At 42.3% G+C, this 258,336-nt stretch overlaps 5 protein-coding genes across 27 annotated transcripts; 4 read left to right on the forward strand and 1 right to left on the reverse strand.

The window, feature by feature from the left end:
* Positions 1-29,159: 29,159 nt before the first annotated feature.
* On the forward strand, positions 29,160-61,698 carry FNTA (farnesyltransferase, CAAX box, alpha). 2 transcript variants are annotated; one of them, XM_057537132.1, is made up of 9 exons: positions 29,160-29,380; positions 31,378-31,463; positions 41,315-41,429; positions 51,272-51,376; positions 55,914-56,040; positions 57,676-57,824; positions 59,637-59,699; positions 60,616-60,787; positions 61,069-61,698. In XM_057537132.1, the coding sequence occupies exons 1-9, from the start codon at positions 29,202-29,204 to the stop codon at positions 61,189-61,191; spliced, it is 1,119 nt and encodes a 372-aa protein (XP_057393115.1). In that variant the 5' UTR covers positions 29,160-29,201; the 3' UTR covers positions 61,192-61,698. The 2 variants fall into 2 exon arrangements, with proteins under 2 accessions (XP_057393115.1, XP_057393116.1); XM_057537133.1 differs by lacking the exon at positions 51,272-51,376.
* Positions 38,591-40,608, forward strand: LOC103013265 (cytochrome b5 reductase 4-like). Its single transcript, XM_028165633.2, is given in 3 exon segments — positions 38,591-38,682; positions 38,685-38,978; positions 39,096-40,608. Coding segments are annotated over 3 exon segments (1,431 nt in total). The 5' UTR covers positions 38,591-38,645; the 3' UTR covers positions 40,196-40,608.
* Positions 61,699-67,407: 5,709 nt separating the features above from the next.
* On the forward strand, positions 67,408-95,152 carry POMK (protein O-mannose kinase). 8 transcript variants are annotated; one of them, XM_057537124.1, is made up of 6 exons: positions 68,142-68,271; positions 71,132-71,284; positions 75,005-75,112; positions 75,241-75,543; positions 76,519-76,647; positions 85,013-95,152. In XM_057537124.1, the coding sequence occupies exons 2-6, from the start codon at positions 71,207-71,209 to the stop codon at positions 85,781-85,783; spliced, it is 1,389 nt and encodes a 462-aa protein (XP_057393107.1). In that variant the 5' UTR covers positions 68,142-68,271; positions 71,132-71,206; the 3' UTR covers positions 85,784-95,152. The 8 variants fall into 8 exon arrangements, with proteins under 8 accessions (XP_057393113.1, XP_057393107.1, XP_057393109.1 ...); XM_057537125.1 differs by lacking the exon at positions 68,142-68,271 and adding an exon at positions 70,197-70,287; XM_057537126.1 differs by lacking the exon at positions 75,005-75,112.
* A 15,487-nt stretch (positions 95,153-110,639) lies between these two features.
* HGSNAT (heparan-alpha-glucosaminide N-acetyltransferase) lies at positions 110,640-177,558 on the forward strand. Of its 12 annotated transcripts, none has more exons than XR_009006508.1 (20): positions 110,640-110,840; positions 118,004-118,119; positions 121,531-121,667; positions 121,885-122,006; positions 124,661-124,730; positions 143,417-143,486; positions 144,140-144,237; positions 145,687-145,763; positions 146,354-146,384; positions 147,912-148,072; positions 149,184-149,299; positions 151,818-151,939; positions 152,303-152,429; positions 153,533-153,619; positions 155,297-155,374; positions 155,969-156,039; positions 156,129-156,241; positions 156,888-157,220; positions 158,024-159,071; positions 175,220-177,558. XR_009006508.1 is itself a non-coding variant. In XM_057537284.1 (18 exons), the coding sequence occupies exons 1-18, from the start codon at positions 110,654-110,656 to the stop codon at positions 157,067-157,069; spliced, it is 1,965 nt and encodes a 654-aa protein (XP_057393267.1). In that variant the 5' UTR covers positions 110,640-110,653; the 3' UTR covers positions 157,070-158,000. The 12 variants fall into 12 exon arrangements, 7 of the variants coding, with proteins under 7 accessions (XP_057393267.1, XP_057393268.1, XP_057393269.1 ...); XR_009006509.1 differs by having other exon boundaries at positions 158,024-158,217; XR_009006510.1 differs by lacking the exon at positions 175,220-177,558 and having other exon boundaries at positions 158,024-158,217; positions 158,953-159,895.
* Positions 175,754-213,612, reverse strand: INTS10 (integrator complex subunit 10). Of its 4 annotated transcripts, none has more exons than XM_057537280.1 (18): positions 213,232-213,612; positions 212,579-212,646; positions 211,303-211,406; positions 209,555-209,694; positions 207,324-207,405; positions 206,690-206,830; positions 205,685-205,856; positions 205,057-205,226; positions 204,135-204,268; positions 193,049-193,205; positions 191,824-191,906; positions 190,944-191,096; positions 188,133-188,241; positions 183,218-183,297; positions 181,939-182,101; positions 180,985-181,078; positions 178,246-178,323; positions 175,754-176,142 (listed from the first exon to the last, which is right to left on the reverse strand). In XM_057537280.1, exons 1-18 carry the CDS (start codon positions 213,358-213,360, stop codon positions 175,986-175,988), a joined length of 2,214 nt encoding a protein of 737 aa, XP_057393263.1. In that variant the 5' UTR covers positions 213,361-213,612; the 3' UTR covers positions 175,754-175,985. The 4 variants fall into 4 exon arrangements, with proteins under 4 accessions (XP_057393263.1, XP_057393264.1, XP_057393265.1 ...); XM_057537281.1 differs by having other exon boundaries at positions 193,049-193,202; positions 213,232-213,608; XM_057537282.1 differs by lacking the exon at positions 178,246-178,323 and having other exon boundaries at positions 213,232-213,608.
* Between the last annotated feature and the right edge of the window lie 44,724 nt (positions 213,613-258,336).

Raw genomic sequence — 258,336 nt, forward strand, 5'->3', positions numbered from 1 at the left:
ATTTGCTCGTAAGAACTTTCTCTTAAAGTTTTTTATTTTGCGTTTCTGGATGAGAGAAATGCTTTTATAGTTTGAAGAGTTTCTGTAGTGCTTTCTTCTGCATTACCCGCCCCCGCTCTGCTGGTGTGCTTGGCGTGGGCAGGTCACCTAGAAGAGAGAAGCACAAATAGAGAAGGCTAGACTCTGACCTTTGAGGGAAGAGCCGCTTTTATCCTCCCCGAGTAAAAAAATAAAAATGAAACACACCTGTACACACACACACACACACACACACAGTCACACTCACACACAAGGACGAAATGGTAAGTGGGTAAGTCACCTTCTAAATGTCTTTAGCATCCGTTGGCTTCTTGTTAATCTAGTTAAGAGTAGATTCTAGACCTGCATTGTCCAATTCACTAGCCAGTTCACAGCCACATGTGCTAATTTAAATTAAGTAAAGTGAAGAATTCAGTTCCCGAATCCCCCAGCCACATTTCAAGTGCTCAGAAGCCACCCGTGGAAAGTGTGTTACCATTCTGGACAGCACAGATATAGAACATTTCCATCGTTGCGGAAAATGCTTTTGATGGTGCTGTGGTGCCCAAAGAGAGAATAAGGACAAAATAAAGATATTTGGTTGACTTATGATACTCTTGGATTTTACCGGCATCATTAAAGAAAGCTATTTTTCTTATAAAAATTAATACCAGCCCTTTTTAAAGACGCTGGAAAAATCAAAACCCCATTCTTTGAAACTAGTTTTCAATGTATTTTTTAAACAGATTCTTAGCACTTTACTTTTTAAGTGATATTATTAAATACCTTCATAAATCATAACTTAGTATCTTCAGGTTTTTTCCTTTTTTAAGTAGTGTTTTAAAATTGATGATACATAGTTTCTAACATTTATCCAGCAGAAACTGATGAATGCTTAACTTACTTACAAGTAAAAGTTGATAAACATCATATCCCTCTGTTTTGTTACCTTTAAATCTTTCTATTCTGTTACTTTTAAATCTGTATAGATCTAAGGAGAGTTGCCAACAGTTTTTTTGTTTCTGCCCCTAAAATCACACTTGATCATCTTCTACCTTAAAGCTATATCAAGATCCAAATAGTTTCTTTGATTTTCTTCATAGTTTCTTGCTCTTAATTACTTAGATTATAAAGCAAATTAAGTTTCATGTATGAAGCAAAGATTTTATTCCAGCAACTTAATGAAACATTTTTTTAAGATTTATTAATTGACTTGGCCTATTACTAAAGTGCTTAACGTAACTAAAAGGATCTACACAGATGCATCTTTGAATTTTTTAGTGAATGTAAGAGACTAATCGTAACTCTTTGGAGTCAGCTTGGTACTTAGTGAAAACTATCCCGTTAGGCAGTCAGATGCTTTCCTCTTTGTTTTTGAATTTTTTAATCAAGCTGCAGACTTGATCCAGTAGTGTCAAATTCCAGGCAACTATAATGAAATTCTTATTGTTATTCAAGTACAGATGAGTAAATGGTGTGATTTGAGTTTGTTTTATTATTTTCATGGTGGCCTAATTTAATGTGTGTTCTGCAGAGACTCATATTACTAGTTAAGGGAAATTTTCAATATGCTTGAAATAAGAAAGAACATGCTAGTATAAATACAGGAAATGACTGTACACAAATGCCAATCAATCATTTGGGGGCTTTTAATTTTTTTAATAGTAGTCTTTTGGTTTTTTAATAGCCATAGTTATTTAAAATTCAGATGCACTGAAATGCCATTGCTGCCACTAGCTGTTTACAGATTATGTGTAATTCATAAAGTTTTGTACTCAGAAGAATAATTTCCAGGTTTACTCTTGTTTTGCAGTTTTCATGTTTTGACAATTGCCCCACCGTTTATAACACCCAATTTCTGGTTGTGTAATGAATGGTAAAATTCAAACATATCTAATTTAATAATTTGCCTTATTTTGATTAACAAATTCTATCAAAGATTTGGGGATAGAAAGAGGCTTTTTTTCCTGTAGTATTTTTTGAGCTTTTCAGATGCGCTGGAAACACCTTAGTCCATTGGAGGTGGGGCTGTGCTGGTTACACTCCCAGCTCCAAAGCCTTACACTCGTGTCTCAAGTATTACTGATTGTTCTGTGAAGTGTTAATTTGATATTTGACATTGTAGTTATCTACCTTGCAGTTTAGCCTTTGCAAAAAGGATATTGCCAGGTATGGTCTTATTTCTGGTTGACTATTGAATTCGTCATTTCATGATTTCATTCTTAGTCATAATCCAAAAAGGAAATCCACGTGGGACTCTAAATTTCTCTCTCACCTCACAAATGGAATCAATACAGTTTTAACAACATTGTACATAAATGGCATCCAAGCAGTTTTCCATCTGTTTACCGAGTTTACCAATCATTTACTCTGTGTTAGACTTGTGGGTTTTCTCACTATTTTTCTGAGGTAAATGACTTGTGAGAGAGCCTCAGTAAGAAATTTTCACCAAAATCTAAAAAATGTAAAGTCCAAGAAATCACCAGAAGACAGATTTTTAATTTTTTGAAATCTTATATTGTATTTCCTTTTGATATCACTTATTCATTTTAATTTTATGACTGCCAACTTGTTATGGTATTAATTATATGTATATGTTTATATGTATGCATATAGTATATGTATATGAAGAATAAAGTTAAGATTTGGTCAAACTATATTTTCCCATTCAAGTACAAAAATGTTTTCAAGGCTGCAGAAAGTGTACAGTTGTCATACAAGTTGTAAATAAAGACTTGTATAAAAATTCAGCTTAGATTTTTTCTGCTCTTAGGCCGTACAAACACATGTTTAATAATTGTCTAATAGTATCCATCTGCTTGCCATACTGTCCTGTCAATTTAGATATTATGCCGCTGACTGGCTGTAAATCAGGAATAGCCTTTGAGTTTTTTCCCAGTACCTAGGATAAGTTTTGTTTTGATTTAGGCTGGTTCACAATGTGTGTAAGCTGACTGTCCAAAGTTCTGAGGGATAAAAGGTAAACATGGCTTTTCCCCTCTTACCACAGACAGTCCAGCAAGAACCAATGGTAGGTACTTACATTCTTTCACAATATAAGGCATTATTGTTGAAGCATCCTATTTAGGCCATAGATGCCCCTTTTCCTGCCTGTAGACCCTTAAAATTCACCCTTCTCCCCCACCTCCACCCTAGACATGATTGAAATATGGCATCTTCAGTGTCACCTAAAGTGGCAGCAGCAGTGGAGAAATCGATTATACTTACATTAAAATAATTCCAAAGTGAAGTTAGCACCAAGATTTAAAAACAAACAAACCTAGTATGCATGTAGCCAAAATAGTGCCCACTTTAATGTGCATTTAATCTGACATTTTAATGTCAGAAAGAGAAATGTAAGTGTTCTCCACTCATTAGCGTGGAGATAACCATATTAAGTTTAGCCTTTATTGAGTGTCTTCCCTGGGTATTGAATGTTGAAGCAAAGGAGGAGGGCATGAGAAGGTAGGTAAATCACAAAAATTAAAGCAGCTGCCTTGAAATAGCTGTGTGATCAAATGGGGCACAACACAGGAATGTTCCCACCTAGAGTGTGTCCCAGCCGGAAGCCCCTGGTCGGCCTTGAGCGCCATTCCGGTCATTCCTGCAGCGCACTACTGCACAGTGTCGTGGGTTTAACGATGATGTGCTCTCCTGGGGCTCTCCTGGGGCTGAGTACAGCCCCAGCTGCTCTCTGTCTGGCCCCTCATTCGCTGCCAGCTAGGTGATGGCCGAGGCTAGAGTCATCCAAAGACTCTTCTCACATGTGGTACCCAGACTGGTGTGGACAGAGCGCCCAAGGGTGATCAGGCCGCTCCCCACACAACCTCCCGATGTGGCCAGCTGGACACACAGAGTGGCGTCGCGGGGGAGAGGGACTTCCTAGATGCAGCTGGCTTCCCCCAAGCAGGAGTACTGAGAAACCCTGCGGAAAGCTCCAAGTCTCGTCAGCACCCAGCCTTGGAAACTGCACAGCATCAGTTCTCTTTTATTTGTCAGGGTTGTCACAGATAAGACCAGGTCCAAGGGGCTGACCCTCCACCTCCCAGTGGAGGAATGACCCACTTACCACAGCTGCATTGTCTGGATTCAGAGAGAAGTAACACTTCTGCCGTGAAGATCATACTCCTGAAATCAGGATATCTCCCCGTTTTCTAATCCCTGTGCCAAGCACACCCACAGGGGTGCAAAACCACCAGGTACATAACTACACTGAACAAAAGCTGAAAAGTTTGAAGCCACAAAAACATGCACTTCTTTTAACAGGTGTCTAATTGTATTGTAACATGAGCTATAAAATGTTTCTACTCCCTACTTCGGCAGTTAATTTCTGAGACTGTATTTTAAGGGAATTGTCCAAAATATGAGTGTCTCTGGGTAGTGAGATGAACTCTCCGTGTTCCTAGCCAAAGTCCCCCATTTGTACGATGGCTTCTCCTAAAGGACTTGTTTCCAGAGATTTCCCCCACTTCCCGGTCTGGTATTTTCAGGTTTTTCTGCTCTACTGAATCATTCCTATTAACATACAAACATGCTGTTATTTCTCATATCTTCGACCTGTCTTTATTAATGAATTATTGTTAATTTTTAAACTGCATATCCTTTTAAAATTTATTTTATTTATTTTTGGCTGCATTGGGTCTTTGTTGCTGCACGTGGACTTTCTCTAGTTGTGGCGAGCGGGGGCTACTCTTCATTGCGGTACACAGGCTTCTCATTGCGGTGGCTTCTCTTGGTGCGGGGCACAGGCTCTAAGCACACGGGCTTCAGTAGTTGTGGCACGCGGGCTCAGTAGTTGTGGCGCATGGGCTTAGTTGCTCCGCGGCATGTGGGATCTTCCCAGACCAGGGCTCGAACACGTGTCCCCTGCCTTGGCAGGCGGATTCTTAACCACTGTGCCACCAGGGAAGGCCTAAACTGCATATTTTTAAGCGTGCAGTTTAATAATTTTTGAGATGTATATACTCATGATGAACCCATCACAACGATCAAAATAATGTACATATCCATCACCCAGAAAGTTCTCTCAGGCCCCCTGGTAATTGCTCCAGGCCCTCCCAGTTCCCCTACGCCCACCTGTATCCCTGGAAAACCACATCTGCTTTCTGACACTGTAGACTACTTTATGTAGTTAGTGTACAATTCTGTGTAAGTGGAATCCTGCAGTATGTACTCATTTTTGTCTGGCTACTTTTACTCAGCATTATTTAAGGTTTGTCCACATTATGTGTATCCATAGTTCATTCCTTTTTATTGCTGAGTGGTATTTCACTGTATGGATATGCCACAGTTTGTTTATTCATTTGCCTGCTCGTTAGCATTTGAGTGCTTCCAGTTTGGGGCTGTCACAAATGAAGCTTTGTATGGGCGTGTGCTTGGGTGAACACCTGGAGTGGAATGGCTGGGTCCCATGGTAGGTTTAGATACTATTCAATACATTTATGCTTATTACCAATTTTGGCTTAATTTTTGTATATGGTGCAAGTGCAAGGTATGGATTGTAGGGGTTTTTTGTTTATTGGGGTAGGCATATAGAATGATCCAGCACCATTTGTTGAAATTATCTTTTCTCCACTGAAATGCATTTTACAACTTCGTTGAAAATCAGTTGTCTTTATGAGTCTTATTTCTGGATGTCAGCTGTTACACTGATCTGTATCTTGACACCAGTAATACCCCATCTTGATTATTGCAGCTTTAAAGAAGTGTTGAAGCCACATAATGTAAACCCTCCATCTTGTTTCTATTTCAAAGTTGTTTTAACTGTTTAGGTCCTTTGCATTACCTACCATATGAGTTTTAGAATCAGCTCATCAATTTCTACAAAACAAAACCTGCTGGGATTTTGACTGGGATTGCATTAAATCTATAGATCAACTTGGGAGAATTAATAACTTAATATTGAGTTTTCCATCCATTTATTTAGGTCTTCTTTAATTTCTCTCATCAGTGTTTTATAGTCTTCAGTGTACATGTTTTTTATATCTATTGTCAGATTTATCCTAAGCATTTCTTTTTTTTTTATGCTGTTGTAAATGGTATTGTTTTTTAATTTTAATTTCCAGTTTCATGCTAGCACATAGAGATACATTTGAACTATCTTTTGGTTTACTTAATTTTCTCTGTTTTTTTTTTGTTTTGATTTCTATTTCACTGATATCCATTCTGATCTTTATTATTTCCTTTCTTCAACTTACTTTAGTTTTCATTTGCTCTTTTTCTAGTTTCTCAAGGTAAAAACTGAGGTTATTAGTTTAAAACCTTTCTTACTTTCTACTATAGGCCTTTAGTGCTAAAAATTTCCTTCTCATTACTACCTTAGCTGCATCGTACAGATTTTTATATGCTATGTTTCTCTTCTCATCCAGTTCAGAATATTTTCTGATTTTCATTTTCATTTCAGCTTTGACTCATGGGTTATTTAAAAGTGTGTTATTTACTTTTTAAGATTTGAGAATTTTCCAAGAACTTTTCTGTTAGTGATTTCTAATTTAATTCCATCATAGTTAGAGAACATGTTTTGTATGGCAGGAATCCTTTTGAATTTATTGAGATTTGTTTTATGGCCTAGGATAATGTCTATCTTGGTAAATATTTTGTGTGCACTTGAAAAGAATTTTCAAGAATTCCGCCGATGTTAGCTGTAGTGTTCTATAAATGTTGATTAGATGAAGTTAGTTGAGAGTGCGCTTTAAGTCTTCTAGAGAATTACTGATTTTTCTATCTACTTTTCCTATCAGTTATTGAGAGAGAGATGTTGAAATCTGACTATAATTATGGACTTGTCTATTTCTGCTTGTAGTTTTTGCTTTATCCATTTTGAAACTATTATTAGGTGCATAAATTTTTATACTCAATATGTCTTTTTGATGAATTGATTCACCCTTTGTCATGAAATGATCCTCTTTATCTCTGCCAATTTTCTGTAATCTAAAATCTACTTTGTTATTGTTATAGACACTTCACCTTTCTCCTAATTAATGTTAATATGTCTTTTTACATCTTTGTACTTTTTCTTTCATCTTCTTATTTTTAACTTGCTTGTGTCTTTATATTTAAAATGGATTTCTTGTAGGGAGCACATATTGGGTCTTCCTTTTTATCCAACCTGACAATCTCTGCCTTTTAATTCTGTCTTTAAGCCATTTACATTTAGTATGATTATTGATCTGATTAGGTTTAAAATTTACCTTCTTGCTATTTGTTTTCTATTTGTCCTCTCTATTCTTTTTTTTTTTTTTTTTTTTAATTTTTTATAGCTACTTTATTTATTTCTTTCTTTATTTTTGGCTGTGTTGGGTCTTCGGTTCTTGCGAGGGCTTTCTCTAGTTACGGCAAGTGGGGACCACTCTTCATCGCAGTGCAGGGACCGCTCTTCATCGCGGTGTGCGGGCCTCTCACTATCGCGGCCCCTCCCATTGCGGGGCACAGGCTCCAGACGCGCAGGCTCAGTAGTTGTGGCTCACGGGCCCAGCTGCTCCGCGGCATGTGGGATCTTCCCAGACCAGGGCTAGAACTCGTGTCCCCTGCATTAGCAGGCAGATTCTCAACCACTGCGCCACCAGGGAAGCCCTGTCCTCTCTATTCTTCATTCCTTTTTTTTCTGCCTTCTTTTGGAACAATTGGGTATTTTTTATGATTCCATTTTATCTCCTTTGTTGACTTATTTGTTATAACTCATTTGTGTTATGTTAGTGGTTGCTTTAGGATTTATAGTATACTTCTTTAATTTATCACACTTTAATTTCAAGTGATATTATACTCCTTCAGGTATAATAGCATAAGAACCTTCAGTAGTATACTTCCATTTCATCCTTCTAGATTTTATGCTAGTACACTTTAATTCTACATTTGCTATAAGCCCACGATACATTGTTGTTTTTACTTTAAGCAGTGAATTATCTTTTAAAGAGAATTGTATAATAAGAAAAAAATGGCCTTTTGTATTTTCCATTACAGTTACCATTTATGGTGCCTTTTTTCTTTTGTGTACATGCAGAATTCTATTTTGTATAATTTTCTTCTGTTTTGATGGATGCCCTTCAATATTTCTTGTACTGAAAATCTACTGATGATGAATTCTTTCAACTTTTATATATCTGAAAAAGTCTACTTTGCCACCATTTTTTTTTTCAAACATCTTTATTGAAGTATAATTGCCTTACAATAGTGTGTTAGCTTCTGCTTTATAACAAAGTGAATCAGTTATACATATACAATATGTTCCCATTTCTCTTCCCTCTTGCATCTCCCTCCCTCCCACCCTCCCCATCCCACCCCTCTAGGTGGTCACAAAGCACCGAGCTGATCTCCCTGTGCTATGCGGCTGCTTCCCACTAGCTATCTATTTTACATTTGGTAGTGTATATATGTCCATGACACTCTCTTACCCTGTCACATCTCACCCCACCCCCTCCCCATATCCTCAAGTCCATTCTCTAGTAGGTCTGTGTCTTTATTCCCGTCTTGCCACTAGGTTCTTCATGGCCTTTTTTTTTTTTTTTCCCTTAGATTCCATATATATGTGTTAGCATACTGTATTTGTTTTTCTCTTTCTGACTTACTTCACTCTGTATGACAGACTCTAACTCCATCCACCTCATTACAAATACCTCCATTTCATTTCTTTTTATGGCTGAGTAATATTCCATTGTATATATGTGCCACATCATCTTTATCCATTCATCTGTCGATGGACATTTAGGTTGCTTCCATGTCCTGGCTATTGTAAATAGAGCTGCAATGAACATTTTGGTACATGACTCTTTTTGACCTATGGTTTTCTCAGGGTATATGCCCAGTAGTGGGATTGCTGGGTCGTATGGTAGTTCTATTTGTAGTTTTTTAAGGAACCTCCATACTGTTCTCCATAGTGGCTGTATCAATTTACATTCCCACCAACAGTGCAAGAGTGTTCCCTTTCCTCCACACCCTCTCCAGCATTTATTGTTTCTAGATTTTTTGATGATGGCCATTCTGACCGGTGTGAGATGATATCTCATTGTAGTTTTGATTTGCATTTCTCTAATGATTAATGATGTTGAGCATTCTTTCATGTGTCTGTAGGCCTTCTGTATATCTTCTTTGGAGAAATGTCTATTTAGATCTTCTGCCCATTTTTGGATTGGGTTGTTCGTTTTTTTGTTATTGAGCTGCATGAGCTGCTTGTAAATCTTGGAGATTAATCCTTTGTCAGTTGCTTCATTTGCAAATATTTTCTCCCATTCTGAGGGTTGTCTTTTGGTCTTGTTTATGGTTTCCTTTGCTGTGCAAAAGCTTTTCAGTTTCATTAGGTCCCATTTGTTTATTTGTGTACTTATTTCCATTTCTCTGGGAGCTGGGTCAAAAAGAATCTTGCTGTGATGTATGTCATAGAGTGTTCTATGTTTTCCTCTAAGAGTTTGATAGTGTCTGCCCTTACACTTAGGTCTTTAATCCATTTTGAGTTTATTTTTGTGCATGGTGTCAGGGAGTGTTCTAATTTCATACTTTTACATGTTCCTGTCCAATTTTCCCAGCACCACTTATTGAAGAGGCTGTCTTTTCTCCACTGTATATGCTTGCCTCCTTTATCAAAGATAAGTTGACCATATGTGTGTGGGTTTATCTCTGGGCTTTCTATCCTGTTCCATTGATCTATATTTCTGTTTTTGTGCCAATACCAAACTGTCTTGATTACTGAAGCTTTGTAATATAGTCTGAAGTCAGGGAGCCTGATTCCCCCAGCTCCATTTTTCGTTCTCAAGATTGCTTTGGCTATTCGGGGTCTTTTGTGTTTCCATACAAATTGTGAAATTTTTTGTTCTAGTTCTGTGAAAAATGCCAGTGGTAGTTTGATAGGGATTGCATTGAATCTGTAGATTGCTTTGGGTAGTAGAGACATTTTCACAATGTTGATTCTTCCAATCCAGGAACATGGTATATCTCTCCATCTATTTGTATCATCTTTAATTTCTTTCATCAGTGTCTTATAATTTTCTGCATACAGGTCTTTTGTCTCCTTAGGTAGGTTTATTCCTAGATATTTTATTCTTTTTGTTGCAATGGTAAATGGGAGTGTTTTCTTAATTTCACTTTCAGATTTTTCGTCATTAGTGTATAGAAATGCAAGAGATTTCTGTGCATTAATTTTGTATCCTGCTACTTTACCAAATTCATTGATTAGCTGTAGGAGTTTTCTGGTAGCATCTTTAGGATTCTCTATGTATAGTATCATGTCATCTGCAAATAGTGACAGCTTTACTTCTTCTTTTCCGATTTGGATTCCTTTTATTTCTTTGTCTTCTCTGATTGCTGTGGCTAGGACTTCCAGAACTATGTTGAATAAAAGTGGTGAGAGTGGGCAACCTTGTCTTGTTCCTGATCTTAGTGGAAATGGTTTCAGTTTTTCACCATTGAGGACAATGTTGGCTGTGGGTTTGTCATATATGGCCTTTATTATGTTGAGGAAAGTTCCCTCTATGCCTACTTTCTGCAGGGCTTTTATCATAAATGGGTGTTGAATTTTGTCAAAAGCTTTCTCTGCATCTATTGAGATGATCATATGGTTTTTCTCCTTCAATTTGTTAATATGGTGTATCACATTGATTGATTTGCGTATATTGAAGAATCCTTGCATTCCTGGGATAAACCCCACTTGATCATGGTGTATGATCCTTTTAATGTGCTGTTGGATTCTGTTTGCTAGTATTTTGTTGAGGATTTTTGCATCTATGTTCATCAGTGATATTGGCCTGTAGTTTTCTTTCTTTGTGACATCTTTGTCTGGTTTTGGTATCAGGGTGATGGTGGCCTCGTAGAATGAGTTTGGGAGTGTTCCTCCCTCTGCAATATTTTGGAAGAGTTTGAGAAGGATAGGTGTTAGCTCTTCTCTAAATGTTTGATAGAATTCGCCTGTGAAGCCATCTGGTCCTGGGCTTTTGTTTGTTGGAAGGTTTTTAATCACAGTTTCAATTTCAGTGCTTGTGATTGGTCTGTTCATATTTTCTATTTCTTCCTGGTTCAGTCTCGGCAGTTTGTGCATTTCTAAGAATCTGTCCATTTCTTCCAGGTTGTCCATTTTATTGGCATATAGTTGCTTGTAGTAATCTCTCATGATCTTTTGTATTTCTGCAGTGTCAGTGGTTACTTCTCCTTTTTCATTTCTAATTCTATTGATCTGAGTCTTCTCCCTTTTTCTCTTGATGAGTCTGGCTAATGGTTTATCAATTTTGTTTATCTTCTCAAAGAACCAGCTTTTAGTTTCATTGATTTTTGCTATTGTTTCCTTCATTTCTTTTTCATTTATTTCTGACCTGATCTTTATAATTTCTTTCCTTCTGCTGGCTTTGGGGTTTTTTTGTTCTTCTTTCTCTAATTGCTTTAGGTGCAAGGTTAGGTTGTTTATTCGAGATGTTTCCTGTTTCTTGAGGTAGGCTTGTATTGCTATAAACTTCCCTCTTAGCACTGCTTTTGCTGTGTCCCATAGGTTTTGGGTCGTCGTGTCTCCATTGTCATTTGTTTCTAGGTATTTTTTGATTTCCCCTTTGATTTCTTCAGTAATCACTTCGTTATTAAGTAATGTATTGTGTAGCCTCCATGTGTTTGTATTTTTTACAGATCTTTTCCTGTAATTGATATCTAGTCTCATAGCATTGTGGTCGGAAAAGATACTTGATACGATTTCAATTTTCTTAAATTTACCAAGGCTTGATTTGTGACCCAAGATATGATCTATCCTGGAGAATGTTCCATGAGCACTTGAGAAAAATGTGTATTCTGTTGTTTTTGGGTGGAATGTCCTATAAATATCAATTAAGTCCATATTGTTTAATGTATCATTTAAAGCTTGTGTTTCCTTATTTATTTTCATTTTGGATGATCTGTCCATTGGTGAAAGTGGGGTGTTAAAGTCCCCTACTATGATTGTGTTGCTGTCAATTTCCCCTTTCATGGCTGTTAGTATTTGCCTTATGTATTGAGGTGCTCCTATGTTGGGTGCATAAATATTTACAATTGTTATACCTTCCTCTTGGATCGATCCCTTGATCATTATATAGTGTCCTTCTTTGTCTCTTGTAATAGTCTTTATTTTAAAGTCTATTTTGTCTGATATGAGAATTGCTACTCCAGCTTTCTTTTGATTTCCATTTGCATGGAATATCTTTTTCCATCCCCTCACTTTCAGTCTGTATGTGTCCCTAGGTCTGAAGTGGGTCTCTTGTAGACAGCATATGTATGGGTCTTGTTTTTGTATCCATTCAGCCAGCCTGTGTCTTTTGGTGGGAGCATTTAATCCATTTACATTCAAGGTAATTATCGATATGTATGTTCCTATTCCCATTTTCTTAAATGTATTGGGTTTGTTATTGTAGGTGTTTTCCTTCTCTTGTGTTTCTTGCCTAGAGAATTTCCTTTAGCATTTGTTGTAAAGCTGGTTTGGTGGTGCTGAACTCTCTCAGCTTTTGCTTGTCTGTAAAGGTTTTAATTTCTCCATCGAATCTGAATGAGATCCTTGCTGGGTAGAGTAATCTTGGTTGTAGGTTTTTCTCCTTCATGACTTTAAGTATATCCTGCCACTCCCTTCTGGCTTGCAGAGTTTCTGCTGAGAGATCAGATGTTAACCTTATGGGGATTCCCTTGTGTGTTATTTGTTTTTTTTCCCTTGCTGCCTTTAATATGTTTTCCTTATATTTAATTTTTGACAGTTTGATTAATATGTGTCTTGGCGTGTTCCTCCTTGGGTTTATCCTGTATGGGACTCTCTGTGCTTCCAGGACTTGATTAACTATTTCCTTTCCCATATTAGGGAAGTTTTCAACTATAATCTCTTCAAAAATTTTCTCAGTCCCTTTCTTTTTCTCTTCTTCTTCTGGTACCCCTATAATTCAAATGTTGGCGCGTTTAATGTTGTCCCAGAGGTCCCTGAGACTGTCCTCAGTTCTTTTCATTCTTTTTTCTTTATCCTGCTCTGTAGTAGTTATTTCCAGCATTTCATCTTCCAGGTCACTTATCCTTTCTTCTGCCTCAGTTATTCTACTATTGATCCCATCTAGAGTATTTTTAATTTCATTTATTGTGTTTTTCATCATTGCTTGGTTCCTCTTTAGTTCTTCTACATCCTTGTTAAATGTTTCTTGCATTTTGTCTATTCTATTTCCAAGATTTTGGATCATCCTTACTATCATTATTCTGAATTCTTTTTCAGGTAGACTACCTATTTCCTCTTCATTTGTTAAGTCCAGTGTGTTTTGAGCCTGCTCCTTCATCTGCTGTGTGTTTTTCTGTCATCTCATTTTGCCTATCTTACTGTGTTTGGGGTCTCCTTTTCACAGGCTGCAGGTTCGTAGTTCCCGTTGTTTTTGGTATCTGTCCCCAGTGGCTAAGGTTGGTTCAGTGGGTTGTGTAGGCTGTGGAGGGAACTAGTGCCTGAGTTCTGGTGGATGAGGCTAGATCTTGTCTTTCTGGTGGGCACATCCACGTCTGGTGGTGTATTTTGGGGTGTCTGTGGCCTTATTATGATTTTAGGCAGCCTCTCTGCTAATGGATGGGGTTGTGTTCCTGTCTAGCTAGTTGTTTGGCATAGGGTGTCCAGCACTGTAGCTTGCTGGTCGTTGAGTGAAGCTGGGTCTTGATGTTGAGATGGAGATCTCTGGGAGATTTTTGCCGTTTGGTATTACGTGGAGCTGGGAGGTCTCTTGTGGACCAGTGTTCTGAAGTTGGCTCTCCCACCTCAGAGGCACGGCCCTGATGCCTGGCTGGAGCACCAAGAGCCTTTCGTCCACACGGCTCAGAGTAAAAGGGAGAAAAAATAGAAAGAAAGAAAGAAAGAGGCTATAATATAGTGAAGTAAAATAAAGCTATTGTAAAGCAAAGCTATACAGACAAAATCTCACCCAGAAGCATATACATATACACTCACAAAAAAAAGGAAAAGGGGAAAAATTAATATCTCCTGCTCCCAGAGTCCACCTCTTGAATTTGGGATGATTCGTTGTCTATTCAGGTATTCAACAGATGCAGGTACATCAAGTTGATTGTGGAGATTTAATCCGCTGCTTCTGAGGCTGCTGGGAGAGATTTCCCCTTCTCTTCCCTGTTCGCACAGCTCCTGGGGTTCAGCTTTGGATTTGGACCCGCCTCTGCGTGTAGGTCGCCTGAGGGCGTCTGTTCCCCGCCCAGACAGGACGGGGTTAAAGGAGCAGCTGCTTCGGGGGCTCTGGCTCACCCAGGCCGCGGGGAGGGAGGGGTACGGAGGAGGCGGGGCGAGCCTGCAGCGGCCGAGGCCGGCGTGACGTTGCACCAGCTCGAGGCGCGCAGTGCGTTCTCCCGGGGATGTTGTCCCCGGATCCCGGGACCCTGGCAGTGGCGGGCTGCACCGGCTCCCGGGAGGGGAGGTGTGCCACCATTTTTGAAAGAAATTTTCACTGGGTGTTTTCTTTCAGTTGTTTAAAAGGTTGTTCCACTTTCCTTTACCTTGTATTTTTTCTATATTAGTTGTCTATAGCTACATAACAATTAACCCAAAGTTGGCTGCATAGAAAAACAGTTTCTTTTGTTTAAGAATGCAGGTGCAGCCTAGCTGGTGCTTCTGGCTAAGGTCTCTCACAAGGCTGCAGTCCAGGTGCCTGCCAGGGCTGTAGTTATCTTGAAGCTGCACTGGGGGAGGATATACTTCCAAGTGTACTCATACAGCTGTTAGAAGGCTTCAGGTCCTTACTGGTGGCCAGAGACATCAGTCCCTTGCCATGTGGACCTCTCTATAGCACAGCTCACAACATGGCAGTTTGCTTCCCTCAGAGTGGGGACTCTGAGAGACATAAAGATGGGGGGAGGGGGGAAACATGTTGGAAGTCACAGCCTTGTAACCTGACATGACATCCCATCCTTTTGCTGCTTCTCATGATACATTCTGGGTTCACTCTGGCTTATGGCATCAGAAGACATGTACTAGGAGGCTGAGAGCACAGACTTCAGAGCCAGACCACCTGGTTCAGATTCTAACTGCACCACTTTACTGACTCTGTAACCTTGGACAAGTTATTTAACCTCTCATTATCTCTGTCTCCTCCTGTGTAAAATGAGGATGATAGTAGTAACTACTTTATAGGGTGAGAGAGTTATACACGTGAAATAAGAGAACAGTGGCTGACTCATAGCAAGCACTGTGTGTGATAGCTATCACAATTCACAGCATGTTTTTGAAGAACAAAATATTGGAAACCAGCTATACATTCATGTTTTGGAGGATAGATAAATGTATCATTGTCATACAATTGTATGCTGTATAACCAATAAGAGGATCTAGATCTGTTATAATAGAGACAGATCACAGAAATAATGTTGAGTGAGAAAAAGGCACATAAGTTTTAGACACTTTGACTATGACAGTATGTTAAATTTGTAATTTTTAATTAACAGACTTTTAATATCAAAAAAATTAATGAATATAAAATTCTATTTATATAATCCCAAATTTATTTATAATCCTGTCAAATTATATAGCCCTATATACATGTCCTTCCATGCCTGTGTATACACATCTATGTCATTCTTGTTTCACTTTTCCATACAGTGGGCTTGGCATAATTTTCATGTCAATGCTATTTTTTTGCAGAACAGATTTCTGTAAGTGGGACTAGGATACTCAGTTTTAGGACTAACCATTATCTGAGCCTTCAGCGACTCATAACCTTTTTGCTGGTAGAGGGTCTTGCCTGGATGTTGATGGCTGCTGACTGATCTGGGTGGTGGTTACTGAAGTTGGGGTGTCGGTGGCAATTTCTTAAAATAAAACAACAGTGAAGTTTGCCACATCCCTTGACTCTTCCTTTTGTGAACAATTTGTAGCATGCAGTGCTGCTTGATAGCATTTTACCCACAGTAGAATGTCTGTCAAAATTGGAGTCATTCCTCTCAAATCCTGCTGCTGCTTTATCAACTCAGGTGATGTCATATTCTGAATTCTTTGTTGTCTTTTCAACAATCATCACAGCATCTTCACCAGGAGTAGATTCCATCTCAGGAAACCAGGATCTGTGGTTGGCTGCACCCACAGATGCAGAACCAGGGATGCTGAGAGTCGACTCTAAGATTATATGCGGGTTTTCTACTGGACGGGAGTCGGCACCCCAACCCTTGGGTTGTTCAAGGGTCAAATGTAATTATTTTTTCCTTTGGGCTTCTGGTTTTAGTCTCGTGTTTTTCACCATTTTACTCCAATTCTGTTTTCCTCCTTAAAGTATTTTTTATTGTAAAATATAATACAAAAACAGGAAAGTACATAGTATGAACATGTAGTCTTACAAGTTGTCATATAGTGAACAACAATGTAACCGCATCCCGGCAGGATTAAACATTGCAAGTGCCTGAGAATCTCCACACATTTCCCTTCTCAAGCTCCTCCTTCCCCAGAGGTAACCACTAGCCTGACTGCTATGGTAATGATTCCCTTTTTTGTTTAGGGTTTTACCATTAAGTAAAAACAACATGGTATGACGTTGCCTGGTCCTAAACTTTGCGTAAATAGAATTATACAGTCTGGCTTGCTTTGCTCAGCATTTTGTTTATACAGTCATCCTTGTTATCATATGAGCTCCAGTTAATTTATTTCATTTTTGCATAGAATTCCATTATATGACAATATACATTGTACCCTTGATGAGTATTTTGGTTGTTTCCAGTTTGTGGCTATTCCAGACAATGTTGCCACCATTGTTCATATATTCTGATGCATCAGAGTATGCGTTTCTTTGGGGACGTACCTAAGAATAGACTTACTGGGTCATTAGGATAGGTATCTTCAACTTTCCTACATAATGCCAAACTTTTCCCAAAGCAGAGTAGTCATTTGGAACCATCAAGCTTTTTCATTTTTGCCAATGTAATGGGTGGGTAGTGGTATATAAAAATGTCTTTAATTTGCATTTTCCTGATTACTGAGATTGGTCACTTTGTCATGTATTTATTTGCCATTTGGGTTTCTTCCTTTGTGCAGAATATGTTCCAACCAATTTGCTATTTTAGGTTATCTGTATTTTTATTTGTAGGAATCTAGTACATATTTTGGATTTAAGCCCTCTGTGGTTTGCCTTCAACTGTCTTCTTGGTGTATTCTGACAAATAGAAAGTTCTTAATTTTAACATATCAGGTTTATCATTTTTTTCTTGTATTATTTATTTTCTGTCTTGTTTAAGAAATTTTTTCTAACTCTAAAGGCTGGAGATTTCCTCCTATATTATCATCTAAGATATTTATCTTTTGCATCTCATATTTCAGTATATAGTATGAGGTAAGGATGCAATTTTGTTCTTTCTTTTTTTTTTTTCTGGTATTGATGCCTAATTGTCCCAGCACCATTATTCAGAACACTAGATTTTTCTCACTTCTCTGCAGTGAAGGTTTTGTCAAGTCTCAAGCATCCATATATATTCATAGATATGTTTGTGAGTTCTCCACTGTGTTCCGTTACTTGCTTTGTTTATTTCTGTGGCAATATCACACTCTCTTAAATCACTTCAGCTAAAGTATTAGAATTAATAGAAGTTAGGACTTACCAGGTGGCGCAGTGGTTAAGGATCCACCTGCTAGTGCAGGGGACACGGGATCGATCCCTGGTCTGGGAAGATCCCACATGCTGAGGAGCACCTAAGCCCATGCGCCACAGTTACTGAAGCCTGTGCGCCCTAGAGCCCACGCACTGCAACTACTGAGCCCGTGTGCTGCAACTACTGAAGCCCGCGCACCTAGAGCCTGTGCTCTGCAACAAGAGAAGCTGCCGCAATTGAGAAGCCCATGCACCGCAATGAAGAGTAGCCCCCGCTTGCTGCAACTAGAGAAAGCCCGCGCGCAGCAACGAAGACCCAACAGAGCCAAGAAAAATTAATAGAAGTTAGGAAAGTGGCTAGATATTAAAATCAATTTTACTTATGTATACCAGAAACAGAAGAGACAACTCTAACAGCATACCTAGAAGCTGTAAAACCTCATGAGAGACAATAAAAAACTAAATAAAAAGAGATATGCCATGTTCATGGATTGGAAGATTTAATATACTAGAGTCGTCAGTTATCCCAACATTGATCTACAGCTTTATTACAATCCCAATCAATCTCAATGAGATGGTGGTTTGTTGGTTTGTTGTTTTGAATTTTATTTTATTTATTTTTTAAACAGCAGGTTCTTATTAGTTATCCATTTTATACATATTAATGTATACATGTCAATCCCAATCTCCCAATTCATCCCACCACCACCCCCCCACCCACCGCTGCTTTCCCCCCTTGGTGTCCATACATTTGTTCTCTACATCTGTGTCTCTATTTCTGCCTTGCAAGCCGGTTCATCTGTACCATTTTTCTAGGTTCCACATATATGCATTAATACACGATATTTGTTTTACTCTTCCTGACTTACCTCACTCTGTATGACAGGCTCTAGATCCATCCACGTCTCTACAAATGACCCAATTTCATTCCTTTTTATGGCTAAGTAATATTCCATTGTATATGTGTACCATATCTTCTTTATCCATTCGTCTGTCAGTGGGCATTTAGGTTGCTTCCATGACCTGGCTATTGTAAATAGTGCTGCAGTGAACACTGGGGTGCATGTGTCTTTTTGAATTATGGTTTTCTCTGGGTATATGCCCAGTAGTGGGATTGCTCAGTCATATGGTAATTCTATTTTTAGATTTTTAAGGAACCTCCGTACTGTTCTCCATAGTGGCTGTATCAGTTGACATTGCCATCACCAGTGCAAGAGGGTTCCCTTTTCTCCACACCCTCTCCAGCATTTGTTGTTGGTAGATTTTCTGATGATGCCCATTCAAACTGGTGTGAGGTGATACCTCACTGTAGTTTTGATTTGCATTTCTCTAATAATTGGTGATGTTGAGCAGCTTTTCATGTGCCTCTTGGCCATCTGTATGTCTTCTTTGGAGAAATGTTTATTTAGGTCTTCTGCCTAAATTTTTGAATTGGGTTGTTTGTTCTTTTAATATTGAGCTGCATGAGCTGATTATATATTTTGGAGATTAATCCTTTGTCTGTTGATTCATTTGCAAATATTTTCTACCATTCTGAGGGTTGTCTTTTCGTCTTGTTTGTAGTTTCCTTTGCTTTGCAAAAGCTTTTAAGTTTCATTAGGTCCCATTAGTTTATTTTTGTTTTTATTTCCATTACTCTAGGAGGTGGATCAAAAAAATCTTGCTGTAATTTATGTCAAAGAGTGTTCTTCCTATGTTTTCCTCTAAGAGTTTTAGAGTGATGTTACATTTAGATCTCTAATCCATTTTTAGTTTATTTTTGTGTATGGTGTTAGGGAGTGTTCTAACTTCATTCTTTTACATGTACCTGTCCAGTTTTCCCAGCACCACTTATTGAAGAGACTGTCTTTTTTCCATTGTATATCCTTGCCTCCTTTGTCATAGATTAGTTGACCATAGGTGTGTGGGTTTATCTCTGGGCTTTCTATTCTGTTCCATTGATCTATATTTCTGTTTTTGTGCCAGTACCATACTGTCTTGATTACTGTAGCTTTGTAGTATAGTCTGAAGTCAGGGAGTCTGATTCCTCCAGCTCCGTTTTTTTCCCTCAAGACTGCTTTGGCTATTTGGGGTCTTCTGTGTCTCCATACAAATTTTAAGATGTTTTGTTCTAGTTCTTTAAAAAATGTCACTGGTAATTTGATAGGGATTGCATTGAATCTGTGATTGCTTTGGGTAGTATAGTCATTTTCACAATATTGATTCTTCCAATCCAAGAACATGGTATATCTCTCCAACTGTTTGTGTCATCTTTGATATCTTTCATCAGTGTCTTATACTTTTCTGAGTACAGGTCTTTTAGCTCCTAAGGTAAGTTTATTCCTAGGTATTTTATTCTTTTTGTTGCAATGGTGAATGGGATTGTTTCCTTAATTTCTCTTTCTGATCTTTCGTTGTTAGTGTATAGGAATGCAGGAGATTTCTGTGCATTAATTTTGTATCCTGCAGCTTTACCAAATTCATTGATTAGCTCTAGTTGTTTTCTGGTAGCATCTTTAGGATTCTCTATGTATAGTATCGTGTCATCTGCAAACAGTGAGAGTTTTACTTCTTCTTTTCCAATTTGGATTCCTTTTATTTCTTTTTCTTCTCTGATTGCCATGGCTAGGACTTGCAAAACTATGTTGAATACTAGTGGCGAGAGTGGACATCCTTGTCTTGTTCCTGATCTTAGAGGAAATGCTTTCAGTGTTTCACCATTGAGAATGATGTTTGCTGTGGGTTTGTCGTATATAATCTTTATCATGTTAAAGTAGGTTCCCTCTATGCCCACTTTCTGGAGAGTTTTTATCATAAATGGTGTTGAATTTTGTCAGAAGCTTTTTCTGTATCTATTGAGATGATCATATGGTTTTCCTTCTTCAATTTGTTAATATGGTGTATCCCATTGATTGACTTGCATATATTGAAGAATCCTTGCATCCCTGGGATAAATCCCATTTGATCCTTTTAATGTGTTTTTGGATTCTGTTTGCTAATATTTTGTTGAGGATTTTTGCATCTATATTCATCAGTGATATTGGTCTGTGATTTTCTTTTTTTGTAGTATCTTTGTCTGGTTTTGGTATCAGGGTGATGGTGGCCTCATAGAATGAGTTTGGGAGTGTTCCTTCCTCTGCAATTTTTTGGAAGAGTTTGAGAAGGATGGGTGTTGGCTCTTCTCTAAATGTTTGATAGAATTCACCCGTGAAGCCATCTGGTCCTGGACTTTTGTTTGTTGGAAGATTTTTAATCACAGTTTTAATTTCATTATTTGTGATTGGTCTTCATATTTTCTGTTTCTTCCTGGTTCACTCTTGGAAGGTTATACCCTTCTAAGAATCTGTCCATTTCTTCCAGGTTGTCTGTTTTATTGGCATGGAGTTGCTTGTATTAGTCTCTTAGGATGCTCTGTATTTCTGCGGTGTCTGTTGTAACTTCTCCTTTTTCATTTCTAATTTTATTGATTTGAGTCCTTTCCCTCTTTTTCTTGATGAGTCTGGCTAAAGGTTTATCAATTTTATTTATTTTCTCAAAGAAGCAGCTTTTAGTTTTACTGATCTTTGCTATTGTTTTCTTTGTTTCTATTTCATTTATTAATGCTCTGATCTTTATGATTTCCTTCCTTCTACTGACTTTGGGTTTTGCTTGTTCTTCTTTCTCTGGTTCCTTTAGGTGTAAGGTTAGATTATTTGAGACTTTTCTTGTTTCTTGAGGTAGGCTTGTATTGCTATAAACTTCCCTCTTAGAACTGCTTTTGCTGCATCCAGTAGGTTTTGGATCATTGTGTTTCCTTTGTAATTTGTCTCTAGGTATTTTTTGATTTCCTCTTTGATTTATTCAGTGATCACTTGGTTATTTAATAACGTACTGTTTAGCCTCCATGTGTTTGTGTTTTTTACGTTTTTTTCCAATAGCGTTGTGGTCGGAAAAGAGGCTTGATACGATTTCAGTTTTCTTAAATTTACCAAGCTTGGTTTGTGACCCAAGATGTGATCTATCCTGAAGAATGTTCCATGTGCACTTGAGAAGAAAGTGTAATCTCCTGTTTTTGGATTGAATGCCCTATAAATATCAATTAAATCTATGTGGTCTTTGTGTCATTTAAAGCTTGTGTTTCCTTATTAATTTTCTTTTGGATGATCTGTCTGTTGGTATGAGGTGCTAATATCCCACACTATTATTGTGTTACTGTCAATTTCCTCTTTTATAGCTGTTAGCAGTTGCCATATGTATTGAGGTGCTCCTGTGTTGGGTGCATATATATTTATAATTGTTCTATCTTCTTCTTGGATTGATCCCTTGATCATTATGTAGTGTCCTTCCTTGTCTCTTGTAACATTCTTTATTTTAAAGTCTATTTTATCTGATATGAGTATTGCTACTCCAGCTTTCTTTTGATTTCCATTTGCATGGAATATCTTTTTCCATCCCCTCACTTTCAGTCTGTATGTGTCCCTAGGTCTGAAATGGGTCTCTTGTAGACAGCATATATATGGGTCTTGTTTTTTTAACCATTCAGTGAGCCTGTGTCTTTCGGTTGGAGCATTTAATCCATTCACGTTTAAGGTAATTATCGATATGTATGTTCCTATTACCATTTCCTTTAGCATTTGTTGTAGAGCTGGTTTGGTGGTGCTAAATTCTCTTAGCTTTTGCATGTCTGTAAAGCTTTTGATTTCTCCATTGAATCTAAATGAGATCCTTGCCGGGTAATCTTGGTTGTAGGTTCTTCCCTTTCATCACTTTAAATATATCATGACACTCCCTTCTGGCTTGTAGAGTTTCTGCTGAGAAATCAGCTGTTAACCTTATGGGAGTTCCCTTGGATGTTATTTGTCATTTTCCCTTATTGCTTTCAATAATTTTTCTTTGTCTTTAATTTTTGTCAGTTTGATTACTATGTGTCTCGGTGTGTTTCTCCTTGTGTTTATCCTGCCTGGGACTCTCTGTGCTTCCTGGACTTGGGTGGCTATTTCCTTTCCCATGTTAGGGAAGTTTTCAACTATAATCTCTTCAAATATTTTCTTGGGTCCTTTCTCTCTCTCTTCTCCTTCTGGGACCCCTATAATGTGAATGTTGTTGCATTTAATGTTGTCCCAGAGGTCTCTTAGGCTGTCTTCATTTCTTTTCATTCTTTTTTCTTTATTCTGTTCCACGGCAGTGAATTCTGCCATTCTGTCTTCCAAGTCACTTATCTGTTCTTCTGCCTCAGTTATTCTGCTAGTGATTCCTTCTAGTGTATTTTTCATTTCAGTTATTGTATTGTTCATGTCTGTTTGTTTGTTCTTTTAATTCTTCTAGGTGTTTGTTCTTTAATTCTTCTAGGTCTTTGTTAAACATTTCTTGCATCTTCTCAATCTTTGCCGCCATTCTTTTTCTGAGGTCCTGGATCATCTTCACTATCATTATTCTGAATTCTTTTTCTGGAAGGTTGCCTATCTCCACTTCATTTAGTTGTTTTTCTGGGGTTTTATCTTGTTCCTTCATCTGGTACATAGCCCTCTGCCTTTTCATCTTGTCGATCTTTCTGTGAATGTGGTTTTTTTTCCCACAGGCTGCAGGATTGTAGTTCTTCTTGCTTCTGCTGTCTGCCCTCTGGTGAATGTGGCTATCTAAGAGGCTTGTGCAAGTTTCCTGATGGGAGGGACTGGTGGTGGGTAGAGCTGGGTGTTGCTCTGGTGGGCAGAGCTCAGTAAAACTTTAATCCGCTTGTCTGCTCATGGCTGGGGCTGGGTTCCCTCCCTGTTGGTTGTTTGGCCTGAGGCGACCCAACACTGGAGGCTACCCAGCTCTTTGGTGGGGCTCATGTTGGACTCTGTGAGGGCTCACGCCAAGGAGTACTTCCCAGAATTTCTCCTGCCAGTGTCCTTGTCCTCACAGTGAGCCACAGCCTCCCCCCGCCTCTGCAGGAGACCCTCCAACACTAGCAGGTAGGTCTGGTTCAGTCTCCTATGGGGTCACTGCTCCTTCCCCTGGGTCCCGACGCGCACAGTACTTTGTGTGTGCCCTCCAAGAGTGGAGTCTCTATTTCCCCCAGTCCTGTCGAAGTCCTGCCGTGAAATCCCGCTAGCCTTCAAAGTCTGACTCTCTGGGAATTCCTCTTCCCGTTGCCAGACCCCCAGGTTGGGAAGCCTGATGTGGGGCTGAGAACCTTCACTCCAATGGGTGGACTTCTGTGGTATAAGTGTTCTCCAGTCTGTGAGTCTCCCACCCAGCAGTTATGGGATTTGATTTTATTGTGATTGCACCCCTCCTACCCTCTCACTGCGGCTTCTTTGTCTTTGTATGTGGGGTATCTTTTTTGGTGAGTTCCAGTGTCTTCCTGTTGATGATTGTTCACCAGTTAGTTGTGATTCTGGTGCTCTCTCAGGAGGGAGTCAGCGCACATCTTTCTACTCCGCCATCTTGAACCAATCACTCCACTGCCTTGTGCCTCTGTCTTACTTATGACTGGGCTCCACTCAGCCACTGCTTTACTGTCTGTTATGACTGTCCTGACCCAGCTGGGCTTAGCCTCAGGTGCTTCGTGGTGGTGGAGCCAAAAGACAAACACAGGCTCCTGGTTCTGGTTCTCGATTAACCAATCTTCATGTGCTCTCACCCTTCCTGCCCTCCCCTTCTGTTTTCTCCCTCTCTGTCTAGCTCACAGGTTTCTAGTACTAGCTCCTGGAGTGCAACCAGGGCCCTGAAAGTACCAACCTCCCTGATTGTAGCCAAGAGAGAAAATGTTGAAGCTTAAAGAGCATTGGGGGAAGTTGAAAGCTCAAGCATTTAACACAATCCCCAGGCACCTAATAATTATCAAACTTATGGGTAAATCTCTGGAAGAGTGCAGTCAAACTTAGAGCATCATGTAGCTAGTGACAGCCATACCAATGAAAAGCTCATATCAATAATTCCTAAAAAGTCAAAAATAGATGATGAATCATACACATGAACGAGGTAAATTTTGTGATAGATAAAATATACCTCAAAAAACTGATGAACAATTTGCACTACAATTTATATCACTTGTTAAGTAGTTGTATTTACACACACATTGTGATTTAGTTTATTTGTACAATAAATGGTAATTTTTTCAAAATTGTTCATTGATTGGTTGATTTCTGTATTTAGCACAAATACTGATTGCTGATCAACCCTGCCTATGCTCTCCCACTAGCGTTGTGGCATCTTAACATCCCCAGGAACCCTGATGACAAAGCAGCAGTCTGTACCGTGGACTCATTGAGCCGTCATTTTGAACCTGGGATGCACCTTAGAATTATGGGGGGAGCTTTTAAAGTATGCTGATGCCAAGCCCTCAGCCAATGAAATTAGAATCCCTGAGGCTGGGGCTTAGTCACTGGAGTTTCATTAAAACTGTCCACGTGATTCTAAGATGCAGCCAGGGTTAAGAAATACTGGACAGAGGAAGGCACCCTTTGAAACTGGGGAGGCAGGCATGGGTTTCATGAGTGTCCATCTCCTTACTGTCACCCTTCTCCATGTTCTGCAACAAGTGTGTCAGGCCTGGCTCAGGTTCTCACTTGTAAAGTGGAGAATCAACAATTGCCCTGCTTCTCCATAGGGTTTTTCTGTCTCAAATGAGACAGCAGTCCTTTGGTGTATCAGACAGTGTCCTTACGGATATTCGTCCAGGTCCCATGTGTCCCTCCTCTGGGGTGATGACTTTCTTCTACCCTGTCTTACAATTTCCCTTCCCTGACTTTCATTTTTCTGATCGTATTTTCACCAAGCATCTGTAGACTGCTTCTTATATCCTCAGGGATTGGTAAGAAGGCAGGAGTGTTGGTGCACAATTCGAAGCACATCGCAAGGATCTAGAAGACAATGACAGGTTTAGAACATCCATGTTCTGCCAGGTATCCAGCTGTCATGAAGGAGGATCAGCCAGTCTTTTTTACTCAGATTGTATTCTTATTTGCACTGGTTTGATGGGAGAGCTAATGGAGTGTAGGGTACCTATCTTGGAATAGTGGCAGCAGTCATTGATTTTCCTTTCCTATAACTGACAACTTTAAAGAATATGTTCTGGGACTTCCCTGGTGGCGCAGTGGTTAAGAATCTGCCCGCCAATGCAGGGGACATGGGTTCGAGCCCTGGTCCAGGAGGTCCCACATGCCACAGAGAAACCAAGCCTGTGTGCCACAACTTCTGAGCCTGCGCGCTAGACCCCGCAAGCCACAACTACTGAGCCCATGTGCCACAACTACTGAAGCCCGTGTGCCTAGAGCCGGTGTTCCATAACAAGAGAAGCCACCGCAATGAGAAGCCCGCGCACTGCAACAAAGAGTAGCCCCCGCTCGCCGCAGCTAGAGAAAGCCCGTGCACAGCAACGAAGACCCAACACAGACAGAAATAAAAAATAAATAAGTAAATTTATTTTTAAAAAAATATGTTCTGTGATTTAGAGTTTGGAGAAGTTATTAGGTTATTGTGGTTTGGAGAGGTACATATCAAAGGATCAGCAAGGACAGAGAAGCTGTATTGAAGCCCAGAAAAATCTACATCCATTCAATACTAAAATTTGCCAAATAAATATGACTCTTTTTTTTTTTTCTTTTAAAGCCACCAGAAATATATGCATGGATGTAAATCCATAGGGAAGGAATGCAGTGAACAACTGAACTAAATCAGGATTGGATGGTCAAAGGGAGTTTTGTCTACTCTGATCAAAAGGAACTCTCACCTTGGAGTCATTCTTAACTATTTTTATGTCTTGCATCCTCCATCCAGTTAAGCTGTCAGCAAATCCTCTCAGATTAACCTTCAAAGAACATCCAGAATCCATACACTGCTCATCACCTCCAACCGAACTGATACAGTCCATTGTTTTCCAAAATTGTTGACCACGACCCACGATAAGAAATACATTTTACAACATGACCCATTACACCTGAACATATATAAGTTTGAAAAAAACTTCACCAAAAATCACTTTCTTCTTCTAAACAGTGCACTTCTAAATAGTGCACTGTGCACTATTTTCTATTCCACTGTATTTCATTTTTTGAAATACTCATCAAACACACCAAAAAATGCTGGTCATGGAATCAGATACTAAGATGGAACTTGGGAAGCAAGATTAGGGACAAACACCCGTGTGGTCAAACTGCAAGGCCTGTGAGGTCTCAGCCTCCCAGGTGGAAGCCGTGTGGCGCCTGTCAGTGGTCCCCGTCAGGCTGCGATGGCTGGGCCCTCATACCTCTGCCTCTTGGCAGTCCATTGTGGGCTGTCCTCAGGCCACACAGGAGGCTGGCTGCTGACTCCACTCCCCAAAGCTGGGCAGCAGGTTCCTCCTTGGAGGAGGACTGGCGGGTCACCTTGTCCACCACAGGACCCACTAAAATGACTTTATGATTGATCAGTGAATTGTGAAGCATAATTTAAACACTTTGACCTTTTGCCCGGACTGCTACAATAGCTTTACACTCATCTGTTTCCATTCTTGCCTTTCTACTGTGTGTATTTCACACATGGTAGCCAAAGTAATCCTTTAAAAATGTAAATCACATGTCCCTCCTCTACTCAAAACCTTCCACTAATTTCCACTTAAAATCAAATCCCACAAATGTTAATTAGCACATTAAAAGATGCTCAGCATCACTAATCATTAGGGAAATGCAAAGTGAAGATACCAGTTCACATTCATTCAAATGGTTATCAAAACAAAACCAGGAAACAAGCATCGGTGAGTATGGGAAGAAACTGGAACCCTTGCACAGACGCTGTGGAAAACAGTTCCCAAAAACCTAAACATAGAATTACCGTATGTCAAGCAATCCCACACTGGGTAAATACCCAAAAGTGAAAGCGGGGTCTCTAACAGGTATTTCATTATTCTCAACAGCCAAAAGGTGAAAACAACCCAAAAGTTCATTAATAAATGATTGGATAAACAAAATGTGGCCTATACATACAATGGAATATTATTCAGCCTTAAAAAAGAAGGAAATTCTGACACATGTTACAACGTGGACGAACCTGGAGGACATTATGCAAAGTGAAATAAGCCATACACCAAAGGACAAATACTGTATGATTCTACTTCCATGAGGACCTAGAATAGTCATACTCACGGAGACAGAACGTAGAATAGTGGTTACAAGGGGCTGGGGTGGGGCTGGGGGGGAATGGGGAGTGTTTGATGAGGACGGAGTTTCAGTTGGGAAGATGATAAAGTTCTGGAGATGGATGGTGGCCATGGCTGCACATCAATGTGAATGTACTTAACATCACCAGACTATACACTTAAAAATGATTAAAAAGATAAGTTTCATGTTATGACTATTTTACCACAATAAAAATAATAATAAAAATCCAAATTCTTACCATGATCCCTGGCTGCTTCTTCAGTCTTATCACCCACCAGTTCCTTCCCCTCACTCACAGGCCTTCAGCCCTGCTGGCATCCTTGCCGAACCAAGACCGCACCAAGCACGCACTTCCTGTTCTCTGACTGGTATGCTTTTTCCTCTCACAGGTCTCTGCTCAAACAGCCCCTGAAAAGCCTTCCTGAAAATCTGCTGAAGGTGAAAGATAATTTTCCTTCCACCCTTCTGAGTTCTTGGTTGAAACCCCAGTAATAAAAGACAGATTAACAAGAGAAAAACAAAAAGAGGTTTATTAACATGTATACCTCGTGTATACCTAGAGAAAATAGAAAAATACCTAGAGGTACCCAGAGAAAAATTAGCAACTCCCTGAGGTGGCTTCGAACTCAGGCTTAAATACCACCTTAATAAGGAAAGGGGATGGGAGATGAAGGCCTCTTGGGGGAGAGTAAAAGGTTTTTAGGAAAGATGAATGGGCCCTTAGAAGAATAGGTTGGAGATGTGACAATTTGACAAAACTTGTCAGGGTGTGGCGTCCACTTCCACTCTTGAAACTCCCAGGGAGGGGACTTACGGCAATTGCGTTCCTTTTGGAGGGTCTGTCTTTAGAAATGTAAGGGAGTTCGGAGAAAGCTGCTCCCCACATTTACTGTTTTTCAAGTGCCAATAGCTCAAAATAACCAAAACACCAAAGCAGCATCTGTGGAGTGGCATGTCCTGTACTCCTTCCTACATACATATTTTGCTATCCTCCCCTAGAATGCAAAGCCCATGACTGCAGAGTCTTTATTTTGTGCCATGAGCAAGCCCGGCATATACTAGGTAGTCAGTGTTAAACGTTTACCTTTCCTATAATGTATACCCATATTCCTTGTATAATTAGAACTTTAATTTCAAAAGACTAAAATCCTGGATTACTGAAATTCTGCGGTATAAACTCAGAATCCAAAAGAAAGGAAAAAAAATGTGCAAGGAACGTAAATGCCCTTGGATGGCTAACGCGGAGCACGGGCGCCAGCTGCTTATCCAGGACTCCCAAGCTTCTCCCGCCGACACTAACAACTAACAACACTAGCACGTTCCGAAGCACCAGCTACAAGCGTTCGGACAGGCCTGCGGACAGGACGAGTGGGAAACCTGGGGCCCCAGGTGGCGTGATGCAGCCCGAAGCTCAGAACCGCGCCCAACAGCGACGGCCAAGCCAGGCTGCCGACGCAGGCGCTGGGCACTCCAGCCCGCGTCTCTATGGTAGGAGCGGAAAAACCGGAAGTAGCCGCGAGAGGGGCGGGGCCAGGGGTGGGGTCTCCGCCACCTCTCCTCCGCTGGGAGCCGAGGAGAGATGGCGGCCGCCGACGGCGTTGGGGAGGCTGCGCAGGGCGGGGAGCCGGGTCAGCCGGAGCCGCCGCCGCCGCCCCAGCCGCATCCCCTGCCGCCCCAGCCGCCGCCAGAAGAGGCGGCGGCGTCCCCTATGGACGACGGGTTCCTGAGCCTGGACTCGCCCACCTATGTCCTGTACAGGTAACGCCCACGGCATGGTCGCGGCGCGGGAGACCCTCCCCCGCGCGCGGCGCTGCACGGGGCGCGGCTGCGGCAGAAGCTCGCGCGTCCTCGCGGTCCGGCGGCCGGGAGCGGCGGGGTGGGCCCCGCGCTGTCACCGAGCTGGGCGGTGGAGGTTCCGGGCCCCACAGCGCTGGCCTGCTGTAGTCCGAATGCCAAAGGGCTTGGGTGCAGTCGGACCGCAAAGAAGGTCCAGATTGGCTCGCTTTAGAAACGGGGCTTCCCGTGGTTTGTTCTGCGGAAACGGAGAGAGCTAGCGTAAGATCTTTAGGGACCGGGACGTTTTCATTCAGCGTTTTCTTTCAGTGTTTTTAGCGCCCAGCATCAGCCAGGCACCGAGTTAGGCTGTAAGGATGAGACTATGAGGATTCAACTCCGTTACGCGTCCCCACGTCGCCTCGTGCTTAGTGCAAGAGATGTGCAGTGTCGAGTACTGCTGTAACTTTCTCGCCTTTCCTCCCCATCTTTGCCACCACCCAGTCCCGTCCCCGTTAGTTCTTTGCTTTCTATTGGTCATGCTGGTTCCCCAGCTGCATTTTGAACCTGCAGAGACGACTGAGAAGTCCTTACTTTTCTCATGTCTTATTTTTTCTTCTGTAGTTCTAGGTAAACCCATTAGATGGCTGATTTGCGTAGGTTGTTTATGAATTGAGTGAAAGCCACTATGAAGATTTCGTTCTTGGAGTTTACTGTGTTAGTGATTTCAGTTGGTTGAGGTGGCCCCATAGCCCTCAGACCTCCTCTCTGAACTGTGAAATACTCGGGTTCTTCCCTTGACTGTCCGGTTTCCCTGTGCCTAAAGGACAGCGGTACCATTCTCATGCCACTCCCCATCTAGGTCTCACACCTCGGGTAATTGTTTCCCCTGGATTTCTCCTTGTATAATGGGCACAATTTTAGGATTTGTCTAGATACCACAGAATTTTTGCTGTCAATAGCTGATGAGTACAGAGAACTGAAAAATGGGTAATAGGAAAATAATGTAAGTAAAAGAGTGGTTAACGAAAATTTGGTCACACTGAGCAGTTTACACAGCAGTGTCTATAGGCACCCAGTGTTTCCACTGTAATTTATTTTAGCATTGATAATGAGAAGTAGTATTCATTGAATACTTACTATATGCATTTATTATATGCTACATTTATAACATATAGCATATATATTTAAGCATACAGTAATACTATATAGTACATTTAGTGTATTTCCTGTATAATATTGTATATGCTAACTGTGTGTTAGGGTATATATAGTATAATAGTATATATATAGTATAATACTATGTATTATATGCTTACTATTATGAATATTTTAAGAGCTTAACATATTATCTCACTTAAACCTCCAAGTAGCCTTCTAAGGTTGTTTGGTAATAGTATCATCTCCATTTTATAAATGAAGAAATTGAGGCCCAGAGAGGTTAAGTAACTTTCTCAGGGTCACACAGCTAGTTAAGTGGTAGAGCCAGTGTTCCACAGATTCCAGACTCTACTGACCACCTGGACCACCTCTCAGTGTACAGTAAAATGATAGTGATTACTTTTACTTTTAAATATCACTTTCTAGTTATTCAGAGTATTCAAATAAAAAATTGTTATTCAAATTTTTTTAAACTGTTGACTGACTCCAAAGAGCCTTATTAGACCAATGAATTAGATTGATTTCTAATTTAAAACTATTGTGTACTTGCTACAAAAACCTGCTTTTGCATTTATGTAAAAACTTTAAATTTTAAAACTATTGATTTATTAACTTTAATTGGAAAATTATTCATTTTATTTTTATTTTACTTAAAAGTTTAATATGTAAAACAAACGGGCAACACTTGGTCGTGAAGAATCCAACCATGGTTACATTATTTGTAAGTTAAAGTGTAATTGTTGCCTTTTTAAAAAAACATCAGATTTCTTTTTTTCCTTACATGCTTGAATATAATCGCTGAAAAATATATGTATTTTCAGGGACAGAGCAGAATGGGCTGATATAGATCCAGTGCCGCAAAATGATGGCCCCAATCCAGTGGTCCAGATCATTTATAGTGAAAAATGTAAGTTTATTTTTTATTAGGGAAAGGTCTATAAGTCAAACTTAGTAGCAAAGTTGAAATTCACAACTATGTGACTAGATAGATGACAGAATTTTGTCTTATAAAGATCTAAATGACTTAAGCTAATCTTGTGGGGTTTTGTAATTTATTTTCATGATTAAAAGTTTCATTTTGTCCAAAGAATGTACATATTTTAAGTTTAAATAATGAATGTTACATTATAATACATAGTAGCCACTGTGTGATTGTGCTTTTCATTTAGTGTTTAATCTTCACATGAGATACAATGTAAATGATTTACTGTTTTATTTAGAATAAATTTTGGTTGTTGAAACATGAGCATTTTGAAATATATTTTAGCTGTGAAATGTTAGGCTCAGCTGGAATATATTACTGATAGTGAGTGGATTATTTTCTTTGACAAAGTATTCTTTCATAACGAATGTGAAATGCTTTGTAAATTGAAGGCCATACAAATGTTAATTGTTAGTTATTCTTCTAGGAAAGGGTAAACAAATAAAACGGAATGCTAGTTTTGTAGTTTTATGTATATATATATTTCTTTGAGTTAAGGCTCTGTTATCCAAGATCATTCCTCTTTTACAAAAAGTGATTATTATTTTTCCTGATTATGAGATAATGTCAAGAATGTAAAGAAAGAATAATGGTGTGAGGGTTTGCCTTATCAAATGTGAAAGTGTACTACTAAACTTAATAACATGTGGAACTGGTGCAGAAATAAATAAAGAAAGAAACTAAAAATAGGTCTCATTATCTCATAATATTTGATAAAAAGGACATTTCATATCTGTATGAAAAAGATGGATTAATCAAGTAATGGTTTTGTAACAACCATCTGTGGATTTGGATATAAACAGAATTGTATCCCTATCTCATATCTTACATGAAAATAAATTACAGATGAATTAAAGTCCTAAAGCAAAACTGTAAACATACTAGAGCAGGTAGAATAATCTTTCATTCTTAGGGTAAAGAAGGAATTGTTAGGCAAGATGTAAAACTCCGAATTGATTGAGGAAAAGATCAGAAGGTATAACTGCATGAAACCGCAAAACTTCCAAACTGTGAGAGATATTATATGTGAAGAGATAATTCACTAGAAGAAATAGAAATATCTATGAAGAGATGTTAACCTCACTAGTGATCTGAGAAATGAAAACCACAACTTTTCCAGATTCATAAAGTACCTTTTGAAAACTGACACAGTCATTCATTTCTCTTTCAGTTAAAAATAATAAAACCTTTTTTTCAGGGTAAAAATCAACATTTTTAATTCTTAAATATATCATTATTACAAACCACAAATGAAAAGAGAGAAATATGACCCATTGATCAAAAATTGATAAATGAGTATATCAGAATTTTAAATTTGTTCAACAGAAGACACCATGAATAAGTTAAAAAGCAAACAGCAGTGTGGGAGAAGATGTATAAACAGAGGATCGATATTCAGAACCTTATAAGGAATTCCTACGAAAGGTTAAAGAAACAGGGAAAGTAATCAAAAAATAGACAAAGGGTATGAACTTGTAGTTCATAGAAGAAAAAATTTCGTTAGCCATTAAATAGGGGGAAAATCCATTATCATTAGGAATGAAAGATAATTTTAAACTGTTTTATGATATCAGATATTGAGACGTATGAACAAATCCATGCTTTTCAGATGGTAGTTTTCATATGTTTAGCCATTTTAGAAAGCAGTATCGCGTATATTTAGTAAAACTAGAAAATGCTCATATCTTACAACCTTGAAGTGCTGTTTCTCATAATACATTCTGGGTTCACTCTGGCTTATGGCATCAGAAGACATGTACTAGGAGGCTGAGAGCACAGACTTCAGAGCCAGACCACCTAGTTCAGATTCTGACTGCACCACTTTACTGACTCTGTAACCTTGGACAAATTATTTAACCTCATTATCTCTGTCTCCTTCTGTGTAAAATGAGGACGATAATAGTAACTACTTTATAGAGTGAGTGAGTTATACACGTGAAATAAGAGAACAGTGGCTGACTCATAGTAAGCACTGTGTGTGATAGCTATTACAGTTCACAGCATTTTTTGGAAGAACAAAATATTGGAAACCAGCTATATATTTGTGTTTTGGAGAATAGATAAAGGTACCGTTGTCATACAGTTGTGTGCTATATAACCAATAAGAGGATCTAGATCTGTTATAATAGGGACAGATCGCAGAAACAGTGTTGAGTGAAAAAAAGGCACATAAGTTTTAGACACTTTGAGTATGACAGTATATTAAATTTGTAATTTTTAATTAAAAGACTTTTAATATCAAAAAAAATCTAATGAATATAAAATTCTATTTATATAATCCCAAATTTATTTATGACCCTAAATTATATCGGGTCATATAGCCCTAAGACTGAGTATCCTAGTCCCACTTATAGAAATCTGTTCTGCAAAAAAATAGCATTGACATGTAAATTATGCCAGGCCCACTGTATGGAAAAGTGAAACAAGAATGATGTAGATGTGTATACACAGGCATGGAAGGACATATCACTGAGGGGGAAATGCCAAAATGAAAAGCAGAATGAAAATGCTATGCCAACTTCATTAAAAAACAAGAGCAAGATTACATTTATTTGCTTAGAAAAATGTCTGGAGAGACATATCAACTGGTAACAGCCATTACCACTGATACAGGTCCAGTGCACTGGGGAGTAGCCCTGGAGTATGGGAAACTTCCTCTACTTTTATACTGTTTGCAGTGTTTACAAAGAACATGTATTTCTTTCTTTTTTTTTTGAATACCCAAAATAGTTTTATTTTAAACACTTACCAAATTTAAGTTGTGCTAACTTCTGATACATAGACATATGTATCTACATAACTGTATATACATGCGTATATAAATACATACATAATTCACATCTATGGTAATATTTTGAGCTTTACCTATGAAATTAATTTCAATTTGGGTCAAATATTTCATCTTTTGCAAGAAACCTAACTTGTTCATGAAAATCTTGAATCCATCCGAGGTAAGGAATAGAATCCCGGGTAGGACTGGGATGTGGGAGGGGTGTGGTCAGACATGCCACTAGCCCATACAGGGGGCACTGGTGAAAATTTGACAAAGGAGCCACACCGTCTGGGCAGACACGGCCATGCACCAATAAACTCGGCTTGGGGAGTGGGGCAGGATTTCAGCTCCCATTCCCTGCCTCAGCTGGATGCCTTGCACTGGGTGCAACCTGCATGTAGGTGGCAGTCCTAGAGGGATGGCTCAGTGGCAGTGCAAGCAGAAGATGGTGATCCGGCCACCCTGTACAGCTCCATTCCTTGCTAGACTGATTTAATTTGTCTGGAGGAGTTTGGTCAGGTAGGGATCTTTTCTTCTCACCACTTCTGATGATTTAGCTAAAGAAGGAGATCTCCCCAATGGAAAAAGTCCATTTTTCAGATTCAAGTATGCAGATGGCCGTGCAGCCTCCAAGTGGGCTTTCCTGGTTTAATCTTAGGAAATAGCCCAATGTTGATTCTTGAGTCCTAAAAAAAGTATGCTGTTGGTCTGGTTGTAGATGAGCTTTGCAATTTCCCTTTTCTCTCGGCGCCTCAGCTTGGCCGCCTCACGCCAGGGGTCGTACGGAGGGGCTGCATGAGGAGAGAGGAGCGGGCGGGGAGCCACCGGGCTGTGCCCCAGTCCCAGGCGGGCTGGCTGGGGGGCCAGGGCCGTGCACGCCCCCACCCAGATGGCGCGGCCAAGCGGGCGTGGGGTGTTCCGCGCCCTCCAGGCTGGCTCCCAGAGCATGTATTTCTTTTTAATTAAAAATATTTTGGGGGGCTTTCCTGGTGGTGCAGTGGTTAAGGATCCGCCTGCCAATGCAGGGGACACGGGTTCGAGCCCTGGTCTGGGAAGATCCCACATGCCGCGGAGCAACGAAGCCCGTGCGCCACAACTACTGAGCCTGTGCTCTAGAGCCCGCGAGCCACAACTACTGAAGCCCGTGCGCCCTAGGGCCTGTGCTCCACAACAAGAGAAGCCACCACAGTGAGAAGTCTGCGCACCGCAACGAAGAGTAGCCCCTGCTCGCCGCAACTAGAGAAAGCCCACACGCCACAATGGAGACCCAGTGCAGCCAAAAAAAAAATTTTTTTAAAGTAACACATGCTCATTGAAGAAAAATCTGAAGATGTTAACATCAAAAGAAGAGTCTAATCATCCAGAACTAACCACTGTTAACATTTGGTGTATAGCCTTCCACTCCTCGGAAAATATGTTTCCACAGAGTTAGGTTTATACTATGTATGTGTACATGTGTGAATATAAAGTAATGTGTTTATACATTGTATATAGAGTTAACATGTTATAAGCATTTTGTTACACATTTTAAAATATTTGGGAGCTTGGTTCTTAATGACCACATAATATTCCATAGTTATTTACCATTTATATTGTTTCTAAATATTACTCCAGTATAAATTAAATTCAGCATTTTAAAGGTAGTATTTAGGAGTAGATGACCTTTGTATGTTCAGAAAGAGCTATAATTTTTCATGCTCTCCTCTGATAATTTCACTGTTGGGGTTGTAGTCTAACAAAACTATATACATACCCATGTGTGCTTGCATGCACACACATAAATACGTATGTGTGTATTGTGTATTTATTTTTTTTAATTTTTTAATGAAAATTCATTGGACGCTTAAAGCAGTGATTTTTATAAAACAAAATTGAAAACAACCAGTAGTAGCAGAACGGTTAGGCAAATTAGGATATATTGACATTGTATTCATGCATATTGACCTACTAAAAGTCTGTGAATCCTGTCAGTAACTGGAAAATTGTATGCTATAAGAAAAATAGCAGGACTTTCCTGGTGGTCCAGGGGTTAAGAATCCGCCTTCCGATGCAGGGGATGCAGGTTCGATCCCTGGTCGGGGAACATACCCATGTGCCGCGGGGCAACTAAGCCCATGCGCCACAACTACTGAGCCCGTGCTCCGCAACTACTGAGCCCTTGCACTCTGGAGCCCACATGCCACAACTACTGAGCCCGCACGTTCTGGAGCCTACGCGCCACAACTGGAGAGCCTGCACACTGGAGACCACACGCCACAATGAAGAGCCCGTGCACTGCAACAAAAGATCCCACATGCTGCAATGAAGATCCCACATGCTGCAACTAAGACCTGATGCAGCCAAATAAATAAAAATTTTTAAAAAAAGAAAAATAGCATAGCATGTCCACATAAATTTTTAATTGTGGAAAAAGAAGTATTGAGGAGTATTTAACACCTGGGTGTTTTTAGTAGTCTGTTTAGGGCCTTAGTCTGTTCTCTACATTAATCTGTGCTGTGATGTGAAGGCATTTCAGCTGCAGTGAAATGAGCATTGTGATTAGCAGTGTGTGCTTTGGTGTCAGACTAGATTGGGGTTTAACTTCTGTCTCCAAAGTACACTGGGCCATGTGAACTTGTTAATCTCTCTTAAGCCTGTTTCTCTTGTGGAAATGAGAGTAAAATAGGTTAATATTTGTAAAGGTCTGAGTTCCTTCAGTTAAGAGATTGGCAAGGATCAGAAGTTTTGATACTCTTGTCAGTGAAGATGTGGAAAAAAATCGGTGTATTCATACATTCTTGGAGGGACTATATATTGATCAGACCTGTTTTGAGAGGTTAATTTGGCATTGTCTGTCAGCATCAACAGTGCACATAACCTTGATGCAGTAATTCCACTTTTAGGAATTCATCCTACAGATGTACTGAATTTGCACGTGTGTGCAGAAACATACCATGATAGGACAGCAAAAGAATGAAAACAATTTAAACATTCATTTATAGGGGACGAGTTAGGTATAATTAGAGTGCCCATACAACGAAATGCTGTGCAACTGTTTGAAAACTTTGTAAAGGGGAATGTGGTTGAAAATTATGTCATCTTCCCATCTTGTTCCTCAAACTCGTATGTTCATAAATAAGCATATATTTTTAACTAAACGAATAGCTGCTGCTCTGCACCTTACGTTTTTCACTCAACAACATGTCTTAGCAGTTGTTCCATTTCAGTACATAGCAGAACAGCCTCGTTACTAATAGCTGCATAGGATTTTGTTGTATGGGTGTACCATGATAGACTTAACCCATTCTTTACTCATGGAAATTTCAGTTGTTTCCAGTCTTCATTTCTTTATTTCTTATATAAATTTCCTTGGATGCTTTGGGCACATACAGGAGTATATTTGTAAGAAAACTTACTGGAACTGGAATTGTTAGGTCAATGAGTAGTCAGTTTTTATTTATTATTTATGTATTTATTTATTTATTTTTTAGAGAAACACTTTATTTTTGGCTGCGTTGGGTCTTTGTTGCTGTGCGCAGGCTTTCTCTAGTTGCGGCAAGTGGGAGCTACTCTTCGTTGCGGTGCATGGGGTTCTCATTGTGGTGGTTTCTCTTGTTGTGGAGCACGGGCTCTAGGCCTGCAGGCTTCAGTAAGTTGTGGCTCATGGGCTCAGTAGTTGTGGCTCGCGGGCTCTAGGCATGCAGGCTTCAGTAGTTGTGGCGTGCGGGCTCGGTAGTTGTGGCTCACGGACTCTAGAGCGCAGGCTCAGTAGTTGTGGCGCACGGGCTTAGTTGCTCCGCGGCATGTGGGATCTTCCCAGACCAGGGCTTGAACCCGTGTCCCCTGCATTGGCAGGCAGATTCTTAACCACTGCACCACCAGAGAAGTCTCCAGTTTTAAATTTTTAATAGATATTACCAAGTGGTTTTCCATAGAGATATTTACTAGTTTATACGACCTTGAATAATGTATGAGTGAAGAAAGCAAGGCCCAGGACATTAGAGTAGGATGTGATCTCATTTGTATTAAAAAAAAATGGGAGGATGGAATTAGAACATATACTTGTATGTGCATAGAATATATTTGGAAGGATACACTAGAATCACTCCACAATTGCTTTTGGGGAGAAGGACTGGGAATTTAGTGGAATGCAAACTTAGCGTGAGCCTTTTTGTATTGTTTGAGTTTTCTATCATTGTGTATATTACTTTTTCAGTTAAAAAAAAACTGATCGGGGGGGGCTTGGCCTCTGCCCGGCCTCGGAGCCGGAGCCGGAGGTGTTACCCCAGAAGGGTCGCGCCGAGCTATCCCGTCGGGCACCGTACCCCAGGCAGGGCCCAGGCCAAGGGTCCAGGATGCTGAACGTCCCTTCCCAGTCTTTACCGGGCTCCAGCAGCAGCAGCGCGTCTCCTCCAGGGGGTGTAGCAAAGTCCCTCTGAAACAGGGCAGAAGTCTTATGGATTGGATTCGACTGACCAAAAGTGGAAAGGACCTAACAGGATTAAAAGGAAGATTAATTGAAGTAACTGAAGAAGAACTGAAAAAACACAACAAAAAAGATGATTGTTGGATATGCATAAGAGGCTTTGTTTATAACGTCAGCCCGTATATGGAGTGTCATCCTGGTGGAGAAGAGGAACTTATGAGAGCAGCAGGATCAGATGGTACTGACCTTTTTGATCAGGCCTGTTCTGCCAGTTTTTCCAGAGTACCGAGTGCGCCATTCCTGATCTCCACCCTGCACTCCTTTCAGGGGGTGTTGAAGGTCAGCAGCTGCAGTGGCAAGTGACTTAGTCCTGGAAGAGGCAAGATGGTTCATCGTTGGGTCAACTATGAATCCATGCTGAAAGAATGCCTGGTTGGCAGGATGGCCGTTAAACCTGCTTTTCCTAAAGACTATCATGAGGAAAAGAAACTCTTAAACGGCATGCTTCCCAAGAGCCAAGTGACAGATCCACTTGCCAGAGAAGGACCTAGTTCTCCAAGCTATGACTGGTTCCAAAGAGACGCTTTAGTCACCATTGTCATATATACTAAACAGAAGGATATCAATTTAGACTCAGTAATAGCTGATCACCGGGATGATTCCTTTAAAGCAGAAACAGTTATCAAGGATTATTCATATCTTATACATATTGCCCTAAGTCATGAGATTCAGGAAGATTTTTCTGTGAGAGTTGTTGAGAATGTGGGAAAAATAGAGATTGTCCTGAAGAAAAAAGAGAATACTTCTTGGAAATGCCTTGGTCATCCCCTGGAGAATCATAATTCACTTATTCCAAAGAAAGATACAGGTACTGAAATTGTGAAGCCATATACACCTGTATCTGATTCCTTATTCTCAGAGTTCAAGGAACCAGTTCTTCCCAACAATAAATACATCTACTTTTTGATCAAAATCTACCCTGCTGGACTCTTCACACCAGAGCTTGATCATCTTCAGATTGGAGATTATGTTTCTGTAAGCAATCCCGAGGGCAATTTTAAAATATCCCAGTTCCAAGAATTGGAAGATCTCTTTTTATTGGCAGCGGGAACAGGCTTCACACCAATGGTTAAAGTACTGAGTTATGCTTTGACTAATATACCCAGTCTCAGGAAAGTGAAGCTGATGTTCTTCAATAAAACAGAGGATCACATAATTTGGAGAAGCCAATTGGAGAAATTAGCATTTAAGGATAAAAGATTTGACCTTGAATTTGTTCTCTCAGCACCTACTTCTGAATGGAATGGCAAACGGGGATACGTTTCACCAGCTCTGCTTTCTGAATTTTTGAAAAGAAGTTTAGACATGTCCAAAGTCCTCATCTGCATTTGTGGACCAATGCCATTTACAGAACAAGGAATGAAGTTGCTGCATGATTTGAACTTTTCCAAAGATGAGATCCATAGTTTTACAGCATAATGAAGAGGTGTCATTCAACTGTTTTAGCTAAATTTGTGATTACTTAGGGTTTTTTAAAAGAACATTTTTGTATATAGGTTAACTGGAATCCAGGTTTTAGTTTCTTAAATGAAATCAAATGTTTCTTCACTATAGATACCTTGTTGACTTTATTTTGTACCATAACTTATTTTACTACTGATATTTGTCCTGGAAGGTCAATCATGGCAACAAGTATATACAGGATTCTTTGTTATGAATCACAAAGTTCCTTACCATTTAAACTGTATCACTGTTCTACAATAAGCTTTTGTGTTTTATGACATGATAAAGCAAATGATCATTTTGATCACATTTCTGTGCTGTAAGATGTCTGATTAGCAATACAGATTAAATTTTACATTGCACTGTAAACTCAGGAAATGATCATTTATGTCCTTGTTCTTACTATGAAAACATGGACTGTTATAACTTATTAAGTGATCCAAACATTTTGTGTGTCTATGGCCTTGATACAGAGTAGAATAAAAAATATTCTTAATTAAAAAAAAAAACAAACTGATCAGGGACTTCCCTGGTGGTCCAGAGGTTAAGAATCCGCCTTCCAATGCAGGGGACGTGGGTTCAATCCCTGGTCGGGGAGCTAAGATCCCACATGCCGAGGGGCAACTAAGCCCATGCACTGCAACTACTGAGCCCTTGTGCCTCAGCTAGAGAGCCCACGTTCTGCAAACTACAGAGCCCATGCGCTCTGGAGCCTGTGCACCACAACGAAGGGCCTGCCTGCTGCAACTAAGACCTGATGCAGCCAAAAAAAAAAAAAAAAAAACTGATCAAAATAAAATGTGAGAAAAACAGCTAAGTGAATATATTTGGATATATGCACTCTTAATTTTTCTTTAATGCATAAGGTCTTTGGGGGATCTGGAGTCTGGCATCAACCCCTGTACGTGCATCCTGGCTGTGACACAAGTTATCAGAGTGGCAGTCATAGTCATTGGATTTTCTTTCTTTTGCGTATTATAAATCATATACATACAATAAATTATCTTCCTCATAGAGTAAAACAACATTTTGTACTATAGTGGTCGTTTTAAACAAGAAAGACCATCCTAATGCAGTTGTGTGCTCTGTTTCTAGTTCAGGATGTTTATGATTATTTCCGGGCTGTCCTGCAGCGTGATGAGAGAAGTGAACGAGCTTTTAAACTAACCAGAGATGCTATCGAGTTAAATGCAGCCAATTACACAGTGTGGTAAGTAAGACACATCATTAATATTCCCTGTGTGAATGTCTCAGGTTTTAGTTTGGATGACTTTTTTCTTAACATTAATTTTTATCAAAACAACAATTCACATATGAGTTTAAAAGTCAGAGACTGAATGAAAAACAGCAATCTCTCCTCTATTCCTTCTCACTACAGAGTCCCACTCCCCGGAGGCAACAACTCCTAGGTGTTTTTTCTTAAAATCACCTCTATATTCTTAATCATGTGCTTGATTATTTTTAATTTTTTAATTTTAGACATTACTCCTTCTATGGAAGATACAGAGTTCAGTCTCCTGTACTGTCTCCATCACAGTAATCAGTTCATGGTTCATGCGGACCCACATTTCATTGTATATTTACATTTCCTTTAACAGATTGGCTTTTTTATTTAGTTTTGTTCTCTTTTTACCAGCAAGTTATCTGTCTCCCAGACTCTGCTCATGTAGAATGTCTCGTTACTGTTGAGCACAGCAGGTAACCCTTCAGTTCCTTCCTTTCTTCTCCGAGGACTTGGGCACCGCGTGTCTGGTCCATAGCTCTTTCCTGTGTCGGGTCCCTGTTTCCTAGATCCCACATCTTTCTCTTTCCTTCTTTACTCTCATATTATAGACCAGATCCTTGAATACAAGAAAGCTCTTAGAAGGCTGTGATGGAAATTGTTACTGAGGTTTCGTAAATTTAAAAGTGTCTTAAGTCTCTTCGAGCTTTAGTGATAGAATTCTGGATTGGAAATCATTCTCCTTTAGATTTTTAAAACTGTCTTTCTGTTTCTTTCAGCCTCTATTGAGAAGATTCCCATTCCTTCATTTTAACCTTTTCTTTAGCTTTGGGAAATTTTTTTTTGTTTTATGTTCTTTTGATAATGTCTTTTCTCTTTCCTCTGTTGGCTCTCTCTGGAATGCCTTTTAGTTGCATGTTGTACTTCTGAGGTTGTCTTTTCTTACTTTTCTCTCTTTTTATTTACTTTTGAGATTTCTTCAACTTTATCTTCTAACTGTTCTATCTGCACTCATGTTTTTTGTTTTTTTTTTTTTTTTAAAGGATTTTCTTATTTATTTATTTATTTATTTTTGGCTGTGTTGGGTCTTCGGTTCGTGCGAGGGCTTTCTCCAGTTGCGGCAAGCGGGGGCCACTCTTCATCGCGGTGCGGGGACCGCTCTTCATCGCGGTGCGCGGGCCTTTCTCTATCGCGGCCCCTCCCGTCGCGGGGCACAGGCTCCAGACGCGCAGGCTCAGCAATTGTGGCTCACGGGCCCAGCTGCTCCGTGGCATGTGGGATCTTCCCAGACCAGGGCTCGAACCCGTGTCCCCTGCATTAGCAGGCAGATTCTCAACCACTGCGCCACCAGGGAAGCCCATGCACTCATGTTTAATTTACAAGAGCTCTTTTTACCTTCTCTGAATATTCTTTTTTAATAGCATCTTGTTTATTTCACGGATGGGATATGTTTTCACTTTTCTATTTATTTGTTTTGATCTCTTTAATGTAAACATTTTTCTCAAATGAGTGGTAATTCTTGGCTCTCCTTTCATACTTACAGTGGAAGCAGGAAAAACCTGATTTGGCATCTCTTCGTGTTGCAGGACTTGTCACCTAGAGGGCTTTACCGTGAAGTTAGCATGGAGGCACGGCTGTTTTGTTTGACGTCTTCATATGTCAGTATTTCTGGGTCTTTTCTCTTGACTACTTTGTTTCTCTGAAGAAGAGCTGTCTGAGGAGTGTACATTTGGCTGCCAGAGTTCTGGGGGTCAATTCTGGCAGGGGAAGACAGGGGTGGGGGGCATCTCAGCTGTTCAGTGTATCAGCATTTTAAATTTCCTTGTTTCCAGCCTTTACCTCACCCTGCCTTCTGCTGTGTCTGGTATTTCTTTCTGCTTTGGATTTTTCCAGAAAATAAAGCCACTTGTCTGCTGCCCAGGCTTTTTAGGAAAACCCTAGTCCTCCTTCTCCTGTGTCTTATCTTTACTTTCACAAAACACACTTCACTTCTGGCGCTTCTAATCACCGAATGTGTGTGGGATTTTTCCCCTACCAAGCAGTTCCCTGTGACACCACCTGGGTGTCCTACAGTTTAACTCAATTCTAACACTGTCTACCTGGAGGTAACGTCAGATCCCACAGGTTAAGGGCTCGGTCCCACAAGCCTGCCCCACCCCGATGCCAGTCGCACATCCTGTGCTTCTGACTGGTGGGCCGTAAATCATAGGTTCCACGATCCCCTCCTTGGGTTCAACTGATTTGCTAGAGCAGCTCACAGAATTCAGTGAAACACTTACTTAGGTTTGCCAGTTTATTAAATGGTATGATAAAACAGAGAGATGCACAGCCGGATGAAAAGGTGCATAGGGTGAGGTCTGGGAGGGTCCCGAGCACAGGAGCTTCTGTTCCTGTGGGGCTGAGGTGCATCACCCTCCTGGTACATGGATGTGTTCACCCACCTGAAAGCTCTCCAAATCCCCTGCTGTTGGGATTTAATGGTGGCTTCCTCGCCTGGACACGATCTATTATTAACTCCATTTCCAGCCTTTCTCCCCTGTCTGGAAGATGGGAGGTGGGGCTGAACATTCCAAGTTTCTAATCAAGGCTTGGTCTTTCTGGTGACCAGGAGCCATCCAGGAGCCCAACCAGAATCACCTCAGTAGAAGAGATGCCCGAGTGCTCTTATCACTCAGGAATTTACAAGGGTTTTAGGAGCTCTGTGTGAGGAAAAAAAAGACACACACACACACACACACCCAGGTTAGGAGATGTTGTCACCTCTCTGCTCAGGGTGGGGGGAGGGATGTTGGCTGCTGAGGACTCTGTCTACATTTTAAACTGTTTTCAGCCCCACCCTTGACTTCCAGGTTCGGAAATACCTGATACATCTGATTTCTGAACCTTTCTTCCTCAGTTGACAGGTTTTTGGCACTTTCTGGTTTTCTAAGTCAGTCAAAACTATCAGCTTACCATTTTCCATCGTTTTGTTGACCTCTTCCAATTGCTGTGGTATCCCCTCATCCTTGTGGATTTATACCCTTTTTATTTCTTTACTGTCATTTTAGTAGGATTATCTAGAGCTGTTAATGTGATCTTCCATCACTTTATGTCTCTAATATGCACATTTTTAGCTTGTAAGAAATTCCTGACTGTACATAGCTCAGAGCAACTTAGAATGCATTTAAAATTTCCTAAGTTTATTTGCTGCTTTCTTAAAAACAGTATACCTGAAATTACCCATATGAACCAGGCTGCCTGTATGTGTATGTGCTCTGTGAAGCCTCATTTTCTTTAAACTAATTATAATAGAGAAATACTGTCATCTCCTCTATTTAGCATCTCATTTTAAGAGATAACTTTTAAAGTAGTTTTTTTGGGGGGTGGAGTCAAGATGGCGGTGTGGGAAGACACAGAGTTGGCATCTCCCCACAACTAGGGCACTTGCCAGACACTGGTGGGGGACCTCGAAGCCCAAGGAGATGGGAGGAACCCCCAAGTGAACCGGTAGGATGTGGGGGGACTGAGCAGGGAGGAGAAGTGGAGGCTAGACAGGACCGGTGCCCTTGAGGGGTGGCTGAGAGGGGAGGGGTTCCTATGCCTGGAGGGACCCTCAGGGGCTCAGATTGGGGGGGAGAGTGCCCAGCATTTGCCCTACTCACTCGAGCCTGGGAAGCCTGCTGGGCTCCCAGGCTGGGTCCCCCGCCCTCCAAAGCCCCCTCCAGGATGCGTGGGTCCTGGAGGCATAGGAGGGAGGCTGGGGGAGAGGAGGAGAGGCAGCAGGAGGGGCCCTCCAGGACGGGAGGAGCAGGAGAGGAGCAGAGGGCGTTTGCCCCGCCCACGTGGGCCCAGGAAGCCAGCTGGGCTCCCAGCCCGGGTCCCCTGTCCTCTGAGACCAGAGGCAGGCCTGGGCCCCTTCTGTTCCATTGAGCCTAAGCCCCACCCCCCCCACACACCCCAGGGCCTTTTCCAGCCCTGTCAGTCCTAAGCATAGGCCCCGCCCACCACCCAAACCTCACCCTTGCTTAGGTCCCACCCTCCACAGCCAAGGCCTTTTCTACCTTTTCTTTTTTTCCTTCTGCTCTTTTTTTTTTCCCTCTGCTCTTTTTTTTTTCCCTTCTGCTCTTGTTTACTATTGTGGTTCTGTTTTACCTTATGGTTGTTTCATCTATATTTTTATTTTTATATTCTTTCTAACATATCTGTTAGTTTCCTAGTCTAATTTTATTTTTTACTCTTTCTTATTATTCTTTTTTTTTTTTTTTTTTTTTTGCTGCTCTGCGCAGCTTGCAAAATCTTGGTTCATGAGCCAGGGGTAGGACTGAAGCTCCTGTGGTAGGAGCTCCAAGTCTGAACCACTGGACCACTGGACTAACAGAGAACCTCAGACCCCAGGGAATATTCATCACAGTGAGATCTCCCGGAGGTCCTCATCTCAGCACCAAGACCCAGCCCTACCCAACAGCCAACAAATCCCAGTGTTGGACGCCTCAGGCCAAACAACAAGTAAGACAGGAACACAATCCCACCCATCAAAAAAAAAAATGAGACTGCAAAATATATGTCACAGATGAAGGAGCAAGGTAAAAACCTATAAGACCAAATAAATGAAGAGGAAATAGGCAATCTACCTGAAAAAGAATTCACAGTAATGATAGTAAAGATGATTCAGAATCTCGGAAATAAAATGGAGGCACTGATTGAGAAAATACAAGAAATGTTTAACAAAGATCTAGACGAACTAAAGAACAAACAAACAGAGATGAACAACACAACTGAAATGAAAAATACACTAGAAGGAATCAATAACAATAACTGAGGCAGAAGAACGAGTAAGTGAGCTGGAAGATAAAATGGTGGAAATAACTGCCGAGGAACAGAATAAAGAAAAAAGAACGAAAACAATTGAAGACAATCTCAGATAGCTCTGGGACAACACTAAACGCACCAACATTCAAATTATAGCGGTCCCAGAAGAAGAAGAGAAAAAGAAGGGGTCTGAGAAAATATTTGAAGAGATTATAGTGGAAAACTTCCCTAACATGGGAAAGGAAATAGTCACCTAAGTCCAGGAAGCACAGAGAGTCCCGTACAGGATAAACCCTAGGATAAACACACCAAGACACATACTAAAACTAACAAAAATTAAATACAAAGAAAAAATATTAAAAGCAGCAAGGGAAAAACAAAAAATAACATACAATGGAATCCCCATAAGGTTAACAGCTGATTTTTCAGCACAAACTCTGCAGGCCAGAAGGGAGTGGCAAGGTATACTTGAAGTGATGAAAGACAAAAACCTACAACCAAGACTACTCTGCCCAGCAATGATCTTATTCAGATTTGATGGAGAAATTAAAAGCTTTTCAGACAAGCAAAAGCTAAGAGAATTCAGCACCACCAAACCAGCTTTACAACAAATGCTAAAGAAACTTCTCTAGGTGGGAAACATAAGAGAAGAATAAGACCTACAAAAACAAACCCAAAACAGTTAAGAAAATGGTAATAGGAATATACATATCGATAATAACCTTGAATGTAAATGGATTAAATGCCCCAACCAAAAGACACAGACTGGCTGAATAGATGCAAAAACAAGATCCATATATATGCAGTCTACAAGAGACGCACTTCAGACATAGGGACACATACAGGCGGAAAGTGAGGAGATGGAAAAACATATTGCATGCAAATGAAAATCAAAAGAAAGCTGGAGTAGCTATACTCATACCAGATAAAATAGACTTTAAAATAAAGACTGTTACAGGAGATAAGGAAGGACACTACATGATGATCAAGGGATCAATCCAAGAAGAAGATATAACAATTATAAATGTTTATACACCCAACATAGGAGCACCTCAGTACATAAGGCAAATGCTAACAACCAGGAAAGGAGAAATTGACAGTAACACAATAATAGTAGGGGACTTTAACAACCCACTTACCCAATGGACAGATCATCCAAACAGAAAATAAATAAAGAAACACAAGCTTTAAATGACACAATAGACCAGATAGATTTAATTGATATTTATAGAACATTCCACCCAAAAGTGGCAGAATACACTTTTTTCTCAGTTGCACGCAGAACATGCTCCAGGATAGATCACATCATGGGTCACAAATCAAGCCTCGGAAAATTTAAGAAAATTGAAATCATATCAAGCATCTTTTCTGACCACAATGCTATGAGATTGGAAATCAGTTATAGGAAGAAGACTGTAAAAAACACAAATACATGGAGGCTAAACAGTGCACTACTAAATAACCAAGAGATCACTGAAGAAATCAAAGAAGAAATTAAAAAATACATAGAAACAAATGACAACAGAAACACAAAACCTATAGGATGCAGCAAAAGCAGTTCTAAGAGGGAAGTTTATAGCAATTCAATCTCACCTCAAGAAACAAGAAAAGTCTCAAACAATGTAACCCTACACCTAAAGAAAGTAGAGAAAGAAGAACAAAGAAAACCCAAAGTCAGTAGAAGGAAAGAAATCATAAGTATCAGAGCAGAAATAAATGAAATAGGAATGAAGAAAACAATAGCAAAGATCAATAAAACTAAAAGCTGGTTCTTTGAGAAGATAAACAAAATTGATAAACCCTTAGGCAGACTCACCAAGAAAAAAAGGGAGGAGATGCAAATCAATAAAATTAGAAATGAAAAAGAAGAAATCACAACTGACACCACAGAAATACAAAGGATTATAAGAGACTACTACAAACAACTATATGCCAGAAAAATGGACAACCATGAAGAAATGGACAAATTCTTGGAAAGGTACAATTTTCCAAGACAGAAATAGGAAGAATTAGAAAATATAAACAGACCTGTTGCAAGTAATGAAAGTGTAATTAAAAATCTTCCAACAAACAAAAATCCAGGGCCAGATGGCTTCACAGGTGAATTCTATCAAACATTTAGAGAAGAGCTAACACCCTTCCTTCTCAAACTCTGCCAAAAAATTACAGAGGGAGGAACACTCGCAAATTCATTCTACGAAGCCACCATCACCCTGATACCAAAACCAGAAAAAGATATCACAAAAAAAGAAAATTATAGACCAATATCACTGATGAACATAGCCACAAAAATCCTCAAAAAAATACTAACAAACAGGACCCAACAACATATTAAAAGGATTATACACCATGATCTAGTGGGATTTATCCCAGGGATGCAAGGATTCTTCAGTATACGCAAATCAATCAATGTGATACACCATATTAACAAATTAAAGAATAAAAAGCATATGATCATCTCAATCGATGCAGAAAAAGCTTTTGACAAAATTCAACACCCATTTGTAAAAACTCTCCAGAAAATGGGCAAACCCATTTTCTGGAAATAATCTCATTTACCATTGCAACAAAAAGAATAAAATACCTAGGAATAAACCTACCTAAGGGGGCAAAATACTTCTACTCAGAATACTATAAAGCACTGATGAAAGAAATCAAAGATGATGTAAACAGATAGAGAAATATACCATGTTCTTGGATTGGAAGAATCAATATTGTGAAAATGACTGTACTACCCAAAGCAATCTACAGATTCAGTGCAATCCCTATCAAACTATCAATGGCATTCTTCACAGAATTAGCGCAAAAAATTTTACAATTTGTATGGAAACACAAAAGACCCCGAATAGCCGAAGCAATCTTGAGAAAGAAAAACAGAGCTGTAAGAATCAGGCTCCCCGACTTCAAACTATACTACAAAGCTAGAGTAATCAAGACAGTGTGGTACTGGCACAAAAACAGAAATATAGATCAATGGAACAGGATAGAAAGCCCAGAGATAAACCCATGCACATATAGTCACCTAATCTATGACAAAGGAGACAAGAACATACAATGGAGAAAAGACAGCCTCTTCAATAAGTGGTGCTGTGAAAACTGGACAGCTACATGTAAAAGAATGAATTCAGAACACTCCCTAACACCATACACAAAAATAAACTCAAAATGGATTAAAGACCTAAATGTAAGACCAGACACTATAAAACTCTTAGAGGAAAACATAGGAAAAACACTCTTTGACATAAAACACAGCAAGATCTTTTTTATCCCACCTCCTAGAGTAATGAAGATAAAAACAAAAATAAACAAATGGAACCTAATTAAAGTTAAAAGCTTTTGCACAGCAAGGGAAACCATAATCAAGACAAAAAGACAACCCTCAGAATGGGAGAAAATATTTGCAAATGAAACAATGGACAAAGGATTAATCTCTAAAATATACAAACAGCTCATGGAGCTCAATATTGAAAAACAAACAACCCAATTAAAAAATGCGTGGAAGACTTAAATAGACATTTTACCAAAGAAGACATACAGATGGCCAAGAGGCACATGAAAAGATGCTCAACATCACTAATTATTAGCGAAGTGCAAATCAAAACTACAATGAGGTATCACCTCACACCAGTCAGAATGGCCATTATCAAAAAATCTAGAAACAGTAAATGCTGGAAAGGGTGTGGTGAAAGGGAACCCTCCTGCACTGTTGGTGGGAAGGTAAATTGATACAACCGCTATGGAGAATAGTATGGAGGTTCCTTAAAAAACTAAAAATAGAACTACCATATGATCCAGCAATCCCACTATTGGGCATATACCCTGAGAAAACCATAATTTAAAAAGAGACATGTACCACAATGTTCATTGCAGCACTATTTACAATAGCCAGGACATGGAAGCAACCTAAATGTTCATCGACAGATGAATGGATAAAGAAGATGTGACACATATATACAATGGAATATTACTCAGCCATAAAAAGAAATGAAATTGAGTTATTTGTAGTGAGGTGGATGGACCTAGAGTCTGTCATACAAAGTGAAGTAAGTCAGAAAGAGAAAAACAAATACCATATGCTAACACATATATAGGGAATCAAAAAAAAATGGTACTGCTGAACCTAGTGGCAGGGCAGGAATAAAATCGTAAACATAGAAATGGACTTGAGGACACGGGGCAAGCGGGAAACTGGGGCAAAGTGAGAGTAGCATCGACATATGTACACTACCAAATGTAAAATAGATAGCTAGTGGGAAGCAGCAGCATAGCACAGGGAGATCAGCTTGGTGCTTTGCGATGACCTAGAGGGGTGGGATGGGGAGGGTGGGAGGGAGGCTCACGAAGGAGGGGATATGAGGATATGTGTATACATATGGCTGATTCGCTTTGTCATACAGCAGAAACGAACACAGTATTGTGAAGCAATTATGGTCCAATAAAGATGTATTAAAAAAAAATTTAAAAAAGTAGTTTTTTGTCTCATTATATATTGAGTTGGAATATTTTGAAATTTTGAAGTAAAAATAGACTAGAACTAATCATGTCTTTAGGGAAAAGGTGTTTTTAATGGTTTGACTTCACCTGTGAAGAAATTAAAGAGAAACTTGTTTCATTTATAAGTAGCATTTTTATGGTGGTTCTAAAAGTAAAATATAGATAACGTTTCTAATGAAATTAATTTATTATATGAGTAATGCATCTAAACGAACAGGTTATACCATATGGGGAAAGATTCTTTTTTGATTCTTGTGTAATAGAACACTAGTAACCAGAGTATTACCTGGAAATAATCATTTGTTGGTTGTCTTCTGTCTCACATTTGCTGCCTTTCACTATTTTGCTTCAAAATGCTTGATTCTTCCGTTCTTCAGATAGTTCTATGAGTTTGGACAACCACAAGCGGTTAAATTGCTAAATTATTGGTTATATAGAATACCTACCAAAAAATGTGTCTATGTTGTTGTCTTGTGACTTCATTTGATACTGTGGCTGGCCAATTTATGTGGAGTAATGAGACTTTGGATGCTTGATGTTTGCTGTAGGCATTTTCGGAGAGTTCTCTTAAAGTCACTTCAAAAGGATCTACATGAGGAAATGAACTACATCACGGCAATAATTGAGGAACAGCCCAAAAACTATCAAGTTTGGTAAGATGAAAATAGGAAGGAAATAAGTCACTATGCTAATAGTACCTGCCAATGGGTGACGAAACCATAGGGAATTGTTTGTGTCTTTATAATTACAGTGCTTGCATTGGAGCTAATGTCACCAGTCTTACAGTGTTGTTGGGAGTAACTGAGATAACTTTATGTTTAGTGCTTGAAGTGGTGCTTGACCCATAGTTAACACTCAAATGTTTGCTGCCGTAATTATTTCAAACTTCGACATTAGCACATAATAGTACTAGAGTCAGGAAAAAATTTGAGTGAAAAATCTGAAAAAATGTTTCTATTCAGTGTGTTATAAAATGACTCTCTGGTATTTCATCTTTTATTCATTTATTTATTAAAAAATTTTTTATTGATGTTGGGGGTACAAAGATGAATGAGACACAGTCTAAAAGGGAAAGCAAATAATAAAACCAGTTATTTTACAGAACAGTGTGAAAAATATAATGGTAGGGTTTTTTACAGTGTGTATTTGTTCTAAAAGTTAAGCCCCTAACTTAGACAAGAGGATGGGGGAGCAGGACACAGTGGGGGAAAAGAGAAGTTACGGGACAGGAGGACAGAGAACAAATAGGAAAGAAAGAAAGAGTCCGGACAGTACCCAGCATTTAGTGAGCCCCCCATGAATGGTAGTGACTGTGGTGATGGAGGTGACGGTCGAGGAAGAGCAGGAGGAGGAGAGAAGGAGGTGGCGTTGCCGTGGTCATGGTGAAGGGGACGCAGCAGCGTGGTGTCCGTCAAGAGCTGTCTCCACTTCTGTGCCACTGACTGCCTGCTCTTCATGCAGGGCTTGCCTCCATTTGATGTTTTTCCAATGTAATGACTGGGACACACACCACCCTGTCTTTATGCCTGAGATTTAAGGATGATTTCTGAGAAGAAAGACTGCTGAGGCAAAGAGAATATTCTGGGGAGAAGAGGCATGAAAGAGCTTGGTGCACTCCGGGAACTGCATGTAATTCCATGTGATTAGAGTACGTTTGGGGGCCCTAGGACGAGATCATAAAGGGCCTTATGAACATTGGTGAGGGTTTGGGGTTTGATCTTAGCTGCAGTGGAGAGCTCCTGACAAATTTTAATTAAGGAAGTAGTATGATTAGATTTGTGTCTTAGGAGCTTTACCCTGACAGCAGGGTGGAGGATAGCGGAAGAGGCCCACAGTTCTGGCGGGCCATGGCAGTGTAGGGGCCAGGGGAGAGTGTGGTAGGGTATGGGAGAGAGAAGGGTACATGTGAGAGAGGTTTTGGAGGCAGAAGCAACAGGCTTTGAAGTTAAACTTACCAGGGGAGTGACAGAGAAGAATGATGTCTATATTTTTGGCTTGACCATTGGGTGAATGGTGGTGCTGACCACTTGGGGAATTTTGGGAAACAAAGCAGCACATTTTTGGGAAAGAAGGGTGGATTCAGTACTAGACAAGTAGAATTTGATGTGCTTATGGAAAACCTGTGTAAAGTTGTCCAGTTGTCCAGTAAGTGATTGAAAAATGCTCCTCTGGAGTGGCAGTCCCCGCTCTGGATGAGGATGCTCAGGGAGAATTAGAGAAGGTTGGGGACAGAGCACTGGTGAGCATCCGCGTCTGAGAGGCAGAGAGGTGGTCCAGGACGACTGAGGAAGGAAACCAGAAGTCAGTGTCCTCACAGGAACCAAGAGAAGGGAGAGTTTCAAGAAGAAAGTGATGGATGGCAGTATCAGCTACTGCTGAGAGGTCGAGGAGAGCAAGGGCTAGAGATGACCCGTGGGATTGTTAAGTAGGCAGTTGCCAGTGACTGGTCTTGGCACGAGCAGTCCTCCCACCAGGGGCAGGGCAGGGCAGGGCAGGGCAGGGCAGGGCAGGGCAGGGCTGGGAAGAGGAAATGAGCCACAGAGCAGTGCTTGAATCGCTAACGGGAGATGCATTTGGCTGTTGAGAAAGAAGATGGAGCAAGCAGCTAGTCAGGACTGTGTCTTTGGGTCTTGTTTTTCCAAAGTGGCAAAGACTTCATGGTGTGGGAAGAGTTACTAGAAAGAGAGAAGGTGAGAATTCTGGAGAAAAGGGGGATAGAGTAAGGGCTTGCTTGGAGTTGGGAAGAGATCCAACACATAGGTTAGCCTTAGGAGAAGGAACAGCTCCCCAGCTGTGGACACATGTGGAGAGTGAACTGCTCTCTGGCCCAGTTGGCTAATAATAATCTGCATGATCAAATACGGTCATTAAGGAGTACGAACCATAAGTAGATACTTAATTTTCAAAGAATTAGAACATAATAGATCTGACAGTGAGTAACTGAACATTTGGCAAAGCATGAAAGTGCTAGCTGTTGTGGATTTCCATTTGTAAAATTTTAAACAACTTTACCTCTGTAGGTTCTTTCTTTGTAAGTGCATGACGGTTGCATTCCTGAGAAATTGTCTTATAAAAGAGTTGTTTTAGTGACAAAAGTGATTAGCTAGAGAGTTTCAGTCCCTCATTTAAAAGGCATTGACCCTTCGGAATTAAGGTGCTTTTATGTAAATATTTGGAGGTTATAGCTCCAGAAGGGAGTTCCCTTGGTGGTCTAGTGGTTAGGATTCGGCGCTTCCACTGCTGTGGCCCAGGTTCAGTACCTGGCCGGGGAACTGAGATCCCACAAGCTGTGTGTTGTGGCCAAAAAAAAAAAATCCAGAAAAGTACTTGAAGAGATATATAAACTATGTACCATTTTATCTTAAAAGAAAAAATAATCCAGACATCACAAGCATTCTCAGCATTTGATTACATCTAGTTTTTGCTGAAGAGAAGTAGCTTCCTTTTCTGGACACTGCAGATTCTGTCATTAACACGTTGGCACCTATCGTTATGAAAAACAAAATATAAAGACACCCAGAGCGGGCTTCCCTGGTGGCTTAGTGGATAAGAATCCACCTGCCAATGCAGGAGACACGGGTTCGAGCCCTGGTCCGGGAAGATCCCACATGCCGTGGAGCAACTAAGCCCGTGCACCACAACTACTGAGCCTGCGTTCTAGAGCCCGCGAGCCACAACTACTGAGCCTGCGCTCTAGAGCCTGCGAGCCACAACTACTGAGCCCACGTGCTGCAACTACTGAAGCCCACACGCCTAGAGCCCGTGTTCCGCAACAAGAGAAGCCACCGCAATGAGAAGCCCGCGCACTGCAATGAAGAGTAGCCCCCGCTCGCCACAACTAGAGGAAGCCCGTGTGCAGCAACGAAGACCCAACACAGCCAAAAATAAATAAAATTTTAAAAATTTAAAAAGAAAAAAAGAAACCCAGAGCAGCTGCTGTTGGAAACCTAGCAGGTTTTAATTACGGTACATTTTAAATTGCCCACTCCGCTAGTTGCTATCATATCTAGTATAGTACAAGTAATGCAAATCCTGTATGCCAGGTCACTTTTTATTAAATTCACTATGAAAACTTATGCTGTAAGATCAAACCCCTGTATTTAATTAATACTCTTTAAATCATAGAACATCAGAGAGAGCTTCTTAGTATTTTGTTCTGAGCAGTCATTTTGACACACTGGAGGACCTAATTCTTAAGTTTTTCCTGAATTATAGAATTTACCAGTAACCTGGAAAAATAAATTATTAATGTACTCACTGACTTGGAAGACTTCTTAAATTATTTGGAAACCGTTCCCTCTAGGATCTTCCTCTTGGTAGTATCTTGCCTTCTTAATATTCTCTAAGATGAATTTTTAAATTTTCCATGCATGTAGAATAGGTCACCCATTAAGCATTAAATCTTTCCCCTTTTCCCCCATTATCCCTGTTCACTTTTAGTATAATGAATACTAATGGTTTTTTTAAAAAAACAGCTTCACTGAGATATAATTCACATATCATACTATTTACCCATTTAAGGGATATATATGTGCAGCCATCACCACAGTGAATTTTAGAACATTTTCACTAATAGATTTTTATAAATATTTCAGCTAAAGAAAATTATAAAAATAGAACCCAATAGAGAACTCTTAGAAGTATTTTCCTGGTACAGAAACTCCTCTTTTGACAAACTTGCAACTTGTCATAGCTACTTGCCAGAGAAGAAGGGAATTCCATTCTGCCCACAAACTGGTAGAATAAGAAGTTGCTTGAATGGTGGCGCTTAGGACTTAAGGAGAACTGACAGCATGTTGATAACCAGAGGGGCTTCCATACTTGATAAAATAGCGTCACATTTCCCATAACCTCATTGTGACATCTGGGCATGTTGGAAAATTCTCTCACAGGGTACTGCGGTTGTCAAGAGATTACTGTACTTTCAGATTTAGCTTGAGATAAACCTTCTTTAAGCTCTTATTATCTGGTTTCATTTTATGTGCAAATCACTGTTTTGTTTCTCAGCTGTTAGTGTTCTGAAATTTTTTCTCTTAGCGTTTATTCTGTAGTACCTTTTCTTTCTAGTAGAGTCTTGAGAATTAGAGATAAATTGCTGTTTCTTGAGTGTCCCTCCACATCACCTAACACATGCAGCTGATACTTTCGTTTTGGGGTAAATTAACACGAAACTTCTTCTCTCGACTTTAGGCATCATAGGCGAGTGCTAGTGGAATGGCTGAGAGACCCATCTCAGGAGCTTGAGTTTATTGCTGATATTCTTAATCAGGATGCAAAGAATTATCACGCCTGGCAACATCGACAATGGGTTATTCAGGTATTGCCTTTCTTGTGTTTTGCAGATTTTTATTTTTTTAACTGAATTAAATAATTTAATTACTATTAAATTGTAGTGTACTTAAACTGAAACACACATGTAGATCATTACAAACTATATAATGATTAAGAATTATTCAGATACTTAATTAAACCTGACATCCTTCATGTTGGTTAACCTTTATAATCTCTTTGGATATGTTGGTGAGTAACTTCACATTAAAGAAGAATAATAGTGACTTTTTAAATACTTTTTGGATTGAATTTGTGTCACGTATTTGCTAGCAAATTGAATAGAAAAAGTAGTTGTAAATTTTTAATACAGCTGTGTTATTTTAATTAACAAGGACGTATTACATATTATGGTTTTGCATGCATAAACTTTGAAATATGATTTTACAGTAACTGTTGTATATTTTATCTCTGCCCACTTGTTAAAATTTTATGCTAAATCCTGAATAGAAGAAAACAGTTATGGGACTTCCCTGGCGGTCCACTGGTTAAGATTTCGCCTTACAATGCAGGGGGTGCAAGTTCGATCCCTGTTCGGGGAGCTAAGATCCCCCATACCTTGGGGCCAAAACACAAACCATAAAACAGAAGCAATATTGTAACAAATTCAATGAAGACTTTTAAAAATTGGTCCACATCAAAAAAATCTTTAAAAAAAAAAGAAAAGAAAATAGTTATAACTCCCACTCTGGGCATTTTTATTTATTCCAGCCAACAATTGTAGTGTTGTGTCCAGTGAATTTTTTCCAGGGGTTGCTACTTTCTGCACTGTTCATTATACCAAGAGTATTTCACCAAAAAATTTATTGCTTAAAAATTTAAACTTTTCCAAATTTGATTAAAGGAATACATTTTCTAAAGACATTTAGTATTTTTATTGTTTTATGAAATTCTAGTTTTTTGCTGGTATCAAATAAGCAATATATCTCCGTTAGCTTTTTCATAGTTAACGTCCCCAACTTTTGTGGCATTTGTACGTTTTGACCTTTTACTCCTTTTTCAAATTGTCTTTGTTGGTTCTCTTCTCTCCATAATTTTTAAAATTAAAACAGCTTTGTAATGTAAAAATTTATATCTAAATCCAACTGTATATATATCTACATGTATTTTAGCATTTTTGAATACTTCCCTTTTACTTAATATATGTAATAATGTCAAATCACATCAAATTAATATACAGTAGTACAGTTAATCATTGTCTTATTACTGAGTTTGGTTTTTTTCTTCCACATTTTTACCATAAACAATGCATAAGCATTTAGTTAGGTATACTTTTTTTTTTTTTCTTTTGATTTAATTCTTTAGAGTAGTTCTTGGGTCAAAGTTAAAACATGCTGCTTGGTATCTAAATTGTTTTCCACAAGATGCTACTGACTGACAGCCACTCTGGCTGCTCACTCTCACTTCCTAATTTTTCCTTCCTCATCGCCATTCTCTGTCTTTGATGACTTTTCTTTCCCCGCCATTTCCTTGACCTTCAGCATCCCTCTCCTCCAAATATGTGATGAGTCCATGTCTTCAGTTCTACCTGCTTAGCTTTGCTGAAGTTTTATTTATTTATTTTTATTGTTAATAAATGATAGGACATTTCTAATTGGATGTTTTATTTTGTATTTTCTTTTAGGAATTTAAACTTTGGGATAATGAGCTGCAGTATGTAGACCAACTTCTCAAAGAGGATGTGAGAAATAACTCTGTCTGGAACCAAAGATACTTCGTAATTTCTAACACCACGGGCTACAATGATCGTGCTGTTTTGGAGAGAGAAGTCCAGTTAGTAATCACTTGTTCACTCATTAAAAGAATATTTGTTTGCCTACCATGTCTCATGTTACTACTGAGGTACAGGGCATAAAGGCGTTGGGATACAGCAAAGATCAAGATTGCCCCAATCCTACCCTCATAGAAGTAATAGGACAGAATACTTATGTGAAACCTATAATGATAAATTTACGAATAATATAGTGTATAGCAGCGGTCCCCAAGCTTTTTGGCACCAGGGACTGGTTTCGTGGAAGACAATTCTTTCACGGACCGGGGGTGGGGTGGGGCTGGTGGTGGGATTGGTTCAGGTGGTAATGTGAGCGATGGGGAGTGTCCACAGCCTGGGGGTTGGCGGCCCCTGGTGTATAGTAAACCTTTACTTTGTAGTGCCTTAAGTTTCTTGAAATATTGTTGCTACTGTAGATTGAGAAGAACTCAGATTTCATAGTGTCTAGGAAGCTTTATTTTAAAACCATCTCAGTAAATTTTAGATAACAGTCCACAGATGCCATGTTACTCTAGTGCAGGGTTTGGGCCAATGAGTCTTTGTTGTCCTGTGCATTATAGGATGTGTGGCTGCATTCTCAGCCTTTATGCCCTATATCTCAGTAGTAAACCCCACCCCAGCCCAAATCACCCCCAGCTGAAAACTGCTCTAGCATACAAAAGGCTGTTATAAGATCTAGAAATTTCTGAATTGGCATGAATTTCTATATTCTGTCCATAAACCTCTTTTCTGACTTTGTCTAATTTGTCTCAGTGTCTTGATTGAAATTTGAATATGTTTATTGTCTTTATAGCCTGATGAGATCATAGTCATATTTTAATTATAAAAGTTGTTTCAACAGCTCCTAGGAAGAGCTGATTTTATGGTACATCTACCTCTCATCTCCCTTGCCCTTACTTCTGCTTGGATCAGGGCAGTTGGCTCTAATTTTATCTGTTCTATATATAGGGTTCTGGTGATTTAAATTTTAGAAAAGCACACATACATACAGTCTCCAATCTAGTGTCCTATATTAACTCTCTTCTCCAGGCTTCTTTCTTTATAATATTCATAATTTTCATAATGCTGAATGAGCTTATTATTACTTTCTGTGAAAAAAAAATGCTGTTAAAACAGCACTGCAACGAAACTAAGATTACTAAACTTTAGTCAGTGACTAACTCATTTGAGCAAGTATATAGTGAAGCAAAGTTCTGTAACTCCCTTGGAATTTTTTGTAACTGGATCTAAATTACGATTAATAATCTGGTTAAGGGGAAGAGAAAAGTAGGGAGTGTCCATTTGGAATGGAATCACATCATAGTTTGCAGGTACTCTTGTTTTGGAATATAAGAAATATGCAGTTGTTGGTTTCTTATTTTTATTCTTTGTCTATATAATCTACATGCTTGTCTATTTTTTATTATAGCTTCCAAGATTATTTAGTTCTCCTTTTTCAATGAGTAATGATTTTTCTGGCGTAAGTATGTCTTAGACTTTTTCCCCAAGATTGCTTCAGCGAAAAAAGGACAGTCTCCTTGTTGTAGCTGACATTTCCTTCAGAGGGAAAGCCTAAGTGAAAGGAAGTCTCCAACATTAACTTCTTTTCCATTTGTGAACTGAGCCTTTGTATTACTTTGTAAATAAGAATTGACCATTGCAGCCACGAGGGAGTCTCTAATTCAGATACAACCTAGGGAGGTACCAAGTCCACCAGCAGAGATAAGTGAAAGCTCATGTGCAAGCTGTGCCACCATCACAGGAAGACTGTTTCTCATTATCGCACTGCTCTTGCAGCGTTATACACGTGTTTATTCGTGGCCTTTTTCTTACAGGTACACTCTGGAAATGATCAAACTAGTACCACATAATGAAAGTGCATGGAACTATTTAAAAGGGTAAGAGGTGGTTTTTGCTTTTTTTTTTTTTTAACCTGCTAACATGAGTCATCGTGGAATATGTTCCATAATAAGATTCCAAAAGGACACTAAAGAATTTTCCATTTTTCTGGATCTAAGAGCAGAAGTGTAACAGCGTTATGGTAACACCCAAGAACAGTACCCTCTACCCTTTCCTTAACCTCCCAGGCACATACCAGCACAGTTTTTAGAATAGTCCATGAGTAGACAGTGACACAATTTTAACAGCATTTATGAATCCTGGGGTCTTCATGTCACAGAACGGAATACACACACCAGTTTCTGTTCAGCTCAGGATCACGGGAAGACAAGACAAATCACTTACAAACAGATTGCACAGACGCCTAGCCACCCTTTGTGTTGTCATTTCCGGAGATCTCCTGTTACAAGTCTCACTCCTTTAAATCAGCAAGGTTTCTCTGGCCACTGACATCACCTGGCTCCTTGTCAAACTTAAGGGTCTCCAAGGAAACAGGCCCAAAGAGCACAAAGCATGGAGCTCAGTCACATTTGGAGATCTGTCAGAGCTTGGGGCCTATAATATCTGGAGAGCAAAAGGGATGAATAACCATCTCAAGACACAGAAATGTCTCTCCTGTTTTTTTCCTTCCCTTTTAATTTTAAGAAAATGGAGGTTTTTTCCTTTAATTTTGTATGTTGCAGTTTGACTTACAAATGATTATTTTTAAACTTCATTATTCTTTTTAGCTAATTTTACCCAGCTCTTAATTATGCATGATAAAGCTCACATTTAATTTAAAAATTTCATTTCATTTCAACCTCATTCAAAATGTTTCCTTTTCTTGCTTATATTACAGGGGTCATTTTCTCTTGATCTTTCTACTGTTTTTGTTCTTCCTTCTCAAAATTGGGAATAATTTTTTTTTTTTTTTAGGATTTTGCAGGATCGTGGTCTTTCCAAGTATCCCAACCTGTTAAATCAATTACTTGATTTACAACCAAGTCACAGTTCCCCCTACCTAATTGCCTTTCTCGTGGACATCTATGAAGACATGCTAGAAAACCAATGTGACAACAAGGAGGACATTCTTAATAAAGCATTAGAGGTAAGCTGGCAGGACTCAGCGATTTCTTCTTGGAGCCTCAAAGCTGGGTCTGCCCAGCGACACCAGTATTCACGCCCCTTTCAACACAGCCACTCAGAATTCCGTGCAGGGCTATTCTGCTGTTTAGGGCGACACCCACATCACTAGTGCACATAGTATGTGACTCTAGTGGTGTATCTCATTTGATCACGACCTGAATGAAACTGTACTAGTCCAAACGCATTTGCCCTAGGGATTAAATTACACATTTCCTTTAATGAATTTTTGTTGTTCATTTTCAGTTATGTGAAATCCTAGCTAAAGAAAAGGACACTATAAGAAAGGAATACTGGAGATATATTGGAAGATCTCTTCAAAGCAAACACAGCACAGAAAGTGACCCACCTACAAATGTACAGCAATAACACCATCTAGAAGAACTTGATGGGATGCTTTTATTTTTCTAAGAGACTCAGGAGTTAAAAACCAGAGCGATCATCCCCTTTGCCTGTGGTGTGAAACGTACATTACACGGGCACTGCTTTCTAACATGAACCCAGTGTGATGCTCCTGGGGCGCTGCTGCTGTTCAGACTGGTTCGGAGTGATTTGATTCTTGTTAAGCAGAGTGATTCAGGGGAGGGAGGAGAAACAGGAAGTCCCCAGAGGAACTTGGTAGCCTTTCAGCATTCACTGTAGCCCCTTAGCAGCAACTCCCCTAAACGGTGTATGTGTCAGGATTTGCAGCGTTAATGTTTGCAGGCAACGCGTATGTAAAGGACATGAGGCACTTACATTTCAGTTCAGAAAGCAGGGAGTGCAGTTGTTACATTAGAGCTGCTCTGCCACACTCACAGTATCTTGCTATCACTGTAACCAACTAATGCCAAAAGAATGGTTTTGTAATAAAATTATAGCTGTATCCTAAAACAATGCCATAGTGGTTTGACTTTTTAAATAGCATTTAACTATATACAGGGGACATTGTCTTGGCTTAGAAAAGCAATTGAGGAAGGATGTATTGCTATAAAACTGAAGAAACCAGAAACATGACTATGTTAAAGGAAATGTAATTAAAATGTGAAGTGGTCAGTTCTTGACTACAAGCAACAAAATTCACTCAAGGTGGTTTAAAACTCACAGGGTTTATTGAGGTATATACGTAGCTCACAGAATAATTACCCGATCTTCCAGAAATATGTCCCAAAACCCCACTGCAGAACTGGAGCATCACGTTGCTGTTGCCTGTGCTGGGATCAGGAACTGCTGAGTGAGGCCGCCAGCTCCATGTCCACCTCCACCACATTCCACGCAGGCTCACCTGCTTCCCTTCCCACAGGACATGGCTCCAAAGTAAAGGCTCACTTTAGTGCATCTGATCGGAAAGAACCTAAAGGACATCAAACACCCTTAACTGCAAAAGGGAATCTGGGAAATGTAGTTTATAGCTTTCCAGCCTCCACGCTTCAGGAAGACATGCTAGAAAGGAGTTGAAAGTTGAACAAGAGAGTTTCTGTGTACCTGCACGTAATTAAATCTCACCTTATCAATAAAGAATTTTTGTTCAGTGTTCAAAGCACCAAACTATAACTCAAGAAATTATATGAAGTAGAACAGGGAATTCCCTGTCAGTCCAGTGGTTAGGACTCAGCCCTTTCACTCAGGGGCCTGGCTTCAATCCCTGATCAGGGAACTAAGATCCTGTAAGCTGCGTGGTGCAGCAAAAAAACAAACAAACCAAAAAAAAAAAAAAGAACAGTTATCTCAAGAATTCATCAAAAAAAAAAAAAAATTCAGAAAATGATATATTTTTTAAATTATTTATTTATTTATTTGGCTGCACCACGTCTTAATTGCAGCATGTGGGACCTTTAGTTGCGGCGTGTGGGATCCTCAGTTGCAGCATGTGAACTCTTAGTCGTGGCATATGGGATCTAGTTTCCTGACCAGGGATCGAACACGGGCCTTCTGAATTAGGAGCACAGAGACTTAGCCACTAGACCACCAGGGAATTCCCAGAATATTTTTTTTAAACAAACTTTTTTTTTTCTGGCCATGCTGCGTAGCTTGTGGGAACTCCCAATAACAGTATTTTAATAATTCCTGAAGAAACTACCATATGACCCAGCAATCCCACTCCTAGGCATATATCCAGAGAAAACCATAACTCAAAAAGACACATGCACCTCAATGTTCACTGCAGCACTATTTACAATAGCCAAGACATGGAAGCAACCTAAATGTCCACCAACAGAGGAATGGATAAAGAAGATGTGGCACACATATACAGTGGAATATTACTCAGCCATAAAAAGGAACGAAATAGTGCCATTTGCAGAGACGTGGATGGACCTAGAGACTGTCATACAGAGTGAAGTAAGTCAGAAAGAAAAATATCGTGTAATATCGCTTATATGTGGAATCTAGAAAAATGGTACAGATGAACTTATTTGCAAAGCAGAAATAGACACACAGATGTAGAGAACAAACTTATGGATACCAGGGGGGAATGGGTGGGGTGGGATGAATTGGGAGTTGGGATTGACATATATACACTACTATGTATAAAATAGGTAACTAATGAGAACCTGCTGTATAGCACAGGGAACTACTCAGTGCTCTGTGGTGACCTAAATGGGAAGGAAATCTAAAAAAGAGGGGATATATGTATAACTGATTCACTTTGCTGTACAGCAGAAACTAACAATATTGTAAAGCTACTGTACTCCAATAAAAATAAATTTAAAAAAAAAACACTAATTAAAAGGAAGACCAGTCTGATTAAAAACAAACAAAAACAAATAAAATAACTAGGATAATGGTGAAAAAAAATTCCTGGAGAAAATATACTTTGTGGGTATTTAACATTTTACATGTCAGTTTTTGTTTTTAGACTCCAAAAATCTCTGAATTTATATTTGAAATTTTCATGAAGTGTCATCCCTATGTAGACAATTTAAAAGGTGTCATGAAAAAAAATTGTACAGAAAAGTTTTCATAAGATGGCATTTACTCTCAGAAAGTACCTCGTCAGTGTCCCCAAACTGATTAGATACAGGGCTGCTGACTCAACAAAGCTCGTAAGAGACTGTTTAATAAAAAGCATAATGGCAGTTTACTAATTTACACTGAGAAATGTAACAGGCAGACCAAGCAATTGCATCACCCTAGCCACTTAGCATTTTCTGCCTGAAGTTTAGGTGGCAATTCATTTATCAAAAGGTTGCTTAGTGAGTATGGAATCAGGTGAGGAGGCCCCATGATTCAAGTGTATCTTATTTTGATGATCTTAATGAGGGCCATCTCCTGATGGGCAGCTGAATACAGAGACCTGGCAGTGCACTTTTTTCATTGGACTAACAATTAAAATGTGGTCTGTGTGGGCTTCCCTGGTGGTGCAGTGGTTGAGAATCTGCCTGCCAATGCAGGGGACGCGGGTTCGAGCCCTGGTCTGGGAAGATCCCGCATGCCGTGGAGCAACTGGGCCCGTGAGCCACAATTACTGAGCCTGCGCGTCTGGAGCCTGTGCTTGGCAACGAGAGGCCGCGATAGTGGGAGGCCCGCGCACCGCGATGAAGAGTGGCCCCCGCTTGCCACAACTAGAGAAAGCCCTCACACAGAAACGAAGACCCAACACAGCCATACATACATACATACATACATAAAAAGAATGTAAGCAGACAAGAATAGCATTAAAAAGTTTTTTTAAAAATTAGAAAAAAAAAATGTGGTCTGTGGAGGGGCTGTTAGCTCAAAATTATTTATCCAATAATACTTTCACTGTGTTGCTATCTGCACTGCTGGCGCATAAACAGTGGGTAAAACTGCCGGTGCCTTAGCACAAATCAAGGCAGTGGTACTGAATAGTCATTGTATTCTTCACTGCCATGCATTCACTGAACGATGTACTTGATGAATCAGTAATTATATATTTTATTCACAGCACTCACTGTCTTTTCAGTATTTTGTGTGACTGAATGGAAGTATGCCTAAACTTTTTGGTTGTCTTGAAGAAAAGCATTTGTGCAATTGTGTAAGTTGTGGCCCAAACAGGCCACTCTTCTTGGAATGCCATTTGTACTTGAACAACTGAGTGTTTGTTGCCAGGCATAAAATTTGAGCTTTTGAGGGAAAATTTTAATCTACCACAGTCAGCTTGACAGCTTCCCGCTACCTTCTGATGAAATCAAAGTGATGATATTAATGAATTATTAATGAATTATTAATTATTGAATCAATAATGAATAGTTAAATGTATCCACAATTGGTGGGTCCGTATAGCTCAATGGACCAATATTTTCCAAATGACCCATCTATGATATTATCATGAATGCATAAACAATCCATTCACATTACCAGATGTAACAGAACACAAAAAGTACATTGATAGGGTTGCAGATGCCACACTGCAGCTAACCTTTGAGAAACCACCACTTGTCGAATTTTGGTGTAGTATTGAAGAATATCCACAACTTCTTAAAAGACTCCTAAAATACTCCCTTTCTGACTATGTATCTGTGTGTATGAGTGGATTTTCTTCATGTACTTCAACCAAAAACACCATATTCCAACAGATTGAATATAGAAGCAGATAGAAGAATCTGGAAATCTTCTATTAAGTCGGATGAAAGAGATTTGCAAAAATGTAAAACTGCCATTTTCCTGGTTGGTTTTCTGGAAAATATAAGTTTCATAAAATGTTATTTTTGTTAACATGTAACAGGTTTATTGCTTTATTGATGAATTAAAATTTTAAAATCTCAAATATAGCAATTAGCACTAGCTTGGACCCACATTAAGGAAATCTGGAGCTAGAGAAGAAGACACTACTATCTCTGCCCTCAGGGATCCCAATTTTGAGAGAGACCAACAGTATGCTACTCCCCTCAGTACCCTGAAAATGTTTATTAGCTTGTTGAAGAAGTACTATTTGGGAACACAGAAGGAGGGATTATCTTTCTGATGGAGTCAGGAAGGGTTCACAAAGGAGGACAAATTTCATTACTTACATCCTTTAGTGAGGCCTTCAACTCAATTCTGTAATTGGTTATATCTCAGATATTAACTGATAAATTAGTAAGAGAGTCCAGAAGGTTTCTCTCTGGAAATTACGTTATAAAAAGCAATGTTTTTCAAATTGGGTTGTAACCCATTAATTGGCAAGTCAGTGTGTATTGACAAGCTTTAAAAACAAAAAAGTATATATAATAGAACTTTCAACTTCATTGAATTCTCTCACATTTTATTTCTTTCCTTCTACTTGATTTGGTCCACCCTAGCTTTTTTGCCCAGCAGTTATTGCGATATAATTGACAAGTAATACTGTGTAAGCTTAAGACATACAATATGATGATTTGATATATATTGTGAAATGACTACCACGTTAAGATTAGTGAACAGATCCTTCACCTCACACTTGTGTGTGTGTGTGATCTCTCTTAGCAAATTTCTAGTATATAGTACATGCTCTAATATTTTAAGGTGGAAGCTTATATTGATCCAAGCTTAGATGATGATTTTTTCCCCAATATAAGCATTTAATGCTATACATTCTATTTTTATTCAGCTCAAAATATTTTCTAATTTCCCTTCTTGAGACATCCTCTTTGAGTCAGGGATTATTTAGAAGTGTATCATTTAATTGCCAAGTGATCGGAGACTTTCCTGTTATTCTCTATTATTATTTTTTAGTGGTTACTCTAGGAATTATATAACACGTATTCAACTTTTTACAGCCTATTTATATCAATATTTTATCACTTCAACTGGCATGTAGAAACCTTACCACGGTATAGGTCTCCTGACCCCCACCATTTATGCCAAAGCTGTCTTATATATTACCTATACTTACATTGAAAACCCCATCAGACAATTTTATACTTTTTGCATTCAACCACCAAACATATTTTAAAGAACTCAAGAAGAGTGGCCTATTACATTTACCGAGAGATTTACTATTTTTGTTACTTTTCTTTCATTCCTGATGTTCCAAGTTTCCTTCTGGTATAATTTCCCTTTTGCCTGAAGAAATTTCTTTCAGCAGTTCTTTTAGATTAGTTCTGCTGGTTGCAAATTATATTTAGTTTTCCTCAGCTGAGAATGTCTTTATTTCATCTTCATTCCTGAAAGATGTTTTCGCTGGATACAGAATTATGAGTTTACAATTCTTTCAGTACTTGGGAAATGTCACTTCCTGTCATTAGAATGGTCGTTCACCTACATGTCATCTCTCTCTGGCTGCCTGCAAAATTTTTGTCTTTAGTAATTTGATTTTGATGTTGTCTGGGCCTGGATGTCTTTGGATTTACCCTATTTGCTCAGCTGTTTGAATCTGTAGGTGTCAGCAAACTCGGGAAATCTTCAGCCATTACTTCTTCAAACATTTTTTCAGCCCTTTCTCTTCTGTGGGATTCTCAATGCAAGAATGTTAGACCTTTTGTTCTTGTCCCGAAGGTGCCTTTTGTTCTTTTTTTTCCCTTTCTTTTTCCTTTTTTTTTCTCTGTTGGTCAGATTAGATCATTTCTATTAATCTGTCTTCAAATTCACTGACTTTTTTTCTCTGTCATCTCCATTCTACTATTGAACCAATCCAGTGAGTTTTTTGTTTTGGTTATTATATTTCTCAGTTCTAGACATGGGCATTGGAAGGGCTGCAGCCTGTGAATTATTGTGAAGCGATGGGAGTTCCCCGAAACCCACTGGAAAGTTGAAACACCAGATGTGGATGGCTGTGGCTCACGACAGGAACTGAAGACACTGAGAGATGCTGAGGTGCGTGCGTGTGTTTTGTGCGTTCCTACGCAGCGCGGCTCAGCTGGGTGCATTTTTCCGCATTCACCTAGTGTTCTTCCAGGATGAAGTCACGCATAAACAAACGTGGACGTCTAGCACGGGCAACCCCGGGGGCCTGTAAAAGCACAGAGCGCTGGCCCCAGCCCCGGGTCTGGGATGGAGCCCAGAATTCGCACTTCTGACAAGTTCCCTGGAGCCGTGAAGCGTCGGCACCTGGTCTGAGGACCGCCCTTTGGAAGCACCGCCTTGCGCTGAGCGGGAGCTTTCTGCAGCGTCTAGATCGTACTGGTCCTCTCCGCACCCGCACCCGCGCCCGGCTGCGCGTCCGGACTAAACACATCACCGCCCTCAGGCGCTGGCAGAGGAGCCAGCCCGGTGCGCCGGGGCTGCTTCCGGGTGCGTTCCGACTCTGGCTTTGCGTTCCGGCGACCGACCTTCGGTTGCGCGGCGGCGGGAGGACGACACCAGGGCGCACCCTCGCGCTGGTCCTGCTGGGCGCGCTTCCGGCCGCGCAGGCGCAGGAGGCTGCGTGCCAGACCGGGGGCGGGGACCGCAGGTAGGGGCGGCGGGCCGGGGGAGGGGGCGGCGGGCGGGCGCGGGGAGAGCTGGGCTGCGTCCTGCCCGGCGCCCGAGCTGGACGTGAGCCGACGGACACGCCGCCGGGACAGGCTTCAGCTCCTGCCTCTGTTGGTGCCGCGCTGCGACCGCCTCCAGGTCTGGAATCCTCTGCTGCCCCTTTTTCAAAAGCAGGGTTTAGCCGTGTTCTTTGGTGGTCTTGTCTTCTCCACTCTTGCTTGACCTTTACTATAGAACCTTAAGGCTAAGCAGGCTTCCGGAATATTTAAAATAATTAATGTACCTGTGCTTTGTTGGCAAAATGGTATTCTAACCAAAATTGTATGGGCGGGGGGGGGCACTAATTCATTTCTTCTCTGGTTGTGTAAAATATTCTGCAGCTGGTAAAAACCAATTTTGTTCCATCGCTTTTCTTTCTTTTTAAATTAAGCTGTGAGTGTATAGCAGTGGGAACCACTTTTTTCCTGTTGCCAATTTTTTCTTATCATTGTCAGAAATCCTTTGTGTCTAAACAGTGCCTGAATTTCTCCTACCCACCTGGACCTTCAATCGTTATTTATTAATTTGCAGAAGCTTTCAGTGTCGTTTTGCTTATTCCTGGACGAGAACATTTCCTCGGCCATACAACCTCTTCCCTAGCTCTGGGCAACCTACTCCAGAAATATGCCTTTAAAAGAAAAAGGAGGGGACTTCCCTGGTGGTCCAGTGGTAGAGAATCCGCCTTACAATGCAGGGGGCTCGGGTTCGATCCCTGGTCAGGGAACTAAGATCCCACATTCCGCGGGGCAACTAAGCCCGCACGCCACAACTGGAGAGCCTTCGTGCCGCAAAGTGCAAAGCCCACGCCCTGGAGCCTGGGCGCCACAACTAGAAAGACGCCCGTGGCTGCAACGAAAGATCCTGCATGCCGCAACTAAGACCCATTGCAGCCAAAAACAAATTAAGTAAATAATAAATCTTTAAAAAAAAGACCCTCAGGTGATGGAGTGGGTGAATGACTTTTTTAAGAAGTGGGTGGGACTTCCCTGGTGGCACAGTGGTTACGAATCTGCCTGCCAATGCAGGGGACACGGGTTCGAGCCCTGGTCCGGGAAGATCCCACGTGCCGCGGAGTAACTAAGCCCACGTGCCACAATTACTGAGCCCCTGCTCCGCAACAATGGAAGCCACCGCAGTGAGAAGCCCATGCACTGCAACGAAGAGTAGCCCCCGCTCGCTGCAACTAGAGAAAGCCCAAGCGCAGCAATGAAAACCCAACGCAGCCAAAAATAAATAAAGTAAATAAAATGATTGAAAAAAAAAAAAAGACCCCATTGAAACCTTCCACATGTACACAGGAAGTGTGCAAACCTGAATCACCAGCTGCGGTATAGTCAATCCAAAAGAGCGAAGTAGAGCGTCATGTATCTGCTTTGATAAACCTCAAAAACATAATGCTGGGCTTTTAAAAAAGCAAGTAATAAGAGGACTGTGTATCCTGCATCCCCGATACAGAGGGATTCTACGCCATTGTCTATGAGGGACTTGAGCATCCGCAGATTTGGTATTCGCAGGGGGTCCTGGAACCAATCCCCTGCGGTTACTGAGGGACAAACAGTACAACACTGCTTGTATTAATATAAAGTTTGAAAACATACGTGTATTATGTGTTGTTATTTATGGGCACATACTCATGTGAGAATAAAAAGCATGCGTGGAAATTATTAAACTTCAGCATGCACCCCCATGTCACGTGTGTTAGCACAGATGTCTGGGCTCCACCTCAGAGTTTCTGATGCAGTAGGTGTGGGGCAAGGACTCAAGAACCTGCATTTCTCAGAAGTTCCAGGTGGTGCTGCGGCAGGTACAGGGACCACAGTTTGAGAACTACTGACATACCAACTTGAGGATGGGGACTACTTCTTGGGATGGAGCAGAATAGGACTGTGAGGGGTACCTGGCTTCAGCCATGTTTGTAATATGTTATTTCTTTAAAAAAGGGGATGCAGTGTTACTTGACAGAGCTGGGTGGGTGCTCATGATCTTATGTTTTAACTTTCTTTATGCTTGAAACATTTCAGGAAAGAAAAAAGATCCTAGTCAGTGAGGAAAATGGATTGGAAAGGAGAAAGCAGTGGGAGAGTGCGTAGGAAAGCGTTGCAGAAGCCCGGGAAGGTGATGCTTAGACCAGGGCGGGGGAACGGGGGCGGAGGAACAGGGGCGGGGGGGGTCGGGTGTGAGCAGATTTGGGAGCTTTGCGGGGACAAGTGACTGTCGGTGCCGACTGGTTGGTCTAGTGGTTACAGGGAGGGAGGCATCAAGTCACCTGGTCGTGTGCCCGTCACAGAGGGGAACCCTGTGGAGTGGGCATGCTGGCGACCGGAGAGACAGAATTCAGGTACGGAGGTTGCAGACCTTGAGGGGCCAGCTGAGCGAAGTGTAGGAGAAAGAACCAGGCCACGGAAGAGACTTGAAACGATCAGCGTGTACACAGCCACCAGAGCCATGTGCGGGGACGAGACCGCGTAGAAGGCGTGGAATGGAAGGGGGGCCCACGACATCCAGAGGGATGCCGTCACCTAAGGTGGGCTGGCTGGCTGCCCCCCGCCACCCATTCTTGTACGGCCTGTGAGCTGAGGATGCTTTTCACTTTTTTAAATGTTGGGGAAAAATCAAAAGAACGTGTGGCATGTGAAACGAATCTCAGCTTCCATGAGCACCGTTTTGTTGGGGCACAGTCACGCTCGCTCACTTGTGTAGCATGGCCTGGCCGCTGCTGACGATGAGATGAAATAACTCTGACAGTTACCTGGTCACCCGGCACCACTGCTCCTCACCCCGCACGTCACAGTGACGTGGCCACTCGATTCCCTCTTCTGGCCCCTAAACCTGAACATTTACTGATCCTTTACAGAAAAAAAGTTCTCTGGTCCCTGGCCTCAGGTCTAAGTTGACACACTCTTGGTCACTTTAAATGCTACAGAGGAGAGATGGCCGTGGTTTTGCCCATTTCTTTAAGGTCACCTTCTAAGAATCAGGCGTCGGTGGAAGAAGCTCAAGAGACCGTGAGGCCTGAGTGGTGAACGTCGTCATCATGTCCACAGGAGTCCTGGAAGATGCCCGGAGGGAGAGGTGGAGAGAAAGATGTGGGCCCGGAATCTCGATGAGGAAGGTGAGCAGACAGCCCCCTGCAGCATTGCTGGGCATTGCTGACTGGACTCAGCTGGTGGGTGAGCACGTGGCATCGTCTCGAGAAAGGAGCAGTTAAACGAGGCTGGAGCAGTCGAGTGGAGCCAGGGTCTCTCGAGCACCTCGTCACGACAGCAGGGATGAGCAAAGTGGCGTGTTCTCTTCTCCTTAGGAAGAGTGCACTGACCTGTAGAAGAGTCCATTCCTTCTAAAATCCCCTGCTCAGTAGAAGAGTGTCACTCCTGACCTTCACCTGCAGCCTTGTCACTGGAAGAGTACAGTTGTCACTCACTGAGATTGTGAACACTGAAAACAGCAGATTTGAGGGGAAGAGTTGAGTTTGGGAAGTATTTTTATATTTTAATGTTGAGATTTTATATATACATAAAAATACATACCACGTCTTCTTTATCCATTCCTCTGTCGATGGACACTTAGGTTGCTTCCATGTCTATTTATATGGTAAATAGAGCTGCAGTCAGCATTGGGGTGACTTTTCGAATTAGTGGTTTCTTTTTTTTTTCTGGATATATACCCATAAGTGGGATTGCTGGATCATATGGTAGTTCTAATTTTAGTTTTTTGAGGGACCTTCACACTGTTCTCCATAGTGGCTGCACCAATTTACATTCCCACCAACAGTGCAGGAGGGTTCCCTTTTCTCCACACCCTCTCCAGCATTTATTATGTCTTGTCTTTTTTTTTTTTTTTTTTTTTTTTTTAATTTTATTTATTTATTTATGGCTGCGTTGGATCTTCGTTTCTGTGCGAGGGCTTTCTCTAGTTGCGGCAAGCGGGGGCCACTCTTCATCGCGGTGCCCGGGCCTCTCACTGTCGCGGCCTCTCTTGTTGCGGAGCACAGGCTCCAGACGCGCAGGCTCAGCAGTTGTGGCTCACGGGCCCAGCCGCTCCGCGGCATGTGGGATCCTCCCAGACCAGGGCTCGAACCCGTGTCCCCTGCATTAGCAGGCAGATTCTCAACCACTGCGCCACCAGGGAAGCCCTGTCTTGTCTTTTGGATGATGGCCATTCTGACAGGTGTGAGGTGATATCTCATTATGGCTTTAATTTGCATTTCTCTGATGATTAGCAATGCTGAGCATCTTTTCATATGTTGGCCGTTTATATTATCTTTGGAAAAATGTCTATTCAAGTTTTCTGATCACTCAGCCATAAGAAAGAATGAAATTCTGCTATTTGTAACAACATGGATGGACCTAGAGAGTATTATGCTTAGTGAAATAAGTCAGAGAAAGACTAATACCATATGATGTCAGTTATATGTGGAATCTAAAAATAAAACCAACAAATGTATATAGCAAAACAGAAACAGATATAGAGAACAAACCAGTGGTTACCAGTGGGGAGAGGGAAGGGAAGGGGCAAGATAGAGGTATGGGATTAAGAGTTACAAACTCCTATGTATAGAATAGGTAAGCAGCAAGGATAATTGTACGGCACAGGGAATACAGCCATTATTTTGTAATACAGTAGGTCCCCTACATATGAACCTTCAAGTTGCGAGCTTTCAAAGGTCCGAACCTGCATTCCATCAACGTCAGTCGTGAGTGAAATGGCAGCTTGCCCTCCCTCTCCTATTGCTGACAATCCTTCAGCTCTGCCATCTCCCACCTTCTCTCCCTCCTCCAGTCAGTAACTCTTCTTGCCTGTTCACTCGATGCCAGCCCCTGTGTGCCAGCTGTTGTACTGCACTACTGTACTTTTTCAGGGTACTGTACTGTAAGAATGTTTTCTATATTTTTTGTGTTTGTTTTTTATGTATTATTTGTGTGAAAAGTACTATAAACCTATTACAGTACAGTGCTATAGCCGATTGTGTTAGTTTGGTACCTAGGCTAACTTTGTTGAACTTACGAATGAGCTCTTGGAACGGAACTCGTTCGTAGGTAGTGGACTTGCTGTAGCTTTAGACGGAATATAATCTAGAAAAATACTGAATCACTATGTTGTACACCTGAAACTAATACAATATTGTAAATCAACTATAATTCAATTAAAAAATTAGGTTGAGATATAATTTACAGGCTATAGATTTGCTATTTTAAAGTGAACAGTTAGTGATTTTTAGTGTATTCACAAGGTTGTGCAACCGTCACCACTAATTCCAGAACACTTTCATCCAAAAAGAAATTCTGTCACATCAACAGCCTCTCCCCATGTCCGCTTCCACCCAGGCCCTGGCAACCGCTGATCTACTTGCTGTCTCTGGACTTCCCTGTTCTGGAGTTTTATATAAATGGAATCATATGCTATTTCCCTTAGTTAATTTTCCTGAGAATAATGTTTTCAATGCATGTTGCAGCACGTATTAGTGCTTTATTCCTTTTAATGGCTGAATACTGTGTCATTGTGTGGACACCTCACGTTCTGTTTATCCAGGCATCATCTGATGGACAGTTAGGTTGCTTTCACTATTTGGCTGTTACGAATAATGCTGCTGTGAACGTTCATGTACAAGTGTTTGCATGAATGTATGTTTTCAGTTCTCTTGGGTAGATACCGAGCAGTAGATTTGGTGGTAACTCTGTGTTTAACCTCTGAGGACTTCCAGACTGTTTTCCACAGTGGCTGCTCCATTTTACATTGTCACCAGCAACGTCTGAGGGCTTCCTGTCCACACTTGTTAACCGCCTGGCTTTTTGATTATAGCCATCCTAGCGGGTGTGAGGTGGGATCTCGTCGTTTTGGTATGCATTTCCCTGGTGACTATTGAAGTTGAGCATCTTTTCCTGTGCCTGTTGGCCATCTGTATATCTTCTTTGGAGAAATGTCTGTTCAAGTCCTTTGCCCATTTTTAAATCGAGTTATTTGTCTTTTTATTGTGGAGGAGAAATATTATTTTTGAGTTGTCCACCAGACTCCAGGTAGAGGTGTCAGGAAAGCAGGTGTGGAGTTCTGGGGAGGCTGGGATTGGGCTTCACACCTGGAGCTCAGCGGATGGGCATGGAGATCTCCCCACGCCGGGAACGAGGGCGGGGGCCAGGTCCCAGCCCGCACGTGGTTTCCTGGGAGCCGAGTGCAGAGCATTTTCAGGAGGAGGGAGGGAGTGGTCGGCCAGGCCAGGTGCTGCCGAGGGGCCAGGCCTGCACGTTGGCTGCTGAGCTTTGGCACAGGGTCTGTGCCGTCACTGGTGTCCCGCGTGCCCCAGTGCTGCGGTTAAGCCGGCGCACAGTGGTCCAGCCACATCGCTTGTCGGGGTAGTGACGCTCCCTGCGGGTGGCAGCCAGCGTCCGCCCCAGGCACCCTGAGTGCCCTGCTCCCGATGTCCAGGTCCCTCCCCACCCTCCACCGAGGCATCCAGGTGGTGACGCCTGCCTCCGCCCCGGGCCTCGCACCTGCTGCGGGGCGGGAGCCCATTGGATGGCGAGCGCCCCTGCCCCGTGGTGGTTGCTCACCTGCGCGCCCGCCCGCCTCACCCCCGTCGTGTCGCCCTGCGTTCTCGTCGGCGCTCGTTCTGGGTTCCGGCTGGGGCCTCCCTCCCTGGGGCGCCTTTCACACCTTTGCTTCGTAAAAACATCAGGGGGCTTTTGAGTACCTTGCAAGGAGCATCCCAACCCCTCAGAGTCCCAGCCGCACCCGGACCCCAGCTCCTCTCCTGTCCACCTCCTGCCGCAGCCCCACTGGACTAACAGAGCCACAGTTTGCTTTCATCTTACTAACTGTTCTGTGCGTGTCTACTCAGCGCAGACAGCTGCAGCGGAGACAGAGACAAAGCCAGACCCAAGACTCCCCTCTGCTCGCAGCTGTGACAGGAAGCAACGATCCTGGGAGGAGCTGGCGTCGAGCGTTGGTACAAGGCTGCTCTCAAGCCCTCTTTCACCCTCACAGTGACCCTGAGGCCCAGGGGGCTGTGTCACCCTCCGTCCTTCCTGAAATAAGACAGACCGTGCCTACTCCCTGTTTCACTCTCTGTTTTAGGAGCTCACAGAAGCCAGCGCCATGGAGACGAGGCCCCAGGAGGGCAGGAAGGGGCCCCCGCCCAGGGACGTGCCCCCGGTGGTGGGACTGCTGCTGTCCATGGCCCTCATGAACGCCCTCCTCTACCTCTGCCTCGACCGGCTCTTCATCTCGCCCCGGCGCTCCACTGAGGACCCCACGCGCTGTCCCCACGGCCACTTCAGGATGGGGCCGATGAGCAACTGCTCCCCGTGGCTGTCCTGCGAGCAGCTGAGGACAGAAGTGAGGCAGATGAAGCGTGTCGGGGAAGGAGCCGTGAAGAGAGTGAGTCCCTGGCTCACCGCCCGGGGGAGCGGGTGGCCCGGCGGGAGGGGGGCTGGCACCGTGTGCCGCAAGCCACGAGCCCAGCCGCCAGTGCCTCCAGCTGGGACATCATCCTAGTAAAGGGAGGCGAAGGAAGGAAGCGGTGCACCAAGGAGTACTCTGCTTCCTTGTGGATAGTAATAGAAAACTAGACGTAATAACTACAGGGCAATGGTTAAGTTATGGTCCGACCGCTTATAGAATATTCTACTGCCAGTAAGTGTAGTTAGGAACCCTGTGTGGCAACATGCAAAAGCGCTCATTATGATAAGGAGAAAAGCAAAATAGAAAATTGTGCAATATGCTGTTTTCATCTGCAAGATTATATATGTAGAAAAATATAAAAATGATAGAAAGTGTGTTACGGTGAAGGAAGATTTGGAGCAGTTTTTTTCCTTCTTATTTTTCAAACTCTATGGTGGTATTATATTGATTAAAAAAGTTTTATTTTAAAAAGAGAAAGCAAAGGGGCGAATTCAGTTCTCACGTAGAAGCTTCCAGAGCCCCGTCTCATGGGCTGCATTTCCGCAGTGGTTGCACTGAGACAGGGTGAGTCCAGAAGCCAGTGAAGGGTGTTGAACAGGACAGACCCTCTGTGAGGACGCAGCGAGTGACGGCAGGGCTGCGGCTGGAGAGACAGCTGCGCCTCTGAATGGGGAAAGGATTCACCTTGAAGGAGGGAGTCAGAGGGGAGAAGGGAGGGGAATCAATGTGAGGTGAAAGCATGAAGCCAGGTGACGGGAAGGTAACGGCTTTCTTCAGACTGGCCCGCGCATTGTAGTGGGTGCTGGGGGCGCAGCAGTGCGCAGAACAAAGGCCCTTGAAGCCAGCTGGGGAGTCAGTCAAGAAGACAGGAAACAGGCGCGTAGGAAGCTGTGCTAGTGACGCGCTCTGAGCCAGTGGGGCGAGGAAAGAGCCGCGGGCTTGTTACTCCAGGTGTTCAGGATGGCGTGGGTATTTGGGGACAGTGATCCAGCAAGAAAGATGGGGACCAGCAGACGCCCCTGGGTGGAACGTGCCTGCTTGTCCGGGGACCAGAGGCAGGATGCGAGGAAGACGTCAGAGGTGAGGGTCCCCCGGGGCTGCTGGCCTCGGGCTCCACTGCGGCGTGAGTGGAGGGGAGGACTGCCGGCCTGTGTGCAGAGCAGACCCGGCCGGGCTCGCGGGGAGCTTGGTGACAGGTGGCTGCAGCTCGACATGAGTGTCAGCACCAGACACAGCGAGAAATCGGTGGGTTCTGGTTGTCTCTTAAATGCGGGGGCGGCAGAACGTCCCAGTAGACTGGACGTGGGGTGTAAGGGAGGGGATGACTGAGGCGCCCGGCCGGGGCAGCAGGGAAGACAGGGTCTGCGTTACCTGCCCGGGGAGGTCCTGTGTGTGTGTGTGAGGTGGCCAGGCAGGGACACGGGCAGTTGGGTGTACGAGTCTGGCACTCAGGGGGCAGGGATGTAGATTTCGGGGGGGCGGGTGTTGACAGCATTGGGCTAAGAAGTCACCAGGGAGGGGAGTAGTAGAGGACTCACAGCCAGTTAATTTCTGCCTCCTTCAGAGAGGGACCCTGAGGGCTGCCCACTTGTTTCCATGCTGTTGCGCTCGCTCAGAACATTTTTGGAATTTTTTTGGAATTGCTATTTACCCTGAAGGATGTTTTTGAGTAGCTTCGATGTTGGTTATTGTTTGAGGACAGATTTGATTTTAAGGAACCTCGCAGATGACACCCAGCCCACTAGATTCAGCAATGTGGAATGTGGTTTGTTTGTTAAGGTGAAGGGCTGTTACACTGAGATTTTGTTTCTTTGGCTGAAACTTGCCCTTCGGGCACAGGTGTTCTGAGCGCAGGATGTCAGCTCCACTGGGAGCCCCATCTGTCCTGCCCCATTGGGACCCCGGGGCCTGTGCATGGTCCGGCCCAGGGCAGTCCCCTGACCCTCCGTGTAGGCACCTACTCCAACAATCCTGCTGCGGCCACCCTGCCCACGTGGGCATCCCTCCTCTCTGGCACCCGTTCTGGGGGCATAGTTTCTCAATAGGAGTTTCTGTGACCAAAGTTCCTGACGTCCCTGTCTGACCTCCACCCCCGCCCTTCCTGGCGCCCTGGCTTCAGTAATTCCTCGGGGCCTCGGTGGGCTAATCCCACCACCTTCTTCCTCTCTGACCCTCCCGCCTGTCTGCATCCCGACTCACCCAGCAGCAGATTCTGCGGCTGTGTCCTCGTCACTCTGGCGCACACACTGGCGACATCTCCCTGCATCTCTGTCTCCATCCTGCCTGGCAGGAAAGCCCCACACCTGGTTGACGCCAGCTGTGTATCTGCACTTGGGCAGCTGCCCTGGAGGCAGAGAGGAACACCACAGCCCTGCCATTCCAGCACGACCGCAAACCTCAGCACAGCCCAGGGGTCAGGCTCTTTTCCCTTAGTAACTTCTCCCTCCCATTCTCTGAGACAGACGTTTCCTTAACAACCCCCTCGTTTCCTTAGATGTTTCCTTAGCTGGTGATCTTGCTACTAAGATGTTATGAAAACAGAAGCCACCCAGAGGGCCCGTCCTCATCTGCCCACCTGACCTACAAACCTTCCAGCTCCGGGGTCGTCCCTGACTGCTCACAAGTTCCCTTTAAATGATTCCCCCTCCCCTACGTCATCGCTCTTCCCCACTCTGAGGATGGTCCCTACTGGCTACGCACAAACGCTCGTGCTTTCAAAGAAAAAACCCTCTTCCTGTGATTCCCTGTTTCTTCCCCTCTGCTTCCTCCTCGCCCATGCACCCTTCCGTCATCCTCCCAAGAGGCTCCCAAACACCGCCCTCCAGGGAGACGGCTCTCACCCAGCTTCCCACTGACCCCCGGCCAGATGCTGCTCTGCCCACCTCTCACTTGACCTTTCCCGCAGCCCTTGGCTCCTGGTCTCTCCCTGCAGCCTGGGCTCCACGACTTTCTGGTTTTCCTCCCCTGGGCAGCCCTTCCTAATTACTCCCCTTGGCTGCTCCTGTTCGCTCTTCTTGCCTCTAAAGCAGCGGTTCTTAGCCCAGAGGCGAGGCTACTCCTCAGGGGACGTTTAGCAATGAGTAGAGACCCCCGTGTGGCCGTCACAGCTGGGCATGGGGAGGTGACACGGGCGTCCAGTGGGCAGAGACCAGGGGCGCTGCGGACCACCCTGCCGGGCGGGGACGGCCCCATCCCTAGCAGGTGGCTGCGCGGCCCGAGGTGGCCCTGGTGCTGAGGCTGAGAAACCTTATTCCTCCCGGTGGCTACCGGGGTCCCCTTCCTTTGTCTTCTTGGGATGCACTCTTAGGTGATTTAATCTATCCATTGCTCTAAATGCATTTTATGGGCTGGCGACCCCCAGCTTGATACCTGCAGCCCGTCTCTCTCCCCTGAGCCGCAGGTCTGTGTATCCACCTGTACTTGACCTGTCTACTTGGGGGTCCCTTGAGCGTCTAGGTGTGACCAGGGTGGAACTCTTGGTAATTTCCCCGCTGAAGCCCCTTCTCCCCCAGCCCTCCTGTCCCAGTAAATGCCAGCACTCCCCCCAGCGGCCGGCCAGACCAGGGAGTCAGCTTGCGTCCTCTCACCCCTCCCCCTGACTAGGCCAAGAGCAAGTTCCATCAGGTATGTTTTCAAAACATTTCCCAACTTGTTGGGTAACCCCTCTGTCCCTGGCCTTGGAACCAGCCTCCCTGCCCACGTGTGCCCTTCCCCGAGCCCCAGGCAGGCATCTTGCAGACACACTTGAGACCACACATGTCCCTTCCTTAAAACCCCCAGCGTCCTTAGGAAAAACCGCAGACCTGGGCCCTGCCTTCCTCCTAAACTCACCCAGGCCGGTCCGGGTCCTCACCCCACCCTGCAGTCACCCTGCCCTTTCTTTTGTTCCTTGATCAGACAAGCCCTTTCTCACCTCGGGGCCTTTCCCAGCCTGAAATCTCTTCCTCCCCATCTGCCTGACTCCTCATTTCCAGGTCTCAGCTCAGATGTCACTTCTCTGAGAGGCTTTCCCTGACATCCCTCTCTAAACCCACCTCACCCCCTGCCGTGGACCCTCCCATCTGGCATCTGGTTTGTTGTCTCTTATAAATGCAAGCTTCCTGAGGGCACAGACACCAGTTACCTGTGTGTCCTCAGCACCTAGCCCGTGGCTGGTTCATAGAGCAAATTTTAGGGGCCTGAACACAAAGGCTCATTGGCTGAATCCACATAAAATAAAATACTGGCTTAGCTTTGACAGTTTCCTCACTATACAAGCACACCACCGCCCCCCCCTTTCCCCAGACTGTGTTTCTGGTTTGTGTTTGGAATTGCTGGGGCCACAGATCCTCTCCTGCAGCTGGTCTGGGGGCAAGGCCGACTGACCCCCTGCTTTTCCTTTTCTGTTCTTGATTATGAAAGCAGTGCATCCAGCTCAGATGTTCAGAAGGAGCTGGAGCACAGGGCGAAGGCCCTTCACCTGCCCCTCCTCACTGTCCCACCTTACTCCGCGGGATGACAGTGAGGTTCAGCCCTTTTGGATTTTTAAACCCAAGATGACACTGAACGGACAGGTACGTTTTCTGCCAGCCGCTCAGGGACAGCAGCGGCCACGTCTCGGGGCTGCCCGTTTTCTGAGCCACAGACTTGGGCAGCAGTGCGCATGAGGAGGAAGGGCTGCAGTAGAAACGACGCTTCCGGGGGCGGACACTCCACCGCGCTTTGCGGACGCCAGGCACCATCCCGGCCACTCGCGTCCACCTGGGGGAGCGGAGGCGGTGTGGCCCCGTGCAGCATCTGTGTGCTCAGCCGCACAACTCTCCAGCAGAGTTTTCTCAGTTACGTGGTTTGTCCTTTAACGTTAAGGTATGGTGCGTTAAAAAGCCATAACATTTGGGTTGGCTCCCATCAGAAGGATGGATTCAGCTCTTACTCTGTCGCCCTCTAGTGTTGTGTAACCCTTAGAAGGGTCGTGTGTGATCTGTTTTCAATGTGGAAGGCTGGCTGGAGCGCAGATGTTGCATGAAATAGCAGTGCCCACCCCTCGGTCTCCCCTGCAGGGTCCACCTCCTCATCCCTCTTAACCTTGGACTTTTCTTCTCCTCTGTGCTCACTGCCAGGGTGGCCTCGTCCAGTCCCATATCTTTATCCCCTGAATGAGCTCTGGACCTTTCTGTCCCCTGCCTACCCCGCATCTTGGATGTTGAGTGTCTTCTCAGCCTGAGTGTGTCACAGACCGTCCCCTCAGCCTGCTCCTCCTTCACTGTCCCCATCACCCTGAGGACAACCCCACCAGTCCAGCTGCGTACACCACAACCCAGGAGGCCTCCTTTGTTTTTGTTTTTTAATTTAATTTTTATTTTACATTTGAGTCGAGTTGATATACAATGCTGTGTTAGCTTCCGGTGTACAGCACAGTGAGTCAGTTATACATATACATGTATCCACTCTTTTTCAGATTCTTTTCCCATACAGGTCATTACAGAGTATTGAGTAGAGTTCCCTGTGCGACACAGCAGGTCCTTGTTGATTATCTATCTTGTATATAGTAGTGTGTATATGTTAATCCCAAACTCCTAATTTATCCCTCCCCGCCCAGGGAGGCACCCTTGTCATCCCCCTTTCTCCACAGCCACGTTCGGTCCCTCAGCAAGTTGCAGTGTCTCCACACGCAGGAGAGACCTGGAATTTGGCCGCTCCTTGGCTTCTCCCCGGCCCCCTCCCCGCCCAGGCCTCTGTGCCTGGTACCTGGTTATCTCGGCAGCCTCCAGAGTGGGCTCTCTGCCTCCACACTTGCCCCTTCAGATGTTCTCGTACGGCAGCCAGCTCCTCCATGTAGGGCGCCCTGACTCACGCTAGTCCTTGCAGCGACTGAAGGCCTCTCCCAGCCTCTGCTCCCCTCCCCCTGCTCAGACACCGCAGCCCGTGGACATATCCCACCCCAGGCCCTTTACCCTGCTGTCCTCCCCGCCCGGGACATGGTCCACCTCCTTCAGGTTCCTGTTCCAGCCTCACCCCAGTGAGAGCTTCCCCAAGCTAGGAAAGCTGTAAACCCTTCCCTGCTTAATTTTTCTCCAAAGCATATTTTACCTTCTAATATACTTTACACACTTCCTATTTATTTTCTCTCTTGTCCGCCTCCTGCACTAGAATGTAAATTTCATATGGGCAGGGATGTATTTCCATTTTTTTAATTGATGTAAGTACTTGTTAAATGAATGAAGACAGATTTGACGTTGTACTACAAAAGACCACATAAGCTAATTATCTTCTAAAATTTGTCTTTACATTCGTAATAAAGCATCACATGAATAATATATAAAGAACTAGATATTAATAAGCACAAAGCAAACAACCCTAGAGAAAATAGTATGAAGGACAATGAACAGACTTTCCACAGAAGAAATACAGAAATGCCCAGAGGATGAAAAGTGCTCAGTCTCATTAGTAATCAGGGAAATACAAATTGGAACAGGAAAATGTTTTTCATCCATTAGATTGGCACAGATTACCAAGATTGCTAACAGCTAGTGTGGTTAAGGCTCTAGAACACAAGATTTATACACGATTGGTGAAAGTACGTGTTGGTACTTTGAAGGGTCCTGATAGTACCTCATCTTCACTCAGTGATCCATCTACTTCCCTAGCTTATAAAAACACTTGCAGATGTGCACAGAGATGTAAATATAAGGCTATTCATTGTAGAATTGTTGTTACTAAGAAATAAATGGGAAATAGTTTAAATGTCCATCAAGTCTTTAAAAATAGATCACATTAGATCATATTAAATGTTTATGTAAAATGATAGAGCTGTGTAGAAAAAAGAACCTAATCCATTCTGACAGCATCTGTTCCAAATTTTATGAATTTTTATTATATCATACTTCAGTTTTTAAAAAAGAAATGATCATCTGTAAAACTGAAAATATACCAGTATAAGTAGTACACCCATACTATGAAATATTATGCAGCTTTAAAAAGAATGACTTAGATCTATATATACGTTAGGGAAAGATTTCTGAGGCATCTGTTAAATGAAAAAAGCCAGTTGCAATATATTTGTTATATTCCCACTTTACATAATAAACTCAAATGCTATTTTGTAAATGGATATTAATACATGCAAATGCCTGGAGAAACTTCTGAGAGGTTACCAGCCAAATAGTTAACTAGTTTCCTTTGGGTTGGGAGTAGATGCAGAGGAAGGAGTTCTACTCCTTCTCTTTTTGAACTTTTACCAAGAAAAGTATTCATGATTATTTTTATAATTAAAAAAAAAGGTAAAGTTGGTTTCTGAGAAATGATTCTTAACCTTTAACTTGCAAATATTTAATATTGGAGGCTTCAGGTATTTGTGAGAGATCCCAAAGACTAATACTACTTAATAATAAGTAGTATTTAATTTTTCATTTATCTGAGGCACAAAAATGAATTTGTCCTAAGCGAGGGTTCAGGAGGAAGTCATGAGCCTTGTAGCCGAACCTCTCCCGCGTTTCTTGTTGAATAAATGTGTAAACCGTGGCAGCTTCTCTAAAGTGATTACTGTTTTGTATGAAAAATGGTCCTGGACACCAAAGCTGTCTGCTAGTGCTGGTGCCGACCATGAGCAGGAGGGGAGCCCAAGGGAGTGATGGGTCTCAACAGAAACAGGATTTTTATATTGGAGTCAGAGATCAAATACAGTGCGGGTGCAGATCTATAGAGAGAATAAAATGTGTTCTGTATAAAAATAAATAAAATATATATTCATGAAACTTATAGACTGTAGCAGCCAGAGAAATGTGGCTTCTTAATAGAAATTATCCATAGTGAAATTTCTCAAATTCGGGTTTCTGAGAAGGTCTTGAAAGATTTCTCTTTTGAATAAACGGTCAACAGCAGTTAAGAGTGTTTTTCCATTAAGGAACCTCCCTTCTCAGGCCCAAAATAAATCTTCACAGTCCTCTAGCCCACCTCCATTTGATATAATAGTTTTTAGTTCTTTTAAAAAATGTTTTAAAATATAAAAGTAATATATATTCATTCTGGAAAAGTTATACCAAAAGGTATGAAGGGGAAAAAAAGCAAATAGAACAGCAAAAATCCTTCGATTTCTATGTAATTTTGTCTTGTTTTATGCAGTTAGAACAATGGTATAAAAACACTTTGTATCCTTTTCATTTGTAACGTTACTTTTATCTGTGAAAACCCTATCAGCGTCTGCATTTTGCTGAGCCCTGTAACCTTCCTTGAGTGGTCCTGCATAACCGGACTGCTCCCCGATTTTTGATGGATGGATAGTTTCCAGTTATGCTTTTATAAATAATGCCAGATTTTCATTCCTAGAGCTTTTTAGGTATTTCAGATTGTTGCCTTAGATAGATTGTAGATTTTAATGTTAAAGGCTCTTGATAAATATGCCCCAAGTTGCTTTTGTAAGCTTTAACAGTGAAGAAGAGGAAGCCAGAGGGACACAGCCTATGGGACCAGGAGCCACCTGGTGCAGTGGAGTCCTGACCTGGATCCTGTTTTCTCTTCTGCAACCTTCTGCCTTCCCTTTGGGGACTCGAGCAGAAGATCAGTGGTTCTTATTTCTTTTTTTTTAAATACCACTTTATTTATCTGTTTATTTATCTGTTTATCTGTCTATGTATGTATGTATCTATCTAAGCCGCACAGCTCACGGGATCTTAGTTCCCTGGCCAGGGATTGAACCCGGGCCCATGACAGTGGAAGCGCAGAGTCCTAACCACTGGACTGCCAGGGAATTCCCCAGTGGTTCTTCTTTGCCAGCTGATAGAAATGGGAATCCTAGGCCGTGCGGTACAGCTGCTCCTCTGCCAGCTGTGTGCCAGGACAGCAGGTCCAGTGTGTGCCACTTCAGCTCCTGCTGTTACAGCTGAAGTCACAGAAAACCACGGACCGTGTGAAAATGTGTTCCTTACGTAGGGTCGTTCCTGTTTGTGGTTTGCTCTGACGCCTTTTAAAGCGAATGGTGGCGTTGTGTGTGATGGGCTGGCTGGGCTCGGTCCCTGTGTGGGGTTTTCCAGCTCTCCACTCACCACTTTTCCAGCCTTCTCCCACCCCGCCCCTGCTTCGTGCTGCCCTGCTTTGGTCTGTCTGCTACTTCCTGCCTTTGTTCGTGCCGTCCCCTCTCCTGGGCGTGCCCCCCATTCTCCACAGCTGGCTGGCAAGCCCCTTCATCCCACAGACTAGCTTCCAGGACATTCCCGCAGGCTCTCCTGACAGCCCTCGGCACCCGGACCAGCCGCCCAGCCCCCTCCGCGCTGGGCCTTCGCCCTGACAGGGCGTTTGCCTCGCCCGGCGTCTGGTCCAGCTTATGAGCAAGTCTTTGGAACAGTCTGTGCCTCGCTAATGTCTGTGTCCTCTGCACCACGTCTGACCCTGAGAGGCATTTGCCGTGTGGCTTCCCGGCTCACCAGCTGGCAAGGGTTCCGGGTTGACGTTCCCTGTGGCTCTGTTCCAGGTGTTTCTGTCCGAGTGGAAGGAACGCAAGGTGGCTCTGTCGCGGCTCACCAGGCTGGAGGTAAGAGACGACTTCCTGCACGGACTGCGGATGCTGAAGTCGTTGCAGAGTGAGCACGTGGTCACGCTGCTGGGCTACTGTGAGGATGACAACAGCATCCTCACCGAGTACCACCCCTTAGGCCCCCTGAGCAGCCTGGAGGCGACGCTGAACCTCTCCAAGTACCGGAGCACGAACACGTGGCAGCACAGGCTGCAGCTGGCCCTGGGCTACGTGGCCATCATCGACTTCCTGCACCGCAGCCCCCTGGGCACGCTGGTCATGTGCGACTCTAGCGACCTGCCCAAGACGCTTTCCCAGTACCTGCTGACCGCCAACTTCAGCATCGTGCTCAACGACCTGGACGCCCTGCCCCTGGTGAACCGCAGCACCGGGGCCCTGGTGAAGTGCGGCCACCGGGAGCTCCGCGGGGACTTCGTGGCCCCAGAGCAGCTGTGGCCCTACGGAGAGGACGTGCCTTTTCACGACGACCTCATGCCCGCGTATGATGAGAAGATCGACATCTGGAAGATTCCAGACGTCTCCAGTTTCCTTCTGGGGCACGTAGAAGGGAGCGACATGGTCCGATTCCACTTGTTTGATATTCACAAGGCGTGTAAGAGCCAGACGCCTGCGGAGAGACCCACCGCTCAGGACGTCCTGGACACTTACCAGAAGGTTTTGAATCTACTCAGAGACACCACGACGCCTCAGACAAGAGAGATGCTGTAAAGACCAGTGCAGTCGGTGAGGTGTGGGAGTCAAGGATCGGATGGAAGACTTCCAGTGGTTCCGCTGTGACGGGGAGGTTTCTGCTGCTTTGCCCCGTGGTTCTTCCTCTCCATCCGCGTGCACAAGCGAGCGGCCCCCTATCCTGGCCGCCTGGCAGGAGTTACTAAGCCAGAGCAAACCGGGCTTGATGGGAGCCCGGCTTCAGGCGAAGGTGCAGAGAAGCAGCGAGTCTGGCCGGTATCTGGAGGAAGTAACAAAAATGGAGCTACAAAGAGGCTTCCCTAACACCTAAATGTGTAAGCTTGTAAGAAATGTGTGTAGAGAGGTTTTTAAATTGCAGTGTACGGAAGAAACAAGCTGTAGGACTCGCTTTTTTAGGTGAGTATTTGCGGTGTATTTCACTGGTACTGATGAGGCATCTCTACCATTTCAAATGATTGCTCTGTGAAGCTCCTGTGCCATTCCCTTCCCAGCGAGCTTGCATGCTCTTTGAACTTTTGAATGGATAAGGAACATTTAAAATATCAAGTATGATGGAGATTATATCTATGTTACTGCCTTGGATGGTGCTTGTGAAATTCCTATTTACCTTCCATCTGGATTTTCTGTGTCCAAAATTAATGATTGTGAACATTTTATATCAACAGTATCTGTCACTCATTACCAGAAGGCGTCAAACCCTTGCACTTGACTCGCATGATTGAGCCCTTCAAATAGCTCTTTCCTTGGTCACTGTCATCCTCGCTTGCAGGGGATGATGGATTTGGTGCATAGCCATCATCACCAGTAAGGGGGTTAAAGCTGGCACTGAGGGGCAAAGACGCTGTGCAGCCGACTGCCTGCCCCTGGCTTGCACAGGCCTCACAGTCACGGGAGTCACAGGGAGCTGGGCCCCGACCCACAGGCTTTGACGCAGTCTGTCTGGGTGGAGTCCGAGACTTCGCATTTCTCACTGGCTTCCAGGTGATGCTGGTGCTGCCAGTCTGGGGACCACATTTCGAGAACCACTGTCCTTAACTGTCAGGGAGTGCAGCCCAGGCAGTAGGATAGGGAGTATTGTCAGTATTATCCCTGTTCTACTGCCTGTGGTTGATCGGGCCCTGTGGGTCCTATGGTTGGTCAGAGAATACGCTTGCCCAGAGTATATTAACTGCTGCTTTTTGTTATAAAAATGCTGCCAGAACCCACTAGGATGTCTGTAATCAGAAGGATGGACAATTACAAGTGTTGGTGAGGATGTAGAGAACTGGAGCCATCGTACACTGCTGGTGGGAATGCCAAGTGTTCCAGCTGCCTTGGAAAACAGTCTGGCAGTTCCTCAAAAAGTTAAAAATAGAGTTACCATGACCCAGCCGTTCCACTCCCCAGTATTTACCTGAGAGAATTGAAAACATGGCCATAAAAGAACTTGTACATGAATGTTCATAGCAGCATTATTCATGATAGACAAAAGAAGAAAATAACCCAAATGTCCATCCACTGGTGAATAGATAAAGAAAACAAAGAAAATGTGGTCCATCCATTCAATGAGGTGTCGTTCAGCCATAAAAAGGAAGGAAGTACTGATACATGCTCCGACACGGATGAATATGCTAAGTGAAGGAAGCTGTCACGAAAGACCACATTTGTATGATTCCACTTATATGAAATGTCCAGCATCGACAAACCCATAGACACAGAAAGTAAATTAGTAGTTTCTAGAGGCTGGCAGGGGCTTGGGGCTGAAGAATGGGGAGTGCTTGCTAATGGGTACAGGGTTTCTTTGGGAGTGATGAAAATGTCCAGAAATTATGCAGTGGTGATGGTTGCACAACTCTGAATATACTAAGTAACACTGAATTGTACAAAAAGGGAAAAGTCTATGGTATGTGAATTATATCTCAATAAAGCTGGAACCCCCCCCCCCACCTCTGCCACAAGACCATGTACCTCTTATGACCCTTTTCACTTGGCATAGTAGTTACTGTGTGGAGTTGCTGAGTTGAAATTACCCTATTCGTGTTGTAACTCTGGTTTGAGGGTTTTCTTGGTTTTGGGACTTTGCATTGGGAGCAAAACTTTGTTTCATGTGAATTTGTTTTTAACTATTGATGATAGAGCTCAAATGGACAGCATGGTGTAGGGGAGGGGACATGGGCAGGATCAGGAGACCTGAGGTACAGTCCCAGCTCTGCCTCTGACTCCTGTGTGGCCTCAGACAAACCCATTTCTGAATTAGAGAGTTGGTGAGAGGCATTTCCAACTTCTCCTCTGCCTCTGAGTTCTCCCTGATGCTTTATCATGCCAGTGCCAGACACCAAACTGGACCTGGCCCTTCACGTTCAATCTTCAGTACCAACAGAACTGCAAAATCATAAGAGGAACTTACATTCTCACTAAAACCTAGGTGAGTTCATTGCCCACATATTCAGCAAAAGTATAATCAGGAGAAAAGGCAGATGAGGTGAGCCATTCTCAAAGCACAGCCCAGGATTTAGTGGTCTCTCTGCTAACCTTATTCCAAGTATTTTTTTTTTAAAGTCACCATGGGGACATCACTGGAGGTCCAGTAGTTAAGACTCTGCACTTCCACCGCAGGGGGCAAGGGTTTGATCCCTGGTCAGGGAACTAAGATCCTGCATGCCGCGTGGCGTGGCCAAAAAAAGAAAAAAATATCATCACTACCATGTGGTTTATAGTGTGCTTTCTGTTTATCTCATGTGATGCTACAAACACTCCAAGCTTCTGAGAGCCTCCAGGGATTGTAAATTGTTCAGCAGAGACAGGACACATGAGTGTTCTTAAAACGAGGCACATGAGGTGGGAGTGGGGTGGAAAGCTTATCTCACGCAGGACGTGTTAAAAAGGTCCTCTATGTATCCACCCTCCTCCCCATTATTTTAAACATAAATGTCGCTCAGTTTCAGTAATCACTATTCTCATATGACTTTTAATCATTTAACACAGGGGTCCCCGATCCTGGGGCCACAGACCTGTACCAGTCCGTGGCCTGCTAGGAACCGGGCCGCACAGCAGCAGATGAGCGGCGGGCAAGCGAAGCTCCATCTGTATTTACAGCTGCTCTCCATCGCTCGCATTACCACCTGAGCTTCACCTCCTGTCAGATCAACAGTGGCGTTAGATTCTCATAGGAGCACGAACCCTACTGTGAACTGTGCATGCAAGGGATCTAGGTTGCGTGCTCCTTATCAGAATCTGATGCCTGATGATCTGAGGTGGAGCTGAGGCGGTGATGCTAGCTAGCACTGGGGAGCGGCTGCAAATACAGATCATCATTAGCAGAGAGGTCTGACTGCACAGAGACCATAATAAATCAATTGCTTGTGGACTCATATCAAAACCCTATCAGTGAGTGGCAAGTGAAAACTACGCTGCTTTTGGTGGCAGGCTTTATAGTGGCAAGTGAGTTGATGGTACTTCAATCGTACAGCTGCATCTGATGGTGGGCTTTAAGTCAGAATCCGACACTTATTTTAGTCCGCGTGTGGCCCGCCCATTATTTTATTTACCACTTCCATCCGTGCCTCTTTCCTGCACTGCACACTTGTCTCAGTCACAGTTTTGGTAAGCCCACAAGCTAACCCTAGCCAAAATGAGTAAAAAACAAACATTGCTGGAGAGCTTCTTTGAAAAGGTGGAAAGACCCAATGATGAGACAACAGAAGACTCTAAGACTGCCAACAAAAAGAAAGCTGCATTTAGAAGAAAATACCAAGAGTCCTACTTAAATTACGGGTTCATTGCAACAGGTGATTCACATTCTCCAAGCCTGCTTTGTATAATATGTGGTGATGGGCTATCCAACGAAAGCATGAAACCTTCAAAACAGCTTCACCACGTGGAGACCAAGCACCCTGCATTAAAAGACAAGGCTTTGGGGTTTTTCAAAAGAAAAAAAAATGAATACAAAGAACAGAAGTTCAATTACTGAAGTCCACCACTTCATCAAATGTGTCTGCACTGAGAGCATCATACGTCGTGGCTAACCGCATTGCTAAAGCTAAGAAGCCCTTTACTATTGGTGAAGAGTTGATCCCGCCTGCTGCTAAGGGCATTGGTCGTGAACTTTTAGGAGAGGCTGCAGTTCAAAAGGTGGCACGTGTTCCTCTTTTGGCTGGCACCGTAACTAGAAGAATTGATGAAATAGCAGAGGATACTGAGGCACAATTGTTAGAGAGGATTAATGAGTCACCATGGTACGCAATCCAGGTTGGCAAGTCTACCAATGTTGACAACAAGGCAACAATGCCTGTCTTTGTGTAATATATTTTTCAGGAGGATGTGCATGACGATATGTTATGTGCACTTTTGTTGCCAGCCAACATCACAGCTGCAGAACTATTCAAGTCTCTGAATGATTACATATCAGGAAAACTGAATTGGTCATTTTGTGTCGGTATATGCACGGACGGAGTGGCTGCCATGACTAGACGGCTTTCTGGTTTCACTCCTCAGGTCAAAGAGGTCACTTCTGAATGTGAGTCTACGCACTGTGTCACCCATAGAAAAATGCAGGCTAGCCGAAAAATGTCACCTGAACTTAACATTTTGAAGGATGTGATTAAAATTATCAACCACATTAAAGTACATGCCCTTAACTCACGTCTGTTCATGCAGCTCTGTGAGGAGGTGGACACAGAGCACACACGTCTTTTCTTATACACAGAAGTGAGATGGCTTTCTAAGGGTAGATCACTTGCCAGAGTTTTTGAGTTATGAGAGCCACTCCAGAGATTTCTTTTAGAAAAGCAGTCACCACTGGCAGCACAGTTCAGTGACATGGAATGGGTCGCAAAACTTGCTTACTTGTGTGACGTATTCAACCTGCTCGAAGAACTCAGTCTGTCACTTCAGGGGAGAACGACAACTGTGTTCAAGTTGGCATTCAAAGCCAAACTGGAATTATGGGGGTGACGAGTGAACATTGGGATTTTTGACATTTCAAACATTAGCAGAGATTTTGAAAGAGACTGAGCCAGGGCCTTCTTTCTCCCAGCTGGTGCATGATCACCTGTCTCAGCTTTCAAAAGGGTTTGAGCATTACTTCCCAACCACAAAAGACCCCCGAACTGGGAAGGAATGGATCCACGACCCATTTGTGAGTAAACCAGGTGAATCGACTTTGTCGGTGCTAGAAGAGGATCAGCTGCTTGAGATCGCAAATGATGGTGGCCTTAAAAGTATGTTTGAGACAACTTCAAATCTCCATACGTTCTGGATTAAAGTCAAGGCAGAATATCCTGAGATTGCCACAAAAGCACTGAAAAGCCTGCTTCCATTTCCAACATCTTTCTTTGTGAAGCAGGGTTTTCTGCAGTGACAGCAACCAAAACGAGATTATGGAGTAGACTGGACATAAGCAACACACTTCAAGTGTCACTGTCTCCCATCACCCCCAGATGGGATCATCTAGTTGCAGAAAAACAAGCTCAGAGCTTGCACTGATTCTGCATTATGGTGAGTTGTTTAATTATTTCATTATATATTACAATGTAATAATAATAGAAATAAAGTGCACAATAAATGTAGTGCTCTTGAAACATCCCAAAACCATCCCCCCGGCCCCGGTCTGTGGAAAAATTGTCTTCCATGAAACCGGTCCCTGGTGCCAAAAAGGTTGGGGACTGGTGATTTAATGGTAATTTAAAATATGAAACCAAGGCATCCCCAATGTTCTGTATACCTCACCTACACACACACCTAACCCATGGCTGGATCCCTGTGTATACCCCAGAGAGTGGTGAGAGTGAACCTTTGCAGGTGCCTGGTGAGCACGTGCAGAAATCCTGACTCTGCAGGATTGGGAGAAAGTACACAGATTTGAACATTCAGCAGTGCCCAAGGGAAAGCAAACAGGAGGCTGTCAGGACTCAGTCTAGCTTTGTAGTATAAAGAGAAGGCAGAGAATCTTAAGAATTCCCCCCTAGGAGGGATCAAGAAATATGTAACAGGCATATCCATAGAAAAGTTCTGGAAGAGCCTCAGAATCCCTGGCAGAACTGACAGAAGGTATTTCTCCTCCAAAGCCCATCACTAAAGACTGGAAGAGATGGCTGCCTCTTCAAATGTGAAGATGGCCATTCAACACTTCATGGGACATGAAAAATAAAGAAACATGATAATTTTTCAGTAACTGATCCCAAAGGAGTGGAGATCTGTGATTTGCCAGATAAGGAATTCAAATTAGTCATTATAAAGAAGTTCAGCAGGCTACAAGAAAACATGAAGACAATTCAATGAAATAAGAAAAATAATACATGAATAAAACAAGAAGTTTAACAGAGAGCTAGATCTCATGAAAGAGAGCCAAGCAAATTCTGGAGCTGAATTCTACAATGAATGACATGAAAAGTGCAATAGAGAGCAACAGCAGAGTTGATCAAGCAGAAGAATCTCAGTAATACAGCAAGTTGAAGACATGTCATTTGTTCTCTCTCTCAGTAAGACAGGAAGTTGAAGACAAGTCATTTGACATTAGTCACTCAGGAAAGAACAAAGTAAAAGGAATGAAAACGAGTGAAGAAAGCCTGCGTGAATTATGGATACCATCAAAAGAGACAGTCTAGGCACTATTGGAGTCCCAGAAGAAGAAGAAAGGGAAAAGGGGGCAGAAAGTTTACTTTAAAAAATAATGGCTTAGAACTCCCCAAATCTGGGGAGATATTTGGACATTCAGGTTCATGAATCTCATAGGTCCCCCAAAAGATTGTTGAATCTTTTTGTTTTGAATCTTCTCTAAGACATTAAAATAAAGCTGTCTAAAATCAAAAATAAAGAGAGAATTTTTAATGCAGCAAGAGAAAAAAAAAAAAAAAGTCCTCACATACAAGGGAACCCCCATAAAGCTATCAGAGAATATCCCAACAGAAATCTTGCAGGCCAGGAGAGAGTAGAATGATATATTCAAAGTGTTGAAAGAAAAAACTGCCAACCTAGAATACTTTACCTAGCAAAGCTGTCCTCCAGAAATGAAGGAGAGATAAAGACTTCCCCAGACAAACAAAAGCTGAGGGAAGTCATCACCACTAGACATGCCTCACAAGAAATGCAGAAAGGAGCTCTTCAAGCTGAAATTAAAGGATGCACATTAGTGACATGAAAGCATATGAAAATATAAATCACCCTGGTAAAGGTATGTACATAAGCAAATTCAAAATATTCTGATACTGTATATGGTGATTTGTTAATCACTAAAGTTTATTATAAAGGTTAAAGGACAAAAGTATTAAAATAACTATAGCCACAATAATTAATTAATTAATTGGTTGCACCAGGTCTTAGTTGTGGCACGTGTGCCCTTAGTTGCAGCTCACAGACTCCTCATTTGCGACATGTGGGCTCCCTAGTTGTGGCAGGCGGGCTCCTTAGTTGTGGCAGCTGGGCTCCTTAGTTGTGGCTCTCTGGCTCTTTAGTTGTGACATGTGAAATCTTAGTTGCAGCATGTGGGATCTAGTTCCCTGACCAGGGATTGAACCCGGGCCCCCTGCATTGGGAGTGAGGAGTCTTAACCACTGCACCACCAGGGAAGTCCCACAATAATTTATTAATTGATACAGAATATAAAAGAATGTGAACTGTGACATCAAAAGTAAAATGGGAGGGCTTCCCTGGTGGCGCAGTGGTTGAGAATCTGCCTGCCAATGCAGGGGACATGGGTTCGAGCCCTGGTCTGGGAAGATCCCACATGCCACGGAGCAACTAGGCCCGTGAGCCACAATTACTGAGCCTGCACGTCTGGAGCCTGTGCTCCGCAACAAGAGAGGCCGCGATAGTGAGAGGCCCGTGCACCACGATGAAGAGTGGCCCCCACTTGCCGCAACTAGAGAAAGTCCTCGCACAGAAACAAAGACCCAACACAGCCATAAATAAATTAATTAATTAAATAAATAAACCCAAAGTTAAAAAAAAAACAAAAAGCCTGTCATCTTTAAAAAGAAAAAAAAAAAAGTAAAATGGGAGAAGGAAATAAAAGGGTAGAGTTTTTATATGCAATCAAATTTAAGTTGTTACCAGCTTAAAAAAACTGTTATAACTATAAGATGCTTTATGTAAGCTTTATAGTAACCACAAAGCAAAAACCTACAGTAGATACACAAAAGATAGAAGAGAATCAAAGCATACCACTATTGAAAATTATTAATTCACAAAGGAAGACAGTGAACCAGGAAGACAGGAACTATAAAGCATCCAGAAAACAATAAGATGGTATTAATAAGTCCTTACAATCAATAACTACTTAAAATGTAAATGGATTAAATTCTCCAATCAAAAGGAACAAAGTGGCTGAACAGATAAAAAGCAAGACCCAACTTTATGCTGCCTACAAGAGACTCACTTCAATTTTAAGAACACACATAGGCTCAAAGTGAAGGGATGGAAAAAGATATTCCATGCAGATGGAAACCAAAGGAGAGCAGGGATAGCTATACTTATATTAGACAAAATAGGCTTAAATCAGAAACTGTAATAAGAGAAAAAGAAATTCATTATATAATGATAGAGGAGTCAACTTATCAGGAGGGTATAACAATCATAAATATATATGCACCCAACAATGGAGCACCTAAATATTTTATCAAATGCTCCCAGCTCTGAAGGGAGAAATAGACAACAATACAATAATAGTTAGAGCCTTCAATGCGCCACTTTCAACAATGGACAGATCATCCAGACAAAAAATCAAGAAAGAAACATTGGATTTGAACTATACTTTAGACCAAATCAATCTAACAGATACATATAGAACATTCCACCCAACAGCAGCAGAATACACATTTTCTTCAAGCACACATGAAAGATTCTCCAGGATAGATTATATTGTTAGGTCACAAAACGAGTATTAACAAATTTGAGAAGATAGAAATCATACCGACCATCTCATCTCATTTTCTTACCAAAATGGTATGAAACTAGAAATCAGTAACAGGAGCAGAAAACAAAGGGAACAGAAACCAATGAAATAGAAAACAAATGGACAACAGAGAAAATTCACAAATGTGTGGAAATTAAACAACACACTCCTTTTTGTTTTGTTTATGGTTTCCTTTCCTGTGCAAAACTCTTAAGTTTAATTAGGTCCCGTTTGTTTAATTTTGTCTTTATTTTCATCACTCAAGGAGATGGCTTGAAAAAGATATTGCTGCAATTTATGTCAAAGAGTGTTCTGCCTATGTTTTCCTCTAAGAGTTTTATAGTATCTGGCCTTACATTTAGGTCTTTAATCCATTTGAGTTTATTTTTGTGTATGGTGTTAGGGAATGTTCTAAACAACACACTCCTGAACAAACAATGAGTCACAGAAGAAATCAAAAGGGAAATTTTTAAAAATTCCTTGAGACAAACAAAAATGAAAACACACTATACCAAAACTTACAGATGTAGCAAAAGCAGTTCTAAGAGGGAAGCGTATGTATAGTGATAAATGTCTACATTAAGAAAAAATAGATCTCAAATAAACAACCTAACTTTACAGCTCAAAGAACTAGAAAAAAAAACAAACTAAGCCTAAAAGTTAGCAGAAGGAAGGAAATAACAAAGATCAGAGCAGAAATAAATGAAATAGAGACCAGGAAGTCAATAGAAAAGGTCAATGAAACTAAGATCTGATTTTTTTTAAAACATAAACATGGACAAACCTTTAGCTAGACTAAGAAAGAGAGAGGACTCAAATAAATAGAAATGAAAGAGAAGATATTCCAACTGTAACACAGCAATAAAAAGCATCATAAGAGATTACTATGAAGAATTGTATGTTAACAAATTTTATAACCTAGAGTAAATGGATAAATCCCTGGCACATATAACCTACCAAGATGGAATCATGAAGTAATAGAAAATCTGAACAGACTAACGAGTAGGAGATTGAATCAGTATCAAAAACCTCCCAACAAAGAAACGCCCAAGACCTATAGTCTTTACTGGTGAATTCTACTAAATATATAAAGAAAAATTAATACCAACCCTTCTCAAACATTCAAAATATTGAAGATCAGGGAACACTTTCAAACTTATTTTATGAGACCAGCATTACACTGATACCAAAGCCTTCTTGGACACTACAAGAAAAGAAAACTACAGGCCAATATCCCTAAAGAATATATGAATATGAACCAAGGATGGTTCATTCAACATACTCTAATCAATCAATGAGATGCATCACATTAACAGAATGAAGGATAAAAATCATAGAATCATCTCAATACATGCAGAAAAAGAATTTGACAAAATTCAACGTCCTTTCATGATTAAAAACTCTCAATAATAAGGGATAGAAATAATGTACCTCAACATAATAAAGGCCATATATGACAAGCCTACAGCTAACATCATATTCAACAGTGAAAATCTGAAAGCTTTCTCTCTAACATCAGGAAAAAGACAGGAATTTCCACTCTCACCACTTCTATTCAACATAGTACTAGCTAGAGTAATTAGGCAACAAAAAGAAATAAAAGGTATCCAAATTCTTAAAGAGGAAGTAAAAATGTCTGTTTACAAATGACATGATTCTATATATAGAAAACCCTAGACTCCACCAAAAAAAAAAAAATGTTAGAACTAATACATGAATTCAATGAGGTTGAAGGATACAAAATCAATAGACAAAAATCAGTTGCTTTTCTATATGTTAACAACAAATTATCAGAAATAGAAATTTAAAAAACAATTCTATTTACAATAGCATTAAAAACAATATTTAAGAATAAATTTAACCAAGAAGATGAAAGATATATATGCTGAAAGCTATAAGACAGTGATGTAAAAATTGAGGGAGACACAAATGAATGGAAGGATAGCCCATGTTTATGGACTGGAAGAATTAATATTGTTAAAATGTCCATACCACCAAAGACAGTCTGCAGATTCAGTGCAATTCCTATCAAAATTCCAATGACATTTTTCACAGAAATAGGAAAAACAGTCCTAAAATTTGCTTGGAATCATAAAAGACTGAATAGCCAAAGCAGTCTTGAGAAAGAAGAACAAAGGTGGAGGCATCACAATTCCTGATTTCAAAGTACTGTATTACAAATCTAAAGTATGGTACTGGTATTAAAAGTAGACACAGGCCAATGGAACAGATCTGAGAGCCTTTTATAAACCTTGATTTTGTCAGGAGTGCCAAGAATACTTAATGGGAAAAGGATAGTCTCTTCAATAATGGTGTTTGGAAAACTGGATATCTACATGCAAAAGAATCAAACTGGACCCCTATTTTATAACATTCACAAAAGTTAACTCAAAATGGATAAAAGACTTAGAATGTAAGACCTGAAACTGTAAAAATCCTAGAGGAAAACATAGGTAAAAAGCTCCTTGATGTTGGTCTTAGCAATGATTTTTTTATATGACACCGAAAACCTCAGGCAACAAAAGCAAAAATAGACACCTGGGACTACATCAAATTAAACAGTGTCTGTACAGCAAAGGAAACAAAATGAAAAGGCAACCTATGGAATGGGAGAAAATATTTGTAAACAATATATCTGGTGGGTTAATATCCAAAATATATAAAGAACTTGTGCAACTCAATAGCAAAGAAACAAATAATTCAATTTTAAAATGGGCAGAATAGACATTCTTCCAGAGCAGACATACAAATGGCCAAGAGGTACACAAAAAGTGCTCAACATCACTAATCACCAGGGAAATGCAAATCAAAACTACAATGAGATATCACCTCACACCTGTTAATATGGCTTTTATAAAAAAAGACAACAGATAACAAGTGTTGTCCAGGCTGTGGAGAAATTGTGCACTGTTGGTAGGAATGTAAGCTGGTACAGCCATTATGGAAAGCAGTATAGAGGTTCCTCAAAAAAATTTAAAATAGAGCCGTATGATCCAACAATCCCACATTTGGGAATATATCTGAAGTAAGTGAAATCAGTCTCTCAAAGAGATATTTGCACTCCTATGTTTATTGTAGCATTATTCACAATAGCCAAGATATAAAAGCAAACTAAGTGTAAGGAAGGTGTGACAGAAAATACACATACACAAAAAACATTATTCAGCCATGAGAAAAAAGAAAATCCTGCCATTTGCAACAGCATGTATGAAACTAGAGGACATTATGCTAAGTGAAATTAGGCAGACAAAGAAAGATAAATACCGCATGATCTCACTTATCTGTGGAATTAAAAAAAAAATTAAACTCATAGAAAGAGAACAGAATGGTGGTTACTAGGGGCCGGGGAGTGAAGGAGATGGGAAGATTCCAGTCAAAGGGTGCAAATCTTCAGTTGTAAGATGGATAAGCTCTGGGAATCTAGTGTACAGCATGGTGACTATAGTTAATGTGTGTGTACTCTAGATTTTTGAAGAGTAGACCCTAGGCATTGTCTCTACAAAAAACAGTAACTGTGAGGAGATGGCTGTATTAAATAACCTGATTTCACACAGTATACTATGTCAAATCATCATGTGGTACCCTGTTAATAGATACAATTTTATTTGTCAATTATTCCTCAGTAAAGCTGAGAAAAAAATGAGAACATTTTCATCATCTCAAAACCCTTGATACCCATTAGCTCTCATCCCCTATCCTCCCATCCCTCCCCCAACCCCAGCCCTAAACAACCACTGATCTACTTTCTATCTGTATAGATTTCTCTATTCTGGACTTTCATATGAATGGAATCCTATAATATGTGAACTTTTGTGTCTGGTTTCTTTCACTTAGCATAATGTTTTCAAGGTATATCCAAGCTGTAGCATGTATCAGTACTTCATTCCTCTTTAGAGCTGAGTAATATTCCAGTGCATGGATAAATACTGCATTTTGTTTTATCCCTTAGTCCACTGATGGACATTTGGGTTGCTTCCACTTTGGGCTATTATGAATAATGCTGATATAAGCATTTGTGTTTTCATTTCTCTTCTTATATACCCAGGAATGGAACTATTGGGTCTTTTGGTAACTCTAGGTTTAATCATTTGAGGAACTGCCATTAAACAGACTATTTTTCAAAGCATCTGCACTTTTACATTCCCATCAGCAATGTATGAGGGTTCTGATTTCTCTACATTATCCTTTTGATCATAACTCTCCTAATGGGTGGGAAGTGGTATCTGATGATGGTTTTTCTTTGGGGTGGGTTTACTTTTATATATTTTTAGATGAGGCTTCTGATACTTGGAATTTGAGTGTCCTTACTGTTAAAATCAGTCTCACAGAGGCTCTATTTCTTATATGTGAAATAGGAAATGACAATAACTTTCTTCTAGAGTGGTTTTCCCACTTTTTAAATTATAGTAAAATATAAATAAAATTTACTATATTTAAGTGTGCAGTTCAGTGGCATTAAGTACATTCACAGTGTTGTGCAACCACCACTACCGTCCATCTTCAGAACTTTTTCATCTTCCTCGAGGGAAACTCTTTATCCATTCAACACTAACTCCCCATATTCACCAACCCGCCCCACTCCCACACCAAGTGCCTGGCAGCCACCATAATGCTGCTATGAACATGGGTGTACAAATATCTGTTCTGAGTCCCTGCTTTAAGTTCTTTTGGGCATATACCCAAAAGTGGAATTCCTAGATTATGTGGTAATTTTATGTTTGATTTTTTGAGGAACCACCATACTGTTTTCTACAGTGGCTGTACCATTTTACATTCCCACCAGCAATTACACAAGGGTTCCAATTTCTCCACATCCTCATCAGCACTCGTTATTTCCCCTTTTTCTTTTCTTTTTTTTTTTTTCAATAGTAGCATTCTAATGGATGTGAAGTGGTATTTTATTGTGGTTTTGATTTGTATTTCCCTAATGATTAGTGATGTTGGGCATCTTTTCATGTGTTTATTGGCCATTTGTATATCTTTGGAGAAATGTCTATTCAAGTCCCATGCCCATTTTTGAATCAGGTTGTTTGATTTTGTTGTTAAGTTGTAGATGCTCTTTATAAATACTGGATATCAATCCCTTATCAGATATATGATATGTAAATATCTTCTGCTATTCCATGGTTGCCTTTTCACTGTTGATAGTATCCTTTGATGCACAAAAGTTTTTAATTTTAATGAAGTCCAATTTATCTATCTTTTGTTTTGTTTTCTGTGCTTTGGTGTCATGTCCAAGAAATCATTGTTAAATCCATTATCATGAAGTGTTCCCTTCTGAGACTTATAGTGTTAGCTCTTGGATCCATTTTGAGTTAACTTTTATATACAGGGTCCAACTTATTTTTTACATGTTGCTATCCAGTTTTCCCAACATCACTTGTTGAAAACACTTTACTTTCCCCATTGAATGGTCATGGCACCCTTGTCTAAAACCACTTGGCCTTATATGTGAGAGTTTATTTCTGGGTTCTCCATTCTATTCCTTCAGTCTATTTCTCTGTCTTTATGACTCAGTATCATATTTTTTTGATTACTATAGCTTTGTAGTAAGTTTTGAAATTGAGTATGTGAGACCATATAAATTTTAGATGTTTTTTTCTATCTGCAAAAAACACCATTGGGATTTTGATGAAAATTGCATGGAATCTGTAGATTGCTTTGGGGTGTTATTGACATATTAACAGTATTAAGTCTTCCAGTGAACAGGAACAGCCTACCCTGTTCCTTCATGAACAGGGCACTCACTGTGCATTTGATGTGTATTTTCCTGATGACTAATGATATTGAGCATCTTTTCATGTCCTTATTGGCTATTTGTATATCTTCCTTGGAGAAATGCCTATTCAGATCCTCTGCTCATTTGTTTTCTATGCCCATTGGTTTTTTTTTTTGTTTTTTTTTGTTTTTTTTATGCTTGCTTTTAAAGTTTATTGGCAACTGTTTGGTCCCAACACACAAAACAGCACTTGAACCACAGAAAAAGTGTTCAAACAAAGTAGACAGTTAAGAAAAACATCTCTTCCCCCAAGCTCAATCCAAACAGTGCAAGATGGGAAATGGGGTTTTGGTGATAACTTTTGTCTTTTTTTAAACAGATAAAGCTAATCTGGTATATCTTTCCACCCAGAAATAAAGAATTTCACTGTTTTAATTCTCATACATCATTTTGTCACATCATTCAATTAAGCCTCTAGATAAAAAAAAATGGATAGCAATTGGACTGGCCATTGTGGAGTACATTATGAACACAACGAGCTTCACTGTATTCTCACATCTTCAAACAGCAATTTTTGGAGTCACACACGCGTCCCAAGCTGACTGGTGACTCCAGTGAACAATTCAACCACACCCACACCACAGCACACAACTCTAGTCTCTTCTTTGTCTGTTGCCCAAAGAAGCTGCTCTTTGAGGCTCTTCCTAGTGACTTGTAATGGTGCCTCTTACATCTTTAAAGTCCACATTCTTTACCTTCAAGCAAGACTAAAGTACCTGTCCAGTTTTCCCAGCACCGCTTATTGAAGAGGCTGTCTTTTTTCCATTGTATTCTCTTTCCTCCTTTATCAAAGATAAGGTGACCATATGTGATTGGGTTTATCTCTGGGCTTTCTATCCTGTTCCATTGATCTATATTTCTGTTTCTGTGCCAGTACCATACTGTCTTGATTACTGTAGCTTTGCAGTATAGTCTGAAGTCTGGGAGCTTGATTCCTCCAGCTCCATTTTTCTTTCTCAAGATTGCTTTGGCTATTCGGGGTCTTTTGTGTTTCCATACAAATTGTGCAATTTTTTGTTCTAGTTCTGTGAAAAATGCCATTGGTAGTTTTACAGGGATTGCATTAAATGTGTAGATTGCTTTGGAGGTTATAGTCATTTTCACAATGTTGATTCTTCCAATCCAAGAACATGGTATATCTCTCCATCTGTTTGTATCATCTTTAATTTCTTTCATCAGTGTCCTATAATTTTCTGCATACAGGTTTTTTGTCTCCTTAGGTAGGTTTATTACTAGGTATTTTATTTTTGTTGCAATGGTAAATGGGAGTGTTCCCTTAATTTCTCTTTCAGATTTTTCATCATTAGTGTATAGGAATGCAAGAGATTTCTGTGCATTAATTTTGTACCCTGCTACTCTACCAAATTCATTGATTAGCTCTAGTAGTTTTCTGGTAGCATCTTTAGGATTGTCTATGTAAAAAGTATCATGACATCTGCAAACAGTGACAGTTTTACTTCTTCTTTTCCAATTTGGATTCCTTTTATTTCTTTTTCTTCTCTGATTGCTGTGGCTAAAACTTCCAAAACAATGTTGAATAATAGTGGTGAGAGTGGGCAACCTTGTCTTGTTTCTGATCTTAGAAGAAATGGTTTCAGTTTTTCACCATTGAGAACAATGTTGGCTGTGGGTTTGTCATATATGGCCTTTATTATGTTGAGGTAGTTTCCCTCTATGCCTACTTTCTGGAGAGTTTTTATCATAAATGGGTGTTGAATTTTATCAAAAGCTTTTTCTGCATTTATTGAGATTATCATATGGTTTTTCTCCTTCAATTTGTTAATATGGTGTATCACATTGACTGATTTGTGTATATTGAAGAATCCTTGCATTCCTGGGATAAACCCCACTTGATCATGGTGTATGATCCTTTTAATGTACTGTTGGATCCTGTTTGCCAGTATTTTGTTGAGGATTTTTGCATCTATGTTCATGAGAGATATTGGCCTTTAGTTTTCTTTTTTTGTAACATCTTTGTCTGATTTTGGTGTCAGGGTGATGGTGACCTCGTAGAATGAGTTTGGGAGTGTTCCTCCCTCTGCTATATTGTGGAAGAGTTTGAGAAGGATAGGTGTTAGCTCTTCTCTAAATGTTTGATAGAATTTGCCTGTGAAGCCATCTGGTCCTGGGCTTTTGTTTGTTGGAAGATTTTTAATCACAGTTTCATTTTCAGTGTTTGTGATTGGTCTGTTTATATTTTCTATTTCTTCCTGGTTCAGTCTCGGAAGGTCGTGCTTTTCTAAGAATTTGTCCATTTCTTCCAGGTTGTCCATTTCATTGGCATAGAGTTGCTTGTAGTAATCTCTCATGATCCTTTGTATTTCTGCAGTGTCAGTTGTTACTTCTCCTTTTTCATTTCTAATTCTGTTGATTTGAGTCTTCTCCCTTTTTTTCTTGAGTCTGGCTAATTGTTTATCAATTTTGTTTATCTTCTCAAAGGACCAGCTTTTAGTTTTATTGATCTTTGCTATTGTTTTCTTCATTTATTTCTGATCTGAGCTTTATGATTTCTTTCTTTCTGCTAACTTTGGGGGTTTTTTGTTCTTCTTTCTCTAATTGCTTTAGGTTTAAGGTTAGGTTGTTTATTTGAGATTTTTCTTGTTTCTTGAGGTAGGGTTGTATTGCTATAAACTTCCCTCTTAGAACTGCTTTTGCTGCCTCCCATAGGTTTTGCATCGTCGTGTTTTCATTGTCATTTGTTTCTAGATATTTTTTGATTTCCTCTTTGATTTCTTCAGTAATCTCCTGGTTATTCAGTAGCATATTGTTTAGCCTCCATGTGTTTGTATTTCTTACAGTTTTTTCCCTGTAATTAATATCTAGTCTCATAGCATTGTGGTTGGAAAAGATACTGGATAGTATTTCAATTTTCTTAAATTTGCCAAGGTTTGATTTGTGACCCAAGATATGGTCTATCCTGGAGAATGTTCCATGAGCACTTGAGAAGAAAGTGTACTCTGTTGTTTTTGGATGGAATGTCCTATGAATGTCAATTAAGTCCATCTTGTTTAATGTGTCATTTAAAGCTTGTGTTTCCTTATTTATTTTCTTTTTGGATGATCTGTCCATTGGTGAAAGTGGAGTGTTAATGTCCCCTACTATTCACCGCACGTTCGTGGAGAACCTGGTGCTAAACCATTCATAGACCACCTGCTTCTGGGTCAGGGTTTCCTATGTGACAGAGCAACTCCCTCGGTGCAATCTATTGAAAGTCAGCCCTTGACATATGGGTTTGTCGAAAGATAATAAAAAAAAAAAATTCAAAGTCCCCTACTATGATTGTGTTACTGTCAATTTCCCCTTTTATGGCATTGAGGTGCTCCTCTGTTGGGTGCATAAATATTTAGAATTGTTATATCTTCTTCTTGGATTGATCCCTTGATCATTATATAGTGTCCTTCTTTGTCTCTTGTAATAGTCTTTACTTTAAAGTCTATTTTGTCTTATATGAGAATTGTTACTCTAGCTTTCTTTTGATTTCCATTTGCATGGAATATCTTTTTCCATCCCCTCACTTTCAGTCTGTATGTGTCCCTAGGTCTGAAGTGGGTCTCTTGTAGACAGCATATATATGGGGTCTTGTTTTTGTATCCATTCAGCCAGTCTATGTCTTTTGGTTGGAGCATTTAATCCATTTACATTTAAGGTAATTATCAATATGTATGTTCCTATTACCGTTTTCTTAATTGTTTTGGGTTTGTTTTTGTAGGTCTTTTCCTTCTCTTGTGTTTCCTGCCTAGAGAAGTTCCTTTAGCATTTGTTGTAAAGCTGGTTTGGTGGTTCTGAATTCTCTTAGCTTTTGCTTGTCTGTAAAGGTTTTAATTTCTCTGTCGAATCTGAATGAGATCCTTGCTGGATAGAGTAATGTTGGTTTTAGTTTTTTCCCTTTCATCACTTTAAATGTGTGCTGCCACTCCCTTCTGGCTTGCAGAGTTTCTGCTGAAAAATCAGCTATTAACCTTATGGGGATTCCCTGTATGTTATTTGTTGCTTTTCCCTCGCTGCTTTTAATATTTTTTCGTTGTATTTAATTTTTGATAGTTTGATTAAAATGTGTTTCGGCCTGTTTCTCTTTTGGTTTATTCTGTATGGGACTCTCTGTGCTTCCTGGACTTGATTGACTATTTCTTTTCCCATATTAGGGAAGTTTTCGACTACAATCTCTTCAAATATTTTCTCAGACCCTTTCTTTCTCTCTTCTTCTTCTGGGACCCCTACAATTCGAATGGTGGTGCGTTTAATGTTGTCCCAGAGGTCTCTGAGAATGTCCTCGATTCCTTTCATTCTTTTTTCTTTATTCTGCTCCCTGTCAGTTATTTCCACCATTTTATCTTCCAGTTCACTTATCCGTTCTTCTGCCTCAGTTATTCTGTTTTTGATCCCTTCTAGAGTATTTTTAATTTCAGTAATTTTGTTGTTCATCATTGTTTGTTTGCTCTTTAGTTCTTCTAGATCCTTGTTAAATGTTTCTTGTGTTTTCTCCATTCTGTTTCCAAGATTTTGGATCATTTTTACTATCATTACTCTGAATTCTTTTTCAGGTAGGTTGCCTGTTTCATCTTCATTTATTTGGTCTTGTAGGTTTTTACCTTGCTCCTTTGCCTGGAACATATTTTTTTGTCATTTCTTTTTTTTTTTTTTGATGGGTGGTGCTGTATTCCTGTCTTACTGGTTGTTCGGCTGGAGGTGTCCAGTACTGGAGTTTGCAGGCAGTTGGATAGAGCTGGGTCTTGGTGCTGAGATGAGCACCTCTGGGAGGCTTCACTCCGATTGATATTCCATGCGGTCTGCGGTTCTCTGTTAGTCCAGTGGTTTGGACCTGGAGCTCCCACCACAGGAGCTCGGGCCCGACCTCTGGCCCAGGAACCAAGATCCCACAACCTTCGTGGCACAGTAAAAAAGAAAAAAAAAAAAAAGGAAGAAAGAAAAGGAGGAGCAGTACAATATCAAAGAATAAAAAAACAAGATAGAATTAGAAAGATAAAAATTATATTAGGAAAAATAAAACTATAATTGAAACAACTGCAACATGGTAAAATAAAGCCACAACAGTAAAAAAGAAAAAAAAAAGGGGGTGGGGTGGGAAACAAGCCAGAAGGAGAGAACAATAACAAAGTATAAAGAATAAAATAAAATTAGAAAAATAAAAGATTTTTTAGGAAAAATAAAAATATAAAAGGATCAACAACAATGAATCAACAAGGTAAAACAGGAAAATGTAAAAGAGGGAAAAAAAAAGCCTTGGCTATGGGGGCGGGGTTTAGGCGGGGGCTGGAACTTAGGCAGGGGCAGGGTTTTGGGTGGGGGGGGACCTAGGTGGGTGGGGGTGTGACATTTGAGCATGGGGCAGGGCCTAGGCAGTGAAATGCTCAAGTGTGGGCAGGGCCTCTGCTTAGGACCCGTGCAGAAGGGGAGAGGCAGCATGTGGAAAGGAGGGCCTCTGGGGTGTGGGGTTCCTGAGTTTGGAGGTAGCGACTTGAGTGAGGGTGTGTGGGTGGCGTTTAGGCCCAGCAAATTGGAGGGGGTCTCAGAGGGGGTCTCCGAATGTAGAGGTGGGGCCCTGGGTGGGGGTGTAGGGGTGGGGCTTGGGCTCCAAGGTCAGAGTATTAGGCCCAGGAGCGCTACAGGTTCCCCGGTGCCTAAGTGGACCGGGAAAGCACTAGCCCCATTCCCTTCTGTTCCTTCATGCCCCTCCCCTGCCATCTCCCCCAGGGTCTCACCCATCGATGCTGAACCCCTAACCATGGGTGGGTCCCACTGGGTGTAGGAAGTCCTCCCCTCTCCCAGCCACCCCTCAGGGGTGCCCATCCTGTAGGTCCGGCCTATATTTTGCTCCCCCTTCCGTCCCTCCCACTCCCTCAGGACCCGCACAGCTGGAGAGGGCCTCGGTGGGCAGAGGATCAGGCCGGGGATCTCAGCAGGTTCCCGGGGGCCCAAGTGGGCAGGGGAAACCTGGCCATGCTCCCTTTTGATCCTCTGCCCTCCCAATAGTCCCCCAATTTCCCCCTTCAGGTGCAGGATCCCTTCCCCTCCCCCAGCCACCCCTTAGGTGGGCCAGTCCCATCCCACCTCCGCTTCTCCTCTCCCTTCACTTCCCCCAAGCCCCACATCCTACCCGGTTGCTGGGGGTCCCTCCCATCCCCTTAGGTGTCTGTGGTCCCCCTCTGGTGCCTGGTAGGTGCCCTAGTTGTGAGGAGACGCGAATTCGATGTCCTCCTAGTCTGCCATCTTGACTCCGCCCCCTCTTTGCCCATTGTTGAATCAAGTTGTTTGGTTTTTGTTGCTGTTGAGTAGGAGTTCTTTATATATTCTGTATACAAGTTCCTTATCAGATGTATGATTTGCAAATATTTTCTCCCATTCTCTGAGTTGTCTTTTTACTTTATTGACAGTGTCTTTTAAAAAACAAAAGTTTAAAATTTTGATGAAGCCCAATTTGACTATATTTTTCTTTTGTTAGTCATGCTTTTGAGTAACAAAGAATCCAAGGCCAAATCCAAGGTCATGAAGATGAACCCCTATGTTTTCTTCCAATAGTTTTATAGTTTTGACTCTTACATTAAAGTACTGAGTTAATTTTTGCATATGGTGTAAAGTAAGGGTCCAGCTTCACTCTTTTGCATATGCCTATCCAGTTGTCCCAGAACAACTTGTTGAAATGTCTACGATTCTTTGTATTCCTTTGACCCCTCCACCCACTGCAGTCTGACCTTTGCTACTACTACTGCCCTGAAACTGCTGTCACCAGGTCACTAATGGCTACATTTAATGTGCACTTTTCAGTCCTTTCCTTTTTGAAATACCCCTTGACTGCTGTGGCTTCCCACCCCCTAGCTTTCTCCCACCCCTCTGGCTTCTTCCGCTCAGTCTCTGCCCACCCCCAGCTCCCAGTTTCCATTTTCAGCCCTACACACACTACCTGGGTAATCTCATCCACTTTCACGATTTCACTTGCCACCTAAGTACTGATTTTCCCCAAATACTTAACTCTCCTGACTTTTATATCAATGTTATTTGCAAATCATATATCTGATGCGTGATCGATATCCAGTATATATACAGAACTTCTACAACTCAGCAAAAAACCCACAAACCAGCCAGTGAAATGAATAGACATTTCTCCAAAGAACATCTCAAATTCAGCATTTCCAAAATAACTCTTCTCTGCTTCAAATTTGCTGCTTTGTGTGTGCTACATCTGTACCTGGCACCCCATCCATGGCGATTTCCCGAGGGAGAAACTCAATTTATATAAAATAAAATGCAACCATTTAAAGTATTCATTTCAATGAGTTTTGATACATTGATATACTTGCGTCACCAACCCTACAGATAAAACACAATGAATTTCTATCTCTTCTGGAATTTCCTATGTGCCCCATCCCATTCAATCCTTTCTCCACTGCTGGCCCCAGGCAATTACTCTCTGCTTTATTCTTAGAAAGATTAGAATTTCTTTTCCAGAGTTTCATGTAGTTGGAATCATGCAGTATGGTATATACCTTTTTGAGTCTGTCTTCTTTCATTCAACGTAATGTTTATGAGATCCATCCATGTTTATCCATTGCTTATATATATTTTGTTAAACTTACGTATTCATTTAAAAAACTTACTGTAAATGCTATTTTAAAAATTTCAAAGTTCAATTTTGTTTATGTCTAGGTTATAAAAATACAATCTATTTTTGTATATTGACTTTGAACTTCGTGACCTTGCTAAATTCACTTTTAAGTTCTAGCAGCTTTTATTTTGTAGATTCCTTAAGATTTTACACATATATAATCATGTCATGTTTGAACAAAGCCAATTTATGTGCTTTTAATTTCTTTTTCTTGCCTTATTGCACTGACTGGGACCTCCAGGACAGTGTTGAGTAGAAGTGGTAAGGGCAGATATCCTTGCCTTGTTCTTGATTCTAGGCAAAAAATATGTCTTTCAAGTGTCATATTAGCTGTAAGTTTTTCATAGATGCCGTTTATCAGATTGAGGAAGTTGCCTTCTATTCCTATTTTGTTGAGAGTTGAATAGATGTTGAATTTTGTCCAATTTTATTTCTGCATGTGTTTGTCACATTGGAATCATATGACCTGCTTTGGCCAGTGGATGCCAGTCACAGGCATCTCTGCTGGGCAGGAGCCAGTGTAGGATTTGCTACATCATTTCTCCACGGCTGCAGTCATGGTAGAAGCTCCTGCTGAGACGAAGCACTGGACATGAATGTGAGCAAGACATGAACTTTTGCTGAAATAAGCCACGAGACTGGGTGTCTGTTTATTGTGCATTATAGCTTAAGAGAGAAGGTTCTTGCCCTCAGGACAAACTCTTTGCCTTCATGGATCTTACATTCTAGTGCAAGGGAAGCAGAAAAACAAATACACGTTATAATGTCAGGTAGAGATGAGTAGAATGAAGAAAACAAAGCAGATATAGCAGGACACAGGGATAGAGAATGTTTGAAATAGGGGTATTGGGGAAGAAGGTAACAGGTGAGCTGAGACCTGAAGTGAGGGGGGGTCTGTGAGGTGTCAGGGGAAGGGTGTTCTAGGTAGAGGGACCAGCCATGCTCAGCCCTAAGACAGGAATTCCAGATTCTTCTGGGCACGGAGGATTGTGACAGAGCTGGAAGAGCCATCCTCGAAAAGGAAGCAGAGAAGGGCACACCTACCCAAGGGGCCCTGTGGCCCATTCTGGGTTTGTGGGGACCAGAGAAGCTGTTGGACAGCAGATGTCTAGTTGGCGATGGTCCTGTCATACTACTTATACACCAGTGTCCCTCAACTCCTGGGATTTTGAACAGTGGGGCCGGGCAAGGAGGAAAAAAGGAGTCACTGAACTTCTTCCTGACCTTCAGGCACAGAGGTTTGTTTTCTCTGAGAAAACCCATGTGACTGACCTTTATTAGATAGTTCATGACCATGACTTTCCTGAACATTATCTCCACCCTAAAACTCTTCAACAGCTTGCTACTGTTCTTAAGAAGAAGCCTAAACTCAGCCCTATTGGCAGGCTCACCTCCTGGCTCCTCCTTCCCCTCACAGAATTCTGCTTCAGTCACACTGGGTCTCTTTCAGTTCCTGCACTGAGACGTGCTTTCTCTGAGCCTTTGCAAAGGCTGTTCCTTCTGTTAGGAACGCTCTTCCTCCCTTCTCCTGGCTCACATCCCTCAGGACTCAGTTTAAATGTCAGTCCTCCTGGGAGGCTTCCCAGACTAGCTTAGGTGCTTCCATCAAATGCTATCTTAGCATCTTGTCCTTCTATGAACATAGCACTCACCACACGGTATTGTAGCTTTACAAAGTTATCAAGTCATTCAATATAGAGAAGTATAAAAAATAACATAGAGAGCACCCATAAATCTATCACTCTACCTAAGCAATAACTTCGCTGGCTGAAGCCCACGGTGAAGCTGGCCCTCAACATTGTGCCTCCTCCCTATTCCCAACCACGGCTTAAATTCAGTGTTTAACTTTCCATATGTATCTTTATACTTTTGTTACACATGCATATAAGCCTAAACAACAGATCTATTTTGCTTGGCTTTACCCTTTATGTATGATATTACAAAGATATTTCTGCAACTTGCATTTCCCCCATAGCCTTATTTTTGAGATTCATCCGTGTGGACACAGGTAAGTCTAGATCATTTCTACTGCTGTATGCATTACACCACAATTCATCCATTTTCTCCACTGATGGACATTGAGATCATTTACAGGTTTTTGCAGTTTCAGACCACTCTGCCTCAAGCATGACTGGATCTGCCCTTCATACGTATGATAGTTTCCCCGGGCGCAAAGCTAGGAGTGTAACCGCGGGGTCATCGTGCCTGCGCGCCTTTAACTTCATCCGGGACTGGCAACCAGCTCTTCCAAGTGGTGGTAACACACGGTGGCTTTTATGGCTTTTATGTCGCAACTCTCCCTCTGGATAGCAAACGCCTTGGGGGCTGGGACTCAGAGCAGTGGACAGAGGACACTAACACCCGTTTGTATGGCGAATGGCTGGACGCAGGGATTCAGCGGAATGTCGCTCAGCGGGTGGTGAGGGACCGCGGAGCGGCGGCTAGGGGCCTGCGGGGCCCTCTCTCCCCGACGCGATGTGTCTCTCCCAGGACAAAAAAAAAAACCAAAACCCTGCGCAGCTGCTCCGGGCGCGGTGACCTCCCCCTCCACCGGAAGACCCGCCCCCGCTCCGCCCCCGCGGTGGCTCGCGCGCCGCCCCCGGGACCGAGCGCCGGGGGATGATGGGAGAGCGGCCGTTTGCGGCCGAGCAACGCGGGTCCCAGGAGCGTGGCGGCGGAGGCGGCGCGAGGCCAGCGGGCGGCATGAGCAGGGCGGGGGGCGCGGGCCGGGCGCTGGCCGCGCTGCTGCTGGCCGCGTCCGTGTTGAGCGCCGCACTGCTGGCCCCCGGCGGCTCCCCGACGCCAGGTGAGTGCGCCCTCCGGCCGGGCCCGCGGGGCGGCGACTGTCCCCTCCCCGGGGCGGCGCGCGGGACAGCTCGGGAGGAGCAACGCCCGGAACTCGCGTGTCGTTTCCGCCGCGCTGTCGTGGCGGGGCCGGGTCTCGTGCAGAAGGCCGACCCGCGGGAGGACGCAGGAAGGCGGGAGCGGCGCTCCTCGGGCTTCAAGGAGTGCCTTTGACCCGGAGACCTGTCGCCCCCGAATGCAAAGCTGATCGTAGCCGGGCAGGCGCCCCCCTCCGTCCACCGCACGGAGGGGTTGCGGGGGACCCGCCGGAGCCGCGGCCCGAGCGCGCAGCCCCGTGCGCGGCGGGACGGAGAGGCCTGGTTGGCTGCGCTGGGCTCCGGGGTCACCGCGGCCCGGGCCAGGGGCGCAGCGGGAGCGCGCGGGAGGCGGCGGGCGCGGGAGCCGGCGGCCGAGGCGCGGGGTCCGATCTCGAGCGAGCCTCCCCGGCCCGCTGGGTGCTTCCGCTTCCATGATGACGGGCGGAGCGCCGCGGCCGCGGTCTGCAGGGGGACCCCGGACGAGGTCGGCGGCCCGGGAGGGCTCGGCGGGGGCGGTGCGCATGTCCGGCAGGGAGGAGAGGAGAGCTGAACCTCGGCTCAGCGAGCGTTTCCCCAGCTTGCCTGGTCTCCGAGCTCGCCAGGGAAGTGAAAAAAAAAAGGCAAATTCCAGGGCCTCCCGCTAGACCCTTTGGACGAGGACCCAGGGCCCTAGAAGATCTCAGTCCCAAGCCCCTCCCGAGGGGATGCTGTGGTCGGAGGTGGTGGGATCAGCGAAGGGCAGCAAACCCGGTTCGGTCAGTGTTGGGGAAGGTCTCCTTATCACCTGGGTAGCTGGGGCCACTTGCCTCTGCTCCCTTCATCCCGTCACCTTTGTATCAGAAGGCGGGGGTTTTGGTGTCAGCGTATGTGGTTCAAACTGCCCCTCCTCCTCAATCAAAATGTTGTAGGGAGAAGACAAAATCAATTTTGAAAAAGCATCTTAGCTGATTACGTTTAATACAGTGTCTCCCCCGCCCCCGAGCTCAGTCTCGTCACTCCCTCCCTTTTATAATCGAGGAACAGACCTCAAGGGGTTACATAATCTGCCCTGTCACGACTTGTCAGGGACAGATCCCGTACAACGCTCTGTTTTTGTGCTTTAGCATCCGTTAATAATGATAATTATTGTAGGAAAAAGGTAAGTTTCTAAGCAGTGATTCTGTGTAGTGAGGGAGAACGTACTAGTAGCGTTCTGAAGCCATCCACTCCAGAACCTTCACAGAGCAGTGTTGCCAGGTCAGCCAGGCTTTTAGTGCCACCTGGAGGCCAACTTTGGGCGGGACAGATTCCTACTAAGAACTCCACCTTTATATGATTTATGGACTCAAGTTTACTTGAAAAGAAAAAAAAAAAAGTTAAGTAGACTATGTCTTTGAAAATATGCTCAGCAAAGACACGATCAGGGAGCTAGAACCAGAAATTAAATATTTGGAAATGAAGTAAAAGCCTAATATGCGAGCAGTACAGTTACTTGGGCACTATTGAAACGTGACTTTGGTTGGTTTATTTCCTCACCAAGACATTGTAGACAGGAAGAGGGAATTGTCTGTTGTATGTAATGCTCCTTGAGGCTGCCCTGGTATTTCTTTTTTTTTAAAAAAAAATTTATTTGTTTATTTGGTTGCACTGGGCGAGTTGCAGCAGGCGAGCTCCTTAGTTGTGGCATGCAAACTCTTAGTTGCAGCATGCATGTGGGATCTGACCAGGGATCGAACCCCGGGCCCCCTGCATTGGGAGCACAGAGTCTTAACCACTGCGCCACGAGGGAAGTCCCTGCCCTGGTATTTGTAAGTTCAGCTGTTGGCAGCTTTTTCTAGAAACTGAGCATCAGTTTCAATTTCGGCGTCACATTGGATGGCTTAGGAATTTCGTCCTTTGTGTTTGTGTGTTTGTGTGTGTGAGTGATACAGACTACAGACTCATTGGGTTTTTAAAAAATTTATTGTATTGAACTATAGCTGATTTATAATGTGTTAATTTCTGCTGTATGGCAAAATGATTCAGTTATACGTATATATACGTTCTTTTTCATATTCTTTTGCATTGTGGTTTATCACAGGATACTGAATATAGTTCCCTGTGCTCTATAGTAGGACCTTGTTGCTTATCCGTTCTATATATAATAGTTTGCATATGCTAATCCCACAGACTCACTGGTTTTTTAAAAAAATGCTCAAATAATGCAAAAAGGCACAAAGGTGTCAGAATCCCCTGGCCTTACACTCACAGTGTCTGTTGCTGTTGTTTTGGGGAGGATAATAAGTGTTGATGAGGGTGTGGAGAAAAGGGAACCCTCCTACACTGTTGGTGGGAATGTAAATTGGTGCAGCCACTATGGAGAACAGTGTGTAGGTTCCTCAAAAAACTAAAAATAGAACTGCCATATGATCCCCAATTCCACTCCTGGGTATATAACTGAAGAAAATGAAAACATTAATTCAAAAAGATACATGCACCCAATGTTCATAGCAGCACTATTTACAATAGCCAAGATATGCAAGCAACCTAAGTGTCCATCAACAGATGAATGGATAAAGAAGATGTGGTACATATATACAACGGAATATTACTCAGCCATAAAAAAGACTGAAATAATGCCATTTGCAGCAACATGGATGGAACTAGAGGGTATTAGGCTAAGTGAAATAAGTCAGAGAAAGGCAAATACTGTATGTTGTAATTTATATGTGGAATCTAAAAATAAAATGAATGAATATAACAAAACAGAAATAGTCTCACAGATATAGAGAACAAACTAGTGGTTACCAGTGGGGAAAGGAAAGGGGGAGGGGCAAGAACAAGGGTAGAGGATTAAGAGATACAAACTACTATGTATAGAATAAATAAACTACAAGGATATATTGTATAGCATGAGGAATATGGCCAATATTTTATAGTAACTTTAAATGGAGTATAATCTATAAAGATTTTGAATCACTATGTAGTACACCTGAAACTAATATATTATCAGTTTAATATATTAAACTAATATAATATAGCTAATAAATCAGCTATACCTCAATTTAAAAAATACAAAAAATAAATCATACTGGTTGGGCAGAGATTCTGATTTAATAGGTCTGGGGTGGAGCCAGGGCATTGGTATTTTTTTGTTTTTATTTTTAAATTATTATTTATTTGTTTATATTATTATTTTATTTATTTATTTATATTTTATTTTTGGCCATGTTGGGTCTTTGTTGCTGCATGCGGGCTTTGTCTAGTTGCAGCGAGCGGGGGCTACTCTTCATTGCAATGTGTGGGCTTCTCATTGCGGTGGTTTCTCTTGTTGTGGAGCACGGACTCTAGGCACAGGGGCTTCAGTAGTTGTGGCATGTGGGCTCAGTAGTTGTGGCTCCCGGGCTCTAGAGCGCAGACTCAGCAGTTGTGGTGCCTGGGCTTAGTTGCTTCACGGCATGTGGGATCTTCCTGGACCAGGGCTTGAACCTATGTCCCCTGCATTGGCAGGCAGATTCTTAACCACTGCACCACCAGGGAAGTCTGGTTTTGTGTTTTTTTTTTACCTTGCCAGGTAATTCTGATGTTCAGCTAGCATTAACCCTTCATACAACCTTATATAAAATAATATTGATGACAAGAGCTTTCAAAGTCTGAAATTCACATGGAAAAATTAAGCATGAAACAAGAACCATATTCCCCTCACCACTGAAGACTCATAGAAGTATGAATAAAAACAGTAGTTACTACAGCTCCGAAGGGATGATGCTTATAGAACAATTACGGAGGAAAAGGTCAACAGCTAGTGACTATAAATTTGCAAATGGAAGCTCTCAAACCTGAACAAGGGAAATGAAAAAGAGAAATACTTGAAAACATTATGACAAGTATGACAAAGGATTTAATATCACAGGGGCTAAGTGGTTAAATAAACATTCCAACATTTCACAGGAAAGGAAAGTACTGATAGTCAACATTTGGAAAACATGTTCAAACTTGATCATTGTTAGTTCAGAACTAAAATAATCAGGAGTTTATATTTTCTATACATCAGGCCAAAAAGCAAGGGGAAAAAATTAAACTGGCCCAGCTGCTAGGGAACAGATCTGCTTAGTCTCAGGAGACTGGGAGCATAGAGGTTAGGTGCTGGCCAGAGTGGTGGGTCAGTCTGGTGGGTGACCTCTCCAGGCCTCCCATACCTCATCCGGAGGCTGGAGACACCAGCAGCTGTTTCACGAGGCTGTTGGGACCTGGAGCACAGTAAGTGTGTCGTTTTCTGTGTCACCTGGGAGCCAATGAACACCACAGTCGTCTTTATAAACCGGCACAGCTAAATTGGGAGAGGAATTTGGCTAAACATATCAAAAACTATTTAAAAAACTATTTTTGGTTGAAAATTTCACTCCTGGAAGTTCATTCTTAAGGAACTATGTTGAAAAGAGAGCATGTTGATTTTCAGATGTCTATAGCGCCATTTTTATATAGGATATAGCATCATTTCTTATAATTGGAAGAAAGGGGAATGGGGGAAAACTGGAAATAAGGTTAAATGAAAAGAGAAGAAACAACTTTTCAAAATAGTTAACCACATGTTCCTGATTCTGACGAAGCCCGTGTTGTCCCCTGCATTGGTTGGATGTGGCCCAGATCATTATAATCATCATTTGTCGAACACTTACTTTGTTTGAGGTTCTGTGTCAAGCACTTTGCTTGTGTTATCAATTTTAGCCTCCCCAGCAATCCTCCGAAGCACACACTGTTATGATCCCTAATTTATTGATGAGGACGCTGAGGCAGGGTGGGGTCCAGATTCAAGTTGGCCCAACGTGGAGTCCACACACTTAACCCACCATGTTATACTCCCGGTCTCGAACGCTGCTTCCACTGGCCCCTCGCCATAGGGCGACGAAAGAACAGAAAAAGTGACTGATAAAGCTTTGTTTAGCCTGGAGGGGAAAGAAAGCTTCAGTAGATTATTAAAAGTTATATACTCTGTGTTTTGTCTTCACTGAGAGCTAAATAAGGGTAAATTAGGATAAACGCTAAAAATGAGGGATTTAGGCTGGCTGCAGTGAAGAATTTTCTGAATTAACCAGATGAGGTACTGGGGAGCCCTGAATTAAGCTTTCACATTACAAAATATAAGAGGCTAGATTATTACCTTTCTGGTTGTGTTATTACATAGTTTCCCTTAACCCTTACACTGTTGGTGGGAATGTAAATTGGTACAACCACTGTGGAGAACAGTATGGAGGTTCCTTAAAAAACGAAGAATAGAATTACCATATGACCCAGCAATCCCACTACTGGGCATATATCTGGAAAAAACCATAATTTGAAAAGACACATGCACCCCAGTGTTCATTGCAGCACTATTAACAATAGCCAGGACATGGAAGCAACCTAAATGTCCATCAACAGAGGAATGGATAAAGAAGATGTGGTACATATATGCAATGGAATATTACTTAGCCATAAAAAAGAATGAAATAATGCCATTTGCATCAACATGGATGCAGCTAGAGATTATCATACTAAGTGAATTAAGTCAAAGACACATATCATATGATATCACTTATATGTGGAATCTAAAAATAAATGATACAAATGAACTTTTTTACAAAACAAATAAACTCACAAACTTTGAAAACAAACTTATGGTTACCAAAGGGGAAATGTGGGAGGGGGAGGAATAAATTAGGAGTTTGGGATTAACATATACACACTACTATATATATGTATATATAATAGGTAATTAACAAGGCCCTACTGTATAGCACAGGGGACTCTACTCAGTATTCTGTAATAACCTATATGGGAAAAGAATCTGAAAAAGAATGGATATATGGGGACTTCCCTGGAAGCGCAGTGGATAAGACTCTGTGCTCCCAATGCAGGGGCCTGGGTTTGATCCCTGGTCAGGGAGCTAGATCCCACATGCATGCTGCAACTAAGAGTTCGCATGCCACAACTAAGGAGCCCGCCTGCCGCAGCTAAGGAGCCCACGTGCTGCAACTACGGAGCTGGCGAGCTGCAACTAAGTAGGCCACCTGCCGCAACTAAGACCTGGTGCAACCAAATTCATTAATTAATTAATTTAAAAAAAGAATGGATATATGTATATGTATAATGGAATCACTTTGCTCTACACCTGAAACTAACACAACATTGTAAATCAACTATACTCCAATATAAAATAAAAAATTAAAGAAAGTTTCCCTGTTTTTCTTTTGTCTAGAAGCTAGATGGTAATTTCTCTTTCATATAATATAACAGATATAAATGGCCCAGTTGATCTGGATGAAACACTTTGCTTTAACTTTAGCCAATAATAGTTCACTGTTTTCCTACCAAATTGGCAGACTGAAAGGTAGAAGATGCATCATCCTTATGGGACCCTAAGAACATCTGGTAAAGTGATGAGCTCTAAGCCCAGGGAATATGGAGCAGTGGCTCTTTCTGCCCTTCAGACTTACCCTCTCTCCTTCCCCGCCTCACGTCTGCCATGGAAACCAGGAGGTGCAGAACTCCAAACAAAAGTGATATCAGGCAGAGCTTCTCTGACTGTAAAGGGCGTGCAGATCCCCCAGGAACACTGCTGTTCTGCGCGTCCTGACTCCCTAGTCTGGGGTCCTGCAGGTTTTAAGAGCTGCCCATCCCAGCTCAGAGCTGAGTGATGTGGGCCAGGAAACTTGGAGCTTCGGAATCACGCAGATTGGGTTCACGTCAGTGATTTCACTGAAAAACTCTGTGGCCATGGGCAGTTATGTAATTTTTGTGAGCCTTAATTTCTTCATCCGTAGGATGGAGAAAATACCTAGCTCATGAGGTTGTCATCATTATCAAATAGAAGTTGCGTAGAGACAAACTCGGTGCCCCTCATACCTTAGTACTTGGTGACTGTAAGATGTGAATGGTATTGATTGAATCCTCATGTGTAGTAGAGGCATGTGTGTGGAAGGGAACTGGGTGTGTGTGTGCATGTGCACATCCGTGTGGACACGGCATAAGGGACGAGAGACCCCAGGCATTTGAGAAGCTCTTCTGGGAAGCCACTTTCCACTCTGATGCACTTTGTCTCTGACACATCTTTCAGGTGCCTTCTTTTTCTTTTTCTAATTCTTACCAGACTTAGGGAAAAAAAGGCGCTTAGAGCTGAAGATGGACCAGGCTTTGCTGCTCATCCATAATGAACTGCCTGGGACAAACTTGACCGTCTACTGGAATTTCGATCGCTGTTATCATGTAGGTGCCGCGTGCTTGCTCACAGTTGTGTTTGCGCTGGGGCTAGTTTGATATGGCCCCAGTGCTGTCAGACCTGAAGCCCTTCACATGTTAGCTTCAGCTTTATGGGTGAGGAAACAAACAGGCTGGACAAAGACTCAGAAGAAATTCCGTCACGGAGGGTGCCTAGCAATGGGCAGCATCCTTTCTTTATCTTTTCCCTGCCCGTCTTTTTCAGACCAGTTTCTGTGATGAGCAAAATTGAGAGACATGGTTTTTTTTGTTTTTCGTTTTTTTTTTTAATGCGACAAGCATTCTTTCATCCCACAATAAGAGCATAAGCCAGATCCGGGCCTCTTGCTCACTTCTGCCACCTCTTACAGCCTGTGCCCTCAGAGCCGCTAATCAGGGGCCTGGAGCGTGACAGGGCAGCCACACCGCTGGTGTTCTAGCTGCAGAGGGCTGATGCCCTAGGATGGGGTCTCTGCAGGATATTCACAGTCCCTTTTGGAGTCCATTCAGTTTGATCCCTTATGAAGCCTGAAGTGATAGACGTGTTTTATGTGACTCCTCTGCCCACTGCATAACCCTCCTGCTGGACCAGAGAAGGAAGGAGTGAGACACCGGGGGGCAGGGCGGGGCGGTGAGGGCCACGGGAGGCCCTACTGACGATAAAGGATTTTATCTGAAGGTGTTGCTCCTATGCTAGACCTTGTTGCTTTTTCAGGACAGGGCTATTCTTCCATGTAAAATGAAATACTCTTTACTTCCAAATTAAGAGCTTCTATGTACCACCTTCAGAGGAGGAATTTTAATGGATAGTGACCTGTTTAGTGTAAATAGCTTTTTAAAAAAGAAAACAAATTTAAAAAGTCCCCAGTGTGGGTATCAGCTAGAAGATGATGGAGCAGTACATGACACCTCCTTTAAAGTTAAGTGAAACACAACATCGGTAATATTAAAAAGGTAGGTCAAGACCAAGAAAAGGTTTATCACAAGAGGGACCTAAAAGGACCTTAAATTAAGTAGAAAAAATGGATAACTTCAAAAATACCTGTAATGTATTTAACAAAACATCAATCATGTGTTGTCAAACGAGACTAAACACAAACGGCAGAGATTATACTTTCTGCAATTTCATATCTCTGCATAACAAAAACAAACTAATAGGAGAGAGAATACAGACATAAATGTCATAGAAAAACCAAGAGATGGTTTTCTAAAATAAAAGTCACACATACTCAATAATGGCCTGTATGGGAAAAGAATCCAAAAAAAAGAAAAAGAGTGGATATATGTATACATATAGCTGATTGACTTTGCTGTACACCTGAAACTAACATAACATTGTAAATCAACAATACTCCAATAAAAATTTAAAAAATTAAAAAATAAATAAAAGTCACAATTGATAAATTATTGATACATTTAAGGGAACAATGGAAATTAATAAAATTAGAAATTATATGCAACAGAAATTAAAATAATTATGGTCCAATGAACAGTTAAGACTGATCAATTTAAAGTACAAAAATTGATTGATTTCCTTCAAAAAGTATAATATGAAGATTGATTCAAGAAATTGAGGACATAAATAGATCAGCAAATGTTTAAGAAATCTGGAAAGTTGTAATGAATTTCTCTACCTAAAAATAGGTCATTTTTTCCTGCATTTTCAAATAATAAATAATTCTTAATCTATATTAACTGACCCTAAATATAACAACAATAAAAAAAATGATGGCTTGGTATCTGATTCGTTCTGCAGGGTGTTGATCTTAAAATCTAGCCAAGACATGATAGAAAATGCAGGTCAATCTTTCTAATTAATGTGGGTGTAAAAATCTTAAATAAACTATCAGGTAGAATAAGTTGGCATATTGAGAGATTTATGATGACTTATATTTTCATCTTGAAGAATCTGTAAGAGGTCGTATATATGGACAATGATAAAATTTTAATGGGAAAATTATAGGCTAAATGGAGAAATAGCCAATGCATGCTGATGTGACACCTAAACGTAGGAAAAATGGCAATACTTCCCAAATTAGTTTATACATTCAACACAGTTGCTTGTGGATACCTTATAGAAGCTGCATAAAAATAATTCCAAAATGTCTATGAAAAAATAAGTGTGCAAGAGAATCAGAGGATGGCCCAAAAGGAGAACGGACAGTACGGAGACTTGCTGTGCCAGATAAGAAGTATCACAGAGCACGGTCGTGAACGTAGCCAAAAAAGAGAAATGAAGACCAACAGGCCAAACGAAGTATAAGAAGTAGAATCTAATTTACGTAAGAATTTAACAGCTAAAAACCATGGGAAAGGTATTTAGAATTACGGGATACCATCTATCAAATACCCCAAGTGGATTCAAGTAAAAAAAAAAAAAAAAAACCCACAAATTTAAAAAATACTAAAAAATGCAGAATACATTTTTAAACTCATGAAGCAATAGAAGAAATAACAAACCAGAGTAGTATGACTCTGTAAAACTTTAAAAACAACAGAACATAATAAGATGAAAGCACTAGAGTGGGGAAGTGTTTGAGAGAGTTAGAAGTTTAATGTTACAGTGTACGAGGACAGATTTCTAAGATTCTGTTTGAGGGAATTGAGTGTCTACCAGGTGGTTCACACCATAAGGAACATAAAAGAGCAAAAGAAAATTGAATTATTTAATCTACTTACAATTTAAAATGTAATCTTAATGCTGTGGTATCATAAACACCTAGTACCTGAACAAAAGGAAGAATGATATGAAGTCCTGGTAAGGCTGATGAGAAATAAATCTATTGTAATTTTTCTTCTGTGAGTGCTATTTGGCCACGTGTAACAAGAACCATTAAAATGATTTTTTTTAATCCAGTAATCTCATTTTTGGAAATTTGTCTTAGGGAAAGAATTTAAAGGAATAAGAACATCATGTGTAGATCTTTTAAAACAATATAAGTTATATAAATTATAAATATAAGTAGATTTATATTATTATATATCACATAATTAAATTATATATCTTCCAAAACAATATAATTTATATAAGTTATATACAAAAAGATAAAACGAGCTTTGAAAGCCTAAGTATTCATAGCGATAGTATTTGATGGAATATAATGCAACCATTAAAAATTATAAATATGCAAATTGGGTAGAATCATGGAAGTTTATTTGTTAAATAATATTAAGTAAAACCGTAAAATGCAAGATTAAAGGGATGCTGTATTTGTTAATTATGTGAAGAATTTACCTATGAATAAAGATTATGTAGTTCCATAGCAACACCTAGTTATGTAGGCAAATTTTACCTAAATCACTGAAGTGTAAAAGTTTTCTATAAGTAGGAAGGAAAAGTTATCTCAGGTCTTCAGTTGGATACCCAACAACCACAGAGTGTCAAACCCCTAACACCTGGCCTGTGCTTGGATCGTGTAGTGCCTGCTCCAGGTCCTGGTCGACGTCTCCCAGAGCAGGAAACCCGGGGAGCCCAGCATTGAGGCCGTGGCTGTGAGCACCCAGCACGGATCCATCCTGCAGCTTAATGACACCGCGGAGGAGAAGCAAGTCTGTAGGTTCGTAGCTGCTATGATGTGACCTACTGACACCTGCACTTTCTCTCTACTATTTTTTTCCTGTTTGGGTTTTAGCTTCTTCTTTCAAAATATCTTTCTGTGTCTTCCCTGGTCTGCACCCAGGAATGCCTGTCACTCTGCCTGGGTGACATTACCAACATCCAACTGCTTATTTCCTAAACTAATGATGTTTCTTCATTTTACCTAATCTTTGTAGGCTGGAATACAAATTTGGAGAATTTGGAAACTATTCTCTCCTGGTAAAGCACACCCATGATGGAGTCAATGAAATTGCGTGTGACCTGGTCGTTAATGAGAAGCCAGTTGACAGTAACCTTCGTACGTACATGGTCTTGGTTGATTTTTATGTTTTAAAAATATTTATTTATTTATTTGGCTGCTCCAGGTCTTAGTTGTAGCATGTGGGATCTAGTTGCCTGACCAGGTCTTAGTTGTAGCATGTGGGATCTAGTTGCCTGACCAGGTCTTAGTTGTAGCATGTGGGATCTAGTTGCCTGACCAGGGATCGAACCTGGGCCCCCTGCACTGGGAACGCAGAGTCTCAGCCACTGGACCACCAGGGAAGTCCCTCTTGGTAAATTTGCATTTTCAACGGTTTTAGTTTTTGAGTACTGTTTGTGACATTTTGGGTAATTTAAATCCTAGATCATAGGTTGTCTATCTCACTTAGTTGTGGCATATTTGTAATGTATTTGTTGTGTCATTGGTGTAGACTAAGAAAATTATGTGACATACAAAAAATTATTTGTTGTATCAACATATTCTCATAGTTGTTATTTACTGTATTATGAAGTATAAATAAGCCAAAAAAATTAATGCAGTGGAAAGAAACTAGAAATAAGACAGTTGACTGTCAGGTGTCTTTCTTTGTTTTAGGATTTAGGGTACAGTGTTTCCTGTATGTGTCTCTGACTGTCCAGAGGTCCCCTTGGGTTCAGGAGGGATTGTTCGTTCTCTAATAACTCCACTGGAGAAAATCTGTCCCTCCAAGCCCCCAGTAGATAGTATCAGGAATCCCTGGGGCTGTTCCAACAGTAAGTACTGTTCACAGTGACGCTGTTGAAGACTGTCAGAAGAACACTGGTAAAAGCCAATGTGAAAGAGCCAACGTGGGATGATTTAATCATTAGAAGAATAATGAATGTAATTGACGGAAACCTGTTGCACATACAAAAACCAGTGAGTTCACTATGAAGCTAAAAAGCACAAGGCCCCCTCCCCCAACAAAAACAATATTTTGGTTGCCTTTGGGGGTAACAAGGACACCTGGTGTTTACTGATGATCCTGGTAAAGGCAGGACCATCTCTCCTGCCTTTCCTGTTTTGACTATATCTTAGGGTAACGAAATAGTCCTAGATGATGAGGGTAAGTTCTTTATAGAAGGAATCCAGGTAATGTGGCAGAATATTTTGCAACGCCCATTTAAGTTATTGATTTAGGCAAAAGCCATGAGTGGATGGAACCATCCAATGAAAGGGGAACTTTACACGGGAGGGGACAGGCCTTCACCAGCTGAACGCGGGCGTCGGGCACAAGGTCTGAAGCAGGAGGTGCTCCTGATGGGACCTAGTGGGAAAGACACAGCACCTGCGAAGCATTCCTGCCAGAGAAGTGGGACTTCTCGGCCAAGGCTTTACAGCTAACTTCCCATTTACAGAACGCACGGAGGATAGAGGAACAAGTTCAGTGACACCAGGCGCGGGGTCCTGGCAGATCTAGACCTCGAATGAGATGCCCTGATAGGAGACAGCCAGCCTCGTGTAAATCAAGTCAGTGGCTGTGGACCAATGCATGGAGCTTAAGGCACGTTAACAATGCAGACAAGATGCGAGTCTTGCTTGGATCCTGATCTGAGCACATGGCCTACAACACACATTTTCGAGGCAACTAGAAAAATTTGAATATGGACTCAGTGTTAGCCAGGGAATTATTAATTTTGTATGACATTGTGCTTATACAGCAAAAGGTCCATTCTTAAGAAACTTTTAATTTTGAAATAGTTTTAGACTCACAGAAACGTTGCAAAACAGGGTTTCCATGTACCCTTCACTCAGCTTCCGCTAAGCCCCTAAGCTATATAATCACAGTACAGCGATTCCATGTACAGTGATTGAAACCAGGAACTTCACGCACACAGCGCTATTAACTGAGCTGCGGAGTTCTCAGCTTTCTCCAGTTGTCCTCCTCGTGTCCGTTTTGTGTCCAGGGTCCCACAGAGCATTTAGTGATCAGGTCTCCCAGGCCTCCTCTAATCTAACCTCATGGCCTCTAATCAGCCTTTCTTGGTCTTTCACGACCTTGACACTTTTGAAGAGGACTGGCCAGTTATTTTGTTACTTGGGTTTGCTTGCTGCCTTCTTGTGACCCAGAAGAGGCCGTGCGTCTTCAGTAGCATCCTACGGAAGAGATGCAGTGTCTTCCTCAGGGGGTCACGTAAGAGTTGCATGACGTACATAGACATACATCCTGAAGATGTGGGAATGAAATAGCTTGATGTCTGGGATTTGCTTAAAAGACTTCAGGTGGAAAAAAAAAAAAAAGGGTGAGTAGTAGTAGTAGATGAAGCAAGAGTGACAATGTTTGATATTCTAGAGTCTAGGTGACGGCTATATGTGGGTTTATTGTACAGGTCTCTGTACTTTTGTGTATGTTTGATATTTTTCATGATGAAAATTAGCGCTTCCCTCACGAAGAGTATTCTCAGTTGTTAATAAGAAATTTCACATAAGGATATAGGCTTTTCCTTCATACGTTTCCATTTTTATTTGTTTGCCTTTTTCTTTTTTTAATTTTTAAATTTGTTTTCTTGAAGTATAGTTGATGTACAATGTTGTGTTAATTCTACTATACAGCAGAGTGATTCAGTTATACGTATATATACATTCCTTTTCATATTCTGTTTGCATTTTTCATGTACAGATTCACGGTAATGACATGACAGCATTTGGTGATGATATGTTTTCTTTTGCAGCTGTGAGCATCGCGTTCCTCGTCGGCCTGGTGCTCATCATTGTGGTGTCCCTTCTAAGGTTCTCGCTGAGGTAAGCAGGCGTTGGGGGGGCCACACTGGGGAAAGTAGAATACAGAATAACTGTATTCAGAAAGGGTAGTTGGACCATTATTCCTGGATTAAATGAAAACTTACTGTGTCCACCATGCCCAGTGTAGTCCTAGGCATCAGGGATTCAGTGTCGAATAAGAGATGGTCCCTGACTTCAGGGAAATAATAACCTAGTGCGAATGGCTCTCTGCCTTCAATTCTCCCACGTGGCTGAAGATGTAGAAGAAAATACTTGAGCGTCATTATTTCCTGACAGACTCTCACATCCTGCCACGTAGCGCATGGAAGAGGCCTGTGATGGTCTTGGGAGGTGCTGCCACACTGACTGTCTTCCTCCTCTTGGCTCTGAACCCAGAGGCCACGCCTCTGGTCCAGCTCCCAGCTCCTGTGGTGGGGACGTCCGACCTCAGGGTGGACTCTGCCTTGGTTAGGGTCGGCCAGCTTGGAGAGGGGATTCCTTCTCCTGCCTGGTAGACAGCGATTCTGGTGAGTGGATCTGTGGACTGCAGGAGGAAAAGAAAGTGAAATAGACCCAGGCCTGGTGCATCACCTTGCCAAGGGAAGGTCTTTCCTCTTAAAAGGAATAAGGTTGAATTTTCACATGCTCAGCTGGAAGATGTTAAGCATCTTTTCATGTGTTTGTTGGCCACCTGTATACCTTCTTTGGAGAAATGTCTATTTAGGTCTGCCCATTTTTGGATTGGGTTGTTTGTTTTTTTGATATTGAGCTCCATGAGCTGCTTGTAAATTTTGGAGATTAATCCTTTGTCAGTTGCTTTGCTTGCAAATATTTTCTCCCATTCTGAGGGTTGTCTTTTCATCTTGATTATGGTTTCCTTTGCTGTGCAAAAGCTTTTAAGTTTCATTAGGTCCCATTTGTTTATTTATTTATTTATTTATATTTATTTTTATTTATTTACTTTTGGCTGTGTTGGGTCTTCATTTCTGTGCTAGGGCTTTCTCTAGTTGCGGCAAGCAGGGACCACTCTTCATCGCAGTGCGCAGGCCTCTCACTGTCACGGCCTTTCTTATTGCGGAGCGCAGGCTCAGTAGCTGTGGCACACGGGCCCAGTTGCCCCGCGGCATGTGGGATCTTCCCAGACCAGGGCTCGAACCCGTGTCCCCTGCATTGGCAGGCAGATTCTCAACCACTGCACCACCAGGGAAGCCCCCATTAGTTTATTTTTGTTTTTATTTCCATTTCTCTAGGAGGTGGGTCAAAAAGGATCTTGCTGTGATTTATGTCATAGAGTGTTCTGCCTATGTTTTCCTCTAAGAGTTTGATAGTGTCTGGTCTTACATTTAGGTCTTTAATCCATTTTGAGTTTATTTTTGTGTATGGTGTTAGGGAGTGTTCTAATTTCATTCTTTTACATGTAGCTGTGCAGTTTTCCCAGCACCACTTATTGAAGAGGCTGTCTTTTCTCCATTTTATACTCTTGCTGCCTTTATCAAAGATAAGGTGACCATATGTGCGTGGGTTTATCCCTGGGCTTTCTATCCTGTTCCATTGATCTATATTTCTGTTTTTGTGCCAGTACCACCCTGTCTTGATTACCGTAGCTTTGTAGTATAGTCTGCAGTCAGGAAGCCTGATTCCTCCATCTCCGTTTTTCTTTCTCAAGATTGCTTTGGTTATTTGGGGTCTTTTGTGTTTCCATACAAATCATGCAATTTTTTGTTCTAGTTCTGTGAAAAATGCCAGTGGTAGTTTGATAGGGATTGCATTGAATCTGTAGGTTGCTTTGGGTAGTATAGTCATTTTCACAATGTTGATTCTTCCAAGCCAAGAACATGGTATATCTCTCCCTCCGTTTGTATCATCTTTAGTTTCTTTGATCAGTGTCTTATAGTTTTCTGCATACAGTTTTTTGTCTCCTTAGGTAGGTTTATTCCTAGGTATTTTATTCTTTTTCTTGCAGTGGTAAATGGGAGTGTTCCCTTAATTTCTCTTTTAGATTTTTCATCATTAGTGTATAGGAGTGCAGCTGATTTCTGTACATTAATTTTGTATCCTGCTACTCTACCAGATTCATTGAGTAGCTCTAGTAGTTTTCTGGTGGCACCTTTAGGATTCTCTATGCATAGTATCATGACATCTGCAAACAGAGGCAGTTTTACTTCTTCTTTTCCAATTTGGATTCCTTTTATTTCTTTTTCTTCTCTGATTGCTGTGGCTAAAACTTCCAAAACTATGTTGAATAATAGCGGTGAGAGTGGGCAACCTTTTCTTGTTTCTGATCTTAGAGGAAATGGTTTCAGTTTTTCACCATTGAGAACAATGTTGGCTGTGGGTTTGTCATATATGGCCTTTATTATGTTGAGGTAGTTTCCCTCTATGCCTACTTTCTGGAGAGTTTTTATCATAAATGGGTGTTGAATTTTGTCAAAAGCTTTTTCTATGTTTATTGAGATGATCATATGGTTTTTCTTCTTCAGTTTGTTAATATGGTGTATAACACTGATTGATTTGTGTATATTGAAGAATCCTTGCATTCCTGGGATAAACCCCACTTGATCATGCTGTATGACCCTTTTCATGTGCTGTTGGATTCTGTTTGCTAGTATTTTGTTGAGGATTTTTGCATCTATGTTCATCAGTGATATTGGCCTGTAGTTTTCTTTTTTTGTGATATCTTTGTCTGGTTTTGGTTTTAGGGTGATGGTGGCCTCATAGAATGAGTTTGGGAGTGTTCCTCCCTCTGCTATATTGTGGAAGAGTTTGAGAAGGATAGGTGTTAGCTCTTCTCTAAATGTTTGATAGAATTTGCCTGTGAAGCCATCTGGTCCTGGCTTTTCTTTGTTGGAAGATTTTTAATCACAGTTTCAGTTTCAGTGCTTGTGATTGGTCTGTTTATATTCCCTATTTCTTCCTGGTTCAGTCTCGGAAGGTCATGCTTTTGAAGAATTTGTCCATTTCCTCCAGGTTGTCCATTTTATTGGCAGATAGTTGCTTGTAGTAATCTCTCATGATCCATTGTATTTCTACAGTGTTAGTTGTTAGTTCTCCTTTTTCATTTCTAATTCTGTTGATTTGAGTCTTCTCCATTTTTTTCTTGATGAGTCTGGCTAATGGTTTATCAATTTTGTTTATCTTCTCAAAGAACCAGCTTTTAGTTTTATTGATCTTTGCTATTGTTTCCTTCATTTCTTTTTCACTTATTTCTGATCTGATCTTTATGATTTCTTTCCTTCTGCTAACTTTGGGGGTTTTTTGTTCTTCTTTCTCTTACTGCTTTAGGTGTAAGGTTAGGTTGTTTATTTGAGATTTTTCTTGTTTCTTCAGGTAGGATTGTATTGCTCTAAAACTCCCTCTTAGAACTGCTTGTGCTGCATCCCATAGGTTTTGCATCGTTGTGTTTTCATTGTCATTTGTTTCTAGATATTTTTTGATTTCCTCTTTGATTTCTTCAGTGATCTCTTGGTTATTTAGTAGCATATTGTTTAGTCTCCGTGTGTTTGTATTTTTTAGTTTTTTTCCTGTAATTGATATCTAGTCTCATAGTGTTGTGATCAGAAAAGATACTTGATACTATTTCAGTTTTCTTAAATTTACCAAGGCTTGATTTGTGACACAAGATATGGTCTATCCTGGAGAATGTTCCATGAGCACTTGAGAAGAAAGTGTACTCTGTTGTTTTTAGATGGAATGTCCTATAAATATCAATTAAGTCCATCTTGTTTAATGTGTCATTTAAATCTTGTGTTTCCTTATTTATTTTCATTTTGGATGATCTGTCCGTTGGTGAAAGTGGGGTGTTAAAGTTCCCTACTATGATTGTGTTACTGTCGATTTCCCCTTTTATGGCTATTAGCATTTGCCTTATGTATTGAGGTGCTCCTCTGTTGGGTGCATAAATATTTACAATTGTTATATCTTCTTGGATTGATCCCTTGATCATTATGTAGTGTCCTTCTTTGTCTCTTGTAATAGTCTTTATTTTAAAGTCTATTTTGTCTGATATGAGAATTGCTACTCCATCTTTCTTTTGATTTCCATTTGCATGGAATATCTTTTTCCATCCCCTCACTTTCAGTCTGTTTGTGCCCCTAGGTCTGAAGGGGGTCTCTTGTAGACAGCATATATACGTGTCTTGTTTTTGTATGCATTCAGCCAGTCATGTCTTTTGGTTGGAGCATTTAATCCATTTACATTTAAGGTAATTATCAATATGTATGTTCCTATTACCATTTTCTTAATTGTTTTGGGTTTGTTTTGGTAGGTCTTTTCCTTCTCTTGTGTTTCCTGCCTAGAGAAGTTCCTTTAGCATTTGTTGTAAAGCTGGTTTGGTGGTTCTGAATTCTCTTAGCTTTTGCTTGTCTGTAAAGGTTTTAATTTCTCTGTCGAATCTGAATGAGATCCTTGCTGGTTAGAGTAATGTTGGTTGTAGGTTTTTCTCTTTCATCACTTTAAATGTGTGCTGCCACTCCCTTCTGGCTTGCAGAGTTTCTGCAGAAAAATCAGCTGTTAACCTTATGGGGATTCCCTGTATGTTATTTGTTGCTTTTTCCTTGCTGCTTTTAATATTTTTTCGTTGTATTTAATTTTTGATAGTTTGATTAATATGTGTCTTGGCGTGTTTCTCTTTTGGTTTATCCTATATGGGACTCTGCACTTCCTGGACTTGATTGACTATTTCCTTTCCCATATTAGGGAAGTTTTTGACTATAATCTCTTCACATATTTTCTCAGACCCTTTCTTTTTCTCTTCTTCTTCTGGGACCCCTATAATTTGAATGTTGGTGCGTTTAATGTTGTCCCAGAGGTCTCTGAGAATGTCCTCAATTCTTTTCATTCTTTTTTCTTTATTCTGCTCCCTGGCAGTTATTTCCACCATTTTATCTTCCAGCTAACTTATCCATTCTTCTGCCTCAGTTATTCAGTTATTGATTCCTTCTAGAGTATTTTTAGTTTCAGTAATTTTGTTGTTCATCATTGTTTGTTTGCTCTTTAGTTCTCCTAGATCCTTGTTAAATGTTTCTTGTGTTTTCTCCATTCTCTTTCTGAGCTTTTGGATCATCTTTACTGTCATTACTCTGAATTCTTTTTCAGGTAGGTTGCCTGTTTTGTCTTCATTTATTTCGTCTTTTAGGTTTTTACCTTCCTCCTTCATCTGTAACATTTTTTTTTTTTGATAAGTAGTGCTGTATTCCTATCTTACTGGTTGTCTGGCCCAAGGTTTCCAGCACTGGCGTTTGCAGGCAGTTGGTTAGAACGAGGTCTTGGTGCTGAGATGAGGACCTCCGGGAGGCCTCACTCCAATGAATATTCCTTGGGTCTGAGGTTCTCTGTTAGTCCAGTGGTTTGGACTCGGAGCTCCCACCACAGGAGCTCGGGCCCAGCCTCTGGCCTGGGAACCAAGATCCTGCAAGCCAGTCGCTGGGGGTCCCTCCCGTCCCCTTAGGCGTCTGTGGTCCCCCACCAGTGTCTGGTAGGTGCCCTGGTTGTGCGGAGCCGCGAACTCCGTGTCCTCCTAGTCCGGCATCTTGACTCTGCCTCCCGAGTCCTTATCTTTTAGCAGTACATACTGAAGTATTTTTGGATGAAATGATATGATGTCTATGATTTTCCTTCTTTTTTTTTTAAAATATATTCTTTTTAAAAATTAATTAATTAATTAATTTGGTTGCACTGGGTTTTAGTTGAGGCAGGCGGGCTCCTTAGTTGTGACACACAAGCTCCTTATTTGCAGCTCACAGTCTCCTTAGTTGTGGCAGGCAGGCTCCTTAGTTGTGGCATGCGAACTCTTAGTTGTGGCCTGCATGTGGGATCTAGTTCCCTGACCAGGGATCCAACCCAGGCCTCCTGCTTGGGAGCATGGAGTCTTATCCACTGCACCACCAGGGAAGTCCCCTATGATTTTCTTTAAAATGATCAAGCCAAGTCAGGGAAAAGAGTCAGTGGGTGGAAGTATAGATGAAGTAAGATTGACCATGCTTCGTAGATACTTGTTGAAGGTGGGTAATGGGTCCATGGTGGTTCATTATACTAGTTTGTCTACTTATATGTATGTATATGATTGAAACTTTCCATGACCAAAAAAAAGGAAAGAAGAGGAAAAATCCTATGCCTTGAATATATTAAATGTTCAAATGTCCAAATTTTATGCAAAACCTGTATGAGTATGAAGTTTATTACACTTTTCAGTATCAAGAGAGCTGGAAGCACAGTACATATAAGGACTTGTAATATTAGAAATGTTATATATAATTTCTATAAGAAAGCCCTCAATGATTTACAGACAAAGACTTGCCTTCTCTTGATTTTTTAATCAAAGAATTGTACTTACTAAAAGGGCAAATTTAATAGTTCTTATATACCAAATTAAAAATGCTAACTATTCATTATTACTTGAAAAATAACAAATTGGCCTGTTAGCTCTGAGTTTGACACAGTTGTTGGGTTGAGAAAGGATTCTGTGTGGACTTTAATAATCGGATGTGGGGACATAAAGTGGAAAGTTCATATCCTTATGGGCACAAACAAAGTAAATAAAAGTGAAACTGTCCCAGAAAATTTCAGAAATTGTAAATAACAAACGATATTATCCCATCAAGTCACTAAGCTATCTTTAGTGTATTGGAAATCAGGATTCATTTCCACTGCAAAGTTTAAAAAAAAGAAAAGGGGAAGTAAAGTAAATCAGAATGTAAACATTGTGTGAAAGAGCTAAATATACTTTTTGAAACATTTTTTCCAACTAAGATCTCTCGTTTCAAAGAAAAACCAGTTAAGGTATTTATCTTTTGTTAATCATGTGAATCAACTTAATATCCTCTGGATATCTTGTTGCACTAAAGCACCATCTAGGAGAAAGAACCCAGTACATTAACTGTGAGTCACTCCAAGGTCACTGTCAAACTTTCTCAGTTTGCCTCTGTGCATATTTTTTTTTTTTGGCCATGCCACACGGCATGTGGGATCTTAGTTCCCCGACCAGGGATCGAACCTGTGCCCCCTGCAGTGGAAGCATGAAATCCCAACCACTGGATGGCCAGGGAAGTCCCACATCTGTGCATTTTTATTTGGTTGTAATTGAGTCTGAATACTATGATTTGCTTTTTGTATTTAATAGTTTGTATTTATATTTCTTTGTACAGACATTCTTTTTTTTTCCCAGGGTGGACAAATTTTTTTTTTCTTTTGTCTCTCTTTTTTTAAAATTTGTCTTATTGAAGTATAGTTGATTTACAGTGCTGTGTTTTTTTTTTTTTTTTTTTTTTTTTTTTTTTTTTTTAAATTTTTTTTTTTTTTTTTTTCTTAATGTTATTTATTTATTTATTTATGGCTGTGTTGGGTCTTCGTTTCTGTGCAAGGGCTTTCTCTAGTTGCGGCAAGTGGGGGCCACTCTTCATCGCGGTGCACGGGCCTCTCACTATCGCGGCCTCTCTTGTTGAGGAGCACAGGCTCCAGACGCACAGGCTCAGCAATTGTGGCTCACGGGCTTAGTCGCTCCGTGGCATGTGGGATCTTCCCAGACCAGGGCTCGAACCCGTGTCCCCTGCATTGGCAGGCAGACTCCCAACCACTGCGCCACCAGGGAAGCCCCTACAGTGCTGTGTTAATTTCTACTGTACAGCAAAGTGATTCAGTTATACATGTATATACATTCTTTTTTTAAAATATTATTTTCCATTATGGTTCATCATAGGATATTGAATACAGTTCCCTGTGCTGTATAGTAGGACCTTGTTCTTTATCCATTCTCTATATAATAGTTTGCATCTGCTAATCCCAACCTCCCATTCCATCCCTCTCCCACTCCCCTCTCCCCTTGGCAACCACAAGTCTGTTCTCTATGTCTGTGAGTCTGTTTCTGTTTCGTAGATAAGTTCATTGGTGTTGTATTTTTAGATTTTACATATAAGTGATATCATATGGTATTTGTCTTTCTCTATCTGACTTCACTTAGTATGATGGTGTCTGGGTCCATCCTGTTGCTGCACTCTTCCTGCTGTTTTAATAGCCATAGCTCATCCTGTCACAGATGAAGACACTGAGATTAGTCATTGCTGCACTGAGCACGTTTGGTTGTTGCAGGCTTCTGCTATTCTAACTTTAATAGTGTTGTTAATCAGAATTCCAGCCACGGGGAATAATGATCTCATTTCTCCCTCACAACACTTTTTTTTTTTTGAATTTTATTTATTTTTTTATATAGCAGGTTCTTATTAGTTATCCATTTTATACATATTAGTGTATACATGTCGATCCCAATCTCCCAATTCATCACACCACCACCCCCGCCACTTTCCCCCCTTGGTGTCCACTCGTTTGTTCTCTACATCTGTGTCTCTATTTCTGCCCTGCAAACTGGCTCATCTGTACCATTTTTCTAGGTTCCACATATATGCGTTAATATACGATATTTGTTTTTCTCTTTCTGACTTACTTCACTCTGTATGACAGTCTTTAGATCCATCCATGTCTCTACAAATGACCCAATTTTGTTCCTTTCTATGGCTGAGTAATATTCCATTGTGTAAATATACCACATCTTCTTTTTTTTTTTTTTTTTAAACATCTTTATTGAAGTATAATTACCTTACAATGGTGTGTTAGCTTCTGCTTTATAACAAAGTGAATCAGTTATACATATACAATATGTTCCCATTTCTCCTCCCTCTTGCATCTCTCGATGGGCATTTAGGCTGCTTCCATGACCTGGCTATTGTAAATAGTGCTGCAATGAACATTGGGGTGCATGTGTCTTTTTGAATTATGGTTTTCTCTGGGTATATGCCCAGTAGTGGCATTGCTGGGTCATATGGTAATTCTATTTTTAGTTTTTTAAGGAACCTCCATACTGTTCTCCATAGTGGCTGTATCAATTTACATTCCCACCAACAGTGCAAGAGGGTTCCTTTTTCTCCCCACTGAATCCAGCATTTGTTGTTTGTAGATTTTCTGACGATGCCCATTGTAACTGGTGTGAGGTGATACCTCATTGTAGTTTTGATTTGCATTGCTCTAATAATTAGTGATGTTGAGCAACTTTTCATGTGCTTCTTGGCCATCCGTATGTCTTCTTTGGAGAAATGTCTATTTAGGTCTTCTGCCCACTTTTGGATGGGGTTGTTTGTTTTTTTAATAGTGAGCTGCATGAGCTGTTTATATATTTTGGAGATTAATCCTTTTTCGGTTGATTCATTTGCATATATTTTTTCCCATTCTGAGGGTTGTCTTTTCGTCTTGTTTGTAGTTTCCTTTGCTTTGCAAAAGATTTTAAGTTTCATTAGGTCCCATTTGTTTATTTTTGGTTTTATTTCCATTACTCTAGGCGGTGGATCAAAAAAGATCTTGCTGTGATTTATGTCAAAGAGTGTTCTTCCTGTGTTTTCCTCTAAGAGTTTTATAGTGTTTGGTCTTACATTTACGTCTCTAATCCATTTTAAGTTTATTTTTGTGTATGGTGTTAGGGAGTATTCTAATTTCATTCTTTTACATGTAGCTGTCCAGTTTTCCCAGCATCACTTATTGAAGAGACTGTCATCTCCCTTGTATATCCTTGCCTCCTTTGTCATAAATTAGTTGACCGTAGATGCATGGGTTTATCTCTGGGCTCTCTATCCTGTTCCATTGATCTATATTTCTGTTTTGTGCCAGTACCATATTGTCTTGATTACTGTAGCTTTGTAGTATAGTCTGAAGTCAGAGAGTGATTCCTCCAGCTCTGTTTTTTTCCCTCAAGACAGCTTTGGCTATTTGGGGTCTTTTGTGTCTCCATACAAATTTTAAGATTTTTTGTTCTAGGTCTGTAAAAAAATGCCGTTGGTAATTTGATAGGGATTGCATTGAATCTGTAGATTGCTTTGGGTAGTATAGTCATTTTCACAATATTGATTCTTCCAATCCAAGAACATGGTATATCTCTTTATCTGTTGGTATCTTTTTTTTTTTTTTTAATTTAATTATTTATTTATTTTTGGCTGCATTGGGTCTTTTTTGTTGCTGCGCGCGGGCTTTCTCTAGTTCTGGCAAGCAGGGGCTACTCTTTGTTTTGGTGCGCGGGCTTCTCATTGCAGTGGCTTCTCTTGTTACGGAGCACGGGCTCTAAGCATGTGGGCTTCAGTGGTTGTGGCTGCAGGCTCAGTAGTTGTGGCGCACAGGCTTAGTTGCTCCGTGGCATGTGGGATCTTCCCAGACTGGGGCTCGAACCCGTGTCCCCTGCCTTGGCAGGCAGATTCTTAACCTCTGTGCCACCAGGGAAGTCCCCATCTGTTGGTATCTTTAATTTCTTTCATCAGTGTCTTCTAGTCTTCTGCATACAGGTCTTTTGTCTCCCTAAGTAGGTTTATTCCTAGGTATTTTATTCTTTTTGTTGCAGTGGTAAATGGGATTGTTTCCTTAATTTCTCTTTCTGATTTTTCATTGTTAGTGTATAGGAATGCAAGAGATTTCTGTGCATTATTTTTGTATCGTGCAAACTTACCAAATTCATTGATTAGTTCCAGTAGTTGTCTGCTGGCATCTTTAGGATTCTCTATGTATAGTATCGTGTCATCTGCAAACAATGACAGTTTTACTTCTTTTCCAATTTGTATTCCTTTTATTTCTTTTTCTTCTCTGATTGCCATGGCTTGGCCTTCCAAAACTGTGTTGAATAATAGTGGTGAGAGTGGACATCCTTGTCTTGTTCCTGATCTTAGAGGAAATGCTTTCAATTTTTAACCATTGAGAATGATGTTTGCTGTGGGTTTGTCATATATGGCCTTTATTATGTTGAGGTAGGTTCCCTCTATGCCCTGTTTCTGGAGAGTTTTCATCATAAATGGGTGTTGAATTTTGTCAAAAGCTTTTTCTGCATCTATTGAGATGATCATATGGTTTTTCTTTTTCAGTTTGTTAATATGGTGTATCACATTGGTTAATTTGCATATACTGAAGAATCCTTGCATCCCTGGGATAAATCCCACTTGATGGTATATGATCCTTTAAATGTGTTGTTGGATTCTGTTTGCTAGTATTTTGTTGAGGAATTTTGCATCTATATTCATCAGTGTTATTGGTCTGTAATTTTCTTCTTTTTGTAATATCTTTGTCTGGTTTTGGTATCAGGGTGATGGTGGCCTCATGGAATGAGTTTGGGAGTGTTCCTTCCTCTGCAGTTTTTTGGAGGAGTTTGAGAAGGATGGGTGTTAGCTCTTCTCTAAATGTTTGATAGAATTCACCTGTGTAGCCATCTGGTCCTGGTATTTTGTTTGTTGGAAGATTTTTGATCACAGTTTCTATTTCATTACTTGTGATTGGTCTGTTCATATTTTGTTTCTTCCTGGTTCAGTCTTGGAAGGTTATACCTTTCTAAGAATCTGTCCATTTCTTCCAGGTTGTCCATTTCATTGGCATAGAGTTGCTTGTAGTAGTCTCTTAGGATGCTTTGTATTTCTGTGGTGTCTTTTGTAACTTCTCCTTTTCATTTCTAATTTTATTGATTTGAGTCCTCTCCCTCTTTTTCTTGATGAGTCTGGCTAATGGTTTATCAATTTTGTTTATCTTCTCAAAGAACCAGCTTTTAGTTTTATTGATCTTTGCTATTGTTTTCTTTGTTTCTATTTCATTTATTTCTGCTCTGATCTTTATGATTTCCTTCCTTCTACTAACTTTGGTTTTTGTTTGTTCTTCTTTCTCTAGTTCCTTTAGGTGTAAGATTAGACTATTTATTTGAGATTTTTCTTTTTTCTTGAGGTAGGCTTGTATAGCTATAAACTTCCCTCTTAGAACTGCTTTTGCTGCATCCCATAGGTTTTGGATCATTGTGTTTCCATTGTAATTTGTCTCTAGGTATTTTCTGATTTCCTCTTTGATTTCTTCAGTGATCTCTTGGTTATTTATTAATGTATTGTTTAGCCTCCATGTGTTTGTGTTCTTTATGGTATTTTCCCTGTAATTGATTTCTTTTTTTTTTTTTTTTTTAAACTTTCAGGGAAATTTATTAAAGAGAAACATTGACTGAAACCATTGAACACAGGGCATAACAACACACAGAGGAACTTCTAACGGCCACCGGATCCAACAGGTCCCGGCCCCCCATCCCAGGGTCCCCAACAAGGTGCCTCTGCTGCACCCCACCAGGCGGCCCTCCATCCCCCGCCAGTCCCCCTTCCTCAGGGCCCCGCTGGTAGCCTCTCGCCAGGACGATGGGCACCGGCAATGCCCGCTTCCCCCGGGGCAGCCCCTCCCCCTCTGGCCCACATGCCTGGGGCCTGGCCCTGCCCTATGGTGGGCACAGGACAGTCCCACAGCAGGGCACGCGCCACCGAGCCGAGGACGTGGAGGCCCGAGGAACAGCGGGGTGGCCCAGCAGAGCACAGGCCCCGGGGTCCTCCTGCAGACCTCCTGCAGCCCCGGTCCAGGTCTTCCTTCCCAAGGTCCCAGGTGGGCTCCCAGGTCCTGGGGTGGGCGCTGGCTCTGACCTCGTCCATCCCGTCCTCCCCGCTGGCTCCTGGGACTGGGCTCAGGGTCTCCGCGCCGGGCTGGGGTCGGGGGGAACTGCTCAGAGGAGAGCACACGCACATTTCCACCACAAGAAGCAGCGCTGGGCCTGAATCTATGCCCAGAAAGCACACGTTGAGCTCACGACACTGGCTCACAGAGACCAGAGCCTTGGCTGGCACGTGGTGCACCACAGGGCTCCACGGGGGCACGATGGCTAGGGTGTGTGTGTTGGGGGAGGGGATCGGGGGCTGGGGGGTTCCTTGACACCTGGGTCCCTCTGGGGCCTACAGGGACACATTTGGGCTTGCCAGCACAGGGAGCAGCGTGCCCCAGAGAGGGGACACTGAATAGGGGTTCCCTCTCGGGAGGGAGGCCCAGGCACCTTGAGTAGCCCCCAACGTCTCCCAGGCCAGTGTGGGTGGCAGCCATCTGCAGGTGCCCCTCACCTAGGCCGGGGCTGGCCACTCAGGGCTGCTCCCAGGTGGCAGGCTTCGCGGCTGGCCTTGGCATTGGCAGCTGGTGAGTTGTGGTTCTCCAGGCCAGTCCCAGGTCTCCAGTGGCCATGTACAAACCTAGGTAGAACAAAACACTCCTTCCTCCCGCCAACAAATTCTCTTGGACCCTGCCCGGACCCCCCTCCTCCTCCTGCCCCTCGTCCTCTTCTCCATGTCTCCCTCCTCCGTCTCCTCCCTCTCCTCCTCCTTTGGAACAAACGCTTCCCTGCACCCCCCACTCACACCAAAGCCAGTTGTGGGGTACTGGGTCACCAGGTACTCAGCGCCCTGCCTGCCAAGCTGAGCCGACGCTCTCGCCTGGGATCGTCTCCTCACAGCGTTTGCTGTCCTTGTCCCTATTGCCCTTGCAGGCTGCAGGGGGAGGAGACTGCCCCCGGCCCTCACTTGCGCAGAGGCTCCAGGGGGCTGCCTTCCTGGGGCGGGGCTCCCCTCGAGTGGTGTAGATGATCCTGAAGACGGGCTGGACCCTGCGGTGTCCCCTCCGGGGCACCTCCTCTCTGCCCCGCAGCTCTTCCTCGCCAGCGCCAGCGCTGGCTCCTTGTGGCAGGGGCGGCCCCGGGGGAGGCGCCTCTAGGCCCCGCGTGGCCTGGGGGCCCATCAGCATCACTAGCTCAGAGCCCACAGGGTGGGCGTCTGAGGGTGGCCGGAAGACAGGGCTGATGCCAGAGCCCCCGACTATACCTTTCTCAGCCTCTGCTGCGTTGGGGTCTCTGTCTGAGGCTCGGGGACCCCTCGTGCTGGGTATGGTGGCTCCCCGCTTGTGTCGCCGGTGCCTCGCTGAGCTGACGTTGGCTTGCTTGGTGGAGTCCCTTCCAGCTGGTGGGTGCCGAGGGGCTGGGCCCGGGCCTGGCGGCCCTGCCCCTCTGCCCCAGTCAGGGCCCCCACTGTTCCTGCGGACTGCCCCCTTCCCCTCGTTAAAATAGCTGGGTTGCCTGCTAGGGGAGGGGGTGCCTGGGTATCTTGAGCCTATGCTTCCTCGGGCTTGGGGTGGCTCATGGCCCCAGCCCCCATCTCGTTTCCCAGCTCCTCTGCTGCAAGCTGAGGCTTCTGCTTTGCTGGGGGACACGCTGCCTGGCTCTGGCCTTCCTCCCCAGTCCCGCAGAGGCACGGCACCTGCCTGCGCTTCAGTGACAGGGTAGCCCCTGTCTGGACGGTCTCAGCGCTGCTCCCACGAAACAGCCGTGCCTGCACCATGACCGGAGGGGCTGGCACACTGGTCTCTGCCAGTACCTGGGGGCCAGAGGCCCTGCGGCCCCTTCCCACTTGCCTCTGCTTCTCCCTGGCCACTGCCATGGTGGCCTCCCACTCCTCGTCTCGAATGAGCTTCAGTAACTCCAGGAAAGTGGGTGCACGCCCTCGCTGCTCCAGGAGCTTGAGCTTGCCCTGGAGGGCGCTGCTCCTGGAGGCCTGAGCCAGGACGTGTTTCAGGCGAATCATGTCTGCGCTTCTCACTGACCAGGGGCTGTGCTGCAGGGCGTTCTGCAGCAGGGGCTCTAACCGTAGCAAAAAATCAGAGACTTTCTCTCCGGATTTCTGGCATGTCTGGAGGAAGTTTAAATGTGAGGTTCTATAGTCCTCTTTACTCCCGAAGATCTGCTTCAGGGTGTCCAGGCACTGCTCCACAGTCATGGAGTCATTGTTGGCCCGCAGCATCTGTATGAGGGACAGGGCAGGGCCCTCTAAGCTTTCCAGGAAACACCGCTGCTTCTCTATCTCAGGCACCTGCCACATCTGCATCATCTCAGTCACCTGCTCTAGCCAGGCTTCAGAGTTCTCTTCGCCTGGGTCTGGGAATGTGCTTCCTGAAAACACCTTCAGTTTTGGGTACCACACGCTTTCTTTCAGAGGCTGCGGGACTGGTGGCTCGACTTGAGCCAAGCCTTTTGGCTCTACGTCCTCAGGATAAGTGCTATGCCCCAGGGTATTGACCACATCTACCATTCTCCGGCCCTCACCTTTCAGGAAGTAGTTCAGTCTGTTGATACGTTCATCATCTGGGCTACGGGGCTTCACCACCACTTCCCAGGTACCTCCCTTTCCTGGGATCTGATTGGGCATCATAGCATAATTGACCTCGTCAGCCAATTCGATGAAAACTGCCTTAGAGTTGTCTTCCCTTCTGAACATTCTGCCCAGCGCACTGTAGGCACACAGGGGCTGCAAGCCCGCCTTCAGGGTCTCTGTAATTTCCTTTTCACTACACTCCACAGGGATGCCCACAATCAGCACGGCCTTCCTGGGGTCCAGGTCCATCCCCTTGCACCAATCCTCCAACAGATGCACAGCCATTGCTCCCACTACCTATGGACTGATCTAATGCTAGGGGCAGTAATCAGCTCACAGCGTTTGACCAGGACTCAAGGAATTCTGAGTCAATGCCAAGTATGAAGGCAGAATCGTTCTGGGTTTCCACAGCCTCTGCTTGCCGTGGCCTCCTCCTCCAAGTCCAAGGACTCCTCTGTGTGTACTGGAGGTGCCTGCTGGAGACGCCTGCAGGCTGGGGCACCAGTGCACCACACCACCACGCGTCCGTCGCCACTGCTCGTGTGCTGCATTCTCCTGTAATTGATTTCTAAGCTCATAGCGTTGTGGTCAGAAAAGATGCTTGATATGATTTCAGTTTTCTTAAATTTACTGAGGCCTGATTACTGACCCAAGGTGTGATCTATACTGGAGAATGTTTCATGTGCACTTGAGAAGAAAGTGTAATCTGCTGTTTTTGGATGGAATGTCCTATAAATATCAATTAAATCTGTCTGGTCTATTGTGTCATTTAAAGCTTATGTTTCCTTATTAATTTTCTGTTTGGATCATCTGTCCATTGGTGTAAGTGAGGTGTTCAAGTCCCCCACTATGATTGTGTTACTGTCGATTTCCTCTTTTATAGCTATTAGCAGTTGCCTTATGTATTGAGGTGCTCCTATGTTGGGGTGCATATATATTTATAATTGTTCTATCTTCTTCTTGGATCGATCCATGATCATTAGGTAGTGTCCTTCCTTGTCTCTTGTAACAGTCTTTATTTTAAGGTCTATTTTGTCTGATACGAGAATTGCTGCTCCAGCTTTCTTCTGATTTCCATTTGCATGGAATATCTTTTTCCCTCCCCTCACTTTCAGTCTGTATGTGTCACTAGGTCTGTAGTGGGTGTCTTGTAGACAGCATATATATGGGTCTTGGTTTTCTATCCATTCAGCGAGCCTGTGTCTTTTGGTTGGAGCGTTTAATCCATTCACGTTTAAGGTAATTATTGATATGTATGTTCCTATTACCATTTTCTTAGTTGTTATGGGTTTGTTTTTGTAAGTCCTTTTATTCTGTTGTGTTTCCCACTTAGAGAAGTTCCTTTAGCATTTGTTGTAGAGCTGGTTTGGTGGTGCTGAATTCTCTTAGTTTTTGCTTGTCTATAAAGCTTTTGATTTCTCTGTCTAATCTGAATGAGATCCTTGCCAGGTAGAGTAATCTTGGTTGTAGGTTCTTCCCTTTCATCACTTTAAATATATCATGCCACTCCCTTCTGGCTTGTAGAGTTTCTGCTGAGAAATCAGCTGTTAACCTTATGGGAGTTCACTTGTATGTTATTTGTCGTTTTTCCCTTGCTGCTTTCAATAATTTTTCTTTGTCTTTAATTTTTGATAGTTTGATTACTATGTGTCTCGGCGTGTTTCTCCTTGGGTTTATCCTGCCTGGGACTCTTTGCGTTTCCTGGACTTGGGTGGCTATTTCCTTTCCCGCGTTAGGGAAGTTTTCGACTATAATCTCTTCAAATATTTTCTTGGGTCCTTTCTCTCTCTCTTCTCCTTTTGGGAGCCCATAATGCGAATGTTGTTCTGTTTAATGTTGTCCCAGAGGTCTCTTAGGCTTTTTTTTTTTTCATTCTTTTTTCTTTATTCTGTTCTGTGGCAGTGAATTCCACCATTCTGTCTTCCAGGTCACTTATCTGTTCTTCTTCCTCAGTTATTCTGCTATTGATTCCTTCTAGTGTATTTTTTTTTAATATATAAATTTATTTATTTATTTATTTATTTCTTTTTGGCTGTGTTGGGTCTTCCTTTCTGTGCGAGGACTTTCTCTAGTAGCGGCAAGCGGGGGCCACTCTTCATCGCGGTGCACGGGCCTCTCACTATCATGGCCTCTCTTGTTAAGGAGCACAGGCTCCAGACGTGCAGGCTCAGTAGTTGTGGCTCACGGGCCTAGTCGCTCCACGGCATGTGGGATCTTCCCAGACCAGGGCTCGAACCCGTGTCCCCTGCATTGGCAGGCAGATTCTCAACCACTGCGCCACCAGGGAAACCCCTTCTAGTGTATTTTTGATTTCAGTTATTGTATTGTTCATCTCTGTTTGTTCTTTAATTCTTCTAGGTGTTTTTCTTTAATTCTTCTAGGTCTTTGTTAAACATTTCTTGCATCTTCTCAATCTTTGCCTCCATTCTTTTTCCGAGGTCCTGGATCATCTTCACTATCATTATTCTGAATTCTTTTTCTGGAAGGTTTCCTATCTCCACTTCTTTTAGTTGTTTTTCTGGGGTTTTATCTTGTTCCTTCATCTGGTACATAGCCCTCTGCCTTTTCATCTTGTCTGTCTTTTTGTGAATGTGGTTTTTGTTCCACAGGGTGCAGGATTATAGTTCTTCTTGCTTCTGCTGTCTGCCCTCTGGTGTATGAGGCTATCTAAGAGGCTTGTGCAAGCTTCCTGATGGGAGGGACTGGTGGTGGGTAGAGCTGGGTGTTGCTCTGGTGGGCAGAGCTCAGTAAAACTTTAATCTGCTTGTCTGCTGATGGGTGGGCTGGGTTCCCTCCCTGTTGGTTGTTTGGCCTGAGGCAACCCAACACTGAAGCCTATCCAGGCTCTTTGGTGGGGCTAATGGTGGACTCTGGAAGTGCTCACGCCAAGGAGTACTTCCCTGAACTTCTGCTGCCAGTGCCCTTGTCCCCATGGTGAGCCACAGCCACCTCCCGCCTCTGCAGGAGACCCTCCAACACTAGCAGGTAGGTCTGGTTCAGTCTCCTATGGGGTCACTGCTCCTTCCTCTGGGTCCCATTTGCACACTACTTTGTGTGTGCCCTCCAAGAGTGGAGTCTCTGTTTCCCCCAGTCCTGTCGAAGTCCTGCAGTCAAATCCCGCTAGCCTTCAAAGTCTGATTCTGTAGGAATTCCTCCTCCTCTTGCCAGACCCCCAGGTTGGGAAGCCTGACATGGGGCTCAGAACCTTCACTCCAGTGGGTGGACTTCTGTGGTATAAGTGTTCTCCAGTCTGTAAGTCACCCACCCAGCAGTTATGGGATTTGATTTTACTGTGATTGCGCCCCTCCTACCATCTCATTGTGGCTTCTCCTTTGTCTTTGGATGTGGGGTTTTTTTTTTGGTGAGTTCCAGTGTCTTCCTGTCGATGATTATTCACCAGTTAGTTGTGATTCCGGTGCTCTCGCAGGAGGGAGTGAGTACACGTCCTCCTACCCCGCCATCTTCCTCACAACACTCTTGAACGAAAGCTCTGTCTTTATTCCTGTCTCATCGATCAGGAGACCATGCTGTCAGGGTGAAGCATTTGAAAGTACTTGGATTTCTACTTCCGTTTCGTTAAAACACTTTAAAATGTTTAATTCTTTGACTTGTATAGAATGTGAACTTTAAATTAATTTCCTTTCAATATGATACCATTTTGAAAATTCTGCCGAGGAAAACAAATTAACCAGGCCTTTTATTTATTTACAGCTTGGAAGACTTTCATGATTGGATTTCTAAAGCCATAAACTCTCAGGAAACTGATGGCCTCATCAATTCTGTGAGTTGTTAAAACGCATCGTGTGTGCTTTGGGTGTTTTCCTAGATTCGGATTTACAGTCCACTGTTCAGTAATCTTAATTATCTCATGCTGTGCAAGGCCAGGTCATGTGTCCTGCCTTCTTGGTAAACAGCAGTCCTCGCTGGCCCCGTGAAGGGTGCCCCCCCTGTCTTTGTGAGGCTGGAGCTTTAGCTGCTTTGTGATGCTGGGTGTGGAGATGGTTTTCACTCTTCAGGCAGCACTGTTGAATCAATCCGTTTAGGTAGAGAGTATCAAGATTAAGACAAAAGAGTGAGAGACATCAGTATTAAATCTATACATGGGATGGCCTGCTGTGATGATTAAACATACTGTCTGTGTTAATCGATTAATTATGGACGTATCTGTGTCCACTTATGGACACACTTGCTGGTACTCTTGCTCCTTTGTGGTCATTTATCAGCATGGCCACTGAGAGCTCAGCAGGAGGCACATAAACCAAATAAAGTGAAAAACCTAACCTCTAGGTGGGGTCTTTACAAAAGCAAATTAAACTATTATCCTTAACAATGATCCTTGGCTTTCACTCTGCTAATTTCTTCCCTAAAACACAGGAAAGTGTAGTTTACTCTTGTGTTATGAACTGTTTGCATTTTTCTCCTCTTTTCCGGCAGGAGCTGGGGTCTCCGAGCAGGGCGGGCGACCCCCCACCAGAGGCCTGGCGTCAGTCGGCGACCCCCCTGCGCCTCCGCTGCGTGGACACGTTCCGCGGGTATGTGGGCTCCCTGGTGACACGTGGGCACAGGTGGCCTCGGATGGCACGTTCCTAAGTCCACCCACTTGCAGCAGGAGGCATTTCACGTACCTTTTACTCCCTAGGCTAGAAAGGATTTCCTGCCCTAAAGAGAAATCGGCAGCCTCTTCTGAGTTGAAAACTGCCATGAGAGCCAGGGTGACGTGTCACTGGAGAGCAGCAGTGGGACAGGCCGGAGCCCGCCTCCCCTGGTGCACAGGTGCTGCTGAGAAAGCCACTCACACGTGTGAGCAGCTGCCCGAGCGCCCCGTGTCCGCTCAGCCCTGGACCGATGGGCCAGTGCCCCAGTCTGGAAACGGAGCCCTCAGCCTCCTCCACCATTCGCACAGCAGCTCGGATATCAACTGATAGCAAATCCACAGAGTCCTGCAGTAAATTGTTATTTTCCAGTTCTGGGAAAAGAACGAAGGCCAGGACCAAACTCTGAAAATAGAGTCTAAAACTGTATGGCTGAAAAGCAATATCTAGGTGTCAGGTCTTCTGTTTCTCCCACTGAGGCCTTTCAAACTCCAGTGATAACCTGATAACTCTGACCCAGCTTCCCGAGCTCTGAGTGCTCCTGTGTGTGTATCCAAAGCCAGGCAGTAATAACAGTAATGATACTAATAGTAACCACTGCTAACAGTTTTGAGTCCTCATGGTATGCCAATCACTGTTCCAATTTGTCTTAATTTCTTTAATCTCTTAGCAATCCTATGAAATATATACTTTTAATAATACACCTGTTTCACAGATAAAGAAATTGAGCCACAGAGTTGAGTAAGTTGGGCTCCAGAGTGCCCACAAATCACCCACTGACATACTACCGTTTTTTTCCCCCACATTCTGAGAAATTAGCAGCAAACAACAGCACATGCAGAATCTATTTTATTGTATTTTTCTTTCTTTCGGAGATGTCCACAGGCGGACGGGAGTTGACACTGATTAAGTGCTAAGATACTTCAAGCACCGTGTAGGTGCTGTGATGTATGTTACTCTCCATCATGGTGCCCGTGGTCCCCGGGTCAGGGGTGCCCCTCCTTCACAGAGAACTGATGAGGGGCTTGCCTGAGGTCCAGTGGCTCCTAAGAGAGAGGGACCCAGGGCTTGACCCTGAAGACTGTCCCCTCCCACTACAGTTCTTTAACCTGAGACATCTAAGTAATTAGCACAAAGTGGAGTGATCGGGAATGTTTTGCACCGTTTTCAAGTTACACAGTTCAATGTTAGTGTAAGTTTTTCTTCAGACATCATGTTGGAAGTGTTGGCAGAGAGGACTTTAGCGCAGGGTCCTAACCGTGATGGTTAGACGTGGGAGTTTCCTGCTCGTTAAGTGTCTGCTTGTATCATGACGGCACCTGTGTCCTGCAGCCGGGCCATCCTTGTCACATGCCCAGGCCCTGAGAGCACATCTTTGTGGCTTTGCAGGATCGCTCTCATCCTCATGGTCTTTGTGAACTACGGAGGTGGGAGATACTGGTACTTCAGGCATGCAAGTTGGAACGGTAAGACACCGCCGAGAGGTCGCCTTGCTGACGCGGGCCCTCTGAGATCCGCAGGTAGGAGGGCTCCTCGGCGTCCCCCAGGGGTTCTAGAGGTGAGCCCCACAAAGGCCCCTTAGGTCATCCTGTCAGCCTTCAGTTCTGTTCTTCCTTTCATGTGCTCTGGCTCCGAGATGCTTCGCTGCCATCACGTTGTCAGCGATCCTTGTCCTCTTCTAGGTGTGCCTTGTACCTCAGCCGCATGGGCGTCCTGCCCCGAGACTCGTGGGCCTCCTGGGGGTGCCGAGGAGCTGGGGGTGGCCGGGGTGGTGCTGAATAGTGGCTGTGAATCTGGCTGGGGGGTTGGTCTAGGATGGGTTTTAGATCTGCCGAAGATCACAGATTGTCCGCATACTTCTCTGGTGCTGCCACAGCAGGGGTGCCCTCAGGGAGCGCCCGGCTGGCCCCTGGCCGCAGAGTCCAGGGAGCTCGGGGCTGCTCCACAAGGTTTTCCCAGGACTCGCCCCGTCAGTGCGAGATGGAAGCCGTCCCGGGTCAGGGAGCACCGACGTTCCAGGTCCTTTCCTCACTGTCGTGCTTGTGTTCTTCTGCAGGACTGACGGTGGCTGACCTTGTGTTCCCGTGGTGAGTTGCCAGTCCGCCATCCGCTCTTCGTAGCCTATCTGCAAAGTTTTGTTTTCAGCGGATGCTGGACCTTCCCAACACCAGCCTTGAGTTCCAGGCTGTGGGCCTGTGCTGCCCACAGGTGATGGCGTGATGAGGTCCTTCCGAAAGCCGGGTTCCTGAATCATTCTGACACTTGGCCTCGTGCTTATCTAAGACACTTGAGAATAAAAGACTGCTGATTTCAGAGGGAACATTTTATTAGTGTGGATATGATGTACAAGCTCCTGGAATCTCGTAGGAAATCATAAATTCTGAATATTCCACTAATCCTGAAAATAAATTTAAACATCTTAGTTCCTAAAAGGTATGCAGTATATCAGTATCAGGGAATTCTGATAAGCGTGTAGCAGTTAAGGATAGTAATAAGTTACACTTTAAAATAATAGTGGAGGACTTCCCTGGTGGTGCAGTGGTTAAGAACCCACCTGCCAATGCAGGGGGCACGGGTTCAAGCCCTGGTCCGGGAAGATCCCACATGCCGTGGAGGACTTCCCTTGTGGTGCAGTGGTTAAGAACCCACCTGCCAATGCAGGGGGCACGGGTTCAAGCCCTGGTCCGGGAAGATCCCACATGCCGTGGAGCAACTAAGCCCCTGCGCCACAACTACTGAGCCTGCACTCTATAGCCCGTGAGCCACAACTACTGAGCCCACGAGCCACAACTACTGAAGCCTATGTGCCTAGAGCCCATGGTCCGCAACAAGAGAAGTCACTGCAATGAGAAGCCCGCGCTCCGCAACGAAGAGTAGCTCCCGCTCGCCGCAACCAGAGAAAGCCCGTGCGCAGCAACGAAGACCCAATGCAGCCATAAATAAACAAACAAACAAAAAAATAGAATAAAATAATAGTGGGGTACCCCGCTCTGCCCGGAGCATTCCCCTGTTGAGGGACTCTGGCCCCTGCACAACGTGGCTTTTGTGTCTTTGCTGAGATGCTTTGAGCGACTTGCCTCCATCATTTATAGGCAGGACCAGCCACTGGTTTGCGTCTTTGGTCCCCAGTGTTTCACTGCTAATGTGAACTCAGGTTTATCTGAGTGGGGGAGGAGTTCCTTTTGTTTTAATTGACGTATAGTTGATGTACAACATTATATAAGTTACAGGTGTACAATATAGGGATTCACAGTTTTTAAAGGGTACACTCCATTTATAGTTATTATAAAATATTGGTATTCCTTATGTTGTACAATACATCCTTGTAGCTTATTTTATACCTAGTGGTTTGTCTGTCTTTGATGGGAGGCTTGTCCATGGAAGCTGCAGTGAGTCCCGAAGGATCTCCGCCTAAGACAGGATGAGAAGGTGCACAGTCCTTCCAGCCCAACATTCTGATTCTTCTCCACCACTAAACCGGAAGTGGTTTCAATCGTCGGTTTCTTTCAAAAATCACGTGTTGCTTCTCTTACATATTTGGTTATAAAATACTAATGACGTAGAGACAAAAAAAGTTGGAAGTGGCCACCTAGTAATAGCTGTTGTTTTTTTAGGTTTGTGTTTATTATGGGATCTTCGATCTTTCTGTCAATGACTTCCGTCCTGCAGCGGGGATGTCCCAAATTCAGATTGCTGGGGAAAATTGCATGGAGGAGTTTCCTGTTAATCTGTATAGGAATTGTCATCGTGAACCCCAATTATTGCCTTGGTCCACGTAAGTATTTTTTCCCCTCTGTTAGAATGTATTCAGGTTGAAATAGGGAAACGATGTGTTATAATTTGAAAGAAGTGCAGTTTCTCCATCTCATGTACCTGCAAAAAGAACAGTTACTAGAAAAGTATATCTAATGCTTGTATGACTTTGGGCATTATTATTATTACTATCTTGGAATTTTAGGCCTGGGAGGCGCCACCAAGTCCACTCAAACCCTTCTGTACAAAGGAAGACCCTGGGGCCGGGAGAGTGAGGTGCTGTGGCCGTGTGTAGTGAAGGGCAGAGCAGGGGCCAGACCAGGCCACTGGTTCTCAGAACCGCCCTCCTGCCGCTTTGGTTTCATCAGCTTTCACAGTAAGGCTGTTGTTCAAGGGTCCACCTTGCCATCACCTGAATGCCCCGGGCTGCGGGAAAGGTATGACATCTCTGTCACTGAGTGGCGTGAGAGGGACAGAAAAGCTGAGGGAAGGATGTGAGCCCTGTTCTGGGGACCAGTGTCGGAACCAGGGAGGGCAGCGGCCACCGTCCTCAAGGGGCTTACGGTGTCATTAGCAGAAAGAAGACGTACTTATCCAGGCAGGTGCCAGGTGAACCCCTCAGGCAAGAAGCACTAAGGCTTCAGGCAACGGGAGGAGGTGGGGTCCTAAGGGAAGGTGTCACAGAAAAGTCCATTCGATGAATCACCCAACAGAGGGCCGCTGCTCCGAGGAGGACACACTGCGGGGGTCCTTACAGGGTTACCCTCGGGCAGTGATACAGTCACGTAGCCTGCAGGGCAGGGACAGTCCGCGGCCTGCACTGGGTCTGCAGGTTCCTGCTGGATGTGATTTGAATCCACACTCCTGATGGGAATGGCCGGGGCGGGGTGGGGCGTGGCTTCAGGGCCGAGGGCGTCCGCACTTTATCCCCACACCGAGCCGGACCCTTGCTCTTAGCCCAGCCTCACTGCCGTGTGTGAGCCAGGCCCTTGACCACGTGTGTTTCCACCTCCAAGAGCTTAACTTCCTCAGGTGCAATGGAAGTCTGTCTCCCCCCTCAGGAAACAGTGGTGTCGTCTTGGGGTGAAGTGAGCAGTGCTGGCTGACACCCCTGTACCCTGTGCGTCCCGCAGTGTCCTGGGAGAAGGTGCGCATCCCCGGCGTGCTCCAGCGGCTTGGGGGCACCTACTTTGTGGTCGCCGTGTTGGAGCTGCTCTTTGCCAAGCCCGTGCCTGAGATCTGCACCTCGGTGAGAAACCCTGCATTAAAGAAGGGGGAGAGGTCCCTGTTTAGGTGCTAGAACTTTCTTTAGTTTTTTTTTTTTTTTTTTTTAAGTTTTTACTTGATTTTATTTATTTATTTATTTATTTTTGGCTGTGTTGGGTCTTCGGTTCGTGCGAGGGCTTTCTCCAGCTGCGGCAAGCGGGGGCCACTCTTCATCGCGGTGCGGGGACCGCTCTTCATCGCGGTGCGCGGGCCTTTCTCTATCGCGGCCCCTCCCGTCGCGGGGCACAGGCTCCAGACGCGCAGGCTCAGCAATCGTGGCTCACGGGCCCAGCCGCTCCGCGGCATGTGGGATCTTCCCAGACCAGGGCTCGAACCCGTGTCCCCTGCATTAGCAGGCAGATTCTCAACCACTGCGCCACCAGGGAAGCCCCTTTCTTTAGTTTTGAGTGCAGTACCAGATACTACAAGACTCTTTAACTCAGTCAAAAACATTCATTTTTCTCTTCAACTAGTTATTTTTATTTAGCCTTTATATCTTTTTTTTTTAATTGTGGTAAAAAACACATAACATGAGATCTACCCTCTTCACACATATTTCAGTTTCCATTAATCAAATGAATGTGATGGCGTTAAATAACATCACCATCTTTTAGTTGGCTGGTCCAGCCTCTTGGGGGAATTACTGCCAGTTTTTCAATTTCCTGGTGGTAAAGACACACAGAAACCTCACAGAACATTTCAGTGTCTATACACATGCTGCAGAGGTTCGACTTGGACAGTGCCAAGGTCGGGCCAGGAGATGACAGTTCCGCCCTGGGCTGCTTCCTGTTTCTTCTCTGTAAGAAGTACGTGAGCATCTCACCTCTTTTATAATTACTTTCTGTCTTATTATAAATGGCTGAGTTGAGTTTACTCAGATGACAGCTATTTTTTTCCCCCAATGGAAGTAAAACTTCAGGTGGAAATGTTTCAATCCTTCCATTTGGGGTCCTACTTCACAGTAAGTTAATAAAGCTGTATTGGTTGTCCAGCTGCTTCCTGTGTGGGTAACTAGCAAATTCATCACTGAATCCCAGGTTCTCTTGGTTTTTCCTGTAATGATCCCTCGGTTGTATGTGCTTGGAGCGCATTTACACTTCACTCCTTCGCACCGCGCCCCCCGGCCCCTGCTGGCGCACCCGTGCCTTCTGCTGTAGACTACGGAAGGCACGCGGGGGCTGCACGTGCACACGTGAACCTGACCTTGCTGGCTGTGGGGGACCGGAGGGTCTGCGAGGCTCGTCCAGGTCCCACAGTGGAGCCCAGGGCTGGGGGGACACCAGGAGTGGTGGGCTGCACCTCTCCTTCCTTCAACCAGAAGAGCTCCAAAAGCTTAAGTTTTATTTTCCGTTTTAAAAATATAGCTGTATTTCTTTCTTTTAATTTAATTTAATTTATTTATTTTTGGCTGTGTTGGGTCTTTGTTGCCGCGTGCGGGCTTTCTCCAGTTGCGGTGAAGGGGGGTTACTCTTCGTTGCGGTGCGCAGGCTTCTTATTGCGGTGGCTTCTCTTGTTGCGGAGCACGGGCTCTAGGCATGCCGACTTCAGTAGTTGTGGCACGCGGGCTCAGTAGTTGTGGCTTGTGGGCTCTAGAGCGCAGGCTCAGTAGTTGTGGCGCATGGGCTTAGTTGCTCCGTGGCACGTGGGATCTTCCCAGACCAGGGCTCGAACCTATGTCCCCTGCATTAGCAGGCGGATTCTTAACCACTGCGCCACCAGGGAAGTCCCTTTATTTCTTTTTAAAATAATAGCTTTATTGAGATATAATTCACATACCATAAAGCTTACACATTTGAGGTGTAAAATTGAGGGATATTTAGTATATTCACAGAGTTGTGCAGTCGTCACCACTGTCTAATTCTAGAACAATTTCATTATCCCCCAAAACACCCTGTCCTCACTACCAGCCACTCTCCAACCCCAGGTCCCCCCAGCCCTAGGCAACCCCTAATCTACTCTCTGTCTATAGATCTGCCTGTTCTGGACATTTCATAGAAATGGAGTTATAGAATATGTGGCTTTTTGTGTCTGGCTTCTCTCATTTAGCAGAATATTTTTTGAGGTTTATCCATGTTATACCATCAGTACTTGATTCCTTTTTACTTCTGAATAATATTCCATTTTATGAATGTACCACATTTTGTATCCAGTCATCAGGTGATGGATATTTGACTTGTTTTCACTTTCTGGCTATTATGCATAATGATTCTATGTCCATTTGTGTACAGGTTTTTGTACGAACATCTCTTTTCAGATCTCGGGTATAGGAGTGGAATTGTCCACTGATTTCTTCTTAACTGGCATTTTACTGTGCTATATCATAGAGATGAAGCATCTAGATCACATACCACATATGGAATAAACACGCGTCTATTTTATGTTACTACCATAAAGGCCAAGAGGAGCGTCACAGAGAATTTTCTGAGTACATGTACTGGACTGCGTATTGTTTCCCATTCCACTTGCTTTTAGTTCACGTTTTTTATGCCCTGCCCCTGCAGGAGAGAAGCTGCTTTTCTCTGCTGGATATCACATCCAGCTGGCCCCAGTGGCTCTTCGTCCTGATGCTGGAAGGTGTTTGGCTGGCCTTGACCTTCTTCTTACCTGTTCCCGGATGCCCTACGTGAGCCAGCCCTGCGGGAAACCCCTTTTTGCCAAGTCCGAGCCCCTGGGTTACAGCTGTCGGATTTCCCACACTGGGACCTCCCTTCCTCTCTCTCTCTTCTCCCCTTGTGTGGGAGGGGGTTTGGGCACGTGTCCAGAGGCCTGTCTCCGTGAGGTTTTCCAGGGTCGGTGGGACGGACGTTGGGCCCCCGCCTCCCCCCTCGGGCAGCCGGCGAGTCAGGGGCCCCGCAGTGGACGTGATGGCGCCCCGGGGTCGTCAGGCTGGTGGGTGTTTGCGGCTCTCTGTGGGCACGCACGTCACCAGTGTACATCCCCCCGCTCCTAAGTCTGGTGGGTAAGGTGCATGTTCTCGCTTCCCCAGCGGCTATCTGGGCCCCGGGGGCCTCGGAGACTGGGGCAAGTACCCGAATTGCACGGGAGGCGCTGCCGGCTACATTGACCGCCTGCTCCTGGGAGGCCATCACCTCTACCAGCATCCTTCCTCGGCTGTGAGTGAGCCCGGCTCCGACCTGGAACCGGACACTGAGGGGAAGGACGGGAAAGAGCCAACTCCGAACTGTGGCCATGAAATAGACTAGGGTGGAGCGAAGTTTTATTTGAAAAGTTGGCTGACTTCACAGACTTGAGTTTAATGTTGGTTGTGGGTGGCATGTAGACGTTTCTTTGGCTGTTGAAGTGAGACTGCCTGGTGTCAGGTGTGCAGCACCTGTACATCTCAGGTATGGGGACAGCTTCCCGTGCGGGAGGTCTGTCAGCCAGTGCTTTTGGGATCAGCACGTGTGGGGCTGGAGGAAGCAGGACGGGGCAGTGGGGACAGCCACACGTAGGCCCCCGCTGGTCTCCTGGGGGCTGGGGCGGCCCCTCAGGGTTGTTCTCAGTGGAGTGAGGGACCAGGCCCTAGACATCCCTGGTGGGATGTGATGGCCTGACCAGGGGGCGACTCCTGAGGGGCAGCTCTCTTCAGGGACAAATCCAGAAGCGGCTGAGAGCTTTGGGCCATGAATATGTCTAGCAGCCAGGGGAGTGGATGCTTTAATTGCAAAAGGGATGGGACGGGCGGGCGGGGGCCGGATAGCTGGGCGGTGCCTTCCAGCACCGACTGCAATGACTGGTTCCAAATTTCTGCCGTTTCTACAAAAACGATTTCTTTTATAATGAAATAATACAAAGGTATTTTTTTTATCATTATTTGCCTTAAAAGAAGAAAGGAAGCTGTCGGTGTTACAGTAGGGTTGGCCGCAAAGAGTAAAGCTGAAAATTAGAAGGTGTCACGTGTGGTGTGTGAAGCTGGTTAGGGACGCGTAGTGTCACAGCCACAGGGCCCAGCACGGTCTCCCGGGCCGCCTGAGGTTCAGGCGGCTGCACTGCGCCAGGGCTCACGTCTGTGTTCCCTTCCAGAGTGTCACATGCCACACACTTTCTTGGCCAGAAGTATTCTGCCCGTCATCCCCATAAGTTAGCAGTGAATTTCTGCAGCAAAACCAAAAATGTTGAATACTGGGATGTAGCCAAGTTTGCGTTTTGTCTGCAAGTTGTTGTGTGCTTTTTGCGATCCTTGGGTGAGTCCCGCCTTCTTGTCCTGCCCTGTCAGGTGCTGTATCACACCGAGGTGGCCTACGACCCAGAAGGCATCCTGGGGACCATCAACTCCATCGTGATGGCGTTTTTAGGAGTTCAGGTATTTGTTCATTTCATGAGAATGCGTGTTCCTGACAGTTCGTGATTATTGATTCATTACTAATCCAAAAACCATTTGATTAAAATAAGTAACTGGAAGCACATCTTCTGTGTTTCAGACCTAATAAATTCTGTTTATATTTGACAGGTTGTCAAAACCAGAGGTTGCTAAAATTTAGCACATTCGAATAATTAGGTATAATTTCTCTATTCTCCAAAGACGTTATTCATATGGCTCATCTCAGCAGTGGGTACACAGCAACCCCTGGCTGAGAGGGGTCCCTGCTGGGCTGGGAGTCTTTGGAAGGTCACCTGTCACCTTATGTGTACAGTTGACACAGTTTCAGGTTATGCCTATTTTATGCCTAAGTCAGTACAGGTTGTTCTTGGTTTCTCTCACATGCAGTTTTGTTAGGATTCTGAGCAGTCTAGATTTTCCTTGCTGAAGTTCTCCTTATTGGTGTTTGAAACTATTATTTGAGGGGAGATGACGGGGAGGGGAAAGACCGGGTCCAGCCTCCCGGGGGGGGGGCTCTGCAACGGTGAAAATGCTCCGCGTGTGCTGTCCATGAGGCCGCTGAGTCCTCAGACGTGGCTGGTCTGACGGAGGAACTGGTTTTTAATTTTACGTCATTTAAATTTAAACTGAAATTGTCACAGGTGGCCAGTGGCTCCCACGTGGGACAGTGCAGGTCTACAGCATATACATTTTGGTGATTAAATAATTTCCTATCTAGAGATACTGCCTTTCTGTCTGCAGCACTTTAGAGTTCACATTGGGTGCTTTTATTCATAAACGCATTTAATCCCCCCACATGCTCTCCAGGGAAATCTGCGCCTGCAGGAGCAGCCGAGGGTGGGTGGTGAGGAGTACAGACCGGCGCCGGTGCCTGGACTTGACCCCGCTTACTAGCTGGGTCATCCCGGGAGTGTTACTGCACCCTCTGTGATGCAGTGGCACCTAAATAAGTTAATTCACATAAGGTTCTAAGAATGGGACATTCATAAATTTTAGCTATTATAAGTTATTATTAACACTTTCTCTGATGTTTCCAGAAATTAATTCCTAATTTGCAGGGGGGCGGGGCTATGCAAAGTCCAGATTTTTCTCTTTTTAAAGTGTTTCCCTGCCTCTGGGTCCACCCTGTTCTGTCCCTCTTCTGTACCCCTGCCAGACTGGGCCATCTAGCAGGCCAGCCTGAGCTGGTCCCTTGTCACTTTGGGGGGAAAAGTGACTTTCCTTGGCTCCCATCACCTGTGGGAGAAAGCTCGTGCCTACCTGCTCCCACCTTCCCACCTCCGCCCACCCCCGGCCTTTCTGAATTGCCTGCAGCACCTCGGGGAGGCTGTGCGTTTTCACCCGTGTGACATACTCCTGTGCATGCTGTTCCTTCCTGCCCAGACGCTGTTCCTGCTTTGTGCTCATATCCTCAGCCTGGCGGTACCTCCTCTGCACATCCCCTTCCCTCCCTCCTTCCCTCCTTCCCTCCCTCCCTCCCCGGTGGTCCCTGTGCCTCTAGGCCTCCACTAGCCAAGGGCAGGGGTACCGTTCATCCCCTTGTAACCCCAGTGCCTGCAGGTGAGTCTGCCTGTCGAGCGGTTAGGACAGTGGATGAGTATGAAGTAAAAACACATCGCAGGCGATTCTCTTGGTCATACTGTGCGTTTTCTTCCCCAGGCAGGGAAAATACTCCTGTATTACAAGGATCAGACCAAAGGCATCCTGATCAGATTCGCTGCCTGGGGTTGTTTTCTTGTAAGTAGCAGATGGTCCTCACTGAAATTCCTTCTCTTCACACATACACATTTCAAAGACATAAAATGTTTAGTGACCGGCCGTGGGATAGACAGCAGCTGTCACTTCGCATCGGTAACATTCTTCACTTGAATATCAGAGAGGAAAAGTCTCGACATCTAAGTTCTCAGGTTGATTTTCTTAGGAAAATGTCTTTATAAATAAGTCAGTGAAGATATGAGGAAATGGAGCGGAGGTGTGGGTTCTGGTGGGGACCTTTGCCAGAAGGACCAGGCCAATGATAACAGGTTCAGTGGGGGCAAAAGATAAGCTTGGCTGTTCCTTTCACCCCTGACCTGGCAGTCATGTTTCCTCCATGGATTCACTCCAGTTGATCAGTTCGTTTACCTTCAACTCAGAGTAATGCTGAAAAGAGGTTTTTTGGAGAACATTTTTAGTTACACATCTTATGTTTGTCCAGTTAAAAGAATAAAACGGAGGGCACAGTTTTCAGCCTTCCCTAAGCAATTAAGTCACTCCTGTTTTTCAGTTTTGAACCACAATTGTTTCTTGAGATGATGTAAAAAACTTTAACATCTTTCTCCCTGCTTCTAGGGGTTTATTTCTGTTGCTTTGACAAAGGCTTCCGAAAATGAAGGCTTTATTCCAGTAAACAAAAACCTCTGGTAGGTACAGAAAGCCTGTCATTTTCACATCTGGTCGGGCTGGCGTTGGATGTGCTCTCGGGAACCCTGAGATGCCCGCTGTCCCCCAGGTCCATCTCCTATATCACCACGCTGAGCTCCTTCGCCTTCTTCATCCTGCTGGTCCTGTACCCCGTTGTGGACGTGAAGGGGCTGTGGACGGGAACCCCGTTCTTCTACCCGGGTGAGTCCCCCCACCAACCGGCCCCAGGCCTCGCGGAGGAGGGGACCCAGTGGACGGGCCAGAGGCCGCGGGTGCTCGGTGTGTCCAGGGTGCCGGCCGAGTGGGTCTGAGGGGGTCCACGCAGGGCGTCGCTGGGCCTGTCCCCGAGCAGCCCCACCCCGTTTTACCATTTAGGTTGTGGGATCATAAATGCACCCCTCTGGCCGCTTCAGGCACGTCATGCAGTCCCTCGGGCTTCAGAAACAGGGCCGTGCTTTCTCATGTAAACCCCCTGCCCTGCAGGCGGTGCCTAAGAGACACCACGCGGAGATGCACGGGTTCTGCCCGAGACGAGAGACAGCAGATGACTTCAGCGACTCGTTTCAGCCCCGAGTCCAGTAACAGTTTACGCTCGTTGGTCCTCAAGTTTTCTGTGTAGAGAATATAAATGAATCATTCTGGCTTTCCTTTCAGATTTCGTATTCCAGAATTACACTTACCAAAGGAATGTTTTCTAATAATTTTTGGATAAGGTTTACACTCAAATCTCTAAGATTCGCATCACTTATTTTTGGCGTAGCCAATAACAAGTGGGCAAGTTTTCTTTTCTCACTGAACTAAAGGCAAATTTCAAGAGTTAAGTCGATAACCAGCTGTGTTTCCCCAGGCATGAACTCGATCTTGGTGTACGTGGGCCACGAGGTCTTCGCCAACTACTTCCCCTTCCGGTGGAGGCTGGGAGACAGCGAGGCGCACAAGGAGCATCTCGTTCAGAACACAGTCGCCACTGCTCTCTGGGTGCTCATCGCCTACGTTCTCTATAAGAAGAAGGTGTTTTGGAAAATCTGAGGCTGCAGCTGAGATGCGTTGCTGGCGGACGACAGGGCTTGGGGCCTCATTAAAAGGAGCCATTCGTTATAAAACTGCGTATTTCCAGGTTATTGGGAGAGATGCGGACGTGCTCAGGCTGGTTGATTGGACATGGCTCCTCTGACTCTGTGTACGTGAGACTCAGACATCTGAAACGTAACTGTCTTTTCTCTCCACCTTCTGTAGAAATGGATGCCTTTGCAACTTCATTCTAAGGATTTCTCCTTTAGTTTTTCACAAGGGCGTTAACCAGGCCATTTTGCTTCTGTGACCACCTAAGGTCTGATCTTACTGATCTTCTTTCCTGCAGACTGTCTTTCTGTGCTGGTCCATGCCGACCAAGATACCACCGTTTCTGTTGTGTCTGACTGTGAAGCTCATTGGGTATGGTGTGTAGTAACACAGTCTAATATATTTCGGTTACGTACAGTTTAGTATTTCAAGAAAGTCCAAGTAATCTCCTTTCAGATCTGTAAGTAACTCGTGGGTCCAAAAAAAGTGCCTTTCTATCAGAAGCCATTTTCTCCTTTTCCTCACTTGAAAAACAAGTGAAACAGTAGATGTGTTATTCCCGGCCACCCTTGCATATACCCATCTCTCTACCCACCCACCTCCTGCCTGTCTGTCTTTCTGTCTGTGTGTCTGGGTGGTAGCTGGTCCCCCAGGCCATCCTCTGTCTCTAGGAAGAGAGAGAAGCTCATGGTCATGGCCGGGCTCCTGCTATGGCGTCCTTGCCGGGTCAGACGCCAGGCAGGTCCCATCACAACGAGGGACATGGTGCTGCCCGCTCAGCTCCCCTCCAGCTCTGAGACCCAGCGGGGTGGGAGACATCGGTGGCATTTCTGAAATCCTTAGAAAAATAATTTTGTTACAGAAAACTCTTCAAAATAAATGAGAAGTTTAAAAAACTCTCATCAGAGTAACTCTTTTCAGAATGACCCTCCACAATGGAGGCGGCTTTCCTGCTTGGAATCACCAAACTGAAGACATGTTTCTCAGGAGTGAAGGAGGAGAACACAGAGGACCAGCACTCCCGTTTTGCAGCATCCTACTTAGGGATTTTCTGTGAGAATTCCACGTTGAAGGAAGCTGTGGCAATAGGTTGTACTTTGGAGCATCCTTGCATGGTGAGACGGGGTCACTTCCACCTGTCCCCTGATGTCAGCTATCACCCTGCATGGATAGTGAGTTTCCAGCTACCCCGTCTCTACCCAAACTCTCATTCCAACTTGTACCTGTCCACCTGGGTGTCCGCCAGCATTCAGGCTCCCCCCCTCCACCCTCTCTTCTCAAACACAAGCCTTTCCGGCTTAGATTGTCCCAGCTCTGCGGACAGGTGACCCTCTGTCTCTCGGATAAAACTGTCTTTCACCCACTTTACCTCCTCTGTCCCCCTTTCCCATGTTTGGTCATTGCCAAGTCGTCTCAGTTCTCACGGTCACTGCCTGTTACTCTTGCCCAGATGCCAAGAGGAATCATTTTCCTTCCCTCGCTCCCTCCTTCTGTAAACTCACTGCCCTCTGCCCCAGATTACACTGCATAAACAGAGCCTGACTCGCATCACCTCCTTACGAGTGCTTGCCCTGAAGGTGGAACAGCTTTGCTGGCAGGTAGAGCCGTCCTCCGCTGAGCCCAGCACAGCTTCTCGGCTCCCTGCCAGCCCCCTGGACCCAGCCTGCTACTTGCAGCCCCATCAGCTGCCTCCTGCCCCTGACTTTGCTTAGTCCCCTTAATTTTCTCCCATCGACCCTTGACCTATCACATTCGCCCCCTGCTTCTAAGGCACCTTCTCTAATCTCTTAGTCTTGTCCCTAAGTAATAGTTTCTTCCTCTGGGTTCTCGTCGTATCTGGTTGGGCTCAGTCTCGTGGCACCTGTTGCTCTCTGCCTTGTATGACAGCGACGTGGGTCCATGACCAGCTTCCCGCGCTCGACTGAGAGCTTGTGGAGGATGAGGCACGCTCCTCACGCGCAGGCGCTAAGTAAGCGTGTGTGAGAGCAAAATGGGGTGGTGGGCTTGCTTTCGCGTGTATCTGGCGCTAACGTGTGTGTGCGTGTGTGTGTGTGTGTGTGTGCGCGTGCGCGCGCGTTCACGGGGGGAGAGCTGTCATCTCTGAGGAAACCCCTCTCTTGCGGTGCACCTTTGTGGGTGGTCATGGCTGTGTCATCCCGAATCTCAGCAGGCAAGGCTGAGCTGGGCCTCTCCAGAAGCAGTTCTCAAGTTGGGGTGTCGCATCGGTTAGGATGTCTTGAGCCGGATGGAGCAGGAACTCCCCATCCAGCTGGGTTATAAGGAGAGCATTGCACATAAGTAGTCCCAAGGCGGGTGGGCTCCAGCTCAGCCAGCTCGCTTCACGGCTGAGATGCCCGCCCCATTGCCATCACGACAGACACACGCACTCAGCCAACGCCACACGGGAGGGAGCGGGCATCCCCTGTGGGCCTCATAACGTTCTTGGCCGGAAAACGCTCCCCAAACTGTGCAAAACCAGCCGTGACCAGGGAGCTTGGACTGGCCTGGCCCGGGGCTGAGCGGGGACAGCTGGCACCTCCCTGGGGAGGGCAGGGAGTGTGCGGCGTGAGTGGTGGAGTGGGACATGGCAGTGGGGACAGCCCTGTGCAGCGGTGGCTGCAGAAGACATGTGTCACAGTGCGTCCTGTGGGGAAGTTGGGTGGAGTCCTCGTGTAACAAAGCAGAAAGTACTGTCCTGGAGTGGGGATGTAATAATTGGACATTGTTTATTCAGTTTTTGCACTTATATTCCTAATTCCGCTTTATAATTAGGTGAATAAACTGCTGCTCTTACACTTTACCTCACTTCATTCTGGCCCATAAAGGGCCTCTTTCATAAATGCACAATAATCCGGTTTGTATCAGACGGTATCAGCTTAAATGAAAGTCAACATACTAGTTTTTATTTTTCCTTTAATGTAGTCCTGTTTTCCAAATAAATGGGGGCGACAAATGGACTTTGAGAAATTTTCTCAACAAATCAAACTGCCTTTCAGAAAGAGATTTCCATCAATTGTAAAAAACTAGGGGTAGATCTTTAAAAATCCTAAGCAGTACGCTGTAGAAGCCATGGCCCTATGAACAATGCAGCTTCTGAGGTGTTAAACACACCTTTTGTTTAAACTTTGAAATTAGGCGGGAAAACACATCGCCAGTGGTTGTCTTCAGTTGCATATCTGTGTAATCTGTTTTCACTGGTGTAGCAAGCCACCAGTTTTCTCCCAGTAATCAGTTTTTGTTGGGCATTAGTTCCAAAACATTGTTTTTTTTCAGGCTACATGCGTTTCCAATTTCAAAGTTGATAGAAATGCTAGATGTTTGCATCATGTCATAAGATGCTCCAGACCCTGTAACCCCCTTATCTAATTATGTATGTGCAAACACTGCGCCAGATAAAAGATGCCAGCATCCCGCTAGCTTTCCTTTGCAGAATCCATTCCAAACGCAGCTGTAAGGACAGCTGGCCTCACTCCCCGCAGGGCCAAGCCCACGGCTTCCCACGGTGTCCATTACCATCTCGGGTCTGGTGGGATTCTGTCCTGACTGCTGGATTTTCTCTACAGAGGTCAGTTCTTTTTCTGATTTTCCCACCTTTCATGGCTGTTCGTTCTTGCATTTTATCTTATTAGAGGTCACACCCTTCCACTTCGATAAATAGAGTTTTTCTGCTATTTGATTAAACTCTGTGTGTCATTTGGCTTGTAAAGTGGTACCTCCATCCAAATCCTGCCTGTTACAGCTCTGCCCAGGAGACAGCTTACATCAGTTTAACAAATCACAGGCAAAGCTGGCCCTTGTCAAAAATGAACAAAGCCAGAGGCTGCTAAAGCGGTGAGGGCAATGGAAAGAGGGTCCAGCGTGATCGGAACTAGTTTCCTGAAACAAAAGGCTGGAGTTTGAAAGGCTGACTGGCTTTGAAAAGGCACCAGGAGCTGGGATGGGATTGGTCCACGTGACTGGGCCACCTGGGTTTGTTCACTGGCGCTTTTACGGAGGAGAAACAAACTTCTATCCTTATGGCAGGAGGCGGTGGTGGCACATGAAGCAAGGTACCCACGGAATTAGTCCCCATCCTCCCCGGATGTTTCCATTTCAGAGAGAGCTCCTGGAGGAAACAGTTCTGGGTGGCAGTCTCACATCTCAGAGAACAGAGGGAGGGTTGAGCATTGCAAGCTTTCTAAAGGAGCAAAGAGTAAATTCTGGCGGTGGCAGCTTTCTCAGGCAGACGTTTTAAGGGCGCTGGGGTCATCCTGGGACACCCCTTAAGCTGCTGGAAGGCGGCTGCCCTTTGGTTGAGTCTCTCAGTGCAGGGCTTGGACGGACCCTCCTGTGCCAGTGGTGCGAGCCCTTCCTCGTCTGCACACTTGGTCTGAGTTTCCATTCTATCCTGTGGCCCTTTTCCTGCAACTCTGCACAGCAACGCACCACCGAATTAAAAAAAAAAAAAACAAGATGATTGGTTCCTTTTTATCTGGTCCCTACACATGTGGGTGTGAGACAGTCTTGTTTTGATGTGTGCTGCCCCCCAGACGCCGATCTGAGGAAGGGGTTATGAAATCAAAAGGTGCCAGAGTGTTTACTTTGAAAGTTGCTATGGGCAACGCACGCCATGTTTGTAAAAACAACAGGATGGTTTAATATTTGTAATCCACTCATATCACAGTGATAAGCACTTTAAAATGAGCTAGTTGAAATATTTTCTGAAACTGGATATCTATTCCTTAAACCACTTTATTGATCTAATTTTATTTTTAAAAATTTTATTGAAGTATAGTTGATTTACAATGTCATGTTAGTTTCAGGTGTACAGCACAGTGATTCAGTTATATAATTCTTTTTCAGATTCTTTTCCCTTAGGTTATTACAAAATATTGAGTATAGTTCCCTGTGCTATACAGTAGGTCCTTGTTGACCATCTGTTTTACATATAGGATGTATATATGTTAATCCCAAACTCCTAATTTATCCCTCCCCCTTCCTTTCCCCTTTGGTAGCCATAAGTTTTTTTCTGTCTGTGGGTCTATTTCTGTTTTGTAGATAAATTCATTTGTATCTTTTATTTTTTAGACTCCACATATAAGTGATATCATATGATATTTCTCTTTCTCTGACTTATTTCACTTAGTATGATAATCTCTAGGTCCTGTTGCTGAAAATGGCATTATTTCATTCTTTTTTATGGCTGGTACATTTTATATATGTACCACGTCTTCTTTATCCATTCCTCTGTCGATGGACACTTAGATTGCTTCTAGGTCTTGACTATTGTGAATAGTGCTGCTATGAAATTTGGGGTGCATGTAACTTTTCGAATTATGGTTTTCTCTGGATATATGCCCAGTAGTGGGATTGCTGGATCATATGGTTGTTCTATTTTTAGTTTTTTAAGGAACCTCCATACTCTTCTCCATAGTGGCTGCACCAATTACATTCCCACCAAGAGTGCAAGAGGGTCCCTTTTCTCCACACGCTCTCCAGCATTTATTATTTGTAGACTTTTTGATGATGGCCATTCTGACTGGTGTGAGGTGATACCTCCATGTAGTTTTGATTTGAATTTCTCTAATAATTAATGATATTAAGCATTTCTTCATGTGCCTTTTGGCCATCTGTATGTCTTCTTCGGAGAAATGTCTATTTTGGTCTTCTGTGCATTTTTTGGATTGGGTCATTTGGTTTTTTGATATTGAGTTGTATGAGCTGTCTGTATCTTTTGGACATTAATCCCTTGTCAGTTGTATTGTTTGCAAATATTTTCTCCCATTCTTTGGGTTGTCTTTTCATCTTGTCTGTGGTTTCCTTTGCTGTGCAAAAGCTTTTAAGTTGAATTAGGTCTCATTCATTTATTTTTGTTTTTATTTCCATTACTCTAGGAGATGGATCCAAAAAGATATTGCTGTGATTTATGTCAAATAGTGTTCTGCCTACATTTTCCTCTAGCAGTTTTATAGTATCCAGTCTTACATTTAGGTCTTTAATCCATTTGAGTTTATTTTTGTATATGCTGTCAGAGAATGTTCTAATTTCTTTTTTACATGTAGCTGTCCAGTTTTCCCAGCACCACTTATTGAAGAGACTGTCTTTTCTCCATTGCATGTTCTTGCCTCCTTTGTCATGATTAATTAACCATAGGTGCATGGACTTATTTCTCGGCTTCCTATCCTGTTCCATTGAACTATGTGTCAGTTTTTGTGCCAGCACCATACTGTTTTGATGACTGTAGCTTTGTAGTAGTATGAAGTCAGGGAGCCTGATTCCTCCAGCTATGTTTTTCTTTCTCATGATTGCTTTGGCTTATTCATGGTCTTTTGTGTTTCCATACAAATTAATTTTTTTTGTTGTTCTAGTTCTGTGAAAAATGCCATTGGTAATATGATAAGGATTGCATTGAATCTGTAGATTGCCTTGGGCAGCATGGTCACTTTAGCAATATTAATTCTTTCAATCCAAGAACATGGTATAACTAACCATCTGTTTTTTCATCTTCAGTTTCTTTTATCAGCATCTTATAGTTTTCAGAGTACAGGTCTTTTGCCTCCTTAGGCAGGTTTATTCCTAGGTATTTTATTCTTTTTGATGTGATGGTCAATGGGATTGTTTCCTTAATTTCCTTTCTGATCTTTCACTGTTAGTGTATAGAAATGCAATGGATTTTTGTGTATTAATTTTGTATCCTGCAACTTTACTGAATTCATTGATGAGCTATAGTAGTTTTCTGGTGGCATCTTTAGGACTTTCTATGTATAGTATCATGTCATCTGCAAACAGTGACAGTTTTACTTCTTGCTTTCCAATTTGGATTACTTTTATTTGTTTTTCTTCTCTGATGGCTGTGGCTAGGACGTCCAAAACTATGTTGGATAAAAGTGGTGAGGAATTCCCTGGCAGTCCAGTGGTTAGGACTTGTCATGTTCACTGCTGTGGCCCTGGGTTCAGTCCCTGGTCAGGGAACTAAGATCCTGCAGGTAGTGTGGCATGGCCAAAAATAAAAAAAGTGGGAAGAACACAGCAAGGAGGCAGCTGTCTGCAAGCTAGGAAGGGTGCTCTCACTAGAGACCAAACAGCCAGCATCTTGATCGTGGACTTCCCAGCCTTCAGAACTCAGTGAACAGAGAAGGTGGGCTGTGTCGTGCCTTCAGACCTGGATCAAGACCTGGAATGAGGAAGACCTTCTGCTCTGTGAGGAAGAAGCCCAGAGTCCCGGTGGGTGGAGCCAGGATGCCCCCAAGGCCTTGAGGACACAGAGCAGCTCCCCCAGCACAGAGCCAAGACTGAGAAGCGTGGGCAGTCCCTCACATCAGGAAACTTGCACAAACCTCCTAGATAGCCTCATCCACCAGAGGGCAGACAGCAGAAGCAAGAAGAACTACAATCCTGCAGCCTGTGGAACAAAAGCCACATTCACAGAAAGATAGACAAGATGAAAAGGCAGAGGGCTATGTACCAGATGAAGGAACAAGGTAAAATCCCAGAAAAACAAGTAAATGAAGTGGAGATAGGCAACCTTCCAGAAAAAGAATTCAGAATAATGATAGTGAAGATGATCCAGGACCTCGGAAAAAGAATGGAGGCAAAGATTGAGAAGATGCAAGAGATGTTTAACAAAGATCTAGAAGAATTAAAGAACAAACAAACAGATGAACAACACAATAACTGAAATGAAAAATACACTAGAAGGAAACAATAGCAGAATAACTGAGGCAGAAGAACGGATAAGTGACCTGAAAGACAGAATGGTGGAATTCACTGCTGCAGAACAGAATAAAGAAAAAAGAATGAAAAGAAATGAAGACAGCCTAAGAGACTTCTGGGACAACAACATTCACATTATAGGGGTCCCAGAAGGAGGAGAGACAGAGAAAGGACCCAAGAAAATATTTAAAGAGATTATAGTCGAAAACTTCCCTAACATGGGAAAGGAAATAGCCACCCAAGGCCAGGAAGTGCAGAGAGTCCCAGGCAGGATAAACCCAAGGAGAAACATGCTGAGAAATATAGTAATCAAATTGGCAAAAATTAAAGACAAAGAAAAATTATTGAAAGCAGCAAGGGAAAAACGACAAATGACATACAAGGGAACTCCCATAAGGTTAACAGCTGATTTCTCAGCAGAAACTCTACAAGCCAGAAGGGAGTGGCATGATATACTTAAAGTGATGAAAGGGAAGAACCTACAACCAAGATTACTCTACCCGGCAAGGATCTCATTCAGATTTGACAGAGAAATCAAAAGCTATATAGACAAGCATAAGCTAAGAGAATTCAGCACCACCAAACCAGCTCTACAGCAAATGCTAAAGGAACTTCTCTAAGTGGGAAACACAAGAGAAGAAAAGGACCTACAAAAAGAAACCCAAAACAATTAAGAAAATGGTAATAGGAACATACATATCGATAATTACCTTAAACGTGAATAGACTAAATGCTCCAACCAAAAGACACAGGCTTGCTGAATGGATACAAAAACAAGACCCATATATATGCTGTTACAAGAGACCCACTTCAGACCTAGGGACACATTCAGACTGAAAGTGAGGGGATGGAAAAAGATATTCCATGCAAATGGAAATCAAAAGAAAGCTGGAGTAGCTATACTCATATCAGATAAAATAGACTTTAAAATAAAGACTGTTACAAGAGACAAGGAAGGACACTACACAATGATCAAGTGATCAATCCAAGAAGAAGATAGAACAATTATAAATATATATGCACCCAACATAGGAGCACCTCAATACATAAGGCAACTGCTAACAGTTATAAAAGAGGAAATCGACAGTAACACAAACATAGTGGGGAACTTTAACACCTCACTTACACCAATGGACAGATGATCCAAACAGAAAATTAATAAGGAAACACAAGCTTTAAATGACACAGTAGACCAGATAGATTTAATTGATATTTAGAGGGCATTCCATCCAAACACAGCAGATTACACTTTCTTCTCAAGTGTGCACAGAACATTCTCCAGGACAGATCACATCTTGGGTCACAAATCAAACCTCAATAAATTTAAGAAAATTGAAATCATATCAAGCATCTTTTCTGACCACAGTGCTATGAGATTAGAAATCAATTACAGGGAAAAAACCGTAAAAAACACAAACACATGGAGGCTAAACAATACGTTACTAAATTACCAAGAGATCACTGAAGAATTCAAAGAGAAAATCAAAAAATACCTAGAGACAAATGGTAATGAAAACACGACGATCCAAAACCTATGGGATGCAACAAAAGCAGTTCTAAGAGGGAAGTTTATAGCAATACAAGCCTACCTCAAGAAACAAGAAAAATCTCAAATAAACAATCTAACCTTACACCTAAAGGAACTACAGAAAGAAGAAAAAACAAAACCCAAAGTTAGCAGAAGGAAAGAAATCATAAAGATCAGAGAAGAAATAAATGAAATAGAAACAAAGAAAAGAATAGCAAAGATCAATAAAACTAAAAGCTGGTTCTTTGAGAAGATAAACAAAATTGATAAACCATTAGCCAGACTCATCAAGAAAAAGAGGGAGAGGACTCAAATCAATAAAATTAGAAATGAAAAGGAGAAGTTACAAAAGACACCACAGAAATACAAAGCATCCTAAGAGACTACTACAAGCAACTCTATGCCAATGAAATGGACAACCTGGAAGAAATGGACAGATTCTTAGAAAGGTATAACCTTCCAAGACTGAACCAGGAAGAAACAAAATATGAACAGACCAATCACAAGTAATGAAATAGAAACTGTGATCAAAAATCTTCCAACAAACAAAATACCAGGACCAGATGGCTACACAGGTGAATTCTATCAAACATTTAGAGAAGAGCTAACACCCATCCTTCTCAAACTCCTCCAAAAAACTGCAGAGGAAGGAACACTCCCAAACTCATTCCATGAGGCCACCATCACCCTGATACCAAAACCAGACAAAGATATTACAAAAAGAAGAAAATTACAGACCAATAACACTGATGAATATAGATGCAAAATTCCTCAACAAAATACTAGCAAACAGAATCCAACAACACATTTAAAGGATCATATACCATCAAGTGGGATTTATCCCAGGGATGCAAGGATTCTTCAGTATATGCAAATTAACCAATGTGATACACCATATTAACAAACTGAAAAAGAAAAACCATATGATCATCTCAATAGATGCAGAAAAAGCTTTTGACAAAATTCAACACCGATTTATGATAATATCTCTCCAGAAAGTGGGCATAGAGGGAAACTACCTCAACATAATAAAGGCCATATACGACAAACCCACAGCAAACATCATTCTCAATGGTGAAAAACTGAAAGCATTTCCTCTAAGATCAGGAACAAGACAAGGATGTCCACTCTCGCCACTAGTATTCAACATAGTTTTGCAAGTCGTAGCCACGGCAATCAGAGAAGAAAAAGAAATAAAAGGAATCCAAATTGGAAAAGAAGAAGTAAACTCTCACTGTTTGCAGATGACATGATACTATACATAGAGAATCCTAAAGATGCTACCAGAAAACTACTAGAGGTAATCAATGAATTTAGTACAGTTGCAGGATACAAAATTAATGCACAGAAATCTCTTGCATTCCTATACACTAATGATGAAAAATCTGAAAGAGAAATTAATGAAACACTCCCATTTACCATTCCAACAGAAAGAATAAAATACCTAGGAATAAACCTACCTAGGGAGACAAAAGAACTGTATGCAGAAAACTATAAGACACTGTTGAAAGAAATTAAAGGTGATACCAACAGATGGAGAGATATACCATGATCTTGGATTGCAAGAATCAATATTGTGAAAATGACTATACTACCCAAAGCAATCTACAGGTTCAATGCAATCCCTATCAAATCACCAATGGCATTTTTTACAGAACTAGAACAAAAAATCTTAAAATTTGTATGGAGACACAAAAGACCCCGAATAGCCAAAGCAGTCTTGAGAGAAAAAAACGGAGCTGGAGGAATCAGACTCCCTGACTTCAGACTATACTACAAAGCTACAGTAATCAAGACAATATGGTATTGGCACAAAAACAGAAATATAGATCAATGGAACAGGATAGAAAGCCCAGAGATAAACCCACACACCTATGGTCAACTAATCTATGACAAAGGAGGCAAGGATATACAATGGAGAAAAGACAGTCTCTTCAATAAGTGGTGCTGGGAAAACTGCACAGCTACATGTAAAAGAATGAAATTAGAACACTCCCTAATACCATACACAAAAATAAACTCAAAATGGATTAGAGACCTAAATGTAAGACCAGACACTATAAAACTCTTTGAGGAAAACATAGGAAGAACACTCTTTGACATAAATCACAGCAAGATCTTTTTTGATCCACCTCCTAGAGTAACGGAAATGAAAACAAAAATAAACAAATGGGACCTAATGAAACTTAAAACCTTTTGCAAAGCAAAGGAAACCATAAACAAGACGAAAAGACAACCCTCAGAATGGGAGAAAATATTTGCAAACGAATCAACGGACAAAGGATTAATCTCCAAAATATATAAACAGCTCATGCAGCTCAATATTAAAAAAACAACTCCATCCAAAAGTGGGCAGAAGACCTAAATAGACATTTCTCCAAAGAAGACATACAGATGGTCAAGAAGCACATGAAAAGCTGCTCAACATCACTAATTATTAGAGAAATGCAAATCAAAACTACAATGAGGGGCTTCCCTGGTGGCGCAGTGGTTAAGAGTCTGTCCGCCGATGCAGGGGACACAGGTTTCAGCCCTGGTCCGGGAAGATCCCACATGCCGCGGAGCAACTAAGCCCGTGAGCCACAACTACTGAGCCTGCGCGTCTGGAGCCTGTGCTCCGCCACAAGAGAGGCCGCGATAATGAGAGGCCCGCGCACCGCGATGAAGAGTGGCCCCCGCTCGCCACAACTAGAGAAAGCCCTCGCACAGAAACGAAGACCCAACACAGCCAAAAATAAATAAATAAATAAATAAAATTAAAACAAAAACAAAAACAAAAACAAAAAAAACTACAATGAGGTATCACCTCACACCAGTTAGAATGGGCATTATCAGAAAATCTACAAAGAACAAATGCTGAGAGGGTGTGTAGAAAAGTGAACCCTCCTGCACTGTTGGTGGGAATGTAAATTGATACGGTCACTATGGAGAACAGTATGGAGGTTCCTTAAAAAACTAAAAATAGAACTACCATAGGACTCAGCAATCCCACTACTGGACATATACCCAGAGAAAACCATAATTCAAAAAGACACATGCACCCCAATGTTCATTGCAGCACTGTTTACAATAGCCAGGTCATGGAAGCAACCTAAGTGCCCATCAACAGACGAATGGATAAAGAAGAAGTGGTACATATATATTCGATGGAATATTATTCAGCCATAAAAAGGAATGAAATTGGGTCATTTGTAGAGATGTGGATGGATCTAGAGACTGTCATACAGAGTGAAGTAAGTCAGAAAGAGAAAAACAAATATCGCATATTAACGCATATTTGTGGGACCTAGCAAAATGGTACAGATGAACCAGTTTGCAGGGCAGAAATTGAGACACAGATGTAGAGAACAAATGTATGGACACCAAGGGGGGAAAGTGGCGGGAGGTGGGGGTGGTGGTGTGATGAATTGGGAGATTGGGATTGACATGTATACACCAATATGTATAAAATGGATAACTAATGAGAACCTGCTGTATAAAAAAATAAATAAAATTTTAAAAAAAATAAAATGGTGAGAGTGAGCATCCTTGTCTTGTTCCTGATCTTAGAGGAAATGCTTTCAGTTTTTCATCATTGAGAATGACGTTAGCTGTGGGTTTGTCATATATGGCCTTTATTATGTTGAGGTAGGTTTCCTCTATGCCCATTTTCTGGAGAGTTTTTATCATAAATGGGTGTTGAATTTTGTCAAAAGCTTTTTCTGCATCTATTGAGATGATCATATGGTTTTTATTTTTCAATTTGTTAATGTGGTGTATCACACTGATTGATTTGCAGATATTGAAAAAATCCTTGATCCTTGGCTTAAATCCCACTTGATCATGGTTTATGATCCTTTTAGTGTATTCTTGGATTTGGTTTGCTAGTATTTTGTTGAGGATTTTTGCATCTATGTTCATCAGTTATATTGGCCTGTAATTTTCTTTTTTGGTGGTATCTTTGTCTGGTTTTGGTATCAGGGTGATGGTGGCCTCATAGAATGAGTTCAGAAATGTTCTTTCCTCTGCAATTTTTGGGAATAGTTTCAGAAGGATGGGTGTTAACTCTTCTCTAAATTTTTGATAGAATTTGCCTGTGAAGTCATCTGGTCCTGGACTTTTGTTTGTTGGGAGTTTTTAAATTACAGATTCAATTTCAGTAGGTGTAATTGGTCTGTTCATGTATTCTGTTTCTTCCTGGTTCAGTCTCGGGAGATTGTACCTTTCTAAGAATTTGTCCATTTCTTCTAGGTTGTCCTTTTGACTGGCATATAGTTGCTCATAGTAGTCTCTTAAGATCCTTTGTATTTCTGTGGTATTATTTGTAACTTCTCCTTTTTCATTTCAAATATTATTGATTTGGGCCCTCTCCCTTTCTTTCTTGATGAGCCTGGCTAGAGGTTTATCAATTTTGTTTATCTTCTCAAAGAACTAGCTTTTAGTTTCATTGATGTTTTCTATTGTTTTCTTCATCTCTATTTTATTAATTTCTGCTCTGATCTTTATGATTTCCTTCCTTCTACTAACTTTGGGTTTTGTTTGTTCTCCTTTCTCTAGTTGCTTTAGGTGTAAGGTCAGGTTGTTTATTTGAGGTTTTTCTTGTTTCCTGAGGTAGGATTGTATTGCTATAAACTTCCATCTTAGAACTGCTTTTGCTCTGTCCCACAGGTTTTGGATCATCATGTTTTCATTTTATCTCTAGGTAGTTTTTAATTTCCTGTTTGATTTCTTCAGTGGTCCATTGGTTGTTTAGTAGTGTATTGTTTAGCCTCCATGTGTTTGTGCTTTTTGCAGTTTTTTTTTTCTGGTAGTTGATTTCTAATCTTAGAGTGATGTGGTCAGAAGCTTGATATGATTTCAGTTTTCTTCAATGTACCAAAAATTGCTTTGTGGCCCAGCATATGATCTATCCTGGCGAATGTTCCATGTGCACTTGAAAAGAATGTGTATTCTGCTGCTTTCACATGAAATGCTCTAAAAATGTCAATTAAGTCCATCTGGTCTAATATGTCATTTAATGCCTGTGTTTCCTTATTGATTTTCTGTCTGGATGATCTGTCCATTGATGTAAGTGGGGTGTTAAAGTCCCCCACTATTATTGTATTAGTGTAGCATTTGCCTTATATATTGAAATGCTCCTGTTTTGGGTGCATATATATTTACAATTGTTTTATCTTCTTCTTGGATGATCCCTTGATCATTATGTAGTGTCCTTGTCTCTTGTAACAATCTTTAAAGTCTATTTTATCTGATATAAGTATTGCTACTCCTGCTTTCTTTTGATTTCCATTTGCATGGAATACCTTTTTCTATCCCCTCACTTTCAGTCTGTATATGTCTCTAGATCTGAAGTGGGTCTTTTGTAGACAGCATATTCATCTCTTGTTTTTATATCGATTCATCCAGTCTATGTCTTTTGGTTGGAGCATTTAATCCATTTACATTTAAGGTAATTATTGATATGTATGTTCCTATTGCCATTTTCTTAATTGTTTTGGGTTGTTTTTGTAGGTCTTTTTTCTTCCCTTCCTCTTTTGTTCTCTTCTTTTGTGGTTTGATGACCATCTTTAGTGTTGTGTTTGGGTTGCTTTTTCTTTTTTGTGTGTATATCTGTTGTAGTTTTTTGGTTTGCATTTCCCATGAGGTTTTGATACAGCAGTCTATATATATACAAGATTGTTTTAAGTTGCTTGTCTCTTAATTTCAAATGCAATTCCCATTTCCTGCATTTGTGCTCTCCTCTTCTCACGGTGGCCAGTTTTGATATCATATTTGTGTGTGGATGACTTCCTACCTTTACTGTATGTTTTGGTGAGCATTCCCATTTCATAATTTTCTTGTTTCTAGTTATGACATTTTCTTTCCTGCTTAAAGAAATTCCTTTAGCATTTGTTGTAAAGCTGCTTTCATGGTGCTGAATTCTTTTAGCTTTTGCTTGTATGTAAAGCTTTTGATTTCTCTGTCGAATATGAATGACAGCCTTGCTGTGTACAGTGTTCTTGGTTGTAGGTTTTTCCATTTCATCACTTTAAATATATTGTGCTATTCCCTTCTGGCCTGCAGTTTCTGCTGAAAAATCAGCTGATAGTCTTATGGGATTCCCCTTTGTTATCTGTTGTTTTTCCCTTGTTGCTTTTAAAATTAATATTTTCTCTGTCTTTAATTTTTGTCAATTTGATTACTATGTGTCTTGGCATGTTCCTCCTGGGGATAATCTTCTATGAGATGCTCTGTGCTTCCTGGCCTTGGGTGACTGTTTCCATTCCCATGTTAGGGAAGTTTTCAGCTATTATCTCTTAAAATATTTTTCATGCCCTTTCTCTCTCTTTTCTCCTTCCTGTATAATACATGTGAATGTTGGTGTATTTGATGTTGTCCCAGAGGTCTCTTAAACTGTGCTTGTTTCTTTTCATTCTTTTCTCTTTATTTTGTTCTGCAGCAGTGATTTCCACTACTCTGTTTTCCAGCTCACTGATCCGTTCTTCTGCCTCATTTATTCTGCTATTGATTCCTTCTAGTGTATTTTTCATTTCAGTTATTGTATTCTTCAACTCTGTTTGCCTGTTCTTTATATCTTCTCTTTGTTAAAGACTTCTTGTAACTTCTCACTCTCTGCATCCGTTCTTTTCCTGTGTTCTTGGATCATCTTTAGGACCATTACTCTGAACCCTTTCTCGGGTAGATTGCCTATCTCCACGTTACTTAGTTGTTCTTCTGGTGTTTTATGTTGTTCCTTCATCTCTAATGTATTCCTTTGCTGTCTCATTTTGTTTACATTTCTGTTTGCATTTTTATTTATGTGGTAGGTTAGTTACATTTCTTGACCTTGGAGAGGTGGCCCTCTGTAGGAGATGTCCTATGTGTCCCAGAAGTACACTCCCCTCTCATCACCCAAGGGCCAGGGACCAGCTGGTCCCAGAGTAGGTTCTGATCTGCGTTTGTGGACTCAGTTCTGCAGACTCCAGGATCATAGTTTTCTTGCTTCTGGTATCTGCCCCCTGGCAGATGAGGCTGGTCTAGCAGCTCGTGCAGCCTTCCTGGTGGGAAGGGCTGGTGCCTGCCCACTGGTGAGTGGAGCTTGGTCTTGGCCCTCTAGTGGGCAGGGCCATGTCTAGAGGTAGCTGTGGGCTCAGGAAATCTTTAGGCAGCCTGTCTGTTGATGGGTGGGGCTGTTTACCCCTCCTGTTGGTTTGGCCTGAGGCATCCCAGCACTGGAGCCATAGGCTGTTGGGTAGGGCCAGGTCTTGGTGCTAATAAGCCAAGCAAAATGTCTGCCTCCAGCAAGAGTTCACACAGGTGAACACTCCCTGATGTGTTCGCCACCAGTTTTCATGACCCCAGAGAGAGCCACATGCGCCCCCTCCCACCTCCCCAGGAGAACCTCCAGGACCAGCAGGTAGGTCTGGCCCAGGCTCCTGTGAAGTCACTGCTTTTGCCCCGAGTTCTGGTGCACGCAGGACCTTGTGTGTGCCAAGAGTGGAGTCTTTGTTTTCCCTAGTCCTGTGGAGCTCCTACAGTCAAGCCCAACTGGCCTTCGAAGCCAAATGCTATGGGGCTCAGAGCTCTCACTCCTGTGGGAGAACTTTTTAAAAAATATTTACTTATTTGGTTGCATTGGGTCTTAGCTGCAGCTTGCGGGCTCCTTAGTTGTGGCACATGAACCCTTAGTTGTGGCATGCATGTGGGATCTGGTTCCCTGACCAGGGATCAAACCTGGGCCCCCTGCATTGGGAGCACGGCGTCCTAACCACTGTGCCACCAGGGAAGTCCCCTGTGGGAGAACTTCTGCAATATAATTATTGTCCAGTTCGTGGTTCGCCCACCTGGGTGGTATGGGATTTGATTATATTGCAAGTGCACCCCTCCTTCTGTCTCATTGTGGTTTCTTCATGTCTTTGGATGGAGAACATCTGTTTTTGGTAGGTTCCAGTCTTTTACTTTGATGGTTGTTCAGCAGTTGTGATTTTGGTGTGCTCATGAGAGGAGGTGAGCTCAAAGTCCTTCTACCTCACCGTCTTTTCTTTCCTATTGATTTTTTAAAAATTATTATTATTATTATTATTTTTGGTGCATTGGGTCTCCGTTGCTGTGCACGGCTTTCTCCGGTTGCAGTGAGCAGGGGCTACTCTTCGTTGTGGTGCACGTGTTTCTCATTGTGGTGGCTTCTCTTGTTGCAGTTTCCCATCGATTTTAATAAATCTATAAAAGGGTCTTATATAGAAAAGATTTCTAAAATTTTTGTGCACAGTAATGAAACCATGCCCCACAGGGTTGACAGAGACTGGCGACTAACGGAAGTTCCCGAGCTTCTCTTACAGAACAGCAGCAAAGGGAACAGCTTAAAAACCCCTGTGGCCTGCTTTCACTGAGCAAGCTCACTTTGGTTATTTTTCTTTTCTTCCTCTCTAAATGCACACCTCCCAGCCTCCCGTAGCCCAGGAACTTGTAATCAGCTCCTGCCTGATGTGAGCTGGCTAGGACCGGTTGGGACCACTGCTCCTGAAACTGGGCCTTGGGGGTTCCCATGAATGGCCTCTGCCGCCAGAAGTCTCCACCCTCAGATGGTGTTCGGTGCCTCCACTGTGAACGTGCAGACGCACGGGCCCAGATGCCCCAGCACAGAATACCCAACACCTCATCTGTCCCCACTCCTGAGACCACCCTGCTCACAACACACATACCCCAAGCCCCTTGCCTTCGGGCAGGCGGACCTGAGACTCGTTCTCCTGTCTCTTCGCTTGGCTGCCTTAGGAATAGTCTTTCTCAGCTGCAAACCTTGGCCTCTCAGCGTTTGGCTTGCTGCATGTTGGGCCAATGGGCCTGGTTCACTAACAGTAACTGAACAACTTTTTAGCTCTTTCATTCTTACATCCCCCCAGAAACAACTGTTCATGTGATGCTTACCTGTTATATTTCAGGAACAGCAGAAGAAATGAACCTGACCCCTGACCCCAGTGTTGTGCTTAGAAGTGCGAGGCCTCATCCCAAGCGTGTCACGTCACTGTCTTTACAGCCAGCTGGGAGGGAAGGGCCAGTGCCTGTACTTCCCATGACAAGCTTGAGGGACATGAACCTGTCCCTGGTACATGGCAAGTAAAGGGCTGGGCAGAACCAGGCCGGAGGCCAGGCTGTCTGGCTCAGGGCACCCAGGTGACAGCAGCCGACGGGCAGGGGAGGCGCCCTCCACAGGCCACTGGGCAGGACCCCCACCCATGGCCCCTCATGGCGCCTTCAGTGGAAGTTCACTCAAGTTCATCCTGGCACAAAGGTTTTTGATGTTAAAACTTCCCGAAGGAAAAGGTCTAGCATTCTGTTGATATGTGATATTCACCAAAACCTAACTAACTATGGAAAAGAAAATCTGGAGAACATGGAAGGAAATGCCTTTTTAAGTAAAGTACACTCTTGTTCAGAAACTCTAAGAATTAAAAATAAAATTTTAAAAAACCCCACAAATTTAGGATGATTTTATTTACAAAACAGGTTGTTTTGTTTTACAAAAATTACAAAATATGACAAAAATAGTAATAGCTTCTTGGACTGTTGGGAACTACTTCTAAGCGACCAATGAGTTAAAACACCGCTGGTCTTCTCCTTTTGAAGAGCGACGACGGCAGCGCTCATCCGCGCTTTATGTCTCCCCAGAGCCCCGCGGCTGTGGGCTGCCTCTGGCGGGAGGACCGGTCAGGCCAGAGTCTGGAGCAGCAGGATCTTCTCGTTGACGCAGAACCTGTGCAGCACCAGCATCAAGTTCTCCCCACAGCGGGACACCTGGCGCTCCATGGCCAGGCGGAAGTCCTCCTTCACGCCCTTGGTGATGCCCCGGGTGACCGTGTGGTGCCTGGGGCGGCGACAGGGAAACAAACGGACGCCACAGTTAGCACGGCAGCACAGGTCAGTGACTCTGGGGCAGGAGAACGGGCTGCCTCAAATCTAGCGAAAAGTTTAAAAAAGAAAAAAGCCCCAACCAAACAGCCTCCACTGCCCGTTCCTCTTCAGAAAGACTTAAAGCCGGAGAGCCGTCTTCCCCACTCAGGAAAAGGCTATTCTAAACATCGCGTGTTTGGCGAGATGCTGCCTGCTTGGCTTCTAACTTCTGCAGCCCTGACGCTGTGCTTCCCGCTGTGACTCACGCACAGTTCAGTTACTTGGGGCTGATGGAGTCCGGACCACCCCGGCCACACCGTTCGGGTCCCGCCAGGCCAGCTGAGCGCAGAGGCAGCAGCGGCAGGAGGATGCCTGAGCGAGCGTGGCCATGGCCGCGGCCCCTGGCCGGTGCCCTGGGACAGGCTCAGGAAGGCTCGGCTGCCGCACAGCACCGGCCACAAGCGTGCCTCTCTCCCTGCGGTGCCGGGACGGGACAGCTCCTCCAGGTCTGTTTGCGAAGAAGCAGGAGGAGCTGGGGCCCCAAGACAAGAGTCCGGCACCAGCGGGGAGAGAGAAGCAGAGTCGCTGATGAAGAGCTTCCTGAGGGCCTGCTGGGGCCCGGGAGCCCTCCCTGCATGCCGGGCCGGGCCGGCGGGAGCACAGGTGCGTCCTTCACGACGCCCTGGAGGGTGGGCTTCAGAGAAGGAAATTACAGAGGAAACCCCAGGAAACTCCAAACACCAAAATGAAGGAAGCAAAAGAAAAACCTAGCAAAATTCAATGGGTTCAATCAAAAGGAAAGGCGTTTTAACTACCAGTCAGTAATTGGGTAAATTTAGACAAACAGAAGCCACCTCCATCCCCCACTCCCACTGCCTTACTTCCCTAAGACACAGTCACAGGAATTTAAAATTACATTTTTAGGTACTGGCCAAGATTAAACTGTTGAAACCACTCTAAACTGTTTCTGTTTTTAAAACTTGAATTATATAAAATAAGTACAACAGAAGTCAGAAAGTTGCAATGTAACAGAAGGGAAAAGAAAACCAGAACAGGCTTTGTTAGAAGGGTAAGATATTACAGGACAGCCTACAACGCCTGTGGACAGTTTACAGAACCACACAGTGAGACAGCACAGCCAGTTCTCTGTGGATGTCTCTAATCAGGTCCGGCTGGTGACTCAGAAGTAAGTACACAGTGTCAGTGAGCCCCGCTGGGAGCTCATGCAGCCCCTTTATGCTGCCCTGAGATACTGCTCTTGGGGGACCCAGGCTGCAACCCCAAATGGGAGCCCTCCCTCTGACCCACTGAAAGACACTGGTATTTGCAGACACCGAACTAAAGGGCACGGATGGCTCCAAGCACACGCTCCCCTTAATACTAGTAAAAATGCAAAAAAATGCTGTGTCCTGCTGGTCACAGGCCAAAGGTGTTGTTTCCATATATGAAGAGCGGTACAACTCAACTGTATTTCTATCAGAGTCTTTATCCCTCTGGCAAGTTTGGATGAAGAAGAGGACGAATTAGCTTTTGTGGTTTAAGACCAGGATAAGTCAACTAGTAAATGTAGCATTCTAGCCTACCAAATATTTTCAATCCGGAAAGGTAAGGTCGGAAAAAAACAGTACCAGTGGCAGGAAGATACTGTGCTTATGCCCATTTAGACCAAGACCTCAACACTGGCCACTAATACGAAAATCTGAGAATAAAAATTTACTTAGAATAAGTTTCAGCATCCTTAAATATTTAGGATCGAATGCCTTATGTTTTACCAAAAGAGAATCATAATTTAGTGCCTAATCTAATGTGCACTTAGTCTTACATAGTTTTATGTAACGTTCACTTATTTCCAGATCCATAATGATTTTTAAATTGAACACAAAAACACTGGCAACTTATGGAAAAAAATAAGAAATGTTACAATATTACAACCAGATGGTTTGCCAAGGAATGCAGAACAAATTAAAAAATTAAATAAAGCATGAAAAAGAGCACTGAGGAACAAAGAGCTGAAAACCATGGGCAGTAAAACATGTCGACAAACAGTACACTATGAGCAGGTGTGTCCACTTGGTACCTGTCAGCAGTCTGTATGCTGGGCTGAAGCACAGGTAAGAATTCCTGCTGCAGTAACCCCATGGGAGGGCTAGAAGGCCTTTAAAAAACAGCAAACAGCGGCATTCAAACACCCACACCGACTCAGCCTGCACTTAAAAACAACACTCCAGAGAAAAGGCATGAGACGGGGGGCAGGCTGCACAGAACCGCCAGCCTCAGGCCTTGGGCAGCTGTTTTGGGAGGACAGAGGCTACCAGTCCCCCCCGCTGCACGGCTGTGGCCCACGTGGGTCCCCAGGCCTCTCGGCTGCCGGTCCCCGGCTCAGCCCGCTGAGATCTGGCATGAAAAGCAAGCGCCAGGGGAGAGGACGGGGAGATGCCATGGAACGGCCGTGGAGAGAGTCTCAAATCCAGCGCGTCTGCTCTCCACGCTTGCCACGTCCATGCCGATCCCAGAAAGACACCCGTGACTTTTTAGAACCATCTTTGATGGGACTGAAGCCCCAGACTGAAGAGGCCCTTTCAAGAGGACTGGAGAGGCTGGCAATGTTTTTGACAAAGAAAGGTTGAGTTTAAATTTCAAAAAGTATTGAGAAAAGGCAGAGATGGGGGAAAACAAGAGTCCGGGCCATGGCTTTGCGGGATTCTGTAACAACAGAAATGAGTACATTAGCCGGGTGATCACCTCTGAGAGCGTCATTGCGCACCCAGTTCGGGGCACACACAGGACATGGGTTTCTGTGCCACCCAGGGTACTGCAAGCATCAGCACAGAAGCATTTCTCGACTCCAAAATACATGAGAGCAGCACGTGTAGGTAAGAATCAGAGCTCGTCCCTCCTGCCGGTCAGGCCCCCGTGCCCTCAGTGCTGGTACCGTACCTGCTGCAGCCCAGACGCCACAACCAGGACGGACTCACAGCCTCACCCGAAGGAAGGCTGGACTCTGCTCCCTGCACCTCTGCTCTTGGCTGGAGGGCCCCCCAGAAGGTCCACAATGGCTTCAGACAATTTGTTTGCAACCCAAAGGGAAAAGGAATGTGACAGTTTTACTCAAGATCCCGACCATACCTCAACTGTCTCAGGCGGCCCGCTTCTCCGCGGTAGTTTCTCATCAGAAATTTGAAAGGCAGGTTTCAAATGAACCCCGAGACTCACACTGTCAGCTCACTAAGCAACAGCCCCTAGTCCTGCTTCCAAACTGATGGAACAGCAGGTTTCCTAAGAGACTTAATGGTCTTCTACAGGGAGTTAGAAGAAATTAAGGGTTTCTTTAACTAAGGACACCGTCTGGGTGTCCAACAGCCCTCGCCTCCACTCCTCGTCCGAGGGCTTGTCTGCATGTTCCCGTGTCACTGTGCAGCTCAGAAAAACTGGCTGGAGAAGACAGGTTCAGTAGAATGAAGTCTGAGACTCAATCACTGATTTTCTGACAGCCTCTTCTCTCACATTCACAGCTAAGCGTTACCTAGTGTGAGGATTATTAAACTTAGGTTTAATCTAAGTAAACGGAGTTGATTCTACTGAGGTTGTCTCCATATTATGACAATTTGTATGGTGAGCATTAATGGGAATTAAAGAAAAAGCTATTAAAGGTATGTTTGTGTGCCCAGCCTCAAAACCTGGAAATTACAACGTAAAAGGGGTTACCTAGGCTTCTGTGTCAAAAAGCCAGCTTTACTCTCAAGCACGGTGAAGAATATTTTGAGTCATGCAATTATTTTCCCCACGTTCTAGGGGAGCTACCGGCGTGGGAAGATGAGCGTGTCTGGTCCCCCGCCTGAGCCAGCTGACGTACAAAGGTCTTGCGCTTTCACGTCAAATGCTCAGAATCTTTAGTAACGTTTGCAAGGTGAAGGACAAGCACCCCACCTTCCCATTCCTGACAGGACACTGTGCCGCCTGGATGTCCCAGCCCCGAGCCTACGGGAGTCCAGAGGGACACCTCTTACTTCCCTCTCGACAACACTCCCCGAAGACAGAGTGAGATGCGGATTTTGGCTTTCCACTGAAAACTCGTCCCTTTCACAAGTGAGGGAAAAAGGAGAATCTGTCAGCCTCAGCAACACTTTCTTCTCACTCGGGGTTCGGTCTCCTGCAGTGACTCTGATCCTGACCCACACACGCTGAACGTGCAGGACGCAGAGGAGGAAGTATGGACATCACACTACGCGAGGCGTCTGCAGCACAGAGGATGTACTGTCCAAACTGCAATGAGGACTGAAGGGCAGAAGCAAGGGCATTTAAAAATCATAAATGGTCACTGACTTCATCCGGGAGTGGGGAGTGCCAAGACCAAGCCCCACCCTGCTGAGTGGGCAGGTGCTCAGCAGGGCTTCAGTCAACACTGAGGCCCAAGTACAGTGTGGAAGTTAGGTCTGCAGTTTTTCCCAGTCTGGCTCAACTTTAGTTAAGCATGGCTTTTCTTAATGAAAAGCACCCTACTTCTAATCAGAAATTATAGGATCAGTCTGTAAGTTTTGGAACGGAAAAGATACCATGAATAAGACTTTCGTCTAGTGAAGTAAGTATCAAAAGTGACAGAACAACCCCAATTAAAATAATGTTTTATCTGAAATGTAGTTAAGGAAATGCCAAGTCTTTCAAAAGGATTCCCGGAATCAAATCTACTCTCCAAAACAGAGACCAGGTTTGGATTCCTTTCTAATGACTGTTTCAAAGCCACAGACATTTACAGGTATTTCCTACAAGCACACGCAGGCGGGCACTCAGCACAGAGAGCAGGAGACGGTGCCCTTACTTGATCAGCATTCCTTGATTGGGTAGTAGTTCCAGGTGGATCTTCCCACCTTCCTGAGTTCTCAGGTAGGCGAACTCCTCCAGCATGTCGATATCTGAGGCCAGATTCAGGGAACCACGTGAGAAAGCCTGGAGCCCTGCTCTCCTGGAGGAGGAGACAGGCTCGCAGCCACGGAGTGCCCTGCCCACGGCGACCGCACCAGCAACCCAGCGCTGCCTGAGTCCAAACCCAGCGGTCCCTATGCCAGCCCAGCGCCCTCACAAAGAGAAACACGTTTCTCAGGTAGCTGACTGAGCAGAGCCTATAGGGTCCCAAGAGCAGCATCTTTTCTTTTCTTAATAAGAAATGAAAGAGGCGGAAGAGGTGCTATACACACCGCCCCCCTTCCCCCGCCTAAAGGTTAAGAAATGCTGCTCTAGGCACCTGGACAGGGATGTCAGACGCCTTGCGACTCAAAAATAATGTATTACGAGAAGCAATGAAGTATGAACGCCAGACCTTTCCCTAACCAACAGGAGGAAATACAACGCTCCCCATCACGAAAGCCAGTGCTGGGTGGAGCAGCTTCTCTGGCGGGTGCCCCGCGGGCCTGTGACGGCTGCTGTTGTAACCCCAGACCCCAGGGGCCCTGTTCCCAGAGGAAGGCCAACGGAGAATCACAGTCTACAGCCCCAGCAGTCACTCGGGGCCTGCAGGGAGCCTGCAGGCCCTTACTTCAGGCACCTTGGGTACCTTCCTAAGAAGCCACTTGAAGTGGAAAATGCAACAGGGCTGACCACGTTCCTGATTCCTCTTTGAAGCCGTTCATGACTTTCACAAAACCAGCTGCCACAATCCCATTTTAAGTCACCATTCCTTCTCCTTTTCCCCCAAATCACCAAAACCATTATTCCTGCCCCAAATGGTTCATTTTTGTACCAAGCATTTCTTCTGCTCAAACAAGAAAAAGGATACTTGTAACATAATTGAAAAAATTCTCATATTGGAAGTTTCCTTGCTGGCAAATCTTATTGACGGCTTTCAAGAAAAGGGTCTCTCCCCGCGGCCACTCCTGCTGAAGCAGCACGATCACGTGCCCCAGCGCCATGTCGTCTCTGCTGTCTGTGAAGGCTCTCAGCTGCAGGACACAGAGGGGAGGGAGTCACGGGGTGATCTCACACACACCCGATACCACTTCCCCCAAAATGCTGTTACAGGGAAGTGCGTGACTAAGGTCACCAGTCAGAAGGGACAGCAGAAGTCAAGCCTGCCTGGCAAATGTCACCGCTGCCGGCGAGGAGGGGCCCGATCTCAGAACCCGGCCCCCCGGCACCCTCGTGAGCCTCCTGGCGGGAGCGGGACACGCAGGGTGGGCCCGAGGCTCTGAGCGCGGGGATGAGGGCGCGAGGAAGGTGAGCGGTCTGGGCAACAGAGGAGAATTTGGGGACTTCTTTTAAGGGGCCAGGGGTGGATGGAGGGCGGGCGAGAGGCCCCCTTAGACAGGAGGGTCTGAGGAGACCGTGGGACTGGGGAGAAAGGCCGGCGGGAGCCACAGGAAGGAGGCCGCAGGGGTGTGAAGTGAGAAGCCGTCAAAGGGCTTCTGGTTCTAAACCGGCAGCTGTGCCTGAAGTCACTTCAAATTGTTTGTCGCCTCAGTGCTTCAGATCAAGAGTCAGGATTGGGAATTACCGCCCTGAAGGGGAGACCGGATACTGCTGCCCGCTGCTCCTGAGCCTTCGTAGACAATTCAGCCTGTCCGCCCCAGGCCTCCGCTCCCCACAGCCCGGTCCTCAGACTTCCCTGGCTCTGCTGGGCCTCTGCACACGCTCGTGCTCACGCCCTACGCCTGTGATAATGAACTCACATCCCTCCATGAGCCCAACAGCACTTGTGCTCCCTTCTTCTGTAGCTAATATATCCTGACTTGCAGGCTAATTCATACAATATTTACTGGACACTACCACAGGCGAGGCTATTTGCGTAACCACCCCACTATTACCTGTAAATTATCTGTCCCACTGTTACCGTAAACCTCTCGAGGATGGGGATTAGTTCCTACTCATCTTTGCCTAGTGCAGTCGATATTTAATAAATATTTGTTAATTCCTTGCCCATGTGCTTTCCTCACTACACCAACCTGTTTTCAAAGGACTAAACTAACATTTGTGCCTAAGGCTCTCAATTCATGTCATTCCAGATCATCACAACAATCTTGCAAATTAATTTCCTTTACACTAATCAATGTGACGCTTACCTTAAAACAAGCTAACATTAAGTGCAGGCAATAGGGCATGATAGCCTTGCTGGTACAAGGCAGAAGCTTCAGGTCTGAACCTAAGAAAAGTCCACAATATACTTGTTAGTAGCAAAGAAAAGAGCTTTGAGAAGCCAATGTTTAAAGTGCTTTCCTTAAAAGGAAAAGGATAAGCAACAATCACATGGTCTCAACACAGTTAAATCACAATTACATTGAGTGAAGGTGAAACTGGTTTTTCAATCGTCTCTGGATTTCATTTCTCAATCTAAATTTCTAAAGTTGCTTAAATACTTATTATTATGAAACATTTGAAATGCATAGAAAATGACAGAGATTACTACAAACACCAGAGTGCTCACCACTCAGCTGTATAAAATGCTGGCATCTGCTTTAGTTTTAGATTTTAATGTAAAGCATCGCGAGCTCAGTTCTCCTCTTCTGATGCCACCCTTGCCTCCCTCCTGAGAGAAGACTGCTACTCTGAATGGGGGTTCATCATTCCTGTGCACACTGCCTGCTTTTAACACAGGAATCTATATTCACGCACCACAGAGAAACGTTTCGCGTGTTTTCATTCTACTATATAAATGGTGTCATAGCGTACGTATCTTTCTGCAGATTGTTTTTGGTACTAATATCTGTGGCTCTAGATCATTGGTTTTCTGCGTTATGTAGCGCTCTGTTGGTTACATTGACCACAACTGATTTACCCATTCTTCTATGGTGAACACTGAGATTTCCAATTTTTCACTATTACCAACAATGCTGAAATAAACATTCTTATATATATTTTCTTGTGCATTTGTGGAAAAAACTTTAAGCAATGGTTGTTTTTCAAACCAAGACCACAGTCCTTTCCTTTATGCTGTGTGCTCTTTCTATCCTAAATCCTTCTCTACCCAAGAGGCAAGAAGTAGCAAGAAATAAATACGCTTTTCACGTAGGGACCCTGTGCACATGCACTTACACATTTCATACAGCTGGCTCCTGAGCAACACAGGTCTGAACTGCACGGGTCCACTTACACATGGATTTTTCAGTAAATACAGTATCTGCATTTTCATCTTACAGATCTCTAAATGAACTAAGTGTGGGGAAAAGTTTGTATTGGATTAGAGATCACAACATGTGGAATCAAAAGGATTGCGGTCTGAGCCCTGATTTTATCCAAACTGTTCCAGCTTCCTGCCCTAGGCTGAGTCATTGGTCAATTCCTGTTTTTGAGGCAGAGAGCAGCACCAGATTTTCGACCGTTGCGGGGAGGGGTGGGTCTGAGCCCCTGGGTTAACTCCTGCATTGTTCAAGGGTCAACTGTGTGTCTAAAACAAAAGGTTCGTGAAATAAAATTTACCCTTTTTAGTGGAGATACATTCATTTTAATAATACTGTTACAGTCTACCTCATTAAAAAAGAAAATTTCTATTGGAAATTCATGACCCAGTAGCTGAGGGCCCAAGTTTGGAGATCCCTGATCTAAAGTCTATACCTGCAAGGGGCACATAACCAGGTAGTGAGATGTGCAACCTGGTACTGCTAAACTGCTCTCCAAAGTGACCATATGAATCTATGCGCCTTCCAGAAGCACGTGGGCGATGCGTATCTTCACGTCTAGACAGTCAATACAGCCACCCTTTACTCTCTGCATCCTGATGGAAAATGATAGCTTATTGTTTTAATCTGAATTTCCTGTATTAATAATAGGTGGAGAATCTTTCCAAGTAGTTTTTGGCCATTTGGCTTCTGTGAATCTGTTGTTCATATTTTTTGCCTATTTTTCTATGGGGGGTTGGTTATTTGTTTCTTACAGGAGCTCTTTCAAAATTCTGGATACTAATTTTTTGTTGAATATATAAGTATATAAATATATAAATTGTGCTGGACAATTTTCTTGTAGTCTATAGCTTTTCACTGATCATAATATCTTTTGTTGGTATTTTGATTTTAACGTGATCAAATTCACTAATCTTTTATGTCATGTGCTCTTTGTAGCCTAAATCCTTCTCTAACTAGAAAGCAACAAAGATCGCCTTCTGTATTTTCTTCTCAAAGTTTAAAAGTTTTAGTTTTTTTTTTATAATTTTTATTTTTATTTATTTATGGCTGTGTTGGGTCTTCGTTTCTGTGCGAGGGCTTTCTCTAGTTGTGGCAAGCGGGGGCCACTCTTCATCGTGGTGCGCGGGCCTCTCACTATCGCGGCCTCTCTTGTTGCGGAGCACAGGCTCCAGACGCGCAGGCTCAGTAATTGCAGCTCACGGGCCCAGTTGCTCCGCGGCATGTGGGATCTTCCCAGACCAGGGCTCGAACCCGTGTCTCCTGCATTGGCAGGCAGACTCTCAACCACTGCGCCACCAGGGAAGCCCTTTAGTTTTAATATTTAAATCTTAAAATTTAAAGGGTTCTTGTGTAGTATGAAGGAGGAATCTCTTTTCTGTCGTTTTTATATTTGGATCATCAACTGTACCAGTACCACTATTGGGATATATTCATTCTTCCTCCACTGAACTGTAATGCTACCAGTTTCTCGGTTCTCTATTCTGTTCCTGGGGTCAATCTCTACGCCAATGCTACACTTTAAAATTAGTCTTGATGTCTGCTAGGTCAAGTCTTACCCACCTAATCTGTTTCAGTTCCACAGAGATATTAATTTTTGAAGGGGTCTGGGCTATATCTATTTTTTTCAACCTTTGGTTGTGGAAAATCCCAAACATATAAAAAGTAAACAGAATAGTATAATGAACTCCCAATAAGTATCAAAACTGTCAAAAAAAAAAAAAAGCTCTCATGCTTTTGTCTTCTAGAAAGCTTTTAGTGTCCTAAGAAACCTACTACCAGTCTCAAAGAAATTTTCTTCTAAAAAAAGTTATCATTTAGCTTTTCCATTTAGTCTCTGCTCCAGCTCAAATTAATTTTTGTGAATAATGTGAGGTAGGAGGTGAGGATCTTTTTTTCTTCTACATGAAGATCCGTTTGTTCCAGCACCATTTGTTGAAAAGGCTTTCCTTCCTCCATTGAACTACTTTGGCATCTTCATGGAAAATCATTTGACCATACTTATGTGGGTCCATTTCTCGATTCTCCAATCTTATGCCAATACTGTCTGGATAACTGTAGCTTTATATTAAACCCTGCTATCAGGTAGGGTAACTTGTCCAATTTTGTTAGTCTTTTTCAAAACTGTTGTAGTATTTCCATATAAATTTTAGAATCAGTTTGTCAACTTCTATTAAAAAAAAAAGTCTGCTGGGATTTTGATTGGGATTGCATTGAATCTACAGAGAGATTTGGGGAGAACTGGTATCCTACCAATATTGAGTCTTCTAACCTACAAACATGATTTTGCACATCTTTCATTAAATTTATCCCTAAGTATTTTATGGGTTTTGATGTTATTCTATTTGGAGATTCCTTGGCTTTTCTACATAGCCAAATATGTAGCTGTGAACAAAAACGGTTCTTTTTCAACCTTTCTTTTTCTTGCCTGTTGTGTTTGCTAGAATCTCCAGGATGTTGAATTGAGGTGCTGACAGCAGACACCCCCTGTATTGCTGCTGGTCTTGAGGAAAGCATTCAATATTTCATAGTTAAGAATGATGCTGAGGAAGTTTCCTCCTATCTCTAGTTTACTAAGATTTAAAAAAAATCATGAATGATAAATGCAGACATAATTGAATTCTGCCTGCATCTATTAAGACAATCATGATTTTTCTCCTTTAATCTGCTAATGTGGTGAACTGCAGTGATTGGTTTTCCTGTGTTAAACCACCTTTGCATTCCCGGTATACTTGGCCGTTATGTATTACCTTTCTTATATATTGCTGTATTTGCTTATACTTTGTTAAGAATTTTGCAATCTATGATCATGATAGACACTGGCCTTTAATGTCCTTCTCTTGTTTGGTTCTGCTATCAGGGTTATGTTGGTCTTAAAAACTGAATTGGTAAGTGTTCCCTCTTTCTCTATTTTCTCCAAAAGTGTGTACAGGATTGGAGTTATTTCTTCCTAAATGCTTGACAAGATTCACAGTGAAGCCAACTGAGCCTGGAGTTTTCTTTGTGGGAAAGTTTTTGACAACAAATTTAATTTCTTTGATAGATATAAAACATTCAGATTTTCTATTTCATTTTGTGTCTGTTTTGGTAAGTTGTGTTTTTCAAGGAATTCTTTCCATTTCACCTAAATTGTTAAATTTATTGGCATAAAGTTATTCACAACCTATTCTCTTACTGTCCTTCTGATTTCAGCACGATCTGGAGTGACACTCCCTCTTCCATTCCTGATATTGGTTATTTGTGTTTACTACCTTCCTGGTCAATCTTGTTAGGGGTTCATCAATTTCATTAATTTTTTTCAAAAAACCGACTTTTTGCTTTATTAATTTCCTCTATTTTTTTCTATTGCAATAGTTTCTGCTCCTGTCTTTATTATTCCCCCTTTTCTACTTGGCTTGGGTTTGACAGATTATCTTTTTCCAACTTCTAAGATGGAACTTAGATCATGACAGTGGGGCTCTCTTCCTTTCCTATGAAGCATCACAGCTCAATTTACGTAGATTTTCAACAATGAGCAACTTGAGGTAAAGCTCAAAACAGCCCAAGAGAGACATGCTAAGAGATCCTTTTCAACTGATTATTACAAGATTTCCTAGAATTGGTAAAGACAGGAAAAGGAGCTCACTGATATTCTTCAAAGAGACAACAAACTCAGAAATTGATGAGAACTTTGGAAAAAGGACAGATTTATGGCTGCTTATGAAATGAGAGCCCCGAAAAGCTTGGCGAGCACTTCGCTTCTTATACAATTTGTCAAGCTCTGCAGATCACGTGGTATTATGTTGTCAGGAATTACAAAAAATTCCCAGCCTTAGGTCCTAAAGCTATTTCTATAAAATAAAAATAAAATTTGTCACTGTACCTTTTCTAAACTTGGGCTTTATTTTTGAGGGTTCTTCCTGTGACTTGCCTCCGTCCTGGATGGGGAGGACCATGTAGCACATCAAATCAAGGACTTTCTCACACGTCATCTAGAGAAGACAAGACCAGAAGGAACTAACTGAAAGTTTCTGACTGAAACCAAATCTAGGTAACTAAAACCTCTGCAGCACAAGTGGGGCCACCTGTGCACAGAGCTCGGGCGCACGGCCCCAGGACGCCACGTGACCAGTACTGCCTGCTTGACACCGAGTGTAGAAAAATAACTAAGATTAAATCCATATACTAGACTGTTCAGGGAACACTAACTCATTCTTCACTGTTAAAAAACAAAAGAACAAACCTTAAAAATTAATCAAGTATTAACTAAACTACCAAAGTGTTTCACAGCACAGTGGAATCCAAAAGAAGTATGTCCCCATCTTAAGGACATTTACTAACTCACTGAATAGAAAAATTAACAAAATGGGACACATGGTGGCGGACTAAAATGGTATGTTTAGAGCATAATTTAAAACTAAGTAGAAACACACACAGGCAGGAAAGTAGCAGGAAAAATTTCAGGCAGGAAGGTGATCTAAGCCTTAAAGGGGGGCAGGATCTGAAATACGGAAAAGAGAAAAACGGGTTTTCAAAGGCGGAGAGAAAGACGTGGGGAAGGCTTTCTACTGGTTTTGGCAATTCCCTTGAGGGGAAGGAGGGCATGGTTTAGGAAACAGACACGAAATTGGACCGATGACATGCTGGTGGATGAGAGGCGGCCCCAGGTGCCCCACGGAGCAGGTGGTCTCGAGCCACAGAGAGCAGGGCATCACCTTCTGTCCACCCATCCAATTCCAGTAGTAACAGTCAGAATCGGCTGAGGGCGCATTTCCTGTGTGTCAGGCACAACCCCCTACTACCCCCATTTTACAGATGACGACGGGGAATCTTAAATCCATGCTTCCCAACCTTTTTCATGTCTTGGCACGTCCAGCAAATAGTATTTGTAAGGCTGCTCAGAGCTGGCAGCAAATGACCCGGGGCTTAGCTGCTCAAGCCACAGCTAACTGCCTGGGGCTGAGGGCTCGGCACCCTGGCACATCCAGAGCCACCCGCGGCCACAGGGTCGTGAAGCTCCAGCTTTGAGAGGTCGGCAGCTGGGTAGTTAAGCACTTGAACCCTGGAGTTAGACAGGTCACGGCGCTAGCGAGTACTGGGACCAGGAGTTAACTCAGAATCATATGCTGCCATTCTTCAATACCCAGCTTCAGCCAGGCTTTCCCGTAAATCCTTCCTGGAGGGTGCGGGCCCGGGTGAAACCACCCTTCCCTGAATGACTGCTGTGCACAGGTCTGAGGCAAACCGCTGGCACCGGATTTTTAACTGTCTTACATAAACACCTTCACTTCTCTCTCCAACTCAAATTAGATGTCTTTGAACACGGGGATCCCACCCTGGGGCACCCAGGAAGTCAACACCTCGATGAAATGGAATGATGACAGCAATGTTGTAGAGAGTTGACCGTAACTTATAGGGTTGGAAAAATGGTTACAGGCAACAACCTCAGTTAAAAGCCGTGGGTTAGGGTGGTGGCAGTGGAAATAAAAGGCACTATGCCCAAAGCACTGGTGCCCCATCCTGGAAGAGACAAAAGGACCAGCTTGAGTAAGAGTCTCTGTGACTTGACAGGTGGTGTCTAAGGTCCAGAGAACTAAGGAAACGCACATCTGGACATGCTGAGTCCCAGCCAAAGACAGGCAGTCAGAGACTCAGGAATCGGGTAAGGTAGAAACCAAAGATGAAAGCCTAAAAGCGACCCGCATGGAGGTGGTAACAGGAGCCCTCAGAGAGAATGAGTCTGCGTAGCTTAATCAAATCTACCAGTTTATTGTACGTTCCCTCGTACAATGCAGAACAGCAGTACCGTGCACGGCTGCCTAATTCTACACGACACATGTGTATCTGTGTGCATAACTATGTGCTCTCTTAAGTTCTCAAAAGGAATCAACTGAAACTTAGAATTAGGCACCTGACGACATAAGTGATGGTAGAAAAGCATTTCAACTTTAAATGCACATACTTCACATACTTATTGACTTTTTCTTTCTAAAATTCATCACGGCAAATTATAAATCATATTTCCAAGTTCAAGTTAAAAAATTTAATTTAGGGTTTTTAATTCCAAAGTAATCAACTTAACATATAGAGAGACAAGAAGAAATGAGAGTTTGTGTGTTAAGGTGTGACTTGAATCTATCCAGTAACTGCGTACAAAGCTGTGCTGATCACGCTCACCGCATGCAGGTGTTTACTGCAGACCGACGCTGTGCGGCCACCGTGCAAGGAGGGGCTCACAGCACAGAGAAGACAGGTCTGTTCACACAGCTGCTCCTGCAACACCCCTAGCAGGTGCCACCACCACATAAAAAGAGAACCTGAGGTTCAGATAAGCTATTGTGAATCTCCATCTCCCACTTGGTGAAGGCCTCTTCTGTCCACGTACAAGAGGACTAACTGCACTCTAAAGGGATTCCAGGCAAGAAAGTAAAAATCATCTTCCAACAAATGGAATAATGAGCGGGAAATGTGAAAAGTATGGAAGCCTAACTTGAGGGAAGCTATAGAAAGGAGGAAATTAAACAGCATCACTAAGCTTTTTACCAGCGGATTAGATAATAAAATCTAGGCAGAAAGAGCAAGCTTCAAGTAAACATGCACTGAATTAAAAAGCCACTCTGGGAAAAAAAAAAAAGAAAGCCCCAGGGTCGCCGAGTGTGCCTGTGCGTCCCCGTGCCAGGCACCCAGTACTCACTCTGTACTCCCCCAAGGCAAAGTGGCAGGTCGCCAGCTGGATGAGCGCCCTCTGATGCTCCAAGGTCCCCTGTCCCGAGATCTGTGGCTGAGGAAGTGGTCCCTGGAGAGCTGCCAAGTGGTGCAGGCTGGCTATGGCCTTCTTATATTGACCCTTGGAAAGTCACACAGCAAGGAGGAAAACACAGAGCCATTAAAGAATCTCCAGAGCTAATTATGCCACTAGCAAGCAAGCAACCACAAATCAGGCACCTGTGCTTAATCATTTGAGGAGGGAATGGAGACTTAGCTACAGAATCAAACCAACTTAGCTAAAGCTACGTGGAGGATCTGTAGGGGAACTTCATAAATACAAAGATTTTTCTTTCTAGTCTTAATTCTTGAGACTAAATAAAATGCCACAAGCTCTTTGGTAGAGTACATTTTGGATATACCACTTCTTTATGAATATTTTACTATTAATACCATTTCTCCTTCATGAAGGCTGGAAGCTGCAACCTGCTCATTTCAACAACAGGGGTTGGAAGCTCTCCCTCTCGTTACTGAATCCCCTCTCCCTTCTGGGCATAAGTAGCTCGAGGACAGCAGAGCAAGGCAGCAGGGCTCCCCCAGAGCAGAGAGGAGGGGTGAGCAGTGTTTGTCTTTCACTGAGAAATAAAACTCTTACTTTTATAGAGGGGTGTGATTGGACCCCCCAAAAGTAACCCAGATGTGGGCCTGCCATCCGGAGCTGTTCTCAGCTGAAAACGGACCACAATCCCCTCACCAGTGAAGACAGAACATCTGCCTTCAGAGCAGGAGGAAACGCACACACCTTCACGCTGAAGATGCTCGCAGCAACCGTGGTCCTGTCAAGACACAGGTACTTAAACACACACTACCTGATAGATGATCACATCATTGAGGAAGATTCTCAACCAAAGCCAAGTATCCGTCTTCCACGCCAAACAAATTCTTGTAAATTCTGAGCAAGAATTCAAAAGCTAATTTACCAGAAATAAGTAACACAGAAGCAGAGAATAAAACTGACATACCCACCAACAGAACAATAGTCAGAGAGAAACAAATTACCAAAAAATGGATGTAACTTTAGACTTTGATTTCTAAAACAATGGTCTGGACTTTCAGTTAGATAGTAAAGTTAGGGCAGAATACTTACCAGTAATACACAAGCAATAATCTTATTAGGCACCAACCCTTACTAAGCACACATCGTATGCTAGCAGCTGCTCAGAATGCTTTTCACACATTACTTTATCTTTTAAACTGCTTTGCTTTCACCCAGTTAAAGTAATAAATATATGACACTAAGAGTTTCACTCATTTTTTTAAGTCGATTTATACCTAAAGAAAAACATCCCCTCCAAAAGTCACATACCTATTCACCATTCTAGATGTGACAAGGATGAACTGGATGATGCAATGTTTACTTAGAAACTATGACATGACACATCAAACAAGGGGTCTGTATAGGCACGTGACAGGAGCAGGCCAGGGACAACTGTCCACTGGCCAGGAGGAAAGTAACGGCCTTGATCCCAAAGTACAGGAAAATATGCTGGTTAGCAGAGTGCTAGTGATTTCTGAGTAGTGTTGAAATACTCAGTAGTGTAAATATTATACAGAGAAAACTCCCTCTCATTTCTATGCTCAAAGCGGGCTTTCTGCAGTGTTTGGAATTTGGGCTTTCAAGCAACGGAGTCAAGTCAGGCAGCACAGCACCACCTTCTGCAGCCTTAGTCACATGTGGCTGGAGGGGGCACCAAGCAGTGGGCAGAGCGACTAAAAGCACCAGACAAACCCAGCAAGAAAAAAGGCCAGCAATATAAATTTTAACAGAAAGACCAAACCCCCCTCCCTCCAAGTCCACCCCAACCCTGATTATAATACATCCCCAGTGCAGGAGCTAAGAGGTAAATGGTTATTTGAATATTTATAACTGATTAGATTTCCTGCTCAAAAAAGAATCCTATGAAATGTGTGAACTACCGTAATCAATTTAATTAGCCATTAGTGACTTGACATTTCGAGTAGAATAATGAACCTTTTCGGCATGATGATTTCACATAAAAAATGAAATATCACAGCAGGATAAGCATGCCTTACCCTTGTCAAGGAATTCCAGGGAATAGAGCAGCTCCCAGCTCTCTCTGGCCAGCTTAAAGCTTTCCAACACTTCGATCGAGTTAGCAAGTTCTGCCTTATTGACAACAATGTGACGATTCCTTCCTTTTGCTGAACAGTCTTCATCGTCCGAACTCTGCTTAGAGAATGTGAAGAACATGATTAAAGTTATAAAGATAGTCACTACTTAAACATTATTACGTTTATCGCTGTCAATTCTATTATATGAATTTCATATCAAAGGATACTATCATGAGTATAATACAATTTTTTTGAATTTAACAATTTAGCTTTAAAAAGTAACAAAATTTTCATCCTTTCACGCATTTGATAGTTACTTTTAAAATTAAGGTTTTCTGATGATAAATTCTAAGCTTATGTTGGCTTCAGAGTAGAGCCATAGAGTTAAAACTTCCAATAACTTAAAAAATATATCAATGTTATAAAAGCCAAAACTTACATTTTTACATTTAGGGATACAGCTTAATTAAGTAGCACCTGTTTTACAGTTTACTTTTTTCTAATATGTGACATTTAATTTGCTTCCAAGAAACAGTTTGTTCTGTAGTACAATAAAATTAAAGCCCGAGTCCTCTGAGAAATAATTAAGAGAAACTGTTACTTATCTTTTGTTCACTGCATATAACTTCTCCAATGGCCACCCAATGCAAGGTGTCTGGCCAGGAATTACATTTGTCTGCACTTACCCATTTTACTTTATAATAAACTTTCCTACGTTTCTTGCTCTTCATCTCAAATAAAGCCAAAGAAAAGAGAGGGCCTCAGAGAAAGGCAACTATTGTAAATGCCACTGAGTATGGTCAGACTTTTTGCCAAAAACAAGTAAAGTCAAAAAAGCTCCATTTCACTTTATTTTCCCGAAAATTTCTTGAATCTTTTATTCTACCTACGTCATTTTTATTAATTCATTGACCCAAATTAAATTCTCCCTGCAGATTTTTACCCCACTAAGACCATTTAAAAATATGTACAAATAAACACATCTGTGAAACAGAAACAGACTCACAGACATAGAGAAGAGACTTGTGGTTGCCAAGGGTGGGAATGGGGGAGGGAAGAACTGGGAGTTTGGGATTAACAGATGCAAACTATTATATATAGAATGGATAAAAAACAAGATTCTACTGTATAGCACAGGGAACTATATTCAATAGCCTGTAATAAACCATAATGGAAAAGAATATGAAAAAGAATACATATGTATAACTGAATCAATTTGCTGTACAAAAGAAATTAATACAACACTGTAAATCAACTGAATCAACTGAATTTTTAAAATTCAATAACATTTTAAAAAAATATGTAAAAATATTTCAGCTAAAAGCTCCAATCCTCATAAACAAAACCAACAAACCTCCAGCCAGGCTCACCATGAAGAAAAGAGAGAAACTAAATAAAATAAGAAATGAAAGAGGAGAAATAACAACCAATACTGGAGAAACAAAACAAATCATAAGAGAATACTATGAACAGTTACATGCCAATGAAATGGACAACCTAGAAGAAATGGACAAGTTTCTAGAAACATACAGCCTGTCAAAACTTAATCAAGAAAAAAAAAGATACTCTGAACAGACCAATCACTAAAACAGAATCTGTAATTAAAAAAACTCCCTGTAACAAAAGTCCAGGATGAGATGGCTTCACTGGGGAATTCTACCAAACACACAAAGAATAACTCATACCAATCCGTCTCAAACTCCTCCAAAAGACTGAAGAGGAGGGAACACTCCCAAAGTCATTCTATGAAGCCACCATCACCCTGATACCAAACCAGACAAAGACACTACAAAAAAAGAAAATTACAGGTCAATATCTTTGATAAATATAGACGCAAAAATCCTCAACAAAATATTAGCAAACTGAATCCAACAATACGTAAAAATGATCATACACCCATGATCAAGTTAGATTCATTCCAGGGTCACAAGGATGGTTCAACATAACACTAACCAATCAATGTGATACACCATATTAACAAAAGAAAAGACAAAAACCACATGATTATCTCGACAGATGCAGAAAAAGCATTTGATAAAACTCAACATCTGGACTTCCCTGGTGGCACAGTGGTTAAGAATCCGCCTGCCAATGCACAGGACACAGGTTCGATCCCTGGTCCAGGAAGATCCCACATGCTGTGGAGCAACTAAGCCTGTGCGCCACAACTACTGAAGCCCGCGCACCGTAGAGCCTGCGTGCCACAAATACTGAGCCCACACCCTGCAACTACTGAAGCCCGTGCACTCTAGGGTCCATGTGCCGCAACTACTGAGCCTGCGTGCTGCAACTACTGAAGCCCGCACGCCTAGAGCCCATGCTCTGCAACAAGAGAAGCCACTGCAATGAAAAGACTGCACCGCAATGAAGAATAGCCCCTGCTCACTGCAATTAGAGAAAGCCCTTGTGCAGCAACGAAGACCTGACGCAGCCAAAAAATAAATAAGAAAAAAACAAAACAAAACTCAACATCCATTCATGATGAAAGTTCTCACCAAAGTAGGAATGAACATATCTCAACATAATAAAACCACTTACAACAAACCCACAGCCAACATAATACTCAACAATGAAAAGCTGAAAGCCTTCCCACTAAAATCTGGAACAAGACAAGGATGCCCACTCTTACCACTTCTATTCAACACAGTATTGGAAGTCCTAACCCAGCAATTAGACAAGAAAAAGAAATAAAAGGTATCCAAATTGGAAGGGAAGAGGTAAAACTGTCATTGTATGCAGAAGAAATGATACTTTATACAGAAAATCCTAAAGACTCCACACAAAAACTATTAGAACTAATAAATGAATTCAGCAAGGTAGCAGGATACAAGATAAATATACAAAATTCTGTTACATTTCATCACACTAACAATGAAATATCAGAAAGAGAAAGTAAAAAAAAAAAAATCCCATTTAAAATCACATCAAAAAATAAATAAACCTAGGAATAAACCTAACCAAGGAGGTGAAAGACCTATATGCTGAGAACTCTAAAACACTGATAAAGGAAACTGAAGATGATTCAAAGAAATGGAAAGGTATCCCATGCTCTTGAAATGGAAGAATTAATGTTGTTAAAATGGCCATACTACCCAAAGCAATCTACAGATTTAATGTGATCCTTTATCAAATTACCCATGACATTTTTCACAGGGCTAAAACAAATAATCCTAAAATTTATATGGAACTACAAAAGACCTAGAATTGCCAAAGCAATTCTCAGGAAAAAGAACAAAGCTGGAGGCATAAGCCTCTCAGACTTCAGACAATACTACAAAGCTATAGTAATCAAAATAGCATGGTATTAGTGCAAAAACAGACATATAGATCAATGGAACAGAAGAGAGACCAGAAATAAACCCACACACCTCTGGTCAATTAATCTTCAACAGAGGAGGCAAGAATATACAATGGAGAAAAGACAGTCTCCTCAGCAAGTGGTGCTGGGAAAGCTGGACAGCCGCATGCAAATCAATGAAATTAGAACACTCCCTCAAACCATACACAAAAATAAACTCAAAATGGCCTAAAGACTTATATATAAAGCATGACACCATAAAACAGCTGTAAGAGAACATAGGCAAAACATTCTCAGACATTAATCATAGTAATATTTTCTTAGATCAGTCTCCCAAGGCAAAAGAAATAAAAACAAAAATAAACAAATGGCACCAAATCAAACTTATAAGCTTTTGCTCAGCAAAGAAACTCAGAGGAATGCAAGAGATTTCTGTGCATTAATTTTGTATCCTGCTACTTTACCAAGTTCATTGATTAGCTCTAGTAGTTTTCTGGTAGCATCTTTTCTTTTTGTTCTGTTCTGTTTTTTGTTTTGTTCATGGCGGCACTGGGTCTTCGCTGCTGCACACGGGCTTTCTCTAGTTGAGGCGAGCGGGCGCTACTCTTCATTGTGGTGTGCGGGCTTCTCACTGTGGTGGTTTCTCTTGTTGTGGACCACAGGCTCTAGGTGGGCAGGCTTCAGTAGTTGTGGCTGGCAGGCTCTGGAGCGCAGGCTCAGTAGTTGTGGCGCATGGGCTTAGCTGCTCTGCAGCATGTGTGTTCTTCCCAGACCAGGGCTCGAACCCATGTCCCCTGCATTGGCAGGCTGATTCTTAACCACTGCGCCACCAGGGAAGCCCTCTGGTAGCATCTTTATGATTCTCTATGTATAGTGTCATGTCATCTGCAAACAGTGACAGCTTTACTTCTTCTTTTCTGATTTGGATTCCTTTTATTTCTTTTTCTTCTCTGATCGCTGTGGCTAAAACTTCCAAAACTATGTTGAATAGTAGTGGTGAGAGTGGGCAACCTTGTCTTGTGCCTGATCTTAGAGGAAATGGATTCAGTTTTTCACCACTGAGAACGATGTTGGCTGTGGGTTTGTTATATATGGCCTTTATTATGTTGAGGTAGGTTCCCTCTATGCCTACTTTCTGGAGGGTTTTTATCATAAATGGGTGTTGAATTTTGTTGAAAGCTTTTTCTGCATCAATTAAGATTATCATAAGGTTTTTATTCTTCAATTTCTTAATATGGTGTATCACATTGTTTGATTTGCATAGCAGGATACAGAATTAATGCACAGAAATCTCTTGTATTCCTATACATCAATGGTGAAAAATCTGAAAGAGAAATTAAGGAAACACTCCCATTTACCACTGCAACAAAAAGAATAAAATATCTAGGAATAAACCTACCTAAGGAGACAAAAGACCTGTGTGCATAAGACACTGATGCAAGAAATTAAAGACAATACAAACAGATGGAGAGATATACCATGTTCTTGGATTGGAAGAAACAATGTTGTGAAAATGACTATACTACCCAAAGCGATCTACAGGTTCAATGCAATCCCTATCAAACTACCAATGGCATTTTTCCACAGAAGTAGAACAAAAAATTTCACAATTTGTATGGAAACACAAAAGACCCCGAATAGCCAAAGCAATCTTGAGAAAGAAAAATGGAGCTGGAGTAATCAGACTTCCTGACTTCAGACTATACTACAAAGCTACAGTAATCAAGACAGTATGGTACTGGCACAGAAACAGAAATATAGATCAACCGAACAGGATAGAAAGCCCAGAGATAAACCCATGCACATATGGTCACCTTATCTTTGATAAAGGCAGCAAGAATATACAATGGAGAAAAGACAGCCTCTTCAATAAGTGGTGCTGGGAAAACTGGACAGCTACATGTAAAAGAATGAAATTAGAACACTCCCTAACACCATATACAAAAAAAACTCAAAATGGATTAAAGACCTAAATGTAAGGCGAGACACTATAAAACTCTTAGAGGAAAACATAGGCAGAACCCTCTATGACATAAATCACAGCAAGATCCTTTTTGACCCACCTCCTAGAGAAATGGAAATAAAAACAAAAATAAAAAAATGGGACCTAATGAAACTTAAAAGCTTTTGCACAGCAAAGGAAACCATAAACAAGAGGAAAAGACAACCCTCATAATGGAAGAAAATATTTGTAAACGAAGCAACTGACAAAGGATTAATCCCCAAAATATATAAGCAGCTCATGCAGCTCAATATCAAAAAAACAAACAACGTAATCCAAAAATGGGCAAAAGACCTAAAGAGACATTTCTCCAATGAAGATATACAGATTGCCAACAAACACATGAAAGGATGCTGAACATCATTAACCATTAGAGAAATGCAAATCAAAACTACAGTGAGCTATCATCTCACACCAGTCAGAATGGCCATCATCAAAAAATCTACAAACAATAAATGCTGGAGGAGGTGTGGAGAAAAGGGAACTCTCTTGCACTGTTGGTTGGAATGTAAATTGATACAGCCACTGTGGAGAACAGTATGGAGGTTCCTTAAAAAACTAAAAATAGAACTACCATATGACCCAGCAATCCCACTATTGGGCATATACCCTGAGAAAACCATAATTCAAAAAGAGTCATGCACCACAATGTTCACTGCAGCTCTACTTACAATAGCCAGGACATGGAAGCAACCTAAATGTCCATCGACAGATGAATGGATAAAGAAGAGGTGGCACATATATACATTGGAATATTGCTCAGCCATAAAAAGAAATGAAATTGAGTAATTTGTAGCGAGGTGGATGGACCTAGAGTCTGTCATACAGAGTGAAGTAAGTCAGAATGAAAAACAAATACCGTATGGTAACACATACATATGGAATCTAAAAAAAAAAAAGTGGTTCTGAAGAACCTAGGGGCAGGACAGGAAGAAAGACGCAGACGTAGAGAACGAACTTGAGGACACAGGGAGGGGGAAGCATAAGCCGGGAGACGAAGTGAGAGAGTGGCATGGACATATATACACTACCAAATGTAAAACAGATAGCTAGTGGGAAGCTGCTGCATCGCACAGGGAAATCAGCTCGTACTCTGTGACCACCTAGAGGGGTGGGGTACGGAGGATGGGAGGGAGACGCAAGAGGGAGGAGATATGGGGATACATGTATATGTACAGCTGATTCACTTTGTTATACAGCAGCAACTAACACACCATTGTAAAGCAATTATACTCCAGTAAAGATGTTTAAAAAAAAAAAGAAAAAAAAAAAAAGAAAATCATAAGCAAAACAAACAGACAACCAACAGACTGGGTGAAAATATTTGCAAACAATGTGACCAACAAGGGATTAATTTCCAAAATATACAGACAGCTCATGCAGCTCAATATCAAAGAAACAAACAACCCAATTAAAAAATGGGCAGAAGGGCTTCCCTGGTGGCGCAGTGGTTGAGAATCCGCCTGCTAATGCAGGAAACACGGGTTCGAGCCCTGGTCTGGGAAGATCCCACATGCCGTGGAGCAACTAGGCCCGTGAGCCACAACTACTGAGCCTGCGCGTCTGGAGCCTGTGCTCCGCAACGGGAGAGGCCGCGATAGTGAGAGGCCCGCGCACCGCGATGAAGAGTGGCCCCCGCTTGCCACAACTGGAGAAAGCCCTCGCACAGAAACGAAGACCCAACATAGCAATCAATGAATCAATCAATCAATAAAGAAATAAAAAAAAAAAAAAAAAAAAAAATGGGCAGAAGACCTACACAGACATTTTTCCAAAGAAGACATACAGATGGCAACAGGCACGTGAAAAGATGCTCAGCAACACTAATTATTAGAGAAATGCAAATCAAATCTACAATGAGCTATCACCTCACACTGGTCAAGATGGCCATCATTAAAAAGTCTACAAATAATAAACGCTGGAGAGGGTGTGGAGCAAAGGGAACCCTCCTGCACTGTTGGTGGGAATGTAAATTGGTGCAGCCACTATGGAGAACAGTATGGAGGTTCCTTAAAAAACTAAAAGTAGAGCTACCATATGATCCATCAATCCCACTCCTGGGTATATATGTGGAAAAGACGAAAAGTCTAACTGGAAAAGATACATGCACCGCAATCTTCATAGCAGCAGCATTTACAATAGCCAAGATGTGGAAGCAACCTAAGTGTCCATCAACAGATGAATGGATAAGGAAGATGTGGTATATATGTACAATGGAACACTACTCAGCCACAAAAAAGAATGAAATAATGCCATTTGCAGCAACAATGGATGGACCTATTATACTAAGTGAAGTAAGTCAGAGAAAGACAAATATTATATGATATCACTTGTATGTAGAATCTAAAAAAGACACAAACTTATTTACAAAACAGAAACAAACTCACAGATGCAGAAAACAAAATTATGGTGACCAAGGGGAAAGGGGGGACGGGGGGGAGGTAAATTAGGAGTATGGGATTAATAGATAAAAACTACTATATATAAAATAGAAAACCAACAAGGACCTACTGCACAGCACAGGGAACTATATTCAATATCTTGTAATAACATAGAATGGAAAAGAATCTGAAGTTGTACACCTGAAACTAACACAACATTGTAAAACAACTATAGTTAAAACAAACAAAAAAAACTCCAATCCTCAAGCTAAATTCAGAAAAAATTGGCACCTCCCTCCCACTACCCACTTTCTCCCCATTCCTTGACAGCTGGGGACCCTCCCCATCCCACCCTAGTTAGCTTCATATTCTTATCCCCCTAGTAATGACACACACCCCAATTCCTTTCAAAACCAAAACCCATCTGTCAGGCACCCTAGCTCATCGGGGCCACATGTGGGCCACACGTGGGCCATCTAGTGAGATACAGTAATAGGAATGGTGTGTTCATCGCCGTGGCAACTCATGGAACACATTCCTGCCTCACAATGAGATCAGGAGTTTCTGGAAGGGCCTCAGATGTGGTGGGGATAGCGTGGAGTTCCAAACAGTCTGTAAAGTTTAGAGAAAATGATTTCTAAACACAGCAATGCACTCCGAGGCTCTGCGGGGATATGCTTTGAAGCAGGGGTCCTGACCTCAGGGAAGGCACGCGAGTGTACGTGGGGGGAGCACCGTGCCCACGGGGAGACTGCCCCCGGCTCCCGCCGCCTGGCCGGTCACGGGAGCAGGCACATAGGCTGCGGGGAGAATGTCCACCCCACTGCAGGGCTGGGCCTCCACAAGGGGCCAGCATTATCAGAGACACCAATTATTAAGGGACGTCACACATCTGGACAGTGAGAGAAAGCCTCCAAGTTTTAGGTGCTAGGTTAGTAAAAACAAAACAAAACAAAACAAAAGACTATGAGTAAAACAAGACAGGTCTGTGAGCTGAGCTCATGGGCCACCAGGTATGTCCCCTGCCACAATGGGACAAACAGACCTGGCTGGACCTGCACTGGGTGGGGAAGGCAGTGGGACGGAGACCCCAGACTGCCTGGAGGGCCAGAGCATGAGAGCAGAGCCTGCTAGACGGCACACGACGAGTGAAGGATGCAAGGAGGAACGGATGGGCCAGACGCTAAACAGCTGTACCGCCACCCGGACCCACACCCAGGAGGGCGTGTGTGAATCCCCTCGCGCACCAGAGCTCACCGAAGGCCTGCTGGGGCGCAGGCACCGTTCGAATGGATGCCCAGACACTGTCACTGGCCCCATGGAGCTTGTACTCTGGTGAAGGGACACGGACAGCAAACCAACCAACCAAGAAAGAATTAAAAATAAACAGCAATAAGGGCTATGCAGAATTTGGATACAGTAATAAAAAGAGAAAACTGATGGCCATTTGGAGGCAGCCTCCGGGAGAGCGCTCGGCTCTGGGCTGAGCACTGACCGACGGGACCCGGCCAGGCACAGAAAAGCACTCCGCCCCAGAGCGTGGCTATGCGCTGCGCCGGGGCCCGGGCCGGAGCAGCGGCAGCCAGCATGTCTGCAGCACCGAGGGCAGCTCAGTGCTTGCTCCGAAGCCAGAGCAAAGAGTCTGGATTTTACTCTTACAGTGATGGGAAGCCGTCGGAGGCAGAAGCCATGTCTGACTCACACTGTGAAAAGGTCACTAAGGCTGCCGGGTAGAGGAGAGATTGTGGGGAGCAAGAGAGCGAGCAGGGAGCGAGGAGGACGCGGGTGACCCAGGGCAGAGGCCGCGGTGCCTGGACGGGGAGGAGGCGGGAGGGATGGAGACACGCAGGGTGCGTACACTACGTACGCTGAGTGACAGGCCGCTTTTCATTAAGACCAGGAACACACAACCTACCACCTACGTGGGTGGGAGAGGTGTCTGTGGTCTTACTGTGAAACCACACACCCGCAGAAAGCAGAAGGGAGAGCTAATGAGAGTTACCCCGCCTGGGGATGTCAGGAAAGAACGGAAGAGCAGACAGAGGGCATCTGGGAAAGCCTGGTTAGCACGGAGACCTCAGCCTGGGGTTCAGGGTTGGGCTTCAAAGCAAAATTGTGCATGTTGAGCATTTTTCTGTGGAAGGAAACAAACTAGATTTTCAGAAGGGTTAACACCCTTACACGCACATTCAGAATGGGCCACGTCTTCCCACTCCAAACCACTTTATACTCCAGAACCTCGGAGACATCAGATTAAACTGATTTTCAGACCTGCCTCTCATCAAGCCAGGGTTTCGTTAAATGTTACCCAAGGGCTGAAGAAGAGCAGGTAAGAGACTGAAAGGCAGAGAGAAGAGGGGACAGAAGGTGGGTGAGACTCCCGGCTGCCCTCACACTTCCACCAGAGGAGGGGCTGGCACGCTATGCCCTGCAGGACAAACCCTGCTGTCTCCCACTGTCTGTGGCTATTTCTGCACGTTAGCAGCAGAGCTGAGTAGCTGCCATGGAGACGCATGGCCAGCAAAGCCTGAAACATTCACCACCCGGCATTTTACAGGACAAGGTTTGCTGAGCCCTGACCGAGAGCATCCCCACTGTCACGTTACATGACAGGCCTCTGCAAAAGTGTTCCTTGAAAGAAAGGATTCCTCTGCTTAAAAAGAGTTCGAAAATCAGCGTTGGGCACTGGCTCGCCAGCAGGCCAGATCAGAAGACTGATGGTTCACTCTCTCTGGTTTCCTGCATCTTTGTGCCCCCTCTCAACAAAATCTACTTCCCAATTCCAAACAACAAAACCCTACAAGGCTGGCGTCAAATGCCAACCTCCTTCATGGGACCGTTCCAACATCTCCCCTCGGGTTATGACCTCCTACCCCGATGGCCTAAGAACTCCCCGTTCTGTGGCCAGTGCCCCTCAGCACCCCGCTCTACATGTCCAAGGTAGTTTATCTGGTTTTGCCTTTTAAATTTAATCGATGGCACTAAGTCAAACAGGTATGAACGACTTACACCAGGGTTCCTCCGCCTCAGCACTAGCGGCCTTTGGGGCTGGATAACGCTTTGCTGTGGGGCTCTCCTTGTGCACAGGGGCATGTTTAACAGCATCCCTGGCCTCCGTTCACTAGATACTAACAGTAACCTCTCCCCACCGAGCCACGACCATCAAAAATGTCCTCGGACACTGTCAAATAACCCAGGGGGCAAAATCACCTCTAGTTGAGAACCACTGATTTTATATAGTAATTTTACTTTATAATTAAAAGACCTCAGCTTTATCAATTTAGCTCCAGAGCCATGTTTTCAAAGATTCATTTCTAGCAAACCATAAACATATAATCCGTTAACAATTATATCTGAAAGAATTACCATGGTTTTTTCTCTTCCCTCAGCTAGTTTCCTCTTTTTATGTATGTGTTTATTGCGATCAATTTCTACATCACCGTATACATTTGATATGTCCTCCAGAAGGACCAGCGGAACTTGGCTAGGGGCATTAGGACCTGTGGATAGAGGGAAAACACCAACACTTAAAAATGCAGCAAGGAGAACAGTACTCAATATCAGGTGGAAATTTACTCAACCATCGTGTGAAAATACATTCAGTATCATCCCAATTAGGTAAACAAATAAGTATACATATACATATACAGAAATGAAAAACTGTACAGATATAAACCAAATTGTTAATAAAGGTTCTTCCTCAGTGGTGGACAAGGGAAAGTTCCCTCTTTGCATCTGTTCTTACGTTATCTATCAATTTTTTACAATGATCACGAAGCATAAAATTACCAAAAAAAGAAAAACTACCAAGTCGCACATACATTACTGTTATAAATTCCAAACAAATCTAAATATATGAAACACTATAGGCAATACACAAAAATGAGAGCTGCATTACACTGGAAGTATTGTGGCTGATTTCACCCTGTTTTCCTGTAGTTTTCCTGTTTTTCCCATTCTCTAGAATTTATATGCATACATATTGTTTTAAAAATCTTTGTCTATTGAGAAGTCATTGTGAAATATACGTCAGTACTTACCTACATCTGCTGCTTTTTTAAAACAGAGGCATTCAAATCTGTATTTAGTTTCACAGCACCACTACATCCTTTGATATAGAAGTTCTTAATGAAAACTTACTTACATAAAAATCAACAACTAATGAAAGCTCTGGCATCACCCTGCAATTATTTGGATCCAAGAACAATGTTAAGGTAAACATTTTCATCTTCCTCACCACCCCCAATGAGGCCAGTATTTTGAGACACTCTAAAATTCTTAAACCAACCTTGGAATAGAGATGGCTGTATGCTGTTGACATACTGAAATGCATTCTTAAAGAAGACCAACATAGTGGAATAAACCACTTGGTTTTTATATTTTGCATGAGCTTCATTATCAAAGTTGTTCATATATCTGCAAAGATCCTTCATTCTATGCAAAATATCACCATAGCTTCTGAAAGGTGAAGGACAATAAAAATTATTTAATTACTCTGGGCTTGTCAGCAAAAGGTCTACCAGAGAAAAGCCCCAATAGAACCATTACAACTACCAAATGTGGCTCTAGGCATGTAAAATTATTCTTCATTGTCTGCATATGGATGCAAATTCCTCTTCTGAATTAGAGCAGCAACAGGCCAAGAGTTCATGACACAAACATGCCAAGTAGCTTCTCTTTCCTCTAAACACCAAGGAGTGCTTCAAGCTCAACATCATCTTAAGAGTTCATACTTCCGTTGGGAATCTTTTAATAAAGTGAAAAACCACACTCTTTTGCATAAATACTGAGTGTTACAGAATTTGCCCAGAGGTGTACCTATACATTATATGCTTTTAGAAAAAAGTATTTTGTTTTATAGAAAGTATGCTATCAAAAGATTTGTTATGCAATCTTAGAAGTGAACAGTTTTGTACCGTCTTCCTTTATCCATCTGCCAGTCACATCTCATTCCAACAACATTCAAAATCTTAAACAACCTCTCCCAAGGGTCCACAATCTGGGATGATTTTTCAGTCAGCCCCTCTATTATGTACTTCTGAGAGCTACGTTTGCTCGGTGACATTAAATCAGACGTTTCTTGGGCACCTGAGATGTGAAAAAAAAGTAGCTGACAATTACCATTACTACTTACTATTTATGCGGTACTTTATAGAGAAAACATGTCTAACTCCCCATGCAAGAGGCAAGAACACAGACCCTCAGCATGTTGTGTGTTTTTTTTTTTTTTTTTTTTTTTTTTTTTTTTTTTTTTAAAACATTTTTTTTTTTTTTTTAAGGATTTTCTTATTTTATTTATTTATTTATTTATTTATTTTTGGCTGTGTTGGGTCTTCGGTTCGTGCGAGGGCTTTCTCCAGTTGCGGCAAGCGGGGGCCACTCTTCATCGCGGTGCGGGGACCGCTCTTCATCGCGGTGCGCGGGCCTTTCTCTATCGCGGCCCCTCCCGTCGCGGGGCACAGGCTCCAGACGCGCAGGCTCAGCAATTGTGGCTCACGGGCCCAGCTGCTCCGTGGCATGTGGGATCTTCCCAGACCAGGGCTCGAACCCGTGTCCCCTGCATTAGCAGGCAGATTCTCAACCACTGCGCCACCAGGGAAGCCCCTGTTGTGTGTTTTATTCAAAGACCCACCACTGGGCCCTGGTGGAGCAGGAAGGGACCTTTGAGCTGTGGTTAATGCATGAAGTTAACCTTAAAGTTCAGCAGGTTCACTGTTTCAATTGAGGGGTAAAACTGGTTCCGGAAAAGTCTCATCTCTTAACTGTAGTGTTTTTTTCTAGGAACCATCTTTTAGCAAGACTATCAAACTGGTATGTATCCAGAAGAGAATAATCAGAATGTTGAGGGATTTCTGAGCTTGAAATTTTACAAAATAAAAAATTCAATACAATAAAATAAACTGCAGGTTATTCCCACTTACCTTGATGCTGACTCTCTATGTGAGTAGACCTAGTGACATAATTGATATAAAATTCAGCTGCTTTGTTCAAGTACTTATACAACAAATTGGCGGGCAACCGAACGTCATGGTTGTTAATTATTAGAGGAAGGACATCACACACTGTTGAAGAGGGAAAATGAGGAAAAACCGATTAAGCTGTTTGCCTACTCTAGGGTTCTGGCAAAAACAAAATTCATTTCAGAGTTCACTTAATGTAGTACCTAAAATAGACAGGCAAAAAGAAACCCCTTACGGCACATTTATTTAAAAACTGCAGTGCAGAGGGACACCAGTGGATGGAGTCAGCAAGGAAACACACAGGCAGATTCCACATTATGAGTGATGTTTGGGTGGAAATTCAGGTGTTTATTAGTATGCTTCACACTCAAATACATGGCTACACATATTCTTTCAGAGGTATCAACTATTACATAATAAAAATTTAGGAGTTGTTTAAAATGCTTTCTGAACTGAAAAAATAAACACGGATTTAAATCCCATAATACGAAGAGTTCCTTTGCTTTCCACAAATGACCTTATTTTTGAAATGACACTTACCCCCAGCATATTCTACTTAGCATAAGGAATGAAAACAAGATGTAATTTTTCTTACCAAATAATTTCCTAAAGCAGTTAACAGGAGATTCTTGCTCTTCAATAGTTTCAGCCTCCAATAGTGCCTCCCCAAGGCCAACCTGTTTCAAAATACAATAAATCATTTGCGTTAAGTTTCAGATGTCAGAATTACAAGAATAAACACCATATTTGATTTACCACATAGTTTGTATATTCAAACTTACCCAAGAAACAAATACTATCATTTTACAGACTAGAAAACAAAAGAATGCATCAGCAACACCACCCAGAAGGGAACCCCACATGCACCTGGACCACAGACCACTCAGTCTTGGTTATTCTCCCCTGAACTAGTACAATTAAAATGTCTAAGAAACTTAATGGAAGCACTGGAGCTAGTTTGATAATAGAGATGTAGAGATTTTTCTAAGAAATGTAGAAACTAACTTTACTCTCTACATCAAGATGCATTATGTAGACAAAACTTAACATCTTCAAGAGTTGCCGGGAGTAGTCAGTCATACAGCCTGGACTAGGTCGGGCATAACTGTTTGAGAAGGCCACCTTCCCATTACTGATGCCCTAGCCTAGTAGAAAGCTGGCTTCTCCAAATCCACCAACACCTGCATCATCTTCCTTGTAACCACTTGGTGATGCATGGGGTGGGGGGAGAGTGGAACCATGTAAACAAGTACATGAGACAGAAAGTTAAAAGTCAGAGTAATGATCAGGGAGGACACCAGGTTGAACAGCATCCCCCCAAAATTCACGTCCACTCAGAACCTCAGAATGTGACCTCATATATTTTTTATCTTATAAAAAAGGTCTTTGTGGGACTTCCCTGGCGGTGCAGTGGTTAAGAATCCGTCTGCCAATTCAGGGGACATGGGTTTGAGCCCTGGGCTGGGAAGATCCCACATGCCGCTGAGCAACTAAGCCTGTGCGCCACAACTACTGAGCCTGCGCTCTAGAGCCTGCAAGCCACAACTACTGAGCCCACGTGCTACAACTACTGAAGCCCACATGCCTAGAGCCTGTGCTCCGCGACAAGAGAAGCCACCGCAGTAAGAAGCCCATGCACCGCAATGAAGAGTAGCCCCGGCTCGCCGCAACTAGAGAAAGCCCGCGCACAGCAACGAGAAGCCCGCGCACCGCAATGAAGAGAAGCCCCCACTCACCGCAACTAGAGAAAGCCCACGTGCAGCAACAAAGACCCAATGCAGCCAAAAAAAAAAAAAGAAAACGGTCTTCGTAGAAGTCATACTGGATCAGGGTGGGTCCTAAATCCAATGACTGGTATCTTTATAAGAAGGTCATGTAAAGACACAGGGACACAGACCACAAAGAAGGCCACGTGACAACAGAGGCCGAAACCGAGTGATGAAGCTGCAAGTCAAAGAATGACAAGGATCGCTGGTGCCCCAGAAGCCAGGATGAGGTGAGCAGGAGTCCTCCCCAGAGCCTTCACGGGGAGCACGGCCCTGCCCATACCTTGCTTTTGGGCTTCGAGCTTCCAGAATTGTGAGAGAATAAACTTCTGTTGTTTTAAGGCACCCAGCTTCTGGTATTTTGTTATGGCGGTCCTTGAAACTAATATACGGATGTACAGAGAAGGTTAACTGGGGCCAGCAGCCAGAAAAGTGGAGCCAGAAAGAATAAGCCAAAGAGTTTGAATTAAGAGAGTTAATGATTTGAACCCCACCTCTCCGTTACTGGCTACGGGAAGTGACTAACATATATGTAAAGTAGGATGCTATCTACCTCAACGGATCTAAGGAGTACAGAAGGACCTACTGAACACCGACCAGTGCCTGCCAGTAGCACTCAATGATAATGAGAGATATGAGGAAAGGGCAGAGTAGAGGGAAAACAGTGACCATGTGGCAAAAGCATGTGAAAAACGTTAAGAATACAAACTATGGTTCTCCTTTAAATTCAAACACATTGTTCAATACAATGAAACAGATTATTTTTTAAAACTTTACTGTACTTTACAAATTGAAGATAAGTAGCACTGTCAAGGCTTGGTGACTGTTTCCTCACACTGGTAACACAACTTCTACTGGATATTCATAGCGTTTGGTAACAGTGACATCCTTTTACCTTTACTGACAAAGATTCCTTGATTTGAGTTCAATCTTACCTGGTACTCCTCAGAATTAGAATAATCTGCTTTAGAATAATATACACTGTAGCTCTTAAACATACTCGTGAGTCCACTGATGAATTTTATTCTCTTTTATGAAAAAGGAAAGGATCAAATCTTACCCCATGCTGTACCACCGTTTCAGGGAATCGTCTCAAAAGTAGAAGCAACATTTCTGATCGTTCCAAAGTGTTGAAGCATTGTTCCGTAACCTTTAGTAACATTTCACACTGGACCCGACCAGGAAGAGTTTCAAATAAACCTGTATATAACACATTTCACTTTTAAAAGTTTCTTTCAGAAAGAAAGTACGGAAGCAAAAGTGGAAATAAGGCATCATCACGTACAGAATGGTGTATACTAAGTGAAGAACCACTATTGTTGGAGTTCACCTACAACCTGGAAGGCTTTGGGGTCAGATACTATGGGGCATAAGATATTTGCTGAATGACAATAAAACCTTTGGAGGCCTTACTGGATCTAGAAGAGAAGAATGATGCCTGGGAAGGGTCACAGCAGTGCTTGCTGCTGACTGAGATAAAAAGCACTCACTTGAGTTGAAATGACCTAAACAATCTACTTTCTTTTTTATCCAAAATCTGAAATACTGGATTGGCTATAGCAACCAACACAGAGTGAAGGTTAATAAGAAAGGTCATAAATTACTGAAAGTTTCTCTCCTGTTCTGTGGAGATCTGCCTAATCTACAGATGTTTTCTGATTACTGTAGAACTTGTTAAAATATATTCAGTTTCCGGGGCTAACTGATAAAACCACATCCTTTAAGGAAGTTTAAAGGGTTCTAAGCATATGCTCAAGGGATCAAGTGACATCATTTGTACAGGCTTCAGTTGCCAAGAACAAAACATGCATATGGGTACCACTACCACAGATGTGACTTTTTTGTGAAATTACTACACAGAACTTGGTATTCCAGAAGTAGTAATTTTTTTAAAAAAGAATTATATGTTTTTTATTATAATATAATTCTACTTGGAAATATTTTGGTATATCTACAACTGTATTATATGAGATAGCATCATCAATATGTTCTAATAACAGTAAAAAGAATGATCACTTTCTAGATATTTCTGTTTTTCAGAAAATTATTATTTTTTAAATTAACAGATCAATAAAACTGCATCTTACTGGGTTCACAGTTGAGTCACTTTTACTATGGTGAAATAATTGCTAGTATTTTTACCCAAGTAGGCAAAACTTCCAAAATACAATTACTTTTAATCTCATACAGACATTTTATAAAAATTAGATGAATTATCTTCTTTTACATTTTTGCTTCTAATTTTATCATAAATTATGTACATTGCTAGAGTATGTAGCATAAAACACATTATTATATCTTATCTCTGATTTCTTAATGATAGTTTTAATACCTTAGCTATTTATTGATGTTGGTAATTTTATTTTTTACATCTTTATTGGAGTATAACTGCTTTACAATGTTGTGTTAGTTTCTGCTGCACAACAAAGTGAATCGGCTATACATACACATATATCCCCACATCCCCTCCCTCTTGTGTCTCCCTCCCTCCCTCCCTATCCCACCCCTCTAGGTGGTCACAAAGCTGATCTCCCTGTGCTGTGTAGCAGCTTCCCACTAGCTAGCTAATTTACATTTGGTAGTGCATATATGTCAGTGCTACTCTCTCACTTTGTTCATCTTCCCCTTTCCCCCTGTGTCCTCAAGTCTGTTCTCTACGCCTGTGTCTTTATTCCTGCTGCCACTAGGTTCATCAGAACCATTTTTTTAGATTCCATATACATGCGTTAGCATACGGTATTTGTATTTCTCTTTCTGACTTACAGAAGTAGTAATTTACACACCATTAAGTTATCACTTCATTCTTACTTCTTAAAAATTGGGTTTGTTTATCCTGTGAATCGTTTCTTAATGCTGATGTAATAATGCTGATTTCTCTCCACACCACGGGCTGATCTGGGAAATTCACAAACCTATTTTTAAAATGAATGCATTAAATTAAAATGTCAGATTCCAAATAGTATCCAAAAAAGAAAGTAAAACGTTAGCATCAGAGAAAAACATATTTTACTATATTCCAAGTGAATATATAGATGTACCAAAACAAACCGAAATATATAAAAATAAAAACTAAGAAAAATGAGCGTACTCACAAAAGTCTTTAGTTTTTTTAATAAGTGAAAAGACAAGTGACCATAATATGCAAAACACTCTTAAACGACAAGAAAAAAAAAAAAAACACTCCCCAAAGAAAAAAATGGGCAAAGGCAAATCACAGAAAAAATACAAACAGCCAAATATTTGAAAAGATACTCAGTCTTATTAGTAATACAACAAACACAAATCTTTAAAAAATAGCAAGATATTGTTTTCTCCTGCGGCACCGGCAAAAATTGACAGCTGAGAGAAAGACTGATAATATCCAATGCTGGCGAAGGTGTGGGAAAAGAGGCACTCACACACGGTCAGTGGAGATGTAAACTGAACAGTACTTTTTGGAGAGTAATCTGACAGTGCATCGAAATTTAAAATGCGCATACCCTTCGACTAGGAAAACCTACGTCTAAGAATCTACTCTACAGAAAAACACCCAAATGTGAGTACAAAACTGCTTTGACACTCTGAATATAATTTCAAACAACTGGAAACTACCTAAATGTCCGCCGAGAAAAGAGGGCTGAAACGCTATGCAGACAGGAGAAAGAAGCAAGTAGATCCCCACATGCTGGCCTGGAAAGCGCCCCATCACAGTGGGTGCGCGGTAGGCGCTCACCGCTGCAGCTCCTCCCCCAGAACCTGCTGGTGCCCCCTGGGCGTACATGCACACAGACACACACACCCCTGAACTCGGGCCGAGGCTGGGAGGGACTTCCACTGATTATTCTCTACACTTCAGTACCGTCGCAACTTCTGCGAGGAGCCTTACTATGTTATTCCCAAAGTAAAATAAATGATTGAATGGAAGAACTGTAACAAGAATAAAACCTAAGAAGACTTCCCCGCAGTTAACGGAAGGCCTAGACCCACGACCACGTTAAGCTCTAGGTGCCGGACACGCAGATGAACTTGAGGACCCTCCCCCAACTCCCTCTGCCACAGACAGAACGGAAACCTCCCGAGAGGGGCGGGCGGAGTCCCCACTCACATGTCGTAGAGCAGCCTCCCGGCGGTGGCCGTCCGCTCCGCGTTCCGCTCGATGGTGTACATCTCATACTGCAACACGGGCCGGGGCCGCGTCAGGCCCTCCGCCCGGCCGGCCCGGCTCACCCCACCGCCCCGGAGGTCCCAGGGTCGGGCATCACGCGCTGACGGAGCCTCAGGGCTCGCGCCGACGGCCCCGGGGCCCCGGCTTAGCGCAGGCACGTCTCCCGCGGCCAGCGGGGCTTCTGACTACCCCCGACGGCAACGCGGTGCGGGTCTACGGCGTTCGCGTCACTCGAATGCCTTTATCTACCGCGGGGCCCGCAGATGCGCGGTACTGGTCCCCTCACAGAGCCGCAGCCCGGAGCTGGCGCCTGTGTTCACTACACTGCACCCCAGCTCCCTCCCGCGGGGACCTAGAACACCCCCACCCCGCCCCCGCCCCCGCCACTACCCGCGCCCGCTCGGCGGCCGTCCGGACCCACGAGCCGGCGGGCGGCCTTGCCCGGCGGCGCGAGGCGCTGTCCCGGCCGCCGAGAGGGTAACGCTCCCGTCGCCCCGACCCGGAGCGGGGCCCGGGGTCCCCTGGGCCAGCCTCGCGGGGGGGCTCAGGGAAGCGGGGAGGAGCGCCCCACCTGCGCCCCCACCCGGCCTCACCTGGATGTTGAAGTCGCTGGGGTAAAGGCTGCGGGCCGTGATCAGCCAAGCCTTGGCGGCCCACAGGTCCTGCTGCACCAGCTCGCGGGCTCGCTGCACCAGGAACTCGCAGTCGCCCTGGGCCGACATGACGCGGGAGGCCTCGGGCGGCCTGAGGCTGCCGGACCTTCCGGCTGGGGGGCGCCGCGGACCCTGCCGCCGCCGCGGACCCTGCTGCCGCCGCCGCCGCCGCGGACGCTACTGCGCAGGTGCGGGGTCGCGCGGCCGCCGCAGGGTGGATCCGGCAGGGCTTCCGGGCTTTGCGAGCAGCTTCTTCCTGGCCACTCTGCGCCTGTGCCCGGCCGTTTCGTTCTCTGAAGACCTAGTGCGTTCGTCCCGGCTCTTCCAGGTCGCCTCCAAGCCGCGGAGGAGCGGATTCTCACCCTGCTCGGGAGCGACCCCTGTGCAGCCAGGGAGCATGCGCGGAGCCCGGTCTTGGCTGGGCGGCCGGGGGCCGGGCGGGGAAGACGCTGGAGGGGGAGAGCCGAGAGGCGGCGCGGAGGCGGCGGGAAGAGCCCCTCGGGACCTCCGGTTCGGATGTACAGAAAGGCTCGCGCTGGTTTCGGTCAGGCGGTAACGCCAGCGTTTGGACCGGTGCTTTGGGTCCTCAGCATGGTCACGTCTCATGGTCCTTGCGCCTTTATTCCCTGGTTTCTCCGAAAAGCATTTATTGAGCCAGTTGCAGTCTTAGTACTTTGCAGGTGTTTGGCTGCATGCCAGGAGCTACCGAGCCTTTTATCCTGTTCCAACCCGAGTTTACAGTGTTAGGGACCTGTGACCTACAGAAAATAGCTGTTTTAATTCTTTTTCAACCAGAATCAGTGTCATTTTCACCAAATGAAAACAAAACAGTCTACCTGATCTCGTGAAGGGAGGCCACACTTAGGAACCGGAGGAAGCAGCATTTATTTGCCTAATAGGAGGCATGTGCCAAAATGTGGGTTCCCAACAGTTCGTTGGAGTCTCCAGTCCAAGGTCTATATATACAAAACTTTTAGCAAATTCTAGTACCACTGATATCTTGGACTTAAAACCGAGATTAGGGATTCAAAACTGATTTTTTTGGGAAAAAAAGAAATGACTATATACTTCATACATGAAAACATTATAAATATGGTAAATAAATATGAATATATACTTACTATCGAGGGCAAAGAATGTTGCCTGCCATCCCAGTAAACAATGACTATTGCCTGCCCGCAAGCTATCAGCCACTGTAGCCTGGACCCCTTCCACCCCCCGCCCCCCATTAGTGCCCCATCAGCGGAATTCAGGATGGAGAAAAACAGGATAGTGGCCCTACATCAAGATGCATACCTAAGGAGTAACTTTAATGAGCCCAGACTCTTGCATCTTCCCATGTGTGTTTTTCAGCAGAAACTCCTATATATCCTCACTCCCCTTTACCTCTTTGGAACAGTCCTGCAGAGCTATCTGAGAGGCTGTCTCCCAGGCGATGGTCCTCAGTAAGGTCCCCAAATAAAACATAACTAGCAACCTTTAGGTTGTGCATTTTTCTTCAGTCAACACTGTGGTTATACGTAAAGTATAATATGTACTTCGTAATTATAATAATTTAAAAATAAACAACCGTGGGACTTCCCTGGGGGTCCAGTGGTTAAGACTGCGACCCCACTGCAGGGGGTATGGGTTCGCTCCCTGGTCGGGGAAGTAAGATCCTGCATGTGGTGTGGTGCGGCCGAAAAAATAATAAAATAAAAACAATCGTAAAGTTAGTGGTGAATTAGTGTGTTAGTTTTAGAGGAAAGTACCAAGAAGAGCAGGCTTTAAGGAACACCATGTAAAGCGCCAACGCTACCAAATCCATCAATGTCCAGGCTCTTTTGCTATTTCGCTCATAATACCAGTCTAAAAATGATAATTTTAGTATCTCCCCCCTTATTTTAAAACCTTGATTTAAAAAACTCGATTTTGTTTCATTAGTATCCTCAATGATATCTCTAGGTAAGAGTCATTGCTTTACCCTCTGTCACTCTGATACATTAATTGTATTAGCGCTTTGGGAAGCATTATGGTTCCTAACGCTATTTAATGTCCTCTGATTATGCACAGAAACAGCGTGATTATGCAATCACTTTGTAGGCTGGGATGGATTGCTCAGTGATGGAATTCTTTCGGCTTTGTAGAAAGGAAAGTAAACAGATCAGGGGACTTCCCTGGTGGTCCAGTAGTTAGGACTCGGTGCTTTCATTGCCATGGCCCCGGGTTAAATCCCTGGTCGGAGAACTAAGATCCTGCAAGTGCGGCCAAAAAAAGAAAAAAAAGGAAATATATACACATATATATACACATAAATATAAAAATCAGGATAATTTTTATCTTACAAAGTGTAGATCAAAAAAACAGACTGCTAGCTTAAATATTTTTTTCATTATTTCATTGATTTTAATGTAGAAATTGTATAATGTGTAAATTGGCAAAAATGACTGATTAGACTTTAATCTTTAAACTTTATGTTTTGGTTATGGGATTACAAAACAGAAACCAAAACAAAACTGTGTACCTGTTCCTGAGTCTTTAGTTCTCTAGTGTTGTATAGGTAACAACTGAAAATTAAAATTTTAAAGCTAGGGCTATATAAGGGAGCTCTGGTTATAATTTAGATGCCAATCAATTGAGTTTTCGCCAGAATACAAGATAAGACTTGTGGCTATTTTCTAGCCAACCTCTTAATTTTGAAAGATCTCCAGATAAATATTTGTCCTAGGGTATCATGCTGGCATCTCAAAGTACAGAAGACAGGCACCACACCGTGTGGGTTTACATCTTTTGGGCCTCCTTGTCCTGATCTCGAAGCCTCACTGAGCGTCTGGGCGCCTGGCTCCCGTTCTCCCTGACAACTTCTAAGTCACATAAGATGCCCAGCATCCTGCATCCAGCATCCAGCCTCAAGCTCCTGGACCTCAGTTCAGTGATTCGTATTAAACTCTATATTGCTTTTTACCTTCCACTTCAAAATCTCAAAACTCATAAACACAATCTCTTAACTTTCCTGCCCTCAACTCTCTCCTTGGTTTTTTTCAGCAGTTTCCTCCTTTCTTCCTCCCTGATGTTAACTTGACAGACCTACCTTTCCTCCTAGTTTATCTGCCTCCTCATGCTATAGCCTTGCTTGGACACTCAGCGTGCTCAGAGTCTTTGCTTCTTATCCCACCTGTATCCACTCTTCAGATGAACAGCCCTGGATCCACCCTGTGGTGCATCTTGCTGGATGTTGCGACTGGCTTGAAATAGGGGCAATAACTATATAGTCAGTGAACATTGAGGAGGCTGAGTCCTGCTGGAGAATAGCACACGCATGTGCAGATTGATGCTGTAAGAGATTCCTGGTCTTAGTATCAGTCTGGGCTCTCAATGACTCCATCTCCCACTCTTTTAGTTAGGACTCTGGATCTACGAGCTGATGGGAATTGGGTACTTTCTGTAGAGTCATTCAACTCAGATTTCTGCTCACCTGGCTTAGACTTTCTCTGATTTTACAGATCAAGCCGTACTTTGATGGAGGCTGTCCATCTGTTTTACTCCTGGGAACTTTATGATCAATTAACCACTGCCACAGACTTTGAGAGCCAAAATGCTCTGATGGGCACTCTGTCCCGTGTTTTCTTATGCTAATTGTGCCTACTTTGTCCTTGATGGTCAAGTGCTGCCACCACATTGCTACCACACAGGGATCCCATTATTCCCATTGAAATTAGGGCACCCAATTCTACTGCGGTTATCTCCCACCAGCATCTCTGGTGTACAGAGGAGAGTTAGCACTACAACCTTTATGGATTCTGGTGCTCCCTTCACTAAAGCATTTCTGGGCTTCCTGGGTTGGGTGGTAGGGGCTGGCTAAGCAGGCTGCACATAATGAATTAACTCCAACATTCCCATCGCAGTGAGCCAGTATAGTCCTTTCTCTAACGTATGCTGGGAAAATTCCAGCATCTCAATCTAGGCCATCTATGAACCAGTCTTCACAAGCATACTCTTAGAGCCATTTGGCACCTAACAGCTGTTCAACTATCTATAATAGCTGCAGATCCCAAAAGAGGGATCTGCAACTATTGTAACAGATCCAACAGAATTCAAAATGGCTGTGATGGATAGGGGTGCTGTATGCAGCCCCTGACAAGGCCTAATGGAGCAAAACATGCCCATCTGACAAGCAGTTCCTAGACTGCTACTGGACATGTTGAACCTAGAATTCTTGGTAAGTGCACCCGTATTGATAAATTTGGTCCTATCTCATTGTATAATTTATCCTATTTGGTCAATTCCAAGCATCTTGTGGATGTGGGTTTGTAGAATCCTGCAATTCCTTTGGGATATACTTTTTCTCTTCCTGGTTTAGTAAGTCACTCTTTAGGCCATATAGGAATTTCTTTTCCTTAAAAAAAAAAAAGGTTTTACTTGGAAATAATTTCAAACTTACAGAAAAGTTACAAGAATAAAAATAGTATAAAAATTATCCATATAGCTGTTAGGGGTTGAATTGTGTTCCCCCCAGAACAGATATGTTGAAGTCCTAGTCCTGATACCACAGAATGTAACCTGATTTGGAAATAGGGTCTTTACAGGGGTAATTAAGGTCATTAGCTTAGGCCTTAATCCAATATGACTGGTGTCCTTATGCAAAGGGGAAATGTGGACACAGAGACACACACACACAGGGACAATGCCATGTGAACATGAAGGCAGAGATGAGGGTGATGTGTCTACAAGCCACGGAACACGAAAGGTTTGCAGCAAACCACCAGCAGCCAGGAGAGAGGCCTGGAACACTTCCACGTCACAGCCTCAGAAGGAACCAACCCTGCTGACACCTTGATCTTGGACTTCCAGCCTCCAGAACTGTGAGACAGTAAATTTCTGAGGTTTAAGCCACCCAGTTTGTAGTACTTTGTTTGACCACCTTCACAAGCTAATGCATACTCTTTACCCAGGTTTACTTATTGTTAACATTTTATTTCATTTGCTCTATCATTTGCATGGATTCTCTCTCTCAGTAAGTACATGCATAATATATATTTTGCTGAACAATTTGAGAGTAAATTGTATTTGTCATGGTCCTTTATTCCTAAATATTTCAGCGTGTGTTTTCTAAGAATAAGGATATTCTCTTACATAGCCAAGGAGAGTGATCAACTTCAATACCTTTAACCTTAATAAAATAGTTTCATCCACTCTACCATCTACATTCCAGTTTTTAAATTGACCCAATAATGTCTTTCACAGAATCCCCCTTCTAGTAAAGGAGCCAGTCTTGGATCAGGTATTGCATTCACTTTCTACTTTGTGTTTCTTGAATCTAGAATGTTTCCACAGCCTCTCCTTGCCTTTTATGACATTGACATTTTTGAAGAATATAGCTCCCCTCCATTTTCTTTTACATAGAAAGTTCCTCATTCTGGGCTCATCTGTTCCTCCTCCTGATTAGATTCAGCTGTGCATTCCCAGGTGGAACACTACGCGTGTGATCTACCCTTCTCCGGGCATCACACCTGGAGGCATACAATGTCCACCTGTCCCTCACTGGCGACACTCATTTTGATCATTCAAGGTGTTGTCTGAACTGTAGGTATTTTCTTCTCTTTGCAACAATAAGCAAACCGAGGGAGACACTTTAAGGCCATGCAAATACGCTGCCATTCTGGAGTTTTCCTCTCGTTATATGCCTGGATATAATGCAGAACAGGCACCCCATCTGCAGCTGTTATAGCCTGGAAGCAAAGAGGTAACAGATTCCTTGGAGGCCATCAGAGACGTTTTCTGATTTCAACTAACACCCTGAGTTGAAAGTTCAAGACACCCAGCTTATCTTTTTCCAATCTACGTCTTATTGCCTCAGTAACCAAGTGATTTTCCAAGCCTTTCCACCTCTCTACTCCATTCCGTGCCATGGCAGACCTTAATTTGAGTAATCCTGGTTCCATGGTGTGCTATGGGTTTCCAGTGGCTCTGAGCCATGTATGGGAAGCCCAGAATTCCATCTTGAGAGCTGTTGTTCAAGGTTACCCTTCATACCGTTTGCTCTCTCAGTCAGGGTCCCAAGGGGAAAAAACAAGATACACTCAAGTGGATTTCTGAAGGATTTAACGAATTTACAGCAGTGTGGACAGAGTTACGAGACCCACGGGGGATGTGGAGGGACCGGGAACCAGCGACAGTAGATTACCCCTCGCCCTGGAGGCTGAGAGCTGAGGGGCATACCGGCAGAGGCTGCTGTGGTAGAATGCCAGCCTCAGCCAAGCTCTTGCACCGATACAGGAAGAGAGAGTGGACAAGAAGTGCCCCGCTGCCCTCTCCTGCCCTCTGAGCACCTGCGGTACTTCCCTTCCATTGGGTGGTGCTAACCCCGGGCTAATGCAGCCCCCAGGGGTCACCTTCTGGAGCAGAGCGGGCGGGCAGGGCGCAGAACGGGAAGCAAGCAGCACCGGGCCCTCACTGTCACTGCGGGACCTGGCTGTGGTCCCCTGTGCTCCTGCTGTGTGCAAATCCACTTGTAACGCTGCTAATGTTCCCTTGCGTGTTTTCTTTGTTTATTACACCGCTTCTCGAAGAATGTGAAGACAAAACAGCAAAACTCCATTTACCCTTTCTCCCGCCCTTTGTGCTGTTATTGTCACATATATTACCTCTGCCACAATACATTGTTATTATTTTTTCTATAAATGTTTAACTTCTTAAGAATTCAAGAAACCAAAAAATTACCCTTTTATTTTTACCAATATCCTTAGCATTTCCAGTGCTCTTTGTTCCTTCTTGTGAGTCTGATTTCTATATGGTACCATTTTCCTTCAGCCTGAAGAATTTTCTGTAGCATTTCTTACAGAGCGAGTTTGCAGGCAACCGGTTATTTAAATGTCCATTGATCTGAACATATCTCTATTTTGCCTTCATTTTGGCAAGATGTTTTCACTCAGTGTAGAATTTTAGGTTGATAGTTGATAGTTTTTATTTGGTTTTGGCACTTTAAAGATACCCGTAGGTCCTACTGTAGAGTACAGGGAACTGTAGTCAGTGTTCTGTGATGGACCATAATGGACAAGAATATGAAAAAGAATGTATATATATATGTATAACCGAATCACTTTGCTGTACAGCAGAAATTAACACAACATTGTAAATCAACTCTACTTCAATAAAATAAATTAAATTTAAAAAATAAATTAAAATGTGCTTTTGTCTTCTGGCCTCAATTAGTTCTAATGAGAACTTAGCCTTATTTTTATTATTGCTGTTTGTACATATTGTATCTTTTATCTTATGTTTGCTCTTTTTAAAAAAAATTTCAAAAATTTTAGAATTGTGGTAAAATATGCATAATGTAGGATTTGCCATTTTAACAATTTTTAAGTGTGGAGTTCGTTAGTGTTAAGCATATTCACATGATATAGCCAATCTCCAAAACTTTCTCATCTTGCAAAACTGAAATTCTGTGTCCATTAAACAATTCCCTAGATCCTATGCCTGCACCCCTGCAACCAAACTTCTGCTTTCTGTTTTTATGAGTTTTACGAGGTACCTAGAGCATCTAGGTGCCTCCCATAAGTGGAATCATACCGGATTGATCTTTTTGTGATTGGCTTATTTCACTTAGATTAATGTCCTCAAGCTTTATCCATGTTGTATCATGTGTCATAATTTCCCTTGCTTTTTAAGGCTGAATAATATTGCATTGTGTATATATGCCAGTTTTGTTTATTAATTCACCCTTTGATGGATACAACGCTGCTATGAACCCGTACCTCTTCAAGACCCTGCATCTGCTTGCCTTTGAGATTTTATCTTTATCTTTGACTATGATCTGTGTAGGTGTGATTTTCTTTTTAGGTGTATTTTCTGTTTTGGTTGGGGTTCACTGATTTTTCTGTCTGTGAGTTTCTTTTTTGATCAAATTTGGGATTTTGATGAAAATTTCTTCAAAGATTATTCCTACTTCATTTTCTGTTTCCCTCCTTCTGGGACCCTAACCACACATGTGTTAGACCCACAGGTCATTGAGGCTTTGTTCTTTGTTTCTCTCCTACTATTTTACTCTTTGTGTTTCAGTTTAATGAGGTATTTTGAGCTATCTTCAAGTTTACTAATCCTTTCTTCTGTTGTGTTCAACCTCCAGTTAATCCCATCCAGTGAATATTTGATTCCAGTTCTTACGCTTTTTTTTTCAGTGTTAGAGTTTCCACTTGGAAACTATATATGTAAATTTTTATAACTCTCCTAAAATGTCTTATCTCTTTCCCCATTATATCCATCCTTTTTTCTAGATTCTTTTACATGTTATTACTTGTGTGTTTGAGGCATAGTGTTTTATGTCTGTTTCTTTTCTTTTTAAAAAATTATTATTTTTTTTATTGGAGTATAGTTGATTTACAAGGTTGTGTTCCTTTCTTTTTTTTATAAATTTATTTATTTATTTAATTTATTTTACTTTTGGCTGCATTGAGTCTTCGTTGCTGTGCACGGGCTTTCTGTAGTTGTGGCGAGCAGGGGCTACTCTTTGTTGTGGTGTGTGGGCTCCTCATTGTGGTGGCTTCTCTTGTTGTGGAGCACGGGCTCTAGGCACATGGGCTTCAGTAGTTGTGGCACGCGAGCTCAAGGACTTGTGGCTCATGGGCTCTAGAGCACAGGCTCAGTTGTTGTGGCGCACGGGATTAGTTGCTCCGCGGCATGTGGGATCTTCCCGGACCAAGCCTCGAACCCGAGTCCCCTGCATTGGCAGGTGGATTCTTAACCACTGTGCCACAAGGGAAGCCCTGTTGTGTTCCTTCCTGCTGTACAGCACAGTGAATCAGTTATACATATACGTATATCCACTTTTTTTTAGACTCTTTTCCCGTACAGGTCATTATAGAGTATTGAATAGAGTTCCCTGTGCTATACAGTAGGTCTTTATTAGTTATCTATTTTATATATAATAGTGTGTATATGTCAATCCCAACCAATTTATCCCTCCCTACCTTTCCCTCCTGATAACCGTAAGATTGTTTTCTACAACTGTAACTCTATTTCTGTTTTGTAAATAAGTTCATTTGTACCATTTTTTTAGATTCCACATATAAACTATATCATACAATATTTGTCCTTCTCTGTCTGACTTACACTTCACTCTGTATGACAGTCTCTAGGTCCATCCATGTTGCTGCAAATGGCACAATATCATTCCTTTTTATGGCTGAGTAATATTCCATTGTATATGTGTACCACATCTTCTTTATCCATTCCTCTGTTGATGGACATTTAGGTTGCTTCCATGTCCTGGCTATTGTAAACAGTGCTGCAGTGAACATTGGGGTGCATGTATACTTTTGAATTATGGTTTTCTCCAGATATATGCCCAGGAGTGGGATTGCTGGATCATATGTTAGCTCTATTTTTAGTTTTTAAAGGAGTCTCCATACTGTTCTCCATAGTGCTTGCACAAATTTACATTCCCACCAACAATGTAGAAGGGTTCCATTTTCTCCACCCCCTCTTAGTGTGTCTGTTTCTATTGACAGATTCTACTTTTTACTCTAGATCACATTTTTTTCTTTGCATTTCTAGTAATTTTTGACTGCATACTGGACCCTTGATGATTTGTTTTAGAGGCTCTGGATTGTTTTATTGTCTTCAAAAGAATTTTGAATTTTATTTTGGCAGACACCTAAATTAATGTGGACCACTTTGATTTTTATCAAGGCTTAGCTCTAGGCTTTTTAAAGGTTGGCATATTTTGCCCTCAGTTTTAGGGTATGATCTTTACTTCTGCAAGATGGGCGTTCTGGTGTCTCAACTGAATGGCAAGGACATTGACCAGTGTCTCTCCTTTCTGGATGGGTCAGTGTCTCCCCAGCACTGTGAAATCCCTAATTCCTCTTAGCTTTTGGTCTCTCAGCAGTTTTTCTCTGCTAGGCTTTTCAGAGCCTCATCTTCACAGACAGCTTTGGATTTGTAAAAGGATGCCAGGGAAACCCTTAGGTAGACTTTAGGATTCTTTCTCTGTAGCTCCTTCCTTTCTGATGACCTGCTCCCCATATTTCAGCTGCCTTAGCTGCTCTGAATTCCAATCTCTGGTTTTTTTTTGTTTTGTTTGTTTGCTTTTTGCCCAGTGAGACAGTTCTCTGCTTGGCCTCCATTTTCCTGCACTATTTTTGGAAAATGCCTCCAGAGAAGAAGTCTGGGTGGCTTTGGAGCTCACCTATGGTGTGCTTCCTTTCTTCCAAGATCACAGCCCTGTGCTGTGTATGGCCAGTGCTTGAAGACAGTTGCTTTCTAGTTTTTTAGTTGTTTATACTGGGAATATAAATGCAGTTTGAACTAATCCATCAAGGCCAGAACCAGGAGTTAGTTACTTTAGAAAATTACTATGACCATTTTATCACGAAAAAAAAAATTCTTTTTCACTTTGAAATAAATCCCTCTTCTTATATCATGTCTTCCTCAGGGGTAGTTTTTATCTATTTTTTCCTTGGGATGTACCACACTTCCCTGCCTCTCTGTATGCCTTGTGATTTTTTAAATTGAAAACTGGACAAGTAAATCTTACAATGTGGTAACTTTGGAAATCAGATTTCCCCCCTTCCCCAAGGTTTGCTGTTTGACTTTTTTAAAAACTGAGATATAATGGATATCATTTTACAGCTCAAGGTAGTGTTAGGAGCGCCCACGCTCTGCACAGTCAGAAATCCGCATACAACTTACAGTCATGCCTCCGTACTCGTGGTTCCTCCGTATCATCCTTGGATTCAGCCAACCGAGAATTGCATAGTACGGTAACGTTTACTACTGAAAAAAATCCCCGTATGAGTGGGCCCATGCAGTTCAAACCTGTACTGTTTAAGGGGCAACTGTATTAGTTTCAGGGTACAGCGTAATGATTTGATACATGTGTGTATTGTGAAATGATCACCCCAATAAGTCTGGCTAGCATCCGTCACTACACATACCTATGGTTTTATCCTTGTGATGAAAACTTCTAAGACTTACTCTCTCAGCAGCTTTCAAATATATGACACAGTATCAGTAACTGTAGTCGCCATGCTGTAAGTTACATCCCTAGGACTTACTTATTTTATAACTGGAAGTTTGTACCTTTTGACCCACTTATCCATTTTGCCTCCCTCCACACACGCCTCTGACAACCATCAATTCGTTCTCTATCTATGAGTTCAGGTTTTCCTTGTTCTTGCTTTAGACTCCACACATGAGGTCATACAGTATTTGTCTTTCTCTGTCTGACTTATTTCACTTAGCATAATACCCTCCAAATCCACGCATGTTGCCACAAATGGCAGGATTCCTTCTTTTTTTGGCTGAATAATATTCCATTCTATATATACTACATTTTCCTTATCCATTTCCAACATCAATAGACACTTAGATTGTTTCCATGTCTTGGCTATTGTGAATAATGCTGCAATGAACATGGAGTTGCAGATATCTTTTCAAGTTAGTGATTTTGTTTCCTTAGTATATATACCCAGAAGTGGGATTGCTGGACCGTATGGTAGTTCTATTTTTAATTTCTTGAGGAAAAAAACTACTGTTTTCCATAGTGGCTGCACCAATTTCCATTCCCACCAACAGTGCACAAGGGGTCCCTTTTCTCCACATCTTCATGTTATCCCTTGTCTTTTTGATAATAGCCATTCTAACAGGTGTGAGGTGATATCTTATTGTGGTTTTGATTTGTATTTCCCTGATGATTAGTGATGTTGAGCATCTTTTCATGTACCTATTAGCCACCTGTATGTCTTCTTTGGAGAAATGTCTATACACTTCCTGTACCCATTTTTAATCAGATTGAGTTGTTTGAGTTTCTTATATATTTTGGATATTAACTCCTTATCAGGTATGTTTGCAAATATTTCTCGTATTCAGTATGTTTCCTTTTCATTTTTAAAAAAAAAATTTTTTTTAAGTACATATTTTTTTAAATTAATTAATTAATTTATTTATTTTTGGCTGTGTTGGGTCTTCGCCTCTGTGCGAGAGCTCTCTCCAGTTGTGGCAAGTGGGGACCACTCTTCATCGCGGTGCGCGGGCCTCTCACCATCGCGGCCTCTCTCGTTGCAGAGCACAGGCTCCAGATGCGCAGGCTCAGCAGTTGTGGCTCACGGGCCCAGTCGCTCCGCGGCATGTGGGATCTTCCAAGACTAGGGCCCGAACCCGTGTGCCCTGCATCGGCAGGCGGACTCTCAACCACTGCGCCACCAGGGAAGCCCCCCTTTTCATTTTGTTGATGATTTCCTTTGCTGTGCGGAAACTTTTTAGTTTGATGTAGTCCCACTTGTTTATTTTTGCTTTTGTTGCCTTTGCTTTGGTGTCATATCCAAAAAATCATCCCCAAGACCAATGTTAAGGAGCTTACTGCCTATGTTTTCTTCTAGGAGTTTTATGGTTTCTGATCTTATGGTAAAGTTTTAAATCCATTTTGCATCAGTTTTGTGTAACTGTTTGTTGTAAAATGGTGGTCCAGTTTTATTCTTCTGCATGTGGCTGTCCTCTTTCCCCAGCACCATTTATTGGAGCGATTGTCCCTTCCTCACTGATTTGACCATATATTCATGGGTTTATTTCTGAGCTCACTATTCTGTTCCATTGATCTGTGTGTCTGTTTCTATGTCAATATCATAGTGTTTTGATTATTATAGCTTCGTAATATAGTTTGAAATCAGGAAGTGTGATGTCTCCAACTTTGTTCCTCTTTCTCAAGATTGCTTTGGCTATTCAAAGTCTTTTTGTGGTTCCATGCAAATTTTAAGATTTATTGTTCTCTAAAAACATTTTTTTTTGTGAGTGTAGGTGTCTCTGTGTCAGAGATCAGCCTGAAGTGTGTAAACTTAAGGTCTTCTCAGGTCTAAGAAAGGCCTGCATCTTGGACATGAGTGTTATCTTTCTAAATTTCCCTGTATGTGTAACTAGTCTTTAAGTATCTTGCTCCCAAAAGGGGCAAAAGGGAAAAATGAAGGGACTAAAAGATCCATTGTCTCTTTAAATCCCCTGAAAGGTGCTTGAGGTGGAGGAGCATGAAACAATGGTGGTGGGAAATGCTGCTGACTGCCCCGCTCTGTGTCTGCCCCTCCATTACCAGAGGCAGCTGTTGGTGATCAGAACCCAGATCCCTGATATTTGGAGGACAAAGTCCTTATTGCCACTCTGGCTCCTGCAAGCCCCTCTAAGAACACTGGTACAGCTGGCTGCCGTGGGCTGGGGCGTGGGAGGATGCATAGCTGCACTAGGCTGAAATCGACCAAAAGTAAGCGCAATTTACCAGCCTTGTCCTTGCCTGGAAGCTGCAAGCCTTTGAATAGACTCTGAAATTCTAAAATAATTATGGAAGACAGATTTGGCCAATACATGTTGTCCAGGTGGAGAGACAAATTCTTAGCACTTCCTACACTGCCATCTTCCCTGCCATCCCAGGCTTATTTAGTCTTACATTCTGGTACAGTGACTTTTAAATTCTCATGTCAACTCTCTAATTTAACAATTATAAAATCTGACTTCAGGTTGCTATGTGGAATTTAAAATTATTGAGAGTCATAGCTTAAATTAATTTATACACACATCTTAAGGCCTTCTTCAAGAAATACTCCAGATTATGCAAAGAATGCTTGGTACCTTGGCCAAAAGAAAGCACGTATGTGTGTATGAATAAGATGCAGAGCATAGCAAAGCAGTAGAGAAAGGATTGGGATCCTGGGGAATTGTAGCTTAGAGACAATCCTAAAACCATCTGATTGGCCACTGTGATAACAGTAAGAAGGTGGCATAAATTTAGATCAAAAATATTACTACCCAAAGCAATCTACAGATTCAATGCAATCCCTATCAAATTACTAATGGCATTCTTCACAGAACTAGAACAAAAAATTTTACAATTCATATGGAAACACAAAAGACCTCGAATAGCCAAAGCAATCTTGAGAAAGAAAAATGGAGCCGGAGGAAACAAGCTTCCTGACTTCAAACTATACTACAAGGCTACAGTAATCAAGACAGTATGGTACTGGCACAAAAACAGAAATATAGATCAATGGTACAGGGTAGAAAGCCCAGAGATAAACCCACGCACATATGGGCACCTAATTTACGACAAGGGAGGCAAGAACATACAATGGAGAAAAGACAGCTTCTTCAGTAAGTGGTGCTGGGAAAATTGGACAGCTACATGTAAAAGAATGAAATTAGAACACTCCCTAACACCATACACAAAAATAAACTCCAAATGGATTAAAGACTTAAATGTAAGACCAGACACTATAAAACTCTTAGAGGAAAACATAGGAAAAACACTCTTTGACATAAACCACAGCAAGATCTTTTTTGACCCACCTCCTAGAGTAACGGAAATAAAAACAGAAATTAAAAAATGGGGCTTAATTAAACTTAGAAGCCTTTGCACAGCAATGGAAACCATAAACAAGACAAAAAGACAACCCTCAGAATCGGAGAAAATATTTGCAAATGAAACAACAGACAAAGGATTAATCTCCAAAATATACAAACAGCTCATGGAGCTCAATATCAAAAAAACAAACAATCCAGTTAAAAAATGGGCAGAAGACCTAAATAGACATTTCACCAAGGAAGAAGTACAGATTGCCATGAGGCACATGAAAAGATACTCAACATCACTAATTATTAGAGAAATGCAAATCAAAACTACAAAGAGGTATCACCTCACGCCGGTCAGAATGGCCATTATCAAAAAGTCTAGAAACAATAGATGCTGGAATGCGTGTGGTGTAAAGGGAACCCTCCTGCACTGTTGGTGGGAATGTAAATTGATACAACCACTATGGAAAACAATATGGAGGTTCCTCAAAAAACTAAAAATAGAACTACCATATGACCCAGGAATCCCATTACTGGACATATACCCTGAGAAAACCACAATTCAAAAAGAGACATGTACCCCAATGTTCACTGCAGCACTGTTTACAAGAGCGAGGTCATGGAAGCAACCTAAGTGTCCATCGACAGATGAATGGATAAAGAAGATGTGGCACGTATATACAATGGAATATTACTCAGCCATAAAAAGGAATGAAATTGAGTTATTTGTAGTGAGGTGGATGAACCTAGAGTCTGTCATACAGAGTGAAGTAAGTCAGAAAGAGAAAAAGAAATACCATATGCTAATGCATATATATGGAATCTAATAAAAAAGAAAATGGTACTGATGAACCTAGCTGCAGGGCAGGAATAAAGAGGTAGACATAGAGAATGGACCTGAGGACATGGGGTGGGAGGGGGAAGCTGGGGTGAAGTGAGAGTAGCATTGACATATATACAGTACAGAATGTAAAATAGTTGGCTGCTGGGAGCAGCAGCATAACACAGGGAGATTGGCTTTGTGCTTTGCAATGACCTAGAGGGGTGAGATAGGGAGGATGGGAGGGAGGCTCAAGAGGGAGGGGATATGGGGACATGTGTATGCATATGGCTGATTCACTTTGTTGTGCAACAGAAATTAACACAGTATTGTGAAGCAACTATACTCCAATAAAGATCTATTAAAAGAAAAATCTTATATTGCTGTGCAGTAACATCTTTTGCAGGTCTCAGGCAGAGTCCCAGTGAGGAGAGACTCCTTACCCACGGTCATGTTCCTTTTGTATTCGGCATTCTCTTAAGGCTTCATCCTACTTTTAAATGTTTTCCTTGGACTCCCTACATCATTTATACATCATCATGCATTTTGTTATTTTCATAAGGGCTTGCTTTGTTTCTCCAATTAGACGGCAAGCTCTTTGAGGTCAAGCATTATGTTTTCATTCTTTTTAATGTTACACACTGTTGGGAACAGTTGTTATTCAATTACTATTTTATGATTAATTTTTCAGAGCATGAGAAATCTAAGGTCTTTTAATGTGTGATTTGTCAGGATGCAAATACTTTTATTTTAGAAGCTCCTACATTAATAGGAGTTCTGATGGGAGTGAAAGCAGAAATTCTTCTTCTTTTTTTTTTTTTTTAATAAATTTATTTATTTATTTATTTTTGACTAAGTTGGGTCTTCACTGCTGCGCGCGGGCTTTCACTAGTTGCCGTGAGCGGGGGCTACTCTTCGTTGCGGTTTGCGGGCTTCTCATTGCGGTGGCTTCTCTTGTTGCGCAGCACGGGCTCCAGGCGTGCAGGCTTCAGTAGTTGTGGCACGTGGGCTCAGTAGTTGTGGCTCACAGGCTCTAGAGCGCAGGCTCAGTAGTTGTGGCACACGGGCTTCGTTGTTCCGCGGCATGTGGGATCTTCCCGGACCAGGGCTCAAACCCGTGTCCCCTGCATTGGCAGGCGGATTCTTAACCACTGCGCCACCAGGGAAGTCCAGAAATTCTTCTTGATAGAGGAGTGTGATTTCCTAATTTTGGCTAAAACTTTGTCCATAGCTTTTGTTTCTGCTGGATCCTATTTGGCATATTAATAATTCATTGATGTGTATATAGGTTGATAGCTTGATATATTAAATTTGGTTGTAGGCATTAAAGAAAATAAATGAAACCATTGCAAATTGGAAGAGGGTATTATTATTCAATTTTCACTGTAGAACACCTTGGAATAGTTTGAGAATCACTACCATAAATCATCCAAATATCCCACAAATTTAACAGTCAAGCATTCAAAATTTATTCCCTAGATAGTATCTTTTGTAAAATCCATCGTTTTTATTCATTAGAATTGTGAAACACTAAAAGTTCTAAAAATAATATATAATTACTGTAGAAATTAGAAAAGTGCAGAAAAGCACAAGGAAGAAAATATAAATCACTCGTAACTCCATCATTCAGAAATAACTGATATTACCATGATCTATGCAGTCATTAAAAATTTTTTGCCACTTATATTTTATTCTTTTAAGGAAAAAGATAAACAATCCAATAGAAAAAAATGGGCAAGAGATTAGAACAAGCCCATCATATAAGACAATGTGTAAGTGGCTAATAAATCCAGTAGAAATAAGGAAAATGCAAATTACAATCACAAGATACTACTCTATAACCATACAACTATTAACATTAAGAAAGACTGACAATACCCAGTATTATTAAGGATGTGGAACAATGGAAACTCTCACACCACTGATGAGAGTTTCAACTGGTTGCAGGAAATTAGGAAAACTTACATTATCTGCTAAAACTGAGGATTCACATATCAGTGCATCAGCAATCCCACCCCTAAATATTTACTCAACAGAATGTGTGCTCCTATGTAATAAAAGGCATATAGAAGCATGTTTATAGGAGCATTACCCATAATAGCCACAAATGTCCTTCAAGAGCAGAATGAATAAATACATCATGGTCTATTCACTCAAGGACTTAGAATGGCTTTCTCCATCTGGGACACAACAATGAAAAACGGCTACTCTGTACAACGTCGGGGACTGGAAGAGGCCAGACCTAAAATGCCCACACCATGTAATTGCATTTACATAAAGTTTGAAAACAAACAAAAGTAAGCCAAAGTGTTTACAGTGTTTTCTTTATAGTTTTAGCACACAAGTGGTAAAACTACAAAGAAAAGTAAGGGAATAATTACACTCATGTGGTTCGTTTGGGGAGAAGGGAGGGCTGAAGTCTGGCAGGTGGCAGGAGGACACTGAGATGCTTGAATCATTCTATTTCTGGACCCAGTGGTGCTTACAAGATACTCACTTTGTGATAAGTCAGAGCTACCTGTTTCTTTTGTACACTCTTTCTTATGTTATATCGAACAATAAAAATTCTTAAAAGGAAACAAAGTATTGCACTAGACATTGCTTTGAAATTTGCTTTTTACAAAACAATATCTTAATAATGTTTTCAATGCCATTAAGTCTTCTACTTTTTATGGCCGTATAGTATTCCCTGAATTAGGTTCATTATAATTGGACATTTAGTTGTTTCTAGATTTTTAAATATAAATAATAGTTTGCTAAACATCTTTGTAAATACACATTCTCAGATGTACATGATAGTTTCATTTGGATACATTCTTAAAGCTGGAGTTATTTAAATGAAGTGAATGTATTTTAAAGTTTTTTTAAAAGGTTAAATGTGTCAAATTACTCTCCAGAAACATTTTGACATATCAGATTCCCAACAGCATTGTGGGAGAATGCTAATTCTCTCCTACCCCCAACATTAGGTTTTGTCATTTTATTAATCTTTTCCAATTTGATCAATCACATTCTTATTTTTGCTTGAATTTTGCATTTTTTATAATTAGAAAGTTTGACCATTTAAAAATGTGTTTACTGAACATTGTTGGTCTCCTATGAATTACCTTTGCTTGTTTTTTAATTGGGATGTTAATTTTTTCCCTTATTCTTTAAAAAAGTTTAAAATAAGAATATTAATCTTTTGCTGTCACATATGTACCTTTCCCAGAGTTCCTTTTAATTGTACGTATGATGCTTTTTAAAAATAGTATTTTTACTGTAAAATAAAACATGGATATAGAAGATCACACAAAACAAACATATAGCTTTGCGAATTGTTCTAAGGCAAACAGCCTTGTAACAACCATCAGGGAAAGAAATAGAACTTTTGTCTCCCCAGAGGTCCCCTTGGTGTGCCCATCCTTATCTCTCTCCCCCTCCTCCCACAAGTAACCACTGTCCTGACTTTTATAAAATCACTTCCACGTGTATCTGTCATAGACTGAATATTTGTGTCCCCCTCCTCAAATTCATATACTGAAACCTAGTCCCCAAGGTGGTGGTACTTGGAGGTAAAGACTGCAGTCTGTGGACCAGGAAGCTGACTCTCACCAGACACCGGATCTGCTGACGCCTCCATCTTGGTCTCCCCAGTCTCCAGAACTGAGAGGAATAGACTTCTGTTGTTTATAAGCCACCTAGTCTATGATTTTTATCATTATGCTTTATTATTTTTAGCTCTATTGAGGTATAACTCACAAATAAAATTGTAAGATATTTAAAGTGTACATAGTGATGACCTAATACATTGTGAAAGGAATCCTCCCAACTAGTTAATCAACACATCTGTCACCTTATTTATTTCTATACACACACACACACACACACACACACACACACACATATATATATATTTTTTTTTTTTTTGGAGAGGGTGAGAACATTTAAGTTCTACTCTCTCAGCAAATTTCAGTTATACGATACAGAGTTAGCCACTTTGGTCACCATGTTATAGTTTAGATCCTCAGATCTTATATATCTTATAGGTGAAAGTTTGTACCCTTTTACCAACCTCACCCTGTTTCTTCCATCCCCCAGCCTCTGGAAACCACTTTTCTACTCTTTGTTTCTATGAGTTTGACCTTTATTTTAAGATTCCACAAATAAATGATACCATACCGTATTTGTCTTTCTAGTCTGCTTTATTCATTTAGCATAATCCCCTCAAGTTCCATCCATGTTGTCAAAGTGGCAGGGTTTCCTCCTTCCTCATAGCTCAATAACATTCCTGTGTGTGTGTGTTTGTGTGTATGTGTGTGTGTGTGTCTGTGTGTGTACCACATCTTCTTTAACCACTCATCCACTGATGAACATTTAGCTTGTTTCCATGTCTTGGCTGTTATAAGTAATGCTGCAATTGAACATGGGGGTGAAGATATCTTTTCAAGTTAGTGTTGTCATTTCCTTAGAAAGTACCCAGAAGTCAGAGTGCTCCATCATATGGTAGTTCTATTTTTAATTTCTTGAGGAATCTCCATACTGTTTCCAGAATGGCTGTACCAATTTACATTCCCACCAACAGGGCACAAGAGTTCCCTTTTCTCCATATCCTTGCCAAATCTTAACTCTGGTCTTTTTCATAATAGCCATTCTGACAGTTGTGAGGCAATATCTCATTGTGGTTTTGGTTAAAATTTCCCTGATGATTAGTGCTGCTGAGCAGATTTTCATGCTCAACAATGATTTTTTTGCATGTGGCCGCCTGGTATACAGTTTGAATAGTTTTGGTTTGTTTGTTGTAAATTAATCGACCATATATGCATGGGTTTATTTCTGGGCTTGCTAGTCTGTTCCATTGATCTATTTTTATGCCAATACCATAGTGTTTAGATTACTATAACTTAGGAATATAGTTCGAAATCAGGAAGTATAATGCTTCCATCTTTGTTCTTTCTTAAGATTGCATTGGCTATTCAGGATCTTTTGTGGTTCCATATGACTTTTAGATTGTTTATTCCTATTTTTGTGAAAAATATCATTGGAGTTTTGATAGGGATTCCATTGAATTTGTAGATAACTTTGGGTAGTATGGACATTTTAACAATATTAATTTATCAATTGTTCCAATATATGAGCATGGACTATCTTTTCATTTATTTGTGTCTTCCTCAATTTACTTCATCAATATTTTATAGCATTCAGTGTATTTAATTTTTGATACAATTGTAGATGGGATTGTTTTCTTAATTTCTCTTTCTGATAGTTTGTAATTAGTGTATGGAAATGCAACTGATTTTTGTACATTGGTTTTGATCCTGCAACTTACTGAATTCATTTATTAGTTCTAACACTTTTTTGGTGAACTCTTTCTATATATAATATGTCATCTGCAAGTAGATAATTTTATTTCTTCCTTTCTGATTTGGATGCCTTTTTTTTTCTTGCCTAATTGCTCTGGCTAGGACTTCCAGCACTATGATGAATAAAAGTAGGAAGTGTGGGCACCCTTGTTTTGTTCTTGATCTTAGAAGAAAAGCTTTCAGCTTTTCACCATTGAGTATGATGTTAGCTGTGGGTTTATCATATGTGCCCTTTATTATGTTGGGGTACATTCCCTCTATACCCACTTTGTTGAGAGTTTTTATCATGAATGGGTATTGAATTTTATCAAATGCTTTTCCTGCAACTATTGTTATGATCATATGGTTTTATGCTTTGTTTTGTTAATGTGGTATATACCACATTGACTGATTTGTGGATGTTAGACCATCCTTGCATCCTTGGAATAAAATCCACTTCATCATGGTGTATGATGTACTGTTGAATTTGGTTTGCTAATATTTTGCTGAGGATTTCACATCTGCATTCATCAGGGATATTGGCCTGTAATTTTCTTTTCCTGTAGTGTCCTTGTCTGCTTTTGATATCAGAATAATGCTGGCCTCATAAAATGAGTTTGGAAGTGTTTCCATCTCTTTTATTTTTTGGAAGAGTTTGAAAAGAGTTGGTATTAGTTCTTCTTTAACTGTTTGTTAGATTTCTTTGTTGCCAGATTTTTGATTACTGATTCAATGTCCTTACTACTAATTAGTCTGTTCAGATTCTCTGTTTCTTCATGATTCAGCCTTGATAGGTTTTATGTTTCTAGGAGTTTATCCATTTCTTCTAGGTTGTCCATTTTGTTTTGGTGTATAATTTTTTATAGTAGCCTCTTTAATCCTTTGTATTTGTTTGGTATCAGTTGTAATGACTCCTCTTTCATTCCTAATTTTATTTATTTGAATCCTCTCTCTCTCTCTAGTGAGTCTAGGTGAGGATTGTTTATTTATCTTTAAAAACCAGTTCTTTGTTTTTTAAATTAATTAATTTATTTATTAATTTATTTATTTTTGGCTTTGTTGGGTCTTCATTTCTGTGCGAGGGCTTTCTCTAGTTGTGGTGAGCGGGGGCCACTCTTCATCGCGGTGCGCGGGCCTCTCACTGTCACGGCCTCTCCTGTTGTGGAGCACAGGCTCCAGATGTGCAGGCTCAGTAGTCGAGGCCTACGGGCCCAGCCGCTCCGCGGCATGTGGCATCCTCCCATACCAGGGCTCGAACCCGTGTCCCCTGCATTGGCAGGCAGATTCTCAACCACTGTGCCACCAGGGAAGCCCCAGTTCTTAGTTTTATTGATCTTTTCTTATTGTCTTTTTAGTCTCTAATTCATTTATTTCTGCTCTGATCTTTGTTATTTCCTTCCTTCTACTACCTTTCAGCTTAGGTTGTTCTTCTTTTTCTAGTTCCTTGATGTGTAAAGTTAGGTTGTTTATTTGAAAGTTTTTTTTTTCCTTAAGGTAGGTATTTATCACTATGAACTCCCCTCTTGGAACCACTTTTGCTACATCTTATCAGTTTTGGTATGTGGTATTTCTATTTTCATTGGTCTCAAGATATTTTTGATTTCCTTTTGATTTCTTCTTTGACCATTGGTAGTTCAATAACACATTGTTTAATCTCCACATATTTGTGAATTTTCCAGTTTTCTTCTTATAATCGATTTCTCATCTCATACTGTTGTGGTCAGAAAAGATGCTTGATATGATTTCAGTCTTCTTAAATTTATTGATACTTGTTTAGTGGCCTCACATATGATGTATCCTAGAGAATGTTTCATGTGCACTTGAGAAGAATGTGTATTCTGCTGCTCTTGAATGTATACTGTGTAAATGTCTGTTAGGTCCATCTGTAGTTTAAGTTCAATGCTTCCTTATTGATTTTCTGTCTGGATGACCTATGCATTGTTGAAAGTGGAGTATTGAAGTGCCCTACTGTTATACTATTGCTGTCTATTCCTCCTTCAGGTCTGTTAATACTTGCTTTATATATTTAGGTGCTCCTATGTTGGGTGCATACATATCTATAAATGTTACATTATCTTGTTGTACTGATACCCTTATCATTATGTAATGACCTTCTGTGTCTCTTATTACAATCTTTGGATTAAAATCTATTTTGTCTGATACAAGTACAGATACCTAGCTTTTTTTGGTTTCCATTTGCATGGAATACCATTTTTCATCCCTATACTTTCAATCTGTGTGTGTACTTAAAGCTGAAGTGAGTCTCTTGTGAGCAGCATACAGTTGGGTCTTGTTTTGTTTAACCATTTAGCCACTCTATGTCTTTCGTGGAGAATTTGGTCCATTTACATTTAAAGTAATTATTGACAGGTATGTACTTTCTATTGCCATTTTAAAATTGTCTTCTTGTGTTTTGTCATTCCTTTCTTTCTTTTTTCTTCTCTTGCTCTCTTTCTTTGTGATTGGTGATTTTTACATAATGGTATGATTAGATTCCTTTCTCTTTATCTTTTGTGAATCTATTTAAGGTTTTGCTTTGTGGTTAACACGAGGCTTACATAAAACATCTTATTTATAACAGTCTATTTTAAGCTGATAACAATTTAACTGTGAATGTATACTAAATCTCTACATTTGTACTCTTCTTGTTGAAACATTTTATGGTTTTGATGCCACAATTTATATCTTTTTAACTTGCTCATCCATTTACAAATCATTGTAGTTATAGTTATTTTTACTAATTTTGCCTTTTAACATTTATACCAAATGTAAAAGTGATTTACCCATCCCAACATTAGAGTATTCTGCACTTAATTTATATTTACCTTTACCAGCAAAATTTATATTTTCATATGTTTTCCTGTGATTAATTGGTGCCCTTTGTTTCAGCTTGAAGAAGTCACTTCAACATTTCATGTAAGGCTGATCCAGTGGTGATAAATTCTTTCAGCTTTTGCTTGTTTGGAAAACTCTTTATCTCTACTTCAATTTTGAAGAACAACTTTTCCAGGTAGAGTATTCTTGGTGGCAGTTGTTTTTCTTTCAGCACTTTGAATATATCTTGCCATTTCATTATGGCCTGCAAAGTTCCTCTGAAGAAACTGGTCATAGTCTATGGAGGTTCCCTTGTATGTGACAAGTTGTTTTTCACTTGCTGCTTTTAAGATTCTCTGTCTTTAACTTTTGACAATTGAATTATATTGTGTGGGTCCCTTTGGATTCATCTTCTTTAGAACTCTCTGGGATACCTGGATGTAAATGGCTATTTCCCCAGGTTAAGGAAGTTCTTAGCCATTATTTCTTTGAATAGCTTTCTGCCTCTTTCTCACTTTTCTCCTTCTGAGACCTCTATAATGCGATTTTTGGTCCACTTGATAGTGTCCCATAAGTCCCTTAATCTCTCTTCACACTTTTTTCTTTTTGCTCTTCTTATTGAATGAATTCCATTGCTATCTTCAAGTTCACTGATTCTTTTATTTTGCTACATCTAGTCTGCTGTTGAATTTTTCAGTTCAGTTATTGTATTCTTCAGCTCTGTGATTCCTGTTGGGTACTTTATTATATTTTCTATCTCATTGTTGAAATTCTCACTTTGTTCATGCATTGTTCTCCTTATCTTGGGTAGCATCTTTAGGACCATTATTTTGAACTCTTTGTGGGGTAAATAAATTATTTTAATTTCATTAAGATCTATTTCTGTGGTTTTATCCTGTTCTTTCATTTGGAACGTATTCTTCTATTTCTTCATTTTCCTTGACTCTCTGTGCTGGTTTCTATGCATTAGATAAAACAGCCATCTCTCCCAGTCTTGAACCAGTGGCCTCCTGTAGGAGAGGAAACTTATTGTTCAACCCTGCCCTTACTCTTGGTTGTTTCTCAAATCTTTGTGATTGTCTAAGCAGACTACTTTGTTCTTAGTGGCTCCCAGTAGTTGAGGGTGTGCCAAGACCTGTCCGTGTCCCAAAGGGGTGGGTCTCAGTCATCACCCATGTGCAGGCTGATTGGAAGCTGGATCTTCAGGCAGCAGCTTTTAAAGTATGGAAATAGACCTCTTTCAGGAAAAAACTCAGAAAAAGTTTCTCTCTGCTCCTTCTGCACTGAACTCTGGGGGCATAGCCAGTTAAGAACTGTTTCTTTTTTCGCCACAATCTGGTTGAACCTGTGAACACAAGCCTTGTGGCATCCAAGCCAGACGACCAAGGGATGTGTCCTCTGGATGGCAGCCACACAACCCAGGGTGCCAGGTGTGTGCCCAGCTCTCCTCATGGGGAGATGGCTGACCTGGAATGGGACAGAGGGAGAGCGTGAAAACTGCTCCTGCTGGCCTCCCCAGTCCTTGGACCCTAGCTGCGTGTTAAATTAGAAGGCTGACTCTCAGGACGTAGCTTTTAAGATAAGCAAATAGGACTTTTTCAAAGACAGACTGGGGGTTATGTGTTTCTGATTGGTGTCTCTGCACTGAGCCTTGGGGGGATAGTCTGTTAAGAACTCTTTCTCTATATTATATGATCCTGTGAGATCTCAGAGCATAAGGTCCTTCTGGCAACCAGAGACAGGCAATCAAGGAGTGTGTCCCTTGGGTGGCAGGCACACAAGCTGGGGCACCAGATGTGTACACAAGCTCCTTTCAGGGAGATACTCATGACATAGATCAAGGTACAGGGAAGGCACACAGATGTGCCCATGGGCCTCCATGGTCTCTGGAGAACATTGCTGTCAGCCCCTTGTTTTGTGTTAAATTAGACGCCTGATAGGCTGCAGCTTTCAAGATACACAAATAGGCCTCTTTCAGGGAAAGACTGGGCGTTGCCATGTGCTATCTCTGCTCTGAGGCCTGGGGGGAAAGTTGGGAAACCTCACAAGCTCTTTAAAAATGATTTCTTTAAAGAGAGTTGTGAGTTTCCTCTTGATTACACACTGTCATGCAGGGGATGGGGTTTATGGTGGGATTGCATCTTAATCTCTCTTACCCGTTTTGATGTGGGTATTTTCTCATTCACTCAATGTGTAGGGGTAACTCACTCAGTTTCTGGATTTCTTTCAGAGGGAAGTTTTGCATATGGAGCTGTAGATTCGGTGTGTCCATGGCAGCAGTTGAATTCAGGAGCCTCCTATGTTGCCACCTTGGACTGGAACCTTCCTGTACAATCTTTTAATGTTGTGACAGCTTCTTTTTTACCTGGTGTGACAAGATGTTCCAGGTTTATCTTCTACATCTTCAGTCATTTCTTCAAGAAGCCTTGTTTTTTATTTGTTTTATTTCATGTTGGGATTTAGTGGGAAATGCTGTTTCAAGATCACAATCTGGGTTTGACGGGTTCCCATTGCTACTTAGATGGTTATTGTTTACAAACCTTTTCAATGGACAGATCTAGGATTTACATCAATCTATTTATCTATTTGTAAAATATGTTCCACCCAAAATTTATTATTTACAAAATTAGAATCTTTACTTAATCTCATCTATATTTCTGTATTTTCTTTCTTCCACAAGTATCCTGATTCTCAAGGACACAGGAGATGATAGAATTAGAAAAATCTCATATTACATGCTTGCCTTATCTCACAACAATCTGAGAACAGCAATACTAAGATTGTTATTATCACTAAAATGATTATTCAATACATATTTAAAACTTTTGCTTATGCTCTTCCCAAGCTTTCTGTATTTTTAATGGTTGTATATTATTTACCTTGTTAGAGAGTAAAGCTATTAAACACTAAACCTTCATCTTTTACTCTCATTTAGACTTAGTTTTAAAGTAACCATATACTTAACACTCATGACCAGTTCTTATGCCAATGTCTCTCAAGTATTTGTTTGAAGCTTTTTTTCTAATAGATATTTCTGGAAATGCTCATGAGAAAATTATTCCCTGAGTTCTGTATGTTTTGATAATAGTCTTTCTAACTTTTTGTACTTAAAAGTTTACTGGGTTTAAAATCCTTTGTTCACATTTTCTTTCATTGAGGATCTTAAATTTATTTCTAGCATAAAGTGTTGCTTTCAAAGAGTGTGATGATAATCTAATTTCCTTACCCTCTTTAGTCAGCTGCTCAGTTGCCTAGATTTCCAAAGAGTTTTTACATTTTTAGCTTATAATGAACTAACAGGTAAGGGTCTTGGTGTGTTTTGTGGGCATGTCTTTCTGGAGTGCTTTCACTGTTGTTATTCTGTTCCTTATTTTCATTTGGGATTTTATATGGGATTTAACCTTGATCATTGTCAGTTCACATTTCATGTGAAATTAGTTTTCCTCAACTTTTTGGTGGAGGGGTGGTTTAGTCAAGCTTTTCTACCTTCACAGGGCTCCCTCTTCTGTTGTTTTTGTGTAGTTTTGAAAAAATGTTGTAATTTGCCTTCTGAAATGTCCTGGCTTAGTTCTCCCTCACAGTTTTATTTGTGCCTTGTTTTTTCTTTGCCTCTGTTTCCCTTACACTACTCAATTTTGATTCCATTTCCAATAATTTCTTTTTAGCGTGGAGTCCAGTTCTGGAAGGGAGTACTGGCTGGTCAGTTTTGAGAGTGCAAGGGGTCTGGAAGGTTCCAGCCTTTTCAGACCTAAATATGGATTCTTGCTCTCATCTGCATTGGACTGCATGAAATCCCTTCAGTTTCAGCTTTTGTTCTCAAGGTGACCTGCTGTTGTTTACAGTGAATATCTATTGGCTATTTTATGGTGTTGCTGTTCTCAGATCTGTTAGATGCCTCACGGCTTCCCTCTGCTTCCTCCTGCAAAGACGCTAATACCATGCGGGTATTATGGCTGTCGGTGGTTTGTCCCTCTCTGCTGTATCCACACTGTCGACTGAAAAATATGTACAATGTGAGAGTTGTGAGCTAAGTTTTATTTGGGACAGTGAGGACTATATGAGGACTATAGCTTGGGAGACAGCCTCTCAGACAGCTCTGAGGAACTGTCCAAAGACGTGGGGGGAGGTCAGTATATACGTGATTTTGGTGAAGAGGGTACATGCAATCAAGTACACATTTTGGCAGGGGGTTGCTGCCATTCACGAGGAGCAGATGTCACCATTCATGATTTTAGTGCTTTTCTAGATATGAGAAGATGCAAGAAATTGGGCTCATAAAATCTTCTCCTGAAAATATCTATCTGAAGGCCTGTTCTGCCAGTTTTTCCCAGAGCACAGAGTACCTCATTCCTGATCTCCACCCTGAACTCGTTTCAAGGTGAGTTGAAGGTCAGCGACTGCAGGGCCTAGTGACTTCATCCTTGTAGAGGCAGATGGCGTGTGGCAATTTTTAGTTGGCAGGGGTTTGTGGGAATACCCTCTTACCCAGATTTGTTGTAAATGTTGGCCATGACTTTGACTTTGCTATCTAGTTTCTCTCTCTATTATTACATTGGGATTCAGGAAGTCCCCCAGATTATATCATCTCTGCCACCTTGAACTTCCCAGACTCTATCATAGTGTTTTCTGACTTGCAGGAGTCTTTAATTTAATTTAATTTTGTTTTTACTTTTTAAAAAAACGTTTATTTATTTATTTATTTTTGGCTGCATCGGGTCTTACCTGTGGCTCATGGGATCTTTCGTTGTGGCATGTGGGCTTCTCTGTAGTTGTGGTGCACAGGCTCCAGAGCATGTGGGCTCTGTATTTGCGGCACACAGGTTCTCTAGTTGTGGCGTGTGGGCTCAGTAGTTGTGGTGCAAGGGTTTAGTTGTCCCGCGGCATGTGGGATCTTAGTTCCCCGACCAGGGATTGAAGCCACGTCCCCTGCATTGGAAGGCAGATTCTCAACCTCTGGACCACCAGGGAGGTCCCAGAAGTCTTTAGTTTTAATGGAGCAAAATTTATTACTCTTTACTGCTATGGTTTATGTTTATGCTTGTGTGTCTAGAAGGGCTTCCTCCATTCTAAATGCAGGTAAGTAATTTTTTGGTACTATATTTCTTTTCTTTTTGTACATTAAAAAAAATCCCTCTGTAATTCTTTTGGTGTTTCATGAGAGTTAGGGACCTGGTTTTATTATTTTTACAAATAGTCATTTCAAAACCATTTACTCACTTATCTCTGTGCTGATTTAAAAGGCTTTGTCCGTCACAGACTAAATTCTTTGTACTTAGGTCTATCACTAAGCCCTCTAATAATTTCCGTGTGTCTATTTCTATGACCACATCATGCTATCTTAATGACCAAACTTTATAGTTTACTGTATCTGTTAAGTGCAAACTCTTCCTTGTTATTTATCCTTTTCAACATTTCTTAACTATTCCTTCCCATTTATTCATTAAGATGATATTACAACAATATCATCAATCTCATGGGTGTTTTGAATTATTTCTTCCAACATTTGGAAGAAATCATATTTTAATCATCTAGAACTGTTTCATTCAGGAGAAGAGTCTCTTTCTTTATTCTAGTCTTCTCTTGTGATCCTCAGTAAAGTTCTGTCAATATCTTCCTACAGGTCCCCCAAATCTCTTCTTGATTAGAAAAATATAATCATGTAGCTCCTTTTCCCAAGAGACAGGATTGGTTCCAAAGTATGGACTGCTGACTCCCCAAATGAGGTTAAATGTTGGAAACTTGTGGGGACAGGGAGCGAGCCAGGTGTGGTGGCCCTGAGCTTGGGCCTTGCCATCCTCTGACTTCAGGGAGAAAAACCGTGCAAGGGCTGGAACTGTGCCCCGACATCCACCACTGCTCCAAGTCTGGGTAAAGGGTGGCGTACCCAATTTCAACATGGCAGAGGGTGTGGGGTGGAGGCTTGCAGGGTAGGGGGTAGAGGGGTGGAGGGTTTCCCCACACCAACTGGCAGGTTTCCAACACCTGCTGGTGTCCTACAATTCAACGCGATTCTGACACCGCCTACTTGGAAACAGCCTCAGATCCCCACAGGTGAGGGCTCCGTCCCACAAGGCCGTCCTCCACTTTGGATACCACTCGTAAGCCCAGGTTCTCACCTTTGCTTCTGACCAACTGACTATAAATTGGAGGTTCCCATGACCCTCTCCTTGGGCTTGATTAATTTGCTAGAGCGACTCACAGAGCTCAGGAAACCCCCTGACTCACTAGTTACTGATTTATTACAAAGGAGATTAAAGGACATGAATCAGCAGCCAGAGGAAGAGATACGTCGGTGAGGTCCTGAGCTTCCATCCTCGTGGAGCCTGGGGCCCGGTACAGTGGCAAGTGTAAGCATTCTGGTTCTCCAACCTGGGAGCTCTCTGAAACCCCCTCCTTTGGTTTTCTTTTTTTGTTTTTAAGTATTTATTTATGTATTTATTGGCTGTGTTGGGTCTTCATTGCTGTGCGTGGGCTTTCTCTAGTTGCAGCGAGCAGGGCTACTCTTTGTTGTGGTGCATGGGCTTCTCATTGCGGTGGCTTCTCTTGTTGCGAGCATGGGCTCTAGGAGTGCCGGCTTAGTAGCTGCAGCATGCAGGCTCAGTAGTTGTGGCACGCGGGCCCTAAAGTGCATTGACTTCAGTAGTTGCAGCACGTGGGCTCAATAGTTGTGGCACATGGGCTTAGCTGCTCCACGGCATGTGGGATCTTCCCGGACCAGGGATCGAACCTGTGTCCCTGCATTGGCAGGCAGATTCTTAACCATTGGACCACCACGGAAGTCCCCTCCTTTGGGGTTTTTATGGAGGCTCATTACACAGGCACTATTGACTAAATCATTGACCGTTGTGATAGATTCAACCTCCAGCTCCTCTCCTCTCCTTGAAGGTGGGGAGGAGGGACTAAAATTTTACCCTTCTATTTGTGGTTGGTTCCCCTGGCAACCAGCCCCCATCTTTGTGGATTTCCAAAAATCACCTCATTGACATAAACCCAGTAGTTGTGGAAAGGTGCTTGTTATGAATAACAAGACACCCATTTTACTTTTGTGGTTCTGAAGCATTTTCAGGAACTGAGGACAAGAGACCAAATATTATAACAAAAGATGCTCCCATTGTTCCTGTTGCTCAGGAAATTCCAAGGGTTTGGGGAGTTGTGAGCCAGGAATCATGGGTGTATTTCTTGTAATTCACAATATTGCACCAGGATACCGAGACAGCCTGGTCCTGGGAGAGAGGGCCCCACTGCCGGCTGATGTTGGCTTAAGCACCCATGAAGCCTCATTGAACTTTCCTTAGATGCTTGGCATTGTGGTCTGAGATGTCTCCACTCAACCCTCCTTCCTGTTTCCTTCATCCCGCTGTGATGCTCCCCAACCCCCAAGGCATTTTCTCCCACAGATAAAACACATTCATGCAATCCTTGCTTCTACTTATCAGAGGACCTGAACTAACACACAAGGTGTTGTAGTCTCATATTTTAAAATTATTTTGATCTTGGAATTTGGAAAAAAGCATATAATATGGTTTAAACCATATACCAGGTTAAGTAGTTTTTCCAAAGTAGAGTAGCTGGTTCTAAGACGTGGTGGAACTGGTATTCAAATACAGGTCTGACTCGAAAGCCTGTTCTCACCCACATGTGTGGTTTATGCTTTGAAGGCCATTCATGCCGTCTGGCTGGCGTGGAGGTTCCGTGTTCGTGAGGGGTGTACTTAAGGTGGAAAGAGAAGGGGGGACTGGAATCTGGACCGTTTGAGAGCTAGGCCGGGGCATTTAAGGAGCTGTGAGTTTTGGCTAAAAAGTGGCAATCATTTTACTTAAAGTAATTCTATGTTTGTTGGTGGCAAGGGAATCTGGTGTTTCAGAAGGCAGCTTGGCAATTTACGTATGCAAAAGTTTCGAATGAATGCCTTTGACCCAGAAATTCCACTTTTACAAATTTGTGTTAAGGAAATAATTAAGAATATACTCAGATAAATCACTACAATAATAGTCAGTGAACCGTAGTTTGGAATAATGCAAACTTGGAAAGAATGTAAATGTCTGACATAGAAGATTTGGTTAGATAAGCAATGATATATACATCCAGTATATAAAACTATTTAAAATGATGTTACATGAATGTATCTGCAGATGTGGAGAGTATTTAAATATATTTTTTTAAAACTGCACTTTTGAATTAAAATTTTTTTCATTTTGAAATAATCTCAAGCTTGCAGCAGAGATAAGAACAGTCAATATTTTTCTCCTTAACCATTTTAAAGTAAGTTGCCAACATAGTATCCCCTGACCCCTGAATACTTGTTTACTGTGGCTGGGTGTAGGTCAATCTCATGTATAACCTCAACACAACCATCGAAATCAAGAAATTAACGTTGATATCTGTATTAGTCAGGGTTCTCCAGAGAAACAGAAGGTAGAAATTTATTTTAAGGAATTGGTTCACACGATTGTGCAGGGCAGGCCAGCTGACTGGAGACCCAGGGAAAAGTGGCAGTTCATGTACGAAGGCCATCTGCTGGCAGAATTCCTTTTTGCTCAGGAAAGGTCAGTCTTTGTTTTATGAAGGCCTTCAACTGATTGGATGAGGCCCACCCAAATAATGGAGAGCAATCTGCTTTAGTCGAAGTCTACCCACTTACATGTTAATCTCATCCAATAACATCCTCACAGAGATACCGAGAATAATGTTTGACCAAATATCTGGGTGCTGTGGTCTAGCCAAGTTGACACATAAATTTAGCCATTTTAATATCTTCTTACCTCATTCAGGTTTTTATGATTGTCCCAATAATGCTCCTTTCTGGAAAAAGGATCCCGTTCAGAGCAATGTGTTGCATTTAGTGGTCTCTCTAGTCTCCTTCAATCAGGAACAGTTCCTCCATCTTTCTTTTCCTCATGACACCTTTGCAGCTAAGAATGTTCCTCAATCTGGGTTTGTATGAGTGGATTCAGGTTGTGCATCTTTGGCAAGAAAGTCTCAGAAGTGATGCTTCTCACTGTGTTCTATATCAGCTGGGAAAGTGTACGGCTTCCATTTGTCTCATTCCTGGGACACTTGATTAATCTTCTCAGTCTTCTCCACTGTAAATTTACTCTTTTTTCACTTTGCAATTGATAAGCGTTGTGTGGAGAGGTCCATTGAGATGACGTAAACTTTCGTTCTTCATCAAACTCTCAATTTGTTTATTTATATCTCCATGGACACATGGCTTCCTATTTTATTCCTTGCTTTATAATCTGTCTCTGTCATTATTTGTTTGATGTTCAATTTGTTCCATATTTGACTGGTGGGAACCTTTCCAAGCTATGCTCTATGTTTTTTGACACATCACCATCATTCTTTGGGCTCTTTCTTACTTTCTGGCACAATAGATATTCCAGGATCATTGTGTCTATAGCAAGTTGAATGATAACCCCCTCCAAAGATATGTCCATGTCCAAATCTCCAGACCGGTGAATAAAAAGTTAATACTTTTTTTGAAAAATGATTTTTGCAAATGTGACTAAGTTAGAGATCGTGAGATAAGGAGAGCATCCTGGAATATCTGGTGGCCCCTAAATCCAATGTCAGGTGTCCTTACAGGTGACAGAAGAGGAGAAAAAAGAGAGAGAAGGCCATATGTAGACAGAGGCAGAGACTGGAGTGATGCAGCCACAAGGAAGCCAGCAGAGGTGGAAGAGGCGAGGAAGGACTCTCCCCTGGAGCCTCCAGAGGGAGAACAGCCCTACCAATACCTTGATTTTGGACTTCCAGCTCCAGAGCTATGGGAGGATACATTTCTGTTGTTCGAAGTCACCAGGTTTGTGGGCATTCGTGAGAGCAGTCTCGGAAACTACTTTCCTTTCCTTGCTCTGGGAATGGCCTAGAATTAGCCATTTCTGGAGGAGCCCTGGATCCTTTTAGTGTAGAACGGTATTTAGAAATCACAATCTGATGAATTGGGAGATTGGGATTGACATGTATACACTGATGTGTATAAAATCGATGACTAATAAGAACCTGCTGTATAAAAAAATAAATAAAATTAAATTTAAAAAAATGATGGACTAAAACACACACACACGGGGAAAAAAAAAAAAAGAAATCGCAATCTGAGTGCCAGGTGTGCTCACTATTATTGGGAGTTCCCTGTTCCCAGAGCTAAGGATTATATACATTCACGCACACATTCATAAATAAACATATATTTTAAAAACCAGGAATTCACACTGATATCCCCAGTTTCAGCGCTCTCTCCTCCTTTCTACAGCGGGACCTCCCCTCCCTGACACTGAGAAACCTGGTTCCCCTTGTCCTCAGTACATCGGTTTATCACCGGAATCCCCCTCGTTTGTGTGCAGACGCTCTCCCCTCACGGCTGCCCACCCCCACAGATGCCCTTTCCACCCTGCCAGGGCCTCTGTGCCTCAGGCCGTCCCTCCTGCCGTGCCTCCCTCACCCACGTGGCTTCTGACACCTGCCCCCGGGCTGCCAGTGTCACTCCCCGGGCCCTTCCCTTCCTCACCGGATCAGACCTCCACACCCGCCGAGCCCTCGCACCCAACCACAGCCATGCGTCTTGCTCAGCGCCATGTGATGATCTAATGACTCACGGCCCAAAGCGTTCAAACAGGAAAAAGGAAAAGGAGAAGAGGAAACACAAAATACATTTTTAAGTGAAAAAAGTTATGAATTAATACGTTTTCAGGGAAAATTTGTACACACGAAGAAAAGGATTTGGGCGTGCCCACGTCAAGAGGGTCCACAGTGGCTGTTGCTGGGAGACCCCACCCATGTTTGTTTTTTCTTTTCTCCTTTTGCTTCTGCTTGTCTCAGTTTTCTTTTGTCCTCCTCTCCCTCCTTTTCTTCTTTAGGAGGGGAGGCCAATGGGCATACTTTATTTTTGGAGTAAGAAGAATAACTGGAAACTTTATTTTTAAAATTAATTTATTATTTTTTGTTGAGATATAATTGACTTACAACACTATATTAGTTTCAGGTGTACAACATAATGATTTGATATTTGTATATATTGCAAAATGGTCACCACAATAAGTCTAGTGCAATCCTCTGGAGACTTTATTTTTAAATATTCTTTCAGAAGCCTATGATTAAACTCAAAGTTTTTTCTTCCTGGGTAGAGAGTAACTCAAAACGTATGGTTCTTAGGATGACCTGAATTTTTGTGTTTTTTTTTAACTTAAAAATTTTTTTGAAGCTAGCCTACCCAGATAATAGTGCAACTTACTTTATCTGCTGTTCGCTTGAATCTGAAGATTTCTCTCTTTCCATTGCTAACTGAGATTGCTGACATTTTCCCAGCTGGTTTATTGATTCACTGAAAGAGAAATCATCCATCTGTGCTGGGCAATGTGGAGAGAGAAAAAAAAAGTAGAAAATAAGATCCATGATCTTTTATTTTTGTACTTTCAAAGTCTAGTAAAAAGTTAACATTTCCAATTGCATCAAGTTCAGCTGACTTGAAAGTAGCCAAAAATCAAACCCAACTAAGATCAATCTATCTCTGTGTAAATTTCCACTTCCCAGACATTGGTGGAATCTACGTGGCTGATTGTAATTGATCTGTTTTAGTGCATTATGTACAGGTGCATGCTTTGCAAGGCGTCCTTATACCAATACAGCCCTGGAACGTTAGATGCATACAGTTGTCCAAAGGTTTGTTTTCTTAATTGAGTTACTTCTGGTAGAATTAGTTTGTCATTTTACACGCAGTTGTTGAAAACAGACTCCATTTAGAAGGATTTGTCCCATGAAGTCATGCTCTTTCCTTTGGTGCTTTCGCCAGTGGGAGTTTTGTTCCTTTGTATGAGCGATTTTGGCCCCAGGAAGCTTTTTCCCACTCTGACTGGTTTCTGAGCAAGCTTGCCTGGGCCTCCTTAGGTTCCAGCTGTAGAGATTTTTGGACCGTCACAAAATCTTTCATATTACTGTGTAAAGGGAACCAAATGCGTAGCACTCTCTGGCTTTAGGCTTATATTTTTCTAGTTCTTTTGTTTGGATTCATTTTTATCCTTATGTCCACTGACGTTATTTTAATGGGCCATGTTCACGGAGATTAATTATACCCTTGACACATCTGTTTTCCCATTTGAAAATTTTCTTTCTGTGACAGGATTGGAAAATAATAGAAAACAGTTCATACAGCTGCCTTAGTTACCAAGACAACAAACCAAAGAAATAACTGGCTTTTCTCTCTTTCTCTGCACTACTTTCCAAATAAAGTAAACTCCATCTGAAAAGCTATGTATCTGTTTGAGATTACTACTTGAGTAGTTACTGAATTAATTTCTTAACAAGAGTCTTATGTGCCCTAATTATAGTCTGAGAACAAAGCAGTTTTTGTTCTATCATTAAGTTTTCTTTTAAATTATTTTAGAAATTACACAGGTAATACATTTATACATGTTCAGTTTAAGAACATAAAACTTTATGGAAGTATATAGGATAAAAAGTGTAAGTCTCAATATCCAGGATACTTATCTTTTGTGTGTGTGTGTGTGTGTTTTCTTTTTTTTAATGTGGACCACTTTTAACATCTTTATTGAATTTGTTACAATATTGCTTCTGTTTTATGTTTTGGTTTTTTGGCCCGGAGGCATGTGGGATCTTAATTCCCCCACCAGGGATTGAACCCACACCCCCTGCATTGGAAGACCAAGTCTCAATCACTGGACCACCAGGGAAGTCCCTCTAGGATATTTATCTTGACTGATATCAGCATATCAAAGTGAACATGATTCAGTAAGTTGGCTCAGGGTGAATTTTAGGACAGGAATATATTCAGATTTGTAAAAACCACATGTTAAGTGTGTTAAAAATAAAAAACTTTAAAACCCTTTAAAATTTGTATAAACAATATGTGCTTCTTCTTTGAAATTCAAAACAGACAAGCAAAAAAGAATAAATTAGCTACAATTCCACTACTCAGAAGTCACCACCAATAACATTAGTTTTTAATGCTTTTCAAAAGGATTAGTTTTTATTTTAAAGTAGTACATGTTCATTAAGTAAGAAAAAATACTTAGTCCCATTAACAATGATAAGAACAATAACAATAAGAACAGCTTCTCTTTATAATTTTTTTGTGTGTGCAGAATGTTTTTTATTTTTTTCTTATTAGTTATTTATTTTATACATATTAGTGTGTATATGTCAATCCCAATCTCCCAATTCATCACACCACCACCTCCACCCTCGCCACTTTCCCCCCAGCTTCTCTTTATTGAATGTTCATTGCACACCAGCCTGTGGTCACAGCTTACATGCAGGAAAACACAACCATTTTTTGACTAACATTTGGAATTCTAACTTCTGATCCTTTCTTTCCTTCTGTGTATAGGCATTTAAAAAAGTATGTCGCTATAATTGTACAGTATAAACAGTTTTGAATTCTGTTTTTTCATAAAAATTTTTTCTGTGATGCTCTATATTCTTCTATGTCACTTTTATAGTATGCTATCAGACAGTCTTTTTATAGTGTCCTTTTACTGGTTGTCTAATATTTCATTGAATGCATGTATACAATTCGTTTTACCATTTCCATATTGTTGAACACTTACTATTTCTATTTTTCCATAAAATGCTCTTTATGTGTTATTTCTTAGAATGAATCTATCAGAAATGAAATTATTGGCTCAAGGTAAGGACTCGTTTTAGGACTCTTGAATATGTTTTCAAATCGCTTTACCAAAAGGCTGTACTTATTCATATTGCCATCATCTTTATATGACAATTCCGGATGTTTCCTATTCTTTTCTAGTTTGATAGAAGCAAAATGATAGACTGTATTTAATTAGTTTCTCTTTGATTGTGACTGAGTTTAATCATTTACCCATGTTTAACAGTATTATTTCCTTTCTTATGAATTATCTGTTGTGATGTGGCATTTTATCCTCAAAACTGTATATCTTTTTAAATCGCAGGACTAATATAAACTTATTGTAAATTTAAAACAATATAGAGTGCACCTAAAAACAGATACTCCTCCACTTCACCGCATCTGCGTCATCGCACTCCTGTAGGACTGGCTGGCAGGTACCTCTCAGCACTTCCGCTAAGGCTTCCGCGTTAAGCTTTTTTCTTTCGCGGTGGTGGGTGGGAGGGAAAAGAGTTTGATAATCGGTCTTTATGAAGCAAGGATATTCCCCTTTGTCATTTTGTACTTGCTAGAAATATATGTTTACATATACATTTTGTTTGTTAGCCTTTAACTTTGACCTTGTTCTTGCAGTCAATTTTGCTGACCCTTTCCTTTGTGCTTTTTTAAAAAAATTCTTTTCAGCATAAAAAGGCCTTTACATTTAAAGGCTCAATAAACACTAAGTTCTTTTTTCTACTAGTTTTTATTATGGTTTTTATTTTGGTATATATTCTAAGGCAATGTTCGAAATGTCGTCTGGTTTTTCAAGAAATTAATTTTGGTGTATATATTATGAGATGATGATCTAAATGCAATTATCCCCCCGAATTGTGTGCCAGGTGTCCCCAAACCATGGCCTGCATAACCCTGGTCTTCCCCAATGATTTAGCCTGCATTGCCACGTTTTAAATTTTGAAGTATAAGAGGACCTCTTCCTGGTGTTTCCTGTTCTATTGACTTGTGTGTCATTTAAGGTTATTTTTAAAAAGAGTTACATAAATATGTGTTATACTTCAATAAGACTAGATTTCTTTTCACACATAACACAGAAAAATTTATGTGTACATCTGTGGGGGAAATGCCCTCCCTCTGGAATTTGCCTCATTAAAAAAAAAGTACTCTATATCTTCGAAGAAGAATATTAAACATGGATTAATATTTAAGATTATCCATTTTCTTGTTTTCAGTTTAGAGCCTGAGTTCTACCCAGGTGATTACCGTTTAGTGATGGGGTGGGGGGGCAGGGTGAGAGACAGTGGTGCAGAGCAGGTAATGCTAACCCCATTTTACGGGTGAAGAAACTAAGGACTTGCTTGGAGTCTGTTTCATATGCCTGACTAAGTGCTATGATTAAAGAAAGGCGTACGTTCTTTTTCCTCTTATTTTCGTAAATGCCTCTTTTTAAGTATGAGAGTTAGGTCCTCTTGTTGCCTAATTAAGAACCACATCTTTTTCTTTTAAGAATTGGTAAATGCCTAATTTTTGCCATCTAAAGTTTTTAAAAGAATGTGGCGTGATGGAGTATCTAGCAAAATCATATAAGGCCAGGGTTTAACTGTAGTCAGCTGAACTATTGGTGAGTAGATTTTCAAATTTTAGTTTATCAATTAAAAACTTGATTTTAATGTTTCACCTTGATTTCGACTTTGCCTTACTGGGCAGCTGACATCTCAAACTATCTGTTCATTCTATTTTTTTATTGTGGAAATATACACAATATACAATTTATCATTTTAATAATTTTAAATGTTCAATTCAGTGGCACTAAGTATATTCACGATATTCTGCAACCATTACCATTTCCATTTGCAGAACTTTTTCATCATCCCAAACATTAAACAGTAATGGGTACCTCCCTCCCCCTTCTCCTAGTCCTTGGTAACTTCTGTTTTATTTCCTGTCTCTGTGAATTTTCCTATTCTATGAATCTCATATAAGTGGAATCATAAAATATCTGCCCATTGGTGTCTGACTGATTTCACTTAGCATAATGTTTTCAAGGTTCATCCATGCAGTAACATATATCATAATTTCATTCTTTTCTGGCTGAATAACATACCGTTTTATGTGTAGACCACAATTTCGTTTATCCATTTACTTGTTGATCAACACAAAAGATGTTTCTGATTTTGACTATTATGAATAATGCTGCAATGAACATTGGGTGTACAGGTATCTGTATCTCTTTGAGTCTCTGCTTTCAATTCTTTTAGGTATATGCCTAGAAGTGGATTTGCTAGATCATGTGATAATTCTATGTTTAACTTTCTTTTTTAAATTTATTTATTAATTTTGTTTATTTTTGTCTGTGTTGGGTCTTCGTTTCTGTGCGAGGGCTTTCTCTAGTTGTGGCAAGTGGGGGCCAGTCTTCATCGCGGTGCGCGGGCCTCTCACTGTCGCGGCCTCTCTTGTTGCGGAGCACAGGCTCCAGACGCGCAGGCTCAGTAGTTGTGGCTCACGGGCCTAGTTGCTCCGCGGCATGTGGGATCTTCCCAGACCAGGGCTCGAACCCGTGTCCCCTGCATTAGCAGGCAGATTCTCAACCACTGCGCCACCAGGGAAGCCCTATGTTTAACTTTTTGAGGAACTGCTAAAATGTTTTCCATCACATCTTCACCATTTGAAATTCCCACCACAATGCACAAGAGTTCCAATTTTTCCATATCCTGGCCAATACTTGCTATTTTCCTTTTTTAAAAAAATAATAGTCTTCCTATCAGGTGTGAAGTGATAAGACATTGTGATTTTGGTTTGCATTTCCCTAATGACTAATGATGTTGAGCATCTTTTCGTGTGTTTATTGGCCACTGTAGGTCTTCCTTGGAGAAATGTCTATTCAAGTCCTTTGCCCATTTGTGTATTGAGTTGTTTGTTTGCTGTTGTTGAGTTGTAGGGGTTCTTTACATATTCTGGATATTAATCTCTTATCAGATATATGATTTGCAAATATTTTCTCCCAATATGTGGGTTGTCTTTTTACTCTCAGTTGTGTCCTTCGATGTACAAACTCTTAAATTTTGATGAAATCCAGTTTATTTTTTCTTTTGCTGCCTGTGCTTTTGATGTCATATGCAAAAAATTATCATCAGATTTAAAGTCAGGACGATTTTCTCCTATGTTTTCTTCTAAAAGTTTTATAGTTTTATCTCTTAAGTTTAGTCCTTTGATTGATTTTTTTTGGTTAACTTTTGATTTAACTTTTGCGTGTGGTATGAGGGTATCCAGTTTTCCCAGCACCATTTGTTTAAAAAGCCATTCTTTCCTCATTGCATGGTCTTGGCACCCTTGTCAAAAATCAATTGACCATACACGTGAGAGTTTTTCTGGGGGGACTCTATGTTCTATTCCATTGGTTTATATGTCTGTCCTTATGCCAATACCCCACTGTTTTGATTACCGATGTTTTGTAGTTAAGTTTCAAAATCAGAAAGTGTGAGAACCTCCAACTTTGTTCTTTTCTTAAAGATTGTTTTGGCTATTTGGGGTCTGTTGAGATTCTATTCAGATTTTAAGTTGGATTTTTCTATTTTTGCAAAAAACATTATTGGGAGTTTGGTAGGGATTACATTGAATCTGTAGATCACTCTGGATAGTATCGTCGTCTTAAAAATATTAAACTTTCCATTCCAGTAACACAGGCTGTCTTTCTATTTATTTATGTTTCTTTAATTTCTTTCAGGAATGTTTTATAGTTTCAGTATACAAATCTTTTGCCTCCTTAGTTATATGTATTCCTAAGTGTTTATTCTTTTTTATGCATTGTAAATGAAACATTTTTAAATTTCCTTTTCGAATGTTCATTGCTGGTGTATAGAAAGTGAACTTATTTTTGTGTGTTGATTTTGTATTCTACAACTTTGTCGAATACACTTATTTGTTCTAACAGGTTTGTGTGTGTGTGTGTGTGTGTGTGTGTGTGTAACCTTTAGAGTTTTCTACATAGAAGATCATGTCACCTGCCAACAGATAATCTTCCTTCTTCCTTCCAATTTAGATGCCTTTTATTTCTTTTTCTTGCCTAATTGCTCTGGTGAGGCCTTCTAGCACTATGTTAAATAGGTGTGGCAAAAGTGGGCATGCTTGTCTTATTCCTCATTGGGGGACAAGCTTTCAGTCTTTCATTATTGAGTGTGATGTTATCTGGGGGTGTTTTGTGTATTGTCTTCACCGCATTGAAGAAATTTCCTTCTAGAAATTAGGTTTCTAGAATTAAGTTTCTAGAAATTGGAAACCATTCAAAAGATCTGAGAAAGCCAAAAGCCTCCAGGGGGATGGAAAAAGTCTCACTGTTCTAGTAGAGTTCTCTAGTCAATGGTATTATTTCAAACCAGAGGTGATGGTACAAATGGGTACAACCCTTTGGTAAGGTGATTTGCTAAATATATTCAAGAGCTCTAAAGCTATTCATAACCTTGAGCCAATAATTTCATTTCTGAGAAATGATCTGAGAAATGGACTTATTTTAAATATGTAAAGAGCTTTATGAAAAAGTAGAAAGAAAAGTTTCTGCATAGTATTGTACAGTCCTGTGACATGATTGGGAAAGTTTAAGTCAGAGCATGGATTTGTCCACAGCTATAGAAAATCAAAGTTTAAAGTTTGCTACCAGGGCAACACAGAGAAATTCAGGTGCCTTCTCTTTACTCTACATCCACAGCTCTTTTGTGAGGTGAAACATTAAAAAAAAAAAAAATCAAATTCAGTTATCCCTAGTATTTCAATGTGATACTGTGGTCAACATTGTTTTGGTGGCTAAGTAAGATCTTATATTAAGGAACAAAAGGGATTTATTTGGCAAGATAGGACAGTGGAGTATGGGATGAAAAAGTTATTTCCAGTGCAGTGTATCTGTCCTTTGCATCAGGAATGCTCTAGAACAGTGGTTCTGAACCAGGGGGGATTTTGGCCCAAGGGACCTTTGGCAGTGTCTGGAGCCATTTTATTGTCCTGACTGGGGGTGGCGGTTGGGGTGCGCTACTGACATCTAGTGGTAAAGGCTGGAGATGCTGCTCAGTACATGGCGCCGGCTCGCTATATTTTACATGAATATTATATACAGGGTGATACAAGTAATGATGCATTGAATGAACACCCACAAGCCCACCACCCAACTTATGAGTTAGAACATTATCCATACTGTAGGCTCCTCCTGAGTTCCATCCCCCTGCTTCTTCCCAAGAAGAGTTCAAGAATTCACCATCTTGAATTTTATCTTTATCATTCCTTTGTCTTTTAAAAATAGTGACATGCATCCCTAAATTATACACTTTTTAATCTTGCTGTCCTTTTCTTGTGTAAAAATGGTATCGTAATGGAGGTCGTCCTTTGTGACTTGCTTTTGACAGTCAACATTATCCATTTTCTCACATGTCCTTGTAATTCATCCATGGTACTGCTGTATAATACTTGAGTAATTATTCCAAAATTTACCTATTCTCCTAGTGATATACATTTGGGTTTGCTATGGGCTGAACTGTTTTCCCCCAAACTCATATGTTGAAGGCCTAACCCCCAGTACTTCAGAATGTGACTGGATTTGGAGATCAGGTCTTTAAAGTGGTGATTAAGTTAAAATGAGGCCCTTAGGATGGGCCCTAATCCAATTTGACTGGTATCCTTATAAGAAGAGATTTAGACACACAAAAAGACACTAGGGGGAATTCCCTGGTGGTCCAGCGGGTAAGACTCCGCGCTCCCAATGCAGGGGCCTGGGTTCGATCCCTGGTTGGGGAACTAGATCCCGCATGCATGCCGCAACTAAGAAGTCTGCGTGCTGCAACTAAATATCCCACGTGCTGCAACGAATATCCCGCATGCCACAACTAAGACCCAGAGCAGCCAAAATAAATAAATATTAAAAAGAAAAAAAAGATGCTAGGGATATACATGGACCGAGGAAAGACCACGTAAGGACACAGCAAGAAGGTAGCCATCCACAAGCCAAGAAGAAAGAGGCCTCAGAAGAAACCAAACCTGATCTCTGACTTCTAGCCTCCAAAACTGTAAGACAATAAATTTTGTTGTTTAAGCCACCCATTGACATCTTTTTATGACAGCCCTAGCAAGTACATATATATGTAATATATACATAATGTATGTGTACTCTGTCTCTCTCTCTCTCTCTCTCTCTATATATGGTTGTTTCTAGTCTTTAACATTATGAGCAGTGTTGTTAAAAAACCCCTTGCTCCTATACACATGTATGTGCCAACAGTCGGTATTCTCAGACCTGTTAGTTATTGTTCTTTCTTTTTTTTAACTGAATTTTCTTCTTATCCCATTTTACCTCTTCCACTGGTTTGGAAGTCATATACTTTATTTCTTTTATTTTAGTGGTTACCCTTAGTATTTTACCATACATATTTAATAAATTTATTTATTTATTTATTTATATTTGGCTGTGTTGGGTCTTCGTTTCTGTGCGAGGGCTTTCTCCAGTTGTGACAAGCGGGGGCCACTCTTCATCGCGGTGCGCGGGCCTCTCACTATCGCGGCCTCTCCCGTTGCGGAGCACAGGCTCCAGACGCGCAGGCTCAGTAGTTGTGGCTCACGGGCCCAGCCGCTGCGTGGCATGTGGGATCTTCCCGGCCCGGGGCACGAACCCGTGTCCCCTGCATTGGTAGGCGGATTCCTAACCACTGCGCCACCAGGGAAGCCCACCATACATATTTAATTTAACGTTAATCAGCATTTCTTCTCTCCCAGGGTCATAAAAGAGCTTTAGAACATATGCTTGCGATCACTCTTTCCCAATTTATATGCTGTTATTGTCCAGCATTTCATCTTTTTAAAAAACCCATTTAGATATTATTATTTTATGCAGATAATATCTGCTTTAGGTACACACACATGTGTGAGCACACACACTTATCAGTTTCATTATTTTTTTGTTCATTCATTCCTCCTTACATCTCACACTTTGTTCCTGAAGCAGGTTTTGTTTTTGTTTTTCTTCCCCTCTGAGGTTCTTTTATGAGTTTTTTTAGTGGAGATGCACTGGAAATAAAAACTGAAAATTTATTTTCCATCTGAAAATGTCTTTATTTCAACTTGATTCTTGAAACGTAGTCTTTCTGAGTTCATAATTCGAGATCCACAGTAGTTTGCTCTCGGCATTTTTTAAGTGTTTCTTGGCAGTTCCCTGGCTTCCGTTGCTACTGGTGAGAAGTCAGCCGTCAGTCTAATTGTCATTCTGAGGAGGTCATCTTGTCTCACTGGCTGCTTTAACAGGATGACCTTGCCTCTGCATGTGCCCAGACAGCCCAGTTTAAGACTGCTGCCTTAGGACAGTGATGAAGAATGCCCTCTTTGATGCCAAAAATATGTCCCCGTTTGGACAATAAACAATATGGCAACCATAGCATTCAAGATCTTCTTTTTCTCTTGCATGGTCTTCAGTTTCACAAACCATGTCTAGAATTAGATTCACTGTCATTCATCCCCCGCCCCCCACCATGTGCAGGGCTCATTATTTACTTTCCTGTCTCTCTTTGCAGCAATCTGTGCTGTTTTTCTAATCTCTCCCCAAGTTTGCCAATTATCTCTCAACTACACCTAATCTGCCTTTTTACCCATACATTGAGCGTGTCAATTAATATATTTTAAAGATTTGGTTCTTTTAAAAAATTGTTGGCTCATGTTATGTTTTGTTGCTTCCTTATCACTCTTTTATGCATTTCCCCCCCTCTTCATTCATGCTTATTTTGTATTCTGTACCTGGTAACTTCAGTATTCAAGTTCTTGGAGTTCTAAGTTCATTGTTCCTTGTTTCTCGACTTTTGGTCACGGTGGCTTACTTCCTTACATGTTTGGTGAGCTTGCATTGTGAGTTCAGGTTTGGTTGATTTTAATCAGTTGGAATTCTGAGGGCCTATATCCAGGATGCTTTCTTTAGGAAGAATTTGTTTTATCCTCTGGTGTGCGCCTGATGGTCCCCTCAGAAGACCCAGAGAAATGTGAGACTCTGAGGTTTAGCTCTCAGACCTCGTGGTGAGCTCAAGTATTGTGGATTTTTCTATATCACCTTCAGCTCTACAAGCTTTGCTTCATGTACTTTGGATCTCTGTTGCTAAGCGCACACACATTTAGTATTGTTGTCTTCTTGCTGAGTTGACCCCTTTATCGCTGTGTAATGTCCT

The sequence above is a fragment of the Balaenoptera acutorostrata genome, chromosome 21 (assembly GCF_949987535.1).
Source record: "Balaenoptera acutorostrata chromosome 21, mBalAcu1.1, whole genome shotgun sequence".
Classification (NCBI taxonomy): domain Eukaryota; kingdom Metazoa; phylum Chordata; class Mammalia; order Artiodactyla; family Balaenopteridae; genus Balaenoptera; species Balaenoptera acutorostrata.

Coding starts and splice junctions, on each gene's coding strand:
- INTS10 (XM_057537280.1), bottom strand. CDS start 213,360: ATGTCGGCCCAGGGCGACTGCGAGTTCCTGGTGCAGCGAGCCCGCGAG. Junction 191,907..193,048: donor CCTGGAATTCCTTGACAAGG/GTAAGGCATGCT, acceptor ATTCTTGCTCAG/AATTTACAAGAATTTGTTTG. Junction 183,298..188,132: donor AAAGCCCAAGTTTAGAAAAG/GTACAGTGACAA, acceptor GACTTTTCTTAG/GTTCAGACCTGAAGCTTCTG.
- FNTA (XM_057537132.1), top strand. CDS start 29,202: ATGGCGGCCGCCGACGGCGTTGGGGAGGCTGCGCAGGGCGGGGAGCCG. Junction 57,825..59,636: donor GTTTTGGAGAGAGAAGTCCA/GTTAGTAATCAC, acceptor TTTTTCTTACAG/GTACACTCTGGAAATGATCA. Junction 60,788..61,068: donor TTCTTAATAAAGCATTAGAG/GTAAGCTGGCAG, acceptor GTTCATTTTCAG/TTATGTGAAATCCTAGCTAA.
- POMK (XM_057537124.1), top strand. CDS start 71,207: ATGTCCACAGGAGTCCTGGAAGATGCCCGGAGGGAGAGGTGGAGAGAA. Junction 71,285..75,004: donor CCGGAATCTCGATGAGGAAG/GTGAGCAGACAG, acceptor GTGTCTACTCAG/CGCAGACAGCTGCAGCGGAG. Junction 76,648..85,012: donor ATGCGAGGAAGACGTCAGAG/GTGAGGGTCCCC, acceptor GCTCTGTTCCAG/GTGTTTCTGTCCGAGTGGAA.
- HGSNAT (XM_057537284.1), top strand. CDS start 110,654: ATGATGGGAGAGCGGCCGTTTGCGGCCGAGCAACGCGGGTCCCAGGAG. Junction 118,120..121,530: donor ATTTCGATCGCTGTTATCAT/GTAGGTGCCGCG, acceptor TGGATCGTGTAG/TGCCTGCTCCAGGTCCTGGT. Junction 145,764..146,353: donor CAGGCATGCAAGTTGGAACG/GTAAGACACCGC, acceptor GTTCTTCTGCAG/GACTGACGGTGGCTGACCTT.